Source organism: Sturnira hondurensis, unplaced genomic scaffold (assembly GCF_014824575.4).
Source record: "Sturnira hondurensis isolate 20B ecotype Veracruz unplaced genomic scaffold, ASM1482457v3 Scaffold0009719, whole genome shotgun sequence".
Taxonomy (NCBI): domain Eukaryota; kingdom Metazoa; phylum Chordata; class Mammalia; order Chiroptera; family Phyllostomidae; genus Sturnira; species Sturnira hondurensis.
In genome coordinates this window covers 17636792-17839924 of record NW_028082350.1, presented here as the reverse complement: position 1 = coordinate 17839924, position 203133 = coordinate 17636792, and the positions used below count along the sequence as shown (strand labels likewise).

At 47.9% G+C, this 203133-nt stretch overlaps 2 protein-coding genes across 9 annotated transcripts; both read left to right on the top strand.

Annotated features, from left to right (window-relative positions):
• Nucleotides 1–594: 594 nt before the first annotated feature.
• Nucleotides 595–108093, top strand: TRPC4 (transient receptor potential cation channel subfamily C member 4). 2 transcript variants are annotated; one of them, XM_037057686.1, is made up of 11 exons: nt 595–1194; nt 21370–21774; nt 44440–44958; nt 65305–65641; nt 81741–81880; nt 87729–88042; nt 88970–89165; nt 92635–92829; nt 105388–105429; nt 105557–105646; nt 107197–108093. In XM_037057686.1, the coding sequence occupies exons 2-11, from the start codon at nt 21397–21399 to the stop codon at nt 107920–107922; spliced, it is 2937 nt and encodes a 978-aa protein (XP_036913581.1). In that variant the 5' UTR covers nt 595–1194; nt 21370–21396; the 3' UTR covers nt 107923–108093. The 2 variants fall into 2 exon arrangements, with proteins under 2 accessions (XP_036913581.1, XP_036913580.1); XM_037057685.1 differs by lacking the exons at nt 595–1194; nt 21370–21774; nt 44440–44958 and having other exon boundaries at nt 65486–65573.
• Nucleotides 108094–128854: 20761 nt separating this feature from the next.
• On the top strand, nt 128855–159204 carry POSTN (periostin). Of its 7 annotated transcripts, XM_037057678.1 has the most exons (23): nt 128855–129153; nt 130393–130491; nt 132792–132856; nt 134487–134644; nt 136742–136906; nt 137734–137880; nt 138293–138434; nt 139529–139741; nt 140292–140426; nt 141546–141694; nt 144329–144465; nt 145073–145203; nt 145510–145640; nt 145747–145849; nt 145954–146021; nt 146689–146734; nt 149612–149692; nt 151941–152030; nt 152669–152758; nt 153380–153457; nt 154259–154342; nt 157409–157450; nt 158426–159204. In XM_037057678.1, exons 1-23 carry the CDS (start codon nt 128867–128869, stop codon nt 158461–158463), a joined length of 2679 nt encoding a protein of 892 aa, XP_036913573.1. In that variant the 5' UTR covers nt 128855–128866; the 3' UTR covers nt 158464–159204. The 7 variants fall into 7 exon arrangements, with proteins under 7 accessions (XP_036913573.1, XP_036913574.1, XP_036913576.1 ...); XM_037057679.1 differs by lacking the exon at nt 149612–149692; XM_037057681.1 differs by lacking the exon at nt 151941–152030.
• The last annotated feature ends 43929 nt before the right edge of the window (nt 159205–203133 follow it).

Genomic DNA, 203133 nt, shown 5'->3' with positions numbered 1-203133 from the left:
GGGAGCCACGGCGTCGCAGGTCCGGTGGGTAAGTTGGCGCCAACTTTGCCGGGAGGCAGCCCCACCTCTCCGCGCTGGAGTCTCGTTTCCTGCGCGGACCCCAGAGCCGGGCCGGGAGGAGGTCGCTCTCGTCCTGAAACCGCAGGACGCTCTGCGCGCATCTCGCACAGAGGGGCGCGCGCGCACCCCTCGCAGCCAGTGACTCTCGGCTTCCCAGGCTGGGGCGCGTTTCGGCGTGTATTTCGCATTTGGAAACTCACCGATTTCCCCCGCCTGCTGGAAAGCCCCAGAGCGGGGTGGGGGTGGGGGACGCCGAGCCTCCCGGTTTGTTCCCTGCAACCGTCTCTATTGTTGGCTCCGGTGGCAAAGCCGCAGAACCCCGCTCTTGCAGGGGAAGCCTGACACCTGGAGGCCTGGAGAGGGGGTGCGGGAGCCCCGAGAAGCCGGAGTGGGAGACGCTCGGAGAGTTGCGGAGGGGGGCGAGGTGCCTCTGCCAGTCGGGCGGCCTGCCTCCCGCGGGCCCGTGGAGCAGGGCGGGGGCTGGGACGCAGCCGAGTCCTGGCGCGCACCGCGTCCGACTCTCCGCGCAGCCCGCCCAAGCCCGGAGGTGTGTCTGGCTCGCTCCCAGGACCGCCGCGGGGGCTCTGGCCGCTCCCCTGCCTGGCCGCGGACTGCCCGGTGTTGAGCTGGCCCGCCCCACGGGCTGACCTCGAGGGGAGCGGAGGCGACGCCGCGCACGGAGTCGGGCACCCACCCGCAGCCTTCGCGGGCGCGCGGGTCCCCGCCAGCGCCCCGCAGAGCCGTACGCGGGGCGCGCACCTTCAGGGACCGTCCCTGCCCAGCTGGCTGCGTGCGGACGCGGAGTCCGACGGCCGCCCGGGACCGCGGGCGGGGTTGCTGCCTCCGGGCTCATCCGCTGTCCTCCGTGGGAACGCTAACTTGCTCCGGAGGGACTGGTGGGGGCGGGGTGGCGCGTCCTCCAGCTCCCGGCCGCCCCTCCCCCGCTCCCCGGCGCCGCGCGCGGAGCATCCTCTCTCCGCCCAGGCGGTGCCCGCGGCGGGAGCCCCAGCTTCGGGCGTCCTCCTCCTCGGACGCTGGGAAACTCGGCGCAGACGGAGGCCCCCCGTTGGAATTCGCCCGCGGCCCCGATTCTCGGGCCGACCCCTCCTCAGCCCGAAGATCGCAACTTTGCAGGTAAGGCGGGCGTCGCCTTCGACAGCTGCCTCTGCCCCGAGCCGCTTCTCGCGTCCTCCCCGGGACCTCGGGGAAGTTTCCCAGGCTGCCTGCGAAGCCGGCTCCCCGGGGAGGCGGACCGACGTCCCCGGGGGATCAGCAGTTCCAAAGGCCCCGCTGCCTGGCTTCTCTTTGGGGCTCAACTGGGTCTGCGAGGCGCCCGCGGGTGTCGGGTGCTGAGCCCGAGTTCGGGGACGCGCCTCGGCCCCTCGCCGCCCCCCGCGCCGGGCGAGGGCTCGGGGCGCACCCCGGTGTGACTTATATGGTAAACAGCCGCTGCGGCCGAGCCGCGGGGCCGCGAGCGAGGCCGCCTCTCGCCTTTCACGCGTCGGGAGAACGCAGGGATCTCGGGGGCCGCCGGGAGCCTGTCAGGGGGCCCTGCCTGACGACTCGGGGATCTCTCGGGGGGACGGAGGAATGGGGGGCGGCCGGTGGTGCCCTGTCGATCGATTACGCTCTGCGTCATTTTCATTCTCTCTCGGAACCACTTCCACCCGTGCCGCGCGACCCACGCTAGGGATTCCGGGCGCGCTGGGCAACCGAAGCCGCGGCGACTGTTTACTACTCGGGCAGGTCGCCGGCACCGGCAGCACCGCGCGTTCCGGCTGCGCGTTCAGCTGCCTTCGGTTGCTGGAAGGGGCCGGCGAGTTCGAAGGAGAGCGGGACGGGGCCCTCTGCTCCTGCCCGCGTCCACCGGGTCGTATCCCTGCTCACAGGGCGCCTTGGGGGATCCTCCGCGGTTAAATTCCACACCCACGCAAGGCAGCGGGCTGCTCCCTGAGCAAGAGCCTGGCCAGGGGAGCAAGTGGAGGCAGACGCAGGGTTTGCTGGTTTTGTTAAAAAGAAATTGGGAGCAGTCTTTTAACATTGAAAAAAAAACCAACCCTCATTCAGGTATCCCATCTTTTTTTTTTAAACTATCACATTACACATTCTTTAAGAGAAGAGGTTGACTAGAGTTTTTCTTTTGAAGGAAAACTTTGATTTAGACGGAGAGAATGGGAGTGGGTGGCTGCGGTTGGCATCGCTGTGGTTTCCTTTGAACATTCCTCATGTTCGTCACACCTCCTTCTATCCACCTGGACAGCAGGCCAGGAACCCCCTCCCCCCCTTAAGTATTTCAGGCAAAAAAAAAAAAAAATCAGTGAGATACAGGCATCACTCCTACTCCAGATGCCGGAGTCGAAACTGAAGGGCAGCGTTAGAGACGTCCTTAAGAACCCTGTGAGTCGGTGCGGGGAAGGCACGTCAGCTCATCAGGAGGCGTTAAGTGGACTTGGTCAGAGCAGTGGGTGGCGACGTCTGGACTGACCACGCTCGGGCCAGACCGAAAGAACGCGCCCGCGTGGCTGGTGGGCGAAGAGCCCGCAGAGCTGGGATGGGGTCAGCGGCCGGGCGCGGCGCCTGGCTGGGGAGTGGGGCTCGCAGGCTGGTGCCAGGAAAGGGGCGCAGCAGGAGAGACACTGAGGGGTGCGGGGAGACTGGTGGGAAGAGGTGCTCCAGGTCACTGAGCCAATAAACACAGAGAGAGAGGGGGGGGAGGGAGGGAGAGAGATCATAGAGAGAAGACTCGTGATTGCAAATTGAGAAAATTTCTTTCTAAGCAAGAACGTGACCACGGGCGTCCCTCAGTCCACACAGCATCTCACTCCGCAGGCCGAACAGACTCGGCTCCTTCGTAAAAGCTGTCCATCGCGAGCACTGTTTCTAAAATCCCCGCCGTTGGTAACTGAGATGAGTTTCAGTTTCCTTGCTTAAATGGTCCTTCTCCAAGATGCGTAGAAGGCAGAATACATTTCCATTACTTCTAACCTTGACAGTTTTGTAATTTTTGTTGTTGTTTATTTGTCTGTTGTAGTTACTCTCGGAAGGTCAAGATCAAAGTGCACAGAGAAAACCATGAGAAAATTAAAGTTTTCTATGAATTTTATGCCCTCTTTGGTCGTTGATATAGTAAGAGACCAATTAACTCGCCATGTGAGGTACCCTTAGTCAATTTATACTTTACATCAATACAAAACACCAGAAACACTGCCTTTTTCTTTCTGATGGGGGAAACTTGAATATCCTGTTCAGCACACATATTTTAAACTTGTTAAGCCCTGTAATTAACATGGTGAAATTTCTATGAAAGTAGTGCCCTTAGGATGTGTATTGATTAACCCTACTGAATTAAACATACTTTCATAAACATGTTGTTGAAGAGATTGTCCCATTTTTCTACCTGCATGTTTAACTGCCAGGATGATTGATGGTGATTCTGATGATCAACGTTACATTTAGCAGCTGAAAATTGAAGTTATCTACCTTTTCTAATGAATACATATCTTGGAACAAAAATAAAGGCAGGCACACCTTTGTTCAATATTTAATCATGTAAATATCGGTGCTGAAGAGATGAAAGATTTTGCAAACAAAGATACATGAAAAATGCTGAACAATGGCTAGGACTGTATATTTTCTCGTAAAAATGTGATTGTTTCATTTTTTTTAAAACAAGCTGGATGAAGGAAAATATAATAAACTCTTAAGTTCTCCCCCCCCCGCAAAGTTATGATTGCCAAACATCATACGTGGGTGGACTCTAAGGTGCCCGGTCTTGACTCCCCACGTGGCACTGCCGGGCGCACCTGGCCGGTGGGGCTCACCGCTTCCGTCCCACGAACAGCTCAGCGGGACCGCTGGGGGCGATTTTCACGCGAGGCGAAGGAGACAGATCCAAATCATGATCTTGTCTTCTCCCAGACCCCGCGGGTCACCTCTCTGCACCAAGTAAACATTAAAACTAGTCAACTCCACACAACTGCAGGCGGACATTTACTTCCTTCTAGTTGTGATTTTGCAAAAATGCTTTAGAACTCTTCCCCTTCTGTTTTCTTTTCCTAATCGTCTCAGCTGCACTGAGGCCTCTGTGTTGAAAGAGATTTGAGAATATTTCAATCAGGGATATGTGTCTGTATCACAGTGTGTCATGGATATATCTCGGATGTGCCTTTCCGATCCGCACCAGACCCTTGGCCTGGTCCCTGAGGACATTACCATCACCAAACGACTCTGTGATGAGAAGTGCATTTAGGAGAAGATGCCATTCACCCGTGAGGATGACCATTGAAGACACCTGCCCTGCAACTAGGTCCATGGGAAGGTACACGGTTCCGTGAACTGTTTGGTAGATGAAGCGATCTGTTTAAACTTTAAAAAAGTGTAATGATCCTTCTGGAGGTTCGGTGTTCCTTCACTGGGATGTGGGAGGGAGTGGTTTCAGGACTCGGTCTGCTCTCTCAAACTGTGGATGATGTCCCGTTGATATTCGTGTATGTTTTGTCCCTTTAAAAAATGTTTTCTGTGACACAGAACAGTGTCCCAGAATCCCTGGGAGCTAACAGCTGACACATGGACACTGTTTCACACTGGAAGTTAGAAACGGGGATGAAAACATCAATTTGCAAGGGCGCCTCGGTGGCTTCATCTGGCACTGCCTTCCGTTTGGGGAACGGCAGCAGCAGGGACATGAGTCAGAAACGCTTTCACTCTGATTGTGGTTTGCTATTGTATCTTTGAAATATGCTGAAAAAGTCGCCATAAGTAATTTGCTTGAACAAATACCAGTAACAGTTACAATGATTTTAGACAGCAAAACAGGAGCTATTATGAAAAAAAAGAAAAGAAAAGGAGGCTAAAAGGAAGGAGACAGTATTGGGGGGGCACTTAATATATGCCAGGCACTAGGCTAGAGACAGAGAAAAGAATATTAGTGTTTATCTTCACATCTATTACAACCGAAGTATTATTACCACCTTTGGAATAATCTGAAAAGATTAAATTCCCAAAAAGTCACGAAGGCGTTCTGTAGGAGGGTCAGGATTTGAACCCACGTCTTTTCATATCTGCAGCCAATACTCTGTACTTAATCTTTATAGTTTCAAAGATAAAATCAGTAAACTTCTCACAAGCTCTGCACATGCGTTGATTCTGAGAGCCGTTCATTTCTCTAATGTTTTGCCTAATGGAGCTGTGGCGTGTAAACCCATTAGGGGGCTGCATTAACTCTGTAAGTTTTAAGGTGGGGCGGGTTGTTCTCAAAGTAACTTCGTTCCTTACTCTTGAATATAAATGTCATGCATGTGGAAAGGGAAAAGGGGTTTATTTTCATGGCTAAACTCAAGGTCATGCATTTTCTTTAAATAAACATGATTAATTTCCAAATAAAAATTTCCATTCAATCTTCAACTATCCATAGGCTGTTAATAAAATATCTTTGATTATAGAAATAGCAGCCATGTCAGGACATGTTAGGTGTGTGTTACCCCTTATCAACGTCATACGGAATTCTTACCCAGGTGGTTTAGTTTTAATTTTATCTGAAGGTAATTGCCTGTTTATTTTTACCATCCTTGGGATTTTATTAAGGCAGCTCTCATTGATAACATCTATTAGCTGATAGCACATTTTAAGGAATTTGCCTTTTTTTCCCAAACCTATACCTGCAGTTAAAACCAATAGGAAGTGCTTAGGTCCAAAGACCTGTTGATGCTGAAGTTGGCTATAGTGTCTTTGAAAAAACACCATGGCCAAAATGAGCACTGAAGTGGTATTCATTCAGTAAGTAGTCGTTGAATATTGGTAAATGAATAACTGAGTGAATAGGCTGATAACACACGAGTAAGCGCTTCGTCTTTGGGATTTCTGGTAAAACTCCTCTGATTTCTTCCCATCAAAAGTTCTGTGACCCCTAAGCCTACCTCCATGTTCCTGTCTGCCTAACAGTTTCCCTCCGGTCTCCGGGTATCGCCAGTAAGACAAGCAGAAACCCTGGTTACATCCTGCCTTGCAGGTGGGGGGAGGTCTGTTTCCTGACCTAGACAGTGAGCCCCTTTAACAAACTCAGAGGATGCTCAAAAAATGCTTATGTTTTCAGCTGAATTACATCGTTGTAGATATTACGCTTTTGCAATTGAGCATAATTAATTTGTTTCACAGTTTTATTGTACCGTAGTTGGCTGAATTGGAGCATATTTGTTTGCATGATGAGACCAGTTCTAACAACAACCGTGCACTTATGTCTTATATTGAGAGCCCTGTCATTCCATACACTGCAAAAGTAATTAACCCACAGTTACTCAGTGGACGTGACATCCGGGCAGCCGGTCCCTCCACGCTGCTCGTTTCCGAGGGACTTATAGAACCGGTTATTGACGTGCTTGAGTTACGTGTGCTGAGCTGGAAGTCTTGAGGGAGAGCTTTCGTTCCATGGCTCGGTGAGCGCTGTGGGCTGAGTTGAAAGAGGGTGGACACCAGGGCTTCCTGTAGAGGAAGCAGAGACTTCTTTGCAGTGACTGTATTTGGCAAAGCAAGTTGGGGATCGATGTCGGAGATGCGGCAGTACTCGAGGCCCACTCGAGGGTGGCAGAAGTGCTTTTTGTCACAGTCTTTTCCTTCTACCTGGTTGAGAGTGGAGTTGTCTGCATCGAACTTGAGGAGAGGTGTGGAGATGCTGCACCAGGTGTGAAGTGTAGGTCGCCTCCGGCAGGGGTGCCCCACCTTGTGGCGTCTCTGGGCCGCACTGGGAGAAGAGTTGACTTGGGCCACCCATTAAATACACTGGGACACGTAATCACAAACAAAATCTCATCCTGTTTTTAGTGGATTTGCGGTTTTGTGTTGGGCCGCGTTGGCAGCCGCGTGCGGCCTGCTGGCCGCAGGTGGGACGCCCCTGCATGGGAAAGCGGCGCAGGTGTGTGAGCCGCAGCCTGTGTCTGCCAGGGTCGGGGTCCACAGCACACGGCACTGAAACTTTCATTTCACAAAATTAGTGTAATTTGTGTTCCGTGTGTGCTTTTTGAGTGGATGAACGGAGTGAGAGAGTGTGGGGACGGGTGGTTTCCCTGTCAGCTGTCACCTTTAACCTCTGTCTGTCTTAACACCCTGGCCTTTCAGGTAACTGCGTGCACACCAGTAGCTGCCCCCCAAAACACACCAATAGCCATCCCCCACTACACACTAAGAGCTGCCCCCCAACAACACACCAATAATATCCCCTCAAAACACCAAAGCTCCCCCCAAACACACCAATAACTGTCCCCCGAAACACAGGGAGAGGACGGCAGAAGGCATAGTGAGTGTGGCGTGAAGAATGGCAAGTTCGTCACGTTGTCATGCTTTATTGATGATCATCCCCCATTTGGGACGGCACGGCTATCATTTTATGTGAAGAACTTTTTCGTGCTGGCCACAGCAAACTGGAGACCTTGCAGGTCAGGTCAAAGGTTAGACTTGAACCGAAGGCCCTTCTCCCGTAGTTTGGTAAGCACAGTTGGGCCTCGTTTAATTTCGTCTAGAGGCACGCACTCGTGTACGAGGGTTGCTCTGTAAGAGATGAAGACTGTCGACGTGGAAACCACTCCTGGGTGGTAAGCTTGTCGGTGGGGCCTACTGAGGAATATGGGCCGTGATGAGATACGTAGGCCAGGAGTGCAGAGTAGCCTGTAAAAGACAAAGTTATTGGCCAGCGTTTGCACCTATAGATCAATTAGGTGTAGAATAAATGACGTAGGAGGTCATCGAATTCAAAACTCTGTTTTTAAGCAAGACTCTCATCTTACTAAATGACTTTTATCATGTATACATATATTACATGTATACACACACATGTAGGATGCTTCACTAAAGGTTTATTTAACAGTCACTGGTCTAGACGCTAAGAACATGGAGAGGCTCATACTTTCCCCTTTTCTTTAAGATTTCAGACAAAGCAGTCCCGTAACCCTCTCGCGGTGGCCTTTCGGTGTCCCGTGTTATCTCACAGACGTCTTACTCCTCGTCCCCCCCCTTTTCTCCTGCAAGCCGAGAAGTCACTGAGGAAACAGTACAATTGTATTACAACCACTGAGCCTATGCACGGACTTAAAAGGAAAGAACCACAACACTGGGTCGTGTTGGGAGAAGTTCGAATGCATCCTTATTGCCTGAAGTGGTTGTTTCCTGTCGGAGGAGGACTTAGGTTTTCTGACTACTACGTACATACCTATATTCACTGTGAATAGCATGGCTGGCGTTGTTAATGATGGTGCTTTCGTTTCATGGAGATATTAGTAACCTACCCTTTGGAAGCAATGTGTTTTAGGAGGTGAGGCGTTTCCCAGAGTGTAGATGGATGTATGGTGCTCCACTCACAGTTTGCCCCCTCCCCACCCCTCCCGGGGGGACCACTGAGGCAGACCTAACAAGCAGCCACGTTTTTGGAGTTAGAGATCCTCGTGGCCTGCACCTTGGCCTTGGGACGTAAAGCCCGCTGACTCCAGATATTCTTGGAGGGGCGGGTCCATCCGACAGGCAGCTGGGGATTCTCTGCGGCGCAGTTGGCGTTAGTCAGTGGTTTGTAGAGCTGTGGATGCATTGGAGACCCAGAAACGCCATCTTTCCCTGGTATTAAACACTGTGAACCACAGAAGGAACTGGGCTGGCCGCATGCATCTTTTTAAATTAATTTTCGGGACCTACATTCCTAGGACTGCCTCCTCGGACAGATTGTCGCTTTGGGAGAGGCGTTCCGTGAAGTCAGAAGAAGGGCTATACCTCGGAGAACTTGGACAATGAGGAAGAAAGACAAATTCCTAAAGAAAATTCAAATTTAGGGCTCTCGTTGCTCTGTAAGATGTTATGTCGCTTTGTATCTAAAAAAAAAAAAAAAAGAAGCTGTGTCCTTTCGCGTGTTCCACATGGAAGGAAGTGCTGGCGGGACGAAGATCATTTGCTCGTCTGGTTTATTTCACCCTCCCGGCTTCCGCTTCCATCTGCAACGAGCAGCGTGGAGAGCTGGGCGGCCCACCTTCATCAGCTCTTCGGCACGTTCTCGGGAAAAGCGAACCAGCAAATGACTTTGCCCTTTCATGGGTGACAGAGGCTTTAATGAAAAAATATGTCGTTATAACAGTAATTCTCATGGAGCGTTTTTCTAGCATATAAAATATCAACCACTTTAACTTGAAGGATCAAAACTGTTTTGTATTCTGTTGTACATAGCGGTGAACCATTAAAACACGAAATTAAAGCATAACTTTCTAGTTTGCTTACATGCTTTCTTACCAGTCATCACACAGCTGTAATTGAAATATTGGATGCAATTAAATTCTGAGAAATTCCCTCTTTCAGAATAATAATTAATGGTGATAATTTTTGGCAGCAAAAGTTGCAAAGGGTCTTTTTAATAATATAATATTTTAGCCTCTGATGTTCTTAAAAATATAGATACCTACAAAGGAAAAATAGAGGCAGGAGACAAGTGGATTCAGAAAATGTAAACAAATGGAGTATTTGAAATTATGCATTGTTGGCTAATCTAGACAGGCTTGAGATGTAACTTTGCCTCATTCCAGTTTATGCAACAAATGTTATTTGAAAGATGAGCTACATTATTATAATATTTTCAGTCTTATGGGTCAAAATAAGATCTCATCTATGAAAATGTTCGAGGATTATGTATCAGTGTGATTCAAGAGAATCTCCACTCATCAAATGAATTGTATTTCTCAGCTTGTGAAAGTGTTTCAGGATCTGTCGGCGTTTGTTCTGGTTATTTTCACCATAATGAAGCGGGTATATGAGTAGCTAAAAAGGTGAGGGGCGGCTCGGAGAGGGGCCCATACGGGTTGGTCCACCTCCAGTGGGACACTCAATAATACCTACCGCTTGCATTCCCTCGGTCCCCTGCGTACAGACGGACAGGGTCCGTCGCCCAGACTAGTCCTGGCCTCACGGCTCCTCCCTCAGGGCCTGGAGCCTGCGGCAGGAGCTGCCTCGTGCAAACCCCCGTTCCCCGCTGCCGCCTCAACCAGAGCGGGGCGCTTCCCCAGGTAGACAGCGGGAATCATGCACGTTTATTTTTTCTAAACATTGGTACAATTGTGCTAAGGTCCTGTGCTCATGGTGAAATTTAATTGCAATCTCTGTTATGGTATGACTCATAAAATAACCAGTATGGGTTTCTCTTTTCTTTAGGTTGGAAATAGAAGTGTTTTGTGTCTCCTAACACATTCAAGAAAAATTAAGCCAAGAAAGGCTTAAGGGAAAGAATGTAAGAAAGGAGGTTTCGTGTTGTGACATTCTCCCTCATGTACAAGGAAGGGCGCAGGGAATTTAGTCTCGTCTGGAAGAGAGAGACTCCCGCGCCCTCTGCCCCCAGGCAAGGAAAACAACCATTACAGGGCTGCTGCTGGGGTTTCGGGCTTTGTCACAATTGAAAATAAGTGAATGCTCACTGTGATCATAAATACTAAATATTTACTACATATATGATTATTTTAAAATATCTTTTCTGAAACAGTAAAATACTCAAGATATATTACTGATTTATTAACCATAGCTAACTATTTTAAAAAGAGTTGAACATTTTAATTTTAAAAACTTATTTATTTTTCTAAAATTCTTAGCAGTATTTTGAAAGTGTTTAACAATTATTTGAAAATAAATGTAAGATCATCTAATACACAATATTTATCTAACTTTTGGAGTTATTTTTGCCCTTATTTCTTAGTCTACAACAGGTTTAATTAAATTTGAGGGTTAGTATAGTCATCCTTAAAAAGTAAAATTTTATACATGCCCGTGCACATGCATTTTGGGGGACAATGGGCTGAGCTGGATAGATTTAATTTTTCCTTTTTTTCCAAGAACAGTTGTATCTGTTTTGTTTTGTGTTTTAGTTTCCTTTTTCATTTGTAATTGCAGACACCACAGCGGCTATGTTTAGATGCCTGCATTCCTTCTAACACACCAAACCCTCCGTGGGGAACCACGAGGTAATGTTACTGTATTTCATGTCAATGGATTTTGTCAGTGGCAATGAATTCTCTAAGTTTTTGTTTAATTAAGCATTTTTATTTTCACCTCACTTTTAAAGCTCTTTTCATTGGGTAGAATGTTTTGGCTGGACATTATCTTCTTTGGTAAATAGGTCACTCAATCGACATTTGCGTCCCATCATTTCTGCTGAGAAGTCAGTGGTGAGTCTAATTGTCGCTTTGTTGGCAGTGAAGTGCTGTCCATTGAGGTCGCTCTTCCCTTTTCTTCTAGTCTTTTGTTTTCAGTAGTTTAGGTACAATCATGTACCTAGGTGATCTCTTTGGATTTCCACGGCTTGACATTTGGAATATTTCTTAAATTTGTCTTGATATCTTTCATCGGTTTTAGAAAATTCTTTGTTGTTATCTGTTCAGAGTCAGTTTTGCACTTTCCTCCCTTAAGGCCTCTGCTCCAATGAACACATTTTTATCTTTTTATCCTCTGCCATATTTCTCTATTATTCTTTTGATGCTCCTTTTACTGTATTTTGCATTCGGTTTTGCTATCTGGGCTATAGCCTGGATACTTTTTATAGCCTTATCTTCCCGTTCACGAATCCTTTTTATTTGCCATGTTCTGTATGCTCTTCAACTTACTTCAGTTTTTACTTTTAATTACTGCACTTTTCACTTCAAGGCTTTCACTTTTATTATTTTTTATAGATTTTAGATTCCCGATAAAATTTTTCCATTTTTCTGTCTAAATTCTGGACATCCTGAATATTTAAAACATGAGGCCAGTGCCTCCAATGACAGAGTTCTGTGCTGGTCTGCTTTTTTCTTAGTTTTTTTGGAACTGTGTCATACTTTTTAATTTAAAAGTACAAAATGTGCATCAAAAACTGTGGCAACTTTGCCCCCCTCTCCAAGAGAGAGGATACACCCAGTCCTTCAGCAGAAAGATAGGATGGTATGGATGCATTAAGACAGGCACAAGCTAGCTAACGAGAGGCTAATTTTCGTACTTTGCTCTGTGACCCCCTGGTCGACCCATTAATATGTTACCCGTTCCTGAGGTCTGAGAACCAAAGCTGTTTAACAAGACCACTTCTCCTTGCAGGCTCCTGAGTAGTGGATTTTGGCTTGAACGATGAATACCGTGCCCTGATTTTCAGCAGCTTTCTGATAAGTGTCTTGCTCGTTTCCCTGCAAAGCTTCAGATTTTAACAGATGTCTCAGGTGGAGAGCTGCTGAATGTCCCTTTGGTCTGTCTTCCTTCCTGTCGGGCACGGGGGCCGTGCGTCATCCCGATTGCCTGGCCAGTGCCCTGAGGGGGCACACAGTCTGCGGGAGATTGACTCCTCTCTCTCCAGCGTCTCTCTCTTTCTCAGAGCCAGGTCCCCCGAGCCCTGGTTAGCCCGGCGATGCTCTTTAGATAGAAGCTTGTTAATAAGATTGTTTGCTTGGATTTGCTCACCTTTTCTGCTTGTTACCAAAAGGAGTTTCGTTCCCATACACGCTGTTCCACCAGAGCCAGCAACTCAAGTCCTGAGCATACATTTTGACTCAGACACTGGAACAGTGAGGCCAAATGCTTTTTTTTTTTTAAAAGAAACTGCACTCGTGTTGCCTGGTACATGATTATACCCATGATTATACCCTGATTTTACCCACAGAGGGAGGACTATAGCAACTGCAAAAGTGTTGTGGAATCTTTAACCTGATTCTTTTTATTAGCATATAAGTAACATTATTCTTGGAAAACTACCCAGTCTTTGACATTGGAACCTACATCACCTCTTCAAAGCTGTTCTGTACTAAGAAATTAATTCTGAACGGAACCACATCAATGTGGCGCCTATCAGTCGTAGTTCAGTTCAGACCGACCGCTCTTCCTCGCTGAGCAGTGAGCGCCCAGAGTGAACACTGGGTGGCAGTTGGACCTCCGTCGTGGTGGTGGGGTGTCTCTTCTTCAGGGTCGGGGTACTTCTGCGTAATTGCCGTTTCCTCCATCCCGAGTCTGTCATGAAAGGACAGGAAACTGCTGCTTCTGTTACACTTACTGCTAAGCCTGCCCGAGGCCGGAGAGAGTGTCTTTCCTTGCAGTCGCTCTGCCGTGTGTCTGTCCCTATAGTTCTACACTAGGTCCTATGACTTGAGACACCACCCAAGCCTGCCGGTGAGAGAGGCATCGCTCTGCCTTCTCTGTCCGCCTCGCTGCCGGACAGACCCCTGGGTCTGCTGCTGGCTTTGTGCGTCTGAGTCACACTCGTGTGCCCTGATATGTGCATTATTTATCTCCTTAAGAATATACACGTGGCGGTTTTTTAGTCAGTGCAAAAGGGATGCAGAAGTTGGGGGTGGGGTGTGGCCACCTCCCCAAAGCAGACCGGACCAACACAGCATGTTCGCAGCCCCCGCTGGGCAAAGGGAGGGCTGGGTTGTCCGGGCTGAGCCTTCAGGGGCCACAGAGTCCCAGTGTTTTCCTCTGCCCGTTCTAGTTCAATGTCGGCTGCCGGTGCCCTGAGGCCCTTTGGGTGGCCTGGGTGAACAATCATTTCGGTTCCATCAAAAGGCGGTGAGGCGTTAGATGAGATTCTAGCCTCAGGGCTGGGGGTCAGGTCCCAGAAGAGACACCCCCATTCATCTTTCGGGCTGACGTTTCTAACCTGTATTTCTACCCCAAACCTGATGTCATGGCGTAACCACGGTTCTCAACACCACATCTGCTCCCATGGAAACAAGCCCCTCTCATGGTCAACAGCACGCACATCACCACTGGGCCTCCGAGGAACCTACCCTAAATCCAGGCTTCCCTCCAGGGGCACGTCTGGGCTTCCTGCCCCGAGGCTCACCTAAGCGTTGTGTGTCTTAACCGCACTCACCCCTGTTTTGTTTCTCAGTAGTAGTCCCCCCCCAGCAGGGACAACAACATGGACAAGCTAGAGGCACAGTGATCCAGCGTGTCACTGCACCCCACCCAAGGCCACCTTCTGTCAGGGACCTGGGCCTCCAACCACACGCCCGCCACCAGCCCAGGATGCCCATAGCTTTTGTCTAATGAGGGGTCCAGGCCTTGGCAGTGGGCTGTGGCGGCCAAGCTCCAGGACACCTGGAGGGAGGTGACCATGCTTCCCCAAAAGCTGTGGGGGGCCACTGAGGGCCTTCGGGGGGACCCTGCTCTTGAGGGAAGAGCAGAGGTCAGGGGGCGCTCCGTCCCAACCCAGAGAGCCATCTCATTTCTCCTCCCGAAACTTCAGGCTTAGTTCTTCCCGATGTGAGGGTTTCTTTCTTTTCCACATACCGCGTAGATTTGTCCGACAGCCATCATGCTGTTCTTTGGTCACTGGTACTAGTGGCCATGACCCCTCTTCTCGGACCGCCCTGAGCTGCTCGAAGGCTTGCGAGACAATGACATCACCAGCTTTTAATCAGCTCCAACTGGGTCTGTTGGTCCCTAGAGGATGGGCTGGGAGGGTGTCATATTGCTACTGCGTCACCATTTTTCCACTTTACTGGACTATAATTGACAAATAAAATTGTAAGTTGTTTAACATGTACCTTGTCATGATTTGCTATATGTGCACACTGTGAAAAGTTTGTTAACACATCCATTACCTCATGTATGTATCATTTTGGATGAGAACATTTATATTCTACTCTTCAGCAAATTTTTAAATTATGCAATACAACTTTATCAACTATATTCATCATGCTCTATGTTGGATCCTCGGAACTTACACGTCCTTTTTTAACTTTATTTTTATTGTTGACGCTGATTCAGATGTCCCCATTCTCTCCCCCGCACCTTTGCCCGCCTGCACCCCCTTCCCTCTGGCCACGGGAACTGCGTCTGTGCGCCTGCCAGAACAGCCGCCGTCAATAAACCAACAAACCACACGCACTGGAGGGGACGTGGAGGAAGGGGAGCCCTGGGGCGCCGTGGGTGGGAATGCGGACGGGTGCAGCCAGCGTGGAGAACAGTGTGGAGGGTCCTCAAAAAGAAAAAAATGGAACTTCCTGTTGACCCACTTCTGGGAGTTTATAGTAAGAATCAGAAAAACACCAATTTGAAAGAATATATGTACCCCTGTGTTTACAGCAGCGTTACTTACGACAGTCAAGATCTGGAAATAGCCCTAGTGCCCACCCGTAGACGGATAGATGAAAAAGCTGGCCCATTTTCACAGTGGAATACTATTCAGCAGTAAAAAAGGAAACCTCGCCTTTGGCGACAGTGAGGATGGGCCTGGAGAGCGTTAGGCTCAGTGCAGCCAGGCAGGGTAGCCCTCATACATCTTAGAGCTGAGCGTTTGAGCCCGTAACCGACAGCTTCCTGATTTCCCTGCCCTCACCCCTCGGTCCCTGGTAACCACTTCCACGCTCTCTATTTCTATGAGTTCAACTTTTTGGGGAACTCACGTAGAAGGGATACCATGCAATACTTGCCTTTGTCTTTCTCTGTCGGATTATCCCACTTAGCACAAGCCCTGAAGGTCTCTCTGAGTCGTCTCGGGTGGCAGGGTCTCCTTCCCTCTCGTGGCTAATGCGCTGTTTTGTGTGTGTGAATTCCATTCCTGCGTGACAGGCACGCAGGTGCCTTCTGCCTGGGCTCTTGGGAATCACGCCGCAGTGGACGTGGGGGTACAGAGTCCTCTTTCCATTTCCTTTAAACGCGCGCCCAAAGTGGGGTCCCTGGGTCAGATGGTATCTCTGTTTTTAATGTTTTTAGAAAATGCCTGTATGTTTTTAGACATTTCTGCCATCTTTCTAGAATAAATAATTCCATGAAACGTTTCTCACTGTTAATAATCCTCTTTATTGGAAGCCTTGCCTTTCAGAAAAAGGCCCATGGTCTGAAAGAGCTGAAATATTTTTCTCCTGTAGTAGCAGACACCTGGCAACAGGAGCAATGAAAAAGCAGAATTCAATAACTTATGTGTTACTTTCTGGAGCCGACCTCTATTTTGCGGATTTGATTTATCCCCAGCATCTTCACGGACGCGACCTGTCAACAACGTTGTCCCACAAAACCATCCATCTCGGCTCCAGGAGGCACGAGTTACCTCCTGCAGGCAGAAATTTGGCTGGAGGCAAAATTTGTGTCTGAGAATTAATTATTGATGATCTAGCTAATGAAAAGATCATATTTCACACCCATATGTGATTGTCTTTGCAGCCCATTGCCGAAGGGCGTATTCTGGCTGCGGGAATATTCTGGTTTACGGCGTCTGGGGAAAATGCCTGCACGATGGCACACTGACATATGAACAGTGGGAGACCATGCCGGTCACTTGGGGGCCAGCGATAGAAAGCCTCAGATTTGATGTCGCTAGACCCTGGTTGGAATTCGAACCTTCACGTTTCCTAGCTGGATAACCTGGCGTAAATTACTCGAGGTCCCTAATCCTTAAGCACAATCCCAATGAATAGTGCGGTCGGTAAGCTGTATAGAATAATACATTGCCGTGTCAGAAACGTCATAATCCCCCACCAAGTGAAAGGATCGTAGCTCGTAATTTGTTGCCGAGACGTTGTGAAAACCGAGTTCCAGTTCGCAGGTTGTTTCTAAGCCGGGGGGCTGTGACTTTCATATGGAAATCATGTTCTCTGTCTCGAACGGAGAGAAAGGCAGCTTAACCCTGCGTGTGCCTGTATTGTGAACCACGCCAGTCGTGCCCGGGACCCTAACCGCAGGGTTTCAGCTTTAAAGAGAGAGAGAAACAGATGGGATCAAAGTGCCGTTTTGGAGGTTAGGAACTGTGGCTTCTGCTGTTGGCTGGGAGGGGGCGGGAGGGGGCGGAGCACTAGGCGTCCACCGGAGTCCCTGGGGCCTCCTGGCTCTGGTCTGGCAGTAACAGCACTAATGGCAATACCACTGGGAGCTGATACTCACTGGGTGCGTGTCATGTGCTCAGTACGTGGAGACCGTCCTGCTTGTTACCTTATTTGACTCCCACGCTAGCTATGGGCTCTGTTAAGCCTGTAACACACTGTAGCTAAGAGGACGGTGTCAGACCTACAAGGGTCCCCATCTCAGCCCCGCTGGCTCTGTCACTTTAGGCCTCTGGTTCTTGTCCTGTGAGTGGAGAGCATCTGTGGTCCTTGCCGTCATGGCCAAGGCCTTACAGCGAGTATGTGCAAGTCCAGGATAGGCCTCGTAGCACGGACGCTCCTCACTGCCCTCCGAAGCGCCTTCCGCATGAGAACAGAGTCAGGACTGAGACGGGGCCCAGAGAAGTGTGCTGGGTGGTGCTGGGCCAACTGAAGGTGGATAGAGCACCACCGAATCCTCTCGCTGCGTCCTCTTTTCAAATACATAAGCATTCTAACATTTCACTAATGGGAGGAAAAGAGGTGACACATTATCAGAGTTACTGCACTCAGCTGACATGTATTTGCATAATTACCAGGTGCAAGACAGTATTTATCTAGACTGTGTGACCCAGGATTGCTTAGGAAGAAGATATCTTTTTTAATACAAATTTATTTATTTATAGAGAGGGGAAGGGAGGGAGAAGGAGAGGGAGAGAAACATCAGTGGGTGGCTGCCTCCCACACGCCCCCACTGGGAACCTGGACTGCAACCCAGGCATGTGCCCTGACTGGGAATTGAACTAGTGACCCTTTGGTTTGCAGGCTGTTACTCAATCCACTGAGCCACACCAGCCAGGGAAGGAAAAAGATCTCTTAGGCACTAAGTTTAACTCTGCCACTGTAACTTTGCAATTCAGTGTCTTTTAAAAAAATTAGTTTGTGCCCTGGCCAGTGTGGCTCAGTTGGTCGGAGCATCGTCCTGTACACCAAAGGGTTGTGGGTCTGATTCTGGGTCAGGGCACATGCCCAGGTTGCAGGTTCAATCCCCTGAGGAGCAAAAGAAGAAGGGGGTAGATGAGTGAGGGACTGACTGCAAAGGGCCCGTAGTGAGAGAAGGCGAGACTCCTCCAATGACCAAAAGCATGTAGCTTCTTTTGAACATAAGGAAAAATCACATTTTCAAATCAACAGTTTACAAATGCAGATTTACGACATGAATTGCAGATCTCAAAATATATTTAAGAGGCTTTGTTGGCTAGGCGGTGTTCTCCTACGTTAAAGCAGCATGTCGTTTACTTAGAAGCAGAGCCAGTGCGAACGGGAGCGGTGCTGCTCATGGTCCGTCACAGAAGGACGCAGAGACGTTCACGTTCTGCTTCCCTTCGGACGCGGTGCTGCCCTGGGCCTCTCCTGGACTCACAGAGCCGGACGCAGCCCCTTTCCGGTTTACGTTTTACTGCGGGTCCAGGACAGGGCCTTTCCCCAGCCATGTGGGGCGATGGGGAGCGAGGAACCAGATATCTTGCTCTCTGGGAGCTCACACTGTTGCACATTTTACAGTGCTGATTTGTTTTTCTTAAAAGAGACACTAAAATTATGATGATTACGACTCAGGTATAATTCGATGGAGTTCTTAATTTCCAGCAAATTAAAGCAACATTACTGCTAACATGATGATGATGGTGAAGATTTTTCTGGAAGAGCCTGGAAAGGCTCTGAAGCCTAAATAAACCTCTCTGCGCCCCCCCAACACTAAAGCTTTCGTCGTTCAGGTGCACCAGCTGGAGAGGTTAACAGGGGCCAGGGTACGAACTTTTTAGTCACGTGAGTGTCCTTGCCGGTGTCTGGGGAGTTGTCCTCTATTTGTGTTCTCAGTGGGCGTTCCATTGGGGGGGGGGTGTCTCGGCTTCGTGGATATCAGCACAGGTTTGGAGAGGTGCCTCTTCGCCCATGGGGTGTGAGGACTGCGCACCCTGCGGATTTTACATGAAGGGTTCCTTTGTCTCCAGTGGCACTCCCTTTCCCGTTCTGTGCAGTGACAGCAAGCGGCCACCTGTGGACTTGCACCAGAACGGAAGTTGGCAGGGAGGGATCGCGCGGCGTCCGACGGCGCTGTCAGCGGCTGGGGATGCCCAAGGAACTCAGAGAGAACGCCAGCAAAGCTCCAGCACCCATAAAGGGGACATAGAACCGTGAAAAACAGAACCAGTTGGAAATGAAGAGTAGAATATCTGAAATGAAGAAGACACTGGGAAAAATCGACGGAAGAAGCAGAGGACTGAATCAGCCATGTAGAAGCCAAGGTAGCAGAAGACACCCAATCAGAGCAGCCAAAAGAAAAACGAATTTAGAAAAGTGAGGGTGGTTTGGGGGGGCACCTGGGACGTCAGGCCTGACAAATCTGCGTGTCAGGGGCCCTGGACGGAGGAGAGAGAGAGCCAGAGATTGTGAACTGACTAGAAGAAACAGTAACTGAGAACTTCCTTCACCTGGAGAAGGTAAAAGACTCACAAGTCCAGGAAGCACAGGGAGTCCCAAAGATGAACCCATACAGATCCGCTCCAAGTCACAGCATAACTCAGATGGCAAAGATTTGCCCAGGCTGGTGTGGCTCAGTCAACTGAGTGCCAGTCTGTGAACCAAAGAGTCTCTGGTTCGATTCCCGGTCAGGACACACGCCTGGGTTGTGGGCCAGGTCCCCAGTAGGGGGCGCATGAGAGACAACCACATATTGATGTTTCTCTCCTCTCTCTTTTTCCTCACTCTTCCTCTCTCTAAAAATAAGTAAATAAAATCTTTAAAAAATAAAATGGCAAAGATTAAAGACAAAGACAGACTCTTAAGAGTAGCAAGAGAAAAGCAGTTAATTAGTTATAAGGGAGCTTCCAGAAGATGAACAGCTGATATCTCAACAGAAACTTTCCAGGGCACGAAGGATTGACAGAAAATATTCACAGTGATGAAAAACAAGGACCTTCAACCTCAGTGACTCTACCCAGCAAAGCAATCATTTAAATTTGAAGGAGAGCCCTGGCTGGTGTAGCTCAGTGGATTGAGTGAGGGCCTGCGGACCAAAGGATCGCAGTTCAATTCCCAGTCAGGGCACATGCCTGGGTTGTGGGCCAATTCCCAGTGGGGGATGCATGAGAGGCAACCATACATTGATATTTCTCTCCTTCTCTCCTTCCCTTCCCCTCTAAAGATAAATAAATAAAATCTTTAAAAATTTTGAAGGAGAAATAGAGCTTCCCAGAAAGCTGAAGTAGTTCACTGTCACCAAATGACTATTATAGGAAAGGTTAACGCGACTTCTTCGAGAAGAAGAAAAGAAAAAAAGAGATATAAGTATGACTGAAATTGGCAATAACTACATACCCATCAATAATCACTTTAAGTGTAAACGAATTTAATGTTCCAACCAAAATGCATAGTGTGGCTGAATGGATAAGAGAGCAAGACCCACGGATACGCACCTCCAAGAGACCCACTGCAGACTGAAAGTCACACGGACGAAAGTGAAGGCCGGGGGGTAGATGTTTTACGTCAAAGAAAGAAAACGCCGGGGAGCAATCCTTATACCAGACAAAACAGACTCTAAAATGCAGGCTGTGATGGGACACAGAGAAGGACGCTCCGTAGTGAGTACTGGGGAAGGTGTGACTCTAACAAGAAGACACAAATCTTATAAACACGTGTGCACAACACCGAGGCGCAGCAAACTATGCAAAGTCAATACCGTTGAGAACATGAAGGGAGGGACGGGCAGTAACACGGCCGTCGAGGTGACTTTCACACGCCGTTTCTGTCAATGGGTAGGGGTTCCCGAGAGCACACCAGCAGCAAAACCGTGGCCTTCAGGGACGCGTTAGACCAGATGAATTTAATCAGCAGTTTCGAGTAGCAGTTCCTGAGCTTAGGTATTTGAGAAACCATGATGAATAATCTGACATCAAACGGACGCCAAAAAGCAAACCGCTTCNTACCGTTGAGAACATGAAGGGAGGGACGGGCAGTAACACGGCCGTTGAGGCGACTTTCACACGCGTTTCTGTCGATGGGTCGGGGTTCCCGAGAGCACACCAGCAGCAAAACCGTGGCCTTCAGGGACGCGTTAGACCAGATGAATTTAATCAGCAGTTTCGAGTAGCAGTTCCTGAGCTTAGATATTTGAGAAACCATGATGAATAATCTGACATCAAACGGACGCCAAAAAGCAAACCGCTTCCTAACTGAAGTTGCTGTTGAACCGAGGTAGCGCGCCATGTCATTTGCAAAGTAACTTTTTGAAACAACGTGCAGCTACTAACCTCTTTTTATTCCTCTTAGATTTGGACATTATACCTTGTGTTTGCAGATACCTGGAAAATTGTCAAATTCATTTTCTTTGTTGAACGGGGGGAAAACTTCACTAGTATTGCCAAATCATAATGCCATCGTCATTGTTGCTGAGGTATTTGTGAGTTGTATGATGCTTAATGGTTAAAAAGTGTACCAACGCTGATCCTTGTGGGGTTTGCTGTTTGTCTGTCTGCCCTTGCAGAGACAGAAAGAGAGCGTGGCATGAAGCATGGCTCAGTTTTACTACAAAAGAAACGCGAACGCCCCCTACCGGGACCGCATCCCTCTGCGCATCGTCCGGGCCGAGTCGGAACTCTCGCCGTCGGAAAAGGCCTACTTGAATGCCGTGGAAAAGGGGGATTACGCCAGTGTCAAGAAGTCCCTGGAGGAAGCGGAAATCTATTTTAAAATCAATATTAACTGCATCGATCCTCTCGGAAGAACTGCTCTGCTGATCGCGATAGAAAATGAGAACTTGGAGCTCATCGAATTGCTCTTGAGCTTCAACGTCCACGTGGGGGACGCCCTGCTCCACGCCATCAGGAAGGAAGTCGTGGGCGCCGTGGAGCTGCTGCTGAACCACAAGAAGCCCAGCGGGGAAAAACAGGTACGCGCGAAAATACGGTTTTTCATTCATTCTCCCTGCAGAAGGCTTCTAGAGAGCTTCACCTCCCACTGGTCAGGGGTGCCCAGCCTTGTGGCGTCTCTGGGCCGCACTGAAGAAGAGTTGTCTTGGGCCACATGTTAAATGCATTGTCACAGGTAATCACAAAAAAACTCATTGTGTTTTAAGTACATTTATGATTTTGTATTGGGCCACATCCACAGCCATCCTGGGTCACATGCAGCTCGTGGCCTGCAGGTTGGACACCCCTGAAAATATTAATAGAAGCATTGACATCGGAGCCATTGTGGTAGAAAACTGTGAAGTGCAAGTTCGTACCCTCCCACACTGGCTGCTACCATCACTGGCACCTGTCACTGGGCAGATGAGACCGTGAGTGATTACCAAACCAAAGCAGAGTGAACCGTGTCGGCTCCTTCCCACGGGACACATTTCTGGGTGATGCGCAGCACGGGCGGCTGTTCGGGACCTTCTCTGTTTTTGTGGCTGTTTTCCTCCTGCCTGTCACTGGCTCACTGTCTGCAGGCGCCGGCCAAGTTCTTTTGGTATGTTTCTGTTTAAACTGTGTGCCGGTCTGGAGAGTGTGTCGAACCGCGGACGTGAATTATGCCACCAAATTTTGGTGTTGATATTTTCAGCCCACTCCAGGGGAGCCCCTGATATTTTAAATGTTTAAAAAGGTGACTAGAAAATAACTGAACTCCGACTGCAAACTTAATATCAAATTTACTAAGGACAAAATGGTAAGCTACATCTTATCATCAGTAGAAAATAAACTAAAATGTCACCCAATATGATTTTTCCCCGTTGTAATCTCCCGGTTTTTACCCCTAAGGAAGTAGAGAAATCATAGGCAGAAATGACTAGGGAACCTGTTCTTGTCTTTCTAGATCCTTCCCTCTGTTTCCGCCCTGTGTCATCCTCTCTCTTTTCCTTCCACACTGCACCCCTCACCTCCTTGCGTCAAAGTCTGTCTGACTAATTGCAGAGACACTGAATGCAGGGCCGGGGCTCACAAGTTGTCTTTTAAAGTAAAATCTCAGTAGAGGTGACTGTCATCACCGCTCTAGCCACTGCTGCCCTCTTTGGTGATGCGCAGATCTCCGTTTCTGAAAATGATATAGTCTTAGGAGACATCTTCTTTTCAAGCAGTGATTTCAACCAGTGTGCCGAAAAAGTTTTAAGAACACACAGTACTTGACTACTTAGTCAGGGGCACTGACCTCTTTCCCCTTAGGCTGTCAAATAAAAACAATGACACCAGCCAGCGCAACAGGAGCCGTCTGATGTGAATGCCCTTGAACCATAAATGTGTGGGTCATGTAATAGTGTTGCCTCTTATGGGTCATGTTGTGTAGTAAGGTTGTGTCTCATTGGTTAATTCTTGGTGCAGAAATCCTTATATACAAGTGTAGGCACCTGACTTTTTAAAGTGCCACTTAGAAGCGACATGGGTAGGCAGTTACTATTATTTTTTTTAGTGAATCAAAATGATACCTGTTTGGTCTTTTATGTTGTTAGATCAACAAAAATATATTTTTGGGTGTGCTGCAGAATTTTTGTTAATTAGTGTCATGAGAGGGAGGGGTCGAAGACCACCGATTTAAGGCAGGCTCTGCCGTAGCTACTGGGGTCTTCCCTTCCTGGGCGCCTTTCACCGACTCCTCGCTGTTCTCAGAGAGGGACTCTGTGGCCCGTGTCTCCTGGAGAAGTGCCGCCGTTTCTCAGAAGCCAACCCCGTTCATTTTGCCCTTTCTCGTCCACTCACCCCTTCCGCCTCCCTGACCCCCACCTGTGATAGAACAACACTCCCCAGTGACGGCACCTCCCTGCTGTTCCCTCGATGGCTTTTTGTTGTTTGGTTCCTATCCAGGTGTCTGCCTGTGACCTTCCTATCACATTGCTAAGCTTTACCGATAGAAAAACGTCCTTGTCGGATCTGTCCTTTCAAAGTTGTATGAACCTGGGTGGGGTACGCTGGTGGTTGTAATTCTTTATTTTTTGTTTTCATTGTTGTTCAAGTACAGTTTTCTGCCTTTTACCCGCATCCCAGCCCACCCCGCCAGCCCTCCCCATCTCCTTCCCATTTCCACCCCCACCCTTGTTTTTGTCCATGTGTCCTCTATACTTGTTCCTGCAAACCCTTCCTCTTTTCCTCTGAAATTCCCTCCCCTCTCCCCTTTGGACACTGTCAGCCTGTTCTGTATTTCAGTGTCTTTGGTCATATTTTGCTTGCTTGTTTGTTTTGTTGATTAGGTTCATGTTAAAGCCGAGATCATATGGTATTTGTCTTTCGCTGCCTGGCTTATTTTACTCAGCATAATGCTCTCCAGTTCCATCCATGTTGAGGCAAAGGGTAGGAGCTCCTTCTTTCTCTCTGCTGCATAGAATTCCATTGTGTAAATGTACCATGGTTTTTTGATCCATTCATTTACTGATGGGCACCTAGGTTGCTTCCAGCACTTGGCTATTTATTGTAAATAGGTGATTGTAATTCTAATGGCATATGTGACGTCCTACCACTGGGGGTGTGGGGCACTTAGGAGTGACCAGGTGTCTGTCTTTGTCTGTGGAAGTTCAGGTGCTACCCCTCAGTCCCCTGGGGGTTTTGAAATTTCTCCCACAGTTCCACCCCTGAAGTAACTGCATTTTCCAGCAACAGTGGCCTCACATTACACACCCTCTTCTCATGTGTCTCCAGAGGCCACTGTACGACGGATGTTGTGACGAGAGTCTACTTTAGATCGCAATAAGTCTATCAAACAGAATTGCTATTAAATGCATACTTTTCACTAATTACAAAGTAGCCTTGGTGGTGGTCTGTAGAGCATGCCGGTCATGCATTTCAGTGTGTCTCTCGTCGGCGACATTTGTGCTGGCCAGAGTGATCTGGTGTCTGGGGAAGGTATCTGTTGTTATAGGAATGTTTGTTAGAAGATGTTAAACGTTCGAGCTCAGCTCTTGTCTCACAAGCAGGCCCTGGCTCCTTCGAGGCACTGGATCTAAACTAATAAAGGGCAGCACAGGTTTGAAACCTGCCAAGAGCCAGACATATCCCAGGCCATGTGTTTCTGGAAGATCTCTCTCGTCTCAGGGGGCTGGCCAAAGATGTTCCTTTTCCGCTGGTGCATTTTAGAATCCGGTCCTCTTCCGCGAAGGCACTGGCAATGCACAAAAACCGGTATCTTTTTGTTTGAGCTTTATACTTTTGCAAGAGCAAATCCAGTCTACCCACCTCTGAGACCCGGTGTGTCCCACGGTGAGCGTGTGGCTGCCACAGCCAGGCAGACGGTGCACAGCACACAGAACGTGTCCTTGGACCTGGAGGGGCCCACTGCACACGGGCCCGGCTGCAGGCCTGTGATTTACTCAGGCGACGCGCCCCCCGAGCGCAGCCGGCGTCTTCCGGAATAGGCCTCCATAAATCGCCCTGCTGCTGTGGGCGGCTCTGCTCCAGATGGGAATTTTTCCTCTCATCAACTGCTCCTTGAAAGTCATTTTGCCTATTAATATCACTGCCTGATTCTCATCCCGTGGGCATCCCCCAAGGACCCTGGGACACGGAGCCATTGACTTGGAGAGGTTGCTAAGCCGCGTGTTCAAACCTGAGGGCAGTGGTACCCCAGTGGACAAAACACACGTAACTCATCGCAGAATGACTCAGGACAGGATCTCACAGAAAAACCATGCCAGTGTGATTGTTAGACACTTAGAGCTTAGAATGTGACAACTGGAGATTAGATTATTCTTTTTTTATAAATCTGTCACATAGGAATCTCTTTCTCTGGAAAAACGTTCAGGTTTGACGGTGGCCTTACAGCACAGGGCCCTGAGGTTTCAGTCGGTTTGTGGTCCCATTGGCCCGGGGAAACTCTGGGGCCCCCCATGGGGCCAGGCCAGGTGCTGGGCTCCGGCGGGGAGGGGTCTTCCCGTCCAGTTATGGACAGACAGGAAAGTATCGTGGGAGTAGGATCACCTTTGTGATCACACTGGGGAAGGCGAGAGTGAGGTGCGTTCTCAGGTAATTGTGGATTTAAACAGACTGGATCTGGTGAAAACTACCTGGGACCCAGGGGGAGGGGGGCTGCAGGAATGCAAGGAGAAGGGCCCAAAGAAGAAAGAGGAAGAAGGCCTTCCACCTGGGAAAAGGTGAGGCTGGTAATAACTGGCATAGATACTGCGTGGAAAGGGTCAAGGGCCCAGTTGGAAATACTCACGGATCGATTTACTGCATTTCAGCAGAAGGAAATTAGACACTTGGGACTTACGAAATGGGTCTGAGGTCAATACATAAATGATAGTGAGGACATCAAAGCACACAAAACTGGGCGTCTTCCTGTCATTCCAACATCCTCTCTCCTTTCCCTTGTGTGTTGTTTAAGTGTTTGTGATTGGTAGTATCTTAAAAGACGTTCTCAATGGAGAATTTAATGAAGATATTTAGGTTTTGCCTTTTGGGTCTAGAGCCTTAAATCTTTCCTTCCATATTTAACATAGACTCTCAGATCAAAGTCTTTTTATTTTTACTATGGAAAAATGGAGAAAGAAGTCATTAATTTGGTTCATGTAGGAGACAGGTAGAGAGCGGGTGTTTCTGAACACCAGGCAGGAAGGGGAAACCTTGTGTGTTTTTACTGGGACAACTTCCTTGCCAGGCTCATTACTCTGAGAATCTCTGATAATTTTACTGAGCTTTTCTTTAACATTTTTCCCACCTTCTGTCTCAGCAGGGAATAACTGAGTGACTTTTTAGCTTTTTTTTCCCCTAGTGTGCTGAGTGGCTACTTGACTCGTAGTTCTTTCCGGCGGACCTTTCTCTTTGAGGTCTTCTGGAGCCAAGTCAATTCCAGTTTCAGCTGCTTCGGTAGACGCTTATCAGAAACAGGACTTTCTCCTTCCTCCTCCGCTGAGATAGCGGCCCTCGGTCCTCCACGCCATCCGAGTCCCCTGCGGGCTGGTGGAAACGTGGACACGCTGGAGAGCCTGGCACAGAGGTGCCAGGGACCCTGGAGCCTGCATTTCCAACCAGCCCTCACCACCCCCTGCCCCCAGGAGGCGCTGGTCAGGAGACGGCACGCTGAGACCAGCTACCTTCGAGGATGCTGTGAGTTGTCATGTAGGACACACGTGGCTGCTGTCGGCCCGTGGCACCCACGCAGATGGGAGTCACGTGCCTCGTTGGTTAATTATCCTCATCTAGGGTGCAAGGCGGATGGGTGTAGAAGAGCCTGTAGATGTCTGTGTTCAGGCCAAGTCTCTGTGTGGAGCGTGATGAGGCCACTTACAGTTTGGTTGCTCGATAAACACGAAGGCAGAGCACACTGTTGGAAGCAGAGAGGAGCGTAGACGTCCCGACTCCAGCCTGTTGACCATTTATTTCCCAACAGGACAATCTCCGGGTCGCTTGCAGCCTGGGAGTCTTGGCAGTCAATTAGGATTATGGTATTAATAGACTTACTTTTTAAAGTCTCCTGGTGGTCACATTCTGTAACTGTGCTTTATAAAGAAATGTGATTAACAGCTCAGTATGCTATTATCACTCATTACGCCACCGTCCCTGTCCTTCTGTTGACAAACAAATACACTAAGAATATAATATAGGCCGACAAGATAGGGTTAAGCCTTGGCAATTTACCTGCTACAGTGCATAAACTTTTTTATTTTTTATCTGAAAAATGCAATCATTGGCAATAGAAACCTTTCAAAAATCTTAGAGAGTTCAGGAGAATTTAATTCAGTTTACTCTTCTTCTTTTTTTTTTTTAATCTCAGTGCCCATAGGGGATCTGTTTAAAAAATAGTTTCAGTGTATTTGCTGACACAGTTTGTGGCTCTAGAAATGGCACCTGTTACGTGATCAGACTGTCAGGGAGCCTAACGCAGGAGGCTGGCACCAGCCAGCGAATGCAGACACGCCACCAGCCCCGCACGCGCCCTGCTGACTGGAAATGAGGAAGGTCATTTCATCGCTACGGATGCTAATACGTACAGCTCTGGCTGCTGGCAAATGACTGTGTTCTTTGGACGATCTGAAACTTTCAGATTGAATCCAATTACTTTCTGCTCTGAAACTCATGTATACCCCACCCCCCATTTTCTTTGCACTCTTGCATTCCTCGGCTTTTTCTCCCCGGCCTCCTGGAGAGCGGTTTGCTTCCTGTAACCCTGTGGGCCGCGGGGGGCCCGGTGGTCGCTGTCCAACAAGACTGTCGGCGAAGACCGCCGGTGTGCCCCTTGCAGGCTGGAAATGCTTGCTCTTCCTTAGTGTGTAGCCAGCTGGGGTTACCCCTCTCCATTTGTTTTTGTTACATCTGGGGTGTTCACAGTACGGGAACCTAAACGCATGGGTGGTCACAGTCTGAGGTGTCATGCAAACTGAGAGAGAACCGGAGTGGGGGAGAGAGGGGCGGGGGATGGCAGTAAAGCCTTAAAGGTGTTCGTCCCCCAGAATGGACATCCAGTTGTGAGACGTAACTAGACAAATGATCAGTTATAGTTTCTTTACACTTTTCACATCAACTGTCATAGGGAAGTGGTTCACAACATTGTCTAAGTTCACCTTTACTATGAGAAAGCTGAACATCACCCACAAGTATGATCTTTATAGCGTAAAGTGGTAACCAATGTAAAATACTCTGGTTAACAAGTTCTCTGAATGTGCCGAAATTGGATCCTCTCACTATGTCACAACAGGGAGTTTAAAAGCTATTATAATATAACGAAGACTGTATTTAGTTAGCATGAAAATGGCAGTCATTAGAGATTCTGAATAATTCTGTCCTAAATGGAAAAGTTTTAAGAGATGAACTATGTCGCACCATTTAAATAATAAAGTGGCCATTCTGACTCATAAAATAATGCACTGTTTAATCTCCTTGGTCACTTTGACATTTCATCCCTTTGCAGGACATTTGGTCCTGTCAGAAATGCCCACAGAGACATCTGGTCCACACCAAATGGTCCGTCCTGTGGGTCCTGTCCAAAGCACCCAGGGTCCACGCGGGCTCACTTGCCTCTCCCCACGTGCCGTAAGTGGCTGTGCTTGGGATGCGAGAAGAGTTACTGTTGGTAATGCAGCCACCGCACAATTATCGGACCAATAAAATGGTATTTTGTATGCACTGATTCTGTAACCCTTGCGTGTAAATTGACTTATAGATACTAGGCTGCGTGGGCCCTGGGGTGTGCTTTAACGGGGCCGAGGGACCGTTTGGCGTGGACCGAACCTGCTCGTGGATATTTTGGAGGACAGATTTTAAGGACTTTTGGAGTGGGTCAAATGTTCCTGTAGGTGTGGGGGGCAGAACTGGGTGTTCTCTAATCTTTTATTCTTCTTGAAGACCAACAAATTATAGAAAAAATAGTAATTCCTCTGGAACATGTTCTCTTGCTCTTTCCTCTCAGCCTGCCACACTTACTATGTAATTTTAAAAGTACATCATTAAACATGTTCAGAACCCATAAGAATAAAACGTTATTAATCTCTTCTGAAAATCAAATGAAAAAAAAAAAGCAAGAAGACAAAAGCTCTAAGCGCTTAGTCACTTTCATCCCACAGTAAGAAAACGTGTGGCAGGAACCTGCTCTCTACTTTTGGACGGAGAAACTAAGGCACATAGGTTTTCTTTTTTTGAATCTTCACTCTAGGACCTGTTCATTGACTTTAGAGAGAGAGGAAAGGAGGGAGGGAGGGAGAGAGAAGCATCCGTCAGTTGCCTCCTGTACCAGGGATCAAACCCACAACCTAGGAATGTGCCCTGTCCACATTCCTAGGAAACAGGGGTCCAACTGTAACCCACTGGTGTTCGGGACAACGCTCCAACCAACCGAGCCACCCAGCCAGGGCAACACATGTAGGTTTAGACTGAAGAAAAAGATATAATGAAGAAGGCTGACAGAGAAATTTGAGAATGCAAGTCTTGTTTTGTTTTATAGTCTCAGTCTTTTGAGCCTTGACTTTCTCGTAAATAAGAGTGGATCACAGTCCCTGCTCACCAGGGACATTCAAGATGAAATGGTTAGCGAACCGAAGAGCCCGGCATGAAGAAAGCTCAGTTTATGGAAGTTCCCTCGATCCCATCGGAGGTTGTCACATTTATTAATTTTAATTTAATTTAGAATGCATATATGCTTTGAAGAGGCTAAATATTTCTTAAAACAAATGCATTGCGTTATGTAAGTGTTATGTTGAAGAGTGAGTTTATGTTGAAATAAGAGAGTAAAACTAATCTTTCAAATATGAGCTTTGGCGAAGTCTTTCAGGTGGTCATATTTATTAAAATTCCCCCACTCCATTATAAACGTTGGGATTCAATCTAAAAATAACATGTTGGTAAACAATAAACCAATTGGACTTCCTTAAATATAGTACTGAAATGATCATTAAGAAATAACAAGGAGCCCTGGCTGGTTTAGCCCAGTGGATTGAGTGTGGGCCTGTGAAGCAAAGGGTTGCCAGTTCGATTCCCAGTCAGGGCACATGCCTGGGTTGCAGGCCAGGTCCCCAGTAGGGGGCACGTGAGAGGCAATCACGCATTGATGTTTCTCTCCCTCTCTTTCTCCTTCCCTTCCTCTCTCTCTAAAAATAAATGAATAAAATCTTAAAAAAAAGAAATAGCATTGAGTCATTTTATAATTGTAATTAATAGAATAGGTAAGGTGTTAATATAACTGGAGGTATTAAAGCATACATATTATAATTAGAATGGCTCATAACTGTGGCAGGAGGCAGAAGAGGGTAAAGGGGATACATGCTGATGGCAGGGGACTTGACTTTGGGTGGTAGACACACAATACAATATACAGGTGGTGTGTTCTAGAATTGTATGATTGAAACCTGTATAATTTTATTAACCAAGACCAGCCCAATAAATTAAATAACAGTTTTAGAAAATAAAAAATGTCATCTTCTTTTAGCCTACAATAGTTACTTATTCTCTGATTAGAGGCGAAATAAGGAAAGTTTTATTGCATCTGACCACAAGAAAATAAGGATTTATGAAGTATAGCATTTTACGTACTTTCAAAACCAATTTTGCAAGCATTTAGAAAGAAAGCGATCTCTCATTTATCTTTCTGCAATAATTTTCTGGGACTTCTAGTCAAGATGGAGGTATAGGGAGACAGGCTTTACCTCCTTGCACAACCACAAAAAGAATTAGAACTAAATCTCAAAACAAATAACACCCAGACCTGTCAGAAAATCAGACTGTCTGGAAGCCCAAGAACCAAGGACTTAAAAAAGCCACAATCCTGGCTTTTTCACCCAGGGAGTGGGTGACACGACTGGAAATGGGGAGAGTGCCAGGCCAACCCCCAGAAGCCAGGCGGCAGCATAGTCCCTTCTCTGAGCCCTCCCCCCACACAGAGCCGCTGCTGAGGGGTGCCCCACCCTGCTGATTACCTGAGGCTCCGCCCCACAGTTTACGGATGCCTTTCACAGGGAGTCAGCGCAGCTCCACCTAATACTCAGAAACAAACACAGGGAGGCTGCCATGTGGAGCAGACAAAGAAACTTGGCCCAAATGGGAGAACAGAACAAAGCCCCAGAATAGGAACTAAGCGAAATGGAGCCAGCCAGCCTATCAGATGCAGAGTTCCAAACACGGGTGATCAGGAGGCTCAGACACCTCACTGAGTGTGGCAACAGCATAAACAAGACCCAGCAAGAACGGAAGTGCACACTGAGTGAAATGAGGAAAAATTGACAGAGAACCAAGATGAAGGGGAGAAAGCCAGGATGGATTCAGATTAATGCTTTGGAACATAAGGAAGGCATAAACATTTAAGCAGAACAGAAAGAAGAGACAAGAGTTCAAAAAAATGAGGTTAGTATGAGAAGACTCTGCGACATTTCCAAATGGGCCAACGTCCGAGCCATAGGAATGCCAGAAGGGGAAGAGGAGGAGCATGAAGTTGGACATCTATTTGAACAAATAATGAAAGAAAACTTCCCCAATTTAAAGGAAAAGACATAGAAGTCCAGGAAGCACAGAGAGTCCTAAACAAGTTGGGCTCAAGAAGACCACACCAAGGTACATCATAATTAAAATGCCAGAAGTTAAAGATAAAGAGAGGAACTTCAAAGCAGCAAGAGAAAAGCCGAGAGATACCTACAAAGGAGTCCCCATAAGACTGTCAGCTGATTTCTCTCTTTTTTGTTTATTTGTTTTTTATTTTTATGTAATTCTTGTTCAAGTACGGTTTTCTGATTTCTCAAAAGAAACTTTGCAGGCAAGAAGGGGCTGGAAAGAAGTATTCAAAGTGATGAAAACCAGACCTATATCTGAGATGACTCTGTCCAGCAAAGCTATCCATTTAGAATGGAAGGGCAGATAAAGAGCTTCCCAGATAAGGTCAAGTTAAAGGAGTTCATCATCACCACACCTTTATTATATGAAATGTTAAAGGCACTTATTTAAGAAAAAGAAGATCAAAACTATGAACATTTAAAAAGCAACAAATTCATAACTATCAACAACTGAATCTAAAAAACAAAAACAAACTAAGCAAACAACCAGAACAGGAGCAGAATTATACACATGGAGATGATTTGGGGGTTATCAGCTGGGAGGGGGAGGGGGAGAATAGGGGAAGAGGTATTAAGAAGCACAAATGCCAGGTACAAAATAGACAAGGGGATGTTAAGAATAGTATAGAAAATGGAGAAACCAAAGAACTTAACATGCATGACCCATGGACATGAACTAAGGGGGGATTGCTAGAGGAATGGGGGTACTGGGCAGAGGGGTGCAAAGGGGGAAATTGGGACAACTGTAGTAGCATCATCAATAAAGTATACTTAAAAATAATTTTCTGGACCAATTAACTTCTAGATATGCCAGTGTTCCAAGCTGCTCTTGTTTGAATCATGTACTGGAAGCTCTTAACATTTCCAAACTGAGTTTTAAGCCTCCGTAGAACGCGTCCTTCTGAGAGAGTGTTCACCCCCGCCCAGGAGTGGGTGGTTTTTGGAGGGCGATAGGGTATTACAGTTGCCAGTTTATCGACAGGACGCTTCACCCTTCTCCCCTGAAGCGAGATCGTAATGGGTGAGTGCAGTGGGTTGGACTTTGCCTTGTCTCCACCTGTGCACGGTGCTGGTTCCTGCCCAGTTTCCGGAGCCTCCGAGGGGAAGTCTTAGATTTGTTTGAACTAGAGAAGGATCAGTTGTTAGGCAACACTTAGCACCATCAGATATAAATGTGAATTTTTAATACAATAATTGATGAATAAAGTGGAAATTAGAAATAACTATGTAGACACTTACTGAGACTTTCAGTGTATTTCCCACTGTCCAAAATATCAAAAAAAATCCTTACTGGGTTGTATACTGCATGATTTTCCTCAAAAACAATACATAATTGGAGAAAAATAGGTTGGTGTGCATTGGAAATTTCCGTTTCCTTTACCACAGTGTGGTTGTAGATCAAGGGAGAAAAATAAAAATCATTGACGATGATTGAGCCTTACAGTGCACCAGGCGTTTTCGGGGGACACTCTCCACGGTCTCATTTAAACCTCATGACAACTTTTGTGGTAGTTCCTGTTAACTTGCCCAAACCTGTCATTGGTAAGTAAGGACCGAACTTGCCTTTCTGCCCTCCAGCAGCCCCCGCGGGCACTGCCCGGGAACTGCAGAAGTTCTTCATGGAGCTCAAAGGCAGCCGCAAACCTTTAGTGTTTGTCTCAGCGGTCACTCCTGCATTCTAGGGGTTCGGTGAGGGATGAACACACGTGAGTACGTTAGCAGGGAGGGCAGCACTTTTTAAAATTTGATTGTCCAGTATGAATTTTTATATTTATTTCATGGATCCCTCCCAGTTACTCCTGATTGCAGAGAAGGAGGCGGAAGCCAGGAAGTTGGACCAGCTGCCCCAGCGAGGGCACAGCTGCGGCCTTGGCGTTCTCGGCCTTTGCCGTCCTCTGCCAGACTTCCTGGTTCTTTGGCCGTCAGATGCCAAGCAAGCTCCATCCTTCAGAACATGCCACACGCTGCCAGGGAACTTGGTCCGGGAGCCGTGGAGAGAGGTCTCGGTGTGACCGAGCGCAGGTCCGGCTGCCGCAGCGAAAGCCACGCGTGAGGCAGGTGCTGGTGAGGAGGAGAGAGGTTCATTCAAGCCCCGGCCACCTGAGAAGAGGGAGGACTGTTGTCCCAGAGGCCACCCCCACCTCTCGGTGGAGGCAGAGGTGTTTTTAAGGAGGGAGAGGGAGGGAAAGCAGAACAAGGAGATCAAGGAGGGGGCGTTGAAAAGGTCTCTGTGTGCAGGTGAGCACAGTCCATCCCAGTAAGACAAGTGATGGTCCCGTGTCATCCTGGCTTCGTGTCTCCCCGGCTTCACGTCACCCTGGCTTTGTGCCCTTCTGGCTCCCCAGTTCAGGGTCAGCAAAGCTCCCAGAGCCGGGGTGCCTTGTGGTCAGAACGTGTACCTTTTGAAACTAGTTCCTGGGACCCTTATACAAACATGCTCTGTATCCACAGGGTACAAACGTGTAGTCAGAGTCGGCGGGTACAGAGGCAAGGTCAGAGGGAGGTGGGTGGGTCACGGTTCCCTGCGGCTACCTCAGCATTTCCTGGACTTTCCAGGAGCATCGGGATGTGCCTGCAGCCGGAGGCTCGTGGCCAGATCTCGTGCTTTAAGATGGCTGGGTTAACCGAACCACCATTCTGTGCCCTCAGGTCCCCTAGCTGGCAGCAGGCAGAGCCTGGTGGTACGAAGGACACACTCCTGACCTGTTGAGACGTGGCTAGTGAGAGGGAGAGATGCCGAGCATGTGAGCAGGGTGCAGCGCACACTTCAGCGTCTTCCTGTGTTCGGGCCTGACCTCCCTGGTTGAGGGACTCGGATAGAAACTTGGCTCTGAACTTAGACCGCTGGCTGACAGCCTGCAGGGACAGGCCCCCCCTCCCTGACCGGAGGAGGGTAGTTTGCGAACAACATGAGCCCTTTTCCTCGCTTTGGTGCCAGATAAATTATGAAACCCTAATGGAATTAAGTGCCCCTCCCCTTTGCCACCACCACCATCTGTGCCCCTTAGGACATGCACACATGTACGCGTGTGCCCCACTCACACATGCCTTTGCAAAGGCACAGATGTGACTTCGTGAAGCTTCAGGTATGCGCACCTCTCCGTCCCCTTCGGTAAAGTTTGCTCATTGGCATTGCTGCTCCCAGGCCCCGGGCACATTTACGTCTCGTTTGCAGGTTATAGACACAGCAGCCCAGCTCAGTGTTTCCTCATTTCCCTCGGTGTCCTGTGTGTGTGTGTGATTCGGGAGAGGAGAGGGACTACATGTCATATGGATAATAATATATATGCACTCTTCACTGTAATGGACTCCATATGAAGTACTTTCGCTTTACACGTGTACACCTCATAGTTCTAGTTATAAAAATGTTACGCGTGATACATTCAATACATATTAGATGTTGCTAATTCCTACCTTTCTTGCAGACTTTATCCTAGAGTGTCGGAGTGTGTTAATCCTTTTTCATCCGAGGGGTCATTTTGACTCTCTGTCCTGACTTAAAACGAGCAGCTTCAGGAATGGACGCTTCAAGTATGCGCCGTTCAGTGATTTTTTCAGCCTGCATTGAATTCCTGACTCACAGGCAGTGTTCATTAAATCTTATTTGCTAGGAGGACCTATTTTGGGTGACTTGTGCATCATTATACCATGTGCAGCTTAACCCCGACCTCGGCTGCCTGTCTCGCTCAAGTACCCAATTAAAAAGCAAAGGACCGGGTGGAGAAACGGTGAAGGGTTTAAGAAGTGCAGATTGGTCATCAGAACACAGTCGCAGGGTGTGGGGGAGCGCAGGGGAGCACAGCAGTGTCTGGAGGATGTGTGTGGCTCTGGGGGCTGCTGGGGGTGGGGGTCGGGGGCACTTCGGGGAGCGTGTGAAACTGTGCACCTGAGACCAACACAAAATAATGTGGACGGTACACTGTCATTGACAAATAAATAAATAACCTGAAAAAAGCCAAAAACAAACAGCAACAACAACAACAAAAAAGCAAAGTTTCAACGTGTAACTTGGGTGTCAGAGGGCATTCAGGAGCGTTTTGTTACTGCCTTCCCACACGCACTCTTGCCCAGGGGTGTCTCCTTGGAGCCACGAGGAACGGAAGCTTGGAGAAGTTCGGGAAACTGGCCACAGGGGATGGAGGTGATTTCTTCTTGAGCCAGCCTTGGAATTCAGTTTTTGTCTAAAATCAGAGACAAGTTTATCCTAAATATCACTTTAATTCCAGCTGTGAGGACAATATGTAAATATAAATAAATGGTGAAGCCTTAGTTTCCCCGAAGAGAAAATGGTTCCTGGTGGGCCAGGGTCAGCCTTGGAATGAGACAGGCCAGCATCTGCGTCCCACCCAGCTCCACCGTGACACCACTGCTGTGACCCAATGGTGACTTTTTTCAACTCGAAGCAGAGAGAGGTCGCAGCCAGCTCTCCCCACTATCGTGAGGATTAGGAAAGTGAAATCTTGCACACGAAGCACCTACTGCGTTCACAGTTGATTTCGCGTGGTCATCGTCATTGTCACCATTGTCATCATCACCCTTCACTTTAGGACCCTGCGTGATGACGTGACGATTGCATCGACGCCTGAAGACTCCCATTTGCATTGTGCTTCCAACTTGCTATGGTTGGCTTTCCGACATGCCAGTGAAGAACACAGGAGGCCCAGTAGTTGAATTTGGTGACAACACATCAGAGAAAAGGCTGCCCACTCACCCAAGTCCCGGGTGGGAGGGTGGGGAGTCTGTGAGATGTTGGATGGAGCCTGGGAGCTCGACTGTTGTTGCCTCAGAGACCTCGAAAAGTCCAGAAGGAGAAAACAGACCAGGGGGATGGGGCTCCAATGACGTCTCAGTAATTCAAACCTAAGAGTGCAGGTAACTATCCAATGAGATGTGGCTTCACTCTGAACAGAGAGAAAAAAACGGAAAATTCTGATGAGGCAGAGTGAGTGAAGATGATCTCATCAAAGCACAAACACATCCCCCTGGGGTGTCTTAGGGCTTTTGTTTTCAGAGGAGACAGAACATTAAAGCCCAGCATTGTCAGGGTCGAAGCCGAGATCTGCCCGCCGGACTCACACTGTCTCTGTTAACAGACGAAGTGGAGCAGACCTCTGTTCTGCCTGCAGTCAAGGAAAAGACTGCCACCTGGTGAGTGTTTCGGGCCTTCAAGAATTCCTGTGTTAGTTTTACACATCTGGCATGAGCTTAAAATAATGGTCATCCACCTTATGTTATTTTCAAGTCGGTTTAGTTTTTGCACTCCACAGTGTTAGTAGAGGTTTTGTTAAGGTGCCTTATAATCACAAGTTTTTGTGAAGTTTGTCCATTTGTACATGATTTTATTAATTGGTACAAGTACATCATGTATAGGTCCTAATTCAGATGGAAAGTGACCCCCAAACCAATAAAAATTTATGCACCACCATAATCGAAACTTCTTTGTATTTCTTCTTTACTTAATTGTAGAGCAGAATGACAAAAGTGATGTTTTGGGACTACTATAACGCTGATACATTCCATGCATCGCCTACAAAGCAGACGAGTCACTTCTCATAACTCGTGGGAGTCAGGTTTGCTGTCTCCGGGGACGTTGCTCCTCCTGCGCATTTTACGTGGGGCAGGAAAGAGGAGGGATTAACCTCCGGTGTTTTCTCCCGGCAAAAAGTCGCCCTCCACCACCCTGCAGTGTACTCCTGACACATTAAAGTCAAGGGTTTGAAGTCTCTTGGCGGGTGGCTTCAGAACCCGAATGGCTGACGTCGTTCACGTTGTCCCTGGAGATTGAAGTTCACTGATAAAGAGACAAAAGGAAGGAGAAGCAAAGGGACGCTTTCCCTTCCCGTGCGCACCGCTCAGCTTCCCCTAAACAAGCGGGTGATAATTTCATTAGCTGGAGCCAGAATAAAGCCGCCGCCGCTCCTGTAGGAGGGGTGGGTGCCCCCCCTTGTCTCTCGGCCGCCAGCCCTACGTGGATGGCGTGACTCGCCCCCATCGTTTCTCGTTAGCTCCACGCGTCCGTTCCTAGAATGTCTCCAGGGTTACCTCCGTTATTTTGATGCAGTCTCGGAGAAGTTTAGCAAACAGGTCATTTCAGTCGCACTCCGTGTTGGAGCCCTGTGTTTAATTCCGAAAGATGAGGTTTCGGTGGCCCTGCCTGTCCGGCGTGCTCACCAGTAGAGGACACCCCGTGCTGTTGATAGATGGCACCGCCCTCCTCCTCGACTTTCATCTGCTAATTCTTTTCATGAAGCTTTTAGTCCCTGTAAGTTGTTGCTTGTGGGGTGTAGGTCTATTTTCAGTCTGTCCTGCTGTGAGGGTAGGTTGCTCTCTTTCTTCTCCAGCTTCCGAGTGCCAGTCTGTTCCTTAGGCATACGTTACTCTTGAAACCAAATGAGATCTCAGCCTTGTTTCTTTCTACACAACGCTGCGTACGTCCTGGGTATTGAGTAAGTTTGTTGAAGAGAAGGTAGAGGGGCGGATGTGGCGGATTAAAAATTCCTGCTATCGGTCGTCAGAATGAATCACAGGGAGAACGAGTGGTCGTGAAAACATCGAACGTCAGAGAGCGTTCGATTCTGATTCAGACCATTGTCAGAGTGTGAGCAAGATTATTCACACCCATGACACAAAGCATTCTGGGGGCGTGCCCGCATTTTAAGTGTGTCCTCAGTGTCACCGCTCTGTGGCGAGCGGACTTCTGCGCAGCAGTTGCAGGATTTCCATAAAAGCCCGTAACTGTTTAAAAAAATGTAAAGCACGGTTCACATGTTTTATATGAGGTACACATATGTGTACATGCATGTATCTATAAAGACAACATGTATCTCTGGATGGTGGGACGCGGGGTAACATTTTTCTCCTCCTGTACTGGTGACGTTTAAGGTGTCCTTAGGCAATAAGGACATGTAGCCTCGCCCAGGAAAAGCCAACACTGGTCTGAAAGGGTGTGGTGTTTGTGCGAAAGTCAGTGGGGGAGGGGGGGGGTTACTAAACGGAGGGGCGGGTCCAACACCGAGTTGGAGTTGGTTCTGTGGAAGTCTTTGATTATACCATCCTAGCAGTCAATAAAAGAGACATAAAGTTTAGAAATACTACTCGGTAGGCCAGTTCTTTTAGTATTGAGAAATTAGGTCCAAGCTTCTTTAGTATTTTTTCATTGTATTTATGGGGGTGGCACTGGTGACTAGTCACTTTGAACTGACGTTCCCATTGCCCACAGAAAAGTGAACAGTGTCGTTGTAATAATTATCAGTGTCGTCCTTTTCAACATTGTGCACGGGAAGTGTGCCTTCCCCTCCCGTTTATTTATAAGCCACTCCAACTCTGTCAAAGCGCTTCCCTGGTGTCAAGGTCATCTGACATTTGGCCGGTGAGCAGACAGGCAATGCTGTCATCGCTGAGGGTGAGGCTGGGGACGGATGTGTGGGAGGACACCACACTGGTAGCTGGTGGATGAGCCGGGGTCACCTGTGTCCTCCGCTGGACCTCTGCTCCATCTCAGGTGACTGAGTCAGCCGCAGGCCCAGCACCAGGCCAAGGGGACGGGTGGTGGGCCAGATCCCCCCGCATGCAGCCCTTCGTTCACGTCCTTTTTGAACCATTTCTTTGCTCAGCCTCACCTCACTTCCGTGACATTGGGGACCTGTGTGTCCTGAGGACACACCGTCGATGTGAATCTGCTGCTTCTCTCGCTGTGGCAAAGGGCCCCCATGGGGCCGTTGGCCATAGCACCTGTGTCAGATGGCCGTGACCGAGAAAGCCTCGGGAGGGTGACGCCCACTGGTGACGCCGGACTTCAATGGGAGCTCAGTGTGAGCGCTGGTGTGTAAGAGCACGCGGCCCAGTTAGAACCATCGGGGTTGTCCCTGTACTTGCATGGCCCGCATTCTGAGTGTCCTTCAAGCAAAGGGGATTCAGAGGTGGGGATTCATGTCCCTTGTCCCCAGGTTCTTGCCACCTAGGCTCCATCTGGTGTGGGGCACGTCCTCTAGGCTCGGTCTCCCACGGTCCTGAGAGTCACGGGCCACTTGAAAACGGCAGCCACGCTTGATAACATTCTTTAAATTTAAATCAACTAAGATGTTGAACTTGATGGAGCCTTTACTGGAACCTGAAATCACAGGACTCAACATAATTAACTTCTCTTTTATTCCTTCATGAAAACCTACTTTCACTTCAGTGCAGCTCATTCTAATCAAAGCTAATGGAGAAAGCTATAAGGCAGAAGAAAATGAAGATTAAACTTGTATTTTAACCTTGGAAAAATGTATTTCAAGATTCTCTCTGTCATGATTTAATAATATGTATTCCTTTGTGTGTTCTAAATAAAATCATAAAGTCAAAAGGATATAGAAAGAATTTATAAAACATGAAAAAATTGATGGAGACAATTCTATTTAACAGTGAATGATGATAAATCAACAAATTATACAATGTTATTTTGTATTCCATCAGTGTAGGGAAACTAGCACTCTTTATTTGTTGAAATTGAATCCTTTTGGAAAAGTAATTTAGCAATGTTGAGCAAAAACAAAACCAAAGGAAAAAGACATTCATATTTAATCACTCCTTCTTTCTTATATTCAAATAGAGGCGATGAAGTAAATTACAGCATAATTTTTAATTAAAATATTGTATAATCACCACAATGATGAAACTTAAAATCTCTCAAGGGGTAAATAAATATCAAATAACTGAATTCCACATGGATGACATAAATAACACTGTTGTTAATTTAAACTATGTGAGTACAAAGTCTCTTCCCTGAGCTAGGGCTTTGCACGTGGACAAGACTTTCTGAGCTTGAAAGTCAAGCAGACATTTGGCCTGGAACCCCCGCCCCACCCCGAGGCGTGACGTTCTTTCTCCCAAACCAAGGGCCTGTGTTGAGGAATCGGTATTTGGGCCACACTGGGCGATGTTGGAGGGAGGACGGATGGATGTGACCGCTGACGGGGACAGAGGCGGGGACTGTGTCTGTTTTACTCGTTGTTAGATCCCCCAGCCCTGAGGATTGACTGCCAGAAAGTCTGTGCTCTGAAGTGTTATTGGGTATGTGGAGTAAAAGAGTAAAAACGAGCTCATATAGACGATAGTTAACCTGAAGAGAAAAGCTAGTGTGGATTCTTCATGTAGAACGAGAGGGACATGGCTTGGGTGTGATCCCTGGAAGAGAGCAGTGTTCGAGGCGAGTGTGAACAGGGGGAGCAGGGCCCTCGGATAGAGAGAGAGAGAGAGAGAGAGACAGAGAGATGATGAGCAGAGTGAGGAGGACACCGACCATAATCGGGTAGATTATGTTTTAGCAAATAGGTGCGCGGCACTTACATTCATTGTTGCTTTTACTCCGCAGAAGAACCCTACGAAGTAAAAGCTATAACTGTCTCCCTGTTACAGATGAGAAAATTGAAGTTTGGGGGAAGGGCGGGGAGTGAAGAGCGTTGTCGAAGCACCGCGTGGTGGGTGAGTCCCCGATAGTGGAGCCCACGCAGCGTCCGCCACAGGACGGGGTCAGGAAGTCCAAGGACTGGGACTTTAGAGGGAGACAGTGATTAACACCAGGGAGTCAGACTAAAAGCAGAATCATCCATCAGAATTAATATTTAATTCTTACGAAATTAACTGAAAACCTGGCCTGTTAGCAACATTCCAACAAAAAAGGTGTTGCTTAGGAAAATCTGCTCATGTCATAAACAGAGCTAGTTTTAAAAATAAAAGCAGTGTCTGTGAAATACACAGCCTGGGAGTCCGGGATGGGAACCCTGTGCTTACGTTAGTGCGGAAACTTACCCGAGCAGCTGGCGATTTGAAGCTGCCATTCGTTGGGTGTCTCCGGAGGCATTGAAGTAGGTGTTTCCAGTGCTTTATGCAGATGCGAACCACATCGCACAGCTGTTGCTGATGATGTGCCCGTCACAGTGAGAGTAAGGAGCACAGGCAGCTTAAATGTTCAGGAGCGGGAAGGACGTGTCCAAACTTTGACCCCCACACTCGCAAACCCCGCCCTGCCGGGAAATTCTTGTTCCTTCCGGATGAAACAAGCGCCATGGTGGGGACAGTGTCGGTGTGAGAAGAAACGGGTGAATCCGGCAGAGCCGAGTGAGACGGGTTCCTGCTCTGCCCCCTAACTATCTTGGGCTCGTCACAGAGCACCAGGTCTCTTCCTGCGATTTCATTATTTAGAGATCACAGCACGCTTTTACAGTTAATCTTCAAACTCCTGGGAGAATTAGCCTTGAGAAGCCTGTGGTAGATGCTTCTCCGGTTCTTATTCCACAATGAGAAGTATGAATAAATGTCTACGTTTCAAAATGGGAAAATGGAAAAGCAGGAAAGTGAACAGCTTTGTCTTTTTCACACAAATACCAATGTTTGGGCAGGGTTAATGTGTGTCTCCTTACTCTTCGTGCTGAGCTATTTCCACACGAGACACAGTCTATTAATTCAGAATTTAATTTTCAAAAAGATTTTATTTATTTTTAGAGAGAGGGGAAGGGAGGGAGAAAGGGAGGGAGAGAAACATCAATGTGTGGTTGCCTCTGGTGCGCCCCCTACTGGGGACCTGGTCCGAAACCCTGGCCTCTGCTGGGAATCCAACTGGCAACACTTTGGTTCAAGGTCGGCACTCAGTCCACTAGAGCCACACAGGCCAAGGTTATTATTTCAGACACTGCGCTCTGGCATCAAGCTGCATGCATTTCTCTGCGGCTGTGAACGAGCCATGCGGTGCTACAGGCTGCACTCTCCTCACTCGTGAAAAAGGGATGATGATAACACCCACGGCCAGAAGCGATTCTGAGGATCGACTGAGATGAGCCTGAGGGGGAACCGGAGCACTTCGAGCTCCTGGCACGGGCACAGCACACGGCTAAGGGCCACGTACCTGTAGCTACTGCTTGTGTCACCGTCATCAGGACCAAAGCCCACTGGTGTTACTGACAGTGTCAGTGGGATGAAACGACTTTTGCCAGATCCTTGGGTGTTGGGTTCAGGTGTGACTCATATACTAGAATCAATCTTTCCTCCGGGTCGTCACAGATAACTGAAGAAGTCACGAGGTAGGTGTCGACCCCGCTCTCTCCAAAGGCAGTGTCGTTTCCCTGACCAGCACATTTTAAGAATCGTGGTGGTTCCTCGCCTTTTCGTCAGTGGATTGCATGTGTGTCAAATAGATCTTTCCTTCTCTTCATCCTCCTCTAGAGTCCGGAGTCGAACACCTGGGCACGCTGTGCTACGCACACATGGGTTTCGTTGTTCCCACAGCAAGCCTGTCCTCTGTTTGAAAGCAGTGCCCTTGAACTTGCCATCAGCACCGGCTTTCTCCTCCTGGCCATTTTCTTCCTGTGGATCCTTTTGTCCTTTCCATCACATTTCACCAGCAGCCCATTTTCGTGCGGCGTGTCGTTATTTTTTCTGCCCTGTGTGCTGACCTCTCTTATGTAGCTCTGATTTTCACAGATGCCACTGTGACTTTTGGCCAGAGGGAAGAACTGTCAGACCCCAAACTGCAGGGCAGCGCGGGCTGGGGCGGGGTGGGGTGCACAAGCCTGGCTGCCGCCTGGTGGGCCTGGCTCAGAGAGCGGCCACCCACCCACCTGCTTGCCGGGGCGCAGGCCGGTAACTCGGGGACAACAGACAGCGGGGGCACCTAGCACCTGCTTACGAGACAGTGCCTGTTCATTGCTTTTATTGTCCCCATTCCTAGAGCAAAGCCCAAAGGAAGTTATTCATAAACACACTGGGGACCTTACTCACCAGGAAGCACTTGTTTAGTTCTGATAAAGCAGTGACATTAGCACCTCTTGTCACCTGGAAAACTCGCTGCAGAGGGACAGAAGAAAACAGCAGGTGGGAAGCTAGCACCCTCCCGCTCTGCTGCCCAATTTAACCACCGGTAGGCTGTTAGTGGTGTAGAAGATAAAACATAAATTTTAAAAAAACCACACTGAGAATTAAGGTACTTGGATTACAGAGGAAAACTTGGTTTTAAAATGAACCAATACCTATTTCCCAAATGCATTCCTTCTCTATTTAGGGAGTCAAGGGCTCTGGGAAAGAAATTCCAAGATTGTCAGCCAGAAAATAAGTTGGGAGTAAGAAAGGCGATAATCAAATAGAGAGTTTCCGTTGCCACTTACTCGAAGATTTCATAAAATGTTGTAATTCAGAGTAAAGAAAGAATAACAAGTCATTGTATTGGAAAGGTTTTTTTTTTTTTTCTTGTGATTTGCTCTTCTTGTCTTCGTAATTTGGACAAAGAGCCATAGATCTCCTGCATAAAAGTGGCAGAAGATTTATGGGCCCTACTGAGCTTCGCCAGAGCATGCCGTTTGAAACGCCCGGTACGGACAAAGGGAGAGATGCTCATCACCTGTGCGTTCCTCTTTTTCCTAGGTGCCTCCCATACTCCTCGATAAACAGTTCTCCGAATTCACTCCGGACATCACGCCGATCATTCTGGCAGCCCACACCAATNGGACAAAGAGCCATAGATCTCCTGCATAAAAGTGGCAGAAGATTTATGGGCCCTACTGAGTGTCGCCAGAGCATGCCGTTTGAAACGCCCGGTACGGACAAAGGGAGAGATGCTCATCACCTGTGCGTTCCTCTTTTTCCTAGGTGCCTCCCATACTCCTCGATAAACAGTTCTCCGAATTCACTCCGGACATCACGCCGATCATTCTGGCAGCCCACACCAATAATTACGAGATAATAAAACTGCTGGTTCAGAAAGGGGTCTCGGTGCCCAGACCCCACGAGGTCCGCTGTAACTGTGTGGAGTGCGTGTCCAGTTCCGACGTGGACAGCCTCCGCCACTCGCGTTCCAGGCTCAACATCTATAAGGCGCTGGCCAGCCCCTCCCTCATCGCGCTGTCCAGCGAGGACCCCTTCCTCACCGCCTTCCAGCTGAGCTGGGAGCTTCAGGAGCTGAGCAAGGTGGAGAATGAGTTCAAGTCCGAGTACGAGGAGCTGTCTCGGCAGTGCAAACAGTTTGCTAAAGACCTCCTGGATCAGACGAGGAGCTCCAGGGAGCTGGAGATCATTCTTAATTACCGAGATGACAATAGTCTCATAGAAGAGCAGAGCGGAAACGATCTGGCAAGACTCAAACTGGCCATTAAGTACCGCCAGAAAGAGGTGAGTGTCGCCACACTTCACCCGTGCTCCGGAGTGGCCATTAAGTACCGCCAGAAAGAGGTGAGTGTCGCCACACTTCACCCGTGCTCCGGAGTCGGGTGGGAGCATTTACTGTGTAGCTGGACGTGGGTGGTGTTGATTGCTTAATGTGTATTTATTTGTCAGATTGGTAGCTATGAAACGCACTGAAAAGTGGTAAGTAGTTTCGTTCTTGGTGATAGCTTTGGCATCTGTTAAAATGGATACTTTTACTTTGGCACAATGAAAGAAACGAATGGATTTTAGAATTTTCAGACTGAGCACTCTGGTTCTGTCCTTTATAAGTCGTGTTACGTTAGAGAGTCCCACGGTCTCTGAGCTTAGGTTTCCTCATCTGCCCAATGGACTTACTATTTATAATTAACGTTCGGCTCTGTATGTTCCTATGCATTAATGAACTGGACATAGCATTTGATTACACATGTATTTACACACATAAAAGATACCCCTCAAACTGTGTGTGCATCTGAGTATTTGCTTTTGCTACTATTTTTGTTCTTTCTAGGTAATTTGAGTTTTCCTCTGGCATCATTTCCTCTTGACTAGAATCTTTCGGCAACACATTTCTTAGCTTTCTTTTACCTGAAGATGTGTCTGGTTCACCTTTATCCTTGAAGAATGTTTTTGCTAAGTACAGAATTCTGGGTTGACAGTTCTTTTCTTTTTCAGCCTTTTAAGATATCATTCCACTCTCTTCTGGATTTTATAATTTCTATGAAAAGGCAGCAATAATTTTAATCATTTCCCTGTATTTAATATACCATTTTTTCTCAGACTACTTTTAAGATTTTTTCTTCATTCTTAGATTTTCAGAAATTTGACTATTTATGTGTCTTAACATTTGGTTTTCCTCATTTTTATCCTTTTTTGGGGTTTTCTAAGCTTGTTTTATTTATAAATTTATTTCTTCAACAATTTGGGAAAAATGTAGGCTATTATTTTTTCAAATATTTTTTCTGACTCATTCTTTTTCTCGCATTCTCCTGAGATTCCAGTTACACATCTTGTCCCACAGCATTTGAGGTTCTATTAGTTTATTTCAATTATGTCACTTCTTTCTCCAGATAGAATCATTTTTATTGATCTATCTTCAAGTTGACTCATACTTTCCTTTGCTATTTTCATTATCCTGTGAAGTTCATCCAGTAATTTTTTGCAATCAACACTCATTGAATACATCCTGTTCTTTCTCATAGTAATTTTTAAATTTAGATATTTTACTTCCAGTTCTAGATTTTCCGTTTGTTTTCCCTATAGTTTCTATTTCTGTGCCGAGACACCTAATGTTTTTACTTCTCATCCTCATCTGCTCCCCCGCCTTCCTGAGCACGGTAACACAGCGCCTGCAAGTCCTCGTCCAACCTGCAAGTCCTCCTCCGCTGCGTTCGCCATCTGAATCACCCGGCGCTCAGCCCTCACTGACCGCACTCTCTTCCGAGAAAGGCTCGCATATCTCTGGTTCTTTCTGTCGGAAGAGATTCTGCATTATGGCCTGCATACTGTAAAAGCGATGATGTGGAGACCCTAGATGGTTCTGATCATCTCAAGCTTTTTCCTTTGTTAAAGTTGAGGCCAGTTCACTTAAAACCTCAGTTCAGTCCACCCCCGGGCCCGCTCTGCAGGGCCGTCTGCCCTGCGACCTGGTTTCCCAATCTGCACGGAAGGCGGGAGCCCTGGCCTCTGGCCCCGCCCCCTGGGATTCTTCTGCGCTTCCGCCAGCTCTGGCGGCCCTAAATGCTGCCGCCTGCTTCTGCAGGCCGGCTATGTAGAGTCTTCAGAGTCCCTATCATGCTGCAGTAGAGATGGATGGATGGATTAGGGAGGCAGGTAGGTAAGGAGGCAGGTAGGTAGGTACATAGGTAGGTAGGTGAGCAGGTAAGCTTACTCTCCCGGTCTTTTTTCTCAGGTCTCTTCTCTCTTCCACAATCTGCCTATAAATTGTTTTCCCTTCTAAGAATCATATGATAGTTTTTTATTTTATATCAAGGTATAGTTGTTCTTTTCAAGAGATTTGATCTGTTTATGCATTGGCTGTGGCTGCCACGACAAAGTGCCATGGATCGTGTAAAAACATAAATCTGATCTTCCTCGATGCTGAAGGCTAGAACTCAGAGCAAAGTGTCAGCAAGATTGGTTTTGTTTTTTTTCTGAGACCAGTGTCCTCAGCTTGTAGACAACTGTTCCTTCCTCCTCCTTCGCCTGGTCTGCCCTCTATTCCTAAGTTAACTTTATTACCTCTTCCAAAACCCTTACCCACAAGCACAGTGACATTTGAGATACCAGGGGTGAGGACTTTAACACGCGAATCTTGAGAGAACACGGTTCAGCCCTAACAGCATCTAAGGCAGCGTGGAGCCACCCCACACACAAAGTCAGGCCATGACAATGAGAGACCTTGGACAGGGTCCCTCCGTCCCCTGAATTCTGAGTTAGTCTCAGCCTCCTCTTCCACGTATGGCCCGAGGGACCGTCACCAATAAAGTCAGGCTGGCCTGCGAGATGACAGACGTTCCCCCACCCCGTTCCTGGACACCAACAATATCTACAAGGTCAAGTGCAAGGCCAGTGTCTAAATTAAGTCCATATTGCTGCCTAAATGCAATCTGCCCTCAGTAGATGTCAGTATCACAGACAGGAGCCTCGGGTCCAATAACTGACTTCTGCCGAATGTGTCTTCACAGTATTGCTTGGGTCCGTCCGCCTCTGAACCAAAACATCCCCGTGTGCCGTTGCGCACTGTTGTGTATTCACAGCGCTCCCGCGGCTCTCGACTTCTCCGGATTGGGGCCCAAACCCTACTGTGCTCGTAAGCCCTCGCCACACTGTTTTATTAGTTGTGCACTCAGGTACCATTACGTGTTGTTTCATTTGGCTCTGCTGCCTCTCACCCCCACAACGAAATATAAACTACACCGAGACAGATCTTTTCGGTTCCTTGCAAAATTGGAGACTCTGAAACACGTGGAACTTGATGGATGGTTCAGCATATCTGTGAACTTAACCCCAACGAGCACGTGGCTTAGCTTTCCCAGCGGTCTCCTCTGACTGGTGTGGTGGTGTTGGAAAACAGCTCAAACGAAACACGAAAAGCACTAATGATTTTTAAAAGACTCCTAACCGCAGGTGTAGAAGCCCCTTTGAAAAGCATTCAGGAGCCTTGGTATTGGTGATGCTGCTTTATAGTTCAGGCTTAGGGGCAACACTTGAACTCTGAACTATTTTGGCATTGTTAATGTAGCATTAATGCGCCACCAGCAGTTAAAATGCAGACTGAAACGCTCTCAGGCTGTCAGGCAGCGCAGTGCGCTGCTCGAAAGCTGTTTTCTAGAGTCTTCTTCTGTCGGCATTCACCTTTTGTGGGACACCTCGGCGTAAACCGCCCTAAGTCTCCAGGTCGTGGCAATTCACTGATGACCAGTAGGTGCTACTGTCGATTGGAAAAATTGGGTCTGAACCTATTTCTCCCTCTTACCGCTCCCTGTAAAATGTTGGGACTATGCACCGTTGCCATGGAAATAAGCTGTTACCTTCCAGGCAGCCTGAGGGCTGATGTTGTACTTTTCCACCCTCACCCATGGGTCTGCACATCAAAGAGTTAACCAACAGCACGTGTGTGGATTTAAACATGTAGTCGTCCGGGCCATTTTACCGTTCTCCCTCACTGGATTCTTCTATATGAACCTCTTTTTAAAAAACCCCCACAAAACCACAAAGCCCAAGAGAAGCAGCTATGAAGAAAGTAAACTCACAGAGGACAGTTTAAAAATAAATGTTTCCAGCTTCCTAGTTTAAAAATACTCTGCTTGTTTAAACTTGTAATGATTAAAAATAGACTTCAGTGGAGAGATTATGTTTTTTTAAGATCTGTTTATCTGAGACTTTATGTCAAAAATATTTAAGAATCAAAGTTTACATTTCATCAGTAATTTCTTACAAGTCCTTGGAGTAAATCACTCCCCTTCCCTCCCGCGCACACAGTACTAGCCACCCTCTGAACGGTTATGGAGGTCCAGAGGTAAGCTTCGTCTCGAAAAAGAACAACTCAAACGCAAAGCCAGCGCTTGCTGCCTAAACTACCCTTACGAAAGTCTGGTACAGCAGTCCTTGCTCACGAAATGTTGGTGTAAAATAGATGTGAACATTTAAATGAATAGTCTTAAGCTTAATTGACGTGTTACTTTATGATTCACACTTTCATTTAAAATTTAGTTTTAATTTAAAAGTTAGGCTTTAATTTTTATTAGGCTTGACTAGGAATTTTTAGCAGGAAGAGGAGGTGGATCCCTGTACTTCTTCATCAAACACACTCACCGACGGAAAGGTTTTCCAGCTGCTTTTCTCCTACGCCGCGGAGCACCCAGGCTTCCACGAACTTGTTAGCTCCTCTGAACCTTGAGGTCAGGGTGGTGGTGACCCGGGTGTCGCTCGCTCTGAGAGACTCTGCAGGGTGTCTCAGCAACCACAGAGGGAGGGTCCTTTCTCCTGGGGGGAGAAATCGCACTCTACTCCAACGGCTTTTGTTCTCCGCTTTTGATCTGCAGTTGGAAGAGAAGAAAAGTTACGATGTTCCTCTTGGTCTTTAAAATACACATGAAAACAAGAGATTTAACTCTAGCAAAGCTCAGGTCCTCTGCCCAGTTTTTGATTAGGCGGTTCGTTCGTTTTTTATGTTGAGTTGTAGAAGTCCTGTATAAACTTTGGATATTAACCCCTTATGAGATACATCATTGGTGAATATGTTCTCCCATTCAATGGGTTGTCTTCATTTTGTAGAGGGTTTCTTTTTCTGTGCAAAAAAAATCTAGTTTGCGGTAGTCCCATTTATTTTCTATTTCTTTTGTTTGAGAAGATATATTAGGAAAAAATTACTAAATGTTTTCCTTTACTGCCTATGTTTTTCTAGGATTTTTTATGGTACCAAATCTCACATTTAAGTTTTTACCTCACTGTATATTCTTGCCTCCTCTGTCAACTACTAATTGACCATCCAGGTGTGGGTTTATTTCGGGACTCTTTATTCCATTCCACTGATCTACACGTCTCCAGTACCATGCTGTTTTGATTACTATGGCCTTATAGTGTAGTTTGATATCAGGTAACATGAGACTTCTAACTTTGTTCTTCTTTCTGAAGATTGCTGTGGCATTTTGGGACCTTCTCTTGTTTCATGTACATTTTTAAACTATTTTTTCTAGTTCTGTGAAACATACTAGTGGCATTTAGGAAAATTTTGGGGGGTGACATTGGTGAGTGAGATCACGTAGGTTTCAAGCATACGTTCCTGTGACACATGATCTGCATGTTGCACTGTGTGCCCACCACCCAGTCACGCCATCTCCCACGTGGCTGACCCCCTCCCCTTCTCTAGGTGACCTCCACGCTGTGGTCTGTGTCTGAGAGTTTAGGTTTCATATCCCACATGGGGGTGAAATCGTATGGTTCTTAACTTTTCCTGACTGACTCACTGGGGTCTACCCAGTACTTCTTATCCTGTTTTTATTTCATTCTTCAGCAGGAAGGGGCAGCTATTTTATAATCTTCATCTTTAAAGGCAGGTCCTTCTGGGTCTGGAGCCTATACCCTTCATATCACACAATGTCATTTTCTCTGTGAAACAGAAAATTTCTATATTCACTGGCTACTGTTCAACCTCAGGGAAAAAGAGTCACCTTGTCAGGGTCCTCGTAGGCCTGTGCATTGGCGCAGACGATATGCACGGTAGCCTGCAAATGACGTGCCTGTCCACTTCGGGAACACTGGGTGGCCCCACTCGGTTCCAGCTAAGATTCTAGGACAGAGCTGGACAGTCTGGAAGTTCAACGTGGACGAGCCCCTCCAGGTCTGCCCAGGGGGTGCCTGCCCGACCTTGGCACACTGAGAAGTGTTTTAGGAAAAGAGAGATAAGAATCACTCTTTTGCTTGTGTTCATTTATTTCTGCAAGCACCCACACATTTACCTACTCAGCAAACACATGGCATTTGCTCCCCTGTGAGTGCCAGGCGGCGTGAGGCACCGGGGGTCAGAGGAGGGGAGAGGGAGGGCCGTTCCTGCCCGGGTGTGATGGTATCAGGGGGAGAAGATGATGTCAGATCCACACTTGTATTGTATTAGCACGGTCTGGGAAGAGGGGTGTGAAGGAGAGTGTGGCCTGTGACCCCGTGAACCTGTCCAGATGTTCTAGGCAGAGGAATGCAGAGCGGGCTGCGAAGGGGGTGTGTTGAGGGGCCTGGGGGGCCTTTCAGAGAAGGAGGCATCCTGTGGGCAGTTCTGGGGTGGAAGCGACCAGGGTGCCTGGGTCACCGAGGGCAGGAGGGAAAGTGGGGTGAGAAGCTGGAGAGGGTTGAGCAGGATCAGAGCGGGCAGGTCCTCATTAAGAAAGCTCCATTTGTCCTGAAGTCTGCAAGGGGCTATTAAAAGGCTTCATGGGGAAGGGGTTAAGAACTAAAAATTGGTAGTCACAGAGTAGTCACAGTCTAGAAAGCACAGCGTGGGGGGTATAATCAATAATATTCCACTAACTGCCCGTGGTGCCAGGTGGGCCCTGGGGATATCGAGGGGGTCACTTTGTAAAGTGTGTCACTGTCTACCCGCTATGCTGTACACCTGAAACCAATACAAAGTAATATGGAAAGCAGGAGATTGCCGTGATTGAACGCGTGTTTTGAGAAGCTCTCTCTAGGTGCTGAGTTTGGAGGCGGGAAAATAACCGACACATTTTGGATGAGAAGTGAGAGCACCTTGGGCTGGAAGGACGACGATCGAGAGTGACAAAGGAAAGGGGCAGGAAGTCCCAACGCTCGGCGAACAGGGAGGACACACGGGACGCGCCCAAACGCTCCCCGAGGCAGAGGTGAAACCGAAGCAGGAGATGGGCCAATTCTTCCACAGCAGCCGCGCAGAAAGTGCATTTTCCTCCCTGCCTGGAGCGCGTCTCTTCCTTGAAGATGAGGCTGCCCCAGAACCCTCCGATCTACAAGGGGCTCCTCTGCTCGACCCCCGAGAGCTTGTGCTCTGTCTGGAAAGTTCAAGAAAAGCGAACCTGCTAAACAAAGCACCTAAATATATTTGCTTTGTTCTGTCTGGCTTCTCTTCCCCCCAAAGCACCGCATCTCATGCCCCATAAAATTGCTCTTCTTCCACAGCCCTGTGAGCTTGAGACATCCTCCCAGCTTCCTTTCGAAAACACCCAGGAAGTCTTAGAGGACATGCCGTGTCAACATTCCTTTCTTTTTGGAGGGACCGTCCTGTCCTTTAAGATTGTTAGTGCCCAGACGGGAGAAGCAGAGTCTCGCCATCGCAGGGACGCAGGGAATCAGGAGGAGGGAAGGAAAAAACCCGTCTGACCTTGAAGCCAGGACTGTGGCACTGAATGCTTAGCTTTTCGTGCCTCTAAATTTCAGAGCGTGGTTAAACTAGCATTCTTGAGTTTATGTCTTTCACTGTCTACATGAAGGCTTCCAGATGGCACAAAGTGGTGCTTGTCCTGATGCCAGCACCCAGAGCTTGTCATTTGTCATGGCTGAGTTGGGACCACAGCTGGACACTCTGACTTCATTCGGGGGTTCACGTCAGTCCTGAGCCCCCAGCTCTCACCCCGCTGACCCGAGCCGCACTGCATCTGATGGGACCTAACTCTGTTCCTGCTGTTGGCTAGAGACCCGTCTGACCCCCAGGGACCTCAGCTCCCTGGTTGTAGAGTGAAGAGGTGAGGCTGGATGTTCTTTGGAGCACCGCCCCCCTCTCCCCGTCTCCACCTTAATTTCTAAGAAAGGCAACTCTTTGGTGAGTCTGACACAGTGTCAGATCAAAGTGTGAATGTGGTGGTGTTTTTTTAATTCGCGTTTTTTGATTATGTGCATCACAAATGTTAGAAGAAAACATCATTTCTTTCTTTCTCCTGGAGGAATGAAAACAGATAAACAATAACCCCGGTATTTGGCATTTTAAGACCCTAAGCATCTGAGTGGGTTGCCAGCACGCAGGGCACAACCTTCGGCCTCCTCTCTCTCCCTCCAGCCCCTCGCTCGTGTCTTCCCTCACCTCTCCCAGGGCAGCCGGTGTCCCAGGTCTTCCTTTGGCAGGTCCTCTCCCCTGGGGACCCCCAGGTGGATGAGGCACCCCCAAGTCAAAGCCGAACAGCCCACCCACGCTCTTGAAGGGCATCTTATTGAGGAGGCGAGGAGTCCAATTTCCTGTGTGAAGTGTCACGTTCAGAGATGTCACGACCGATGGACTCAACCACCCGTGTTATTTACACTTTAAAGTAAAAGCTACTGACCCCAGGGCGCTGCTTCCAGATCGGGTCACAGGAGGAACCTACGGGAGCAGGTCTCATTGTCTAGACGGGGACACCTGCCTCCAAGGTACGTCCTCGAATGGAGGTGGTGTAACTGGACCTGCCATTCGGAAATCTGACAGACGCCCCCGCCCCCATCATTTCTCACAGCGTCATAAGGAGGGACTCGCAGGGGGTGACAGGACGCAGAACGAGCACTGAGTGGCCCTGGGGGGCGGGAGCGGAGGCAGACGTGTGGAAATCGTTAAACGTGATGGCCCGTTCCCTTGTCACCAGTAAAAGACAAGGGCAGACAGGGAAGTAGGCACAGTCACCTCTTTCTGGAACAGACATTTGATTTAACAGCCGCTGAAATGACAAAATTACTCTTCTCCACAGTCAGCACTCAGTGACCCTCTTAGAGATTTCTTTAGAGATTTCAAAAGGCATCTGTTAGTCTATAATCTGAAAAACCCGCGAGCTGCATTGTCGGCAGCTGTCCCCGGCCGCGTGAAGCCGGTGAAACCTGGTGGGCCCAGACTGCGGTGTCGAATGCCCGCCCGCTCTCCAAGGCTCGGCGCAAACAAAGAAGATGAGAAATGTGTCGCCAATAAACTTCAGATCGCTTACATCTCAAAATTAGATGGCAGAGTCTTTCGACTAGCTGACATCTGCGAAGATTGATTTCTCCGGTTTGGTCCCTTTTTGATATTAAGTTACGTGTATGACGCACGTCGAGTTGATCGGGCGGCACCACACTGGACCGAGGAAAGTAGCTTCTGCAGAAAGTAAATGGCAAGAGCAGTGAGCCGAGTGCTGAAGGCGAGACTCGTGGGAAGAAACACAGACAGTTACTCCGTTTGAATCTCGTGACAAACCACCAGTTTCTTTCCGAACCGTGTGTGTTACAACACGCAGGAGACGCACGTCTGGGACCGCAGGGAAATAATGAAAGCGAAAACTGAGTTTATCGACCCTGGAGTGGTCTGCTTATTCTGGTGTACGTGATCTTCAGAAAAAAATGAAAATGTTGCAGATGCTAGTCATCTTTAAGCTGGAGTCGCTATGCCCGTAACTAATTAATGAATTCAAATTGAGTGAATTCGAATTGATCAGATTGTCTCCGCAGCCAGCATTTGGGTTGGGCCTAGAATTACCGTGGTCGGCCCTCGAAGCTCTTAGAAGATGCTGCAAAAGAAGTTTTCTCCCTTGAAATACCTGTGACTGTGATCAGCCATTCACGACATATGCTGTGACAATAATTGGTGTAACACATCCTCGCTGCTTGTGAATTCGCACCAAAGGAGGTTTGGGGATTGAACGGCAGGAAGGGAACTTCCCATGGGAGAAGCACGCAGCTTTCAGCCAAAGGGCGGGTGGGGCCGTTTTAGCTCCGTCGGTTCCACACGGTGTTCTAGAACACTGACTTGAGAATTCTTTTATTCATAGGAGACGGTTTTATGGTTATTTTGTGAGGGGCGTTCTTAAATAAAATCTCAGTTCAATGGAGTATAAAATCGACCTTCGCTCGGTGTGAGAGAGAATGGCCACTTGCGTGTTTCAGAGCATTGGGCAGACCCCGTGTAGGCACGTCTCATTACCTTGATGTGAAAGTCGCGGTCTGTCTTTCTCTTCAAAACTCCTTTGCCTTTTCCCTTTACTTTGTCCCCGACTGTGGACTTTCCAAAGTCCAAAATATGTGGATATTTGCCCCTCCCCACCTGGCAGTCCCCACATGGAGACTCAGTGTGATGCTGTTGGTGGCGGGGCCTCTGGGAGGCTGGAGCCCTCGGGAATGGGGTCAGTGCCCCCGTGAGTAGAGACCCCTTCTGCCCTGGGGGCATTCAGGGAGCAGAGGTCTGTCTGAGTCAGAAACCGGGGCCTCGGGCCTGCGGGCATCTTCATCATGGACTTCGCAGCTTCTAGAATCACATGCTTACCTTGCAGATGAGAATAAGTTCAAGACCCACAAGGAAGGTTGGCGATTGGCTGATTGGGGATTAGTGCGAGGGACGTGCACTTCAGTAGCATGTTTGGGGCGACGCAGTCACCTGGTAGTTATCGTTCTAAGCTGTGTCTTTCTCTCCGATGTAAAAAGAATAATTACCACACCAAAGCTATAAAACTAATGTTACCACAGTAAAGGAACAGAAGTGGAGATATTTGTGAATGGCATTTTTGGGAGTGAGAGTAGTAACATGTTCTCTCAAACTCTGAGAAACACAAACAAGCAGCTTCTTTTAAAACTAAAACCAGTAACCAAATAAAAAGGTTTTGTGCATTGTGTATTTATTTGATTGTTTGCACGTTGCCCTTTAAACCACATCATAATCAATACTTAGTTTGTTGTGCCCCCAAGTCTCAGACGTGTTTTGGACAGGGGTTAGTATTTTATCTCAATATTTACACAAACCAGGAGAGTAGGAGTCTAATAACCCCACAAGAGTAGGGAGTCCGTATTAATTTGCAGCAAAATTAAATCGTCTTTGAGCAACACATTGGCCCTGCTCATTCGTGGAGAAGATCGTTTTCTTCCTCATTCTCAGGGCGAAGTGGGGACGCCGTGAGGCATCTTTGACTCCTTCCGTGAGAACATCTCACTGTCTGCACCTCTTTCCTTAGCTTTCGGCCGCCGGCTTAGACTCGGCTCTCCGCTGCTACGTAGCCACACGGAAACAGGCCCGGTGTTGAAGGTAGTAGCTGAAGTGTGTGTTTCTGATGCTGCCACTCCTATCTTATTTGTTCATTCTAAAAATACTTTCAAGAGTCTTCTCTGTACCAGCAACTGTGGAGAGTGGTGACTGGGGAGGCTCAGCGAGGCGGGGCCGCGTCGGGACCGGGCTGCTGGGGCTCGGGGCGTGTGCACGGAGGGAGAGGCAATAAGGTTGCGTTTTCTCGTTGCCGCACGTGCGAAGTTTGGCCTCCCTCAGTTGATCAGGAGTCCTGCGGTGATTACTGATTAGTTATAATGCTATTTTAAATATTAATTCTGGACTCTTACCAGACAAGGTTACCCTGTACTTCCTGCTTATTTGACATCTCCGCCGTGTAGCTGACAGATTCCTAGGATGTTTCCTATTCTCTTCCCGTCTGGGCCTTTGGGCAGCATCTGGTTGGCGATGTTTACACCAGAAGGCACTCTCGCCTCTTAGATGACGAGGGAATGATGTTCCAAATGCTCAGCTCGGGATTCTCAGTCTTTAAACACTTAGCGACTCGTTGAGGTCGAGGTTGCAGAGGAGACTCACCATGTTTCGCCCCCTCCTGCCCAGCGCTCCCCCCCCCCCGCCCCGGGCCACCGCCAGCGTCCTGGGGCAGGCCATCTCCTCCGGGGCGGGGCTGCAGTTGGGGGAGGACATTTCATGCTCAGCGGGGACTCATGACTTGTGCAGACGCGACAGAAGATGATTGTGGTGAGAATGAAATTGAGAGAATACGTCAATGCCAAGAAATTTTAATGTAAAGGTTTCCCCAACCCATCGCTACATGAGCTATTTTCAACACGCTGAGGAGGTAGAGGTCACTTGGTTGCCATTTGTTTATGTAGGGAAAGAAGAAGAAGTTTCTTTGCCACTGTTTGGACCTTGAGCTTTTTCATGTTCAGCTNTAGCGACTCGTTGAGGTCGAGGTTGCAGAGGAGAGTCACCATGTTTCGCCCCCTCCTGCCCAGCGCTCCCCCCCCCCCGCCCCGGGCCACCGCCAGCGTCCTGGGGCAGGCCATCTCCTCCGGGGCGGGGCTGCAGTTGGGGGAGGACATTTCATGCTCGGCGGGGACTCATGACTTGTGCAGACGCGACAGAAGATGATTGTGGTGAGAATGAAATTGAGAGAATACGTCAATGCCAAGAAATTTTAATGTAAAGGTTTCCCCAACCCATCGCTACATGAGCTATTTTCAACACGCTGAGGAGGTAGAGGTCACTTGGTTGCCATTTGTTTATGTAGGGAAAGAAGAAGAAGTTTCTTTGCCACTGTTTGGACCTTGAGCTTTTTCATGTTCAGCTAACTTGATAAATGCAGTGCGGTGCTGGAAGTCAGGACTTCCCGTGAGCCTTACTGGTATCGAATTCTGGGACTAGAGATGAAAACACCTCCTTCTGGAACTCCTATCGTGACTGCTGAGTTACTTTGGGGCTGGAAGCCAGGTACCCACAGCAGTGCCCAGCATATTATGGTCTGGCTGAATTTAGTAACAGATAAAGTTCACACTGTCTTCGGCTTTCAGCAGTGTTTGGGGTAAGGTAGAATTATCCTGACTGGAACAGAAGTAAATATTTTGACTCTATCCCTCATACGGGGGATGTACCAGAAGCCGCATTGTGAATGGAGGCGGTTAAACAGTTACTCAGAGTTGGCCGTGGTGTGTCCGGGTGACATGAAGCAGGTGGGTCCTGTTCCCTCTCAGGTGGGCTTTCCACGCGAGGGGAGAGTTCAGCCAGTGTCTTGAGTCTTTGTGAACATCCTCTGCTCGCTGCTTTCATTCGTCTCCACTGAGAGTCTAGGCCCTAAAGAAAGGCCTTCTGTATAATGACCGTGATCTTTGTCATGCTAAGATTGTGGCTTTGTTTACGGTCAAGCCTAGCAGCCTGCTGTCCGAACCAAAACGCGGAAACCCTGCTGGGAGGTGGAGAGCAGGACGAGGGCTTGCCCTCCTGCCGTGGGGAGCACCCCCGGGAAGGTCCTTCACGTCTGGCCCTGAACCTCTGTCCTTCACCAACTCTCATCACATCTTCATGTCTTAAATGCACGTGAAAGAGTACGGCGAATCCAGTTAGCCGTGATTTCGTGTGAATCGTTTCCATCTCGTCAGCAGCCCTTCCCAGTGAAATGCAAGCAGCTCTGGTCCAGGTTCTGCCGTGGAGGAAGCAGGTACGCGGCCTCGATGCCGGGGAGCTGGAGGCCTGCGTTGCTGGTTTCTGGGCCCCGGACCGCCTGGGTCATGCTGCGGTAGATTTGGTGCCTTGGGGTGGGCGTGGAGAGGGACGGGGCAAGAATGGGTACTGGTGCTGGCCTAGAAAACTAGTGGGAATTGAACTCTGAGAATGTTCGAATACTAGGCTTATTGTAGAATCGTCCTTGGGCTTTGTAATCAGATTATACATGCATAACCAAGTCCTGAACATTATGTTCACATCCCTGATATTTAAAGATATGTGATGAAACAATTTTTGAGACAATCCCTAATCTCCAAACAGATTGTATTACAGAAATTTATAAATGGATAAAATGCAGTTTGGGTGTCTTGGAACAGAGTGACGCCCAAGTATTGAGAATTCAAGCCAAAACATGTAAGTTGCTGTAGTTGATCAGCCTGTGTTGTCTGGAATATTCCACCTGCTCACAGCGGCATAGAGAACAAAACTTTGAGTCTGCTTTTAAACTGTTTCAGTTTGATATGAGTAGTGAATGATATTTATCCTCTGTGTAGAGAGCAAAAGTGATTTTTTAAAAGGTGAGCATTTTATACGTATGTGCTTTAACATCAGCATTTTCTTGGGTGGGTCCTACACTGGCATTTTCTTCCCGGTTTTGGACATCATCAGTAGTTTTATCAAGGAAACAAGTTTCTGGAGATCGACGTGTCATTTCTTGCATCTTCCATCGACTCGCACGTCTCTGATTGCACAGAAGAACAAGCTGGAGGGAGGGATGCTTCACCCTCTTCCTTGAGAGCAGTCTCGCGAGGATCAGAGGGCACTCCACGCCGTATCTGCCTCTTCCCTTGTCCCCTTTCTCGGATTCCAGCGGAATTGGACTGCGTTTCCCTGAACTGCTTCCCCTTTGAGATGCTCCGCCTCAGTGCTCCTTGTGTGGCGATGTATTGTCCAAGACCAACTTGGCCTTGAATAGTTTCTGAGCACTGACAGCAAGTCTGGGCCGAGACAGGGTTCTCCACCTCCACTCAGACAACACCGCGGGGGGCGCGGGACCGCCGGGCTGCTTCACGTGGCAATAAGACATCGATTGTCCACCCGCAAACGTCTGTGTTTCAGACATGCAGCTCCTGAGTATTTGATCAGGGGCACTGACCTCTTTCCCTCGGACTGTCAAATTTAAAAAAGGACACCAGCGAACACAACAAGAGCCATCAGTGAATGAAAAACAATTGTATCTATGTTTTGTCAGGTCAGCAAAAAATATATTTTCGTTGTGCCACAGAATTTAGTAATTAGTTTATGTGCCATGAGATGGGAGAGGTGGAAAATCACTGCGTTAGGAAGAAACAGAAGCAGCTAATTTTGTCATTTCTGGAAATAAGGACAAGGATGTAAAGAGTCCTTCTCGTCGCTGACGTTAACGGCTTCAACAGGGGCTTTTCTGCGGCGCTTGCAGCAGTGATTAGTTCCTGATTAAACAGGCCCCTAGCCTTGAGCTCGGCCAACCGTTAATTCGACTGCGTGGACACCCATCGACACACCGGTGCTGGACCCTGCGGAAGGCAGACAGACCCTTGCACTGTAGCTCGTAATTGAAATGTGGGAGAAAAGGGGAGTCAGCGTAATTATAAGGTGTGTTCAGAGGACACCGCCCATATTGAGAAAAAGAACAGGAGGCCTGAGCGTGTGCTCAGCAGCATCAGAGGCTGAGCCGGAGGGCCTGGAGGGATTGACTTTCTACCAGAAGATAAGAGGCAGATGATCTCAGGCAAAGTTGTCTTCAAATGCAAACTGACAACAGCAGCCGGGGTCAGAGCCTCCTGCCATGTGTGGGATCCTGAAGGGCAGCTCTGCTGGCTGGGAAAGGAAGGGCCTGGGGAGGGGTCTCAGGGCCTTGGAGGTCTCGCCCAGCACCTGGGCCTTCGCCTAGGGACTGGGAAGCATCGACACAGACTTCCAAAGCGGAAAGAGACACGGTTAGATTTGCATCCGGCAAGGCCCAGCCTCTCAGCTTGTGGTGCCCGGGGTGGGGGTCGGGTGGGGGGAGCAAGGCTCAGGGGCTAGTGGCTGGGGTAGAAAGGAGACCTGCTTTCTGGGCTTAGCCCTGCAACGATGACTCCTGATGGGATGGCAGGGTCTCGGGCCAGTCTGAACCGAGAAGGGTCTGGCCACGAAATAAAGAGACGAGCACAAGATGAGGAGTCCCGCGTGGTCACACGGGCCACAGGTCGAGGCAAAGAAGTCATCCCGAATGTGCTTATGATACCAGCCAGTTTGGGACGTTTTGTGGAGGCACAGTGGGCACACCATAAACTGGACGAATTTACAGTGAATGCATGGGTCGCTTCCCACCAGGACGAATGGAGTGTGTGGATCTCTCGCCCCCACAGCTTCCTCTGCCCTGTGATAATCTCTCTTGGCACATTGCCGCTCCCTTGGCCCCCGATGCCCTGCCTGCTGTCACCTGGGTCGCTTTGCAGTTTCTGGAGTTCGTACAAATGGAACTACCCAGCAGGTGCTCTTTCTCCTGTGCCTGCCTCGCTCATAGTTACTTTGCAAACGCACCGTGTGTGTCCGTGCGTCACCCCTTCTTTATTGCCGAGTAACCTCTCACGGTGCGGACACACCACATTTTGTTTCTCCGTTTGCTGTTCATCCGACGTTTGAATTGTCCTTGTCTTCGGCTGTCGGCTCCAACCTACGATGGCCTTTATGTGAGAGTCTTTGAAGAGACATATGCCTTGTTTTCTCTTTTTCTGTATTATTATTGATTAATTACTGTACCATTTTCCATACAAATAACTTTCATAAGTGCCTGGGATCAAAATGAGCCCATTTTATGGTGAGTATAGGTTTAACTTTTTTTAAAACCCCCCTGAAAACTGTTTACAAAGAGATTGGCCATTGATGTCTCGATGGGCAATGGGTGAGAGCTCAGTTTCTCTAAATTCCCACCAACACGTGTCACCCTCTGTTTATTCGAGCTGTTCTCGTGGGTGTGTGGTGGCACCTGCTTGTGGTTTTCACCTGCACATCCTCAGTGACAAGGGACACTGAGCGTCTTTCATGTGCTTGCTCAGCACGGATGTCTGTTCAAACCTTCAGTCCATTTCTAAAAATCTGAGTCGTTTTCTTGTTCTTGTGTTTGGATGGTTGACGTACACGTGGTCGGAGGGAATTAGGGTCAAGAAACAGAGGTTTTTGGACGCCAAGGACTCTCGTTTTTTGTATCTGTGTGACTTTCAAGTGATCATTTTCTGATAGAAAAAACCATCGGCTGATAATGTAAACTCAGTGATGCAGTCAAACCAGGCAAACCCCTAGGTAGTCACAGTTCCTCTTAGGTTGGAGCTTCCTGTCACCTACCGCAGCCCAGGTGCCCTTCCTCAGGTCAGCGCCTGCGTCTCCCCGAGCCCTTTGAGTTCTTCCCTCAGGGTTTAGCCTGCAGCCTGATCGAGGTTTCATACCTCTCATTGTTTCCAGCCCCTCAGACTTCATTTTTTAAATTCCATCACATGGAAGCTGTAGTTTCACTGGGTAACAGTCATGTAGATTCTTGATGCCTTGCTTGCCTCAGCAGCTGAATAATTTATGTCAGTTCAAATATACCCTTTTCCAGAAAGCCCTTAGGAAAAAGATTTAATCACAGTAGCAGACTGGTATGGGAGAAGGTCTTATGTATAGGACCTTCTCTTCTCAGAAAATCTTAAATGTGCATCATGTATTGTCAGTTCTCGTGAGAAAATAAGGAAATAAAAAAATAGAATAGAGAGAGGGAGGGAAATTAAACATGGAATGGAAGGCAGGGCTTTAGAAAAGTATTTGTGGGCTTGAAATACATTTACTGCATTTGAAATAGTGATGTTTATGAAAACTATAGAACCCAAACCTGTACCCAGGGGAGCTGCCAGAACAGGAGTGATTGTCCATGCCACGGTTTGAATTATGTGCCCCCCAAAACGAACCCTTAAGCTCCTCACCCCAGAAACTCAGAATTCTACCACATTTGGAAACAGGGTCATGGGTCACACAGATCAAAATAGTTCAGCTGAGGTCACCCTGGAGCGGGACAGGCTCCTGATCCAGTGAGACCCTTGTCCTTGCTGGATGAGAGAAGGTCGTGCAATGGGAGCCGTGTGGTGAGAGTGTGAGTGACAGCAGAGACAGAGGAGAAATGACGCAGCTGTGAGCCAAGTGGCATCTGGCCAGACGTTCGCACGGGTTGGGGGCTCAATCCAGGGTCTGGGGGGGAGCATGACGCTGCCCACTCCTTGATTTTGGACTGGAAGCCTCTATAACTGCGAGGTAATAAGGAGACGCAAAATCTCTGCCGTTTTCCACTGCCCGTTTCGCAGCACTAGGTACGGAGGCCCTGGGACACCAACACGACCAGCCTCTGTCTTTCCAGGGAACCTCAGGGGCCAAATGGAGGTGCAGCTCCTACACTAAGCTCTTCCCCGCGCACAGGACAGCAGTGCCTGGGGCTCGGGGACGGCAGTGGCCCTCTGCTGCCGCTGCCCGGGCTGCAGGCTCCTTCTGCTGGGGATTCCCGTCCACGAACCAGGTCCGGCTTCTCTCGCACAGGCCCCGGTGTGCCCGGCCTGGTCCTTGTTTGTAAGGCATTTCCCCCCAGGCTTGGTCGTGAGCTGGCCTTCCACACTGAGGTGCGCTTTAGCTCAGGGAGCCGTCCTAAGGGAAGACCCAGCTGGACCCGAACAAGCGACCCTGAACTTGTGGCAAGCAGAAATCCTGCCACTGATGAGCAGAGAGGAAGTGACACATCCTTGCTTCTGAAGAACATCATGTAGGTCACTTTAAAGAGAGAGAGGTGTCTTAATATGTCAAGGCTGTGGGTTCGATCCCTGGTCAGGGCACATCCAAGTGTTAACCAATGAATAAATGCATCAGTAAGTGAAACAACAAATCTCTCTCTCTCTCTCTCTCTCTCTCATCAATAAAGAGAGAGAAAGAGGGAAGCCCATTCTTTGGTAATCCTGCGAGACACTGGAGCAAGGTGGAGGGAGCGAAGGCCCAGCTGCAGGGACAGTTCGGTGAGCGAGGAGGGAAAGGAATCCAACCAGCACTGCGGGACAGTCCCTTCTCACAGGTCCTTCCCGTCTCCCTCTCCTCCACTCACAGCGGGTGACGGCTCGCAGGGGGCAAGTGCCCGGAACCCTTTCGGCTCTGCCAGTGCTCCCGTGTCCGGTGCTCCCCTCTGCTGCCTGCATTTCGGGGCAGGAGACGGTGTGGGCTCGGCTCTTCCCCAAACACGGGGCGTTTCTCACTCCGTCCTCCACTGGTTAATTTTGTCCCAACCTCGTTACACAGATGAGGAACAACCGAGTACTGGTGTTTTAGCCTCGGAGATGTGTGAGCCCAGCATCCGAGGGGCTGCTGTGAGGGAAGTGGGGAGTTAGGGAGCGTGAGAGAGGATGGTCGGCTCCTGAGCCTAAACGCTGACTGCTCCGTGCCATCGGCGTGCCCGGGACAGACATCTTCCCTTCGATCACACCCTTCAATCACCTGTGTGCAAGTCAGCCGGGCGGAGGCAAGACTCTGCCGGTGGCATCGGCTGCTGATTCGGAAACGAACGTACGAAGCAGACCCTGTTTTACGGGGTCTTGTACAGTTTAATGTCCCCAGAAATAAGTGGTCTTGACATTCCGGGAAGAGCAACTGCATTCTTCCACCTTGTAGGAGAAAGCAGTCTTCGCTCCCGTCGGGTCTCTGTTCTCTCCCGGGTCTTTGTCCCAATGGAAGGCGGCCCAGCAGAGCTTAGCCCTCCAGACCAGGAGGCTCTGGGTGGGAGTGGGCACCCCTTCTGAACACGCCCCTCCCAGCACCAAAAGCGTTGGCGGCTCTTCAAGGGAGCCAGCCCACTGTGGGGGCAGCGGGGTCACGATGAAGACCAGGCCTTCTGCAGTTTTCCACCCACCGTCCTCACCTCTGTTCCCTGACAGCCAGCAGTGAAATGGTGGCACCTTGAAACCGTGTAACGTTCTGCTTTCACATGCGTCTTCCTTTTTAAGGAGGCCTCTAGGGGGTCACCTAGAAATGATTGGCAGCTTTTTTCCTGTTTTTATCCTGATCGTTTAAATAGTTCTTCACAGGCGCCTCGAAGAGGAACACTGGTGAGTGGATGTGGAATTTCTACCAGCTGCTGCCCTTTGTGATTTTCAGAGTATTCGCAGCATCGATCGACTTCTTCCTTCCCGCTACCTAATCTGGGTTTTGCTCGTTTGCCAAGTTCAAGGGTTTAATGTAGGCAATGTTGCTTTTTCACCGCCCACCTTATTTCCTTTCCCTTTGTGTTTTCCACTTCCCATTACTGCCCACTCATCATTCCCGCTCGGTTGCCAAACCGATTTTGAATCCAGGCCCAGAAGTGATTTAAGAAGTTGGATCCTGCCCCCGCCTCACCGGCACTGCCAGATGGAATTTGTCATCGTCCCTTCTGGGTTGGTAGACATCGGAAGAGTGATTAGTGCCCCAGTGGGACACGCCTTGAACTCCAGTCTGCAGATCGGAATGTGACATACGTGTCCAGGGACAATAGTCAGGGGGCGTGATGACTGGATAGTAGATCCTTTGAACTTGGGGCCAGGGGTGTCGTGGGTCAGTATAGTCCGTGGAAGACGGAACCTGAAGGGCACCAGCCAGTCTTCGTGACCGACCTCCAGCTTTTCAGCCGATATGTTCTCAGATATGGTTACATCTTAATTACTTTTGAATCTTTTAACAAGGCTGATGAAAACTTAATTAGTTCACTCTTTATTTTATTGCTCTTCCCTTAGCTTGAAGGATTATCTTTTGCATGCACATTTCTTACAGAAGTCTTTGAAAATTAATCCCCAACGTTGTGACACTATTTTAACTGAACTTAGGTTACATAATCCGTGAATATTTATAAGATGCCATGGTTAGAATACTCTGTAATATGCTGAAAGGGAGAAGTATTATATGTTGCGTGTGAAACTGTGATTGTGCGGGGGTGTATGTGGACACATGAGTGTGCCCACACATCCGTGTCAGAGCGAGTAGATCTGTGGATGCCGTAACGGTGACACCCAGAGTTGACCGAACGCGTGACCAGGTTACTGCGAACGGCAGCCTTCCCACGCGGCTCTGACCTCCTCTTCCTTTTCCCCGTTTAGTTCGTGGCCCAGCCCAACTGCCAGCAGCTGCTGGCGTCCCGCTGGTACGACGAGTTCCCCGGGTGGAGGCGGAGACACTGGGCCGTGAAGATGGTGACCTGTTTCATCATAGGCCTGCTCTTCCCCGTCTTCTCCGTGTGCTACCTGATCGCTCCGAAGAGCCCTCTCGGACTGTTCATCCGAAAGCCATTCATCAAGTTCATCTGCCACACAGCGTCCTATCTGACGTTTTTGTTTCTGCTGTTGCTGGCCTCCCAGCACATCGACAGGTCAGACTTGAACCGGCAAGGGCCGCCACCAACCGTCGTCGAGTGGATGATATTACCGTGGGTCCTGGGTAAATGTGCTCCCTAGAACATATAAGCGCGTGATACTGCGTGAAACCGCGTGGCTCAGTGCAGAACACGCCTCGGCGGGCGGGGCGCGGGGCGTCTCCAGCAGCTCCCTCCGCCCGCGCTCCTAGGCCGAGGCCCCAACGCAAAATAATTCTTCCCCAGCTGGGTGGGCCTGCGCCTGCGTGCAGTCTGGGAAAGGGGACCTGAGGTGTTACAGTCCCAGAGTTGAATGGCTTCCCATCCCACGAATCCTTCTCCGGGTGTTTGTGTGTATGCTTATCTTTTCAAGGCGTTCAGCGTGGGCCACGGGCCCTGTAGGAGGAACCATTCCCATTTTCTAATAGATACACCTTCTGGAAGATAAGTAGGAACGCCTCAGCAGAATTAGTCATTCTGGACATCAAGTAACAGTGAACATTCTTTAACACGCATCTCTGTGTCCTTTGAATTACACAGTAAGTCCGAATACCAGGCCATGGAACAGTAGAGCCTCCTTCCGTTTCTGTGTCTGTGCGTAGACTGCCGGGGAGCTGTCTTTGTCAGTGGAGAGAAAATTGGTCATTTAAAAAAAAGTAAATTAGTTCAGTTTAATTTTAAAGGAGGGACTGAGAAGGAGGATTAAAGAGGATGGGGTAGCGGCGACTCAAGCTTTTCCTGAACGTGTCATGGACACAAAAGGGTGCTCTGGCTGCATGACGGTGCTCATAGCCTGTTCCATTTCCTCCCCCCTCCTGCCTGGTGGAGTCGGTGGTCCCCCCTGTACACACCAAGATTCACAACAGCAGGACTGAACACCTTGCAGACAAGAGCATGGCTTATACGTGTGTCCCCCCCGCCCCGCCCGTTTTACTGTGCCCACACATCCGTGTCAGAGCGAGTAGGTCTGTGAATGCCGTAACGGGGACACCCGGCGTTGACCGAACGCGTGACCAGGTTACTGCGAACCACAGCCTTCCCACGCGGCTCTGACCTCCTCTTCTTTTTCCCCCGTTTAGTTCGTGGCCCAGCGAACTTCAGTGTTCGAGACATTGAAGCTCAGGGCGCGGGCTTCTCCCAAGGCTTCTTGTACCGACTTCGATCCTCAGCTGATGCCACACCCACGCGCTTCTTGTGGTGGAAAGAAATATTTTTTTTCTCTTCCTCCTAAATGTGCTGTTCCTCTGTATTCAGAGGATGCTTTTGGGGCCTGTGACACTGGGATTTATGAGAAATGATTACTTTTAGACCTCCCATCCATTTATCCTGGAAAAACTTACTTGTTTTCTGTGCTCATATTATGAGTTCTCACTCTTTCTGAGTAGGTAAGTTTTCTTTCTTTACGACCTGTCCTCTCAGATCAAACCCTTTATCTCCTGAAGAAGCATGGTGTTCCTTGGGAGTTTGTTTTTTATGCGCTTCTCTGTGTTTCAACAGTAAGAACTTATTCAGCCTTACAGATCCAAATATCTTGCTTCTGTGTTATTTTTAATATCTTCCCCGCTGAAGTTCAACATCTCGTTGAGTATTTAAGTTGGAGTCTATTGAGTTTTATGTCCTCAGATCCGTAACGGCTTTTATATCCTTCCACTGTCGTCGATAACTTGTACTCAGCTCCAACGGAACTTTTTGTTTACGTTTTTCAATTAAAAAACACATTTCCTATTACAGTTGACATTCAATATTATTTTATACTCATTTTAGGTGTACAGCACAGGGAATATAGTCAATACTATTGCAAACCTTTTTGAATTATTTTTCTCTCAGACTTTCTTATACAGGGTGGGGTAGAAGTAGGTTTACAGTTGTAAACTGTAAAGTTTGAAATACAGAGTTTATTCTTGTATTACTATTGATTAATTATTGTATTTTTCTGACTTCCTTTTTAAAAATTATATTTTATTGATTATACTATTTCAGTTGTCCCAATTTTTCCTCCTTTGCTCCCCTCCAGCCAGCACCCCCTACTCCCTCAGGCCACCCCCCCACACTGTTCATGTCCGTGGGTCACATGTGTAAGTTCTGTGGCTCCCTTTCCTACACTGTCCTTTACATCCCCACGGCTACCCTGTAACTACCTGTTTGTACTTCTTACTCCCCTCACCTCTTCCCTCATTTCCCCTCACCCCACTCCCATCTAAAACCCTCTGTATCCACGAGTCTCCCTGTTCTTCTTCTTTGCTTAATTTTTTTTTGAGATTCAGCTGTCGATAGGTATGTATTTGTTGCCATTTTATTGTTTGTATTTTGATCTTCTTTTTCTTAAATAAGTCCCTTTAACATTTCATGTCATAATAGTTTGGTGATGATGAGCTCCTTTAGTTTTTCTTGTCTGGGAAGCTCTTTATCTGCCCTTTGATTCTAAATAATATCTTTTCTGGGTAGAGCAACGTTGGCTCTAGGTCCCTGCTTTTTGTGACTTCAAATATTTCTTGCCAGTCCCTTCCAGCCTGCAGAGTTTCTTTCCAGAAATCAGCTTAGGGGGACTCCACTGTAGGTAACAAACTTCTTTTCTCTTGCTGCTTTTAAGACCCTCTCTTTGTATTTCACCTTCGGCATTTTATTTGTAACGTGTCTTGGAGTGGGCCTGTCCACATCCGTCTTGTTTGGGACTCTGTGATCTTCTTGGACTTGCATGTCTGTTTCCTTCACCAAATTAGTAAAGCTTTCTTTCATTATTTTTTCAGTTAGATTTCCAATTTCTTGCTCTTTCTCTTCTCCTTCTGGCACCCCTATGATGCAAATGTTGAGACCCTTAAACTTGTCCTACAGGCGGCTTACACTATCCTTAGATTTTTTTTTTTGGATTCCTTTTTCTTCTTGCTGTTCTGACTAGTTGTCTTTTGCTTCCTTATGTTCCAAATCATTGATTTTGTTCTTGGCTTCATCCACCTACTGTTGACTTCCTGTAAATTGTTCTTTATTTTAATTAGTGTATCTTTTATTTCTGACTGGATCTTTTGTATGCTGTGAGGTCCTCAGTAAGTTCCTTGAGCATCCTTATAACCAGTGTTTTGGACTCTGAGTGTGATAGATTGCTTTTCTTCATTTTGTTTCCTCTTTTCTGGAGTTTTGATCTGCTCTCATTGTGTTCATGTCCATGGAACAGCTGTATACCTGCCTCCCCCCCCGCCGTATTGAAGGTTGTTGATCTTCGCTCTTTCCCATCAAGCAGCCTTGCCCGTCTTGCAGGTGTTTGCTGTCAGGATGAACTGAAGCAAAGATGCAAAGGGGCCCGAAAGCCTCTCACAGGAACCCAACTCATGGTTTCGGTCATCTTGAGATAACGAACAGAAAACAAGCTGGAGGTAATTCGGTTTTAACTCTCACAACAGATAGGTAGACACCACACAGCCAGACACCAGTATACCTCCCAGACTACCAGTTTACCCCTCTAAACTGGAGTAAGAACTGAAGCGGTAGCTCTGTCCGGCATGCGCATGGGCCTGGCAATAGAGCTCTACTTTCTAAGTGTCTATCAAGAGTCATTAGACGCTGGCTGGTGTAGCTCAGTGCTGCGAACCAAGGGATCGCCGGTTCAATTCCCGGTCAGGGCACAGGCCTGGGTTGCAGCCAGGTCCCCAGTGGGGGCCACGTGAGAAGCAACCACACACTGATGTTTCTCTCCCTCTCTCCCTCCCTCCCTTCTCTCTAAAAATAAATAATAAAATAAATAAAATCTTAAAAAAAAAGTCATTAGAAAGACTAAATGATGGAGTAAAAGGACCCTGGGGCCAGACTGGAGACCTTGTTCCTTCTGCCTCCTGTTGGCCGTGGCCCTGCCATGGGGTTGAGTTTAATTTAGGGGTTGAGTTTTAACATATAATGCTAGGGTTCCAAAATGATGAAAATAGTCACTTGAATAATTCCCTTTTTACATAAAATGTACATGTAAACTAAACAGCACATATGATACATACTGTATCATAGTACATAAGATACTGTACATGTGTATCATATGTACTGTGAGAATTCATCTAAATTATAGTGGCAATTTTATCTCAGATAGATGTCATTTGTTTCAGGAGAGAATGTGGAGTAAAATACGGAAAGCTAAAACTTTCGGATGCTAACTTTTAAGGCCTTCCAAGAACTGGTTTTTATTTTTCCACAGACGTCATTATAACTCCGTGGTGACAATGACATTTGCGTCATAGCATCTTCCCATCAGAAAAGTGTGCACATATATGAAATGTCTAGGTGTAGATTTATCAGTTTAGCCTGAATTATGAAATTGATAGCATTGTATGTAAAATAAGTAGAATAATGATGAAGGCTATTCTGTTAGTAAGGCAGGAGCACTTGCTCCTGATGAAAATGGGAAATCGCGTCGGTCGAGACTTGCCGTGTTCTGCGGGCCTGAGCCCGCACCGTACTTGCTGAGTGTGTGTGAATCTGGACACACTGAGCGTGATGGGAAGGGTGAGCCGAGGCAAAGATGAACCACAGGAAGACATCTCAGCGCTGTTAAAAATAACCCCTAGTGCATTCCTAGGCATAAGCCAAGAAATGCTCATAATATCCGGATTATACATCTTTCCTATAACGCATACTTATTTAACAGTTTTTCTCTAACAAAACTTGCCTCTCGTTTCCGTATTTATCGTCTATTTTTATCTTGTAAAAGGTTGATATTAACAAATCCAAAAATGCCCACAAGGCTTGCCAAATTGAAGGTGTAAAATAGAAAAGGGTGATCACATTTTCATCCAGATTTTATGTATGTGTGTATCTATACATACACATCTATGTATTCTTCCTTTTTGGGACAATTTATTCATCTTTTGCCTAATAGGCATTAAGAGCACGTGGCTTCAGGTAGTTGCATGCTTTCCGCATTGCCCCTGAATGAACTCCGTTCCCAAACATGCCCCGAAGTTCTTCTTACGGTTATGAGAAACGAGCCCACAGTTGCTCCCCGCTCTCTCGCTTGGCAAGGTGCTCCCACTTCCTCAGCTGAAGATGCCTGTAGGCACTCACTGCTGCAGAACATCACTTATTAATTTAAAGGGGTATTTTAATTTAAAAAATCAGATAATTATTACAGTATGACCTATCTCCCCCACTTTCCTGTTTATCTGTACGGAATAACTTTTTCAAGGTCACTTTTACAGATTTATCAAGCCTGATGCATCACAATCTCACACAACAAAATATGTATATAGATTGAATGGTTGGTTGTGCACATTCCATTGCTGATCAAATGACTCTTTTCTGGAGAGGAAATTACCTCTCTTTGGTCATGACAACGCAGTAACACCTCTGATGCATCGCAAGTCAAATCTACAGGCCACGAGAGAGTGCCTGGTGTCAGGGTTTGGATGGTTGGGGGGAGGGGGCAGAGACAGGGCAGAAGAGTAGAGGGCAAAGGCGGAAGGAGGAGGGGTCAAAGTAAAAGACGGGGCGGGGGGGCAGGGGGTGGATATTGGAAGTGGTTGTTGGGAGCTGAGAATTACCATAGAAAATCATAGTCACAGCCGCAGGGCAGAGTGGTGGTGGAGGTAATGATGGCGGAAGTGGAGAAGCTAAGCTCCGTGCTAAGTGATGTGAATATGTGGTCTCACTGGAACTTCACAGCAACTCCCTCTCATTGAACCCTAGTGCGTGATGCTAGTATCTCGTTTTCCAGAGGAGAAAGAGACTTGGACAAATGAGATCCCTCGCCCAGGATCAACGAGGCGGCAAGTGGGAGGTGCTAGATGCAAACTCCAGGCAGTGCAACTTCGGAGCCAGAGCCTCCGTCCTCCACAAACCCTGCCCAGAAAGGTGTGGAGCAAAACCCGAGGAGGCAAAGGCAGCCCAGGAACTCAGGTCTCCAAACGTAAATCCGGTTCCTCTCTTCTCGGCCTGTTTGCCAAGGTTGATCTTCACCCAGGTCAGATTGGGATGGACCGTGCTTGATATTCACTAAAATGTGACACACTTCAAGGTGCACACTCGGTGTAAATTACGGTTGAGTATCACGTTGGCTAATGTGCCAAATGCACCAGGACCACCCCACCACACCACCGTTACCTCCATCACCACCCCCCAGCACCCCGACTCCAATCTAAACCATGTGCAGTACATGTGGCTGCCGAATGCTGGAGGAAGCCATCTACTCCAGCAAAGAGAGAGTGAAGTCCTTGGACTTGACCTTCCCAAGGTTTTCATTCTTAGTGTTGTTTTCGTGATCACATACTAAGACCTGAAGTTCAATTTCCTTGCTCCCGAGGATGTCCTTGACTTTTGAAATTTTCATCAGTAGGCAGATGTGTAGGGGCATCCTCAAGAAAGAGTAGAGGTAAATATGTTTTCTTTGTAGGCACATGTTTTCAAAAGAGTTAGAGGTTTGTATTTGGTGAAAAGATGGCATTTTTGCAATGAAAACGTTAATAGTCACTCATCCAAACACACATGTTGAGGAGCCTCTGCCCCTTGTCGAAGAGCTGCCTTGGGCAGGGATTTGGGGGAAGATTCGCTCGCTGTTGTCCTGTCTTCATAAACACTCTATGCCTTGGTTTTTATGCAACTATTTAAACAGACGTTTTATAAAAAGTACGTCACAGTGTCAATAGGAACTTAGTTGGTTTCCTAGTTAATGTATTTTGGTCACAAGCTGTCAGATGACCCAGAATTCCAACTTCTATATCCTGTGTACATCCTTCTACATCCTACATCCAACTTCTCCATCCTTCTACATCCAAAACTATCACGATAGCCTTTCTTGACATACTTTGAAAATCCTTACTTCCTTAATTGTACATGCCTAATTTTTTTCTCTAAATGTTAATATGGTGATGTCAAAACCATAGTAATTAAGGGTTTTTAGATGTCAAATTAAGCATATTTAACTATTCACTGCCCCTGTAAGTCAGTGTTTTTTGAGGTATCGTCTGCTAAATAAAGTGATAATTATTGTAGAGTTTTATAAAAAAATTTAGGTTTTGAGTTTTCTCCTCTGTGGACTGACTCCTAAGCCCCAGAGATCTTTGAACATTAGACTGGGAAACAGCAACCCTGGGAGCCCGATTCTGTGCTCATGCGGGGGCTTTGTCATGGAGTCTCAGCCAGAATCTACACTTGGAATGGATTTACCTCCTCCGAACCCTCTCCCCACTGCCCTGTACTTTCCCCGTCTCTCACGGTTCATCCAGTGGGCAGCAGCAGTTCCTGAAGTTCGGCATTATGAAGAAGTAGTCCCAGATCAGATGAAAACTTGAAGCGTGTTATCAGTTTAAAGCTCTCCTCATCCCAAAGCCCAGGTGCGTGGCTTCAAGGACACGCCATCATCCGTCATTCTCTCGTCCTTCAACCCGACACCGGAGTGGAGGCAAGAGGGACTCGGGCTCTATGCTCTCCCCTGTCTTGGCTGCTGGGAAGAGGGGGGAGGAAGACCCCAGCGTCTGCTGTATTTACTGGGACCCTGGTCCCAGCTCTTGCCTCACTGGTCGTCTGCATCACTAGCGGCCTGGGCGATGGGTCTTGACCTGCCCACCCTCCTGATGGGTGCATGGGTGGGTGTCCTTTGGGGCCCCGTGTGCCTCCGAACCACCTGGTTCTCGGAATCCACTCACCTGACACCTTCTGGCTCCTGCACTCTCTTCTTCAGCAGCTGGACCGTTTTGGGGGTCTGGTGACCCTGGCATGCACAGACAGGCAAGATGGCTCAGTGCTAGCTTCTTCCTGTGATAGGTGGTCACTCCACAAACAATGACAGAACCTCGCCGCCCTGTGCAGCAGGGGGTCAGGCTGCTGCCCGCTGCCCTGCCACCAGGCCCCTGGGTTCTTCTGTTGTCCCCAGTGAGCTAGACCCAAGGAGAGACGGGAGGGCGGGACAACGGCTCAAGTCAATGCCCAAGCTGGGATGAGGGGCCAGCTTCTCCTGTGGAAATGTCCAGCCGTCATGGCGGTTTCCATGGGGTGTCCTTCCTTCATTAGGGAGGTGGTAGTGCTGGGGTGTAGTCCCCCAATGAAGGACGTCCTCTGAGCCTGAGGCTGCTCCCTGTGTGAACCGCAGGGCTGGGGTGCAGGTGGCCGGGGACAGGTGTGGTCCTCGTGCCCCGGGTCAGCCCTAGAAGCCGAGGTGGCTGAGACTCCCTGGGAGCCACCTTCAGAAAGCGGATACTGGGGGCTCTTGTCTTCACCATTGAGTTTCAGGTAGGACAGTGACAAGAAGTGCCCCTTCACTCAGTGCTTCCTGCAGCCGGTGTTCCGGGGGCTTCCCGGGGAGAACGGCCACACTGGCCCGGGGCAGAGGCCGGGTTCCGACAGCAGACTGCGTTTTCGGTCCCTGATTTGGGGGGAGCACCTACAGCAAGGAGGAGTTCCTTCCGTTCTTTTTGTCTTCACCGGCTTGGTGCCACGGCGTGGGGCTGGGTGTTCTGTTATGAGACCCCCCCCAGGGTCAGACCCCTCAGCAAGCTTTTGGGGGGCCAGAGCAGGCCCTTGGTCAGAAGGCAACTCCCCCTTTGTTTGGGATTATTTGCTCCATGTAAGTCCCAGCAGCAAGAAGGGACCGGACCAGAGGTGTTCCTGCAGAGTTACGCATTTCTCGGGGGTGGGGGGGCGGAGATGCTCAGCAGGCTCTGTGTGGGGGGCCTGCCTCCCCTCGTCCTCCCCCGCCCACCGCCATGGCCCTGGCCACAACCCCCGTGGGAAAGCTGGGAAAATGCAGTGAAGACTTCCTGGCCTCCACGCGCAGTTCCGAAAGGAAGTTTTCTGACTCATCCGGCCTGCGATCTGCCCCTGGCTGGGCCCCACAGGCTTGACCTCACTGCCTGTGATGAGAGGGCTCCGCGAACGCATGACGTCCTTTGTGAACCGCAGAGAGCCGTTTGGAAAGGTCCCCACTGTGGGAACAGGACAGACGTTTGGTGACAGAAACTCCCTCCAGTTTGGTTCTCCGCAGACTCTAGTTACCGCGAATAGTTGATTTTCTAGGTGCATTTTTCAGTCTGTGGATGTCCCCCCCTAGTTTTTCCTGAAGGCTCGTTTCTTCAAAAATGTCACGGCGTGTGGCCAGAATAAAGGACACTCAGTACTTCATGAACGTGCTCAGAGCAAGCGGACACTGTCTGTCCTCAGACAGGTGTGTGGGGACAAGAGCTGTGGAGCGAGCACCTAGTCTGTGCTGTGAAAACAGAAGCCCCCCGCCCTGTTGGCTGAGTGTCACTGATCTAACAGTCCTATTGACAGCTCACATTCTTTTTTCTAAAAAAGTGAGTTCTCAATTTGATCGGAATCTCTATTTTTCCCATAAGATGGGGCCTCCCAAACGGCGGAAGTAAAACTGGTTTTTTGTTGTCAGAAAAGTCAGGTCTCACGTCTCCCCTTTGGACGTCAGAGGATCTGTGATGTGTCTGAATTGTGACTGTTTGCTGTTCCGCTCCGTAGGAAACCCACGGGTCTCTGGCCCAGACGTCTGACCGAAGTGTCATGCCTGCCCTTGAACCCGTGTGCTGAGAACGGAGTCCCCTCAGATACGAAGGAGCGGGCGGTCCAGTGCTGCCTGTGGGCAGCTCCCCGGCTGCCTCTCCGTACCTCCTGCCCCGCCCGTCAATGTCTCTTTCCTCTGCATGGTCGCCCACAAAATCCTTGGCGGCCTCTATTTTGGGGACTGTTAATAATCACATTTGGTTAATAATCCCAGTGTGCTAGGAGCAGGGAGATGCGCTTTACCTGTGGAGGAAAAGAAACTACCAACCCTGGGTGGGCCAGACAGGTATTGACAATGTATTTCCAAAAACACCAGAACCACAGATGCCGAGTCAGCATGACCTTTAGCGGTCACGCGGACCAGGTTCCAGGTGCCCGGGGAGTTGCTCCGGTCGCTGACCGGTGGGAGACGCTCCAGGCGTGGACTGGGAACAGCTCAGATTGCCCTGCTCCCCTTGGGCGAGAAGGTTCCCTTCTGTGATTTGCGTGTCAGAGATCCAGCTTCTGCTTTCAGGGGCAGGACACAGCCCGTCTGCATCCTCAGCCTTGGGGCGGGTTTTCTCCTCTCGTGGCAGCTCCGGAGATGACTGATTGTAGAACAATTTTGATAATCCAAACAGGAAGAAGCCGTGGCCAGCTGCTTGTGTCTCGGGGTGGAGGGATCGTTCTTGCGTGGTTCTATATATAGGATTCTGGGTGTATGCGCTCCGAACCTCTCTGCCTGTGAAATGAGGTGACAGGCGCCTGGGAAGATGAGACTTCCAGCTGGGAATGCAAAGCTGATCACTGGTGGAACCGAGCCTGCCACCTCGTGCCCCTGGCAGCCCGTACCTGTCACTGGGCCTTCCGAGACGGGCAGTTTGACATGCCCTGTCCAATCAGTGACTGCGGGCACGCATCTTCCGGTCTCTGGGAACTGGCACAGTGTCACGCAAACCAAACTGTGTGGTGAAACCTCAAGGAGGAAATGCTGAGGGCCCATCCTGCTCCGGCTGTTCACCGGCCGATGGCACTGGTCACACCGCCTCTGTGGGCCTGCTCATCTTGCGTGTGTTGTGCTTTGCCGGGTGCTGAGCCCACACCCAGGCTCAGCAGCCAAAAGGGCGGCGGAAGTGCGGAGCACTGTTTTCTCGTTGGGTAAAGAAATTCTAAATTTATCACAAGCTCAAAGCTCCAGTGTCGGCATGGTATTTTATTCAGTTCTGGTAGTGTCCTTTCTTCAAAGGGAAGTGGGGACCACTCTCAGCCCCCCAATCTTAGGGAAGCTTGCAAACGAGACTTGTTTATGGCAGCGACCTCCAAGGGGAAGCTAGGATGTAAGCCCCACGTCCAAACTACAGCGGGGTCTGCAGCGGACTTTACGATGCACACTGTGATGATTCAGCTGGTCAGTCTTCGTTTGTTATTAATTTAAAAAACTGAAAGTTAATAAATAAAACTTTATTTAAAACATTAAATAGCTATTGTCACTTTCCTACAATTAATGATAGGAAAAAGTATCCTGTCTAATGTACTTTTATTTCTTTCAAAGTTTGGACTTTTCTGACATACAGAAAATGTAGAGGACATGTACATGAATGCTTGTATTACCTGTCACCAGTATATTACAATTAATGTTTTATTTCTTTATTTTTTGAAACAGTAGGGTTTTCTCTTTTTTAAAGATTTTATTTATTTTTAGAGAGAGGGGAAGGGAGGGAGAAAGAGAGAGAGAGAAACATTGATGTGTGGTTGCCTCTCATGCGCCCCCTACTGAGGACCTGGCCAGCAACCCAGGCATGTGCCCTGACTGGGAATTGAACCTGCGATCCCTTTGGTTCTTAGGGCAGCACTCAATCCACTGAGCCACACCAGCCAGGGCTATTTCTTTATTTTTAAACTGTCCCCCTATTCCTGCATCCATCAACATCAATCTCTCGTAAACTTTGCTGCCTTCAAATGAAGAGGCAGCGCTATTTTTTTTTTTAGTGTACAGATATCTAAGATGTTGGTAAACACTTAGTGCCCTGCGAGCATCACCACCATGAAGATGTGGGACAGGGGGTGGCAGATGGTGGCCTGGAGTGGCGTCTGGCCCTTCGGCAGGTCTTCTGAATCGTCCCACTGACAGCCACACCCAGTCACAAGCGGCCAACCTGAAGTCGTTTGTTCTCGGCCCGTGCAGAGCAGGGGTGACAGTCCTCGCAGAGGTTAACAGGTGTGCTTTGCCAGGTCGACAGATTGCTCTTCTGTGTATGCGTGGCTGAAAGTTGTTTAATCGTGAATACACGTTACGTTTTTTCAAATGTACTTACTGCATCTGCTGTGAAGATCTTTCCATTTTTCAATAATATGCTAACGCTGTATATATATATTTTTAAAGATTTTTATTTATTTATCTTTAGAGGGGAAGGGAAGGAGAGAGGGATAGAAAAATCAATGTATGGTTGCCTCTCGTGAGTCCCCTGCTGGGAACTGGCCTGCAACCCAGGCATGTGCCCTGACTGGGAATCGAACCACAATCGTGTGGTTTGCAGGCCCGTGCTCAACCACTGAGCTACACCAGCCAGGGCCTAACGCTGTATATTAAATTGATTGATTCTTCAATGTTGACACTGCCTTGCATTCCTAGGGAAGCCAGAACTGGTCATGATTTATTATCAATTTACATACTATTGTAGTTAATTGACTAATGTTTGTTGAGGATTTGGGGGTATATATTCTTAAGGATTATATGTGTGTACTTGAGTTTTTGTGTTATTTTTGCCTGAATATTATCAGAATAATACCTGCCTCTTAAATGTTTCTTTCTCTTGTATTTTTGGGAGTGATTGAGTTACACTGTTATTATTTCTTCCTTAAATGTATGGTAGAACTCACCATGAAGCAGCTGTACCTGAGGCTGTCTTTGTCAGAGACAAAGTGAATTTAACTATAAATTGAGTTAACTCATGGTGAGTTCTACCATTCATTTAACTATAAATTCACTTTCTTAAATAAGTATGGGACATTTCTGGTTACTCTGTGTCTTCTTGAATCACTTTAGAAGTTTGTGTTTTTCAGGGAAAATGTCCAATTCATTTAAATTGTGAAATTTGTGAGTACCAAGTTATTCATTTGATTTACTTGTTACCCCTCCAAAATCTGTATAATTTGTACAATGGCCCTTCTTTCATTCCTGATATTGGCCATGCATATCTTCTCTGTTTATCTCTTGTCCCTCATTCTCATGAGTTTTATCAATTTTGACTATTTCAAATATCTACATTTGGTTTTCATTGATTTTTTTCCTCAAGTTTTATGCTTTAAGATTCATTGAGTGCTGCTCGTTGTTGTTTTCTCCCTTCTGCTTGTTTTGGGCCTAATTCCCTCTTGTTTGCATGGAGATCGGCGATCCAGCCCCTGTCCTTTCCTGGAAGAGCGTGTAGGCCGTAAGTGCCACTCTAAGTGCCGTGTTGGCTGAATCGAAGAGTTTTCGGTTGTATTTTTACTTTCGATCAAATCGAAATGCTGTCTAATTACTCTGTACATTTCTCTTTGATCAAGCGTTATAAGAAGTATGTTGATGAACTGCAAAAGTACTTGGGAGTTTTCCAGATATCAGTGCTGATCTGTTGCTTGTCACGTCGTCACGGGAGCCACTTTGTAAGACGTCCCCTATGTGCGGATCTGAGGTCTGCGNGTTGTTTTCTCCCTTCTGCTTGTTTTTGGGCCTAATTCCCTCTTGTTTGCATGGAGATCGGCGATCCAGCCCCTGTCCTTTCCTGGAAGAGCGTGTAGGCCGTAAGTGCCACTCTAAGCGCCGTGTTGGCTGAATCGAAGAGTTTTCGGTTGTATTTTTACTTTCGATCAAATCGAAATGCTGTCTAATTACTCTGTACATTTCTCTTTGATCAAGCATTATAAGAAGTATGTTGATGAACTGCAAAAGTACTTGGGAGTTTTCCAGATATCAGTGCTGATCTGTTGCTTGTCACGTCGTCACGGGAGCCACTTTGTAAGACGTCCCCTGTGTGCGGATCTGAGGTCTGCGTTGCAGCCCGTAACGTGGTCTGTCTCGGAAAACGTCCCACGCTCGTCACAAAAGGTGGATTCAGCGGCCGTCGGGTGGCGAGCAGTGTGACTTCCTCCATTTCCACCTGCTGCCTCCGTTGGTTACAGGGAGAGATGAAGCTTCTACCTGCGACTGTACCTCCATTTTTTATTTCCACCCTGTCACCATGGCGTCTTGCACTGTGAGGTCATTTGGTCACTCGTGTCCGTCTTCAGACTGTCCCATCTTCTCAGAGAGGTGAACTTTTCACCCTCCTGGTACTCCCTCGACACGTCTGGCAACCTTTCTTCTGACCGTGTCCCCTCAGGGGAGCACAGCCCCTGGGGCGTTCTTGTGATGAGTGTTTCTCGGTACTTTTAGCCTTTCCTTACGTTTAACCTATCGATGAATAGCGATGTGGTTGTATTGTGCATTTTCGTCGCTTGATTGTGGCGTTTAGACCGTATCTTTCATTCAGTGTAATTACTGATGAGAGGAGAGTTAAAATCCTCCACACTACTATTGTTCTTCCTATGTGCCCCATCTGTTCCTCGTTGCATTTCTTTCATTTTTCATAATCCATTTTCATGGGTTAATTGAGTATTTTTATAACTTCATGTCTTCGTACATTTCTGAGTCTTTATTGATACACTCAAATATTTTAAGAGGCTTTCCTAGGATTTACAGTATGAATTTTTAATTTATCCCAGCCTAACTTCAAATATTATTTTGTCTCACATGTAATATCAACCTTCTGACAGTATGTTTCAAATTCCACTCCCTCGTCTTCCGTCTGATGCCGTTACAAATTTTACGTTTACGTATATTGCATACATTTTATTGCATACATTTTAAACCACAATAAATGACTACTGTTTTTTCTTTAGGCAGTCAATAATATGCTAGGGAAATTCAACTTAAAGAACTCTTTTCCATTTATTTTTAGTTTAGCCATTTCTGGATATGTAGATTTTTATTTCCTTTTATAAGCCTAAGCTTCTGTTTAACATCCGGTCCTCTTTGCCTAAACAGTATCCCTTCAGCATGGGTCTCATGGCAGTCAGCTCTCGGGGTTTCTTGGGTCCCAGACATGTCTCACGTCCACCCTCATTTGTGAGAACTCTCCATCCTGCCCGTGGAATTCCGGTGGCCGGGGTTCGCTCTCAGTGCGTTGTCAGCACCTGGGCGGACGGAGTTTCGGACGCAGCGGGCGGCCCCTGAGACGCCTCCTTGAGCCCCATGCCCCTGCCACCCCGATGCCTGCAGCACTTTTTCTTATCTCTTTAAAAACAATATGAACATAGTCGTGAGGGTATCGGCTCTGCCCGTGTAGAAGGCCCGGCAGAGCCCATGGCGCAGGTGCCTGAAAACCCACGCATGGCTTTTGCCGGGACGTGAGTGCAGGGACTCTGGGCCATGGTCAGGAGCTGAGTGGGCGCACACTTGCGTGTGGGGCAGTGGCGTGGCCGGCAGTGTGGCCGGTGTGTCTGTGTGTTCCTGGAGTCACATGCTGAAATCCTAACCCCCAGTGTGCAGGGGTTTTGAGGTAGGGCCATCAGGGCAGGAGGGGGCACGTCCTTGGTCACTCGGCCCTCTCGCGGGTTCACGGGAAGTCATGATTGGCTAGCTCCTCTGACTTTGTCTTGCCTTTGGTGTCAGGCATATCTGAAGCTCAGGGCCCCCGTTTGATTTCCCAGGCTCCCATTTTCCTTACAGGGCTCTTCCTGTTTGCTTCTACGATGGCACTTACAAAATTGTATTTATTCTTCCAATATTTCCTGATTCTAGATGCTTTGGTATACCCTCCTCATCACTAGGCCCCAAAAACAGAATTATAAAATTTTAATGAGGCCATGAAAATAGAATAATGGTGCACAGTGATATTTTACAAGTATTTTCTAGAATTTAACCATAAAACTCTTCCTGTTGAACACATAGCCGTCATGAAGAAAAGGGCTTTTCTTTTCTCTGGACGCGGCTTTTAAAGCCACCGCTAAACCTCGGATGAGGTGCTGTGAGTGTGGGCGTGTTGGCCACACCCGAGGTCACCCACAGGCAGGTGCCAGTGGCTTCCAAAGGCACGCGAAGGCCGGAGCCCCGGGCGAGGCCACAGTGCGCACTGGACACGCCGTGTCTGGTTGGGGAGGAGGAATGTCTTTAAGTATTTGTTTACGGGTGAATGTTATGATATTTTTTGTGGAAAAAAATTTAGTTAAAGAGGAATTACAGTTTGATTCAAAATGACACATTCCTCTGAATTTCTCAAATACGTCGTGTTTGAGACAGTGAATGCTTCCCGGTGTTCCGACAGCCCTAGGGGGGTGGCACCCAGCGCTAGCAGGACCGTATTTTGCCGTGTCTGATGCACAGGCCTTTGCCCAAGTATTTGGGGGAAAATAAGGATGGGTGGTGCTTGAAATACCTCGTGTCTGTCCTTACGTTTTGTAATTGTCTGTCACATAAAATTTCTTGCACCACACTGTTAGCTAAATATAACGGAATACAAAATTGAATTAGGAAATTAAAACGAAATACTTTTTTACCCTCCGAGTTTGGGCCCAAACCGTGGGTGCGTTACACACAGCGCGATGCGGTCCGGGGTCCCGCACACCCAAGGCAATGCGGGTCCTGAGCGGGGAGCCCGGTTGGGGCAGCGGCCGACCGTGGCGCTGACGGGAGTCTCTGTGTCGCCACAGGGTTCATCTGGGGGGAGATCAAGCAGATGTGGGACGGCGGCCTCCAGGACTACGTCCACGACTGGTGGAACCTGATGGACTTTGTGATGAACTCCTTGTACCTGGCGACCATCTCCTTGAAGATCGTGGCGTTCGTGAAGGTAGCTGTCGCGCGCGCCCCGTGCAGCCCAGCGTCCCGTACACGGAGCTGTGCCTCCCGTGGCTGTCGATTCCAGGAATCTGGCTACTTAGAGCGTTCTTGGTCTGCGTGTGACAGTCACCTGTTGATACGCTGGTGTAAACCGCACGGACCGATACACAGTTTGGAATCATAGAACCGATTTAGCCCTCACCCGCCCAGTTTCTTTTACTGAATCGAAAGGTGCCTCCGAATTATTCACATCAGCTCCTCATGTGTCTCATCCTTCCACCTTCTAATGAAATTCTGCCTCAAACACTTCCCATTCTGGCAAAAAAAGGATCTATTTTTATGAGTTATAACTGGTGAAATTACATAGGTCAAAATATTATTTTTCCAAGGCATGGAAATTAGTACTTCAGTTTCAACGACTGTGGTTTGGCAGTATTTTAGCAGAGTGTAATTTCCCCCCTCTTCCCATCCCACACGACAGAGCCCGAAGCCGCCCACGTCCGCTGCCCCCCAAAACGCACACGGCATGGGTCTCACCCCAGGGCGCACGACTTACGTGACCCGGGTTTGTTCTGCAGCAACAGTGGGGTTGCTTCCCCCATTGGGGGGTGTCGTTCCAGGCACAGCCCCGTCATCTCCTCCTACCTGCCTTCGTCCCCCTTTCAAATGTGAAACACATTTTAAAAAATGTGTTCCAAAATAAGAGTCAGTTAGTAAAAAATGAAGAATGTCGAATTCTATAGGAATGATTCATGCAATTTGGTGATCTGAACTAGAAAATACTGACATCTCGGTAAGCAAATTTCTTTACCAGAGTTTTCAAAATAGCGGCCCCAGGTTTTCTTTGCAGGGGGGTGGGGGGGTAAGTCAAACAGGGTCCATGTCACCCCCTGTTGGAAAGACCGCGGTTTCTAGAATTTGTTCCATTATGTTTCCAGCCGTCATCAAAAAACATTAAGAAAGAGCATTTTCTCCTTCCTTCTTGGACAGCAAGCTATGTTTTAAGAAAGACAACATAATTTGGTCATTTTCTTAGTAGCACTGAGCTCCATGCCCTTGGGGGCTGTGTGGGGACGGCAGAAGGTGCCGTCTGAGCCGAGGGGGCTGTGGCTCTCGTCGAGAGGGACAGTCTGTTTCTGAGGCCTCTCTGCAGTTCCTCGTCTCCCCGTGAGGGCCCTTAAGTGAGCATACGTGTGACCTTGTGTTTGCAGCTCTGCTAAAGCGCCGTCCGTGTACCTGGTCTTGGTGGCCCCAGGCAGTTAGAAGATTCTGGTATTATATGACTCTAGCAGCTTTTATCACACCTCCAGGTGCCTGAAAATCACCTGGAGAGCGTGAAAAAACATAGCAGCCTTTTCTTCACCCCCAGAAATTCTATGTAGGAGTGTTAGGGAGGGGCCTACGTGTGAGTTTCTAGCAAACTCACTGGCTGATGCTGGTGTAGCTGGTCTGAGGAGACCCCTTGACAAACACTGGACCGAGTAGGTCCCCCACACTCAGAGGGGCACAGCACTGAACCCAAAGGGACCGCTTATAGGGACCATTCCTTATATGTGATGTTGATACTGAGATACGTGGTTTATGTACCGTACATTGTATACACGGAGCTCTCTGGGCAGGGCCTGGACTCACCCATTCTTACCTTCTCCTGTTCTATCATTCCGTTTTTCCTGCTAACTTTAAATTACTTACAACCCACTGCTTCTGGAGAAGGTGGCTTATTTCTGTGCGGAAGCAGACTCTGCCCTCAGTAAGGGGAGCAGCTGTGACATGCACCGATCAGTAGCATCCCTAGGGTGCCAGGCCCCTTGGGGTGCCGGCCGTCCGTCCGGTTGCTGAGAGCCAAAGTGGCTGCAGACCGTGCCTGCTCCTTCCAGCTGCTCACCATCGGGCAGAGGACAGAGAAGCGCACATCAGCCAGCATTCTGCACGGGAGGAGGTCTGCATCCGAGGCGCCGGCAGTGTCAAGGAGGAACTCGGCCTGGCTGAGTTACACAGGGCACGGGGGAGCGTGGGCAGCTGTCTCGCTCGTGACCACACGTGAGCATTCGAGGGAGAAAGGCGCGGCGTGTAAGGGCGGTTGACAGCAGTGAGCACTGCGCCAGGACACGGGAGCAAGCGCCGGGCGGGAAGGCCTTGCCTCACCCTGCAGCGGAGCAGGGATTTCTCCCCTGTAAGTGGAGAGAGGGGTTCTCGACCAAGGAGCCCTGAGGCAGAGCCGGGGAAGTGGGGGGCCAGGAGAGGGAGGGATGTGAGGGAAGGGGGGGAGGGGAGGCCTGCAGCAGGAGAGATGCGTTAGTCCCGAAGCAGGTGGACTCCGTCTGAGGCTGCTGCCTGGCGAATGGCTCACCTACTCAGGTCTGTGTGGGGCACGGGGGGCCAGACACCCCCTCCGCTGGAGCAGCAGGTGCTCAGGAGGGGACCAGAGGGTCCCAGAGGGTCCCAGAGCTCAGTGTGGCTGAGCCCGCAACACCTGCCCTCGACAAAAGAGACTTTCACTGCTAAACCAAACACATTCCCGCCGGGACACCCAGGCCCCATGACTCCTATCCTTAGAATGTGAGCAGACGGCTCCATTCTGAGCTTCCTAAGCCCCTCAGGGGGTCCCTGTTTCTGACTTCCAAGGCCCGTTGGCCTGCGGACACACTAGCCCCAGTGCCAGCAGCGTGTGGGACCCCGACGGGCCCGAGTGGGGACACTGTCACGCAGCGTGGCTCCCCGTGGCTGGTGGAAGTGCTGCACTCCCACGCAGACTCGGGTCACCTGCTGGTGTGGAACCCAGCATTTCGAGATTTGGGAAGTGGAGAACTTGCCTCCTGCGGTTCTGGAGATCCCAGCCGACACTGCCGTTGTCCTTGCAGTGATGCTGAACCGCCTGGAACAGCCGAACGACCTGGAAGGGTGGCACCTCTTCCAGACACGCTTGGTGGATGCCCTGAGCTCAAAGCCACATGGGGCCTGGCTCCCCCCAGGCCGAGCGCCCCTTTCTGCTTGGCATTCCCACAGCGCTCTTAGCCTCCCCGGACCGTGAACTCCTGATGGGAGAGCACAGTTCTCCTGTGGCCAGGACTCGTGGTCACTGCGTTCAGTGTGGTGAGAAGTCCCAACCATGGGATCCTGCCTTTACAAGTGCTTGCTGGTTCCTTTTCAGTGTGTTTTGAGATGTGCTCATCAGCCACACTGATCAGACAGACAGACAGAAATATAAAGTTAGCCATCGATAGTGTGGGGGTCAGCGACGTCCTCTGCTGAAACACGTGTGTCTTCCAAGAACAGTGAGAAAAAGGAAGCGACCGTGACCTAGTCTTGGAAGACAAAGATGGACAACACGCAGGGACCACGTGCAGAGAGTGTGTTTGGTGCCGCAAACCCTTACTCTGGTGCTTGTGACAGCACATTTATAAAATCTCCAATTTTTGATTTTTCTGTCTTCAGTCACTGGCTGTTTTATGCTGAAGCCGTGTGTGGGAACACCTGAGAACAGTTATAGGGATTTAGAAATAGAATATAATATCCCTCTGGCTCAAATTCAGTGTTTTTTTTCAGTTTTTTAATTTAATTTTTTAATGTTTGTTGAATTATTGGGGGTGACTTTGGATAATAAGTTATATAGGTTTCAGGGGTACAAGCCGATCACACGTCATCTGTACATTGTGTGGTGTGTTCACCACCCCAAAGTCAAGTCTCTTTCCAACAGCGTTTACCCCCCTCACCCTCCTCTGCCTCCCCCACCCCTTTTTCTCTGGTCATCCCCACGCTGTTGTCTGTGTCTGGGAGTTGGCTTGTTTTTTGTTTTTTAGCTTAATCCCATGCCAGTCTCACCCAGCCGTCCAACCTCCCTCCCCTCTAACAGCTCTTCTCTGTCTTTGTGAGTCTGTTTCTATTTTCTGTGTTAGTTTATTTGGTTCATTAGATTCCACATATAAGTGAAATTGTGTCGTATTTGTCTTTCTCTGACTGGCTCATTTCACTTATAAAGTCCTCTCGGCCCATCCATGCTGTCGCAAAAGGTGAGATTTCTTTCTTTTTTACGGCCAAGTAGTATTCCATTGTGTAGATGTACCACAGCGGTTTTGTCCACTCAGCCACGGATGGGCACTGGGGCCGCTTCCAGATCTTGACTATTGTAAATAACACTGCAATGACTGTGTTATTCTTTTATATTCTTTTGTGCGTATGTTCTTTTGAATCAGTGTTTCAGGTTTCCTCGGATAAATTCCCAGAAGTGGAATCGCTGAGTCATAAGGCCGTTTCATTTTTAGTTTTTTTGAGAAAACTCCTCTCTTCAATAAATCAAGTGCTGGCGAGGACATGGAAAAAAAGGGGCCCTCGTGCACTTGGTGGGGGGGCAGGCTGGCGCCACAGCTGTGGCAACCGTGGTCACTTTGAATTGTCCCTCAAGCAAGAAAGGGTCTGCTTGCCCTGGCTGGTGTAGCTCAGTGGATTGAGCGCGGGCCTGCAAACCAGAGGATCGCGGTTCGATTCCCAGTCAGGGCACATGCCTGGGTTGCAGGCCAGTTCCAGCAGGGGACTCACATGAGGCAAGCATACATTGATGTTTCTCTCCCTTTCTCCTTCCCTTCCCCTCTGAAGATAAATAAATAAAATCTTTAAAAAAAAACTTCACTTTCTCCAGCTTCTGGAGGAGAAAAACACTTAAAAAAAAAAAAAAAGAAAGGGTCTGCTCATGGAACAAAATCAGGTGCTTGTGCCGTAGTTTTTCCAGGGAGATTAGAAATTGCTATCAGTTCGTTTCCAGTGAATTAACAGCTGCAAAGGTCTTTGGTATAAAATACAATATAAAGAGAAAGACGGTACTCCGACGGACTCAGACAGAAGTCAAATGTTCTGACAGGGAAAAATGATGCAATCATCGGGTATACTTTTAGTAATGTGTAAGAAGAAGAGAATTAAATCTCCTGTTCACTCCTCATACAGATATAATTGTAGATTTTTATAATGCAATATTTCAAAGAACATATTTGACCCTTTTTTAAAAAAAAGAAACAAGTTTACTTCAATACTCTAAGGAATAAATTTTTTTACAAAGAATCAATTTTATTGTGCTCTGTATGTAGCTCAATTTTAAGATACTTCAAAGCTGACTTTTTTAATTCTTAAAAGAATTGCTGCTCAAATTTTAACATAGCAAATATTTTTCTCAAAGCGCATTTTATATAATTAAGGAGTGTTCAGATAAATATCACCTTGCACATCAAACATAAAAAATGAGCGGCTCATTGGCATCCCGACAGTCTCCGCGCTGAGCCCCATCTAAGGCATAATGCACGCAAGGCGTGCACCGTTGTGCCGTGTTGCTCGCGACTGTTGCCAAGGCAGCAGGCCGCCGCTTCCACTCGGGCACCCGTGATTTGTATCGTACACGCATTCCTCTGGCTCGGGCAGGTGTGTCAAAGACGGTAAGTCAAGCCATTGGTTATTGTGTTCAAAATTTAGTGCCTTTCATTTGAAATGTGGCTTTCTTCGTTCTAAGGATATTGCTGTATTTTCCCAATAGAAAAGCAGATTCCCCCCCCTATGGCACGCTTTTCTTTCCTTTTTTTGAAATTCTGCTGGAGAGGGCAAGAACAGATGTCACTCCCATGTTAACAAATACTACAGGTGACAAGGAGAGAGATCAGGAAGGCACTTGCATTGAAGTTCACAAATGATGAACCACTTTAATAACCTTCTATTTTCGTGCAAACTCATCTCGCTGCCATTTTCACGAAGGCCCTCGGCTTCCTGACAAGAGGCCGTGGTGCTGGACCTGCCCGGAAAAGCGCCCTGCCCTGGACTTGGCCTGTGCACGGGGATGGCTTTGTCTCACTTGCCCTTTGCGCCTTTCTCGTCCCCAGTACAGCGCCCTCAACCCCCGAGAGTCCTGGGACATGTGGCACCCCACCCTGGTGGCCGAGGCGCTGTTCGCCATCGCCAACATCTTCAGCTCGCTGCGCCTCATCTCCCTGTTCACCGCCAACTCGCACCTGGGGCCCCTGCAGATCTCGCTGGGCAGGATGCTCCTGGACATCCTGAAGTTCCTGTTCATCTACTGCCTCGTGCTGCTGGCCTTCGCCAACGGCCTGAATCAGCTGTACTTCTACTACGAAGAAACCAAAGGGCTGAGCTGCAAAGGCATACGGTGTGAGAAGCAGAACAACGCGTTCTCAACGTGAGTCGAACAGGCATTTCTGCCGGTGCCGTTGTGCGGGAGCTATCGTGTGGTACATTAGGAATTGGACAAATCCACGACGCACGGTGGCAAAGAAAGTTACGCTTAATGCAGAACACAGAATCAGCATGCCTCGGAGTGTAAGGCTCCTTCGTTAAAAAGAAAAATCCAGTACGTTTATTTTTAGTTTCAGTAAAACGGTCATTTCTGTTAAAATGACCTGACAAAGGGAGAACTGTTTACATGTACTGTTTTTTCTTAGTCAGTTTGTAGGGGTGACGTCGGTGAGAAAGACCATGTAGGTTTGCAGCGCACATTTCCATGACACATGATCTGTATGTTGCATCGTGTGACTGCCCCCCAGAGTCAGATCATTTTCCGTCACCGTGTATTTGCCCCCCTCGGCCCTTCACTCTCCCCAACCCCCTTCCCTCTGGTCACCGCCACACTGTTGTCTGTGTCTGTGAGTTTTTGTTTATTTGTTTGTCTTTGTTCATGTGTTGCTTTCCGTTGTATATCCCACATGCAAGTGAAATCACGTGGTTCTTGTCTTTTTCTTATTTCATTGGCATAATATTCTCAAGGTCCATCCATGCTCTCGCAAATGGCAGTATTGTTTCGTTTCTACAGCTGAGTGGTTTTCCGTGGTATATGTATGATCCCCGTCTTCTCCATCCAACCCTCTGCGAAGGACACCTTGGTTGTCTCCTTGTCTTGGCCACCGTGGGTAACGCCGCAGTGAGCACAGGGCGCATAAATCTTTGTGAATAAACGTTTTCAAATGTTTCGGGCAGGCACCCAGGACAGGACCTACATTTTTCAATTAATCAAGCATACATGACAGCGTTCAGGTCCGATATTGTTATCTCCTATTTGTGTACTGGTTGTGTTGATAGAGCCGTGGGTGTCACCGTGTCTGTGTTCCAGGCTCTTTGAGACGCTCCAGTCCCTGTTCTGGTCGATATTCGGGCTCATCAATTTGTACGTGACCAACGTGAAAGCCCAGCACGAGTTCACGGAGTTCGTGGGCGCCACCATGTTCGGGACGTACAACGTCATCTCGCTGGTCGTCCTGCTCAACATGTTGATAGCCATGATGAACAACTCCTACCAGCTTATTGCTGTGAGTCGAATAAGTTTATTGTAATTCAGTGTTTCCCCCAGAAGCCATGTTCCTAGCTGTGTACTCCAGCTTGTTGTTGGAAACAAGGTTTGGTCATTGGCCATTGATAAGACAGAAGTGTAATGTAAATGGTGACTCTGAAGTTTCTGGGCAGACTCCACTGTGTTTAGCTACATGCTCATTTAGTGGTACCACATGACACGTGATTGTAAGGTAAAGTGCGTGGATCTGGCCAGGCGGTCATTGGCTGAGGCAGGTGGCAGGTGAGGTGTCAGTTGGAATGGGCATCTCACGGCTCCGAGGTGCCCTCTGGACTCTGCATCGTCTCTGCCCCTCGCACCTGCAGCCTGGATTTCAGCACACTCAGGCCAGCCTGGCATGATTCAGAAGGCAGTCCCCAGGGCGGTCTGAGGGGGAAAGGCGGCGGATTTCCGGTTCCTTACAGCCTCGCAAAAGCAATGTAGGCAGAACCCTGAACGCAGTAGCAGAATATACAGCATTCTATGTGTCTATTTGGAATTCCGGAGTTCAAGCACGTAGTTTAGTTGTTTGTTCGTTCGTCCCACAAGTTCTTACGGAACACTTTTCTGCAGCCTGGCTCTGTCCCGGGGCCTGGAACTAGAGCAACAGCAGGAAGACAAAGTCCTTTCTCCCTGTGACTGGGTTGCTGGGGGCGGGGGGTGTCTATGGCCCCTCGCACCAGTGGTAAAGTGAATCACGCCAGAACGAAATATGCTTTGAAGTCTTTGATCTTTATACCTTAGACAAGCGTCGTTTCAGAAGGATAATTATGGGCTTCTCGTTTTCTCCACGAATAACCACAATTCTAATGCATCCTGGAATCTATCGCCAAAGCTCTAGAGAGTTGTTATGGTTAGTTTGAGATGCAATGTTTGAATTTTACTTAAACCTGTCACACATGATAAATTGCGCAAATAGAAGAACAATGACTTCTATTTACTGGTTTGCTGCCGAACACAGCCCCACTTGGATCTGTCTGGGTCCTGGGATTTGTGTGTGAATAGCTAAGTTCCTGGAACTTTATCTGAGCGTCTTCCAGGTCTGAAAGTTTCTACACAGTCCCCCCATGTCTGCCTCAGAACTTCGGTGTTCCTCTCGTCGACGCGGTTCCACAAGTGCATCCATTCTCCAGACCACCCTCGACAACACTAGGGCACCCCTGGCAATAAGGAGAACGATAAAGAGACACCTCGCGTATGTTTTGGCTTCCACAAAACATTAAATGTGCCGAGTCCGTCAGGAGAACACTGTTCCAGAACAGTGCACCGTTTTCTCGCTGCTGCTTCGTGGAGTGAGTCTCCCTGGCTTGCTTCTTACAGAGACGAGAGGAGCCTCCAACCTCTTGTTTGCACCACACACTGAAACGGCTGGGAGGAAGGCGGCGCTCCGAGCTGAGCCGGCGCCCCTCCCAGCGCCCCCACAAGGTGCCTCCTTGGAGTGCGGACGTGCCGGTGCTGTATTCCCACCGGCCCCAGAATACCAGGATTTACCCCGAGGACTTCTCTTCTTTCCTGCTTGGCCTAACACAGCACTCCAGGGTACGGCACCAAAAGTGGGGGGAGTTCAGTAGTTAAAGGGCAAAATCGGTCATGCTGGCCACATCTAAAGCCCGCTCCTCGCTCATTTGTTCTTTGGTGAAGTATTTACTGGGCACCTACTGTATGCCAGACAGGCAGATGCTTGGTTTCGGAGACACACGGAACAGAGAACCCCCCGCTTTCAAGAAACACACGACATAGTAGGGACTGAGTAAGCAAGGACGGCCGGCACTGAGAGAGGGGACTTGAAGAGGACCAGGAGTGCGGGGGAGGGAGGGGGCCGCTGAGGCTGATGGGGCGGCGGCTTCCTTCCAGAGCCGACACCTGAGCCCTCTGCTCAGGTGGGGTCACTTAGGAAGTGGGTAGCAGAAGGGGGTTTAGTCCTCACCAGCCCCGAACTTTCTGCTCCCAGGGTTTCCAACCACTGTAGACGTTGCTCAGAGTCTCGGGACCCCACACAAGGGAGGAAGGGAGCGTCTGCTTGAGTGATAGTAGAAGAACGTGATGAGATCAAGGTGACCCTTGACCTGTGCCACCCGAGAACCAGGAGGAGCCGGACCACCTTACTCACAGGCCACTCCCTGACCTAGGTGACTGCCCTTTACCATCTTAAGTCCCCTTCTCCTCGACGGCAGCAAACAATACATACTTTCAAGTATTGGCTTTCAAAAGGGGGAGGAAGAAGCACCGATTTGTCGTTCCTCTCGCTCACGCACTCATTGGTTGAATCTTGTACGTGCCCTGACCTGGAATCGAACCCACAACCTTGGCGTACTGGGATGATGTTCCAACCCCCTGAGCTGCCTGGCCAGGGCCTGCACACCTGTCTGGAAAGAAAGAGAAGGGCTGGGAGCTGGAGGAGAGGAATGGGAGGGAAGGTGGGCGGGAAACCAGCCCCTGTGCTTCCCTCTCCCCGTTGGTCCCTCCGACCAGACGCGCCCCAAGCAGCAGCGGTGGCCAGGGGACGGTGATCCCTGCTGACAGCACACGTGCCGGGTGCCCGGACTCGGCTCTCTGTTGTCCACAGTTGGAATGTATGCCCCATCTACGCCTTCATCGGCATGCTGCGGTTGAGGACTCTCAGAATGGCACGCAGTCCGGTGTCACCCCGCTCTGAAGCCTGAGTCCTCTCTCTCATCGTCACGGGTTGACATGCAGTCCCCTGAATTCTGCCACTGTGTGCGCCTAGGGGCTGGCACTTGCCACTTCCCAGATTCTCTGCTTAAGTCAGCTCACGGCTAAGGTTAGAGGAGACCGGCCGCTCTCTCGCTGATGGCCACGCGTGTCCTGCTTGTGTGGGACCACCAGCCAGACCCCAATCTGGTGCCGTCAGGCCAAGGCGATGCCAAGGTTCAACGTCACATCCGAGCCCCACTGTGCCTCAGTCAGGGGAGCTTCTCTCTGAGCTGATATCTGTTGCCTGCAGGGGACAACGGTGATTCCCAGGGAAGTGTAGCCAGTGGGGTTTTTCCTGGGAACAGCGGGGGGCTAAGCTGTGAGCACCCACGCAGGTGACACTCACAGAGGCGTGGGGGCAGGGATGGTTCAAGGCTAGTTGGGGGCCAGAATCTAATGGCCCTGAGTTGTGCAACCCCATAGCGCAGGGCGGAAAGATTCCTCCATCAGGCGCAGCCCGTCACCGTGGCCTCTTTACCCTGTAGATTTGATTTCAGATGTCTGTTTGCACGTGGAAGAGGAGGTGGCGGTGACGAGGTGATGGTGACGAGGGAACGGTGGCTCCTCCCCAGAGGAAGCCATCATCTGAGACGTTCAGAGGCCTTTCTCCAGGGGTCAGTGGGGTGTTCCCGAGCACGGCAACAGGGGCCCGCAGGCGGCAGGGAGTCAGGCTCCCCCGGCCCGTACCGGTGGGGGGGGGGGGCCGTCAGCAGCTGCTCTGTTCTCCTCCACAGGACCACGCAGACATCGAGTGGAAGTTTGCTCGAACAAAGCTCTGGATGAGCTATTTTGAAGAAGGCGGCACCCTGCCCACGCCCTTCAACGTCATCCCCAGCCCCAAGTCCCTCTGGTACCTGGTCAAGTGGATATGGACACACCTGTGCAAGAAGAAGATGCGGAGGAAGCCCGAGAGCTTCGGGACGATAGGGGTAAGGACCCGGTCGGTGCGTTTGCCTCCTGGTTCGTCCAGCGGTGGGTTTCAGCGGCTGGCGTTCGGTGTGGGTGTCTGTGCCTTCTCGGCCACTCTCTTCTTAGTGTTTCCGTCTGGTGAACAGGTCCGGTACCTCAGACACTGCATGAACTCCTGGCCTTTTCACACACACGTTCTGCACCTTGGGGACCGTCCCTGTTTAATAGGCACACGTCACACGGGCCTCTTCTCGACCCACTGGTTCATTACTAGATGCAGCCGAGTTGTGACTGCGGTTATTTGTGTCTTGTGTTTCTCTCTGCCGGTAAGGGGAGGGATGTATCTCCATGTCACCTCGGAGTCTCAGTGCCCAACAAGAGGTCCCTGTCACGCTGGCGAAAGTCTTCCCAGTAAAGTGACTGCGTGAGGGTTCGAGCTGGAACAGGCCAGGCCCCAGCAGAGATCCCAGAGAACCTTTCCTGGCCCATGTACTGCTCCCACATTCAGTCCTGGTGAATGCCAGGAAGCTGTGTGTTTGGGAGACGTGCCAGGACTGTCCTGAGCCTGGCCAGGTTTTGGAAGGTTCTGGTTCCTTTGGAAATTGCTCTCACAGAGAAAAGCAAGAGTTCGAGCAATTCCAGCAGAAAATCCGTGGGCGCAGGTCTTTGTCCCCGCCAAGCCACTGACACGGGACAAGTCACTCCTCCTCGGAGGACTGTCCAGACCACTGACATGGGACAGGAGGCCTGTCCGAGTCCTCACAGTGGTGGTGTGGGAAGTAACACCCTAGGGTAACAGGTGCACAAGTCCCTGTGGCCTCCTGAGAGAGATTGCTTTGCAAAGTATCAAATATGCCTTTATAGTAGAATTACTGAGGAGTGCTAGTTATTTAATAAAAATTATACTTTTTATTAATTTGAGTACTTTTTTCTTTTAAATTATATTTTATTGATTATGCTATTACAGTTGTCCCATTTTTTCTCCCCTTTATCTCCCTCTGCTCTGTACCCTCTTCCACCTGCCTTAGTTCATGTCCATGGGTCATTTCCTGAATTATTCTTAACCTCCCCCTGTCTATTTTGTATGCTTTGTTTTTAATTGCCTTTAATACAGTTTTTGACTGCTAGTTGAGAGCTAAGTGGACCTTCCCACGTCTTGACTGCGTGGCCAGGGCACTGCCATCAGCAAGAACAGGGCTCTCTGTGCTGGAAGTGGCCTTGATGTGTCTGTGCTCTCAGTGACAATTCCGGTTCTAAAGAGACGTGGACAGCAGGGGATCAGAGCCCACGGGGGTCAGGGAGGCGGGGCCTCTTCCCTCCCCGTGATCCTGCGCAGCCTCCGGCTCTCACAGATGAAGACGACGCTGGGGGATGGGGCCTCAGGCTGCGTCTGCACGCTGGTTTAGAGGCCCACGTGCCGGTCCCAGGAAGAGTGAAATGGGTTTACTCCAATTGTTTAGTTTCTCTTTTGTGGAAGAATAAGTTCAAATTATTTTCAAAAATAGGGTTGTAAAATAAATGTGATTATGTCCCTTTCGTAGGCAGTTAATTACTGCAGGTGTGCTGCGAGCTAGTGGCTGAGTTCGGACCTGGGGCAGGGGACCTCAAAGGGGCGGCTTTCACGTTTCTCCTATGGGAACAGCAACTGTGAGGATGTATCACTGTACTTCGTCTTATACAGTATATTTAACATGATAACAGAGTTCCGTTCTTTGAAAACAGTGCAAGACAGAAAGTTTACCTTGAGATAAACAAACGGGCACCGGTTTCAAAGAAGCCACGCTCTGGTTTATTCCTTTCCACGTCAAAATATGCTCGTCCTTGCCCCCATCTTTTTCTGAAATTCATATGAAATTTACTGAATCCCTAAAAAGATATTAGGGAATAATACCATCTTACGCTATCTGTCATAGGAGTTTTTTAATTTAAAAAGAGGTTCTGGGCCCCTAAATAAAGGCCACACACCAAAGAAAGTCTTCTTTAATGTTTTCAGTGTAGGCCGTGGCTGTGGGACCTTTGGGCCTTCGGGCACCACGACCCCATAGGAAGCCGTGAGGGTCTGCTCTGAGAGTGTAAGGAATCCACGAGTTCTGTCCCCAGAATCTGGAGAACCGCTCTCAGGATGTGACTTCCACCCCCGCCCCACCCCCACCCTGCCAGCGTCCCACCCCCCGTAGAACCAACCCACTGCTGACGGTGGGAATGTTACCCTCCTGTCTCAGATGCAGAGAGGGGCTTCACCTTCACTGCTCTGTGAGAGCAAGGACTCCCCCCTTTCAGAGGGAGAAGGTCAAGTTTAGAAGCTTTGTGTTTCATATGTGGCCAGGCTTGAAAACGTTTTATTTTTATGTCTCTCTCTCTCTCTCTCTCAATGTAAATATTTTGATCCAAGTCTCTTTCTGGTGCACAGAAAGAGACTTCACAATTAATCATGATGTCAGGTTATTCCTTTTTCCTTAGTCCTGTTCATTTTACTCCCCTTCGGAAATTCTGGTGCTCTGGGGATTCACGATGGACTGAAGAAACACCGGGGGTCCGTCTGTCTGCTCCACACTCACCCCACCCTCGGTCCCGCCTCGTCCCCGCCCGGCTGAGGGTCGGCGGTCCTGGCTCGTGGAACTCCCTGCCACTCCCTGCCACCCCTGCCGCAGACTCACTCTTGGTCTGGGCCGCCCTTCCAGGACGGAAAGGGCAGGATAGTTTGGTTTGCAATCTCCTGGTGGAGTCCCATCCATTTATAATTTAGTTGGAGATAAATAGTGTATATTCATTGTAAAAGTGTATCTCCAAGTCAAAAGTGAATGAAGATGATTCTGACATTAATAGAGGAGTTGAAGGAGAGATTAATGTCAGAAATAATTGGCTTTGCCGTGAACTCCTTTCAGTCGGGATAATTTCCTGACAGTTATTTGCATAGACGTGAAGACGAGGAGACCTGCGCGTATCCATTAATAAAAAGGCGACAGTCACTTTGTAAAGCCGAGACATGGCTGGGACTATCTTGTTCCACTTCAAAGGGACCTTAGAGATCATTTAGCTCAACCGCCGCCTTTGGAAGAGACCTCCTTTATCTTGCCCAGCGCCTCCCGGAGGCGGAGCCGGGACACGGCCCAGGTCTCTGTTTTGTATCAGATGTGCCTTTCGTTCCTTCTCTTGTCCCTCAAATGACACCTTCCGAGGCCAGTTTCCTCAACAGCTTTCGCAGACCCCATCACTGTTTGCCGCGTCCCCTTACATTCCTGAATCCCCTAGTTCTTGTGTAACGGGCTGGCTAACCTTCCCTGCCATGGAGGAAACCCTGGACTGTAAGGAAATTTCATTGCTAACTTTTCAAGCGACCACAACACTGCTTCTCGCAGTGGCTGCCCCGGTCCGCATTCCCACCAGCAGTGCACGGCGGTTCCCTTTCTCCACGTCCTCGCCGGCACTTGTGGTTTGTGGGTTTGCTGATGACGGCCATTCTGACAGGTGTGAGGTGGCATCTCAGTGGTGATGTTGAGTGTTGACCGTCTGCGTGTCCCTCTTTGGAGAAATGTCTATTCAGATCCTCTGCCCACTTCTGTTTGTTTTTCTGGTGTTAACTTGTCTGAGTTCTTTACAAATCAGGCTGTTAACCCCTTATCAGATGTATCATGGGCGAATTGGTTCTCCCAGTCAGTGGGTTGTCCTTTCGCTGTGTGGGTGATTTCCTTCGCTGTGCAAAACCCTTTTGGTTTGATGTGGTCCCATTTGTTTATTTTTCACTTCCCTCGCCCGAGGAGGTAAGGTCAGAAAAAATATTCCTAGAAAAAGTGTCCGAGCTTTTACTGCCTATGTTTTCTTCTAGGATTTTTATGGTTTCGGGTCTTACTTTTAAGTCTTTAATCCACTTTGAGTTTGTTCTTGCGTGTGGTGTAGAAGGCAGTCAGCTGGTGACTCGGCCGGACTGCTGTGTGACTGGGCGGTGCCTCCAGTTTGCTGCCGGAGGGGCGAGCGTGGCTTCTACCTACTGCACAGCCACCGGGAGTCCCTCTGGGCGTGAAGTGAGTTTCATGCCATAGACTGGGTTTCTAAGTGGGGCGCTTAAGCCAATAGGATGCTGACCCCCCAAAAGATGACGACTCTTCAAAAAAGTATTTAAAATGATCGTTACTTCTTTAGGCGAATGTTTTCCACTTGATGAGGGCCCTTCAGCACCCTGGGGCTGAGGGGACTCACACCCACGGAGTGGCCACCAAAGGCCTCCGATAGGGTCATGGTGGAAGAATTAGAAATTGTGCATGGGTGAGCGCCGGCTGTCACCGCTGCAGGGACAGATGCTGACAGTGCGAGCCTGCCCAGTGTCGTTTCGGGGATAATTTACCAAACTGTGCTGTGCCCGAGTCTTCATCACGCTCAGCAGGCCCACCTGCAAGCCCCGCGGAGACTACAGCGTCGATCTGTGAGCAGGTCCATGCCTCGTTTACGGGCAAAAGGTTTGCTGCCAAGGCCTTTTAACTACATTTTCTGCCCCAGATGGGGGTGGGGAGGAATAAATTGTTCCATATTCTCAGTGTCTGGAGAGTGAGATTCTGAACACTTGGTTTAACAAGGCGACATTCATGTATTTTATTTTGTTTGCTTCCGTGTGCTTAAAGAGCGTGCTCAAGGAGAGCATGTCACAAGACTGCAGTTTTTACAGAGGGGCCTCACCCCGGAACGGCCGCTCGCCCTTTCCTCTGTTGTTAAAAGGAGAAGAACACAGCACGCAGCGTCCCTTAAGGGACTCTCGGAGCCAAGCAAAGAATAAAAGGCCCAATTCACGGGCTTCCAAGCTGCGATCAGCCAGGCCAGAGTGGGAAGGAGAGGAAGAGGCCCTGACAGCTGCCTGCAGGGAGCCGGCTTGGTGAAGAAAGCCCGGTGTCCCAGGTAGCGGGGCCGCTGAGAACTCAGACACAGTGCGGGAAGTGCCACGGCTGCTTCCCCGGGGCCCTTTCTTTCCCGGTTGCTGAACCCCTTCTCTAAAGCCCCCCGACAGTCCCGTTGAAAGGCAGCGGGAGCCGCCAGCGGCAGAGGCTTCTCGCTGGTTGGTTGCTATTTTCCTTGGTCATTAGTTCAGTGATCCGCATACTGCCGTCCTCCTGTGCCAGCAAATCAGGAGGAACCTGCCCACGGAGAGGTGCGCCCTCGGCTCCCCTGGGAGCTGCCCTGCTGAGGCCGTGCCGGGGTCTGAACTACATTACAAATAAAACTGCCGACTTCAGGGCACGACTCCTGCAAAATATTCTCCCGAGACACCGAGTTAAGGAAGGAAGGTTCTTCCTTCACCGGCCGTGTGGTCCATTTTTTCTGGCTTAAACATAATTGACAACCAATCTGATTTTTTTTAAAAAGCTGCAAAACGCAACCCTACAGATTTCTCAGTAGTGCTGCAGACGTGAGCTCATTCGCAGGGGAAATTATTGCTAACCTAGGTCTGCTGTGCTTTAAATGCGCCTTAGTTTATTATTTTTCAGTAACCATACAGAACACCTAACCATTGCCGATTGCTTTAGCAGTACAAATCTAACCTGGGAGTGGCCTGAAAGAATGACATAACCCTTACCCACGTAGGTGATTTTTAAAGAAATGTCCTTTATTATGTTGCTTTCATAAAAACCAATCAGTCGGTTCTGTTCTTGGTTACTTCCGGTGATAATTAAATGCCTTCCCATCTGAGGGTAAGTCCCTCAGCTGGTCTTTCACCAGCAAAAATGTGGCAAACATACTACCATAGTTCTAGAAGATAACAGTGATGTCACTGTTTGTCAAAAATGATCACTGTGTTTATGGCAAAAAGTACATACTGTGGGTTGAATTGTCTCCCCGAAAAGATACGTTGAAGCCCTCACCCCTGGATCTCAGGTCGTGACCCTGTTTGGCAGTAGGCTCATTGCAGACGTACTGAGTTAAGGTGGGACCTTACCGGGGTAGAGTCCTCATGGGGACATGGCCGTGCGAAGACACGGAGACGCAGAGAAGAGAGAACACCACGAAGGAAGATGGACGCGGAGGCTGGAAGCCCAGCCAGCTGGGCAGCCCAGAAACGCCAAGGACTGACTGCCACCTCCAGGGGCCAGGGCGACAGGAGGGAGGAGGCTTCTGCCGACTCTCAGAGTAGACATAGCTCCAGTATCATCTCCCGACTGGAAACTTCTGGGCTCCAGAAGGACAGGACAGTAATTTCTGTTGTTGGACGCCACCCAGCGGGGGGGGGGGCTGTGGCGTGGCAGCGTGAGAAGCAGATACAACATGCAGTACCCCATTCTGCGGTCGCTGATTTTTGTTATGATAAATATGGATCCAGTCTGGTAAGGGTGCGGCCCTTACCTTACGGTGTCGGGAGTGCGTTCAGACGTCTCTTAGTGTCTTCTGGACAGAAAGTGAGTTCCGGCCCAGGGTTCTAGCCCTGGCCCTGCCTGGGGAGCATCGGAGCACTCCAGCCTGTCACTCAGCTCTGCAGGCCTCGCGCTCCTTGGGTATGAATGAGGCGATGAGCCGGGGACAGCTGTTTGGTTCTGAGACACGAGGTGTGTGTTCCGGACGCCTTGGTGTCAACTGTCACGCATTGGCGTTTAAGTCCCAGCCTGTTTTTCTTGACCTTGGGTAGATCCTGGGAGGCTAGTGAATGACCTTGGCTTTCATGTTCACCTAAGAAAGGTAATGTAAAAAGACAGAGGGTCGTTTGTGCATACCTAACAGATATGTGCACAGTTTATCCATGATTTTCTTGTCCACGATAGTTTCCTTTGGTTCGTGCCAAGTAATGTGAGTGGGCGATCCCACCCACCACTGCCGCTGCTGTGCACACAGAGCTCTCACACCTTGTTTAGTGCTGATCTTCCCTCAAACGTCCGCGCCAGACAGTGGCCTCTGTGCCCTGATGTCGTCTCCCGACGTCTCCAGAATTGAATTCTTCGTTATGTTTCTAAAGCACCCACATCTCAGCAGGCAGGCCAAAAACCGTTGTCATTACGCCCCCTGCAGCCTCAGAGCCCCCCGGTGTCCCCCGTGACTTGTCTGCTCACACTGTGTCATTTTAGCTCCCGCCTCCTTTACCCTTCGGTCACGTCACGGGGNGGGTGAGGGGGGGGGGGGGGGGCTGTGGCGTGGCAGCGTGAGAAGCAGATACAACATGCAGTACACCATTCTGCGGTCGCTGATTTTTGTTATGATAAATATGGATCCAGTCTGGTAAGGGTGCGGCCCTTACCTTACGGTGTCGGGGAGAGGAGTGCGTTCAGACGTCTCTTAGTGTCTTCTGGACAGAAAGTGAGTTCTGGCCCAGGGTTCTAGCCCTGGCCCTGCCTGGGGAGCATCGGAGCACTCCAGCCCGTCACTCAGCTCTGCAGGCCTCGAGCTCCTTGGGTATGAATGAGGCGATGAGCCGGGGACAGCTGTTTGGTTCTGAGACACGAGGTGTGTGTTCCAGACGCCTCGGTGTCAACTGTCACGCATTGGCGTTTAAGTCCCAGCCTGTTTTTCTTGACCTTGGGTAGATCCTGGGAGGCTAGTGAATGACCTTGGCTTTCGTGTTCACCTAAGAAAGGTAATGTAAAAAGACAGAGGGTCGTTTGTGCATACCTAACAGATATGTGCACAGTTTATCCATGATTTTCTTGTCCACGATAGTTTCCTTTGGTTCGTGCCAAGTAATGTGAGTGGGCGATCCCACCCACCACTGCCGCTGCTGTGCACACAGAGCTCTCACACCTTGTTTAGTGCTGATCTTCCCTCAAACGTCCGCGCCAGACAGTGGCCTCTGTGCCCTGATGTCGTCTCCCGACGTCTCCAGAATTGAATTCTTCGTTATGTTTCTAAAGCACCCACATCTCAGCAGGCAGGCCAAAAACCGTTGTCATTACGCCCCCTGCAGCCTCAGAGCCCCCCGGTGTCCCCCGTGACTTGTCTGCTCACACTGTGTCATTTTAGCTCCCGCCTCCTTTACCCTTCGGTCACGTCACGGGGAGAGCATCCCAGCTGAGAGCTTCGCCTGCTGTTTCTCTCGCATTTCTCTCTCCGCCTGACATGGCTCCCAGGTGACTGCCACAGAAATTCGATTTTATCCCAGGTCACTGGATCGGTCTCAAACCTCAGGTGCGCACCAGCCGCCGCATTCACGGTGCCGTCTACCAAAAGACCCCACACTCGCTCCCCCACACCACTAGCCTGTCAGCTCCTCATCGGGGCACGTTGCCCCTGTGGGGTGGGGGGGCGCATCTGCGGGTCCCCAGTGCCTGCACATCTGCTCGCCCTTCTCCCATGCACAGCTGCCGGTCCAAGTCCCTGGACTCTTCCTGTCCCATCGGAAGCCCTGTTCCCCGTGTGAGGGCGTCACTGGTGCTCTCCTTGGCCCAACGGGACCTCTTCCTTCCCTGCACTGGAAGGATGTTCTTGGAGCACTCCCCGTGTTTTCCACTTGTGTTTTGCCTTCATCGATAGACACGTGTTCTTCGCATTCCACCTAGTATAGACTGTAAGCCATGTAAGGGCCAAAAAGTACGTTTTATTCATTGCTGGTTTTTTGCAGCTCATGGCCACGAACACGCAGGTGCTTATTAAATAGATCTTAAAGGGGCCTGTGAGCTGGGAGTCATGACACAGAACCCTCAAAGGAAAACTCATGGAGGCCATAGCAAAAGTCCCGTGTCATGCAGAGATGTTCACAAAGCTTTGGGACCTCCCGAAGGATGGCCAACTACATCGCCAGCCTGTGAGATGGGCTGGAAACGGCAGCACCACCCCAGGCTGGCGAGGTTGTGGGGAAACTCTCATTCTTTGTTGGTGGGCGTGCAAGATGGTGCAGTCCCTTTGGAAGGCTGTTTGGAGGTTTCCTGCAAAACCAGGTATAATCTGACCGCACCGTCCAGCTGTCACACTCCTTGGCAGTTGCAGGAAGAAGCTGAAGACTGGCAGCCACAGTTGTCTTCTGCAGGGACGTGTGGTGCAGCTTTCCCCGTAATCACCGACACTTGGAAGCAACCAGCATGCTCTCCGGCAGGCGAATGGTTAAATGAACTGGGGTCCACCCAGACAATGGAATATTATTGAGAACCAGAAAGAAATGAGCGCTCAAGGCATGAAAAGTCATGGAGGAACCTTAAGTGAATATTACAAAGTGGAAAAAGCCCATCTGAAAGGGCAACACACACTATATAATCCCAGCCGTATGGCATTCTGGAAAAGACAGCGTAGGGGTGAGTGGTTTCCCAAGGCTGCGGTGGAGGAAGGGTAAATAGGCAGAGAACACAGAACTTCTGGGGCATTAGGAATAGTCCGCACGACACCGCCAGGGTCACGTCGTTGCAGCATGCGTGCGTCCGAATCCACGGGCTGTTCCCTTAAGGTGAACCGCAAGGTGAACTACAAGCGTCGGGGGACCACGATGCAGGTTCATCAGCTGTGACCAGTGCCCCACCCTTGTGGGGGTGTGGGTGATGGAGGAGTGAGGGTGGGAAGTGTGTGGGAAATCTCCGCCCCTTCCTCTTCATTGTGCTGTGATCCTTGAATTGCTCTAAACAGAGTAAAGTCTTAATAAAACAAAATTGACCGCCTGGAGAAAAGTGCTATGTCTCTCCATGTTTGCTGGAACCACCCCCTCCCGTTTTCCGTGCCTGCAAACCTCTGGCACCCAAACCTCCCCTGCCTGGGCCGAAAGAGCAGGGTGCCCACCGATCCCACCAAGAGAGGCCGTGACCGCTGCTTGGTGTCTCCTGCCGCTGCCTCACGGGTGATCCCGCTGTGTGTCAAAGTACCCACAGCTTCTGTGGTTTAAGAATATTTTTAAAAACTATTAAATCTTGTTACTAACCAGGAAAACAAAGTGGACCGATGATGGGAACTAACATGAGTTAGCGACAGAAGCCTCAAACTTATTATCTCAGTTTATCTTCAAAATCTCCTGTCCTGACTCTCCTCACCTTGCAAAATAAACCAAGGGGAAGGGAGAGAGCTTCAGAGGTCAAGTCCTCGTCCGGCTCCGCCAACTTCAGGCCCTGGTGTGCCCCTCCCACACCAGCCCACATCGTTCCAGGAAGCCAGGAAGTAGACACCACCACGGTCGAGGAGACAAGAATCCATCCCTCCTAGCTCATCGGGGGACCGATTGTGTGGACATGAGGGATGGCTGAGCTGTAGGATTCAGTGACCACTGTTTGGTAAAGCGATTGATTCTGATTTTCAGTACTCAGAAGATGATGAACTTACTCATTCTTATTTTCCTAGGGTACCGAAGTTTAGTAGGCTGATGGAATCTTGAAGACTAAAATGCGTTTTGTAGTATAATCACGTAAATTGGAAAATAATTGGCGAGCAAAAACAATGAACTATTTATAGTCTTCTCCCAGGCTGAGGCTATTGAATGGCTCCTGAAAGCTATCCTAGTAAATGTTTCTGTGCTCTCTCTTTCTGCCAGACTATTTTGCTTTAAAAAAATTTCCCCATAAAAATGAACCTGAAATTATTTCTTAGTATGTGATCTTTGATCTCTTTTTATCTTAAACATTTAAAATTTGTATATGAGTAAGGTTCTAATAAGAATACTGATCATTTTTACTTCTTGCTCCTAATTTTCTGATTCTGTCATCCTCATTCTTAGTTTCACATTAAGGAAATTTATAGTTAAACTCTGACTTCAAACTGCTGTTTGTTGACTTTCATGGATTTTTTAAAGACTAAAGTAGAATGGTGAGATGCTGTAGAACCCTAAATTAATAAAATGTGGGCCGACTCAATCCCGTAAGAAATCCAGAGTTTCTGTCTGTTTAAATCGCGGGACACCAGTCTCGTGTGCAACACTTACGTGAGCGTGTTCAAGAAGCTGATGCACACCTTGCGTTGGCACTTGGGTTCGTTCACTCGGGTGCGTTTAAGGAGACCCGGAGCCTTGTTTTCTTACAGTAGCTGGGTTTGTTTTTTTTGTCCTGGATTGTCGCTGAGCCATGTTGCAAAGAAGAGTCACATACCTCCATCTGGTGGCCCAGTCATAAAATATTTTCTCAAGGTGTTCTAATTTTGTATTGTTTCAAAATTTCCAGCTTTTAAGGAATGCCATAATCATAGTGAAAATTTGTTTATTAAGGTTGATGTTAGAGCTAATGGCATTCAAGGAATTAGCAGCCTTCAGGAAACGGAAGCCTGGTGTGGTCTGCTCGGGGAAGCGTCTCGTAGTCGGGAAATGCGTATCCCGTCTCCGGGCCACTAAAAACGCCACTGTCTCCATCTCTCGGGAGAGAAAGTGTCTTCTCGAATTGTGTGATTTCCCCTAGTACCATTTCGCAGAGGTGAATGCATAACTCTTCTCAAAATTCAATTCTATCAGCCTACGATTAAATATTTAGTAAAGAGCAAGGTCAAAAGACTTATTTAAACCTAAGATATGTTACGTCTTTTGCTTTCCTGCAGTTCACCAAATCCATGCCTTTCTTTCAGAAATATTTTTATTTTGAGATATTTTGGCTGGTTTCCTTCTTTAAGAATCAGTGTTGATATTTATGTGACATATGTATGTAAAACTGGGTTATGGCAGCTCTTCCCCTCATCCCTCTGGAAGAGTTGTGGAATCTGCAAACACGTAATTTTGGTGTCGCGTATTATTGAGCTCCATTTACAGTGGGCTTTTTTGATCATTAAGCGTTTTGCAGGCCGCTCTCCACACTCCCTGCTGCTCATCCCCACCCCGCCTCCAAACCACGCCGGTCTCTTCCCAGTGATACCCAGGACTTGTGTTTGTTTCAAACACAGGTGTATTTTCTCTTTCTGGGTTGGACAGCATCTTTTATTTGTTTTTGTTAAATCCCCCCCACAGTTAAAATAGCAGCCTCCCCTTATGTCTGGTTGAAACCAGCGCCGGGCTGCCTGTTACAAGGCTCCGATCGCGTTACCTACCACGGTCAAGTGCGCCATCTTTCTGTGTTGCTATCGATGAAGACTTTTATGTTATTGTAATGCTAGCTTTTTAGTCTATCAAATTTTTATTTGCTATTTGTTCTTTACTTGATATGTCCTGTCTGTGTCTCTTAGTATCATTTCAAGTGATTTGGGGTAATTAAGGTATCATTTCAAGTGATTAGGTAATTACAGTGGGAACTGTAATTACCTAATTCTCCATCACCTTATATTAGAAATGCAATAGTTCCACCATTTTTAAAGATTTTATTTATTTATTTTTAGAGAGAGGGGAAGGGAGGGAGAAGGAGGGAGAGAAACATCAATGCGGTTGCCTCTTGTGCGCCCCCTGCTGGGGATCTGGCCTGCATGTGCCCTGACTGGGACTCGAACCAGCGACCCTTTGGTTCACGGGCCACAGTCCACTGAGCCGCACCGGCCAAAGTTTTCCGCACAGTTTAGAACTCATTTCATACATCGAGTGCCACACAGATTACGACCTCGCGCTAGGCAGTTTGGGCTCACTCACTCCTGGGGTTCACGTGGTGCGCCCCCTAGCCTTTGTCCCTTGTCTCTTTTGTGCCGACTTTGAAGAAATGAGGGAACACATTCTTGATGAAAGAATGAACTCCGCAGTCTCCAGAATCATAACCAGATCCATACGACTGAAAAGCACACGTTCTTCTCTTTTTCAGAGGCGAGCGGCTGATAATTTGAGACGGCACCACCAGTACCAAGTAAGTTGTTCTTATCCCGTATCTTGACATGTGCACTGAGGTCGAGTCCAGTCCCCTCTTCCGGGCCGACTGAGGAAGAAGCCGAGTCCGTGCACTGACTGTGGACCCTCTTGTCTGACACCCCCAGGAGGTGATGAGGAGCCTGGTGAAGCGGTATGTGGCCGCCATGATCCGAGACGCCCGCACGGAGGAAGGCCTGACCGAGGAGAACTTCAAGGTGACACCGGTTATCCTGGTCGCGGGGCTGTCACCCGGCAGTGGGGTCTGCAGAGTGTGGAGCCCTGCACTGCACAGTTGAGATCAGAGCCGAAATGCAGTGGCTGGCGCCCGTGAGACTGTGGGCGTCCTGGCTTTTCAATTAAAATGCTACTGAATTATCCAAAAATAAAAAGGGTGACATTTCCTCTTAGAATGCATTGCTCTCAGACACACTGAGCCTGGAATGTCCAGACGGCCTGTTCGGAGGCAGGGGAGACCTTGGGGCCTCTGCTCCTGGTGCCAACGACACTCTGCTGAGGCTTCGCTTTTTGGAGCTTCAGTCTGATTTCTGATCGTGAACCGTTTAGTAACCAACGTGCTCAACTCAACCACAGAGACCTTCCCTGTGGTGTGTGTGGCCTTGGTGGCGGGAGATTGTAGGTTTGACCTTCACTGGAACTTACAAACTTCGTGTTTGTCCCTGAGTTTTATTTTTTATTCGACCAGAGGAAATAGGTGGGGTATGGGAAATACACAAGTAAATATAAATATCGGTATATTTATAATGAATATACAGTAGAATGTATAATATATAGTTATATGCTATATTATATTATAGTTAATTATATATAATATAATTATATATTTTATATATACACACACATAGGTACTCATAATATGTGTGTAAAATACCTCTTGCTCTGCCTGAGTTTTTAGAGATTGGGGGGAACGGTTCAAGTCAATAACAGCTGACAGGCAAAACCAGGGAAATCACCCTCCGGGGTCCTTGAAGGGAGAGCAGCGGCCGCTGTGATGGAGAGCGAAGGCGAGGCAGGGAGATGGACAGACTGCAGAGCTTAAAGCGCCCTGAGCGTTGGCCAGTGAGCGCCCGAAATGCCCTTCGCAGGCACAGCTTTGAAATCTCAGAGTGCAACGTGCTTGGTGCTTTGGGGGGCAGCCTGGAGGGGGGTCCACCCCAAAGGGCCCCATCAGGTGGGTGTGAGGAGTCACAGGTCCAAAAAGAGAGGAAAAAGGACGACGGTCAGAAAGGCTGTCTGGCTGAATGGAGCCCTTGGCGAGGCGTAGTGGCTGTCCCAGTTGTGGGGCTAAAATCCACTTCGCCACCCCGGGAGGGGCCGCTGCACTGCATGCTGTTTTACGTGCCCCTCTGGGCGGCTACGTGTGCCCCTGGGAGAAGTCTTTCCCACAGGTGTCCCCGAGAGAGTGTGCGGCGATGGGAAAGCAGGTGACTGTTGGAAGGGCAGGTGTTTGAAAGTGTAGCCCCCCGACCAAGACACCGACTCCTCGGTGGTGGGAAAGAGAACGCTCCCTGTTTCTTTCCGTGCCCGTCTCAGGACGCCTCCTTGTTACTACCGAGCTCAACCAGGGACATTCACGGACATCAGCCCTGACACCGTGCCGGGGGGGAAATGGGAAATTCTAGACAGAACCCCAGCAGGGTCGTAGCTCTTAAAAAGGCAGAGAACCCATCAAACCCGTATATGGTAGGAAAGGAGCCGGTGATGTTTCCTGGTGTCCCCTAACGCCATCATCTCCGATTTCACTTAGGAACTGAAGCAAGACATCTCCAGTTTCCGCTTCGAAGTCCTGGGGTTGCTGAGGGGAAGTAAGCTCTCTCCGGTCCAGTCCGATCCAGCCCCAAAGGGCTGTTCCTATTCCGTGGACTCGGAGGACAGGGGCGACGAAGGCGCCGGCAAAGACAGGAAGAAGAACTTCAGCCTCTTCGACTTGACCACCCTGATCCACCCCCGCTCCGCGGCCATCACCTCCGAAAGGCACACGGTGAGCAACGGCTCCGCCCTGCTGGGGCAGGAGCCCCCTCCGCGGGAGAAGCAGAGGAAAATGCATTTCGTGACGGACATCAAGCACTTCGGGTTGTTTCACAGACGACCCAAGCCCAGCGCCGCCGAGCAACAGCATGCAAACCAGATCGCGTCTGTTTCCCAGGAGGTGGCCCGCCTGCAGGCCCAAGGGTCCCTGGAGAGAGCCGCTCAGCTGGAAGCGCGAGGGCTGGTCGCCCGGGGCGAGCTCAGCATCCCCGGGCTCAGCGAACAGTGCGTCCTGGTGGACCACCGCGAGCGGAGCTCGGACAGCCTGCCCGCGCAGGTGGGCCGGCGGATCTGCTCCTTCAAGTCCGAGAAGGCGGCGGTGGAGGACACTGTCCCCATCATCCCCAAGGAGAGGCACACCCGGCGGGGGGACTCCAGCTCAGACTACGACACCGCCCTCTCCGACACTGTCACCCACGAAGATTACGTGACCACCAGGTTGTGACGCTTGAAGGAGGAGGCGTGGGTCATGCGCACACGTATTTTCCGCAGGGCGCGGAGCGGGGGCGGTGTCTCAAGTAAATTAGCAGATGTCACCTTACACTGTATAGCATTTATCAGCTGCGGCACCATAACCTGTAACGTCTTTAAATAAGGCAAAAGCTATCCCAAAAACCCCTGGTTTTGTAGCCTGCTTTTGCTTTCACAATCTGTTTGACGATTTTGGGGGGTTAATAAATAAATTCACCTTGTATTCTTGTCCTGTTGCAATCGCCCACACGATCTGTGTCGCTGCCTTTTTCAAGGAAAACCAATGCGACTCACTTCATGCGATAGTGGACTCCAACAACAGGTATTCTTTTATGTGCGAGAATCAATGTAGCTGAAATATTTAGTGCTTACCGTTTCGGGGTCCCTGGAGGTGGGTACTCACTGAGCCCTTTTCACGGAGCCCTCCAGTTTTGCTTCAAAACACAAATATGAGCAAATTATTTCTCAAGAACATGTACACAATTGTAGTGCACAGTTACCGCAAGGAAGCTTGTCCTGGGGTCACGATGGGATCTTTCTTACGACGAGGGTGGGTGTGCTGCACAGAGGGGCAGTTTGCCCCAGGCTCCCTTCAGAAAGGAAAGAGGTGTTGGTCCCAGTCCATTTGGGTGACTGATGATTCCTAACATTTCGCCAGAAAAATGTGTCACTTCAAGTTTGTGTGTGCGTGTGTGTGTAACAGCCTTTTCCAGGTTAAATTGCTGATCCGTGTGAATACGAGGCCTTAGGAATAGAGCTCGATTCCTACAAGGCAGCGCACGTTCTGACCGGCAGGAAAGAATCCCCATCAGCTGAAATGGCCTGAGCGCCCTGAACAGAGCAGGTGGATGGCGTGCTCATAGTATCCGGATGAACATGAATTCTAACACTCTTACATCTAAGCAAAATAAAATTCTATGTTTAATCAGTGCGATGTTGTCAATTCCAAAGACGTTCAGAAACCTAGCAGTTTCCTCCTCTTTCCTCCAGTGACTTACATATTTGGGGGGCAATTAAACTTTCCTGAAAATAAGGATTCATTTTAGCAGTAGATACAGAACTATGCTCTTCCCTGTAGAGAGAACATTCTTAATTGCTTGTTCCTTCTGTAGTTTTCAAGGTAGTCTAGCTGGTTCCCCTCCTCCACTGAACCGCCGGAGTGCTTCCATCTGAGGCGCTGGAAATGTCTTAAAGTTTAAACTGTGTCACTGGTGTCTGTCGGAGCCACCGTGGAGATACTAGGTGTTTCCTCACTGCGTGCCATCGGCATTTAATTCAAATCAATAGAAAAAGGCTGAGTTCATTTTACTTTTAAAATCAGTAACAGGTCCATGGACCAGACAAATTGTATATGGTTTAGCATTAACCAAAAATCGTGTAGTATTGCAAAACCCAGTTTCAGCTTATGATACCTCAAAAATAGGGAAGGGCAGCAGTAACAATGCCGGGCGGTTTCACGAGCTGTGTGTGTGTGTGTGTGTGTGTGAACACATGCGCCACTCGGAACGACGCCGTGACGTGGCTGCTGTTCTTGGTACCTCCTGCGTGTGCACTAGGGACGGGAGGCCGGGCTGACCAGGCGAGGTACACACCTACTGATGGAGCTAGACTCGCCCTCGGAGACCACGCCCTTGACCGCTGCACCGCACTGCCTCTCAGAACCCAGTCACACCGGGGAAAACCATGCGCGCTTGGGGATGCTGGGGTTTAGTTGGGTGAATGATTGTCCGGTGGCTTTTGGGTGATCGTCACCACTTCTGAAATGTTCTTTTTTCAGAGACCATGAATAAACTTCATCAATCTGTGACCCTTGTTATAAAGTAAGAGGAATGTGCCAAATTAAAAATGAAATGCATTTGATTCCTTAGGCTGAATTATGTTCTAGATTTTTAGAAACCTATTTGGTATGGAATACGGAAACTCGGCTTGAAATATTAGATTTCAGTGTGCAGAGAAGGCATGGGCTCCAGCACTCCATTGTGCCTGAGCCTGGGCTAGTCCTGTGCCTTTAAAAATGGGCCCAGTAGGTTCCGAGCAAACGGTAGTCCTCATAAACGCTCCTGCTCCATGCACACCTCTCTGTCATGTGTTAGGACTCAAAATAAGCCCTGGGCACAGTGGGGCATCTGAGTTGTTCTAAGTCAGATGCACGGTAGCCGGGGAACTGCAGGCCTGTTCTCAGTACTTGGTGCATCTTCCAATGATTTCTCTCTTGTTTTTGCTTCTGTTTTGTTTGGGTTTTGTTCTGCAAGGTAAAGATCATACACACAAGAATATAATTTCAAATTTTCTCTACTCCTTCAATGAACACCAACAACATTTCCCCCCCAGTAGCTTATTTATGTTCAGGGTTAGGGCGGTGACGCTTCTCAGGGGAACGTGGTGGCTGTGGAGGAGCTGACCTGGAGCCAGTGACATCTTGCTCTGTGATGTCCCAGGAAAGATGGCTTCCAACAACCCTCAGATGTCCCAGACAGGTGCATTCATGGAGTCAAACAAAGTGCTGGGTATTGTTAGTACCAGACACTCTAGCATTAAATATCGTTCTAAACACCTAGTGGTCTCAGGGAGCGTCGAGGAAGATGAGCAGGAGGGAAAAATAAGACAGCGTAGAACAACGGCAGGACTGCAGGTTACGGGATGACGTTTCTGAGGCCTTTTAGTGGGTGGTTGGGGGGTTCCTTTCCTATCAACAGAGTGCCCCACACGCCGCGTGGGGCCCTGGCAGCACGCCTTCGTCTGCGCCGTGTTCCTAGTGCTTCAGACTCTCTCGGTCATGCCGTTGCTCACCTCATTCATTGATCCGTTATTGCCAGGGTTGGGTGGAGGGGTGTCCAGAAGCTGTGGATTAGTTTTAACAGCATGGACGTAAATTCAAAGCCCTTCATTTACCATTGACACATGTTGAAAAACCCACTGACAGGAAAGAATGCTGTACCTCACCGTCTGTGGCAGTTGTGTTCCTGAGAATATCTCTGTAAACGAATGTGTAGTAACTTTAGTCAGGGGACTGTCTGTGTAAAAGCAAAAAGAGAGAAAGAAAAGGCAGTACACTATTTTGTAAAATGATAAATTATTTTTCAACGTGATAATCACCCTCAAAATGTCAACTGTTTCATATGTTGGATAATTGTATATCAAATTTTCTTAAAAGTAGATATTTTAATTACTGGTTTCCAATTAAAATCCTGCAGAATCATTCTCATTTCTTTCCCTTGAGCTGGATAGCGACTGACAACATTCAGGAATCAAACACATGGACCCAAATGAAGCAAGTTAGTGGGTAACGGTCGGGATGTAAAGAAAATAAAAACGATGAGTTAAGAGGAGTCAGCATCGTGTTCCCAAGGAGCAGTCGCGTTTTCAGCCAAAGCTGTAGACAAATTCACTCTTCTGATATCCAGTGATCCTGACGAATAATCCGGGATTCGGTGGAGTGAATGTCCATTTCCATACCTTTTCGAGAGGAAGGGGGAGGGGAGAGAGAGAGAGAGAGAGAGATGTGAGAGAGAAACATCGATCTGTTGCCTCCTATGTGCATCCTTACTGGGGATTGAACCTGCAACCCAGGTATGTGCCCTGAACAGGAATTGAACCTGCAACCTTTTGGTGCATTGGGATGACACTTCGACTGGGTCATTGGTCCGTGCATGGAAAGTATTTCCTTGTTTAGCTTTACTATGATCACTTTTTTTCTTGTCTTATGTTCTCTAAAAGTTACCCTCCAGTGATCATAGAATTTAGAATTTTAAGATCTCTGGCAGTGTTCTTGAATTCAACCTCAAAAATATCCTTTCACAAAATACTATAATGCATTTTGTTTATATCCCATGGCTTTTTAAAAAAATTAGAACCATTTTAAATAAGTTACCCATAAATAACTGGAGAAACAAATCCTCGGGGTACTTACCACAGTTACCCAAATATGCTCAGCTTCTCAGTGGCTGAATTGTATGTTAGAGAAAGAAACAATTCATCTGGATATTTGGATAAGATATTTGGTCATAAAAGTCTTGGCTAAGGAATTTTTTTTGAATTTTGTTCCCCCCTTCAGTAGGAAATATTTATAGTTGTTCAAAGTTTCCACAACTAAAATTCAGAATTAGTATTGTAATACCTTCTTGCCCCCATAAAATTATGTCCACAGATTTAAAAAATAAGCTGGTTCCTTATTCTCTTCTAAAAAACAGTTTCTCCCTCTCATTTCAACTGTAGATTTGGTGACAATTCTTTATGCACACTGGCAATAATAAAATGCATTAAATAATATTAAGGCTTTTCAATGGAAAATGATAGAGCTGGAAAGTAGGAAGCTGAACCAAGACTGAGATCACGGGACCAGGCCAGATGTGGCCGCGCTGACCCTGAGCTCACAAACTGTGAAACTGTCTTCTGCCCGTGAACTTCACCAGGAGCAAACACGACTGTCCGGTTTTCCCAGTGCTGCCCTGACCCACGTGGCCGCCCTGTCCCCATGTGGCTACTGCGCACTTGAACGGGGGCTCTCGGTATAAAACACACCCCGGGTTTCAGAGACTACGTAAGAAAACAGCATAAAATAGTCCATCTTCTAGTGACTGCGTGTCCAGGGGTAACATCTTGGATGTGCCAGGTCAAAACATACTCATTAAATTGGTTTCATATTTGTTTTTACTCTTTAATATAACTTCTAAAAAATGTAAAAATACGCATGTGGCTTGCAGGTGTAGCTCGCAGCATATCTCTCCCAGATGGCGCTGAGGTTGAGCATCTCTCTGCTTCGCTCAGTTCATGGAGTTCCGTCACTTCAGGTTCGCGAGTTAAACCCATGCCTTCGACTGGTCGGAAACTACCTCCCTGGCTCCGCTGAAAGCGGTCGTCTCTCCTGAGTCCCAGTCTCCTGATGAAGTCACTGCTAACAGCCCGCTGTTTTCACGGGTTCCCTTGCCTAAGCAAATATAAATAGGTGCACACATTTAGTTACAGGTTTTTATCATTTTCATTAAGAAGGAGATTATAAGATACCTATAACTCGGTGACTTGTTTTTCATATGAGAGGACACCACGGGAGCCTTTTCTAGAGCCATTTAATATGGACGCGCCGTTGGAATCCATCCAGAGAGATTTCTTTATGCATTGTTTTACCTATGGAAATTTATTCATAGGCTGTTTTAAAAAACCCTGTGGACGAGCTGCTCATGGGGCAGAGCATGAGGCTTTGCGGAGTAATTGAGAAACAAGGCATCTGAAAGGCAAATGGGCTCATTTCTTTCCTCCTGCAGAAGGTCGTTTTCCTCGCCACGAAGTGCGGCTTCCGCACCAAGACCTGCACGCGCGGCCGCATCCCAGGTGCAGGCGTCGCTCTTCATACACCACACCCTGCCCTTCTGAGGTCCTTTTAGCTGTTTAAGACAATATTTCTCCTTCCCCAACATCTGCCAATACTGTTCCCCCAGGCTTGGACCGTCATCGGACCACAAGGGTACATATTCACTGAATATATATATGCCACGATCTCAAATGGGACTTTCCTTGTTATTATAGTCAATAAATGTAAATACCAGGAGCTGTTCAATCCAAATGGGTTCACCAGAATCCTCTGCTCGACTATTGGACTTGAAAGCAAGAAGTTCAGTTTCCAGGTTTCCTTCATTCTTTATTGGCTCGTTTGTAAAATGAGAAAATAGCAGCTTAGCCGCTCCCAACCAAGCAGCCCAATTATCATGATTAAAATTCCAAAGTACGTGGAAAACATTTCGTTCAGTATAAGGAACTCTATGTGCACGATTTTCTTTTCATCCGCCAAGGTAACACTAAGAAAGGACAAAGCATTTAGAGATAAGTGATGTGTCCATTTCCTCTCTTAGAACTCGGGTCAAAGAAACGCTCGGAACCACCTCAGCAACCACAGTGAGCTGCAGGCGGGGGATCCACGCAGCCCGGTTGGACGTCCCAGGGTGGCAAAGCCGAGGGTGGTGTCTCAGTGAGGGAGGGGCGGCGCAGTCTGGAAAACGCCGGAGAGCAAAGGGAGAGGAGCGTCAGGGCAGCACGTCGTGGCCTTTCCCAACCACCCGCTGCCCTGGAAAAGGAGGAAGCTCGGGCCGTGGGCCAGGGGCTGTCAGATCCTGGGGGAAAAGCCGACCCAGCTGTGGCAGCAGATGAATGGAGGTGTGTTGGCTTAATGCCTCCCACACCACGCCTAAAACTGTACCTGGTAATTCTAGTGAGGTTGCAGTTTTATTCATGAAGTGAATGTCCTGCTCACGTGCACTCATGTGTTTGTGGTTGACTGGACAGCTGTAACCATGGAAACAGCGAGCGGGCATCTTGATTCCAGAAAGCAGGCTCTTGACTGCATGAGAGATGGGCCTTCGAAGACCAAGGTTATGCCACCCCAACCCCCCAAAAGTAAAAGGATCACAGGGGCCATCCACGTGGCTTTGAGCTGATTCTGAAACTGCAGAAATGAAACAACATGTGGATGCTAACAAAACCTGTACACACTTCAGTGCTTGACTGTGAAGAGCAACTTAAGCTGGTGATGGGAGGATGGGAAGCCGAGAAGCACGCGCACGTCTCTGACGTGGGCAGGTGAGTAATTGGAGGGATGGGCAGAATGGAAGGCAAAGACTGAGTGACGGGAAAGGCCACGGAACCTCAGGAGCCGGGAGAAGGGGAGGCGTCGCTAGGAGAAAGCGGCTTCCATTGGCAAGAGCTTCCAGAGGTCAAACAATGTGAAGACAGAATTTCTCTGCGACAACAAAAATGAAGGAGGGCAGAGTAGGTTGCGGCGAGTTAACGGGAGACTCAGGGTGGAGCAGGCGGTCCTGAAGGGCACCCGGGAGCCTGGAAGAGGGTTGGATTTCCAACTTTCCGAGGTCTGTGGGCTCTAGAGAGTGCAGCGCGCCCCGTAAGGGCCTCTGGGGGAGACCTAGGTTCAGAAGGGGAAAATGGGTTGAGCTGTTTTTAAAATGAAGGGTGCTTGTTTAAAATTCATTTCTTTACTCATGAAATGAGTGAAGAAGTAGTTGTTCCAGAGTTTAAGATAGAAGGGTTTAGGGAAGAAAGCACAAAAGGAAAGTAGACTGGGGAGGACAACATTGAGATAGTTAACTCTGGGACGAGAATATGAGCCAGGGTGGTTCGGGTGTGTTGCAAGACTGCCCGAAATAATTGATTTTCCAAGCTCCCAGTGGATTTGGGAGAGTGCCCCACAGAATGGTGCCCCACAGAATGGGGCACTCTCAGGTAGAGTCTGCTCCCCTGGAACGAGAACCTCACCCTGACCGATGGCGTCTGGGAAGGGCCTCAGCCCGCAGGCCTGGTAGGAGCTCAGTGGGAGATGAGGAGGCTAACCCCAGCTCTGGGCAGCTGCCCTCACTGGAATAAATCGAATGCAAGCAGTAACTGAAACCCACATTTTTTGTATTTTGAGAATTGTTGCTGAGAAAACAAGGAAAGAAACAAAAATTAGGTTGGTTAAATCAGTGATAAAAGTTTATTCAAGAGGAATTAAGGGATCCAGTGAATTTTTAAGGGTAAGTTAATTTGGAGCTCTTGATTTTATGACAATATTCAGAAAGCACCATACTATCTAAAATTTTTCTATGCAGAAACTTTTTTATTCATTGCTTCTCTTGTATTTTCTGTTTCTTTGTCTTTAAGAATACCATTTGTCTCTAAAAGACCCCGCGCAGGTGGGACCTTGGTCCAGGTCATTCACTCTTACATTTCCAGTGCCTGGAATAGTGCTTGGGACAGTAGGGCGCGCCTGACACTGAAATTTGAATGACGTTTTCAAACATTCCTTCCTATGGTCAGATTCACTCGCCGCCCCAATTTCCTCCGTCGGGAAGGAACGAATGGGGTAAAGTGCAGTAAACTCAGTGGTGTTCCAGAATTACAGTTTTATAGGAAGGTTAACAAAGAAATAAAGGAAGGAAAAGAAATCTCTTTCTGAACACTAGTTTTCTAGAAAACTTCCACACATATATTTTACATCATGTGACTCAGAAAGGTTGTTCATACGTTTTGTAGGTAAAGGGAAGAGATTGAAAAGGTTTCGTGCTTTGCTCTGGTTTTAAAGGGCGTGTTTGTGGCCCCAGATTGATTTTAGCTGATGCACCCACTTCAGGGAGACAGGAAAGGAAGGAGCAGGAGCGAAGGGACAGGGGAGGAAGGAGAGAGGAGAAGAAACAGCCACGAACACGAACACTTCTTCGAATAAACATTCACTCATCATTTTCACAAGAATTAGCTGTGGGCTGGTTGGAGCCCTTGGAACCCCATTCTCCTCTCGCTGATGACTGTAGCAATTTTGTGATTTCCCCCCGAACGATTCATCACTGAAAGATGGTGGGGCTCCGATCCAAACTAGGGAATTTTCAGTCCCCAAACCCATGTTCTTCTGACTGTATCACAGTTCATGACAGTAAGAGAGAAAAATGGCAGCATATACGCCGTTTTATTGAGAGCCCAAACTGATTTTGCAAAATACTGTTCGGTCCAGTTCTTACGGTCGGGGTCCGTGAGGGAGGTGGTGGTCCCTCCTTTGCACGGGTCCCCTGTTTGGGGTAGCTGGGCCTCGTTGTCTGCGTTCACGTGTTCCTATTGCACTAAAAACAGAGTGATGCAGAAATTATTGTTAATAAACTATTATTCCTTACATATACCATTACCATCATGGGTAATTGTTTCCTGACACCTTGGAGACTCTGTCAGAGAAGCATTGTAAAAACAAACAAACAAACAGGAGACTCTCTGCCTCTGCAGAGCAAAGACTTGTAGAACCTCGGTAGGAGCTGCAAGAAATCCACCCGGAAAGGAACGCAGGCGTGAGCTCTGTGATGGAATGTGAGCTATGGGATGACCTTCCATGCGTTTCCATCGAAGATAAATTTGAATGACTGCAGTTTCAGTTCAAAAACAGAGTACTTTTTAAAAAATTTTTTTAGATTTTTAAAAATTTATCTTTAGAGGGGAAGGGAAGGAGAGAAGGAGAGAAATATCAATGTATGGTTGCCTCTTGTGAGTTCCCTGCTGGGAACTGGCCTACAACCCAGGCATGTGCCCTGACTGGGAATCGAACCGAGATCGTGTAGTTCGCAGGCCTGCGCTCAATCCACTGAGCTACACCAGCCAGAGCATACAGAGCACTTTTAACGTGCTGTGCCTGCCTTCTCCAACTTTCCCCGTCTCCACGCTGTGTCCTCGACACCTGTCATCACCCTCAGTAATCGTTGGAGACGCTCGCCAAGGTCCTTGCCATCTGATTGTTGGATAAGAGATGCTCAGAACGGCATCCGATGAAAAGTCAAAGCCAACAGTCGCTTTGTGTGCAGGGAAAAGAAACATTGGCCCAGTGCGTGTCGAGGTGGGGTCTGTCGTCACGACCTGCTGTCTCACACAGGTTGGGTAAACTCGGGCTGTGAGCAAGCTGAACGGGTGCCTTACCCGGCAGTTTCTAGAATGCCACGGCTTACAGGTGTCTGTAATGAAATTTGTGCTCCGCCTCTGTTGCTGGACTGTAAACAAAGTGAGTGTTTAGACCTGCCACGCCCCACGCAGAACAATGGCAGCTGTCAGCCAGGATTGGCCGTTGGCTGATCAGAAGAGAACAAACAGGGACGTGAATGCCACTTGTCTCTCAGCTTCCGTCCCTCCTCCCATCGTGGGCTCGAGTCACTTGTTCTCAGGGTCAGTAGTGCCTCTTGCTCCTGTCAGCGTGTTCCCTTGGCTTGGCTCCAGTAGAGAAATAGTGGCAGCTGTCCTGGTGCTCACTCTTGTCACACCAGCTATCGCAATGGTGATCCCATTTCCAACTGGAACTGAACGCAGGTCTGGTGGCCCCCTCCCCAATCTCGATGCGAAGACTCCAGAGAGCTGGTGTCAAGCCAGGTGGTTTATGTTCAGGTGTCGGCCACCTGGGAGAGAAGCCAAAGACATCAGGGTGACTTCAGAACCCATCCTTTATTTAGGGCCTATTCTCACTTACCTTCGCCAAGAGCCAGTCGCTTTAGCAATGCAATGGAGTCAGTCCACCTGATGTACTGAGCTCTGAGCGTCCACTGAAGTCGGGGGTTTGGAAGTCCTTTAAGGCACAACAGTGTGGGAAACACACACGGGCTGAACTCCATTTACAGGTGCCACAGAGCAAGAGGGGTCGAAAGAGGCCAGAATATTCCTCTCTCTCTCCATCCAGACCACACTGGGGAGTAGCGTCCACCCCGCCCCCACTCAGGACAATCCCGAATGAAAAGAGAAAAGAAAACAGAATACACCCCCGTCCCCACTCACATGGCCGTTTTCCAGGAGCCAGCACAGAGTGTAAGAACGTCGCTAATGAGACACATCGATTACCAACGCCCTTCCGCCTGAATGACGGTTCAGGCTAGAGACAAAAGAATAACATTTCAGTGTTTTATCTCTATTTCATTCCAAATAATATAAAAATAGCTCTTAAGCAAAATAAGTCTTATCTAAGCCACAGGGAATAGATTACTATGGTAACATGATCCCCAAGGGAGACAGCGGCACTGAGCTTGACAAATTCAGGATTCGTTTCCCCTGATGAGCCACAGAAGCCCGCAGACGACCCCAGAGGCCTCAGGCACAGCCCCTGCGCCGAGGTGCAGTGCAGCCTGGTGGTGAGGCTGTGTGCGGGTTTGCCTTCGGGGTCACCGGCAGAATTGCCCTGTTCACTTTACACGGGAACAAGGAGCCAGGAAATGCAGAGGGGAACTCCCGCACCCCCCGCCAGGCGCCCCTGAACTTTTGTAAGTCGGTGCCAACTGTCTAGGTCTCCTGCAGCCAACGAACAAACCAAACCAAACAAGACAAATGTTCTAGATAATATACTAAAAAGGGATTTTAAAAACTCAATTTATATTTACTTAAAAGCAAATGTGAAAGATTGTTGTATATCATCCTGATATACTTGAATAACTTGAGTTCTGTCTAGAAGGTATCCAGCCATGTACTATGAAAAACAGAGACATTTACTAAGAAGATACAAGAAACATTGTAAACAGGACAGTGATGCCTCATGTCCCCTTCAACGTAGGCACCTTGGGACCCCAAAGAGTTCTCCCAATTACCATCAGCTGCCCTGTCATATTTTCTTGAATCTCATCCACGGTCTGAAATCTCTTCCCTTTCAAAGGTGAGTTTAGTTTTGGGAAAAGCCAGAAGTTTCAGGGCACCAAATCTGGGCTCTAGTGGGGCCGAGGCACCTGGATGATTTGAGGTTTCACAAAAAACCCGTGTACAAGACGTGATGCATGAGCAGGCATGTTGTCATGATGAAGCTGCCAATCACCAGTTGCCCACAGCTGCAGCCTTCTGAGTCATTTGAATAGTTTCCAAGGAGAAATGTTCAAGCTTAACGCAAAATTGGATGCAGATTTGTTGCTCTACTCACTCAGTCATTGTGAATGCGACAGCCACACGGTACACATGCTCACTCAGTGGTGTCTACCAACCCCCCTGACTAGTACAGTGAGGTCATCATTGTTCACGCATGCGCATTCCAGTCCACTCTCCTTGGCTGCCAGGTTGTGTTACGCTGATGTCACACAAAGCGTTCTCGTCACGTTAACGATTGCTAGACTTTTCCCAGACAGACATTGTGTGTGTGTGTGTGTGTGTACATTCTTTATCTGTATACACACATTCTCTATCCACCCACCAGTCTGTAGATCCTTAGGCTGTTCCCATGTCTGGGCTGTTGTGAATAATGGAACGATGCTGCAATGAACATGGAGCTGCAGCTGACTTTTTGAGATGGCGGTTTTATCTATTCGGATGTATGCCTTGGTCTGGAACTTTTGCGTCACGTGGTAGTTCCAGCTGTAATTTTTTCAGGAGCCTCCGCACTGCTCTCCACAGTGGCTGCCCCTGTCCACTTTCCTTCTGGAAGTGCGGGAGGGCTCCCCTTCCCCCATGGCCTCACCAGCACTGGCCGTCTCTGGTCTTGCTGGTAAATCACCCTGAGGGTTGTGATGGGATATTCCATGGAGGTTTGCAGTTGCACTTATCTGATGGATGGCGATTTCGAGCAGTTATATATTGGCGTGTCTTCTTTACAGCAGTATCTGTTCAAGTTCTTGGCCTATTTTTATCTCACTTTTTATTTTGCCAAAGAGCGTTGTTGATTTTTGTTCTGAATATTCCAAAATACAAGCCCTAAAATTTGAAATACTTGTCGGGTTGTTTTCAGACTTTCCTTCACAGAGAAGACAGACTTTTACACCAAATGGCACTCTTTCCAAGGGTTCTCAGAGCTGCGATCTGCCAGCATTTTGGGGCATGTTAACGTATATTTGCACCAGTTAGAACCTAACATTTTCCCATCACTACATTCTCAATTAAGTGCTTTGCTGACTTTGAGCTAGTCACCAGGAAAATATGTAAACTCATCCAGCTTAAACGTCTGATACACTAGAAAATAATAATACACTTATTTGCTAGTTTTAGCATTGTTTGACGCATTGTTTTAGTTTTAGCATTGATTTCTGGGCTTCCAAATGATCTCCCTAATTACTATATTTCCTAATTAATGTGTCAGTAAAATCAAGATAAGTCACTTGACTTCTTTTCAAAGACTTAGGGGCTTCCCAGCTCACTGAGACGAGACCACCTCAGCTCCCCTGAGATGGGGTCGACAAGTAACAAACCCGGGGTACGGCAGATAAAAATGTTTTTAATATTTTATTTATTTATTTTTAGAGAGAGGAGAAGGGAAGGAGAAAGAGTGGGAAAGAAACATCCATGTGTGGTTGCCTCTCACACGCCCCCTACTGGAGACCTGGCCTACAACCCAGGCATGTGCCCTGACTGGGAATTGAACCAGTGACCCTTTGCTTCACAGGCCTGTGCTCAATCCACTGAGCTACACCAGCCAGGGAGATAAAAATATTTTTGACAAAGTTTTAGTAATCAAAGCCCTAACAATTGGCTTTTTACTTATCTATGGATTCAGTGTTAAACATTAACAAATGTGAGCGTTTACTTAACAAATTAAGTAAACGCTTCCCTAATCTCTTAGGGAAGAGATTACTGTGGCTGTATTTCAGCTCACTGGGGCTTTTAAGCATTATTACACAAAATGTCTGGGTTGGTGGTCGTCAGTCCTAACTATACTTCACCCTGACCAGAGGACATTTAGAAATGCAGGTAGCCTGACCATCGCCCCAGAAGCTAAAACCAGTCGTTTCCCGGAAAACAAGCAATACGCAGTCAGGACTGAGAACCACCGTTCAAGTGATGTCGGCACGGAGCACGCCAGCTGGAGTTTGTTGTTCTGTCAGTTGTTCGAACAAATGCCTTCAGGTTCCAATTCAGTGAGCACGCAAACGTCTTGACTAGATAGAATAGGTAGAACTCAAACGTTTTGGGGGATTAGTTCGATAAAGCAATTTGATCAGATGATTTTGAGGATCGTGTTATAGTCTATTGTATACATGTGGAATCTAAAGAGCAAAATAAGTGAACAAAATAAGACAGACTTGAGGATGCAGGGAACAGACTGACATTTGCCAGAGGGAAGGGGTTTTGGGTGGAGAAGGTAAAATGAAGAAGCCACAGATTGGTGGTTCCAGAACAGACCTGGATGTGAGGAGCAGCACAGGGTATGAAGTCAACTGTAATAACTGTGTAAGTTGCCAGGTGGGAACTTGAAATACCCGGGGGAACACTTTGTAAAGTACCTGATTGACTAACCACCGTGCTATACACCTGAAACAAATACAAAATAATATTGGATGTAAAGTGTAGTCAAAAAATAAATTTAATAAAAATTCGTGTTATGTAACCTCACATGGTTACCTTCCTGAAAAGCAGGAAGGTAGGAAGGATTGAGTCTGGGTGTAGCCTGTAGCATGGTAATGACCCAGTTCATTTGATCCGAACAGAGAGAACCTGTGTGAAGGCCGAGCGGGGAAATGCAGCCCGGGCGTGTCCCCAGAAAGCTGCCCTTCTCCCCCTTTCCAAAGTCTCCCTCCCTCCCAGTCCTCCCGTGCTGGGTGGGGCGTGACTCACACCCGATGAAAGGCTTCCTCTGCCTCTTTTCTTTTAAGAATTTTGTCCGCCGAAGTGTGCTTTCTCTGAGAAGCAGGAGAACTCTCCTCTCCACCAGCGGTTATTTTTGAAGGTAAGAGTGAGCTGACCTTGTTCGTTTGACACGAGATCCTGGTAGGACAAATTAGGAAAAAGTCTAAGTAAACTTAGGAGATTCATAGCATGCCTGCCTCTCAGTGGAGATCATTTTCTCTTCATTCTTCTTCTTTCATTCCTCTCCATTGCCTTTGTGTTAAATAAAAATGTATATTTACTGTTAAAATTTAAAGGGACAGCAACAAAAGTATGTAGAGTAAAAGTATGAAAGCTTAAACACTCGAGGGAAAGCGACGGGGATATCGGAGCACAGAGGAATGTTACTCAGCCACGAAAAGGAGTCAGTCCTGTCATTTGCAACACTACGGACGGACCTTGAGAGCACCGTGCAAAGTGAAGTCAGTCAGGTAGAGAAGGACGAACGCTGTGTGATGTCACACAGAGGGAATCTGGAAACATCAATGTCACAGCGGCAGAGAGCGGACTGGCGGTTGCCAGGAAACGAGGGCGGGGCAAAGGGGCAGGTGTTGGTGCCGGGGCGCGCACGCTGGGCTCTGAGATGAATACAGTAAGACCCGGGGAGTTAAGACTCGCGTGGTGACTGCAGTTAATAAAGCGACTGCGTTTACTTTAAAGAGGTCGGGAGAGTGAGGCTTTCCTGTGCATATTGGAGTGACAACCGAGTGGTAACCGTGTGCGGTGGAGGATGGGCCTTCAGTGGTACTTTGTATCAACTCATTGTCTGGTGCGCCTTAAACTCACGTAGTGTTCCGGGCGAATTATATCTAAATACAGCTGGAAATAAAACATAGAGAAACAGAAGAGAAAAAGACCTACTGTTTAAATCCAAGTCTACAGAAAGTTGGGTCAGCTAATTTAATAACGAGAAAGCAAAATTCAAAACAATGACAGTTATCAGAGTTAAAGATTTACAATTCATCATTCTTCAAGGGTCAATTTATAAAGTAGACAGAAGAATCCAAAAAAAACATACTCAATATCGGAGGTTCGAAACACATGAAATGAAATGGAAAGAACGGAGTGCAGGAGGAAACGCATCGGACAGTTTTGCAAAAATCAAGAAGAGGCTCGTCTCCCGCCCGCCCCCCCCCCAGACTCCCTGGGGGACCTGTCAGGAGGGGCCACAGGTCTGCTCTCTGCCCTCTGGGGTTTCCAACAGGGCAGCTTCTTGGGGAACTTCCCGCCCTTTGGTCCCACCTTTTAAACGGGAACTCAGCCACTCCCCAATGTGCTCACCTGCTTACCAGATCCTGGGTGAGCCCTCTTCCTCCTGGAAGCCCCCCAGGCTGTGAGCACCAGGTAAGCTTGATTTCTGTTTATTGGTAATGGCACACATGATTGGTCTTAACGTACCAATAAATTCCTAAGCAGACAATTATACTGCCCCCTGGGGGACCGGGCAGAATAGTTCTCAACACTCCTCCCCAAGAATGAACACTTCCCACCAATTCGATGTTAATGACACTTCACATTATCGAAATGGCACATTTACCAAATGGCACAGACCGTATGTCGGGTCATAAAAAGCCACAGTGAATATCAAAAGACTGAAATTATATGTAGGGTGTTCTAGGACCAGGTGGAATTAGGTAGAAATCAGTAACATGATACACAGAGAATATCCAAGGTTGCATAATACAAGATCAATATACAAAATCAATTTTATTCATATATACACTAGCAATGAACAAGTGAATATTTAAACTGAAAAACTTCTACCATGTGTGATAGCATCACACAGCATAAAATGCTCTGTGAAGATGCATCTTTAAAAAACACTGATTTAAAGTTTTAAAAAATCGCCGGAGGTTTTCCTAGCAACCGCTAGGGGTGGCTAAAAGCCACAGACTTTGAGCTGCGGCTCCAACACCAAAGTCTCCCAGTCTGGAGTCCTGCGTCCTGATTTTCAAATAGTTTCTAAATGGTCGTGCATTGTTTAAAGTTGCTTCTTTTCAAACAGCTCAAAGCCTTTCCTGCCCGTGTGAACAGGTGTTTTATACTATCTGTAATCTGAGCCGCAAAACTCCAAAGAGCAATGCAACCCAGAAACACGGGAAGAGAAAGCGCGATCAGCGCAGTGATTTTCTGACAACCAAATAAACTTAGAGTAACCACGAGTGGTTCGTGCTTCCACCTGCAGTGTCTGACTGCGACAGGGTAGCGGACGCCGGTGACATTTCCAGGTTCACCCGAGTCCCGAGGCCCAAAAGCCGGTCTGTTCCGACCACCAATGTGTTATCCCCCTGCAGAGAAGAGGTGGGGCCAAGGTGCTGCTCCCCGCCCCCCCCCAAGGAGCTGAGCCGACTTGTAACAGGTAACCAGGGCCGCTCGGAGGTCCCCACGCTGGAGAGCCCCACGAAGATGCCCCGGCTAACAGCCACCCCCCAGCCCCCACCCCGGAGCCCGGCCTCTGGGACCCCGAAGCTTTACAGTCATTTGTACAAAAGACAGTCGTTAACCTTTAGTTGTTTGGCACTTGTATAGGCATGTAAAGAGTTTAAGATGACTTTGTGTTTGAATCGAAATATAATTCCTGTCGCCTGTGGGTCTAGAAGTGTACCCTGGGCTTTCTCCACTAGATGGCTCCAGAGAAACTCCTGCGGCTGACCAGCCAGGCGGCTGATCCACAGCCAGCGGGAAGATTTCCAAAGTACCCAGCTCAGGTGGGGTCGCACAGTTGGCGGGGTCACACAGTTGGCGGGGTCGCACAGTTGGCGGGGTCGCACAGTTGCCATGGTTACTTCGGGTGAGAGTAAGGTCTGTCCTGGACAGCACACCACCCACGTTTATTGAAAAATCCCTCCTGCTTTCCTTGTAAATGAAGGAACGTTCAAGAGGCAACCCTGAACTCTCACTGTGGGGTCAAGCTAGCCACTTCTCTCTCCAGCACGATTTCATCAGCTCAGCTCTGTGAGGCCGGTGTGTTTCTGGAAGCTCGACAGGAGTAGAGGCGGAATCCTCTGGAAATAAATTTACGAGGGGGCTCAGGAGGTCGCACCCCTTCTAGGCTCTACGATGGGTCAGCAACCAGCACCTCTGAGCCCCTACGGTGCCCTTTCAACCCCTTGAAGTTGGGCATTGTTATTGGGTTGTAGTTTAGCCATATGCATTTTTATAAAGGGAAAAACTGCAAAGTTTAACCTTTGTTCAATTCCAATTCCTCCTACTGTTGGCTCAGCCCAGCATAATCCAATCATTGTAAGAGGGTGCTTCCCTCTCTGAAAGGAACCGAAGGAAGGTCACAGGGTCTCTGTCAGGTCCCAGCTCTACAAACCCCGGAACCAGGCAGGGTCAGGACGGAGGGGCCGGCCAGGGCGAGGCTGTCCCAAGAATGTGCGGCCTCGACTTCCAGGCCTTCCCCCAGTTCACACACAGGCCAGTAAGAAAGCAAAGTGGCCTTGGGAAGTGGGGGGGGGGGTAGCACGATAACAAGCAGAGGCTCGGCTACTCGGGGCAGATAACCGAGGATATTTCTGTTCCATGAAATCGAACTTGGCTTGAGCGTCCAGGGTTCTGAGTCCATAGCTGTGCCGAATGCCACAGACTGTAAGTCTGACCTCGGCTGCCTGCTGGTGACATCGTGTCCCAGGGCCTTCCCAGTCGCCAGAGGCGGAGAGCCCCCCGACAAGCTCTGTGGGATAATTCGGGAGCAGCCGCGAATTAGCAGCTGCAGAGCTGGACACCCTCGTCTCAGACTTTAGACACACGACATTTTCTCCGATCGCATAATAACGGTCGCTTCTTCGTTCATGACTTCCATCTCCGGGTCGAACTTTGCAACTCTGAGAGTCTCAAGGCTTCAGTCTTTCTTCAGACCACCAAGGCAATGATGTGGCTGGTCCAGGGGCAGGGTCTTTTCGTGAAGGGGAAGCGAGGGGCTTGGTGTTGGGGGGGGGCGGGATGGGGAGAGAGAGAGAGGGGGCTTGATGAGTGCCCTGGAGGGGGAGAACCATACTCCTCCCAGACTTTTGTTTTCTCTCCGACTTAGACCATCAGTTCTCCTCGTTCTCTGGAACTCGCCGTTCCCTCCCTCCCCCGCCCCACGCTGTCAGCCGTGGACCCCATCGAGGGTGAGCCTCCCTGAAGTCGGGCCTCTGCTAAGTAGGTGCTTGGACTGGTTCCCACCGTTATCACATTTCTGGGCTGGGCTCAGCCTTTTAAGCTGCTGCGCTTTCAAATGTTTTCACATCTACCCAAAATGTTCCTCCTGTCGGAATAGTCTCCAGCCTCCAAGTGTGTGTGGAGTTTGCAGGTGCACTGCGGCCTTGTTTTCAGGGTCCCCCCCACTCTGGGCGGTGTTCTGTCTGGTGCGTGCCTGTGGGTTGAGCGCTAGCACTTGCGGACATCCGTGGGGACGGAGACACGTTCCAAGTGAGAGGCTCGTGGATGTGGCGAGGGCGCCCGCGTCTGACACTCCGCAAAGAAAGATGGAGGGAATGTCTGTGTCTTGGGTGTGCCCGTCTCCTGCTTTTTACCGAACTCAGCCCCGCGTCTCCTGTGGGAAGGGACCAGCCCACTCCCACGGCTCATCCTGTCCTTTCACTGAAGGGTGACGCCGGGGTCACAAGGAACAAGGGGGCACCATTTTCCTGAAAAGAATCACTGTGTTTTCAGTGCATCGCAGGCACTGTTAAAGCAGGTGACATGTCAGGAAATCGCTGATTCGTCTTCGCTCCTATAATCATTCTTATGTTTATCTGTCGTTCCTCTGGACTGTATCTAAAAAGCCCTTTTACTTTTAATACGTATTATCCGTGTCTATTTCTCTTTCTCGCTCTACCCCATCACTGGCTCTCCAATCAAACCACATTGGATTCGGGCAGATTTTAGCTTCATCGAGTCAGAGCTTATAGACAGTTAAGGTATAAAAGGATTGAATAATAGTAGTGAGCACACCACCAAAGAGAAAATCTGTGGTGGTGATGTTCGTGAGATTTCTCCGTTCTAAGCTTGATTTTATTTTTCTGTAAATCCAAAACTCTGTTATTATGTCTTAACAAAGTAAGTAATCCACATTATAATGTCTGGCCAGTCTGGAATTGAAGACTTTTATATAATTATGTTGTCAGTAATGTTCTAACAGATAATTTGCTGATATTAAGTAGAAATTATTTATGTAAGTTTTCACCCTACTGAGGAAGCAATTACTGATGCCCTACTATGCGTGCAACATAAGAGTAATGGAATCCTACTGTGCAAAGCATGCCTGCAACATACAGGTAAAGTTAGAGTAATTTCATCCACAGGAATATAAGTAATAGGTTAATTCTCTTCTTCCCACGAGGCAAAGAATATAATTTACCTTTAATGACATCTTCTCTTCGTCTCTGCCTTTTTTTTTAATCCCCACCCTAGGACGTATTTATTTTGGAGAGAGAGAAAAAGGGAGAAAGAGCGACATGAGAGAGAGAAAAACAGCCACCCATTGATTGCCTCCCATATACACCCCAACTGGGAATAGAATCCACAGACTTGGTACGTGCCCTGACCAGGAATTGAACCCCTGACCTTTGTTGTCACTCAAACCAACTGAGTGACTGGCCAGGGCTCCAGTGCCCCGTTTGAATCACTGTTTTATTTTGTCCACCCGGTTACCAAACTTTGCGACCCGAAAAGAGCCAGCTGAATCGCATCTCAGAATGTGCCGTCTCATTGCAGGTTTTCTTAGCAAACGAGCGGCGAGTTGAAGAATTATTTATTACCCGTAGCAAGCTCGGTATGATTCTCCTGATAGGTGGGTTCTCTCTGGTCCAGTCCAGCCTCCCCCGCCAGCCCTTCCGACTGGGCAGCATGGAGGTCTGGTGTGTGCTTTCTCCACATCGCCCGTGGGGAAGCGAAACAGACGTACCTCCACAGCGGGAGCCCTTTGCCACAAGAAATACTTGGATTACATCCACTTTGACTTTGGGGTAGTGTGTGGCTTGTTTATTCAAGGAGACTCCTTGCGGTTATCATTTTGGCTCATGGCCGACTTCTGAAATTCGGATTTTCTTTTACCCCAAATGTCCTGCAGCTTTGGCCTATCTATCCCTGTGTGCAGTGGCGAGAATGCATGCCCCTTGGTGAGGAATTGCGGAGGGGAACGCTGAGAGCCTGTGGTCACTCCTGAAAAGTCAGAGGGATTGTTCTGGCAAGGCCCCCGTTTCCTGATCTGTGTTTAAACATCCTGTTCCAGTCATGTCAGTAATGCCGGTTTCCAGCAGGGGGCACTTTAGCCCCGGGGTTATCAGAGGGTGCGCTGCCTCCAGATTGCCAGCATTGGGGAAGTATGCTATGAATAAACAGTAAAGCCCAAATGGTTTCCTCTTCTGCTTTGTTTCAAGAGTTAGGGAGGCTTGCCAGAAGTGGGTTCTGTTCACTCCGTCCACAAAGTTAACTGTAGCTGTGGAGACTCCTTGATATTAGAAGGGGTCTTGCCGGCAGGGTCTATGGGAAGGGAAGTGTTAAGTCCACTCGACAGCTGGTTTGAATCAACAGCCCGAGGCTCCTTTGTCAGATTTACATCTTCCTTTGTTTTCTGGTGAAAAAAAATAGTAACTGTTCACTTCTGACATGAACTGACTGTGACAAGAGGTGGTGAGATGAAACAGTGACGTCACCCAGCACAGGGACAGTTTGTACCCCCCAAAAGAGGCCAGTTGCAGACTGAACCTTCCAACCCCAACGAAGTTGGGTTTCATCGAAAGACCCCTCTAAAGTGTACTGCGGAATAACACTGAGATAGGCGCCTACAGTGAGCTAGGTACCAGCAATAAGGAGAGATCATCTTAATGCAAGTATCTTCTTTCTGAGTCAGAAGGGGCCGGATGGGGCTCAGCAGCCCCAGCCCAGCAGGTTTCAGCCCGGGCTGGCGGCCGACCCCTCTGCTCAGACTCCCTCCCACGCTGCGCATGTATATAAACGCGGAGCTCTCCAACGCCCGCTGCCAGTCCTCTTGGGGAGGTGCTGCGAGGCAGAGGCTGACGATGACTCCTTCCCTACCCACACTGGCGCTGCTGCTGCTGCCGCTGCTGGCCGTCGTTAACCCTGCAAACGCCAACGGCCATTATGACAAGATCTTGGCTCACAGCCGGATCAGGGCCCGGGATAAGGGGTAAGTGGGGGATCAAACAGCTTTCTGTCCCCTCCTTTGTTTGGGGTCCAGACAAGTGGACTCACACTGTTTCTCCTTATGACAAGTTAATAGGGAAAAGGAGGCCCTGGATATTCCATGGTTCTCAGATGCGTTTTGAACTTTAAGGATTTCTCACAGCATAACTTGTGTATAATTGCTTTCTAGGAAATGTTACATTGTTCTAATCTAACCTTTAACAGGGTAGATTCTGCTGACTTGTGTTTTTATTTTCTCCCCAAAGCAGCTGGGGTGAGGTCTTCCAGATTAAAAAATCTGTGGTTAGAGGCTGTCATTAGGTAAACAGCATTGAGATATCTCACAGGATGTTAGGGAAGCTTTTACTTAAGTTCTGTCTAAAAATTAAGTAATTGGTAATGCAGTTCTCTGGCTTGTTTTAAGAATTTAAGAAGCTTTCAAATTTTAGATTTGGTAAAAAATGCAAAAAAAGTTTATGCTTCTTAGGAAAAATTCACCTACAGTTTAGCACTGTAAAAGTTATGCCCTAATTTAGTGTCTTAACCACATTGCTTTCTGAAAGGGACCTTGGCGCTTCCTCCCGTGTCTTAGAGGCTTTCTCGTATTGCCTGGCCTTCCAGGGCAAGCAAGACTTCTGCCTCTTTAAGAGGGAAAAGACACTTAAAATTCTGGCAGAGGATGTTCTGGTCTATTAGTCCCATTGAAAAACTGAATTTCCCTGTGTGCGGCCGTGTTATTGAATGCTACCTTCGCGCATGTGTGTGGCGACTCACTGGAAAATCGCAGGGTAAAACAGTAATTTCACAGTCATTGCTGTGTGGGCTGTAGTGCAACTGGTCCCTCTACTCTCCAACCTCTCATGGCTCCGGGGGGCCCTGAAGGCCCCCCCACCGCCGACAGGAGCCCACCTTTAGCTTACAGAGGTCGGTGGACTCTTTACGGTCGAAAGCACTAAGACACGTGGAAAGGAAGCTCCACGGAGCTGGAGGCTTTCCGCCCCCTTAGGGGAACCCTCGGGGCACTGGCAGTTTGCTCTCAGGGTCTGTCCCTTCTTCGCCCTCGTCTTCTCGGTGACTCCGTGGGACTGGACCAGGAATCAGGTTTGTGCGAGGCTAGACTCACGTCTCCAAAGATCAGACCCGCTCGTCGACTTGTTTTCCTTTGTCCGCCTCACCTGTGACCATTGAGTAAAACTAGGTGCCATCGGAACATAACTCTCTTTCTTCTCTTCCGCCCCTCAAGCCCCAATGTGTGTGCGCTTCAGCAGATTCTAGGCACCAAGAAGAAATACTTCAGCACCTGCAGGAACTGGTACCAGGGGGCCATCTGCGGGAAGAAGACGTGAGTCTCGCCTTTCTCTCCGGGGCCTTCCCCGGGGCATGCGCTGCGTTTTCCTTGAAAATACTCCCCCGAACTGTGAGGGTTTTGGTTTTAAAGAACGGGTCACACACACGAGTTGGGGGATTCGGTCTGCATTTCTCCACGCACGGGGGGCACTCATCCTGGGCCAGCGTCAGGAGGCCCAAAGACAGCACATCACAGGCAGACGGCAGTGCGACGTGGACAGTGCGGGGTCGAGGGCGGACTCGGTCATTCCTTTCTTTCCTTTTGAGGTTTTATTTACTTTTAGACAGAAGGGAGGGATAAAGGGAGGAAGAGAAACATTAGTCGGTTACCTGTCCTGCAACCCAACCATGGACCTGGCCCGCAGCCCTTGGCATGTGCCCTGACTGGGAATGGAACCAGCAACCTTTGGTTTGCAGGCTGGCACTCAGGCCACCGAGCCACACCAGCTGGGGCGGACTATGTCATTTCTACTCACTTTTTGTGCCAGAAGAACAAAGTGATCTGAAATAGCAGGGGCTTTGAGGCATAAATAAATGTTTCCCTACAGCCATTTAGAAATTATCTAAAGTACTCCAACTGACCCCAGAGTTTTTATCAGATTTCAAGTTGCAAAGGATTTGAATTTCATCTCTTTATTTAATTCAGCCATTCTATTCCAAGCTGGGGTCCCAGGGTCCCCAAGTTTCCCAGGGGTCCCCAAAACCCACCAAAATATTCACTCATTCAAAAGTAAAAAAGACGATTACTCTTTAACTTAGTTATAGATTTCACTGATTAACTTACAGTTAGAAACCATGTTTTATTACTTGATAGACATGCTTATTGGTTGGCTGTATTAATAAGTATTCACAGAAAAAATAGGACCCTGGGTATGTAAACATCGAGAACTGCACACACCGTCCCAATTCTTCCTTTTGAAATGACAGCACCGAGTCATAGAGGATGTCACATTGGAGATGCCCCCTAGTCAAGAGAATAGTGGCAATGACCTCTTGCTTCCCATTAACTAGGGCACCGCCCACAGAGCAGACCCCTGGAGTGGCTGGGTGTGGGGAGAAGGGGCGGGGGAGACCTGCTTAGCACATCCTCATTAAACACTGATGACTCTAACTATGGTGGGAGGGTCAGAGGGTTATCAGAAACCTATTCTTAAATTTAAAATATTAGCACAGACAGGAAGTATGGGGTCATTTCACCTCTTAGAGTCTTCATTTCTTTTATGGGTGAAGTGTGGGTTTCATACTTACAGAGTTTCTGAAGGTAAATTGAATGGATGAATATGAAATTGCTGAACAACACACAATTGTCCTTGTATCTGAACTGTTTAAAACTAATGGATATATGCAGATGGGGAAAGGAGCTGTGAGCAGATGCCTATTTAAGATTTGTAGGACTATTTTTTTTTCCAAATAAGGATCACACATTCAAGACGCCCCATGGTAAACCAGGGCAGGACCCCGAAGAATGTCACTAACCATTCCCACTCACTGGCTTCATAGCATTTCAGCTGGTGCTACTTTTTGGCCTGGACATCATTTCCATTAGTTTCCAGACATCAGGTAGACTTGGGAGTCATTCGTATGTTTGCAGTCACAATTACAAGTCAGCAGTGGCTGGCAATGAACTTGACCAGGATGCATGGCAGGCCCCAGCTGGGAACTCCTAGGCTCTGGATTCAAGTAGCTTCCTTCTTTCTATTCTTAGTTAGTACGAGGCATGTTTGGGATGCACATTCGCTACATGAGAAAAGACCTATTCTCTGAAATCTTCACTGTATTCTCCTTGGAAGGGAAGACATGTGATGTAATCCTATATTAACCATATAAATATATTAGAGATGCCAAGCTTACACCAGGCATATGCCAAGATTCTTTCTTGCTTTCCATGACATTTTTTTTCCTGTTTTGAAGCCTGGCTTGTTGCCAGAAATACAACAATGTCTCCTTTGTTTAATTATATTAGCATATTTTCCCCCAAAGTAGCTTCATTTTTTTCACAAGCACATTTACATCTGGGCTCTGGAATAAACACCAGCTGCTCGCCTCAGGTAACCGAGGAAGTCAGCAGTTTTGACGGGAAGAACGCCTGACCTCTGTGTACTCTCAGCTGCTCAGATTTCCAATGACACCTTCGCTGACTCAGTTGATAGAACTGTCTGTCTTCTGGGTGAACAACTGCTTTAGAAATTTGGGGGGAGTCAATAGAATCCTGCAGCGCATCCTCTGTGCCCGGTGTTGTGTGCTCATCACCTGAGTCAGGTCTCCTTCTTATAGTGATTTTCTTCCAACCTGCAGGACCGTGTTATACGAATGTTGCCCTGGGTACATGAAGATGGAGGGGATGCAAGGCTGCCCGGCAGGTGAGACAGCAGTTACTGAGTGAGATGGGGAGCTTGGCGTGTGTGAGGAAAAACCCCAAGGAAGCTTGCAGAGAAGTCAGCTCCGGGTGTGTCTAGCATCATTTAAGTCTTAGCTACACCCCCATGTATTCATATTGATGTTAACCATTAATTTATCATGGTGATAAAGGGATAAAACATGTTTTGCATGCACTAAATTCTGGACAAGGCAACAAAAGCTTAAATTAATCAATGCAACTTTCCTTCAAGAACAGGATTCCCTCCACCAAATTCCTCCCCTGGAACTTGTCTAGAAACAGGTGTAACTGGCCACTTGGCTGAGGACCCCCTTTACTAACCAGACAGCTCTGGGTTTATAATGGTTCTCCTATGGAAAGCTGTTTTCCTAAAATTCTGCCAGTTCAAGAAAGAATGGCTCATCTCTTTCCTCTTTGAAATGACAGCTCTCCTGATAGTCAGCGCCAACTGTCACCCTCTCCTCTGGCCACCCTCTCCTCCCACCAGCAGCCTCTCCTGTCTGGGGAAGGGGGGAAGCCCACCCCACTTGCTCTGAGGCTGCACAGCCTTGGGCTCTCTCAGCGGCGTGGACACCAGCCCATAGAAGCCTCCAGTCCAGGCATCTTTGTCTGACTGTGAACCTCCCAGACGGGGCTTCATAAGCCACGTGGGTCCAAGCAGCTGAGAGGATGTGCAGGCAAAGACCTCACTCCGTGGGCCCTGAACTTCGGTTACTGTAACTAGTGATCATGTCATATCAGTAGCCTATAATTTAATATGCAATCAGTTAAAATTGATCCCAGGCCTTCTTCACCCAGGCCATCTCAAGACAGGTCTATCTCAGCAGTTTGTGTTTCCCACGTGAGCACGGGGCTTGCACGGGGCCCTGACCCGCTGCACGGAACCTGTGAGTGCTGACTCACTTTCCCCATTCTGCTGGGGTCTTTTTAATTCCTGATTTTGTCATTTAATATGTTAATGATGTCACCTAGTCTTACTATAGTCACAAAAGTGATAATCACTTGTCCGATGCTATTGTACAAACCAGACTTATTTTTGAATGTGATAGAGTTATAGAGACGAGTGGGCCACACCAGTCTTAGGTGGACACTCATATATTAATCTTCCTTCTGGAAGCTCAAGGGCACTGTCCTGGCCATGCTGGAGACTTTGACTTATTTTCTTCCTCAAAGGATGGTTAAAAGAAGAAGGTCTACCTATGTTTTTCAGCAGCCAAATCTGTAAAAATTATATTCTTATACCTACAATATTATGCTGTTTAGGAACTTTAAGGCAACATGACTGAAAATGTGACCTTTGCCATGAAATAATCAGAAATACTTACTGATAAGTATAGCAGAGCGCATTGAAGGACACCTGAACAGACTCAGTGTCAGACCAGGATGGTCATTTAAAATTCATTTTCCTCACAGGGATGTACATACAGGTGTGTAGTTTTCAATAGCCTTTCATTGATTGGCATTAAAAGGCCAACTTTCATGTACACTTGGTGAGTTTTACTGCTAAAGTGACCGGTCCCATGTATTGTGGGAGTTCGTGTGGAGTTTGGATGCTTGGGAAACACAGCTGCGACATAAAGCCCTAAGTCCGCCTCCTTGCTCTGCGGTTTCAGTGATGCCCATCGACCACGTCTACGGCACGCTGGGCATCGTGGGAGCCACCACCACGCAGCGCTATTCCGACGTCTCCAAGCTGAGAGAGGAGATCGAGGGAAAAGGGTCCTTCACGTACTTTGCACCAAGTAACGACGCTTGGGACAACTTGGACCCTGTAATTCATCCTTCTTACTAATACGATTATCGTAGCTGGTATTGTTACTTCATTTTCATTGCTTGGTTAACTTGGAAGTTAGTTAATAGAAGTTTCATATATTTGTGTCGTGCATGTATGAAGATGCATAAAAGGGTGAGTTTTGGAGGGTAAGGAGGAAATCATTTTAATACATCCATAAGTGAAATTACTCCCCAGTGCTTCATGGCCTAGGACGAAAAGGGCCCACCAGGAATGGAATGAACGAGCACTTATTATTATTCGATTTTACTCCTTTCCTCTTTCCTTCCTGGCTCTGAGAAAGTACATGTAATTGTAACTGACATCTCTAGTAGAAAGGTAAGTTAAGAAGCCGGGGGACATCTGAAATTTATTATGTTATATTATATAGATATACTCAATTATTAGTTTAAGTATACATGGAAATATTGGCTGTTCAGAGATTGACAGATTTATAAACACACACATGAATAAATGAAGTATTTGTAAACAGCACATCTGATCCTCAGATGTGTTGTGAATGGTCTGATTTACAACGCACCAGATTATGAGTGGATTTCCAGATCCGTGACGCTGGCGTGGGGACCTATTTCCCCTCTCTAGTCGATATGAAGGTGAGTCCGCAACCACCACCGGAGTCTGATAACGCCGGGTCGGATGTGGACAGACTCCGGCAGACAGCGCCACACTGCCCGTCGTCCACGGTGCGGCCAACGGCCCTCGGCACAGGCGCAGCGCGCTCGCTCCCGGGGGTGTCCGACCCACCTCCCACCGCCCTTCCGTGCGGGCTCCTCGCCTCCCGTGCTGAAGGGCGGGCCGTAGGGAAGTCTGGCCGGGAGTCCACTTGGCTCTTTGCATAGACCTCCAGTGACGTCAGCGCTCACTTTGGGACAGTAACCCCGAAACCTGTGTTTCTTGTACTTGCTGCCCTCAGGGCCACAGGGGAGTGTTTCTAATATCCATCTTCATGTTGCCCTTGGGTACAACTTTGTTTCTTTAAACAAAAGGGTATCTGAAACATATGCCACTTTTTCCCCATAAACAATTGCTTTTCTGCTGGCTTCCCCCCAATAACTGACAGTGTTTGGACTTGAAGACGATGAGTCACCCCACTGCTCTCTCCCCAACTCTTACGAACCACAGTTAGTCACCCACACCCTTTGCTTCCTAGTCTTCCTACCCCCGTTTCTGCCATTCACCGCCACCCTGTCAACCTTCCCGAAGCCCAGTCTAATTATTATGACCCGAGGCCACACCATGCCCAGTGCCTGCCCACAGCCCGTTCAATCTGCACATCACTTGGGCTTTAAAGCCGTACCCGTTACTGTCGCCCGTGCTTCTCTCAGTGTCTCTCTTAGGCTTATCTGAGAAGTGGGTGTGAGCCCCGCGGGGGGACGCCTCTGCTCTCCTCCAGCCCAGCCTGCTCGGCCGCTGACCCTGGCCCGTCACCCGGTCTCTCCCACCCCCACGCCTCTCCGGGGCCTGTCCACAAGCCTCCAAACGCTGGCCTTCCTTGTTTGACCCCTGACATCATCGTCTCCTCCTCCTGTCCTTGACCTTGCCAAGTTCACGTTCACATGCTGCCTGTGATCCGGATCTTCAGGGGGAGACTTCACCTGACTTGTCATTCCACGTCCGTGGCTCTGTGCACCCTTCGCCACTGAATAAGGAAAAAGGGCATTTGAAATCTTAAATTGGCTTCTGAATGAACACAAAATCCTTGCTTAGATTCAAATACTGTAAACGCATGAATGCTTTTTGTTCTATTGCTCCCTACAATGTAAATATCTGATCACTCTCTATCCCCATAAGCCTTTACATTACATCCAGTTGGTCACTTCATCAATACATGTATTGAAAGTTTTGTTTCGTCTCTAAAAGTGCCCGCACACTCTACCAGATTCAGGACCTTAACTGAGTACCAGTACTAACAAAATTCCTTAATCAACTGAAATAATATAAAACGAGTTATGCCAATTTTGTTTGCCCAGTCAGATAATGCAATGAGAAAGTAATGCGAGCAGAGATGGTGTCATTATCAGACGATTAAGAATGAGCCACAGTAAAATAAACTTCTGTCACCCTAATTTTCCCTAGGACATTCGCAGAGGTTTGGAGAGCAATGTGAACGTTGAATTACTGAACGCCTTACACAGCCACATGGTCAATAAGAGAATGTTAACCAAGGACTTAAAAAACGGCATGATTGTGCCTTCGATGTACAACAATTTGGGACTTTTCATCAACCATTATCCTAACGGGGTAAGTGTCGTAGGGAACAGGGCGCGTCTGAGCAACACTGCCCTGTGTCTCGGTGCTCTTTATGTCCTAGGGCAGGTGCATTGTCGATTCAGCCACTGATTTCTGCTAGAGAGTGATGGTGAGGAACCAGTGAAATCGGCAGTAGATGCAGACGATCTCGGCAGGACATTTAGTAGCAATGTGTTTGAAAAAACCGTAACCAGAGAAAAATAATAGTTAAGAATTTATCAGAGAACTTATCAAAGAGTAATCAGGGGATGAGAATTCCTCTCTTCAGCCTCTGGCTCCTGTGCTGACGTAGGTTCTTGTGTGTTTGATAAAAATCCTGTGTGAAAGTTACAAGTTCGTGGGGCTCCTTCAACAGCCCAACGTCCGGGCACAGCAAGGATCACTGAAGAGGCAGCATTTAGGACAGTGTTCGGACAGGGTCCGTTACGTGTCCGCAGTGAGCGTTAGTTTTCCTCTCTCAGAACTTATTTTAGGGCTATTGAGACTTTTTATGCAAGTTAGCACTCTACGTTAGAATGCTGATTACTATCGTTATAAAAGAAAGAAAAGAATACAAGCAACGACTCAAATGAAAGAGTGCTTTTGTCTCATGCTTTCTACGCTCAGTGTGCCTGTACCTGTGTTCTCTCCTGGCCCTGTTTTCTCTTTTTTTTTAACACGTAGCACTGCGCGGGTCCCCACTCCCAGCATTCGCGTTCAGAAACCCCTGCCTGCAGGTCCGCTACACCAGCCCAGATCCAAAGTGGGGAACGGCCCGCGGTCTCCTCGGGCGATGGATAGGGCTGAGCCCGCGCTCTGATTTTCCCAAACACTGCTAGGTCGTCACGGTGAACTGTGCACGCGTCATCCACGGGAACCAGATTGCCACGAACGGCGTGGTGCACGTCATCGACCGCGTCCTCACGCAGATCGGCACCTCCATTCAAGACTTCATCGAGGCCGAAGACGACCTCTCGTCATTCCGGGTGAGTGTGAGGAGCCACGGTGGAGTGTCTTGGGCCATTGGGCGTCCTTCTCTTCCCCCGCCCCAGAGTAACAACAGTAAGATGCTGCTAAGCAAATCTGGCAGAAAGGCCATACAAAGGTTTTCATTTTACAAAGGAGACATCGCCTCCTATGAAATAACATTCGTGTGGGCGACAGATAGGTGTGGTTCGTGCTGGGGCCATTGTGTGTTTAGCGCGTTTAGAATGTGCCCATCTTGGTGGCTGCATTATGGCTGGATAGCGCTGCGCGCACCGCCCGGGAGATCTAACCGGAGCAAACTGGCCTGGCGTTCTGCAGAAGAGGCTCACCCAGGTCAGCCCCGGCCGGGCAGCTGTGCTCTGCGCTGGGGCCTGTGCTGCCCCCGCCTCTGAAAGCGCGTCTGTGTTCCAGGCGGCCGCCATCACATCTGACATCCTGGAAACCCTCGGACGAGACGGTCACTTCACCCTCTTTGCCCCCACCAATGAGGCTTTTGAGAGACTTCCACGAGGGGTCCTGGAGAGGATCATGGGGGACAAGGTGGCTTCTGAAGGTACGAGAACGGTTTCCCACATGACAAGCTTCCCTAGATTTTGGAGGAAGAGCGTCCCCATGTTGTCAGCTTTCATAAGCACAAACGAAGGCTTGTTTGAGTTGGGCCATGGAATCTTAAAACACAAAGTTCTGGAAATGATATGCAGAGTCACTGAATAATTTAATAGTTCAAGTAATTAAAATCATAATATTCAAAAGATTGCACGTTTGTACTGTTCTCAAGTACATAAGTAGCCACATTAAAAAGGAGTCACAGATATTGGAAAAAATATCAGATGACCGGATTTTAGTGCTGTGCACGTATTACGAAATGCTCTTAATTCTAAATTTATACTAAGGGATGCAACTGAGCTGAGAAAATTGCATGGTGCTCTCGGGCCATTTATTGATACACAAAATTGGCTTCTTTCCAGTCTCCCTGTTTTCGAATGGACTTTACATCGAGACCAGTGTATTTCTCTTACTCAGCCTATTCCCAAATACATTTAACTTGTCCGAGGGGAGATGTTTTGAAGGTGCGGATAGAATAGTGCTGAGGCGCAGATCCCTTGAGATTTCTCGGAGGAATCGTCTTTCTCTGGCTGCATCCTTAGACGTTATCTTTGGGGAGTGAGTTGTCTGCTTGCGGCCTCTGTTCACCCCTTTCCAGATTCCGTGCAGCTATTTTGTGAGGAGCGAGAACGTGGGACACCACTGGGCTTCGTGGAACAGGCAACTTTACAAGCTTTCTGCACAGAACATTTTTTTGGTGTTTGCTTTGGCCTGCACATCAGAAATTACTGTCTTAGAATAGTGGGAACTTGATCTAACACATTTTTTTTTTCAGTATTACACAAATCATTTCGTGCAACTGATCTACTGGGCTGAGCTTTTTCTATTGCATAAATGACGAGAAACATTCCAAGAACTTGCACAGATGTTAAGAACCTTTGGTTGTTAAAAAAATAAAAAAGATAAAAGCCTTTGGTGGATCCTGAGATAAGATGTGTGTATGTTTTCAAGGAAGGCTTGTTGTCGCAGTGACACGTGTTTCAAAGGTCCAGTGCCAGTCCCCCTGACAGGGATGCGTTCTCGCTTTGCTCTGTCCCCTAGCTCTCATGAAGTACCACATCTTAAACACACTCCAGTGCTCGGAGGCCATCACGGGAGGAGCGGTCTTTGAGACCCTGGAAGGGGACACCATTGAGATTGGATGCGACGGGGACAGCATAACGGTGAACGGCGTCAAAATGGTGAACAAGAAAGACATTGTGACGAACAACGGCGTCATCCATTTGATCGATCAGGTCCTCATTCCCGATGCTGGTGAGTGACAGCGTCGTGTTCTTCTGCCTCCCCTTCTCGATCAGTTAGGGCACCTCCAGATTATGGCCACGAAAGACGGGCGTGCAGAGTGAGGAAGGGCGCACGGAACCCAAACGCAGAGCAAATAGGAAAGTGAGCTGTTTGCCCCATCGGTAACCCGTGGGGCCCCAGCACCCACGCGGGGAACACTGGTTTTCTAGGGCTTCTATTACCTAATATTCATAAGGCTCCCACAGGCCAAAGGTTTCATAACAATGCAAGGAAAGACGTAACCAAACGGTCACCTTTGCATAAATGAAGGAGTCGTGGTACTCACGAGAGTCGAGTAGAGAGGTGAGCAGCAGAGAATCATGCAAACTGGCACGTGAGGAGGCGGGAAGACACCGTCCCCACGAAATGCCGTGCGGCTGTGAGCCCCCAGAAGGGAAGCTGCGTGTGTCAGTGCAGCAGAGAGCTTCTGGACAACAGCCAAGAGTTGGCACACAAAGTTCACGATGACGATGATGGTAACAGTGACGCCTTTGGGGAATTCTGATGGTTTATTTTACAGCCAAGCAGGTCCTGGAGCTGGCCGGGAAGCAGCAAACCACCTTCACAGACCTCGTGGCCCAGCTGGGCCTGGCGTCCTCGCTGCGGCCCGACCGGGAGTACACCTTGCTGGCCCCCGTGAACAACGCCTTCTCTGGTAGGCGCTCCTGGCCCTCGCCGCTCTCCTGCCCCTGCGTGGTCACGCCGCTTTGCTTCACCGAGGTTGTTTGCAATGAGAAATAATAGATATTTTACAAGGTGTCGGTTGGCTTTTCTATTGGCTACCCATACCATGTGTTAGCACGACACACTCTGTTAAAATGTCCTGCATTTCAAAGGGTTGTATTATAAGAGGTAATCGTGTACATGGAGTGAAAGTTTGTGATGAGGGATATTTACTTACTCTCTGAATAAAACCACATTACCAGCACACAAAATGTATCATAAAAAAAAATAAATTTAACTTTCTTATTCAATACCCACATACACAGGTATGTTTTGCATCTCAGAACTTGACAGTAAGATGTTAAATTATAACTAAATAAAAACAGGAGAATATTATACACTTCCATATTATGATGTGAACTATTATTGTAAGCGTTTCACCTGGTCGCTGCTGTTCAGGGACAGTGTTTAGATTAATGTAACCTGCTACAATTTCCAGAAAAGTGATTTTATAAAGACATGTTTAAATTGTGAGGCATGATTTAATAATTATAAAAACAAATAAATACCACATGCTTTACAAATTTCCAAATACCAAATTGTGACATAGAAATTATTCATAAAAAATTCAAATCCATAGAAATGTTCAGCTCTTTATAATAATGAGGTCCATATGCGTTCACATTTACCCACCTTTAAGAGGTTGGGTGCTTTGATTTTTCTCTTCAATAACAAAGATAAATTTACAAATGATTCTTCAGTAGTCTTTCGTATGATTAATTGACATCAAATTCTCAGAAAAACTCTCGGCCAGCGTTAGAGTTTATCTTGTGCCAAGGACCACGTAAGCGACGCAGCCCTCCCAGAAATGAAGCCCACTGTGTGCGCCGCACGGAGCCTGGTACACTCATTTGATGGGATAGCTCACGGAGCTGCAATGGGCACATAGAATCCATGGCCTTGAGCATTGGACTGACTCACACATGAGACGAGTGTAGGGCCCATACTATCGATAATAAGAATTGACCATTTTCATGAATTTCTCCTACCAGGAGAAACTTGAATGCTTTCTAAATAAAATCATCTTTTCTTCTTAAAAACGTATTCACAGATGATACTTTGCGCATGGATCAGCGCCTTCTGAAATTAATTCTGCAGAATCACATACTGAAAGTGAAAGTCGGCCTTAATGAGCTTTACAACGGGCAGAAGCTCGAGACCATCGGGGGCAAACAGCTCAGGGTCTTCGTGTATCGAACGGTGAGTGGACCAGAAGGACACGAAGTATCTGCGTTGGCCAGAATGTCAAATGGCATTTGTCAAAGAACATTGTTACAACAAAGGTGTCCCACAATTTTTGTATGACATGTTAATAATTAATACGCATCAAGAGATTGGGAAACTGAGTAATGTGCGAAGGCAGAAACTTACATAAGATTGCTGTCTGTTAATAAGTTCAGAAACAAGTTCAGAAAGTCTGAACTTGTTTCATTATACATAACTTTGTTACAAAGCATTAATTATTTTGATTCCAGAAATCACCAAAACTTCCCTAAAGTAAGCTGCTTCTTATCTTTAGTGAAAGTAGAGTTGGCATACAAGTCCGTTCTAGGTGTACAATACAGAGATTTGACGTCTCCACACCTTACAGTGTGATCGCCACACTGAGTCCAGTAACCATCGCTGGGCAGACTGCTCACTGCACTATTGACATACTCCCCTTCACATTCTTCATCTGCCCTCCCACCCCTGTCCCTTCTGGAAACCATCAGATTATCCTTATTTCTATGAGTCATTTTGGTTTGTTCTGTATTCCACATATAAGCGAAATCCTATGGTATTTGTCTTTCTCTGATGTACTTCACTCAGCACAGTACCCTCTAGGTCCATCTATGTTGTCACAAATGGTAACATTTCACTCTTGTTTGTGGCCAGTATTCCATTGTAGAAAATAGTCAACATCTTTTTATCCATTCATCTATTGATGGACACCCAGGTCGCTTCCACATCTTGGCTGTTGTAACTAATGCTGCCATTAACATAGGGATGTGGTATGTCTGGGAATCGTGTTTTGTTTTCTTCACGTAGATGAGTAAGTAATAGGAGTAGAGTCGCTGGGCCGTGTGGTAGACCCATGTTTCGTGTTCTGAGGAACCTCCACGCTGGTTTTCACATCGGCCGCGGCAAACCTTGCACTCCCACCGACAGTGCCCAGGGCCCCTCTTTCTCTGCACCCTCACCAACACCTGTTGTTCGTTGACCTTCCTTTTCGTTACTGTGTGTATATGATTTATTCTCTAAGTTAAATTCGGGGGGGCACTGGTGAATAAGATCATGTAGGTTTCGAGCGTACCTGTCTATGACGCATGATCTGTGTATCACACTGTGTGCCCACCACCCGAAGTTGGGTCTTCTTCTGTCTCCAGATATTGGACCCCCTTCACTGCCCTCTGGCCCCCTGTCCCTATGGTCACCACCACACTGTCATCTGTGTCTGTGTGTTTTTGTTTGTCTGTTATTCTTGTTTGTTCATTTGTTGCTTTCAGTTTTACATCCTACATACGAGTGAAATGCTGTGGTTCTTCACTTTATCTGACTCATTTCCTGTAGCACGATGTTCTCAGGGTCCATCTATGTCGTCCCAAGTGGTAGCGTTTCATCTTTCTCGTGGCTGAGTGGTTTTCCGGGTACAGATGTACCACGTCTCCTCTATCCAGTCATCACCGAGGACACTGCGGTTGTCTCCACGTCTTGGCCACCGTGGATAGTCCTGCAGTGAACACAGGAGTGCACATCTCTTCGTGAATACATGTTTTCAAATTTTGGGGGTAGACACCCAGAAGAGGGGTTGCTGGGTCATATGATACCTCTATTCTTAATTTTTTGAGTTTCCGGTAGTAGCCATTGGACTGGTGTGAGGTGGTATCTCATTGTGGTTTTGACTTGCATTTGCCTGATGAGTAGTGATGTCGAACATCTTTTCATGCGTCTGTTGGCCCTTTGGACGTTGGTTTCCAGAGTTTGTTACAGTTTACAAGGTAATTTTTATAGAGAATCAAATTTGTAGGATGGTCTTTTACCGTAAGATCACAGTTCAGCAACTGAATCTCTTTTGGATGACGTTCGAGATAAACTTTTACAGTCACATAAAGATCTCTGAACTATACGAAACGGTCCTAATGTACTTCATCTGAGGAAAGCACTTAGGAAATAGCGCTTGTCAGAATCACAGTGGGACCCATGGTGTTGCTGGGCTTCGGTCCAGGAGTCACACCTGGCCAGAGTGTCCCGCGTAGGACGTCACTCCTACTGACGCTGCAGGAGGTCCAGCGTCACCTACAACTGAATGGGACATGGGAGCTCCTCAATTCCAAGGCACACATTTTAAAGGGCGCAGAAAATGGACTGCAATCTAGATCATACAAACACCTTCATCTGTTTAAAAGTGCTATAACCAAATCATTCCATTTCTAACTGATGAGATCCCACAATCAAGGAAATATAGTCAGTATTTCTGAAGACCACAAGAGAAACTGAAGTCAGGAAACTTCTGGTTCAAGGGGGTCCTGAGAGTTGACGTTCCCCAGCAGTGTTGGGGAAATAGTTGACAGTGAGGAGAAAAGGTAGAAAATGTAAAAATGGGATTCTAGGAGCTTTTGATACTCACAAAACTACCTGCCTGACACTTAGGGTAGCTGACAAGTGACAGAGAACCTGGTGGAATATGAAGTGTGACGTCAGGGTGCATGAGATCTTAAAAACAGGACAGAGCTGTTTGTTCCGGCTGCAGAGGTCAGCCTTCCTCTTAGAAGGGTCGATCTGGACAGTTAAGTAATTTCCACAGAGGAAATTTCAAACAAGGAAACGGAGCTGTGTCTTTCTCTCGCTGGCCAGGCTGTCTGCATTGAAAATTCCTGCATGGTGAGAGGCAGCAAGCAGGGCAGAAACGGCGCCATCCACGTATTCCGAGAGATCATCCAACCGGCGGACAAGTCCCTCCACGACAGGCTGAAGCAGGACAAGCGCTTCAGGTGAGCCCGGTGCGCCTCCCCGCCGGCGAGCCGGTGTGCCGGCCACGGGCGTGTCCCAGCCACGGGCGTGTCCCAGCGGTCCCAACAGCGTTCAGCCTTCAGTCCTGCTGGGAAGAGAATTTAGAATGAGAGCTCTAGGGACGTGCTTTCAAAGCTGAACTATTTCTCCACACTATTTTGCTTCCTGGTGCACTGTAGAGTAATTCAATGAGTGAAAAAAGTAAATCTTATGAACTGAACTACTCTTTACAAGTTATTTATAATTAAGTTTTTAACACGATAATCTATACTAACAAAGGCTATTTTGTGGAATAGTAAATGAAAAAAGAACCATGTTTTTTATTTGTTATTAATGTGACTTTGTCAAGGTTTAGAGGATAAAAACAGAGTTTAGGACGTGTTAAAAAGCATTATGAGCATTTAAATTATTTCCTTATGAGAAAACTTTCTAAACAGATAAACGGCACTTGAATCATGTGAAAATCACAAACAATTTTCTCATATTCTCCGCGACTCATGGACAATGTCCAACTCCACGCGTTGCGGGCGAGCACACGCAGCTGAGTCTGAATCTAACGGAACAGACGCGTGTCCTCTCTCTGTGCAGTATCTTCCTCAGCCTTCTGGAAGCTGCAGACCTGAAAGAGCTCCTGACACAGCCTGGGGACTGGACTTTATTTGTGCCAACCAACGACGCCTTTAAGGGGATGACTAACGAAGAGAAGGAGGTTCTGATCCGTGAGTAGGAGTGAACCCCACATCCGCCCCGAGGTTTCAGGGCCTCGTCAGGCCTCAGCCCCAGCAACGCCTCCTTCGTATTCTTGTCCGGCCCTAGTTCCCTTTGACTTCGCTTGGGCTGTGTGGGGGTCCCTCGTCCACGCTCTCAGTTACCTGCGCATTGCCACGTTGCTGAGCTAGGTGTTCACTTAGGTTATGTATCGATGTCGACTTGAGAGCAGGGTGTGGAAATCTCTTTAGTCTCCAGAGCGTCCACAGGTCAAAGAGAAAGATGGCAGGTTATTAAATAAATACATCTCCCCCCAGGCAACAAAAATGCCCTCCAAAACATTATCCTTTACCACCTGACGCCCGGAGTTTTCATCGGAAAAGGGTTCGAGCCTGGCGTCACGAACATTCTCAAGACCACGCAGGGGAGCAAAATCTACCTGAAGGGGGTAAGTGCTCTGGAAGGGGTTCCCGAGAGCGCCCACTTGTCATCTGCCCGCCGTGTCTCCCCTTTTCCATTAAACTTCTCGTCGGCCTCGTCCCCTGTCGTGACAGGTGAACGACACGCTGCTGGTGAATGAACTGAAATCCAGGGAGTCCGACATCATGACGACCAACGGCGTCATTCACGTCGTGGATAAGCTCCTGTACCCGGCAGGTGGGTGACCCCCGGTTTGTTCACAGACTCGGTCTTTCGCGACAGAGACCCAGATTTTTATTTCCCACATTCTTGCCAATGATTTTTGATATTCCTCTTCACAGACACACCTATTGGGAATGATCAGCTGCTGGACATACTTAATAAACTGATCAAATACATCCAAATTAAGGTACAAAACATTACTGGATTTATTTATAACGTGTTGAGCGTAAGATACTAGAAATAGGTGCACCAGTGAGGAGGCGGACACTAGGCTCGGATTGCTCTCTGTTGGCTACACACCGTAAAGAAATGCCATGAGTGCTTTGTCATGTTAGTCAACAAACTTCCACTAAAGTCTACGTGGGACAAACAGTGTGTTGAATGTTACGTGAAATTTGAGGCTGAATCAGATACGGCTCTTCTATCAAAAGAGTTCACAGTCCAGTGGAGCAGATAAGACGTGGACATAAAAAATACAATTTATCTGTCCTCAGTTGTCTTTGCTACTGAATATATGAAAACGGTGAGACAGTGGTTGTCACTAATCACTAAAGGCAAAGGGACATTTTGCCCCTTTATATTCATAGGGTCAAAGGGTCAGGAAACATGTGGGATATTACTTTATAAATCCTTTCAGCTTTGGGTGAACTATAAGTTTGGGGAGGAACAAATCCAGTAATTTTAGGCCATCTCGCTCATATCGGGAAACCAGAAGCTGGTGCCCAGGAAGACCTCATTTCTGGTCAGTGTATGGACGCTTCGCTTCCTTTACTTTGTCAGAATTAAAGCGGTGGTGTGGTTTTGCCACTAATCTACTATGTTTCCTGTTACTAAGTCTGGGCGTTTCCTTTCAGTTTGTTCGTGGAAGCACCTTCAAGGAAATCCCCATGACCGTCTACAGTAAGTACACAGGAAATATTTATCTGTCACGTAGAGGAGAAAAACGTGTTTAAAAAAGTAAATTTTTTGTGTTTACCCATGGAGACTATTGATAATCTGGTACGTAGAATTCCAAACAGTGGCAATTTCAACCCCACTGGAAACAGGATTTGAGGTCAAAAGTGAGAACTCTCGGCCTGAGCCAATCCCTCCAGCTCCGCTCCGGCTCTCACCCCGAAGCGGCGTGACAAGATGCAGAAAGGGCAGTGAAACCCAGCGGCGGGCCGGGCAGACCCGAAGGGAAGGGGTGGCTGAGAGCTCAGACGTGCGGGCGCAGAAACAGCACGGCCGAAAGATTTCTCGCTCACTCCAGCCTCCGGCACACAGTCCCCCAAGGCAGGGCGGGGGCACAGTGGGCCAGAGACTCCTGGGGTGGTGAGCTGGTGGTTAAAACACCCTCCCCATCCGAAACTGGACCGAGGGGTGAAACACCGGCCAGGTGGTGAACGTCAGCTTTCTAGATCCGAGGGTGTTTTTCATCCCCGACTCTGCCAGGTTATCAAAACCAGACCTTCACTACACGAGCAGAAAGGGTGTTTCATTCTCACAGATATAACTTGTCCTTCTTTTCAGTGTGATGTTCTTCCTTTGTCTCCCTTTCTTTCTTATAGCTTCCAGAGCAGACATTCCTTTCATTTTGTTTTGACTCTACAAAGAGATGCTCAAAATGTTAGAGTCGCTAACACAAGACTTCAGTTCCCCCCTTTCACCTGGCTGGAAATTTATTCCATTTTGTGCCGCGAGCATCTGCCATTGAACTCAGAAAACCTCCCCTCAGACTCACACTAGGGGTGGGGAGGAAGGGAAGGCAATGTGAGGAGCAAAGCCAAGTGTCCGCCGCCCTCGCTGATTTCTGTCATTAATAGTAATATGTGCAAATCCAGTACCGAGCCAGCTGCACCTTGTTTTCCAGACTCGGTCGGAGTAGTTATGACTCGGCAGGGTATGCATTTCAGGTGGAAGCACGCGTGTTGTCAGGGTGTGCCTCCTGAGAGACCGGCGCTTCCTTACGGGCTCTATCCATCGGGATGTGTGCGTCATCTTTCTCCACCGGAGGTGTGGGTACAGCTGCCCTACATCGCTTTGCTTGTGCTACTTCATCTGGGGGAAGTTCACCCCTTGCCACCTCTGTCCATGCAATACTTGGCTTACACTGAGCCAGCATCTGTCCTTCCTTCCTTTTCCTCGGCCGCACCTGGGTCCTCACTCACACAGAATACTGCCCTTGATGAAATTGCACCAGTCTGGCGGACGTCGGCTCCCTACTCCGAGCCCTGGAGACAGATCCGAGGTTCACACGGTGATGCCGAGTGTTTCTTTCGCTCCGCCCCGCATGGGGACGCTGCATTAGATGTGTCCTTGAAACAGAGGTAGAGACTAATGACACCGAAGATTTCATGTTTATGTTTCTTTATTGACTGGTCTATAACATTTCTTTAATTTCCTTGCTATGCATTATTCTTTTCCCCCAAATACCATACATTTAAAACACTTTTGTTGGGGGGACTCCCTTTAGCTGCATTGTCAAACACGACATTTGCAGTAAAGAGGAATTAATATTGAATCCCCAGCGTGTGACCTGTCAAAACTATTTCAGTCTTCTGAAAAGCAGGATTGAAAGAAAACTAACACCCAGCCAAACACCCTAAACTTCCAATTCTTTATCCTGAAGTAAACATTGAAGGTACAAGTAATTAACCCATTTGGGTAGTAGCAGCGGATCTGGGCGCTGGTCAGAAGGACAATCTGACCTTCACGGACAGGTTTGTCTGGGGGAAGACAGCCCGGGAAACGAGGCAGGGGACATGCAGGACGGAGGTGACTTAGAGCTCTGTAACTTGAGATTTTAAGATAGAAAATCTGAAATAAGTGAACCACGGCCACACATCAGGCCTAGAACCCAACTTAACTCAGAAGTTGACACAACTGAACATCTCGGAAACCCGAGGTGAGCGTGTGACAGAAACCCGAACTGTGCTAGCACGCCCCTCTCACACACCCGCACAACCTGTCACAATGGCTCGTGCAGCTTTGGTGGGGCCTGCTCCCTACTGGCGCCATCTTTAAAGTAGTTGGAAGTGACAGAGAGCTGGTAGCTCTACTTATACGGCCCCTTTTTTGTTTAATCTGCACAAGCAAAAGCCAACCACACAGCTGGCTGCTATCTTAGGTGGGTGGATGACGTACATTCAAAATATGTACCTTTAAACTTTTCTATGAAAAGGTGATGATGCTAAGACTACAAATTAAAGACCAACTGTAGCTTAAATTATTAATCATATTATGTTTGTTGAATAGAGCTCGTATCTGGTTGACTGAGATTTATTTTTACTATTCAGTATACTGAACTATTTTTCATATTTTCCTCTCTAGATTACTGTTGTAAAATGCATGGAAAATATTTTGTCTTTTCTTCTACTTTTTCTACTTGAGAAAGAATTCTACAATGCAATTTGAGATATTATGAATTGCATGACATTAATCGTGTTTGTCTGTCTTCTGTTGCTATGCAGCCAATATTTTCAAGGAGTACAAATGAAGGGAAAGAGCTTTAGTGGTGCAGCTTGAAACGATAGATTTCTAGGTAGAATTCCTCACTTAGTGAGTCTTTATTTCATGGGAGCAAAGCCGAGTCACTGGGCCTCAGAGAGTTCCCCACCTGGACACGAGAAGACACTCCTAGCTAACGCACCACAAGTAATCCCTGTGTCTGCTGCCTGGACATATTACCGTGCATGACACCTCAGTCCCCAGTAAAGACAAAAAAAAAAAGAACAGTTTTGTTCAGGTTGTGTCTTTATGTAAACATCATTCATGTTCCACTTTCTATACTTTCAGCAACTAAAATTATAACCAAAGTTGTGGAACCAAAAATTAAAGTGATTGAAGGCAGTCTTCAGCCTATTATCAAAACCGAAGGTAAAAATCAATGTCGTACATGGTTCCTTTTACTGGGAAAAACGCCATGTAATGGACTGACTCCTCTGAATGCATCTACATTCCTTTAGAAACTAACATGCTCAGCGTTTCCATACGGATGGCATGCCTGTGTTACGGAAGAGCACGGAATGCAGAGTGCCCGGCAGAGTACCTGGTGACGCTCTAACACTTTCAGTACATTTGCTTGTTCTGTGTGAGGAAGCCCGTGGCTTCCGACGAACCTGATTGGCTGCTGCGGCAGCACGGGGCCCAGCTGCTCAGTAAAGAAGTCGACCCCGGCGTTTCCGACCCTGGCGTTTCCGCTGCGGTCAGTCCCCTTCGGAGGGGACACTGTTTTTGTAGCCGTATCTCCCCCCCGCCCCCCCACGTGGGTCTCTTGTACTGTTATAAGAAGCTCTTCCAAAGAGCGCAGGCATTTTTCAACCAACCTAACAGAGCGCAGAACCTGCGTATCATTGAAAGCTTTTCAAGCTACCACCGCCCAGGATGTATTTTGAGATCAGACAAGCAGAAACAGACGGGGGAGTCAATCGCTGGTGCAGTGAGCCCAACCTTAGAATCCTTCCTTCCAGCCCTGAACCCACGTATTTGGCCCGTACATATCCTTATAGACCGTGCGTATAGTTGGTCTAGCCCAGTATATTGGGTCAAACGTCTCTCCCGATGTTTCCGACCGGCACGGCACACACGCACGCTTCTCTCGCCCCCGCCGTCTACGTCAGCCATCCTCAACACCTGCGGTGCACCTCACTTCATGTATTTTCATCAGATCTCAATAACTTTTATTTCCATCTGGGAACACCTTAACACGGTGACTGGGCAGACACCTTGGTGGCCATTGGTCACTGTCCATCTCGAAAACACCTCTGACATTTCCTTCCTGTTGTTTCGGTTTTTGCAGATTTATTGGCTTCCCACTAAAAGATTAGACTGCAAGGCACAATTGTGAGATGCTGCTTACTTTAAAAAAATGATATTTAACCAAATTCTTGGATGAGGGATAAATCAGCGGCCGCTCAATTCAGCACACGCTGGTTGCTCAGCCCCAGTGCCTGCGACCCTCCCAGAGGCTGGGGGTCAGTATGAAAACCCATTTTTTTTATGGAAGACCTTGCCTTCTTAGAGCTTACCTATAGAAGATATTTCTGAAATACAGCTTAGGTTCTTTTAAAGAAATGTTAGTTTGGATAATTTATTCACTCGCTTCCTGCGCTTCAACTTTTTGAGCAGATTTTCCTTTTGAAATATCGACGCCTGAAAATCCCGGCCTCACGTTTTCACGGTCAGCGTCCCTTTGCCAGGGACCCAAGGGCGTGGTGTGGGACACTTCTTGTTTGAAAGAATTATATTTTTGTTTTCATTATTCTAAATTGTTTTGAACTGTTTAATTCTGGGCAATTGGCGGTTTCTGAGCAGGCAAATCTCTCAAAGGTAAACAAATGTAGTTGCCTTCCCTGCTGAAGGCTGTTGCAGTCTGAGTTAAATGTACTGAACCGTATTTTTCTTCTCCTCTGTGAAGCAGTCTTGATTAACTAATGTTATAGTCAGCTTTCTAACAATCAAAATGATTTTCTTTGGGAGCGAAATCATTTTGCCAGTCAAATGCAACACGTTTAACGTTCGCATTTGAAGGACTGCCTATTCCTTAGTAAATGTTTTGCATCATTTGCATGTAGAAGGTAAGTACTCAAATTCATTTTCCCATAAAAACTGAAATTCGGTATCTTAAACTTAGGCATAAAGTTGGGACTTTCAAATGTTCAATCTTATGCCCATAAAATTAAAAGGTATAAGATACTAAGTAATTAAAATTGAATTATAACTTTAATAAGGAAGGAGTAATGGACAATCTCAGAATGGTAGAGACGCACATGAGCTATCAGTAGAGGAACACAAATTTGTACCTACTGTGTGACTCATGAAGTGTAGCCACACATATTTCGTGTGATCACAATTCACAACTGTGAACCTATGGCTAGATGTACATATTAATCCAAATGCTAATGAAGAAGAAAGTAATTTCAGTAGAACCCCCAAGGGCTGCATCGTTTTTTTCCCCATAAACATTGCCTACTTTGAAGACAATGGGGAATGTTTAAAACTGAAATCTTAAAGCCTGAGACCGCTTTCACATCTGAGTGACCTCCCCGTGGAACCAAACTCCCGCTTCGGGCAAACTGAAGGGACCGCGTTAACCCTTGATTTGTCCCCCACAACAATGTCGCAGGACCCACCATAACCAAGGTGAGCCTTGACGGGGAGCCCGAGTTCAGGCTGATTAAAGAAGGTGACGCAGTAACGGAAACCATCCACGGAGGTGTGTTGTGCAAGATTTCTAGTTGAAATAGCGCTGGTTTAAATATATTCCACACCCAATGTTTTCCCGTGCCTTTGGATTTGCATAAATTGTGGGGGTACCTTTGTTCGTTATGGTTCTTACGAGCCCGTGCAATCAGATATAGTTCACCTTCCGTGGGTCCGGTAGGAACTCATTTAACTGCTGAGTCACCGGGCCCAACAAAACTGCCATCACCTCTGCATACACAGTCACGATGATGGAACAGAATGATGACAATAATGTCAGCACGAGGACATGGAGGATTTAGAAGAAAAAGTGGCCATCAGTGATAGATTAACACAGAAGCCACTGTGGGGATGACCACGGGGCTCCATCCAGCAACGCCAGATTCCTCCCTGGATCCTCCCTGGCTGCTCAGCCCACGGGGTCAGGACACACACATGACCTGGAGTGTTAGCGCGCCGGCTGGCCTTGACCTTCCCCCAGGAGCCAGGACATGAGGACTAGCATTCAGACCCTGCCGATCGGAATGTATTACAATTAGACCCTAAATGGCATTGTTTTGAGAGACACATTTGCCCGTGAAAACGTCTAGCTGTGGCAGTTTCACCACCGTAGGGGGCAAATTAAACGCATCTTTCTTCCCCTGCTTTCAGAGCCAATTATCAAAAAATACACCAAGATCATTGATGGCGTGCCCATGGAAATAACTGAAAAGGAGACGAGGGAAGAGCGAATCATTACAGGTAATCTTTAATCCTGTTCGTGGGCCCACCGACGTGCTTGGGTTCTGAAGATCGAAGTAGGGCAGTTACCGAGGTAACTTCCCTTCTTTTGTGGTGGATATAACATTACTCTGACCATGTAATCTGTGTTTTTCCTCTGAGTTGGAAACCTAAAGACAACTCTAGAAGCATTCGTTTTTATTATGGTGCCATACACACAGTACACAATACACTATTGTGTCCCAGAATGAAAACCATTCCCTCCTTTGGTCTTCCGTTGATCTTAAAGTCTACACATCCACACACCAACATCGAGGCAAGTTTGTCTAAAACCCATTCATTTCAGGAAACCTTGGTATCTAGTCCCCCACCAAGAAATTAGGCTAAAATTCTGAAGACAGCTATTCGACAAATATTCAATTAAAGGAGCAGTCAGCAGCTGTGGCCCGTGCCCCCTGCTCACGCGGTAAAGCCGTGTGGCATGCAGAGTGCCCACCCCTTTATCTGACGCCGTGGCTGTTTTCACAACTCAAGGCCGACTGGCTGCAACACAGGCCCTATTGCCCGAGAGGCTCACTGCTGGCTCCTCACAGAGGAGGTCGGCCTTCCCCTGTTTCAGACTTTTTTTTGTCTTTTCTGCAGGCCCTGAAATAAAATACACCAGGATCACTGCCGGTGGCGAAGAAACAGAAGAAACTCTGAAGAAATTGTTGCAAGAAGGTGAGCACTCTAAAAAATGAGTATGTGACTTGCCCTCGGCCCTCGGCATCCAAGTCTAATAATCTTTGAACCTCATGCATGCTCGCTTCTCTCTGTCACCTCGTTGTTTAAGTTCCACAGCAACATGAGGAAAAAAATATAAACCTGCGGAATGAAAGTCATGTTGATTGCTCTGTTACACAGGGTCCAGCACAAATAGTGCCCCTTCTTTATTACATAAAATCTTATAACTCAAAGTCCTAAGTGTGTCAGTCTGTAACATAACACTATCACGCTCCAGCACGCCATGTGACATTGAAGTGAGATGTTCACATCGCCGTCCGTCTCGCGGGAGACATTCCCATACCCGACCAACCACCCGCAGTGGTGTTACTTCTGCCGGACCCTGTATTTGTTGTATATTGTTCAACAGCTTTATGGGAAAATTGATTTATCAAAAAATAGCACTCATCCCGGCCAGGTGCTCAGTTGGTTGGAGCGTCATTCTGTACGCCAAAAGGTTGTGGGTTCAATCCCTGGTCAGGGCACAATTGCAAAGCAGGCGATCAATGTTTCTCTATCACGTCAATGTGTCCGTCTCTCCCTCTCTTCCTCTCTCTCTTTCTTCCTCTCCCCTACTGCTTCCTCTCTCTCTAAAATCAATACACATATCCTTGGGTGAGGATTGTTTAAAAAGCGCTCCACACTGAGAAAGAACCAGGTCCAGACTTCGTTGCTGGGCAGGTGTGCGCTCCATCACATCGCGTCTCCTGTCTTTTTGTTGCATAAACCGATCTCTGCTGTAAATGTGTACCCTCTCAGAGGTCACCAAAGTCACCAGACTCATTGAAGGGGGTGATGGCCACTTATTGGAAGATGAAGAACTTAAAAGACTGCTTCAGGGAGGTCAGTGAAAGGGAAACAACTAACCTGTTAACAGGCCTGGCGACCGAGTTCTTCAACTTTTTAAAGACTGCGCATGCGTGATCTCTTTTTTAAGTTGGCGTCCGGTGTTGTCTTAACAAATGGATTAGTCCGATGGTGGCTTCATTGATATGTGTAAAGAAATGATTAGTAATTTGAGCAGTCTTTAAAAAGTATGGCATCAAACTTGGGGAGCACTGAATATTTTTTTGGCTTTGGTGCACATAATTGTAAGGCTATTTTGAGTATATGAAAGAAAAATTTTTACACTGGTAATGGTTTAAACAAACCCAAATTGACCTACTTTTGATATTTTTCAAAAATGTATTCACTGCCCCCACAACAATAATCAAAGGCATGTTTATGGGATCTTTAAGCTCCTAGAGCTAGAAAATAGCGGTGCATTTATTAATTTTCTGTTCTTGGGAATGAGCATATGTTCCGTCTAACAGTTCGAGTTGTGATCTGGACCGGGAAATGCCAATTATTTTGCATATGAAATTAATCTTAAAGTATGGAATGTTCTCTGGAATGTTCTGTCTGTGGCATGAAAAGGACCTTCTTTTAAAGGCAAAAGAGAAAAAAAAGAATTTAAAACCTTATGCAAACTCTAACTGCAAACTCTCCCCCATTATTTGAAGAAACAGTAAATGTTATAAACACAATTTGGATAATTTTTATTTGAATAAATGAATTTCTAGTTTGTTTTAGTAATGACAGAATTATTTAAATCACACATTGTTTTAGAGACACAAGTATTTAAATTACATAGAAGAATTAAATAGTCTTCTTTAACATACTATGAATTGAGATAACACAAAGTTTAGTATTTATCCAAAGTGTGGTCCAGATAGTTTTTCTACTTAAAATTTTAAAAATTGTATCACTCTGTCCAAGAAAATATACACTATTTTCTTGGGACCACATGTAACCACTGTTTCTTTATTCATTATTTTACATGGAGAAAATCGCTTGTGTAGTGTTTCAACTGTTCATCAGTAGTAACCATAAATAATTTTTATTCAACCAACGATTGAATTTCCATCAATGGAAAGCTATGTGTCTGAAATCTACAAGATTGCCTTCGGACCCACAGTATTTGCCCAGCCATAGCTCCAACGGAACCCAAGGTTTCCCCCTACAAGCTCTGACACATAATTCACTCCTCCGCCTCCAAGTGCTTAATACTCTGTGAAAAAATGTGAATTTGAGGGAAGAGGTGAAGACGTCGTGAAGACTAAATTGAATTCTTTTTTTTCAGTCCTTGCCACATTAAGTAGCTTTGTAGAACAAAAGTAGTGCTTTTTAGAGAATGCATTGGTTAGTAGCTAAAGCTGTGTATATTGCTTTAATTTATTTAAGCTTAAAGTTCAGGTAAGTATGTTTTTTTCCCATGAATAAACTCCCATTCACAACGTGATAAACAATGAACTAAGACTTAAGAATTGCTTTAGCCAAAAGAAGAAGATAAACCTGCTACAAGCTGAGAATATGGTCTTCTAGTTTTAGGTACTAGATTCTCCCTAAACGTGTTTCTGTTCAGCGTAGATTGGTTCCTTCCACTCCCAGTGTCCAGTTTCTCTGTGAATCTGCAAAGCATCGCCCTCCACACTGCCACACCTGCAGTTTTTATCAAAGCATTTCCAAAGCTGTTCTGCTTAGCAGTGAGGTCGGCGTGGCTACAGGTGTCCAGACGCGGCCCAGACGTGCTCACACGGTCTCCATCCATGCCAGATCCTTGCCCTGCCCGTGAGCCACATGACTTCTGGCCTAGTTCTCACCAGATGCCGATTCACAAAGAGGTTGATGTGCACGAAAATCACATCATGCAAAGCTGACTTTTCTTCCTTTGAGAGAACAGATAATGGGCCTCTTTCCCAGCTGTGGTGTTATCTCCAAGCTGGAGTTTTCTGTCGGAAGTGCATGCATCGTGGTACATCTAGTGCCTCTTGGTGAACCGACCACATCGCTCGGTCATTTAAGTCACGACTAAGGGGTCCTTTTGGTGCTAATGTTGTAATTTGTCACTCAGGTGGTTCACAGCCCTGAACTGAAAAATGTCCTCACAAGATTTTTATTCTTGTCTTAGGTAGAACTGCATGTTCCAAAACTACTAAAGTAATTAAGGAAGAAGATGGAGAAAGGAACCAGAAAAAGTCACGGGGGTTTTGAACAATCTGCCTCTGTGACTCGTAAAGATTCGTGGCCTTTTTGAGAGTAGAGGTCAGGTTGTAGATCTGACTCCCAGTCTGGGCTCCGACTCAAACTGCCTTAAATAAGCTGATTCTTTTTTGCCTGGTTCCTTCTTCGGAGCGTTGGGGGTGGTCATGTTCCCGACCTCTGGAGGGGTTGATAAATGCGAAGGGTTTGGAGTGAGACTCGGCACAGGGAAGCCCCCAGTCACGTGAGCTATTATCAGTATTTTGGTCAATTAACACTAACCTGATCAGTATAGCGATATTTTACTCCCTATTTTAAATTTCCAAAGTAATAGTCACATAAAAATGAACATCCTGCCAGTAATTAAGCTGACACATTTTGCCGGTTTCACGGAACACGCGGTGTGGAGAGGGGCCTTTGTCGGGGCCGTCCGTGTGTGAGCTGGCATGTCACCCTCACGCTGCTCTCTGCCACGCCCGGAAACAGCCCGAACAGGGGCGAGAGCCACTCTCCCCACAGACGGGGAAGATGCTTCTGCTGAACTTCACATAATGCGGGGCAACCCTTTATTATAAAGACAAGCTTTCTCCAGAAAGGGGGAAAAATCATCGAAGTCCTTGCTGGGTGCAAGAGTGGCGTGTGATCTGGGCCCCAACGGCCGAAGCAAGGTGCTTCGCAAACACCGACCACTCACGGTGAGGTGTGGAAGCAAGTTCTAGTTTGTCCGCCCCCGTGCAGAGGTCTCCCAGATAGGCAGCGCCCTAGTGCGGAAGGAAGTCTACACTGTCATGGGCGGTTTATGCAAAACTTGCTACTTTTCCGCTGAACCGTGGTCCCCTGTCTGATGTCAGCCACGATTTCTCTCTAATCACAACTGTTTACTTTTAGACACGCCTGTGAGGAAGGTACAAGCCAACAGAAAAGCTCAAGGTAAATGTAGTGACTCTAGTGATGTGTGTGGGGGGGACGTGTGTTGAAATATCGAGAAAAGAAGAGAGCTTGGTATATTTTATAGACTTGGTCATCCGTCCGAGAGAAATGTTAGCTGACATGGCGACAAAGTACTTTGATGACAAGAAGAAAGTGAATTGTTCATGTTCTGTACTATTAGTAAAATCTAAGCATGGTGGATACTGAGAAGAAAGCGATTCTACACATCTGAAGTGCTAGATGCATTAAACCTTGAGGAAGACTCAAGTCGAGTTAATGTGAAAACACCTCCTTAAATATCAGAGCCACACAAAAGTCAGTGGGGCGGGGTCAACACTCCGAATGTGGCTGTTTGAGATGGGTCTGCAGTGCAAAGCCTAAACACGGTGCACATACGGGAAACCGTACACACAAGGGTTTGACATAATGTGTAGATTACATATATGTGTCTATCACCCACGCACTATAATGCTCTTCATAACTATGTTTACGTGCATTTTCCTAACTTCTAGTGAGGTTACCTTACATTCTGATACATTCAAAAATCAAAGATTCTCCTTGTGGAGAACTTAGAATAAATGACAAATTTGTAACTTCTAAAATAGTTATATCCTGATAGTCTAAAGAAGTTGCAAGTCTTAGGAATGTGGTATGGGCATATATGATTGGCAACTAATCCAAAACAGACATTTGAAATGAAGTGGTAAATTTTTAATAAAGAATTTATCAGGAATTTAAGTTTTCTAAAGAACCAAGATGATCACGTTAAATGATCATTTTCATATACTTTTAAACAAAGGATAACCTTGATTTCATCATCATAAATGAAGGATATTACTAAGAAAGTATCATCTGAAGTCTGTTACAGTAAGAAATATGGTGTTTATAGATAAAGTTATGCAAAGACTAGCCTATTGTTAACCTCGGAAGATTCATTGCGCAAACAGTCTGGCATTCTCCCTCCTTCCTCCTCAGGGTCTAGAAGACGATCGAGGGAAGGCAGCTCTCAGTGAAAATCCAGACGACATCGTTTTCACAACCCTGCCCCCTGACCCTACGGGGAGATGACAAGCGAGTCCCACGGTGACATCAGGAAATAAACCAGCACCCCCAAAAAGCAATCACCGACCAGTGTTGAACACAAACTTCATTTTTGAATGGAGGACAGGAGGGAAGTTTTAGGTTAGCCTCCTGTGGGTGGGAACTGTGAGAATTAGAACACATTTCAGACTTCTACAGCTTGACATTAAAAGTTCTGGCTGACTTTGTGATCCACCAGAGAAAGCCCCACCATTGGCCTCCTTACAATTTAATCTCCTAGTGTGGGCTGTGCCCCGCCTTCAGAAGATGGAGCCTTGAATTGATTGAGTGGGTATAAAAAATGCAGGGGATCAGCCACCCCCCTCCCCCCCCATGGAAAGCTAAGTTATGGAAAAGGGTGCTCAGGTCAAAAAAAAAAAAAAACAAATACAACTTTTACATCAAAAGGTTTTGCACATTTCTAATGCAATGTGGGTTTACCGGTAAATTATGTTATTTCTACAACTCATTTTGTACTCTCGAATGTTTGCCATATGCTTATTGCAATGCCTATTTTTATCTCAAACATTCCTGTAAGATCATTTTTCAGGTATAAAGAGAATTACTCCAAATTGGGTAATTCGCAAAACTCTAAGTTAATAAGTGGATCGAACATGGGAACAGGACTTATACCTCTTTTTATATCAAATACTCATTAAAGGAAGTTGAATAAAGTTAGCGTTTCTTGAATTTTTAAAATGACTGTGTTGAAAGAGAATCATTATACAATGAGGCAAGTATTAAACGTGAACTGGGTACCTAGCACAACCTCAGAACTGTGCGAAGCTGTCAAGATCGACAGGTGATTAGTTACCGTCTTCCTAGGGTAGAGACTAATCATCAATAACCCACAATGCACCGCGGCCTCTAATCAGCACCAACAAGCACAAACACATCGACTAATTTGTCCTAAGATTGGGCTGGACATCGGGGGGCTGCAGAGATACTCGGAGCCGAGGCTGGAGCGATATCAGGGTCTACTGCAGGGCAACGAAGGGGAGGGAAGGTATTGGCCGAGGAGGATAAAGGTGTCAGACTGACCTACCGGATCTCCGCAAACGCTGTCCTTGCTCGGACTGGCCGATCTGAGAGTGCATGGGAAACAGAGTTGACACTGCAGGAACTGTGGCTGTGTAATAAAGTCATGCCATGCATTGGAAGTCAGTCACAGGGAGGCCGCACGCCTGAGGGAGGCCTGATGGGAGGCGCCACTGTGACCGCGCTTACCCAGCTTGGGTCCGAGGCTCCAACTAAAGTGCCCGAGGGACCTAGAAAACTCCGGGGGCAGCAAAGTGTTGGTTCTTCATCTGAGGAACCACCGGGGTGAAGAAGCAGGATGCACTCTGGTAGTGCTGCTTGCTGGGGCCCTGTCTGAGAGCCTTGGTGCTCGGGAGGCTTTCCCGTCTGGGACGGTGGTGAGATTAGTGGCCAGTATTTAGGGCTCCTGCCAGGAAAGAAAATGTCCTACCAACCGTAGGCAGTCTCAGGACTTCCATCTCGCCCAGAGGGGGTGTGGCCACCACGGCAAAATCATTCAGAGGAGGTGGACACAAGGGGTAATGGTAGAAAATACCAAACCGCTACCAACACAGGCAGCGGCCACCTCAGCACATAGCGTGTGGGTCGTGGTCCCCACACGTTAACTGAGTGGACAAACGGTAAGTGTGTCTCTTCCCTGAGCCCCTTCAGGGTTCTCACTGACGACGAGGCCGAGTTGGACTTCGAAAATCGTGATCCAGGACAGTAGGAACAAGGCTGAGAGGTGACGCCTTTTAAAGACTTCTGACTTACAGGTGCGCTTTTTTTAAACCACAGAACGAAAAAGAAATCAGTATGGATTTGTACACATGCAAAGTCTAGCATATCTCTCTGTTCAAGTACAGAGGCAAGTGACATGTATGAATATATATTTTTAAAAGAGGGACTATTAATAGAATAGAAATAAATTCATAAAGCACGGAATATGAAAATACATGAAAATGAAGAATGAAACCACAGAATAGGAATTTGAGATAGACATATACACACATGTCAATCCTCACTTTCTAAAAACTGAAGAGTGGGCGTGTGCTTCTACACACACTATTTAATCCTTCGAAAACTCTGAGGGTTTTATCGTCTCCAGTTTTACATGAAAGTAAGAGAGGCTTAGGGAGTTCCCCTGACTTTCTCCCTTGTCTTGCCCCGTATCCCTCACTCGGACGACCAGCCTCGCAGCCCTCCCGTGGCAGGTGCCAGTCCGACACCTGGCGCCCACCCCGCACCCCCCGATCTCAGCCCTGTTCTCACTCTGCCCAGGAAGCAGCCTGTGCAAGTTTGGGCACAAGGAACTGAAGGCTGTGCTTTAACATAAGCCCCCGAAGCTGACCCCACCGCCAAGGTCTGCGGCACCAACGTTGAGAAACTGCTCTATCGAGTTTCCACTGATACCGCAGGTCTCCCAGCCATCGCCGGTCGGCTTCCTGGTGCTAGAGATAACAGCACGTTCTAGACAGTTCCATAAAGTGATCGCACGGGATGCATGGCCTTGTCTGATTCGCTTTTCCTCGGATTAATTAATATGTGGGTGTCCGACGGCAGGGGTATGATTAGAATTTCGGAAACTCAAGTTGTATGACAAAGGTGTTCCACTTGGCATTCCCAACAGAGGTACAGAGTCCCAGTTCCTCTTACCAACACTTGACATGGCTGATGTTTTTAATTTTAGCAATTCCAGTAACTGTGCAGCAGTATCTCATGGTGACATTGGAGCTACATTTCCCTAATACATGATTTCCATGGGTTTATATGACATTTTTACATCTTCCTTGGTGAAGTATCTGTTCAAATAGCTTGCCAATTTTTAACTGCATTGACTTTAAAAATGTATTATTATAGAGTTCTGAGATTCCTTATGTATTTTGGATTCAAGTGGTTTACCAGCTCCATAAACTGTAAATATATTCTCCTAGTATGTGACTTGTCTTTTCATTCTCTTGATGGTGTTTTTCAAGGTACAAAGTCAAATTTATCCTGTTTTTTTCCTTTTATGAATTATGCCTTTGGTGTCATATCTATGAAACCTTTTGTTAATCAAAGAAAAACAAATGTTCTACTATGTTTTCTTTTAGAAGTTTTATTAGAGTTGTTTTACCTGGAAGTATATGATTCATTTTGAATTAATGTTTGTTTAAGATACAGGTAGAAACTTGCCCCCCCCATGGACTGTTTTTCCATGGCACCATTTTCCGAAAAGACTCTCTTTTGTCTATTGATTTGCTTTGACACCGTCGTCACAAATTCATGTATCTGTGACAAGTACGGATTCAACATTTTGTTCCCATAATCTTTTGCTCATTACTATTCGTACAATATCCATTTTTTTCTACTGTAATTTTTCATTTGGATTACTTACTACATTTTCGCCTCTCATGGCCCCTAGTCTTGCTTCTCTGTTATCAGAAATCCTTTGGAGTTCCAAACACAGTTATGTCTCACTCACCCTTGTTTCAGGTCACCCCCAAGCTGTCAGGATGGGGGCTGAACTCCTTCCATCAGCCGCTCACGGGGACCTGGCCCCGGAACACCTGCTCCTGGGGGGTTCACCAGGCCCCAAACCGTGACGATGCGGTCCGTGCAGCCTGACTCCCCTTCACACTTTCGCATGCACTTGGGCTACGCATTGGCTCACCCTGCTCTCTGCAGTAACCCCGACACACACACCACCCCCGAAATTACACATGCCCGCCTGCATCGACACCCCTCGTACATCCAGCCAACATCCAGTCGTCTTTCAGCTCCTGGCTCAAATGCCGCCTCTTCAGGCAAGCGCTTCTTCTGTTCGCTGGTTTCCAAGTCTGAAGACACGAAGCACATTTCACCTGTCGCCACACTCATCCTACTGTGTCCTGTTGTTGGTTTTCTCACCAGAATGGGGAGAAAAGAGAAGGTCCTTGAAGGCCAGAGCGAAGGTTCAGGAACCTGGAACTCTCAGGACAAGGTGCAAGGCCTCCCCGTTGTTCTCAACACACGGTGCTAGGCTCTGGCAGGAAACCGGGAAGAGTATGGCGGGGGAGGAGAGGACCTGCAAGTCGCAGGCGGTCCCCAGCCAAGCCTCAGGCCCGGCTACTGACCTGGGTGCAGTTGTTCCTGGGAAGCAGAGGAAAAAGTGACTTCATCGATTTGTTTGTGGGTCTGAAGTCATACCTAATTAAAAGGACACTTTGTTTTCCTTAGCAGAGTAGATACTAAGAATTGCAGATGTCAAATTTTGGCACATTTGCAGTAAACTTACCAAACAAAATTTAAAATTCATTACTTGAACCAGATAGACAATTGGAAGAAAATAAAAAGTAACATTTAATGATAACCATATTTTCTGCAAAACAGGCTGCACATTTTTTGAAGAAACTGCTGTTCTTTATGGTTTGGCCAACCACTGGGAGTTCTGATGTGGCATATCTTTTGGTTTTACTATTCAACATTTTAAGAAATGTTTAAGAGCTCTTTGCCCTTTAAAAAATGTGGTAAAATAACAAAAATATCCTTTGGTACAGTCTTATGTATACATTTTTAAAACAGAGTAAGCCTTCAAAATAGCTAATCTATTCACCTCTGTTTTCCTACTGAAGATGGTCATACCTTTTTTCTTTTTTTTTCATGTATTTTATTGATTACGCTGTTACAGTTGTTTCATTTTCCCCCTTCACTCCCCTCCACCCTCCACACCCCCTCCCACCTGCATTCCCCCCTTTAGTTCATGTCCACAGGTCACACATATAAGTTCTTTGGCTTCTACATTTCCCGTACTATTCTTACCCTCCCCCTGTCTATTTTGTAACTACTGTTTATGCTACTTATTATCTGTACCTCCTCCTCCTCTTTCCTCCTCCCCCTCCCCCGCTGATAACCCTCCATGTGATCTCCATTTCTGTGGTTCTGCTCCTGTTCTAGTTGTTTGCTTAGTTTGTTTTTGTCATAGGTTTGGTCATTAATAACTGTGTGTTTGTTGTCATTTTATTGTTCATACTTTTTAATCTTCTTTTTCTTAGATTAGTCCCTTTAACATTTCATATAAGGGCTTGGTGATGATGAACTCCTATAACTTGACCTTATCTTGGAAGCGCTTTATCTGCCCTTCCATTCTAAATGAAAGCTTTGCTGGATAGAGTAATCTTAGATGTAAGTCCTTGCCTTTATGACTTGGAATACTTATTCCCAGCCCCTTCTTGCCTGTAAGGTCTCTTTTGAGAAATCAGCTGACAGTCTTATCAGCTGACTCCTTTGTAGGTAACTGTCTCCTTTTCTCTTGCCGCTTTTAAGATTCTCTTCTTATCTTTAATCTTGACTAATGTAATTATTAGGTGCCTTGGTGTGTTCTCCTTGGATCCAACTTCTTTGGGACTCTCTGAGCTTCCTGGACTTCCTGGAAGTCTATTTCCTTTGCCAGATTTAGGAAGTTCTCCTTCATTATCTTTTCAAGTAAGTTTTCAATTTCTTGCTCTTCCTCTTCTCGTTCTGGCACCCCTATGATTCAGAAGTTGGAATGTTTAAAGTTGTCTGGAGGTTCTGAAGTCTCTCCTCATTTTTCTGAAATCTTGTTTCTTCATTCTGTTCTGGCTGAATATTTATTTCTTCCTTTTGGTCCACACTATTGATTTGAGTCCCGGTTTCCTTCCCGTCACTGTTGGTTCCTTGTGCATTTTCCTTTATTTCACTTTTCATAGCCTTCACATTTTCCTCTATTTTGTTACCACACTGAACCAATTCTGTGAGCATCCTGATCACCAGTGTTTTGAACTGTGCATCTGATAGGTTGGTTATCTCTTCATTGCCTAGTTACATTTTTTCTGGATTTTTATCTGTTCTTTCATTAGGGCCATATTTTTTTGTCTTGGGGCACCTATTAGGTGGTAAGGGGTGGAGCCGTAGGTGCTCACCAGGGCGGGGCAACCTACCTGGCTGCCCTGTGGCCCTGTGTGTGCGGGAGGGTCCGAGAAGGAACAGTGCTGCTTGCTCGGCTCTTGGTCAGTTTTCAGTCCCTTCCCCCGCTCGCCACAAGCAAACTGGGCCCTTCTGGTGCTGGTTCCCGGGTGGGTGGGCTTGTGTACCTTCTAGGACCCTGTGGGTCTCTCCAATGAACTCTCCTGTAAGGCTGGGAGTTTTTCCCACTGCCTCAACCCCCACAGGTGTTTTCCATCAGAGGTTTGAGGCTTTAGTTCCCTGTTCGGATCCTGGGCTGTGGGTCTGTCTTGCTCCCCAGTTGCTCCTCCTGGTTTATCCGCACACAAATGTGGGACCCCAGGTCAGCCAGCTGCTGCCCCGCCTCGAGTCCTCTGCATCTGGCTGCCTGTCTCCACCCTTCCTGTCAGTCTGGGTGAGTGTTTCTTCTTTAACTCCTTGGTTGTTGGACTTCCATGCAGTTCAATTTTCTGACAGTTCTGGTTGTTTTTTGCTTTTAAATTGGTCGTTGTCCTCCTTTGGGTTGTGCAAGGAGGCACAGCGTGTCTACCTACGCGTTCACCTTGGCCGGCAGTTGGCCTTCCACTTCTGAAATGCCCGCTGCATCCCTCCCTGGTCTCTCCTGCGCCCTTGAGCCCGACGGGTTACTTGCCTGTGCTCCGCGCACCCGGCCTCATGCCGCCTAACCCTTCCTGCACTGCTCCTCACCCTCACCTCGAATACACGTCTTTCCTCCTGTTCCTAAACCAGGCCGATGGCTAAACCAGAAAGGAGTTGAGGGACCGAGCTTCCGAGTCTCCTCAAAACAGCTAGGTCCCCTGGGTCCCATTCGAGACAATTCTCAAGTGCTCCCACAGTCAGGTCACACTAGTTCACAGACAGCAGCAAATAAAGCTTCCTCCCAAGAGTGTGATTTCCCTGTCACAAAATATAGTGAACCTATGGGATTCATTTGTTGTTATTTCTAGGAGAAATTAGGGAAAGGCAAATCATTAAAACTAAGTTCAGCAAATAATTTTCCTAGCAATTTCCTCTAATCACGTCTGCCTTTTGAACTGGGAGTTTGAGATTCGTGGGTTTCGAGGCAGGTTAGCCAGAGACGAGGAAGAGTCCCTGGCAGGTGGAGTGAGGTCACTGAGGTCAAGGGCAAGGCTGAGAGATTAACATCCAGAGGATACACCCCAGGAATCTGCCCTCCCTGCCCACCCAGCAGATGGTCCCAATCACCATGGCCAGGGGGGGAGATGAGAAACCCCCGGAAAGCCAGGCTCACCCCAGGTTAGAGGTGAAACTCACCAGAGAAGGAGCCCAAAGCTCGCTATAGCATCGTGAGAAAGAAAACACGCATCCCAAGTAGAGGGGGAGGGGGACCAATGCAGTGACACCTCCGGAAGGACCACATGAGGAACAAGTCGCCACTTCCAACCAGACAGTGGAGTCGGAGTTCGGCCCCACAGAGCGGAGAGACAGCCCCTCCCCTGAACACAGAAAGTCCCGGAACCAACTGACCACGTGCAGGACTCAGTCCCGCATGGGCTGCATCTCCTCGCAGGACTTTGGCTCCTTTCGCAGCCAGACGCCCTGGCTGCTTCCTTTGTCTCCACCTGAATACGGCCGGCTCTCTGGACCAGGGCCTTCGAGGTTTTCCCACGGGAGTCAAGCACCTGGAGGTCACAGGTCACCCACTGGGCACATGAAAGGACCAGGCCCTGGCACAAAGTATGTCAGGTGACATACTTCTTTTCTTTCTCTTTCTATGTTTTATGTTTACTACCCATCCTCGTCTTATCGTGGCCAGGGTCACCTGGGGCAGACGAAATCTTTATTTGGATAATTCAGGCAAACACGAAGTTTTTAAAACTGTATTATCAAACACCTGGATTTTTATTAAAAAAAACAAATTTTTTTCTGATAAAAATGATACTAAATCTTTACAGCATTTAATGTAATGCAGTAAATTGATCATTGGAATAATTATATTATAAAAGTCAAGAACACGTCAGTTGTGTGTTTCACTGGCACTAACAAAAGTCAGAGGAAGCCACTGTCCCCAGTGCAGTTGTCCCCATTCTAGTGATAAGCTCCGCCCAGTCTTTTTTTTTAAAGATTTTATTTATTTATCTTTAGAGGGGAAGGGAAGGAGAAAGGGAGAGAAACATCAATGTATGCTTGCCTCACGTGAGTCCCCTGCTGGGAACTGGCCTGCAACCCAGGCATGTGCCCTGACTGGGAATCGAACCACGATCCTCTAGTTTGCAGGTCCGCGCTCAATCCACTGAGCTACGCCAGTCAGGGCCTCACCCAGTCTTTTCAAGGCACGACTCTTCTTTCCTGTGAACAGAGAAAACAGCTGGACTCTTGAGTTTCGATCCCTGTACAGGCCTCTAGAAAACCGCAGTCCTTCTGAACATCCACCGAGTTTCACGAGCCGTCATTTCAAAAACAATCATTACATTTCTGAGCTCTTCCTTGACAACTTGCAAGACAGCTGGAACACCATGCAGCACCAACCTGCTTCCAAGTTCCCCTGGGCGGGGGGGCGGCCCTCCAGGCCAAACCCCGAGAATGTAGGAAGGACCAGATAACAGCCATGACTGATTTGGTAACACACACACACACACACACACATAACACAAAAGCAAAAAAACAAGCAAACAAACAAAAAGTAAAAAGTCCAAAACTACATCAAGAAAGCCAGCACCGATTTGGGGAATGTCCAACTTAACATGAGGTAAAGACCCAGACCCTGCTAAGAGCTCCCAGTGCCAAGCACATCAGAAGTTGCTTCAGGATAAAGAAGATATCTAACCTTATTCCATCCTAAAGAAAAACAGATGTTGTCGTAAAGGTCTATGACGTGATTGTGAGTAACTGTCAGAGTGAAACAAACCAGAACTGACAACGACCAGAGGGGAGGAGGGAGGGTAACGGGGAAAGAAGAGGAAGGGGCAAGTCAAGGACTATCTACAGAGGACCCATGGGCATGGACAGTGGGGGGGATGGACCATGGAAGACGGGGTGGGCAGGGCAGGGAGAGCAATGGGGTGAAAGGCAGGACAACTGTACTGAACAACAATTAAAAAGAAAAGAAAAGAAAGCAAGTTCTTTACCTGCATAGGTTTAAGGGGAAAAGGTGTTGGAGGGAGTTTAGAACAATCAAAGGGGTAAGACAAAGAAAGTTGCCAATCCCCCTACGATGCTAAAATCCCAGAAACTCTCAGGTCTGTTTGCCTGCACTTTGACCTTTTACACTGTGGTTGTCGAGCGTTTTAATTCTATGTGTAATGTAGACACAACAGTAGTTGTTTTGTATAAAGAATATTCATGTGTTTACCAGTGTATGTGCTCTCTCATTGTTCTTTATTCCCTTCTGCTCTTTCAGATTTTTTAATTCTTTATGTCTGCCTGGAAAAAAAAGGATTTCTTTAGCTTTTTCCTTTGCTTCAATCTGGATGCTGACATACGGCAGTCTCTCAGTCTTTTTCTGAAATGCTTTATTTCACATGCATTTCTGAAAGGTATTTGGCAGGGTATGGAATTATAATTTGGTAATTAGTTTTGTTCAGCAATTAAATATGTCATTATATTATCTTCTTGTTTCCAACATTTCTGTTGAGAAATCAGTAAATTTTGTTTCTTTTGTAGTGATGTGTCTTTTTTCCCCAACTGCTTTTAAGATTCTCTGTGCCTTTGTTTTTCAGAAATTGAATGGTTCTATGTGCAGGTATGGTTATCTGTTCAGCCTGCATTGTGTTCTCTGAGATTTGTGAATATGTGTGTTGATATCTTTCACTGTTTTTTTAAAAAAATCTCGACTATTAACTTTTTAATGTTTCTGTATTACTCTTTCTCTTTTTTTCCCTAAGAATTCAGTTAAAGATATACTACATTATTCTAGCATGTTGGACGCATTTGCTCTATTTAGTGGTCTTCATGTCTCGATTCAGATGTGCTCTGTTGGTCTCTTTTTCACTTTATCTACCTTGTCTTCCACTGCGTCTGATCAGCTAGCAACCGCAAACTCATTTATTGGGTTGTTAATTTTAGATAGCGTATTTTTTCCCATTGTAGAATATTGACTTGGTTCATTATGTAGATAAATTTTACAATTCTATTTTATACTTTCATCTACTTTGCCCCATTTTTTCTCTGTTTTCTTGAACATATTAATCTTAGTTATTTCAAAATTCTCTACTGCTAACTACAACCTCTAGATTAACTATGCCTTTATGATTGGTTATTTTTGATTTTTATTCGTGGTCATGTTTTTGTAACCCTGGGGTTGTTATAAGTGTTTGATGGCAGGCTAACCACCGTGTGCGGTAGAACACGAGACTCCAGGAGGCTGGCTGCTGCCAGGTTGTTCCCCTTTTCCTCTGGGAGGCAAAAACCTGCACTGCTGATCATGGCAATGAAATCTGAGAATAAGCCTGTTCCGAATTTCCTCATAGACTTAGTGTGAGTCTGTCTACTTCTGGGTCGACTCTGTTGTTCTCGTCATGTCGTCTTGGCTGTAGATTAGAAACCCGGTGGGTATCTCGCTCAGCAGTCTTGAAATTCTGCAGACGATTGAGCTTTGAATATTGGGAATTACCAGCCCAGATTTCCAGTTTCTCATCATTGTGGCTTCAAAACCAGGTGAATGTCTCGAGACATTCTCACGGCCCAGGAGCTGGTCTCCTCCCCCTGGGAGGGGCGGCTTGCTGGGAAAACTGTCAGAGGCTTTATCACACCTTTTTGGGAGGCTCACCCCAACTCTCCACACTCCTCAGAGCCTCAGGGTCAGGCAATGGCCCCTGATCACAAGTCTCGGTTTTCCCTGCAGCTTGGCGCGGCCACGGACATTGCTCTTGTAGCTTCCTGCCCCCACCCCCACAACAAGCTTCTGTTGAGAGCCACTACTCATGAGAAAAATGCAATTTGAGACCACAATAAGACATCACTGCACACCACTCAGAATGGCTATCGTCAATAAATCAACAAACAGTAAGTGCTGGTGAGGACGTGGAAAAAAGGAACCTTCATGCACCACTGGTGGGGATGCAGATTGGGACGGACACTGTGGGAAACAGTGCAGAGTCACATCAAAAATTAAAAATGGAACTGCCTTTTGACCCATTTCTGGGAACAGATTCTAAGAATCAGACAAACACCAATTTAAAAGAATATATGCAGCTCTATGTTCACAGCAGCTTTATTTACAATCACCAAGATCTGGAAGCAGCCCGAGTGCCCATCAGCAGATGAGTGGATAAAAAAGCTGTAGTACATCTACACAGGGGAATACGGTGCCGTCATAAAAAGGAGGGAACTCTTATCTTTTGTGACAGCATAGATGGACCTGGAGACGATTGTGCTAAGTGAAATAAGCCAGTTAGAAAAAGTCAAAGACCACATGATCTCACTTATACGTGAAATCTAATGAACAAAATAGAAATAGAGGCATGGATACATGGAACAGACTGACAGCTGTCAGAGGGGAATAGGGAGGGGGTTCTGAATGAAAGAAGGGGAAGGGATCAGCCAAAGAACAGACATGAATAACCCATAGACACAGACAAGTGTGGTGGTGGCCAGAGGGAAGGAGGGGTGAGGGTGTAGGGAGGGTGGGTAAAGAGGGGGGAAATTGGGACATCCATAATAGTGTCAACAATAAAAATCAAGAAAAATAAGATTAAGTCCAGCCACTAGCTTTTCCACAAAGCTTTCTGTGAAATATGATTTGTGTGATTCATCCAGCTTTTCTTGTTTTAATGGAACCATTTGTCTGCTGTGACCTGCTTCTCATCCAATAGTAAAAATTTCTCTGTCTGTTTTTTAAGCCGTGAAATGTTGTGGTAATTGGCTCTGATTCATATGACCAAAACAAGCTAATAAGAACTTGGGATTTTATTTTAGTATTCTAAACACTGAATTAACTAGATCAAATAAGTAAGTCACACCAGGCTTCCTGATTCTTACATGTTCATCTTACAAGGATGCCCCCCCTCCTGCTGCTGGTACTCACTTTCCCATTTAGACCACATAATTACCCTGGAGCGGACCCCTTGCTGTCGTGATTTTTGTCATCAGTTCATAATAGCCAAAAAAGGGACAAAGCTGGTTTGCTGCGTAACTTTAGGAATCCAGACAGCATGAATAGGGAAAATTAGTGGGTTTGAGACTTGAAAGTGCTGCAGAAGCAAAATTCAATATTCCATGGAATATGCTATAAAATTAAAGCTGCATGAGAAACCAAACTGAAAGGGAAGTCTCGGGAAAGTAGAAGAAACTTCACAAGAGTGAGTGAGCGAGTAGGCAGGCAGAAGACAATCTGGCATGAGTTTGGGGACTAGGTACAAAAGAGAATATAAAAGGTAATTCTTCAGGAATGTCCAGTTAAGTTGGAGGTAATTGACTATAACCTCTTTGAACCTAAAAAGGATAAAAAAACAGTATCATAAACTTGAGGAAATGCATTTGTTAAAAATATAATCTCTAGTATTTGGTACCAAGTGCTCAAAATTAGAGTGATGTTAAAATTCAAATAAACACCTGGTTGTGATTGTGTTTCACTTTAGTGACCTGTTAAATTTAAATTTTTTGTTTGTTTGGGTTAGGTCACTTATTTTTATTGAATCTTCTCTGGGTTGTGCATAAACAATCCAGCCATAGCCAATACGACGTTCGCTGGAAGTAAGACTGACCATGTTAAAGAGGGTCTCACGGAGCAGAACACCCGCCATCAACACCACACCGAAGTTTTCACCTGGGAACGGTCTGGACGTGGAAACACTGACCATGTCTGTGTGCGGAGCGGTGTGTGGGAGACGATTACAAACAATTAGACGATTGATTTATTGTCCTTCCTGTGTGCTCATGAGTGATTGCTCAAGACACTAATTAACATTTAATGAGAACTGTAAATGTTAATAAAACAGTAGAGAAGAAACCAATAGAAATGATTTATGGCAGGCATGAGGCCTTAAGTGACAGCATGATAAAATTGAAAGAAAACTTCATTAGGAAGCCAGGTTTAAATATTTGAATCAAGGTTTTAGGTTTGATGCAGTACAGAGTATTCTGGATTTTTTTTTCAAATATGTTTTTGTAGAGGTAGTAAATATACAGGGCATAAAATACAAAGCACAGATCACGTATTTTTTAAAAGTAGATCTCTTCCTATCCTTGGCCATTCTTTCCAATCCCTTGTGTTATCTTAAAAATATGTACTGTGCATATACGAGCCTCTCTCTTTCTTTTCTTTCTTTCTTTCATTCTTTCTTTCTTCTTTCCTTCCCTTTTCTTCTTTCTTTCTTTCTTTCTTTCTTTCTTTCTTTCTTTCTTTCTTTCTTTCTCTCCTTCCTTCCTTCCTTCCTTCCTTCCTTCCTTCCTTTCTTCCTTCCTTCCTCCCTTCTCCTGCCACTACTTTTTGGAAAGAGTGATATATTATGAAGATCTGCCGTGTCGGCATAGACAAGTCTAATTCATGCTTTTCAAAGCCTCCTAAACTCTGTCTCGGTTTCTTTCTTTGACACAAGCCGGCACTGTAGTTTGTCAGTGAATACTAAGTTTTTACTAAAGAAGGATATAAAAAGATACACTTGTTGAGCTATTGGCCAGATCTTAAACCTTCCCAGGACTGACACCCTTTTGTGTTTTCCACATATAACGATCAACATTTTCAAAATTAGCAGAATTTACTTTAGTTGTACTTTATTAACTCAAAAGTTTGAGAAACGTGATTTCCAATAATGCATGCCTGCCTCCTGGTTTTGAAAATCTTCTGCCCTGAGAAGAATTGGGAGAGATCTTGAGAAATCACTGCCGGGTTAAAGGTGACACCCCCGTGGAAGGGGTGCTCCCAGCTTAGGGCTGTGACAGATGTCATGGCCGCTGACTCTGAGAGCCTTCACAAATGTCATCCCCATGTGCTCTCGGTCCTGTGGGGCTTTGGTTTCTGAGTCTCATGGTCTGGGAAGCTGACGAGCACAGATCCCTGAAGAGAGGGCCTCCCAGCTGCGCCATAGTCCTTCCGGGCTGGCCACCCACTGAGACGAAAGGGCCACATCCCCTGCGACTGCACCGGAACAGGGGACGCCATCCTGTGAGAAAGCTTGGGTTGCATTCTGTTGAGTCTGCGAACTATGCAATCAGCCCGAAGTTGTGCAACTGAAAGTTAATTAACTAAAAAAATAAGAAAGAAAATCAGTAGCCAAGTCAGTTTATGGTCTTTGCTCATCAGGTCAACGAAGTGTGAAATAATAATTACCAGCATTGGCACTATGTATTTGAGGTTTACAAAGCATGTTCACACATACGGATTAGATTACATATTTGAAAGTTTGCACACTCCGCCACCTATACGAGCAAAACCACAGAGAAAATTTACGGTCAGTGCTGTGCACAGTTAACGTGATACCCTAGGTTCACGGGGGCCTGTGCCCAAGGCTGATGGTAGCGCCTCAACGAAAACTATGAAGAAGTAATGAGTGAAGAGGGTGGAGCGGTGAGCTGACGGTGAGCTGCTGCTGACATGGTCTGTCTGTCTGTCCGTCTGTCGACTCAGAGGCTTAGCACAGGGCGGCGCTCAGTCCCTGAAAAGCCGCAGAGCCCTTCACTTGCCACTGGCGCACATTCGTAAACCTCTTTTATATGTCAGTTAAAAAGTTTAAAATGTTGCAAAAACTATAGAGTAATACATGCTCCAAATATGAGAAGAAAATTTTAAAACACCAGCTATAACTTCATACAGCTCTTCAGAGTTCACACTCTTTTTGGTCCATGTATTTTCCACTTTTTCCCATTCATGTTCTATAGGTATTTCAATAAAATGTGTCATCATGATGTGGCATTTCTTCCTAACTATTTTTACTGTATGACATACTGTGAACACACATTTTTTCACGCCAATAATAATGCCTCTAAAATAGTATTTTTATTTTTTTCCTTCATGTCAACACAATCATTTATTTTGGCAGTGGCTGTTTTCTTCGTCACAGAATGCTGAAATACATCACAAGTGAATTGGCTCTGTTAGTGCCTGGGTGTCCTCAGAAAATTCATTTTGGTCTCCAATATAATTCTGAGCCATCTAATCTATTCTTCCCAAAATTTGGCCTGCCAAACCCAGTCTGCTAAACCTAGCTAAACCTAGCAAGGATTATTTCTGTTTTAGTTATTTATTTTAAGATTGAGAGGGGAAGGGAGGGGGAGAGAGAGAGCAGGTCAGCTGGCTACTGTGCTCGCGGTGACTGGGATCGAACCTGGGATCCATCTAGTCACAGGCCCTGACTTGGAATCTTACCCATGACCTCCTGGTTTATGGGACAAAGCCCCACCAACTGAGCCACACCAGCCAGGGCGAGTATTTCTGTTTTAAAGAGGATCTTATAGTAGAGAAGCCTGTGGTGCCCCCCAAACTGGGCCCATCAGGGTGGACACACAGGTACTGCTCTTCACTCCTCCGGGCAGCAGGACGGCCCCCATGCAAGGGCTGGTCTCGACCTCATTCAAGGTAAATTATGAGTCTCCCAAGAAGATCGTGAAATCTTGCACGTCAATAAACATCCTTTATCAGTTTCCTTTGTATCAAAACATGGCGGTGGCCAATGCCGAACACATTGTATATTAATAAGTGAATGGATAACGAGGTGAGTACGTGTGTTACCGGGTTCTTAGCAGACGCCTCGCCGTTTTCAGTGGCCCTTTGGTCCCGTCTCACTCGTCCTGTAACAGGAAGGTAAAAACGAGAACTTTTTCTCTGTAATTGTGAGTTGGTGTGGACTCAATTCACACTTGAAGTCAGCGTGCCAAACATACTGAAATACTGTGTCTCACCACTGTGGGAGGTGGCAGTTCCCACAGGTCACTCCTGTCATCTTCCCTAAAATGTCGGGCCACCAGCCACCCACATCCATGTTTTGTCTACAGTCCCCACTCACCCCAGGCCCCTTTGCACTCAGTCCCACCTGAAGGTGGAGGAGAGTATCGTCTTTGCACTGATCTGTAGTCACCACCCCCGTCCCCCGCGACGCCAGCTCAGCAGTTGGACATTGTGGCTCCTGACCGAGCGGTACCGACACAACCTCTGATGGACTCCGTTCTCGACTGTGCCCCAGGAACGCCCATCACGCGGGGACATCGCGTCCCACTCACCGTGTGTCGGAGCGGGGTCATCCTCAGTGAGTCGCAGGAGGAGAAGCCGGTGTCTTCCCCGGGAAGGAAGGCTCACCGCGTGGCTTCCCTGATCGCTGCATTGAAGAAAGAAGAAAACACAAACACGGCTGGGGCGACGCAAGGAAGAAACGTTTGTGGAATTTGGAGGTGACAGAGGGAACTTTAGAGAAAGCTATTTTTAAAGGTGATGTCTGTACCATGGGGTAGACGGTTATAATCGCAGTCATGATGGGATTGTAGTCACACTCCCTGAAAGTAAGCCATCGTCGCTCCCCGTGAGCCGTGTACATGATTCGTGGTTTCAATGTGTCACCGTAAGAAAAGGCTGAGCTGGTAAGAATTTGTATGCGTCTCTTTGAGCCAAACTGACGACAATGGCCAGGAAACAAAACCTCACCAGACTGAGAAACGCTTCGGAAAATGGCAGGTTTGCACCTTATTTCGTACCTTAGAGTCAAAAGAGAAGATGGAACCGGGTTCCATGAAACACGTCGGTGATGGATTCGGGCAGCGGGAGAGCAAAGCAGGGGACCTGTGGGGTCGGATAAAAGCACGGCGATAGACACAAGCCTCTCTACACGGGTGGGCCCAAGATGCCCACCGTCAGCAATGAACGGGATGACAATCACAGTGAGGGGATCTGTGGTCTCCCCTGGGGTCTGTGCCCCGAGGGGTCTGGAAAAGGGGAATCGTCCTGACGTTCCAGAGCTGTGTTACCACAGACACAAAAAGGCAACAGACAGGCTCAGTTGGGTAAATACTGACTCCTGTCGGGGAAGAGTCCAGTCCAGGACCCGCCTGCCGGGACCTGCCTTTAGTTGGAGAGTTTTAGCCTCAGACCGTGCTCTGTGGTTCCTCTGGCCTCTGGGTTTGGGAGGCCGCCGCGCAGCCCCCGGGGGCTGGCCGGGTTTCCTGCGGGCCCCCTCTCGTCCACACAGGTTGACTAGTAAACACGGGCACATATTAAACCCCTTGAGCCTCAATTAATTGCTTTAGTGGGAAAAATTTTTACGAGGAATTTTAAGATAACTTTGTACACTGGGGCAGGAATCTGGACAGTGTTGCAATTTAGAATTACTTATGTTGAAGGCTAAGGATTGAAGGGAAAATGTTTCAAATAGCTTTTTTATAAATATGCATGTGTGTGAGATCCACGTTAAAGTGAAGGCCCTGGTTGTAAGATTCGTATCTCTGCTTTCCTCACGACCCTCTCCTTTCAGGAAAGGGGGCCCAGCGTCCTTTGTAGGACTGGTTCTCTGAGGGCCAGGGGCCCCGTGTTACTTTTGTGGAGTGCGACCACCAATCTCTGAGCCAAAGGGCTCTTTCCAAAGGAGCCCGATCTTGCACTGTTTTAATTATGTGAGTATCTAAAGCCCATAGTAGTGAAGGTTTCAGATTCATGATATTTATTTCTTGTCCCTTTAGCTGGTAATAAAGTAATAAATAATATCACAAGTGGAATGTGATATAAATGTAGTATGTAATTTACATACAATTAAATATAAAATATACATATAGTAATATATGAAAATAACTTTCATTTTGAAATTAATAATACAAGTTTAAGTACAAGCAATAATTTTTAAAGAGTACACTGTTTTTTAAACAGATACAGTAAATAACTGTATTTAAATAACTGAGCAATTATCCTGATGATTTATTTTTTTAAAAGCCCAGACCTGCCCTGGCTGGTGTAGCTCAGTGGATAGAGCGTGGCCTTCGAACCAAAGGATCGTGGTTCAATTCCCAGTCAGGGTACATGCCTGGGTCGCAGGCCAGTTCCCATCAGGGGATGCGTGAGAGGCAACCATACATTGATATTTCTCTCCCTTTCCCTTCCCCCTCTAAAAAGATAAAGAAATAAAATCTTTAAAATAAAAGCCCAGACCACTTGAAATGTTCCAACATTCAACCGCTAAGGCCAAGGGCACTAACTCGAGGCGCTGAGAACAGTTTCGGGCTTCACAGGGCAGCCCTCGGCCTCTCCCCGCAGACCAGAGATGCAGGGACTCACTGCTGGTGAGAAGAGCCCGCGTGGCTGGTTCCCTTCCACCTGACGGGCCTTGTAAGGGGAAGTTTTCCTTCCCATCCAGGCCAGTCTCTCTCCTCGGTCTCCCACCAACATGGAAGTTTGGGGGAAGAAGCTTACACCCCTATTTTCACCACTTACACCTTCCTTCCCCCAAAGCAGTGGACTCCCCAGTGCTGACAAAGCTCGGGTTCGAGGGGAAACCTGCCTCGCCCTCCGTGCCCTCCCTGCATTGGATCCACTCCCAGAGCAGGACCACCACCCCTGCAGTGGGACCAGGGGTTCCCCAGACCCCACGCAGGACCGGCCACCGCGGGATTCCGTGTCACCGTGGGGCAAAGCTGTGTTCCCCCAGCAAGCCCCACCGATGCCAAAGCCAATTTTTATCCCGCTCTGACTTCATGTCTGTTTCTCAATTTCCTTGGAGCCTGAACAGAAGAGAGATGATTAACTAGCCCCCCCGCCCCAGCCCTTAGCACACGGCTGTCACCAGCAAGTGATGTCTGCTCTCAGAGAGTGACTGTGCCCCGAGATGAACCGGAAGCAGTCATGCTCTGATTTTTCTTCAATAGCCTGTAATTCCCCTTAACTTTCTTTATAAGCAAAGTGATTTTTATTGGTGCTATTAAAAATAGATTTATACCTCTCATTGTTTATTAAGATTTTATTTATTTATTTTTAGACAGAGGGGGAGAGAGAGAGGGAAAGAAACATCGATGTGTGGTCGCTTCTCATGTGCCCCTGCTGGGGACCCAGCCCACAACCTGAGCCCGTGCCCCGACTGGGAATCAAACCCGTGGCGACCCTTTGGTTTGCAGGCTGGCACTCGGTCTGCTGAGCCACACCAGCCAGGGCCACATCTCCTTGTTTGGTAGCGCCTGTGACTGTCCCAAGCTTTCCTCTGTATAATTCTTTGGCCCCTGCCAAGTGGAGCAGGTACCCAAAACACACCCTGTCTGGAAGCTTCCCTTAGGAAACTCTGTTCATTACAGGCTGGACTCCCCACCTGCTTTCCCCGTCTCCCCCTGCCCTGTGCTCACGCAGGGAGATTTGACATCCCGGCACCCACCCTGGGTCCGAGTGCACGGATCTAAGACATTCCGGAGGGAGCCAGAGAGGAGACTGGATCTCAAGGCTCACAGGACGCTTTAAACCCTTGCTGATTGAGAGCCCAGACGTGACCCACCCCTTGCCAGCTCACCCTGTCTGTCCACATGTGAACACAGCGCGTAGAGAAGGATAACACACACCACAGAAAGAGATCACGTTTAAGAACCGTTATCTTAAAACCGAAACGTTTAAGATAACGTTTAAGAGCTGTAAATGTACTTCAGAACACTATGCTCTCGCATGACCAGAGTGGAAATCCAAGCCGGCAGACAGAGCTGCAGCTCAGGCCAGTGAGCTCAGTGCAGGTCTGAGAGCCGGAGCTGACAGTCTCGCTTCCCTCGGGCTAGCATTGCAGTGAGCATCTGATCCAGGTTCGATACCGGGGTCTGGAGTGAGACCCCCTTCTCCAGAGGGCCGGGCTGAACAAAGGGCTAGACTGTTCCCAGGACTGGGACGTAAACCCACCCGCATGTCTGAACTAAAGGCAGCGAAGGCGCCCCCGTGACGGGGACTGGGCCAGCCCACCCACTGGTTCCGTGCCTGGGTCTGCAGCAGCGTCAACATCACTTCCCCATGGGGCACGAAGCTGGCAATCCAAGAACACGTTGTGGGAATACAGTGAGATACGAATGAGCACAAAGAGGAGTGGGGGAGGGGCGCACTGTCTTTCCTCCGAGAGAGGCCTCTGCACACCCAGATCCCAAAGCTGGGACGAGAAAGCTAACGCAGAGAAAGCAAGCCAGCAAACAGCCACGAGAACATACGCGCATCTCGGGTGGGAACGGAGGAACTTCGCCGAGAACTTAGGGTCTCCGTGTAGCAAAAGGGCTTTTTAATGTAAGCAATGAATTATAAAAATAGGCAAAAGTAAAACATAAGCAAGCAGATATATAAAAAATTCAAAATACTTAAATAAACTAGTTATTAAATGGATGGAGCTGGGTGGTGGGGGGACTGCAAAGAGGAACAAGGATTTTTGATGAAGAGGTTCTCAAATCAGGTCATGGTGATAGTTGTACAAATCTGCAAACGTACCCAAAAATCCTGTTGCTAAATGAGCAAAACGTCTGGTAAGTTCTAGCTCAAGGAAGCTCTAAGAATGGTTATTAACACAAAGGTCACATTCAGTAGAAAAGCCGAACTGGAACCCCAACACGGAGAGAGGGTTGCCGCCGGGCATCAGTTCTGAGATCACGTGTCCTTCCGGCTTCAGCATCTCTGACGTCAGAACGCAGCTTCCACCCCGCGGCGGCCTGGACAGCTCACACCCACGCTGACCTCAGGGAGGGAGCCGCCCCTGCCTCCCACCTCCCCTGGGCACCTGCCCACGTGCACCTGAGTTCCACCACACTTGGTAATGCACGTATTTCATGTAATTTGCACTTAATGTTTTCAGACACTGCATTTATCATTGTTTTGTCTTCTTAGCAGCATGGAAACAGCCACAGGTAAACGTGGACGTTCGTGAGGAGCAGTGGACCCCAAGAGCAAAGCTGATTAACATGGAAGGACGTGGGACTCATGTGGTCACCTTGACGCCTGACGGAAGAGGACAGAGGTTGCTGGAATTGAAACTGAGTTTTCCAAGTCACTTGTGTTTTCACGGAGGTTAGTCAACCAGCTTGAGTTGCTTTAACAACTTTTTTGCTTAAAATAATATTATACTTTTATTGTTATACTTCTAAAAATTTCCTCATTTGATATGTAGTATTTAGTCTCCATGTTTCCTGACGAATCACACTGTAGTGTACAGCAGTTGGGACGGCAATAGTACCGTGTATCTGGTCAGAACAAAACCCTTGCTTTTCCATCTTCCATGTCTAGTTTTCTTTGCTTAGTTTGGTTTTGTTTCTTTAGGTTTGGTTGTTGGTAGTTGTGAGTTTGTTGTCATTTTACTATTCATACTTTTTTATCTCTTTTTCTTAAATAAGTCCCTTTAGCATTTTATATAAGGGCTCAGTGACAATGAACTCCTTGAACTTGACCTTATCTGCGAAGCGCTTTATCTGCCCTTCCATTCTAAATGAAAGTTTTGCTGCATAGAGCAATCTTGGATGTAGGTCCTTGCCTTTCATGACTTGGAATATTTCTTTCCAGCCCCTTCTTGCCTGTAAGGTCTCTTTTGAGAAATCAGCTAGTAGTCTTATGGGAACTCCTTTGTAGGTGACTGTCTCCTTTTCTCTTGCTGCTTCTAAGATTCTCTCCTTATCTTTAATTTTGGGTAATGGAATTATGATGTGCCTTGGTGTGTGCTCTCTTGGGTCCAACTTCTTTGGGACTCTCTGAGCTTCCTGGACTTTCTGGAAGCCTATTTCCTTTGCCAGATTGGGGAAGTTCTCCTTCATTATCTTTTCAAGTAAGTTTTCAATTTCTTGCTCTTCCTCTTCCCCTTCTGGTACCCCTGTGATTTGGATGTTGCAATGTTTAAAGTTGTCCTGGAGGTTCCTAAGCCTCTCCTTGTTTTTTTGAATTCTTGTTTCTTCATTCTGTTCTGTTTGAATATTTCGTTTTTCCTTCTGGCCAAACCATTGATTTGAGTCCTGGTTTCCTTCCCATCATTGTTGGTTCCCTGTGAATTTTCCTTTATTTCACTTTCTTTTAAACAAATTTTATTTATTTATTTTTAAATCTTTATTTACTTTTAGAGGGGAAGGGAAGGAGAGAAATATCAATGTATGGTTGCTTCTAGTGAGTCCCCTGCTGGGAACTGGCCTGCAACCCAGGCATGTGCCCTGACTGGGAATCGAACCACGATCGTGTGGTTCGCAGGCCCACGTTCAATCCACTGAGCTACACCAGCCAGGGCCTATTTCACTTTTTCTAGCCTTCACTTTTTCCTCTATTTTGTGACCATACTCAACCAATTCTGTGAGTATCCTGATTACCATTGTTTTGAACTGTGCATCTGATAGGTTGGCTATCTCTTCATCACTTAGTTATATTTTTTCTGGAGCTTTGATCTGTTCTTTCATTTGGGTCATTTTTTTTTTTTNGTAGTCTTATGGGAACTCCTTTGTAGGTGACTGTCTCCTTTTCTCTTGCTGCTTCTAAGATTCTCTCCTTATCTTTAATTTTGGGTAATGGAATTATGATGTGCCTTGGTGTGTGCTCTCTTGGGTCCAACTTCTTTGGGACTCTCTGAGCTTCCTGGACTTTCTGGAAGCCTATTTCCTTTGCCAGATTGGGGAAGTTCTCCTTCATTATCTTTTCAAGTAAGTTTTCAATTTCTTGCTCTTCCTCTTCCCCTTCTGGTACCCCTGTGATTTGGATGTTGCAATGTTTAAAGTTGTCCTGGAGGTTCCTAAGCCTCTCCTTGTTTTTTTGAATTCTTGTTTCTTCATTCTGTTCTGTTTGAATATTTCGTTTTTCCTTCTGGCCAAACCATTGATTTGAGTCCTGGTTTCCTTCCCATCATTGTTGGTTCCCTGTGAATTTTCCTTTATTTCCTTTATTTCACTTTCTTTTAAACAAATTTTATTTATTTATTTTTAAATATTTATTTACTTTTAGAGGGGAAGGGAAGGAGAGAAATATCAATGTATGGTTGCTTCTAGTGAGTCCCCTGCTGGGAACTGGCCTGCAACCCAGGCACGTGCCCTGACTGGGAATTGAACTGCGATTGTGTGGTTCTCAGGCCCACGTTCAATCCACTGAGCTACACCAGCCAGGGCCTATTTCACTTTTTCTAGCCTTCACTTTTTCCTCTATTTTGTGACCATACTCAACCAATTCTGTGAGTATCCTGATTACCATTGTTTTGAACTGTGCGTCTGATAGGTTGGCTATCTCTTCATCACTTAGTTATATTTTTTCTGGAGCTTTGATCTGTTCTTTCATTTGGGTCATTTTTTTTTTGTCTTGGGGCACCTGTTACGAAGTAAGAGGCGGAGCCTTAGGTATTCACCAGGGTGGGGCAACCCACATGGTTGCGTTGTGACGCTGTATTGGGGGAGAGATCTGAGAGAGAACAATGCCACTTGCTTGGCTCTCACTGGCTTTCAGTCACTCCCCCACTACCCACAAACAAACTGGGTCCTTCTGGTGTTGATTCCCAGGTGGGTGATTTGTGTACCTTCTAGGACCCCGTGGATCCCGCTAACAAATCTCCTGTGAGGCTGGGAGTTTCTTCTGCTGCCTCAACCCCCACAGGTGTTTTCAGTCAGAGGTTTGAGACTTCATTTCCCCGCTGGGACCTTGGGCTGTGAGTTTGTCTCCCTCCCCAGTTGTTCCTCCCAGTTTATCTGCACATGGATGTGGGACCCCAAGTCCTCGAGCCGCTGCCTTGGCACGAGTCCTCTCCCCCCGGCTGCCCATCCCCGCCCCTCCTATCGGTCTGGGTGAGTGTTTCCTCTTTAACTCCTTGGTTGTTGGACTTCCATACAGTCCAATTTTCTGGTTGTTTTTTGTCTTTAATTTGTTGTCCTCCTTTGGGTTGTGCAAGGAGGCACACAGTGCCTACCTGTGCCTTCGTTGTGGCTGGGCTAATCTATGTTTATAGCCGTTGGAAATCATATTGTATTTTTTATATCAATGTCATAGCAAAAATTCAAAAATTAAAAAGGAAAATAAGAATATATTTGGCCAAGTAATCAATACACTGAGAGTAAAAGTTAGAAATAGCGTGTCATTCCAGAACGTGGGGCAGTGGGCTTTGTCAGGGCTTCCCTTACTAAACATACCCTGGGTCATAAACAAAATGACACAAAATTAAATGTTTAGTGACGGTTACACGTCTGACTCAGTCCTTGTGCTTGTGGATTTTGCTCCTTGTGGAGTCCCTGGGAAGTTGTGGGACAGAACTTGAAACCTTGAAGGAAGCAGGACTCTCATGTTGGCACGCACCCTGAGTGGCTCACCCTCACGGAGCAGGGCCAGGCACAAGTGTGCAGCAGATGAGCCCTGGCGTGAGGTGACGGCCCCTGGGCAGCCGGGGCCGCGGCGTGTTGGCTCCCAGAGCACGGAACACAATACGGTACGTGCGCTTTTTCCAGCATCTCCACCCATCAGAAAGAACGTCTGGTCCTCTGTGCCTCCAACAGCCTCTTCCCTCCCAAGTGAGGGTCTGGGTTTTTGCTGCCTCGCTTGCTCTCCTCATGATCTGACATTGTGTGACTTCGCTTTTCCTACTTTGTAAAAGCGTCTTCCAGGAAACATCGTTTACGCGGTTGGTGGCTGGCCACAGGACTTTGGCTCCACATGCAGTGATTCTGAGGGACTTGGGGAAAGTTAGTCACATGCTCTCCCCTGGACACCTCCCTAACATGCCCACAGCTGGTGCCACAGAAAATATTACTGTATGGTGGAAAAGGGAACATACGTTGAGGCCTTTTATGGAAAAGATTGGGAGCAAGTTTGACACGTCCCAATAGGAGAGGAATGCGCCTATTCTATGAAGCAGAGGAGAAAGATGTACCTGGTGGGGGGAAATGGAGACAACTGTACCTGAAAAACAATTTTAAATAAGTAGCTAAAAAAATAAAAGCTCTCAATGAAATGAGAAGAGGGACAGAGGCACAAGGTGCCCTGCCGCGCTGGCCGGACGGGGAGCGCTGGCGCAGCGGGGCACAGGGAACCTCTTCCGGCTGCAGACGCCGCGCTTCTTTGTGCACGGACGACCTTCTATCCTGGCCCTTCAGGAGAGGCACTGCAGGCAGGTTCTGGCCCACTCTTCCCTGAGGTCAGTTGAGGGATCTCTCTGTGTGCCTGTGTGACAGCTTGGAGTTACTGCAGACATGCAATGACGTTGCACAGACGAAGGACACAGCAGGGGGGCGTGTAAAGAACGTCCTTTTGTCTCCTGTTGGGGAACTTGACACTGGAGCCCTAAGTTAGGCCCAGGGCAGATCCCCTCATTTCTGAAAACCTCAGGTTTCTTTCCTCTTTGTGGTTCCTATACGGCATCTTGAACTTGCCATTGCAGATTTGTAACTTTGGGGGGAACTCACAAGGACAAAGGCCACAGCCCAGGAGATGTGAGGGACAGGTGGGAGTTGTGAAGCCTTCAGGATAGTAGTGACCTGCTGGCCTCTCAGAGAAGGGGGAAGGCCCTTTGCCGGGGCAGGCTGGAAGCGGACTCACCGTGTCGCCGGAGCCCGGGGACACCGGGGAAGTGGCAGCACAGGTTGGGACTTCCCGTCAGGAGCACGGGGGTGGACAGGACAACGTGTTCGGCTTTCACATCAGCAGCTGCATATCGTTCGAATCACCTGATCAAAACACCGCATGGGGAAAATAGTGACATTCTGGGGACACGCAAATGCTCAGAATATTCCTGCCCCATGCACCCTTTGTCAGGAAGTCGCTAGGTAACATGTCACAGCAGACGAGCAGATGAACCAGGAATGAGGAAGGCACGGAATCAGGGACAGGGAGAAATTGGGAGAGAGGCAGGATGCACTCCAGTGACGGTGGAGGAAGACCCAGGTCACGGCCGGTGGCAATAAGGGCCAGCTGAGCCGGCGGCAGCAGAATGACGGCCCCCAAGGGTCTCTCCTCGAAAAGGAGGAACCAGTTGGAGTGCCTCGGGGCCGGGTGCGCGCGGAGAGTCACACTTCTGTTAGGAAATGTGCGATCTGTTTTGGACAGATAATTCTAAGAACAGCGACAATGTCACAGAACGTAAATTTTTGTTCACCAGAAAATTGTGACCAACAGTTTAACGTGGATTCCAGGTATGTATTCATAACATTAGAAACTGTGAATGCCAACCTAATAAAATGAGAATGAAACTTTTCCTGATAGTAGGAATTAGGAAAAGTACAAACACGAGAGAAGGAGGACAACTGGGCTTTAAAAACTCAATCCTATGTCTCGTTGTAAAAGAAATTATCCAGAGAAACCCGGACACTAACTTTAAAGAGTGTGTGCACCCCAGTGTTCACTGCGGAGTTATTTACAGCAGCCAGAACTTGGAGGCAGCCCAAGTGCCTGTCAGCAGATGAGTGGATAAAAAGCTGTGGTACATCTACACCGTGGAGTACTACTAGACTGCTAAAAAAGAAAATTTTACTCTTTGTGACAGCATGGGTGGACCTGGCGCGCATTATGAACATTCAACTTTGAGGGGCAATGATCTAGGTCATTACCTTGGCATCCTCAGCGTGGGCAGAATGTTTAGTTTTTACTCACCAATATCTGGTCTGCCCCCTACACACCTTGACTGGGACCAAACCCACAACCCAGGCGTGTGACCTGACCTGGAAACAAACCCGTGACCTTTCGGTCTACAGAACCACGACCCAACCAACCGAGCCACGCCAGCCAGGGCTAGTGAGCCAACTTCTAAAGTGTGAGGTCGAGATCAAAATATTTTTCCACTGGATTACAATATTCAATCAATATGTGATTATATTTATGTATATATAATTCTATCAACTGCTAAATGGTGAAGAGTGTTCGCTAAACTAAACTTTTGTTTTTTCCCTTAAGAGAGGAAAAAAAAGTCAGGAAAAATATGAACATACCAGAGTGTTCAGGGTGAGTCTAAATTAAAATAAATTGCATTTCTAATGAGTTTCAAAAGTACAAGCCATGTTCCCACATCTCTGTGATAGATTTTACTGAGTGTGAGAAAGCCCAACCTACTTGGCAGAGCACAGCGTAAGCTGACTTATCTGAATGGTATTTTGTGCTTCTAATTTGGGAAGGTTCTTGGCTTCACAATTTGTCTGCTTGCAAGAAAGGAAGGAAAACTACAGTAGAAACTGGGGAAGGACAGAGAATCGGCCATTAGCGTCAGATACTTCCACAAAGGACTTTTTTAATGTTGAAAATCTATGCGTACTTAACTATCTACAGATCACTCTGGATTTTAAACAGTGAGATCAGATTCATTCCACAGACACACAGTGGTTGGATTTGAACTGTTTTGGAGAGAATTTAAGACGCCAATCAATAATGAGGACGATGTCAGTTGGGGCGGCCTCTCAAACAAGGGGTGCATTTGAGCAGTTGTGTGTGAGCAATAAAAAAAAGGCAAACAAGGGTTTTGAGGACACTGTTATACAGCAGGATCAAAACTTGTGCTGAAACAGAAAGAATTGTCATTCTGAAGAAATACAATTGTGATCTAGAAAACCAACAGTAAACGATGCACCGAAGTTCACAGGAAAAGGTAAAAACCTCCAAATGACCACACAAACGGAGGCCGGAGAAGAGCAGGTGAGACAGGCAGGAAAATAGGACCCCGGAGTCGGAAACAAAAATCAGAGATACGACAGTGAAGAAAACATTGCTGAGTTTTGAAGAATTACTAAGTATACAGACTGAAATATTTAGTATATTCTGAGGGACGTGGACAATGAAAAAGACCTTAAATTAGGCACGTCCCCCAAAAATAGCCTAATGAGATTAAAATTATGCCTCTAAGCACCCATGCAGAAACTGAATATACAAAAGACGTGAGAACCTATTAAGGAACAAGATTCAAGGCCACTCCAGACAGTCACTCAAAATCCCAGACAACAGTCGAGAAAGCTCCAGCCCAAACACAAAGTTCTGAGTACCCATGATTTTGGTCACTCTGGCAAATTAAATTTTGTCTAAGGTGGCAATGGAAAATTTTAGTTAAAATAGGCTCCAAAAATAAATCTCTGCTGTATCTTTTTTGACTAGAATATGCCAAGAGGTATATAATACAGCCACACAAGAAAGACGGTTTCTTACAATCTTCCCACAGACTTTCTTTTATTCTTTAATTACAGTGTACATTCCATATCATTTTGTATTAGTTCCTGTGCACAGCATAGGGGTTAGACAATCGCGTACTCTGCAAAGCGTTCCCCCAGTGTTCCCAGTGCCCTGACCCAGTGATCCCAATATTATTGGCAAGCTTCCCGGTGCTTCTCATCCCGTGACTGTTTTGTGACCGCCGATCTGTCCTCAGTCCCTTCAGCTTGTCACCCGCCCCCCCGCCCCGCCCCTCCAGCAAGCATCAGTCTGTTCTCTGTGCCTCTAAGCCTGTTTCCATTTTGTTTGTTCATTTTGTTTTCTTACATTCCACGCATACGGAAAATCATATGGCATTTGTCTTTCTCTGACTTATTCCCCTTAGCATTATATACCCTAGACCCGTCCGTGCTGTCGCCAATAGTAAGATTTTACTTTTTTACAGCCAGTTAACATTCCACTGTGCAATGGTCCATTCCATGGTCCATTGCTTTTGTACCCACCCGTCCGTGATGGACACTTGGGCGTGTCTGTAACTTGGCTGTTGTAAATAACGTTGCAGTGGACATAGGGGTGAATGGATTCTTTTGAATTAGTAGTTTTGGGTTTTTTAGGGATTTATACCCAGAAGTGGAATCACTGGGTCATAAGGCAGTTCCATTTGTAGTTTTTTGAGGACCCTCCGCACCGCTTTCCTCGGTGGCTGCCCCGCCTGCATTCCCACCCACAGGCACCAGGGTCCCCTTTTCTCCGCATGCCCACCAACGTTTGTCTGCTGTTTTGGCGATGACAGCCTGTCAGGTGTGGGAGATAGCTCGTCCTGCTTTTAATTAACATCTCTGATGATCGGTGACGTTGAGCACCTTTTCACGTGTCTCTTGGCCTCTGCCTGTCCTCTTTGGAGAAGTGTCTCCTCAGGTCCTCGGCCCACTTCTTAACTGGACCGCCAATGGCGTGTCGAAGCTCTGGACTCCGACCGTGTTACTGTCGCCCTCTCCCTTTCTGTCCGATTTGCTCCTGAGCGGCGTGCATACGTGTTTACAAGAGTTCTAGCCTCCCATCGGGTCGATCCCGTGGACATTCTTCAATGTCCTTCTTTGTTTCTTATTCTAGCCTTTCTGAGAAAGTCTATTTCGTCTGATAAAGGCATTGCTACCCCAGCCTCTTGTCGGTGTTGCCATTTGCATGAAATACCTTCTCCCACCCCCTTCCTTTCGGGGGCCCGTGTCTCGGTCTGAGGTGGGTCCCCTGGCGGACACAGCCCTTCTGGACAGAGCCTGGGCTTGTGCCTCTGTTTCCTTGTTGGTTCTGCGTTGCCCAGCCAGGAAAAGCATATTCATCCTCTGCTTTTGTCGCAGGTCACCCAGGCTCCGGACCGCGTCTCTGGGCCGGGCCTCCCAGCTGGAGCGGAAGGCTGGCTCGGCCCCTAGGCGGTGGCGTTTCACTCGGGGACTCATGGGAACGCGGTTCATGGGCAGTGCTCTCCTTTCTCTCACTTATGCTCTGCCTCTGCCGCCCTGGTCTCTCTCTGACCATGAACTTCCTGCTGGCGCTGATGTCCAGGATGGATCAGGGTTCTTCTGCGAAAGCCCCCGTGCGCCGGCGCCCGAGCTCCCCCACAGCAGCGCAGCTGCAGGCTGTTTCCCATTTCTCCCCCTGCGCTCCTGTCTGCTTTCACGCAGGGGACTTGCAGGGATGCAGTGTGCATGTTCAAACGTCTCAGGAAGTGAATGCAGATGACCTGTCAGCCAGGTGTTAGTTTATAGTCCATTTTTAGTTGACAGACACTTCACCTGTTCACCGGTGACGCTACAGAACCCAGGCTTCTGTGGCTCCTGATATACTGAACAATGTCCTGGTGTGTGGGCCCAACTGTGGCTAGCTTGTTACTTTATTTACAGAAATAATGTTTTCCTCTTTTTGAAAAGCACTGTATTCTTAATGTAATTAGGCCCCATGTGCCTCCAACGTGTAGCATTCAAGTCCATGTAGTTTAAAAGTTTTGCTGAGTTGATAAATTCTGGGCGTATTAACTCTAAAGGGTCATTTCACCCTTTTAAGACCCTGTAGTCAGCGACGACACAGCTGTGGCCACGTGTGTGCATGTGCCAGAGCCACGTGACCCGACTGATGAGAACCAGTTGTTACGTTTTCTAGAATTTTAAGGGCTGGTTTTAAACATGGACATTGGTAAAAATAAGTTATATCAACTTAAAATTAGATAAGTTATATTAAAAACAAGGACAAATATTATGACTTGTCATTTTCTCATATTTTGCTACCTTTCACTATTATCCACGCTCCTGAGTTTATGTGGGTTTCTTACGACTGTAGGTTGGGCGTACTACCTGAAGTCACCGGATGGTTCCGGTTCACCGTTGCAGCCCACTCTCTGTTCGCGTTTCAGCGCTCCCGTGATCAATTTCACCATATTCGTTTTCACTTTCTTTTAACCCATGTGGTTATTCACAAGACCTTAATTTCCTAGACAGCCAGGCTAAACCCTCTTTACTTGGTATCAATTCCATCGCCCAGAACAGACAATAACGCTGCTAGGCTTCCTGCTACACAGGTATCTTGAGGCTTCAAAATTCTATAGTTCCGTACTAAAATACTTTTTCCTATCAGTGAATGTATGCAATAAAATGAAGTGAAAGAAAAAAAATATACTGTTCCTTTGTAGCCCAAAGGACCAAAATATCCCACTGAACATAATGAGTTTAAGCTTGCAGTTCCTCATCAAAGGGGCGGCAGGGACCACCACCACTTTCTTGGCGTCTGACCGTCCTTCGGAGCGAGGCGTCCTGGTCAGAATGAGCACGACCAGAGAGAGACCCACAGTCTTTATCGGGGAGAAGAAACTGCTCTCCCAGCCGCAGAGGGAGACCCACTACCAATGGGGAGAAGAGGGGCAGAGTGCCTGGCAGAGACACGACAGGCGCGTACCCAGGCGGTGCAAAACGGGAAGAGTACATCAGAAACTCTAACGGGAAAAATACAGGGAATCGGGAAAGGAGCGTCTATTTTTAGTTACACACACTTAGCCTTCAGGCTAAGGCATTGGATTTTCCGCAAAAGGAAAGCGTATCGGGTGCCTATGCCAATGTAAGCCACTGCCTTCGCCCCCTAAAGCATGAGCCTGCGAGAGGAGGCCGTTTCTTATCTATTTTTTAGGAAAATAGTACTTTTCTTGGCTCCGATGAAAATAAGACACTTCTTCGGTTCGTTTTTTTGTTCTTCTCTAAGATTTTGCACATCAAACGGATGCCCCGTGGTCACAGATGTTTTTCCCGTGCGCCCCTTTGCCCAGTCACGTTTGTGCGCACAGAAGTCGGCGCTGCCGGGCTTTTTTCCTCCGGCTTCTGCTTGTCACAGCCTGTATGTGGGCCGGTTGCTTTGCTCTGTGGGCTGCCACGGGCAACAGTCTTTGGATTTTTTGATGCACGGAGGGCACTGCCAAGGCCGAATGTTTTCCATCCTTAATTAAACTTCAGTTTACTGTGAACCAGCTACACATTCAGCAGCGGTGCCGGGCAGTCTGAGATAACACAAAAAAGACAGGGCCTTTACTCTCGAGCTGATAAAAATTGCATCCATAGTTGTAGTGCCGAAGAGAGCCCTGTGTTTAAAGTTGAAGGAGTGCACGAAGAAAGTCTTTATAGATCTGAAAGTCAGCACAAAACTGTGTATGTAAATAAAGGTCTCCATCACTAGTTTGGGGAGGGGAGCGATTAAAAAAGTGGGCATTAGAGATTCGGTCACATGAGGCTATGCGTCCTGTCCCTGCTCTCTCTGTTAAAATTATGCATAAAATCAAAAAGTAAAGCAATTTTTCTCAAGTACCTTTCTCTGCTCTGTGCCCAGGAAAGTTCTAAGTGCTTCATGTATGACAACGAGCTGAACCTTCACCACAATCCTGTGAAGTTCACGGTGTAATGACTCCAACTGACAGATGAGTCAACTGCGTGTCCAAGGTCAAGGGAGATGGAAATTGAGACGGGGGCCCCGGGGTTTGTAGTCTTCACTATGACATTGTGCTGCCTACTGTGTGCAACTCACCTTTGGCTTCAGCAATTTCACCTGTTCTGATCGGCTTTCTCAATGTGCTGTGAGTAGGGTATGCGCCCCCTCCCTCAAGCACAGGGAAAAATTCAAAACTGCTGATAACAAATGTAAACTGTGGTCTAGGCCAGTGTGAATGCCATGAAGGAAAATGGTGTGTGTTCAATGAATCTATTTAATTGTAACAAACAGATAGAATCACTTAGAGCCGATATTCCCCTCTGTCTCTGAGTTCCCCATATTTGGAAAAGATTTGGAAAGACTTCATGGCCATGGGAGGGGAGATTCCAGGCCGGAAAGGGAGTCTGGGCCCAGCCGCCTGTGGAGGGAGGGAGGGAGGCAGCAGCTGTGGCGGCAGCTGTCCCGGGGGATGAGGGGTGCAGACCAAACCCTGGCCTCAGGGTCCCACCTGCGAGGGCTGCCCCCGTGTTGCTGGGACGGGACACAGGGACACAGCACTTCCTCCCCGACAAGTCGGAGGTCCTAAATGTTGGTGCTCAAGAATCACCTCTTTCTCCCTCTGAAATGCTCACAAACTGGACTAAAATGGGCAAAACAAGGAAGAAAGTACGAAAAGGAAAAAGAAGTGCGCAGACTACAACTACATTGTAGAGGCACTTGGGAGCATGTTTCAGGGGAGATGGAATCGTCCTTCAGTAAAAATATCAGCTCCCCGAGGCCCTGGTTCGTCTCACTCCTTGTCTGGGCCTCCGTCTGGCACAAGGACACACTCAGGAAATATCCGTTGAATAACTTAATGAATTAATTAATTAAAAAGTGAACAGATATTGGCAGACAAGCCCCCACAGCATAGTCCTGTTCCTTTTCTCTCCACAAACCGTCCCCATTTGGGGTTGAAATTATCAGGGTTAGGAGACAGATGCCGTCTGAACCTTGGTGGTCAGACGACTGGTCAGATCTCAGCTGATTGGGGCGTTTTCAGATTCTCCAAACCGGGGTCTTCTGGCCACGAGCTCCACATTTTTCTCCTCCAAGGCCAAGGTACTCACCTTCCATTCCGCTCAGCACATTTAGGCCTGTTTTATTTTATTCTTTTTCTTCTTGTGGAACTTACTGGGGGGACACCGGTTGACACACTCTACAGGTTTCTGGTGCACGAGTCTACAGTTCATCCTGGGTCCCAGGAGTGGTGCGTCCATCACCTCTTACCTGCCCTCCACCCTCCATGCCTTCAGCCTGCGTCCCCCCAGCGACCCCCACGCTGTGGTGCCTCAGGCCTGTTCTAGTTAACACAAGAGCCGAACCGGTAGGGTGACCCCCTTCCCCCTCCCCTCCCCCACCAACTACTAATTATAGCACTGAGTTCTTTCTTAGTCACGTCACATAAAAGAGTAGTCAGTCCATGAGCACACGCATATGTCTGTTTGCTGACTGTGCTGGCCTCTCTGGACGGGGCAGAGCTCCTCTCCCCCAGACGCTTCCTTCCGCTCACCCTGCTGGGAAACAGAAAAAGCCTTCAGCAGCCGGTGCGAGTCCTAAGGGGCCATCCGCGTGCACAGAGAGCTCCCTGCGCCGTCGTAGGAAACCCCTGAAAACCAGCACGTAAATACACGGGAAGCAGTCCTGTCTCAGCCCCGAAGCACGGATGAAGAGCACGGACTAGTAAACGAAAGCCGTCTGCTGCACCTCGTCCGCAGGGTCGAATGTTCTCCCTGTCATCTCAGAAGTCCCCCAGGGCCCTGCCGGGGGCGGGGGATGGCGGGGGGTACTGTCCTGAGGCACGTGGCATGAGGGCCGTTCGTTTCTCTTAATGCTGCTTCTAATGAACAGCAAATGGGTGAAGATTGATCATTCTTTGGGTTCTTTCACTTCTTCTTCTGGTTCTTTTGATTCCTTTACTCATTAACCAGAAGTTTATAAACCCCCAAAGCCAGAAACATTATTAAGTCTTTACCTACCAGCTTGCTTTTCTTAACACAGACGTTGAGCCAAAGGTCCTGTGGGACTTCAGCGAGGGAATCGGGAGAGCGTGGAAACCCAGAGTTACTCGGATGGTCCCGACATCGCTGAATAAGATGCGATGAGACGTCTTTGTAAAACCCAGCTGCCGTCTCCATTTTTTTATCTCAAACTCTGTCTGCTCGATGTGCAAACCATCACACTCCATATTTCCCTGGGGAAAAAAAGGCTATTTAACATCTGGAGGGAAACTTGGAAAAGTATGACAGAAAACTAAAATCCCCCCCGGGAATATGTGGAAGAACATTCGAAGTTGCTTTCTTCTTCAAAGTTCCTTCCTGCCCTTGAGAGTTAGTGATGTTTCGGGCTGTCTGCACCCTGGCACAGCTGGCAGGCAGGCCTCGGGCCGGTTTCCTCTCCAGGAAGCCCATCTTAATTAGCCATCCGTCAAACAAGAAGTCCCGCCAATATGCTGTTCGCCGTGTCCCTTTTCAGGACAGTGACCGGGGTGACACCATAGAATGTTAGGGCAGAGTTCCCTTAAGCAGAATCTAGACAAGCACTTACTTCTAACCCTTACGTTTAGGAAACAATTTTGGATCAAAGTGTACCATGTAATAAGCAAAGTCGCTTATTGTTATGGGTGACTCTACACAGGTCAGTTTCTTAAAATTCTTGGAATTTCGTGCCAGGAAGGATGAAAAGGCCTCTCTCTAACTTTGTAAAAGGGGGAAAACACCCACCCCCTCAACGACAGAAACCCAAGGCTGAGAGTGAAGCTGCGACCCGGGTTATAGTTGCATAAATATCTGCTCGCTCACTCGATCATCTTCTCTTTGACACATTCACTGATCTGTATCATACATACACTCTCTCTGGCTCGTGTTTAAGCCTCTTCACAGGCTACGCGTGTAGTCGAGAAGACCGAGCCCTGTCATTGTAGGCCTGTCCCCGAGGCTGCTGGCGACACGCCAGGGCCCACAACACGTTGCGTCTTCAAACAGAGGGTATGGCATCCCCTAGCAGTTCTGGCCTTTTGGTCACCCAGCCCCTTTCTGGGTGAAATAACATCTTGGAGCCCACCTGTGTTTAATTAGCGTACGATCTGAAAGGGCTTTCTGTTCTTTAGAATATGTGATTTTTTGGTATAAATCTCAAAACAGTATGAAATATATTTCCATTGTATGCAGCACTCTCAATGACAAATTTTTAGCAGATTTTCATGTATTAATATTTCATTGCTATATAGAAAGTTATTTTTCAAATGCAGACTAAATAGACAGGGGGAAGGTAAGCACAGTGTAGGAGATGGAGGAGCCAAAGAACTTACACACACGACCCATGGACAACAAGGGTCATGGACACCCACTTGGGTCAAGGGTTGGACCTTCATACATCACAACCAGAATTCTGGGTTTGCGTGAGTTCTACTTAAGCCAGACCTTTGTCACCTTCTCCCCACCTGTGACTTAGCTCTTGTTTCCTCTTGCTTCAGATCCATCTCTTATGGTGGCACCTTTATTTTTACTGACCTTTGACCTCTGTGCTATGAAATGTATTTTACTATTATTGAGATATGGTGAGGCGAACCAATCAAGAGAGGATGTCCGCAGAGAAGATAGTGTGTTAGTCACGGTTCCTGAGAGGAGGGGACACATCGTGCCTCGGAAGGCCACCAGGGAGAAGTGCCGGGGGCATTCAGGAGACAGAGGGAGAGGAAGAAACCATACAAGAGGCGTTACCATGGTTTCTGTGAGAAGGAACGGGCTAGGCAGGGTGTGCAGGCTTAGGCTGGCCTGTTTGATCTGTTTCGGGGGGGCTCCGGAACACGGGAGCTGTCCTCACCCGTCCGATTGCTGACTCAGGGGTGAGGGGCAGGCGGACAGTGGCCCAGAGCCCGAGAGCCAGTCAAGGAGGCAGCTGGCGTGGGGGCTCAGGACCGGCTGGTCGGCATGGGGACGGAGCGCTTGCAGCCCAGCGCTTCACTCTCTCTGGGAACTGGTCAGTCCGTGGAAGGACAGTCCCTCCCAGTTTGGCAAGACCCTCACAGGGGAGAAAAACTAATGTCACCGCTCTCTCTGAATAATAATAGATTAACAGCTAGAGACAAAAGCAGATGTTGGGGTGTGGGAGGGGAGCTGGTTATGGGATGTTACCGGCAAAGCACCGCGCCCAGGGGGTGGCGGTCACACAGATTCAAGTTGGTCGTCTTCTCCACCAAGAAGAGTTTCATGAGCCTGGTCCTTGTCCTCCCTGGGGAGGAAGACACATTTACAAGCAGGACTTCCTGCATAAATATAAATGCACCTTTTAAAAAGTGCAACTCTTTGGTTTCAGAACTTTCCCTATGTCTGTATCTCTTAAAAAATAATCAGCCTAACATAGTCCTTACACCCAAAACGCACGGGTGGGGTGGCGTCTACCGCTCCCCTTCAACCCCAAGATGTCAGAGCATTGCATATAAACGTAGTTATTTGTCCCACTGCCTCGTGCCCCCTAACGAATGCCATTGATATAGTCAGAAAGCTCCAAAAATTCTTTAAAAGCCTGACTTTGCCGAATCCACACTACAAAGATCAGTGGTGAGCGAGGAGGAGCACCGGTGAGCCACGGTCCCTGTGACCCAGGCCCAGACCAGCAACACAGACATGGGGAAGACATTCTCCAGTGGGGAAGACTGACAAGCAGAACGCAGGCGTGTTCAGGATGCTGTGTTGCACGCAGTCTGTTGCACGCAGTCTGCGGGGCACAGACTAGGGGTTGACACATGCGGCGAGCACGGGGTCCCCCATGCTGCCCTCTCATGCACCAAAGGGTCGCTGCCTCAGAAATCGAGAGACTTTGTTGGGTGTCTTCTCTTTGTTGACACTTGGTGACTAAGTCCCTGCTTCGTGGCTTTCTGTTTCCTCGCCGATAAAGAAGGGATTGGATTAGATGGTCTCCAAGGTGGCTCTCGCTTCAGCGTTCTGCGACATTAACGCCAAGCAATAAAATCATGGTAGGCATAGCATATACTACCCTTAGGGACATCTTTCCCTTTGTGACTTGGTGTGCCAGCTAGACAGACTCCTGGATTTGGGTTCAAAACATTCCATTGCATCCCTCATCCCTCCCTTCCAAAGAAGTGCCCTGGGGGGGGGGGCGGTTATTACCCATAACAGAACATGTGTTTGTGGTTCGGTACAGGAGGGCCCGCCCCCCACCCAGGGTTGCAGAAAACAGCAGCTTCCTCGGTGATTACAAATTCTGAGCTCAGCTTCCCGTTTACAAACAGTGGGGCTGAAACTGTAAACACTCCGCCGTCTGCCTCGGGAGAGTCGCGTGTGCCAGCCGCTGCACGTTACCCTGGAAAACGCGGGTCCGTCCTCAGTGCGTCTGAGCGCGCTGTCTCCGCTGGTGCCTCCAGTGGCCGAACGTCCTCGGGACTTCGGGTGGCACTGGGCCCAGCAGGCCTCGCCCTGCTTCCGCCCAGGTGGACCCTTAAAACCGGGCTCCTGGGAGTTGAGAACTTCAACATCCACCCGCCACCACCCCCCCACCTCCATTTTTTAACCTTCTTTGGTTGAAGTACGGTGGGCAAAACAATGTAGTAACTTGTAAAAGCTTAGATCTTGGTGTTTTGTTTTGATTTTTAACACAACACATAGATTTTCTTCTTGGATGGTGAGAGGCAGGGTTACTGGTTCACACTGGCCGACTGCACAGTGGTGACCAGAGGGAAGCAGGTCGGGGAGGTGGGGGAGGGTAGGGGGTGAACGGTGATGAAGGAGACTTGACTTGGGGTATGAACACACAATAGGTGTGTGTTCCAGAATTGTGCCCCTGAAACCTGTATAATTTTATTAACCAATGTCACCCCAATACATTCAATAAAAATATGTTAAAAAGTGAATACACTCATGTTGTAATTTTCATAGCCAAAGCTAGGTAAAAAAGGGGGGTTGGGTGTCTGAAAGGTGGTGACAGGAAGTAGAAGAGGGAAGAGGGGTGTTGAGTTGAATTCTCAAGAAGACTTGGTAATGTTTGCTTAACTCAATAATATTATTCTTACAAATAATATTGTACTTACAAATTGCCGAGAGAGTGTCTTGAAGGTCAAGTGTTCGGAGACGCAGCTGTCAGGCTCCCCCAGGGATGTTTCTCCACGAACAGCTCAGCGCCGTGTCTCTCAGCACCGCCAGGGCAGCGGTGGTGACCCTAGGGTGACTGGCAACTGGACAACAAAGACGCCCATCTTCCCGGAACACCAATTTTTACTTGATAATTATTTTTATATTAAAATAAAGATTATGAAAATAAAAGGGTGTCTATCTTAAAAGCAGAATACAAGCCCTGGACAAAATTTCCCTGCATGGGGGACGACTTCTGGTCACACTCTTTGTCCCTGGAGGGTAAATATTTATTCTTTTCTGCAAATAGCTTAGGTCACCAATCTAGACCGTGCCTTTGACCCTAGAGGTCAGGTAATCACTCTTCGGAGACGTTACGTTGCCACAGAAACCCGGGTTCCCGGTGGTGACACTCTCCCTGCACTTGTCCGGTAAATAATTAGTGCTCACACTAACCATCTTCAGGGTCTGGTGAGGAGGGCCCCGATGGCCCGGCCCCCGCAACACCTCATTTTTCCATCCAGATGAGAAACAACAGTTTGTGTTCCACAAGTAATTGGAAGGAGGCCTTATGGAAGCTCCTTCGGTCTGATTGGACCACGTGCTGACCCCAGAACCGAGCGCCTTTCCGGGGAGTTATAAGAGATGCGGCTCCCGGGCCCCCCGCCTTCCGGTGAAAGGCCGAGTCTCCTCGCCAGAAGGAAAGCTGGGTTTGGGCTGCCTAAGGACAACCGCTGGATTCCGGGTGGCAGGCTGAGCGGGAACGCGGTAATAATACTCCCATGGCTAATAATGATGACGATGATTTTTATCATCGAAAGAGTTTGGTTTTCCATAATACCAGGGCAGAGGCTGTGATGTGGCAGCTTTGGGGCCAAAATTAGCCTGCAGAGCATCCTTTTAAAAAAAATAGTTTGAGAGGCTGCAGAGGGCGTCGGCTCTCACGAATGGCTACTTATCATCTGCCACCAACAGTTTTGGTCACGCCCGGGACTCGGGGCCTCTGACTCCGCGTGATTATAATTAGCGAATAGTGATTTTAAGAACGACTCTCGTTCTACAGAGATAAATATGGCACTCCCTGTGCCTGAGTGATTTGCTAACAATCTCATCCCTCCCCGGGGTGTTTTATGTGTCGTGGGTCAATTCTATTTTGAAGTTTATAAAACTTCTGGCACAAGCTAACAGGCCCACGGGAGGGACCGAACTTTGTACCAGAACACACTCTCATCGCTCCTCAGTGGACACGTTCCCCGGCAGTCTGTCCCCTCTCTGCCACGGTCCTTGAGGAAAGAGACCACACCTGGAGATGGTCACGCGTGCGCTCTCTCTGAGGGCGATGCTGGCTGGTGTCACACGGCAGGTGACCCAAGCAGAAGGCCAGCCGCGTCCGTGGGAGGGGTTCTTTCTTGTGAAGCCCACTCAGGTACTCCAGCAGCTGCAGCCGCGTCAGGCGGAGGGCAAGGGCCTGTGCTTGTGAGGATGAATGAATGAGGGGCGTGGACCCCGCAGAGGAGGCCGGTCAAAGCGGGCAGATGGCCTCCCTTTGTCTGTCCCTTCCTTCCCCCCGACATGAAAGCTGGGCAGTGTGGCCCTGTCGTGCGGTGTCCCACTGGCCAGCCTGAAGTTCCAAGTGACCCGGCCTGTGTTCCCCAGCGCCAAGTTCTGTTACCCACGCAGCGCCACTGGGCTCGTGTGGGCGCTGACCTGGCCAGAGAGCTTCGGTCACACCTGAGGGCACCAGGCACAAGGCAGTGCCACGCTCACTGCAAAGGCCCGACCCCAGAGGCTCACCGAGCCGAGGCCAGTCTGCTGCTGCTGCAAGTGTTCGTGGGCCAAGTGGGTTCCCGGATGTGGAAGAGAATCTGTGCTTCTGAGTCTGGGGCTTGCACACGGAAAGCCGGCACGTCAGGTAAAGACCCCACTCACCCAGACACTGCGTTCCCACCTGTGCAGCCGCGTGTGGATTTGGGGGTTCCGAAACGTGTGCCTCTCTCCGGCTGGGACAGCGTGACCGGTGTCCCTGCCCTGTTATCCAGGCTGCGCTCTCCTTGTTCTGTGCCTCTCACATCAGGGGACTCTGTCCGATTTAACCGGATTGTGCCGCATCTGGGAGTTCTGTCCGTTCAAGTCCACGGTGAACATTTTCGTGCAGGGGTTGAACAGCCTGCCTGTGGTTATAAGCTCAGGCGTCAACAGGGTTTTTCCTTTATTATATTCGAGCAAAGTACAGAGACTTAAAGTAATAGTTGACGCAGGCTGGAATCAGAAATACTTCGTGTGAGTTTCTCACTTATGAAAAAGAAACCAAGGTCAAGTGGAAGAAGAAATTCAAACTGGCCATTATGGTATTCTAACAGAATAATTCAGTTAAAGTAGGATATTCAGATACACTTCCAATACCAGGGGTCAGTCATTGGGTGTTATTTTGTTCATTTAAACAAAGTCACCACTTATGGAAATTATATTTTCTTTGAAAGATACTCTAATACTTTTCATATTTTCATGGTACCCTTGGAAAAACGACATGCTGTTCAGTTTGTTTCTAACCACCGACTCTAGTAACGATATTTTAAAGGAAACAAAGACTAAGATCGCGGAGCACAACATTGGACACAGAATTGCTTTTGTATAAAACAAAAGCCACTTTTTTTTTAGATTAGTGTTGGGGGGTGAAAAATAAAAACAGTTTGCGTCTCTGGCTGTTAGATTCTTGTAACTTAAATATGCCGACTTTGTCCCCCGATCACGGTGCTGCCTGTGTGAAGGTTCTTGCTTGGTCGGTCACGTGGAGACTCACCCTCTAGAGAAACCAGGACCAATCCTGTGGGGATGCAAAATAGGGTGTAGAGAGAGTTTGGGGAAAATAAAAAAACCCTTGATAACAAATGTAGCAAACGTTCATCAAACTGACTTTAAAATATACTTTGAAACTAAAGCACGCTTTTATTCCTTTCTGAAAAACAAAGACTTCTCCTCCAAGTTAAAGCTTTCATTATGTGTTACCAGGAGGAGACACGACCCAGTTTTCTGAATAATGTGATTCTGAATTCCAGCTCGTGGGAACAAATAGGAGCTGAGCACCAACTGGTAACTGACTGAGCTCCCACCAAGTGCGAAGAAATGACCCAGACCTCTGGGGCGGCCCGTGTTGGTGGTTATTATTTGCAGGACAAGTCTTCCCCTGTGGTTTAGGGAGTTTACCAGGACCTGGGAACAAATGAAGCACTGCAGCATCTGAGTTTGTTTTCGAGCTAATCCTGTGTTCCCCCGGCAGAGACTGGGGTGGGGAGCGCGGCCCGGCTGTGGGCTGTGGACGCCGTGGAGCCTGTGGGAAGGAAATGCACAGGAGGCCCGCGAAATTAGAGATGGCAGTGGTGTGCTCTGGCGAGGTGGCGGCGGCCCTGCTGGCCCGGGGGTTTCCTTCCTCCGGCCTCGGTCTGGGCTTCGTGCTGTCTAGTCTTGGATGCTGATCTGTCTCCTACAGAAAAGGCCTGATTTAAGGGAAATTCTAGACGCGTGTTGATGTTCCAAGTACTTTTGGCCCCACCAGCCTTCATTGCAGGTTGAGTTTTTCCTCTGCGTGTGAATGAGGTTGAGACACTAGAGAGCAACTAAGCCCTACGCATGCGCGGCCTCAGATACCGTTTCCCGGGCACGGGTGCTGAGGGACGCTTTTCAACGTGCCCTACAGAGACCTAAAAAATTTTACAAAAGTGAACCATTTTGTCACTACTTGAATTGCTTTGAGATATCTCATTGTGTTTCGTCTTAGAGCCTAAATGCCTGCATGGTGAGCTGTTTTTCTTCCCTTTCCTTTCTGTATGTTTTGAGTTCAGTGTGGTTAGCTTCCAACTCACAGTTGCTTCTCTCCTTTGCTTTAATCATTCACTGTGGAATAGGTCCTCTACAATGCCATCACTCACATCAAGTAATGTAATCACGTGTAGGTATTAATTGTAAAAGAAAATTTTAAGTATTTTACCTCAACTTGACCTTGGTTTCATTCAAGCCTAAGATAGAAGCCAGTTCTTCAAGGGTTTGTATTATTTGCAGTTAATATTTGTCACTTAAATTAGAAAGTGGACCCAGAGAATCGGAGGAATTGGGATATTAGTAATGGGAACAATTGAGGGTTACATGTATTTAACGTTCTCAGAACATTGTAACCAGGGAGAAATCCTGTGGTTCCTTCGGAGAAATGTTTTGTGTTCCTTTCCAAGTTCACGGAATTATGAGTCAAAGCACAGAAGAACGTTCTAACTTGGCTTCATCGGTGACTCTTGCCTGTGTCCCCAGCTTTCTCTCCATGAAAATTAAGATCTCATTCTAAGAATTGTTTGTTGGAAAGTGGGGAGCCAGAGAGAGAGAGAAACCTCAGTCTGTTGCCTCTCATACATGTCCCAGCTGGGCCAAACCCACACCCTAGGCATGTGTCCTGATGGGGAATCGAACCCACACACTTTTGATTTACAGCCTGACACTCCAACCAGCTGAGCCACATCAGCTAGGGCAGCACATTTCTCAGAGTAAAACACAAGTCAGGAGTCCATAAAACACACATCTTCTAAGTTCTCAATCATATGTTCACATAAAACTTATTTTCAGATTAAAGAAACTCTCCTCCAATTGGCCCCACTAAGGCGTGGAGATTATTTTAATTTGGTTAATCGGTTGAGTAAATAAGAAGCTATTTGTATAATATGCAGATAAAAGACATGTCACAAGTGCTCCAGAAACTCTCCCTCACTGGAATGATGTGTCGAGAGTCTATGCTTACTGTTAGCTTCATGATATTATCACAATGAACACAAAGAAATCACAAAGAAGTCTTGTATTAGGTTTGCTTAACACTGTGTTCCAGCCTAAAAAAATAAAACTTAAACATGTCTCTTGAGCAGTAACCTCATAAATAAGCAATCGATGATATTCTAAGAACATGTTCCATTCACCCTTTAGCTTTCTCCTCAAACTACAGATGGACATTCAAAAGTAAAACAGATAGGTAAGGATGAATAAATGTTGGGTAATCATGCATATGTCTTGATAAAAGCTGGTTTATGAGTGAAAAACATTTGGACTAGATACCTACTAAACTCCGTGACTGATGATGTCTGTGTGGCCGGCTTGGAAGCGATTTCCTTCTTTTTTGCCTCTGCATTTTTCAAACATACTTTTATAGTTTAAGGAAAATCTTTAAATTTTAAAGATTCTGTAAAGGATCTTTATAGTCGTGTTCGAGACACATCATAGTCAGATGCTAATTGAAAATAAGACAGTGGTGTCCTTTTCATTCTAGTTTCAAGACAGAGAGGTCCGTGATGGCTGCTCGCTCTCCCCGAGCCCACGCCTTGGCCCCAGGACGCCCCCCCAGCCCCTCGGCGCTGCCAGCTCTGCAGCTGCTCCCGGTGATCGGCCCAGCAGCTCGGCTGCCTCCCCGTTTCCTGCGGGTCAGTAAGTCTCCCTCCGCCACAGGAATCATGGTCACCTGCTACGTGTTGTTAATTTGGCCTAACTTCGTGTTGCTCGGCTGTGGTCTCCCCGAACTGCCCGTTTTCTTTGCTTGGCACAAGGGCACCTCATGGAGGGTGTACAGCTCCCACCTTCCTCTCCCTTTTGGGAGAGCATGCCCTCTTGCTGCTGGGGAACCGGCGCTCTGAGCGGTTGGCCCAAAGTGCCTCCTCATCTTCTCTCGAGGGGACTTCAGACATACACTCCGGACTGCAGTTGCGTGGTGCTAATCGTGTCCACCTTCACACTCACCCAGTAGGACGGCATTTTCCTACTAAGGGATTTAAAGCAATGTCTGTGCATTGACTTTAATGGGCGCCACCAACTCTGCACTGGGGTGTGGAGAGGTGTTTCATTCTGTTGGCGTCCTCACTGAGTTCCCCGAGCTTCCTCGTAACCAGTGATTTGAACTCTGTGTCTGGCAGTTTGCTTGCCTGCGTCTCATTCAGCTCTTTTTCTGGGGCTTTTTCCCACTGTTCCACTGGGGGCCTGTCTCCTTGCCTCCCCACTTTGGCTGCCTCTGCCTCCATCTCTGTGTGTGTGTCGGGTCTGCTGTGCCTGCGAGGGTGGCCTTGGGTAGCAGGTGTCCTGCGGGCTCAGAGATGCCGTCTCCCTGGTCACCTGAACTCTGTGCCCAAGAGTGGCCCTGGGTGGGCTGTGTGATCCCCCCTGCAGCCATGGAGGCTTGACTGCCGTTGGTCCAACCGGGGCCTCACTGGCTGTGAGGACGGATGAGAAGGCCCTGTGCAAACTGCTGTGGGTGCTGACTCTGCACAGCTGGACTCGCCCCACGGGGTCAGGGGTCTGCTGAGGTCTCCCTGTGCAGGTGCCCCTGGGGGAGCTCCTTGGGTCATGCTCTGGACCACTGGTTGTCTTGGTTCTCGGGCACCTTGGGAGAGAATCTGAAGTGCAGGCTGATTTCACGTGCTGCCCGTGCCCAGCCCTGCGCTGCCTGTGTGGGGCTACGCTGTGACCCACAGTTTGCGGGCACCTCTGCTGGGCATGGGTGTTCGTGGGAAGGGCCCAGCTGCACGCCAAGGCCAGCACTGGGGAGGCGGGGTGGGCTGCAGGTCAGCAAAAGGACCAAGGCCCCCCAA

Coding starts and splice junctions, on each gene's coding strand:
- TRPC4 (XM_037057686.1), top strand. CDS start 21,397: ATGGCTCAGTTTTACTACAAAAGAAACGCGAACGCCCCCTACCGGGAC. Junction 105,430..105,556: donor GACGGCACCACCAGTACCAA/GTAAGTTGTTCT, acceptor TGACACCCCCAG/GAGGTGATGAGGAGCCTGGT. Junction 105,647..107,196: donor TGACCGAGGAGAACTTCAAG/GTGACACCGGTT, acceptor GATTTCACTTAG/GAACTGAAGCAAGACATCTC.
- POSTN (XM_037057678.1), top strand. CDS start 128,867: ATGGGGCTCAGCAGCCCCAGCCCAGCAGGTTTCAGCCCGGGCTGGCGG. Junction 145,204..145,509: donor AGAGAAGGAGGTTCTGATCC/GTGAGTAGGAGT, acceptor ATCTCCCCCCAG/GCAACAAAAATGCCCTCCAA. Junction 145,850..145,953: donor TAAGCTCCTGTACCCGGCAG/GTGGGTGACCCC, acceptor TCCTCTTCACAG/ACACACCTATTGGGAATGAT.